The 232,472-nt window shown below is 41.2% G+C and overlaps 12 protein-coding genes and 1 long non-coding RNA gene across 15 annotated transcripts; 8 read left to right on the top strand and 5 right to left on the bottom strand.

The window, feature by feature from the left end:
* Positions 1 to 2,659: 2,659 nt before the first annotated feature.
* cacng1b (calcium channel, voltage-dependent, gamma subunit 1b) lies at positions 2,660 to 24,176 on the top strand. The gene is made up of 4 exons (XM_049562366.1): positions 2,660 to 3,196; positions 17,719 to 17,793; positions 20,380 to 20,517; positions 20,928 to 24,176. The coding sequence occupies exons 1-4, from the start codon at positions 2,956 to 2,958 to the stop codon at positions 21,158 to 21,160; spliced, it is 687 nt and encodes a 228-aa protein (XP_049418323.1). The 5' UTR covers positions 2,660 to 2,955; the 3' UTR covers positions 21,161 to 24,176.
* Positions 24,177 to 54,353: 30,177 nt separating this feature from the next.
* Positions 54,354 to 147,184, top strand: LOC125878992 (cytoplasmic phosphatidylinositol transfer protein 1-like). Its single transcript, XM_049560558.1, has 9 exons — positions 54,354 to 54,968; positions 121,454 to 121,602; positions 125,737 to 125,825; positions 129,210 to 129,217; positions 135,363 to 135,434; positions 139,858 to 139,953; positions 144,670 to 144,825; positions 145,348 to 145,411; positions 145,816 to 147,184. Exons 1-9 carry the CDS (start codon positions 54,921 to 54,923, stop codon positions 146,124 to 146,126), a joined length of 993 nt encoding a protein of 330 aa, XP_049416515.1. The 5' UTR covers positions 54,354 to 54,920; the 3' UTR covers positions 146,127 to 147,184.
* Positions 89,139 to 90,028, top strand: LOC125878995 (uncharacterized). The gene is made up of 3 exons (XR_007447824.1): positions 89,139 to 89,325; positions 89,428 to 89,562; positions 89,660 to 90,028. It is a non-coding gene; the product is annotated as an uncharacterized LOC125878995 (long non-coding RNA).
* Positions 106,676 to 112,694, bottom strand: LOC125878993 (rano class II histocompatibility antigen, A beta chain-like). Of its 2 annotated transcripts, XR_007447823.1 has the most exons (7): positions 112,592 to 112,694; positions 112,238 to 112,504; positions 110,654 to 110,932; positions 110,426 to 110,560; positions 110,240 to 110,316; positions 108,204 to 108,482; positions 106,676 to 108,082 (listed from the first exon to the last, which is right to left on the bottom strand). XR_007447823.1 is itself a non-coding variant. In XM_049560559.1 (6 exons), exons 1-5 carry the CDS (start codon positions 112,641 to 112,643, stop codon positions 110,267 to 110,269), a joined length of 783 nt encoding a protein of 260 aa, XP_049416516.1. In that variant the 5' UTR covers positions 112,644 to 112,694; the 3' UTR covers positions 106,676 to 108,482; positions 110,240 to 110,266. The 2 variants fall into 2 exon arrangements, 1 of the variants encoding a protein (XP_049416516.1); XM_049560559.1 differs by having other exon boundaries at positions 106,676 to 108,482.
* On the bottom strand, positions 112,988 to 116,047 carry LOC125878994 (H-2 class II histocompatibility antigen, A-Q alpha chain-like). Of its 2 annotated transcripts, none has more exons than XM_049560560.1 (4): positions 115,938 to 116,047; positions 115,526 to 115,771; positions 115,119 to 115,400; positions 112,988 to 114,999 (listed from the first exon to the last, which is right to left on the bottom strand). In XM_049560560.1, the coding sequence occupies exons 1-4, from the start codon at positions 115,990 to 115,992 to the stop codon at positions 114,860 to 114,862; spliced, it is 723 nt and encodes a 240-aa protein (XP_049416517.1). In that variant the 5' UTR covers positions 115,993 to 116,047; the 3' UTR covers positions 112,988 to 114,859. The 2 variants fall into 2 exon arrangements, with proteins under 2 accessions (XP_049416517.1, XP_049416519.1); XM_049560562.1 differs by having other exon boundaries at positions 115,526 to 115,767; positions 115,938 to 116,039.
* A 1,937-nt stretch (positions 147,185 to 149,121) lies between the features above and the next one.
* Positions 149,122 to 152,871, bottom strand: slc25a19 (solute carrier family 25 member 19). The gene is made up of 7 exons (XM_049561185.1): positions 152,749 to 152,871; positions 152,118 to 152,278; positions 151,823 to 151,978; positions 151,574 to 151,744; positions 150,302 to 150,482; positions 150,078 to 150,208; positions 149,122 to 149,989 (listed from the first exon to the last, which is right to left on the bottom strand). The coding sequence occupies exons 2-7, from the start codon at positions 152,247 to 152,249 to the stop codon at positions 149,774 to 149,776; spliced, it is 987 nt and encodes a 328-aa protein (XP_049417142.1). The 5' UTR covers positions 152,250 to 152,278; positions 152,749 to 152,871; the 3' UTR covers positions 149,122 to 149,773.
* Positions 152,872 to 153,919: 1,048 nt separating this feature from the next.
* mif4gdb (MIF4G domain containing b) lies at positions 153,920 to 159,434 on the top strand. Its single transcript, XM_049560636.1, has 6 exons — positions 153,920 to 154,045; positions 155,048 to 155,167; positions 155,536 to 155,645; positions 155,949 to 156,104; positions 156,540 to 156,632; positions 157,686 to 159,434. The coding sequence occupies exons 2-6, from the start codon at positions 155,089 to 155,091 to the stop codon at positions 157,911 to 157,913; spliced, it is 666 nt and encodes a 221-aa protein (XP_049416593.1). The 5' UTR covers positions 153,920 to 154,045; positions 155,048 to 155,088; the 3' UTR covers positions 157,914 to 159,434.
* A 660-nt stretch (positions 159,435 to 160,094) lies between these two features.
* On the bottom strand, positions 160,095 to 162,767 carry mrps7 (mitochondrial ribosomal protein S7). Its single transcript, XM_049560635.1, has 5 exons — positions 162,698 to 162,767; positions 161,190 to 161,381; positions 161,039 to 161,102; positions 160,791 to 160,958; positions 160,095 to 160,698 (listed from the first exon to the last, which is right to left on the bottom strand). The coding sequence occupies exons 1-5, from the start codon at positions 162,739 to 162,741 to the stop codon at positions 160,477 to 160,479; spliced, it is 690 nt and encodes a 229-aa protein (XP_049416592.1). The 5' UTR covers positions 162,742 to 162,767; the 3' UTR covers positions 160,095 to 160,476.
* Positions 162,768 to 162,929: 162 nt separating this feature from the next.
* Positions 162,930 to 174,050, top strand: gga3b (golgi associated, gamma adaptin ear containing, ARF binding protein 3b). The gene is made up of 17 exons (XM_049560633.1): positions 162,930 to 163,018; positions 163,519 to 163,603; positions 163,681 to 163,756; positions 163,837 to 163,935; positions 164,841 to 164,964; positions 165,048 to 165,151; positions 165,419 to 165,499; positions 165,610 to 165,747; positions 167,080 to 167,161; positions 167,246 to 167,371; positions 167,488 to 167,736; positions 168,758 to 168,840; positions 168,937 to 169,076; positions 169,217 to 169,500; positions 169,586 to 169,755; positions 170,816 to 170,926; positions 171,008 to 174,050. Exons 1-17 carry the CDS (start codon positions 162,979 to 162,981, stop codon positions 171,116 to 171,118), a joined length of 2,103 nt encoding a protein of 700 aa, XP_049416590.1. The 5' UTR covers positions 162,930 to 162,978; the 3' UTR covers positions 171,119 to 174,050.
* Positions 174,051 to 174,108: 58 nt separating this feature from the next.
* nup85 (nucleoporin 85) lies at positions 174,109 to 182,206 on the bottom strand. Its single transcript, XM_049560855.1, has 19 exons — positions 182,067 to 182,206; positions 179,676 to 179,766; positions 179,424 to 179,580; positions 179,260 to 179,330; positions 179,123 to 179,166; positions 178,909 to 178,978; positions 178,686 to 178,807; positions 178,435 to 178,569; positions 177,548 to 177,670; positions 177,335 to 177,466; positions 177,132 to 177,238; positions 176,921 to 177,004; positions 176,739 to 176,804; positions 176,406 to 176,557; positions 176,179 to 176,296; positions 175,952 to 176,052; positions 175,382 to 175,533; positions 175,160 to 175,255; positions 174,109 to 174,310 (listed from the first exon to the last, which is right to left on the bottom strand). The coding sequence occupies exons 1-19, from the start codon at positions 182,097 to 182,099 to the stop codon at positions 174,212 to 174,214; spliced, it is 1,953 nt and encodes a 650-aa protein (XP_049416812.1). The 5' UTR covers positions 182,100 to 182,206; the 3' UTR covers positions 174,109 to 174,211.
* A 1,906-nt stretch (positions 182,207 to 184,112) lies between these two features.
* LOC125879346 (small ubiquitin-related modifier 2-like) lies at positions 184,113 to 195,556 on the top strand. The gene is made up of 4 exons (XM_049561179.1): positions 184,113 to 184,427; positions 186,158 to 186,289; positions 191,824 to 191,895; positions 194,395 to 195,556. The coding sequence occupies exons 1-4, from the start codon at positions 184,407 to 184,409 to the stop codon at positions 194,455 to 194,457; spliced, it is 288 nt and encodes a 95-aa protein (XP_049417136.1). The 5' UTR covers positions 184,113 to 184,406; the 3' UTR covers positions 194,458 to 195,556.
* A 460-nt stretch (positions 195,557 to 196,016) lies between these two features.
* On the top strand, positions 196,017 to 208,315 carry LOC125879345 (jupiter microtubule associated homolog 1-like). The gene is made up of 5 exons (XM_049561178.1): positions 196,017 to 196,206; positions 198,677 to 198,816; positions 203,797 to 203,945; positions 204,953 to 204,983; positions 207,757 to 208,315. Exons 1-5 carry the CDS (start codon positions 196,151 to 196,153, stop codon positions 207,906 to 207,908), a joined length of 528 nt encoding a protein of 175 aa, XP_049417135.1. The 5' UTR covers positions 196,017 to 196,150; the 3' UTR covers positions 207,909 to 208,315.
* A 9,286-nt stretch (positions 208,316 to 217,601) lies between these two features.
* LOC125880052 (uncharacterized) lies at positions 217,602 to 224,045 on the top strand. The gene is made up of 5 exons (XM_049562284.1): positions 217,602 to 218,075; positions 221,248 to 221,315; positions 221,465 to 221,800; positions 222,170 to 222,282; positions 223,435 to 224,045. The coding sequence occupies exons 2-5, from the start codon at positions 221,249 to 221,251 to the stop codon at positions 223,519 to 223,521; spliced, it is 603 nt and encodes a 200-aa protein (XP_049418241.1). The 5' UTR covers positions 217,602 to 218,075; position 221,248; the 3' UTR covers positions 223,522 to 224,045.
* Positions 224,046 to 232,472: the final 8,427 nt, after the last annotated feature.

Here is a 232,472-nt window from a genome sequence, read left to right on the forward strand (position 1 = left end):
TCACCACAGCCGTCCACGCTGCTGGCTGTTGCTTGGAGACTCTGCAGCTGTGAGGTGCTTCGGTCTCTTGGCAGTCACCAGGGGATGGTGAGCAAATGAAGCAGGTCAGAGGGTCACCCGGAAAGACGGGGCTGCGCCAAAAGACACTATTATTACACACTTAGAGACAAGCGGTCGCTCTCACAGCCTCCTCCTCTGGGGAAAAAAGGCAGTTTTGCTGCAAATGCATCCAGGTGGAACGTGATAATGAACACAACTGTCTCTCATCTCCTCTCAGCCCCCACTGTGGGGTTTCTTTGATGATCAATTTCTTGGTTCAGTTAGCTACTGATGGTGTTTACAGAAAGCACTTTGGCTCTCTCACATCACAATCATTTTATAAAATGTATGAGACATCGGACACTGTGGTGTTTCTGTGCAACTCTCTCTTTTTTACACACACAGATATGAACCCATATTTTGTGTAATTGGGGAACACAATGTACAAACAATCCAGACTCTCTCTGCCTCAGTTTTATACTTCCACACAAACGCACAAACAAGTTTCAGTATTATATTTTTCATTCTCTTGAAAGACTCTCTCTCTACCTCTCACCTCAAACGTCTTGCCGTTTAATGTGTTAAAAGCCCAGAGCTGTGTGTGCGTTGTAATGAAAATGGGCCAGAGTCCTGTCTAAAGTGGGGCACAGTGGTTTATAAAAAGCATGCCCATTTACTCAAGTATTTCATAGGGAAAAGGTTGATTGTGCCTCTGAGATGTATCAGGATTTTGATGTAGTTTTCCATCCCCAACCTGTTGTTGTTTTGTTGTTTTTTAGTAAAGCCAGCGAAAGCATTTGTGTGCCAAATCTGATTATTATCTCAATGTATCGTCAAACATATAATAAAAAGCATACAGTAACAGCACACAGACACAACCACTTGTAGGATTTTTTGCTTGCTCCAAATGCAAGTTAATATTCAGGAGGCAAACTCATTAAATAACAACAAGACAAGCTCTAAAAATTCCGAGCTCTCTCTACTGTGCTGCCAAGAATATTTTAACTTCATGAACTGCATGTCAGATTTTAGAGCTCCTCTGCCAAAGCCCTTTTTCTATCTTTCTGAATCTGGATCAGCTGCCGGCATCAGGTGGGACCCTTGTCTCAAGTCTGAACCGCTGATTGGCTGAGTAAGTAGATCAGCTCATTCAGACGACAACTAATAAAGGAAATCTCCCCCCCAGGAGTCCCCTGGCACACAGCGCCTGAGACAACTGAGCTGGAAACAGATCAGACTGAATAAGAATACGAAAGACGGAGAATCTTTTAGATAAATGATAAACTGAAAACAATCCAATCCCCAGAATTAATGTTGGCTTTGTATGTTTCCTCAAACCACAAATATGTTACATTTGTACATTTCATATGTAGCTGACATGTTAAAACTACATTTCAGTTTTCAATTTTATTGTGATAATGCTGTTATTTACACGTGGTTAGCACGTGGTTAACACCTGCATTTGTTACTACAAACATAGCTGGAAATGTCTGGACCCCTCGTTACAAAATACCTGCTTTTGTTGCTACAAAAACAGCTGGAAATGCCCCAAAGTTACGTTGAAAAATAATTGCTTTATTTGTTACAAACACATCTAGAAATGTCAGCGCTCATGAAAACAACCACATCTGTCACTACAAAAACAGCTGGAAATGTCCCAAACTCTCGTTAGAAAAAATACCCGCCTTTATCACTGCAAAAACTGCTGGAAATGCCCCAAATTTTAGTTAAAAAAAAATTGCCATTTTTGTCTCTACAAACACAACTAGAAATGCCCCACGCTTTTGTTACAAAATACCTGCATTTGTCACTAAAAACAAGGCTAGAAATGTCCTGAATTCTTGTTCAAATACCTGCCTTTGAAGCTCCAAAATGTGTAAATATGTGTAAATGCCCCAAACTTCAATCGCTTTTGTTACTACAAACACAGCTGGAAATATCCCAAACTGTCATCACAAAATATCCACTTTTGTCGCACAAACACAACTGTAAATGTCCCAAAATCTCATAAAAAATACCTGCCTTCAAAGCTACAAAAACAGCTGGAAATGTCCTGACCTCTTGTGACAAAATACCTGCTTTTGTCACTAAAAACAAGGCTAGAAATGTCCCGACTTATTGTTAAAAAATACCCACTTTTGTCACTACAAATACAGCTGAATATCTCAAAACTACTTCATAGGTATGAAATGTACAAATGTATCATATTCATAGTTTGCAGAAACATACCATGGCAGCATTTTATTCTGGAGACTGGGCTGACTTATAACATTAGTATTTGGCATGGCAATTACATTTTGAATAGCACTGTTAAAACTTTCAGAAGTTTTCATTATATGTTGTAGCTAAAAGCCCATGACCAGAACGCTCACAATCAATACACTGTCTAAACTCCAAATGAAGGTGATCTTGACCTCACTGATCTTGACCCGACTTTTGTCGACATCAGAATGGTCCATTAATGGGTGTAATAGGTGTAAGCACTCCTCATTTGATCTTCGTCTCGTAGCTGAATGGCCTCAGCTCACCAAAGGCAACTTGGGAGGGAGAGGAAGCGAGGAGAGAGGTAGAAACTAGGGCACTGTTATCTGGCCCCTTTTTACCAACCACCAGGCACAAGGCAGAGAAAGAGAAAGAAAGAGCTGTGGACAGGAGAGCAGGAGAGACGAGAGGACACCAGAAGTGTAGTGAAGCTGTAGACGAGACCGGGGAACCTCTGGAGTCAACATCCGACGTCAAGGATCTGAAGACAAACAAGGCAACCTCGACTCGCTTACGCAGTCTTTACGATCACACGCACTCCATCTGCACACACCAGCATTTCACTTACTCGTGTCACACGCACCAACACACGTGCAAACACAGGCACGCGCACGCACACACGTCCAGAACTTTGCACACACGTCGAGCAGCAGCATGTTTGAGGAGCAGGCCACCAAGGTCAAGATCACGTCCGTGGTGATTGTGGTGGGCATGTCGGCGATGCTGGCGGCGGTGGTGACTGACCACTGGGCCGTGCTCAGCCCCCGGGTGGAGAAGCTCAACGCTACGTGCGAGGCGGCCCACTTTGGCCTCTGGAGGCTCTGCAAGAAGACCATCTTCATCGTGGAGGAGGACCCTCAGGGCAAAGGCTGTGGCCCCATCAGCTTACCTGGAGGTATGCAGCCTTTTGTTCTAACTGTTGGCAAATAAAAACCTGCTGTTTGATGATTTTTGTGTTGCCTTACTTAGTGTAAAGGCTCATGTCAAGGTGAGAAACATTTTAAAATATTATGACTTCAATCTGTGTTGTGTGGTTGCTGATTGACAGCTCTCCTGGCTTGAAATAATCCTGGATACATAGTCAAGAGGAGCATAGTGAGGAGTTTTTCTATTGCCAGATTTAGAAATACAGAGACAGAAAAAAAACCTGTTGTTGGAAAGTGGATGGGAACCTGTGAAGAAATATTTATACTGCAGCTCTGCTTATGTATCTGTGTAAACATGCAGGTCAAAGCAGACAAAAGCAACAGAAAGAAATGGATTTAACAGCCTAATGGCGCGCCGTCTGCTGGCTTTCATATACTCCCTTTTTATCACAGCGAGAATGTAGCCTGAACTTTGATGTGTGTGGGTCTCATCCCTTCACAATTTTCAGTAATCTATGTATATATCCAGAAACAGGCGAAGCAAACAGCATCTAATATTTCCATAAATCTGCGGACATCATCTCGGAGGCATTTTAAGGACAATCTTGGTGAAAGTAAAGAAGGAAAAGAGAGTCAGTATTAGTCGGCCTTGTCTTCCACCCTCTTTGCCTCCATCTGTGTGCCTGCCCCTTCCCCTCTTCTCTCACTCCTCTCACACACGTTGGCACGTGTATATATATATGTGTATACACGGACACACACACACACACACACACACATCTTTGGACTGAATGTGTAACAGCTCTATGGCCAGCTTCTCACTGAAACCATCATTATCTTCCACAAAGGAAGCCTCTGAACAGACTGCCAATTAAGCACAGTCGAGCAGCTGAAGTCAAGTGCGTAATGGAAGAGCATCGCTGCTGCAGTTCACAGTTAACATGACAAAAACACAAATCTGCTCTGTCTGGGCTGATGGACTCCCGATGGAGGATGAGAAATAAAGTTTATTTTACCTCACAGGAAGTGTAAGATAATTTGTCAGCATATTCTCCGACTTCTACATCTCTTGTTCAGTCTGCCTCACAGTGTCACAGCCGTCATTGCAGTCAGGTTGTCCAAGCGAGGTTTCCTTCAGTCTTTAATGTTCAGGAGGTTTTGACCAGAAACCGAATTATCCACAAAGGTCTCCTCCTTTTCGCAAACAAACGGACCTCGTGATTAAAAGCGGTATAAGCACTCAATAAAGCAGTTTTACGCCGACACTGACGCTGTTTGGCTCGTCGGAGAGGGGCTACTATCTTAGCATCTGCTAATGTGTGCTCACCTTTTTTCTCTGATAACTTAAAATCCAGATGTTCAGGATGTTTTTTCCAGGGGCTGAATTATCCGCAGAGGTCTCTTCCTCTTCAAAACAAACGGACCAGATTATTTAAAACAGTAAAAAGACTAAATACAGCCTTTTCATGTTTCAAATTCTCCGACATTGTTTTGCATGTTGGAGACAGGCCGTTAGCGCAGCACCTGCTAATGTGTGCTCACCTTTTTACTCTGGTAACTTAAGATTCAGACATTCAGGAGGTTTTTAGCGGGAGCCGAATTATCCTCAGAGTTTTCCTCCTCTCCAAAACAAATGGACCCAGTGATTTAAACTGGTAAAAACACTGAAAAAAGCAGTTTCACGTTAAAAATCAGTGTTTCTCTGACACTGTTTGGCACAGCAGGGGCTGGAGCCGAGTTGCCGCTAACCTTTGCTCGGCTCGTTTCTCTGATATCTTCAGATTTAGATGCCTGATAACTGGATGAAAATCATTCATCCAGTTAAGTACATAGTTAAAAATGATCAAGATCTACAGACTGTATTGTAAAAGTGTGGCTTAAAACTGAATAAAAGTCCATTTATGACAGCTTCTGGCAGACAACCACAACCCTGACGCATGCACAGAGGGCGTATGACAGCATTGATAGGTGCCAAATGACACAGACTGTCAAAATTGCAGATTTTTTCTGGGTTTTTATTTAAATTTAAATACACAATTCATTCATTTTAATGTAGAAAGGTTACATATCATGTCTTTAAATGCAGTACTGTCACTTAATTACAAACTATAACAAAAAGAAACAGTAAAAAGGTGGAGAGGCTGCTTGGTGCAGAATCTGTGTCAAAAAGTGAAAAGGTGATCTTCAACACAAACAAATTGCATAACATTGCAATGCAGTAAGTGATGCCTCAAAACCAGTCAAAAGCATTCTGTGTCGTATTCAAATGTCTGTGTCTCTGAAATAGCCTTGTAGCTTTAATTACAAGCCCGGTGTGAACAGAGCCAGCCCTGGGATAAACACTGTCTCTCTGGCCTCTGGCTGTGTGCGCTTGTGCCTCGCAGCCTAACAGAGAGATTTCACTCCGACTCTCTCATTGACTTCGCCTCCGGCTCCAGCACCTCAGGATCAGTACAGGCCTTAATGAAGTGTGGCTTCCCGCTCGAGCTCATGAGTTAGAGTACACCTGGGAGACTCGGGACGGATGAAGGAGATCGGGGGGGAGAAAACTGAAGTCTGAGTGGGTGGATAGAGGGTGGGCATGCCTATGTTGACCTGGAAAGGAGGAGCGCTTTTATAGTATCCACAGAAGGAGGGGGGCTTTCAGTGAAGGGAGGTGAAGCTGGCAGAGAAAGAGATGTGACAGCTGCCTGTCATCCAAATGTAACACATCAAGGGCCTCCAGAGCACCTTCTTGGTGTAAAATGATGATGAGATTCCTATCTGTTAAAAACAGTAGTTGGAGATTATTTTCCCACATGGACAAGTCTCCTGTGTAGCTGACAGACTCGCAACTCAAATAAGACAAACAATTGAGTTCTAACCTCCTCAACCTGACAGCAGCAGTGAAACAGTGTCAGAATATCAGCGTCGAATCCAAACCGCCACTGCAATACTCGACATGATCTGGAACGGACGGGAATGACAAGGAGAGCGAAGCCATCTGACAGACTGAACTTGTCGGCGGCTCACCTGTCGTGCTTCCAGCAGCAAAGGGAGTTCAGTCCTCAGTCTGCTGCTACCTGTGTGCCTCAAGAAATATCAGCTGTTCTAACAGAGACCCTCTTGATTACATTCTCCCAACCACAGTGGTGTGTCTAAACCTGGCTTATGAGGGAAAATGACTCATTCTCTCATATTACCTGAAAAAGGTCTGGGGATTTGGCACGAAGCTGTGCGGCTCTGCCATTTGCTCCCACGCCAGACACAAGGGTTTTAGTTATACAAGCCCATCTGTCCCCATTTTTGGCCTGGGTGCCATCAGGAAATGGATCCATAAGTGTGGTGGTGTGTCACTAGTCCTCTGTGCTGTCTTTTTGCATACTGTCAAGATGACATTGGGTGAGACTAGAGCTGCAAGGATTATCAAGTAGTTTTCTATGATTGAATTAATCACCACCTACTTTGATCATGAATTTATTAGTGATTTCTTAAGAAAAATGTTAAAATTCTCTGAATCCAGCTCCTTAAATGTGACTTTTTTCTTGTTTCTTTACTCCGTAAACTGAATATCTTTGGGTTGTGGACAGAACGAGACATTTGAGGATGTCATCTTGGACCTTTGGGAAACATTGATTAACATTTTTCACCATTTTCTAACATTTTATAAACCAAACAACGAATCATTTAATCGACAAAATAATCAGCAGATTAATCAACAATGAAAACAACCATTAGTCACAGCCCTAGGAGAGTTGCTGACTGACCAATTTCCAGCTGAGTTTCAGTGACTGTCCTCACCAGGCGAGGCTGACTGTCCTCCTTCAGCGGCCAAGAAAAAGCGTACAGTTTTCGTCTCAACAGGTGCTTTCTCTACTGGCACCCAGTTGCTCAATCTGGCTGATGTAGTTTGACAGCAGAAAGGACCACAGAGAAAAAGAGCCACTCTCTGGCTTCAGCTGCTCTGCTGCTCTCTCCTTGATAGAGTGCTATCAGCTCTGGCAACACGGCTGAGTACTGAGGGCTTGGCTGGATTGCACATTTGGAGTGTAATTTCACATGTATGATAGTGTTTTAGAAGTGATAAATTCACAAGCGCGCACGCACACGCGTGTGTGTGTGTGTGTGTGTGTGTGTGTGTGTGTATGTGTTTTTGCAAGATACTTTTTGCACTTATGCAAGCCAGCCTCAGGCGGCAACATTAAAGGAATACTTCACCTACAAAATGATCATTTGGATATCAATTACTCACCTTGGTGTTACATTTAATGCTGCACGGTTTGCACGGTTAACAATATGAAGAAAATTCTTGATGAATTGAAGTAAAAGTGGTCATCTGTTTACAAACTCGCACACACCTTGTGCAGTATAATCCAAGTCTCATTTATGTGGTTGTATGCTCAGTGCTTCCCAATCACATGCATTTTAGCTAAAACCCTAAGTACAAGTAGAGTGCCTAGGAAAATGTGTGAGCAGAGTTAAAATGCATGTGCTTGCCCAGGCGCAGGCTGTATACCCCTAAAAAGTACTGCATGTATATAACCCACATAACCTGGAAGGCTGCAATCATGTGACCACTCGCACTAACGGGAGTAAGGAAGGAAATAATATAAAAACGATGTGACCACTGCTGACCCAGGTGAGAGTGGACTCAAACGCACAACTCTGGAGACAACTTGGGTGAAATAACAGTCTTTACTGGTCAACAGGTAGGTTCAGTAAACAGAAGGACTATCAGTGGAGGCAAACAAATCCAAAAGGGATGAGGCAGAGGCAGAGTCAGTCAACAGGCTGGATAAAAAAAAAGGTGATCTGGCACCAAGAGAAAACAAGACACATTAAACACTGTGGTGAGGGGAAGGATAATGAGACACAGGTGAGGCTAATCAGGGCGGGGCAGACAATCAGACACAGGTGAAGTCATCGAAAGGGAGGGAAAACACACAGGGGCAGGACGTGAAGTGATCTGAAATGAGAGGAGGTGTGTCTGTGTGCAGATTCTCAGTCATCCAGATCATGGTAATCACAAGTGCTATAGCTATATCTTAGGCAACTGGACTTGCTTGAGTTTCTTGAAGACATTTCGCCTCTTATCCAAGAGGCTTCTTCAGTCCAAAATTGTAGAAGCTTTGAGTTATCTGAACGTATGCTGTCATGGTGTTTCTTTTCCTAAACGTAACCCATGTTACTTTACTTGCCTAAACCTCAGCCACATAACTTCACATTACAGTACATAACATCATTTGTAGGGTGCTAATTTGTCAGCTATCCTACGAACCATTGTATGAGGATACGTTGCCAGGCCTGCTGATCGTAAGTGTGGGTAAGGTTATAGCAAAATGCATGTGTTTGGGAAGTGCTGAGCATATGACTGGATAGAAGAGCTTATGCTTGTTGGGTATAAGCCAGCAGTATGTTCACTGGGTTAGTTTAGCAGCTATGCTAATGCTAGTTTGCTAACTAGCTAATTTGCAGTCGTCATTTCCAGTGAGTGCACAACAGCAGTGTTTGGTCTGAGACAACACTACCTTATTGAAATTTGCGCACTACACCAATGAGTACATAGTGCACATAGTATACTACATAGAAATGTACTAACAGAAGTATATGATTTGAGACACAGCATTAGATTACACTGAATGTGTTTTGCCGTTGTTAAAGATGGCCTCCTATTACTCCAATTCATCAAGAATTGTCTCACTTTTTGGGTTCTACCTTCACCTTGGAGGCATGCTTGGTTCGAACCCAGGGTGGGGGAGCCCTTCTGTGTGGAGTTTGCATGTTCTCCAGCTTCCTCCCACAGTCCAAAGACATGCAGGTTAATTGGTGACTCTAAATTGTCCATAGGTGTGAATGTGAGTGTGAATGGTTGTCTGTCTCTGTGTGTCAGCCCTGTGATAGTCTGGTGACCTGTCCAGGGTGTACCCCGCCTCTCGCCCAGTGTCAGCTGAGGTAGGCTCCAGCCTCTCCACGACCCCTAATAGGATAAGCGCTTACGGGAAATGAATGAATTAACGAATGAACGGGGTTAGTAACTTCTATATTAATGGTCATTTTGTGAGTGAAGTATGCCTTTAACACCTCATGATGATGGAGTGATAGATTTTATATCCCAGTATTTGACATACAATAGCAGTGAATAGTTCTGAACAAATATTTAGATCATTCTGGCACAATTAGCAACAAGCCAGTGGTGCAAAAATACACTCAGCATTTACTCTTACTGCTGCAGGTTCAGAGGTCAAAGAGATCTCTCATACTGTTTTTGATGGGTCTGCATAAGTAACTAGCCACTGAGTTCAGGGCCTAATGGAGTGGCTGACTAACAACAACACACCAGCATTACTTTATCTGCTTCTCCATTTAGTGTGCGCCGTCGGTCGAGTGTTTAGCACATAAGCAAAGCACGGTTGTGTAAAAAAAGAAAAAAAAGCCCGAGTTGATCGAGAGTGCACCATAACAGATTACATCCTTGATGAACAATATACCCAAGCAAGCAGCGGTGATTGGACTTAATAACATGCATTTGCATTTTCCCAAACAGAGGGGGAGTTAGTCGTCAAGAGGCACGTACACAAACACTTTTTTCATATAGGCACAAGGGCTTGCATAACAATGGCAGCAAAGCGGTGAACCCAAATGACTTTTGAAATTAGCTTCCCACAAATGACGCATGACAGCTTGAGTGCTGCAAAAATCAAACGAACCCTTTATGGATCACATCGCGCTGCTCGGATGGGAAATAAAAAGCGTAAATGGTGCTTTTGTGTGTATGTGTGGGTTTCTACACATATGTGTGGGAAGAACAAGGAGAGGAGTTTAATATCAGAGATGTTTTTAGAGCTTCTGAGTGGTCAACTTTGCTAATATTTCCAACAGTGGAAAGAAATTAGCACTTTTACTTTGAAATAAAACGTCCTCCTCCTCTGCTTCTTTCAGTGACACAATGCCTGTCTGGCGCCCCCAATGCATACCTTCGAAAACACCGGTGTCACCTTGAGCCACCATTTTCACTTTCTAGGCACCCAGTCATTTTCCTTTCTAGCTCCGGGTGCAGAGCCAAAACTCTGGAGGTGTGGCGCTGATTTGGCATTCAGAAAAACAGGTGCAAGGTTCAAAATTTGAATGAGTCACTCGCCATTATGTAAATTTGAGAAATATAAAAGGAATTACACATTCAGAGATTACATTAGTTACAGAGTGAGATGCTCGGATGTAGTTTGTAGGGACTATGGTGATGACAAACTTTAATGTTTTGAATTTCATAATAAAGGGCACACACATACGCACATGCACATACTCGCAAGGGCCGTGAGGACTCTCCTGTGCTGCTGCGTCCCAGTTATCAGACCTCCTAGTGGAATAGCCATTCAAATACCATCACTACCACCACCACCCATCCTATTCACATTGACCCAGAATTAGTCGGTCATTCTGGATGGCTAGAAAAAGAACAGCCCCCCCCCCCCATCGCCTGATAAACTCATCTTCTTTAAGAGTCCTGCAAAAGATACAGAAGCTATTTTCGAGACCAAATACAATTGTGATTATAGGTAAAAACCTATAGAAAGCTGTCAAACAAATCAACAAAAATACTAAACTGAGAGAAGAATGGAAGACAAAGCTGAGGTGGAAGACAAAGACAGGTTTAATGAGTGGTGGGAGGACGGAGAGGAAAGTACGGGTGCAGGAGAAGCCACACATCACAGAGATTAAGGTGGTAGCAAAGTTTAATGGAAAGATGCAAAACCAAAATGACAAGCGATGCTTCGTTTTAATCACTCTCCCACTGGAACTAAATCTCCCCATTAGCCTGACCGCAAGGTCAATGACACGGACCCAGATGTTCTCCTCCTCACTGAATGTTCACCATCTAAAGTTACAAGGCAGATTTGTTTTTAAAGTGGAAGTAGATGAGTTTTTTTCTTTATCTTAACATTATTGAATAAATGTTCATCTCGCAGTGTAATGGCTATAGAATGATGTCATCATTGTTGTTTCGCCTGGCTCTCTATGAGGCTAACTTTCACCATGCAACTCTGTCTACCAGCAGGTATGATCTCCAAAGGAAAATGAAAGCTCAATATTTATAGCACAAAGAAAGTGTGTCAACTATTGCACAACCAAACCAGCAAGAAGACAGCCCTTATGTTTCCCTGATAGCTATCAGTAGCTATCCCCAGTTGCCAAAGACTATCAGTGTAAGTTATTTGCAGTTACTATCCCCAGTAGCAGAAATGGTGGACAGTGGAACAACTGACGTAACCGTGGAAAAGAAATGCAGTGTATCCTGTATTGTTGGTGCTTGTAAACCTCTGAGGAAAATGGAAAATGATCTGGTTGTCACTGTGACAGCTGTGCCAACAATGATACCTCTTGGAAGTTGAAAAGTTGTCTGTTTCCAACTTTTTGTGGGCAGAGTGTTTTACTTTAACAAAATATGAATGTAGGTACACTTGATGTGTCTTAGCAAACACTACCAGTAAAACCAGTATAATGTGTCATAAACACAAAACTTGGCAAAAAAAAGTTGACGTTTTCTAAATTTTTGGCTCAGCATAATGATTCAGGCACAAAGAAGAAGCAAAATGATTAAATCATTGGGATGAATCACATCTGTGCGATCGCTCTTCCAGCCTTCTGTCTGTTTTAGCCGAAGTAAAGTACTGAAAAACTTCTCCTGACTGCCCATTTGGAAGAAGCTATGCCTGTCATTTGGCTTGATTTAGGTTATGAATTTGCACCTGTATTTGTTGTGTGCGCTATTTGCCAGTTTGGAATGAATCAAAATGTTGAAAACAAATCATACCCATCACAATAAAATGAGCCTAATTGCTAAATGACATGCCTGATGAGTGGTGGTCTAATTGTGCCTGAGCAACCATAGCCAGAAATGACAGCCCCATCAAGCTGTGCATTTCTCAAAAAAAGATTTTTTATGGTAAATTGGACCACCGTTATTATTACAAAGTGCATACCTGCCATGCTAGAATGGAAAAGTTGTCCAATAAATGCCACTGGTATCGGCACTGTACATTTCAGCAAACCATGCTACATTTGTACATTTAATATGTACAAAGTGAAGTTGACATTTCTTTACATTTCAATACTGATTTTTTTTGGTGTGATTACACTGTGGTTAGCATGTGGTTAGGTTTAGGCATGAAGACCACCTGGTTAGGGTTAGGAAAGGGTTATGGTTGGGTTTGGGTTTGGGTTTGGGTTTTAATAAGGCTGCACCGGGCTGCTGATTTGGTGTGTGTGATATGGAAGGAGAGAAATGGTGATGTGGAATAGTTTTGCTCCTCTGCTTGGAGGACCAGGGTTTGATTCCCAAGCAGACCACAGGACCTAAGGACAGAAGAAGCAGCATGCCCAGTTTTATTTCTGAGTGGGTGGTGGCTGTTTGATGGGGTGACTGAGGGGGCGGGGTCCAGGTCGAATCTGTGGTTACGATGGGGGTAATATTAGATGGTGATGTTTTGTTATGGTAGAGCTGTGGTGAGCACTCAAACAGAGCATTCAAAATGAGAGGCTTCGCCATGGGAGATTGGGGTTCAAGTCCTGGTCCCGGCTGCATCAGTCCCCAGACCTGTGGACCCCCCGGAGAGGCAACATCCAAGCACATAAGAAAATACCTAGCTGAAAATACCTGGTTTGGTCGTTACAAACATGGTTGAATATGTCCCGCCTCTTGGTAAAGCATACCTGCTTTTTTCACTATAATATCAATGTGGGTCTTGAACAGTTGTCCGCTGCTTGCCAGCAGTCTCACTGAGGTCTAACGCATTGCACCATGGGGATTAGAATATCAGCTCATATACCTGTAATCTTAACCACACCACTTTAGAAACACTGATATGATATGTATGAAATATATAAATGTTACGGATCTGTGGTTTGCAGAAATGTACATTTTATTCTGGCAACTGGGCTGAGACTTTAAGAGCTTTAACAACAGTAACTAAGGGGAGGGTGGGGCTAAGCAAAGGGTCACTTACTCAACTTAAGAAAATCTGTCACTCTCCTAGCTCTCATTTTGCTCTCCCAGCTCTCTACATCATCCTTTTTAATTCATCAGGATCAGCAGATAACTAGAGGCTCAGGCTTTTGAAGCCTCTTTTGTATAAACCAAAGGTCTTTTCTATCTTGTCTTTGTGTGGCAGGCAGATAATAGTCCTAATAGAAACTAGAGTAAATCTTACAGCTACACCCAAACACATATTAGCTTAGACTAGTTTAGCCCCAGAGGTAAATACAGCTAATGACAGACGACTAATGAAAATAATGTATTTGCAGATCCAGGCTGCTCTCTGTCGACCCCACCTCCGATTCCCCTCGCCGCCAGCCTGTCCATCCCCTTAATCACACACATGCAGCCATATGCATGCACACACTCCTCTTGATATGCCTTTACATGGGTAAATAGACAGGACTAGCCAAGACCTGCAGCAGCCTGTTGCTAGGTTACCTCTTTAGTGATTCCTTCTCATCCTGGGTAACAAACAGCTCCTCTGTTGCCTGGTGCACACACACATACACACACACACACAGTATGTGCACACACAAACATTGTCCATCTCTGTGTGGACCGAGAGAGCACCTGTCTGCTTTATGGGTTTAATTTCAGCAAGAGAGGACGGCGAGTGGAGGAAAAAGGGGACACTCACTTGGCCTTTACGTCCTCCCTGCCGCTCCCTCTCAGCCCAGCTGTCCTTAGAGACTGCAAACAGATAGATGGATGTGTGTTTCTGCAATGACTGCACTCAGACATCGTTTTTTTCTATATGAGGCTATATTGAAGATGGAGGTCAAAGGACCAGAGTTTGTGTGAGCGAAGTGCAGAAATGTATCATTTCTGTGTAGAAATGCTGATTTCTTAGATGTTAACACAGCCAACATGAAGGAGAGTGAAGGATTTGAGTTAAAGACTTTTTATTTTAGGAAGACGGCGAGTCACAGAACACTGCTGTGATTTGGGGGTGGTGTTCAATGTGCATTGGATCAAACAACCAGAGAGGAACTGCTACAGCTGATTATCTGCCCATTTAGAAATGACACAGATATGCTATTTCATGCTCAGATAACACATAGCACACAGTCTATACTTTGTTTTCTGGCACAATAAGTACCAAAGAATGTTATTCAAACAAAGAGGCACAGTTTCTAGTCACTCGGCTTGTCTCACAGTTGTTCAAGTTCAAGTTTACTGTGTAAACAAGTTATACTTAAATGCTTGTGCTCAGTGGCACTTTCCGTACAACAACAAATAAATAACATTACAACATACAGCACAAAAAGTCTACAAGCAACAAAGTTCAACAATGTGCAGTGTGTACGAATGTGTCAACTGCTAAGCGACCTGACAGCCCGAGGAATGAAGCTGTTGCTGGGATAGTTGGTGTGGGATTTAATGCTATGATAGTGTTTTTTTTCATGGTCGCACTGAGAATAGAGCATGAGCGGAATGTCAGGTATCCTTAAGGATGTTTTGGGCTGTCCTTTGAGCCCAGTCTTACTCTGAAGTCTTCGAAATCCAACGCTTGGGCAGTGACTTGCAGCATCAGACACCAAGGAAAAAGGTATCCTTCAAGTCAGCATGATAAGCGGCTGGTTGCCGTTTTTGTTAAATGGTGCCTGGCTGCGTCAGGGGGAAACACGGCGGGACATGGATGAAAGTTAGGGTGGCGAAAGTCAGACTGGGGCAGGCTGGAGGTGGTGGTGGATGGGTCCAACAAACACCAACTTTCACCCAAGAGAGCGGTGTTCACATCACATAAGATTATAAAGCCAAGCCCTGTTCTTTATTCCTAAACCTAACCATGTGTGTTTGTTGTTGAAGGGGAAAAAACGTCAAATCGCGGTGTTGTACTGACGTAGTGCGTCTATCTTTAAAGAGCCTGTATGTGAACTGTAAATTTCCTGTGAAAATGGAAGTGTATTTTGAAAGAAGATAATGTGTGTAACAGGCAGAACTTGACAGCGTCCCTGAACGTTAACAACCAACGCACACAGGGTACCTTGCATGTCTTTTGTGGACATGTAAAGTACATGACCAAACATCAATATGTCATAACATATAACAGTGTCGGTGTGAGAGAATGTGTTTTGATAAAACACCATTTTTCAAATCCTGAAATTTAATTTGGTCAAAAATGTGCTGTTTCTAGACGTGTAAGAACTTTATAAATAGCAGAACATTTAATGATCTATACTATAATGATCAAATAACTTTGCCAGCTGAAAGCTAATCGACTAAAGGCAATGGATACATGTAAAACAACTATTTATAAGGCAACAAACAAAGCCAGAATTCCAGACTGAAATATATAATTAAGTCATGCCATCATGGGTGCAGATCCCGGGGGGGACGGGGGGGACATGCCCCCCCCAAATTCTGAAAAACACAAATTGTCCCCCCCATTTCTAAATAGCTTAAATGATTGAAATTGAACAAATGTATACAGTAGTCCTATATACTGGGAGAAAGGGAAGATGATGAGGAGAAATGGGAATCCGTGAGAGGCGAGAGATGAGAACGTGAGCGGACATAACATGCCTGAGACCCTGAAACTAGAAGTAGCATTAACTAACAGTGAAGCAGTGAAAAGGAGGGTGATGGCTGGTTCCATGTACTACTGGCTGTTTAAGAGAAATAAACAGGAAAGGTAAGCATATGATTCTCTTTGTAGTGCTTTTTGAATGACTTGGTGATGGTGATGAGCCTCTATGAAATCGTGAAATATGCTGGCAATCTCAAGCGCTCTGTCGGCATGATTTGCATGCGTGCAATTAAAAAAAAAAATCACAACTGATGGTGTCCCCCCCAAACTTGTCATCAGATCTGCACCCATGCATGCCATATAATAATGCTTTTTGGGCAGATGCATGTGTAATGACTCGTCTTCATGTTTATTTGACATCCCTGTGTGTCCTATTTTATTTTGGTAACCATTGTCTCATCTCGATTTAGATCCCACGACTTGTCAATCGTCCCTCCTTTGTGACTGCTCGCCCCGCTCTAATGTATTTCACCTGTGTCTCATTGTCTCCCTTGTCTAGTCCTTGTCCTCCCCTCCTTTGTTGCAAGAATGTTTGAATCTTTGTGTGAAAGTTCCAGCATTTCCTAGTGTTTCCTGTGAGTGTATGTTTGAGCAGTTTTGCCTTTTGACCTATTGATTCAGATACCTTTGCCTGTGTGATTGATCACACGTGTTGACCTAAGCCTGATTTAAAAAACACTGAACTTTTGTCCTACCGTGTGTCCTAATACCCATACCACTATACTATGTAGCAGGGATGCTAAACTTGCTTTGCCCGGGGGCCATTTTTGCAAAACAAAAGGAGGCCAGGGGCCAGTGGCAGCAGCCCCACACAGGTCAGGTGTCCACAGTGGTGTTTCAAGAAATTGAGGATAGTCGGGGCTTAGCCTGCACCTCTGTCTGTCCTCCCCTGACACTGTTTTTTAAAACAAACTCTAATTTGAATCTTTTTTATGCACTCTGGTGCATTATTTGCATAACAAGTATAAGACAGTGCAAGTAAAAACAGTTTGAATCCTTGAATTTTTATTGTAAATTCAAATACCTATCAGCATCACTGCAATATAGTATGCCATAAAAAGATTTAGTATGTCCCAATACATAGCATGTAAAATGCAGTATGCCAAAATATCAGGATGTTCTACTACATCCGGTCAGATTTTCTGACCCACAATCTTCTGTAGTGCGGAAGATCCGTTGCATCAGCTGAGCTGCAGACAGATGACAGTTTGTTGAAATCTGTCAGATGCTGCAATGACAGATGACAGCACATTAAAGTGACTGATGACCAATTGATAAGTAATAATTGGAATATTAATTGTTTAGTAATATATAATAAATCATCAAATGACATACGTATTAAATGGGGTGTATCTTTCTTTGTGTCCTAACAACGTCAATATATGATGATAACACAATGATAACACTATTGAGTTATTCTTTTAAAGTTTATGTACACAGTGTGCATTCAGCAGCTTTATACATCCTCAAGACTGAAAATAATAAGTCAACTAAGTCTAAAAATAATAAACCAGTGTTGACTTACATGGGACTTAACCCCCAGTCTCCTGTGTGAAAGTCCTGTGCTTCCACCATGTCCTACTCCCTCTGTGGACTGTGTTGCTCTTTACACTACGTCACCTGACTTTCTGCGAGTTTTTCTTACAGATATATCACTTTAATATCAGAAAATGCCCTAATCCAACTGCTTCCGACCTCTACGGAACAACATGACGTGTACTAGCCAATCACATCACACCGTGGGATCCATAATAAGGTGTTGTGGAGCTGGATCGCTGACTATTCTCACCTGGGTGCAAATACACACTCTGTACTTTTTTATATATATCTCTGTGTGTCTCATTAACGCATGTGTCAACGGGACCGGTTACAGTGATTGGTATTGCAGACACACAGGGCGACGGATACAACCTGAGCCACCTGTTCTCTCCCCCTCATGTTTCATATCCTTGTTTCTCTCTCGCCCCCTCTTTCTCATCCTCCTCACTCTCTCCCTGTCTTCTCCGCAGCGAAAAACTGCTCCTACTTCAAACACTTTACCTCGGGGGAAGAAGCTGAAGTTTTTGAAGTGAAGACCCAGAAAGGTGGGTGCCTCCTCACTGCCACCCTGACTACATATTACAACAGATCCTGTTTTTTTCATACCCAACAGCCTGTTAAAGAATGTGTACAGTAAACCAGGGAAACACATGGATATATGCTTAGATATCGTAGTTTATCTCATGTAAGACCCCTACAGACACTGCAGCCTGGTCTTCTACACACAAGTAATGTTCAATAGCAAAAAGACTTTGTAGGAAATGCTTATGCAGCCTGGGTTTTTCTTTTCAATATACCAAGGAAACATTTGAACACAAACTCATTTACACGCACACAGTACTTCATGTAAGATAAGAACGAAATCTGATCCAACATCCTCTGATTTTAATCTTCTCCTCCTCTGCCATTTTCAAAGTAAACATATTTCCAGGAAACCGCTCCTCTGTTGGCGAGCTGATTCTTTCAGCCTCTGATTAGATGCAGAAAAACACACAGGGAAGCGTGTGGGACACAGCTAGATACTCATGAAGGCAGGAAATTACACAACATTGTCAAAGTATTAGATAAATTGAGGTAGATGTACAGTACACCGTCGAGAAATCAGTGAAGACACATTAAGAATTTAAAATTCACAGTGTTTCATACATGGTAGAAAATTAATAGGGTCATACATTAATTTTAGTGCAGGATACAAAGAATTACGGACAAACATCAGTTCAACAGATGCAGTTTTTACACTGTAACTGTACATACACTTGGATGTATTGCTGAATGGGCCTTACTGTAGGGTTGTGGACCAAACAAGATATTTGACGACGTTATCTTGAGCTTTGAGATACACTGGTCAACCTTTTTCATAATTTTCTGACATATTATAAAGCAAAAAACATATCGATTTATCGAGACAAATAATCAACAGATTAATTGACAGTGTTGCAGCCCTTAAAATTTTACTTAAATTATAACGTGCCAACCAGGAGGGAAATCAATGACCATAAAGAAATGCAAAGGAACTACAAAGAGACGCAAAAAACCACTAATGCAGGCAAAACAGCCACAAAGAGATGCAAAAGGACCAAAAAAAGGCACAAATTGCCTCAATAAGAAACACAAAATTACCACAAAGACACACCCAACCACACACAGATGTATGCTGACTACAAAGAGATGCAAAACAACAAAAAAAATGAGGAAGAACAGCCACACTTAGAGGCTGTTTACACGTACACGGTGATTTTGATAAACGGAGACATCTTCCTTCATTTGTGCCCTTCGTTTACACGCAAACGGAGATTTCTCCTCTGAAAATGAGTCTTTCTAAAAACTCCGGCCAGTCAACCAATAGTTGTCGTTTAGGGTCATTAGTCAACTAGTTGCCTGCATGTTTACGATATTAATGTAATTATTAAATGACATATTTTGGGCGGGGCAACACAATGGTTTGAGTTGAAGGTGTGAGAAAGAATAGTATCAGTAACATTGTTAACACTGTGCTACATTACAGAGAAATACAAAACTGTACTAATGAACCTTCATTAATATAGGCCTATATTTTATCTACAAGTGCACGTCACACACTGAGCGAGCCGCCTGTTAATGACGCTGTGGGCTAATGGGCATGTAGCTACTTCCATGTTTCAGATGATACGTCATGTTTGTAGTCGACCAATGAAGATGAGTTTAAATATCACCTTGGGTTCATCCTTCACCTTCTCAAAATGATCCCACACTTTGGATTTCCTGCTCGACATGTTATTAACTAGCCTGTGGAATAACCGCAGGTACCAGCCCTGGAAATTAACGTGACTCCTAATAGAGTATCACTTTTTTTTCTGGGACTAAGCAACCAATGAAATCTTGCCAACTCGACTACTGTTTGATTGACTATTAGCGGGCAGCTCTGAAAATGTATAAATGTCGAAAGAGAGGCACAGTTTTATGTAGCAGCAGAAAATACAAGAAAAGCCTGAAAATCTGTGATGCTACATGACACCAGTTCCAGTAGTGATCGGGGTGAACACAACATGCACAAGTGAAACACATAAAGAGCCAATGACACACATGCACGCTAACACAGACCGACAGCCCTCACACCGACAGCGTAAGGTTATTTTACACGTGGTGTTTCTCCTCAGTCGGGGGGCTGAAACAGAATAGGATGCTCCGAGGATCATCTCTGTCACAGTTGGAGTGTTACATAGAAGGAAAGACTAGATTATCTTTATCTGACAAACAGACGGGAGGGGAGGCGGGTGGGAAGAGAGAGATGTTCTAATCATCCTGTTATAAGCCCGCAGCATCTTATCTGTCATGCAAATGGCATTATTGCCACTTTGGAGAAATGACTGTTGTTTTTAGAGTGAGGCTAATTTAAAGGCTAATTATCTGTGTCATAACTTGCCTGAGTGCAGTATTGAAACAATTATTATGGAGACAAGACTGCAACCTCCCCTTCTGCTCCTACCCACTCTCTCAATTTTTAATCGTTGGCTGCCACTCTGCCATCTCCCTTCCCTCAATCTCTCACTCGTGCTCGCCTCCTGACTGTTCCTCTTTCTGTGTCTTCTCGCTCCCGCTTTGTTCCCCGATACTGTCTTTGTTTCTCACTTCTTGTCTCCTGTCTTTATCAGAGTACAACATCTCAGCGGCAGCCATCGCCATCTTTAGTCTGTTCTTCATGATCCTGGGCACCCTCTGTGTCATCTTCTCTTTCGGGAAGGGACGGGACTACCTGCTCCGGCCTGCTGGGATGTTTTTCGCCTTCGCAGGTCAGACGTGGCAGATAATGTGAATCACAGATCAGGCTCTGTCTGCTGCTCTTGTCTCTTTGTGTTACAGCTCGACTCGAAGTGAGGTGTGTCAGAGTCATCGTCACGAGCACCTTTTCCTGATGAATATTACTTATGCAGCTAATTAAACAGTGTTGACAAAGCCAATTTGTCAAGGTGGCAAGTGGTGATGGAGCCCATGCAGCTCTGGGGTGACATTTCAAAATATTTTAATAGTGTTAAATTAACTCTGAGGGGTGTTTACTTCATCTAGCGGTGCATTTATTGTTACCAAGTTAGAATAAAACTGACACTCTTGCCGTGTAAATGTGGAACTGTGACAGCATTTGATTAAACAGTGATGACATCTGCTTTTAATAACAACCCATTCTCTCTGTTTTGGCACGCAGGCCTCTGTATCATCATTTCGGTTGAGGTAATGCGCCAATCTGTCAGGCGCATGATCGACAGTGATGAGACCATCTGGATTGAATACCACTACTCCTGGTCCTTTACCTGCGCCTGCGCCTCCTTCACCCTGCTCATCCTCAGCGGAGGCGCCCTGCTCCTCATCTCCATGCCTCACATGCCACGTAACCCCTGGGAGACCTGCATGGACGCTGAGCCTGACACCTTAGATTAGCCACAGGTGATGCAATGTCTCAGATCTTGATTGAAATGACAAAAAACACAAGTGGTTTTACATCTTTTAGCCCTTTAACTACATATCATATCCCACATATTTATCATTACTGCAAGCTATTTTCCAGAGTATTAAAACGTTTTTCCCATCCTCCATGTCCATTGATTTCAGTTTATGTTAGTAAAATATGAAAATCAACTTGGAGAGATTTGTGATAGATAACCAGCCACAGCAAAAACAATGAAGCCCATGTTGTCTTCACAGGGTAAAGCAGCCAGGAACACGAATTGTTTTGATCCCCAGGGGATCCCGGTCCCCAGAATAAAATGCTGGTATTGCATGTTTCTACGAACAACAGTTACATTTGCACGTTAAACTGGAGCCAACAAAGACAGGACTCAGATGTAAGACTCAAAAACACATCGCTTTTTTACTGCAATCAGTCCAAAAACACAAAGGTATCCAAAGGCAGTGGGCTTAAACAGGGTTAAACATGCAAAAATCTGGCCAAATCCAAAAGAACACTTGGGAAAAATGGCCAGAACACACACTCAGACAAATGAGAATGAACTGGCAACAGACACAGGGTAGCACAAGGAGTAAATACACAAGGGAGGAGGGGTAATGAGGGACAGGTGAAACCAATCAGGGCGGGGCAGGTAATCACACAAGAGCGTACCTGAAATGAGAGACAAGGATGAGTATCTGAAAACAAGGAAAACATGACCTTATCGAGGACCTCAGGGTGTAACACATGTTTCATACATATCATTAACATTTCTAAAGTGACGTGGTTCAGATTACATGTAGCTGAGTTTCTCATCAGGAGGTGGAGGGAATGGTGGATGGTGTCACACCTAGGCAAGATGACAGAAGCAGATGATTGTTCAAGACCAACAAACAACAAAAGTGGATATTTTTTAACAAAGGGAAACGTAAAGTTCCAGGATATAATGTACAAATGTAACATATCTGTGGTTTGCAGAAACGTAAAATGCCAACGTTTATTCTGGTGACTGGGTATAAACTCTTCCTGAGCTGAGGAATGATTAAGTTACATCCAAGATGTTGAAGTCATCTGCTGAGCAACAACTATTTTAAAGGAAAAATGCACCCAACTCACTTTAAAAAACAAACAAACAAAAAAACAAGGTCCATGTGTGCTTATTAATTGTTTTAAGGGTTTGGTAGATGCAGTGCTTGTCAACAGCAGTGTCTTAAGTTCAGGATGTTGAAGCTTTCCCCAAGCACCCAAACACACCCACAAGTTAAACACACTAACACACTAAACCAGATAAACGCTTTGTTTAAAGTGAAGTAGTGAATTGTTGTAATGGGCCTCTGTCACTGCAGCAGCTTCTTTTCTCCAAGGACTTCCTACGATAAATCAATGACATTTACTGTCTAGAGAGAGACCGCTCTCCTGATGCTCCCTTACTGACATCAATCACACACTTCAGGTCAGTGTTTCAGACCTTGGTGACCAGGACCTCTAATCCATAGTGTTGTACATGCTATGTGGTGAACCTTGGGGTTTTTATCAAATGTATTCTGCTTTTAGTCTGCATTTAAAAATAACTGACCGTTTGCTAAATCCTTGGCCTCAACAGCCATTGTCCGAACATAACTGTAACCATGCGCGGCATGTCTTTCAAGCTAAAGATTTCGCCACGTTAAAGCGCTGTGCACCTGCTTGGACAGTAAGTGTTATTGCAAAGCCAGTGGTAATTCACTGGTAAGTAATTAATTTTTTCAGGGTTGCAGGTACAATAATACAAACAACAATCTAAACAGAGTTATGTTTGAATGAAACAACAGTCTCTTTCATAATTGATTGTCATACTTTAATTATTAGGACTGTAAACAACTGTAAACGGGAACACATATATGTACACCATTCTTCCTGAAATTCATTTATGAGTTTATACAATATCCCACCCCCGCACCAACCCCTAAACAGACACGTATGGAAGACACTACGAATGACACCTCATCTATGCAAGCACAGAACAAACAACGTGTATTAAAATACGTAGCCTACGTACAATTACACTCACGGAAAGCAATGTTTTAATACATATCTTAATGGTAGTAACAGTCACAGTTCTTATAAATAAATCTTGCATGTCGTTGCTGTCCAATGGAGACCACCCAATTCCAAAGCATAGGGGTCCTGAACCTCTTAATGTGACTGAATGTGGGAGTGTTTCTACATAAACTGAGACACATCTAACACTTCTGAAGCTGTACAACCAACAAGGCTGCTAAAATGGGTGTTCCCTCTAAGCTATGAGAAGTTGACATACTGGAGGTGCATGGCTCTCACAGGACAACGACATACATACATACATACACAGATACATAAAGTTAAAGGTCATTATCGATATATTCATGTACCTCTGAAGCCCAACTTGTAGTTTGCCTTCTATACTAATTAAGACTGGCTGCCCGGGGAGCAGGAATTGGACCATTACATTCTTATATGAATGATTTTATGTATGATAATCACAGCTTTGTCTCCATTGTACACTGCATATGGAAAGCAGCCATAGCTAAGGGGGCGTGGCTTAGCAAATGGTCCATTACTTTGCCACATTACTGGGCTGTGAAGGTACCTTCACATAAACATCCATAAGAAATGTATTTAAGGAGAAAATATAGATGTTTGTTGCACTTATATGTATATGTATATTTTTTGCAATGCTGTATTAAATTGTGTTACTTTTAATTTGGGGCCGTAAATGCCTAAAGCTAAAATATTTAGGATAAGTATGACACAGATGACTTTTTCATTTTAGTATTACCTATGATTGTAAAATGGTTCCTTAAAGCTTTTCAGTTCTCTCGATATTGTTGCTGTCAGATGAAAACCTCATTCAATGGACAGACTTTATTTTAAGTAGCTTTTTAATTGTTTCCATGTTCAAATCATAGATGACCTTTCTGATTCTCATGCAATCAATAAAAACACACAAATCAGATTTCACCTGACAGCAGTAATTTTTATTTGGCTCTTTTTTTCCAGCGTAGATTTCACACAAGAGTCATATATTGTTAACCAACCAGCCATCCACATTGAACATGTTATTCTAAGTCACTCTGGCCCCCGAAGTCATTCAGCCGGTGCAGGTGCAGTGAAATTAAAGTTCCCTAAATGACACTGTTCCACGGGGGAACACAAGAAGAAATGATTACATTTAGCTCTGAGGTCCTTCTGTGAGGAACATTTTCATTTTTCTTACTGCAGCCACAAAACTGATTTAATCGTTGTACAGGTTTGTATTTGAGAAAACTGAAACAGTACCTGTATGGTTTTCATTTTATTGACTGTTTTATGTAATATACACATGAATTCTGCCACGGACAGCTAAAAAAAATGAGAGATGTTTGATTTAATATACACAATAAACCTGTAGGAGTTTCAAAACTCAGCTAGAGTTTAGTAGAAAACATCTGATTTGTATTTTATTTTAGATTTGTACATGTTTTGATTAAGTATATTTCCATGATTGTCTTTTTTTTCAAAAGGTCAGTAATGCTGTTTTAAGTTGGTATGACTTCTTATACGCAAGTTTCTTCTACCAATATGTAATGACGTATAATCATGTTAGATCCATGGAAATAATTGTAACACATATAGAATAAAGCAGGGTTGCAGTCCGTCCACATGATTTTATATGTGTACTTTTAGAGTCAATGGATGTGCATTTATTCAGGAAATAAAAATGGCATTTCGTCTTTTCTTTACTGAGAATTCAACTCTCCTTGTGTCGATGCCCACACATTTGCAGAGTCGCTTCGGTCCAGGAACCTCACAACCAGAATCGAGAGACAAACCCATTGGGAATGCTCCAGAGACCTTATACACTGCAGATCAGGGCTTTTCAGAGGCGGATGTAATGGATGCACGAAGCTCCCTAAATGATTCATGAGACCTTTACCTTAGAGTAATGAGAGCAGCATGGGCAAAGCATACACTCTTTACTGTTGGCCGCCTACATTGGTTTTGATCCCTGGAATTCCCCCGTGGGTTTCGTTTATAATGTTTGCTCAAACACAATCCCTGCCTCCATGTGAGAAACAATGTGTCTGATATTATGCCAATTAAAACAACACACACAAAAATATTGTGTTTATGACTCACACGTTTTTGTGCCCTTTTGCTAACATGTGCATGGTTTAGAGCCGGAGCACGTATTGCTTGGTAGACTATATGGAATTTTGCAGTGGATCCATTTATTAATTCTCTACACAGAAACCTGAAAGGCCAATTGTGCACAGTGAAATGTGTGAATAATTTAAACTTGCTCATCAGGCAATAAAAAAAGACACATACATACCCCATTAGGAATTAATTTGGATTTACTTTAACATGCTGTTAGATTTGTAATTGTGTTTCTTGTGGGAAAGATCAAGGGAATATGTAACTGATGAGAGACTAAACCAGACAGCTCATGTGTGCTACCAACACATTCTCATCCCAGGCCGTCAAATACTGATGCTTTCTCACGCCTCAGTATGTATTCTCACTCTCAGTATTCTCTTGTCTCCCCTTTGTTTATAAGGCATTGCTTGGAAAGCTACCCTTCTACCTCACTTATCTTTTAAAAATGAAATCGATCTGTCATCACACACGCTCACAGGAATTTTTATCACTTGAAACTCCTCAGATCAGTTCAGAGCTCGGCGAATTAGCTTTTAGATTTTACGAACCAAATAAATGGAACAAGTTATGGGAGGTATTTAGATTAGACAGGTATGTGTGGTTAGATCATTTCAAGTGTATGCTAAATAACATGGTTGTTTGACAGTGTTCCTGCTTTGGTTAGTTGACAGACAGAGATTTAACTTTTTCGTCTTTTTACTGTTTTTATTACTATTCATCATTCTTATGCTACTTATTTGTTTAATGGACTTTTTTCATCACTTTATTGTGATCACTATTATATACTTGTATCATTCTTGCAACTGAATGTGAACTCAGGGCATTGCTGTAAAAGAGCTTAACGCTCAGTCAAATTTTCCCTGAATAAACAATGGTTTGATGTGATACCGACGCTGAGGCACCCTTTGGCGTCTCTATGAAACGCACCCTTTCCTTTACCATCTGTCTGTTACTCTCTGTTGGGTGATGCACATTATAACATGTAGTTAATGTTTTGCAAATGGTCGCAGTCAAGTTTAGGCAACAAATCAATTTGTTTAGGTCAAGAAAAAACAAGTTTTGAGTTAAAATAAGTGCATAAAGTGACGTTAAGTACTTCACATGAGCAGGGTTGGGGAGTAAAGAAATACAAGTAACTCAGGTACATATTTGAAATACAGTTACAGTTTTAATTTGTTGTTTTCTGAATACAGCTACTGTGTTTAAAAACAGATGACCCAAAGGGATTTCTTCATTTTGTTTTTGTTGTATTTGCTCTAACAGTATGTCATAACTGAATAAGACGTGAGTAACCATCAGTTTGATTGCATTTCTTTCTATTAGAATGTTCCAACTGGATGAAGCAGTGTCGTTTTGAGCTAAACTTTTGTCACCATGTTTCTATTTTTTCGTGTCACTCGCTTTGAAAGTTTCGCAATGGATGGAGAATGGCTGATTCATGATGTTGAAATGAAGAGTTATCTACAGAACACTTACTCATTTCACAACAAAAACCAAAATAAGGCAGCAGCTGGCTGGAGGGAGATCACACAGAGTAAAAAGTTTCTGATAAATCACCATCACTATTAACAGCCTACTCGCTGCTGGCTAAATTGTATGTCATTTCCAGTAAATATCACAATATTAAACTTGTGTTTCCTGTTTTAAAAGTACAACAATAGACAGATAGAAAGTGCTCTCCCATCTTTTAAGTGGTTACATCTCCAGTTGAGCACATAGCTAATTGGTAGCCCATGTAATTTGTTTACATGACCCTAAGAGAAGAGCACATTTACAGAATCAGTGTGAATAGAGTGGTGCTTGCTTGCAATTAGGACATGGTATAAAAATCACACAAAGACACACATTTCCCATAAACAGATAACTGTGTGTGCAGTGCACCTGCCATGCCATAATGACAGAGATGCAAAGCCAGGACATTGCCCCGTGTTTTTGGAGACCCAAACATATGAGTTCAGCAAGATGATTCTGCTCTATTCCTAAAGTAATCCAAAGTATTTAAAATATGTTGCTTAGTTTGAGTAATCTAATGGAATATGTTACACATTGCATTTTGCATTTTGGGGCATCTATTCAGTAATCTGTAGTGGAATATGTTTTAAAGGTAACCCTCCCAACACTGCACATAAGTGACTTAAGTATGTGTCAGTAGGATTTAAGTTGCATTGCCTTACTTACAATAAAACAGCACTGACAGCTGGTTTCACATGGTACATGAACAGCATCACACCCTAGACAGACTTTTTTGATCTGAGCGTCAAATGTTGCTTTGGATGGGTTTACACTGGAGCAAGCAGGAAACCCAGTGCATCTCACAGAGACACCAAAGGGTGCCTTCTAGGGTGTCAGTTTTACACACTGAGGGGCATGATGACGTGTTGGTATTTGATGATCTTGGACTAAGAACAGGCTGGTGCGACACTCACACACATTTCTTTTTCTCATAATACTATACAGACTGTATAAAAGAAGTCTATGTAATCGCTGTTACATCACCCATTGGTTTGTGAACTGTCTTGAGGTTTGGCCATCGCCGTCTTGGAGTTTTGGAGCCAGAAGTGGCTGCTGGGAAAAGTCTTCAAGCAAGGTGTATCTTGGTTAAGGTTACAAAAAAAAAAATCATGGTTTGAGTTAATATGAAGAGATTTCTGGCAGAAATCCCCGAAAGCACACTTTTCCCATGTGCTCAAAGGTGACCATATTTGGACAAGAGGGTGGAACTTGGAGGAGCAGTGGGTGGGTGCCATGGATTTGCATTGCTACACAGACTTGTCAATCACAAGCCCTGAGGCATACTCTGCTTTATTGTCTGTTTGTTTTCTATTTCTCTGTTTATTGTCTATGGGACCATCATTTTAGAAAATAAACATCATGATGTATTGAGGGAGACTTAAAATCAGCAATTGAGACCATAAACTTGTTAGGAAAATGTTTCCTCGGGTAATAAATCAAGTAAGAAGTAGGATCATTTTCATAAAATAGAGCTACATTCACTAACTAGTTTATACATGAAGATGTAAGTTATGGAATAAATCAGAAATGCCTCTGGACATGTGACCACGGGGCTGATAATAAATTCAGAAATGCCACTTACCTTTGTGTCACTATGTGGATGAGGAAAGCTGACTTATGCAGCAGTCAACGGGTCCTTTGAGTCACTGCTCCGAATGTAAAGCTGTCAGTCCCTTCCCTGACCTCTGACTGAGAGCTGTCAAAGCTGTTACTATTCTCTACACACAGCAGGACAGTACAAGCATTATAAATTCAGCTGTGTCTCTCGCAGAGTGCATGAGCAGGTTTAAAATCACTAGGTTAGGTCTGGTGGACGGAGAAGAAGAAGAACATGAAATTATGTTGAAATGATGGGCTTGGCTTGGTGACAGCAACATACAGATACATAAAAACCCTGAAAATGTACAGGTGGATACAAGATGGCCATGGAGACGAACCGACAGGAGAAAATTCGATCAAACCAACTGTGAAGCTCAACTAGTAACACAAAGGAAGCAATTAAAGGAAAATAGGAAAATACAGAGACAGCAAAAAACACTTTTGGACAAAGTGCTAAATGTGCAATTTATTTCTAAATTTCTCTGAAGGCTGCTCTTTTCTTTGGGTCTATCCCAATAGCTACATTTGCAATACTTGAGAGCAGTCAGATGCTTACAAGTATGGGACAGCAGGCTGTTTTTTTTTACTGTTTAATCTGTGTATCACACACCTAATCATGAGCAAGTAGTCCATGTACTGTATAACTCACGTAATCAGGAGGACTGCATCATGTGACCAATGCGCTGACGGGAGTAAAGATGGAAGTAGTGTAAAGACCTGCATAAGTAGGGAGGCTGGATTGTGGATGGGTCAAACAGGACTTTCACCTACGAGACTGGAGTTTGTGTCAGTGTGAAACCAAGTGAAATTTGAGTTATTTTAGGGTACATCATCTCCATGTGTCTTTTCTTAACCCTAACCCACATCACTTTCGGTTATGTTTTAGCAAGATATTTGTGGCATTTCCAGCAGCAATTGTGCTATCAAAATCGTTTTGGGGGCTTTTTAGCAACACATAGCCAGCCTTTCTGGGGACCAGTGCCACCAAAACCAATTGTCATTAGGTACATGATGTAATTTGTAGGGCACTAATTCACTAGATATCATATGAAATTGTATGAGGATACATTTAGGACAGACAGACCCCGATTTAGTGCCTTGTATACTTTTCTTTATACACAGCCCAGTCACCAGAAGACAATTCTGGCATTGTCTATTTCTCCAAAACACGGCTATGTTACAATTGTAGGTTTCATACGTATCATAGCAACGGTTCTCAAGTGAAGTAGTACTGATTACATGTATATGAGCTAACTTTGTCACACCACATTTCTGGGCGTGTTTGTGCCAACCAAAAGAATTTTTAGCAAAAAATCAGCAGCATTTCCAGCAGCGATTATGTCACCAAAACTGGTTGTTTGTTAGCAAAACATCTGCAGCATTTCCGACTGTGTTTGTACCACAAACAAACGGTTACGTTTTAGCAAGACATCAGCAGCATTTCCAGCGGCGATTATGCCATCAAAATCGTTTTTGGGGCTTTTTTGCAACACATTGCCAGCCTTTCTGATGACACATGTGTCACAATTTTTTTTTTTTTTAGCAAGATACTGGCAGCATTTCTGATGGAAACTGTGCCACCAAAATCTTTTTTTTTTTTTTTTTTTTTTTTTTTTGTGAAACATCAGCTGGTGGCATTTCCAGCCATGACATTTTAAGCCAAGACATTACCTTTTCCTAACCATAACCAAGCAGCTTTTGTGCCTAAACCCTAACCGCACATTAACTCCAGCATCATTGAAATGTAAAGAAATGTTTTAACAGACCCACTAACCCCCTGGTTTGCAGAATCTTACGATGCCAACATTCATTCAGGACATCGGGTTGCTGCACAGCATCTTTGTTCTGCTGATGCTGTTGCTGATGTTATTTTACAGATCATTTTCATGGTATTGATTTGTCTTTTTCTTACTACCTTCTCTGGTCAGAAGGGTCTCACTAAATTCAATCTAAAGCAAAGGTGTTTGCCGAGATATCTAATCTACTCTCCTGAACTAAGTTCCTCACCTCAGAGAGACAGTGACACTGGCACTTTAGTTAGCCTGAAGTCCTACTATCACTGCAACTATCTCCTCTCTTTCTCCACTTTGCTTATGTATGATTGCATTTCTCTTTCCTTTAGTCATACCTGCCTCTCTGTCCTTCTGACTTCCTTCTGTCTTCTCTGTTTCTGTTCGTCTTCATCGTCTTGTCACTTGTGTCTGAATCTCTCTCTGCTGCCTACACTCTTCACTCTTTCTTCTCTTTTCTCCCTCTTCATCCTGATTTTCTGTCCCTTTCTTACTTTGTCTCACATATTTGTTTTCTGATTTTTTTTTTTCAATCTATTTTTTCATCTTTTATCTCTTTGTTGCCTGGCAGAAGATAAATGTTCCCCCTTTCTCCTCTGTGTTCCCTCCATTATTCACCCTGTTCTTTTGTTTTCCCTCCTCTGAGTCTGCTTCAATCTTCTCCTCTTTTCCCCTCCTCTAATTTCCCTCCATTTCCTTTCCCCTCTTTGACACTCTCCTCTGCAGGCAGTGACAGTAACAGTGAATTCCTCTCCACCTTCTTTTTATCAGCTTTTTCTCTCCTTCTTCCCCTCTCTCCTCCCTCCTTCCCTGCCCCCTTCCCTCTATCTTTCTGCTCCAGTGCTCTCTCAAGCAGGCACTCTGCTGTCTAATGACTTGGATCGGTAGTGACTGTTGAGAGGAGATAGACCTGTAATAAGGCAATCCAACCCCGGCGCGAGAGTGCAACGCGCTACCAGTGCTTCATCTGTACATGCTATATGCTGCATACTGCACTCCTGGCCCGAAGGCAGACGAGCTGGCGGTGCATGGATGTGGAGATGAAATATCATCTGAGAGTGCTTGACTTAATCACATATGTTTACTGGAAAGAAAAGGAGATATTATAGAGGATAGAAAAGTATGAAATTAAGTCTTGAAGCAGCACATTTCATTAATGAACTCATCCAGTCTGGTTTAGGGTGGATCAAGCAGTAAAATTAAGAGCTGTCGTGTCTGATTTCAAATCTAAACCCAACACCAATGCTGTGCAATCACTTTGTGCTCTTGCTACACTTGTTATTTTAGATGCAAATAAGACAGACAAGTGTGGAAAAATACCGTTCACTATGAGTACCTGGATGGCCTACTCATAACAGTCAAAACTTTGAGTATGGAGCACTGGACACTTCTCACCTCAGCCCATTCGCCAGAAGAAAATGTTGTCATTGTACATTTCCACAAACCATGAATAACTTTCTAAAGTGGTGTAGTATTTTATTTGACTTTGTCTTTGGGAGGTGGAGGGGACAGTGGATAGCGTGGCACCTAGGTGAGATGCCTGCCTAGATGCAGCCCACTGATGAAACAATTCTTTTCTGACAAATCATCACTGTGTCTTCCAGCGGCTTTTTAGCCTCCAAACGTGGGTGTTTTTTAGTGACCTGTCACTGCGTGTCCAGCAGGGATAGCCGAGCCCGGTCTACTTCCGAAATCCGACACTTGGGCAGTGACTTGCGGCACCAGAAACCAACAAATAAAGGCGTGCTTTACCATCAGCATGATACACAGCTGGTTGGCATTATACTTTAACGGGGCCAGACGGCGTCAGGGCGACACGCAGCAGGACTAGGATCAAAGTTAAGCTGGTGAAAGTCCGACTGAGGCAGGTAGGAGGGGTGTTGAACGGGTCCAACAAACACTGACATTCACCCGAGAGAGCGGTGTTTGTGTCCCATAAGATTCTAAAGCCAAACACTGTTCTTTTTTCCTAAACCTAACCACATGCTTTGATTGTTGAAGGAAAAAAAAACATCAATGCAGTGTTGTACCGATTTAGTACATTTATTTTGAAAGAGACTGTATATAAATGTTTCCTGTGAAAATGGGAAGTGTATTTTGAAAGAAGACAATGCATTTAACCTGCACAACTTGACACTGCGTCCCAGAACGTCAGCAACCAACGCACCTAGGGTAACTTGCACGTCGTATGTGGACATAGAAAGTCCATGACCAAATGTCAATATGTGACGAGGTCAGAGCGAGAATGTGTAGGACAGCCATAAAAAGAGATTGTTTTTACCAAAACATCACTGCACTTCCAGAAGCTTTTTTGCAACCAAATACAAGTAACTTAAGCCAAAACACGATCTTTTCCTAATCATAACCAACTGGTTTTTTGTGCCTAAACCTAACCACACATTAACCACAGCGTTGCTGAAACATTATGTTTAATCTCTCCGCTACATATTAACATACAAATGTAATGTATCTGTTTTCAGAAAAGGACAATGCCAACATTTATACTGGCAATTGGGTTGCTCTCACCATAGACTGTGCAAAATACTAGACAAAGCTACCGTGACGTCACCCATTGGTTTGTGGATTCCTGTTTTGAAGTTTTGAGTTCACCATCTTGGTTTTTCGGGACCAGAAGTGACCATATTTGGACGAGATGGTGGAGCAGTGGAGGAGTGAGGGGTGGATCTGACTCATACAGTACCAAACGGCTCCACCCTTAAATATGCAGACTTTTATGCCTAACAAAGTGTAAACGGGTGAGTTATACAAAAAAAATCACCCTCTGTACAGTTGTCATGAATGTTGAAATTAGCTATAGAGACCAAAACTGTTTTTAGTACCAGACTGTGAACATATTTTTTCTGTTGTAAAGTTGGGCATTTCATCATGGGGATCTCTGGGGATTTACCCGCTTCTGGAGTCAGCCTCAAGTGGCCATTTGAGGAACTGCAGTTTTTGGCACTTCTGTGTTGGCTTAATTTTTCAGACCCAAAGGTTGCAGCTTTGCTTACCTTCAATTGTCGCCGTCTTGGCTACGTAGTGGAAGGGGAGTGACCACCAAAGTTGTGAAAATGGTGACTGAGGAAGCTGCAGCTTGCAGTTGCTCTGATTGCAATTTGCCATTCATGAGAAGTAGAAGAAGAAGCCGTCAGAAGTAGTTAGCATAATTTCTGATAGGTGCACAACAGTAGTGTTTGATTTGAGACAACACCACTGTGTCAAAATTTACACACTACCCAAGTAAGTATGTAATGTACAGTGTAATAACATAAGTATCTGAAGTGAGACATAGCAAAAGACTGCCATTACTGTGGATTATCAGCTCAGGTGAATATTTCCCAACTATTCCTTTAATGGCACATGATTACAGAAAATGATCTAGACAACAGGTGGCAGTGACAAAGCTCAAACTGACCCATATTATACTGTGCGTTTCCACTCAAAGTTTTCAAGGGGAAGTGTGGACAAACAGCAATGGAGAGGATGGAGGCTGTGATATCAGTTGCCTCTGAGTTCATATGGTTTGAGTTGGTGTAAAATATACATTTCTAACACAATAATGTGTGTAGGTACACACTGATTATCACCACAAATGGAGACACACACACATGCAAACACATGCTCTGTTACTGCTGCCATGGGCAACAGGAGTAGTCAAAACTCCCACTGTTTTTTTTCTGAATTATTAATCCAAGTCTGTTTTCACAATCAATAGGGAGGCGAGGTGGAAGAAAAGGTCAGGCAATAATTGCCCAAAACACACAGACACACACACACGCACAGGAAACAATTGTTAAGAATGATGAGCATGGAGGCGTTATTCAGTCCGGCCCTTGTGGAATAATAGATTTGAGCACCGCCATAATGTTTTTCTCTATTATGTAAGAGAAAAGCAGAGACAGGAAGAGAAGAAATGAATAGTACTCACACTGACAAAGCCGGCAACGGGTAATCACGGAGACGACAACCTATTTTAGAAAAGTGTTTGCTAGGAGCAAACAGCAATAGTGTGACAGTCATGTCTATGTTTCCCCCTGTCTAACTTTCTTTGTCTTTAATTTTGTTGTTGTACCTGCTGTCATTTACTTTCTTCTGACGAAAATGAAGCAATATCAGGTAAGAAGAGGACAATAACAGAGGTCTGATATTAGTTTGTTTAAAAACCTTCTGATAATACGAGTTGTGACTGAGCAAACGGGGATTTAAAAATGAATTACATCATCAGAGAAAAACAAAACTGCCCTGTCTCACTCTGCCAGAGTTTACCACTGACGTCACTTCAGTTGTCTAACTTCTGTTTCAATAGATAATCCTTGAAGAGTAAAAGTGAGTAAGAGCGGAACATTTCCATGATAAAACTCATGTGAATAAGCTGAATATAGTCAGCGTAGGCAGTGTGGTTTCACTGGGGCCTGTAGAAAGCGCGGGCCGTCCAACCATGTGTCAGGTGGAGAATGTGCCCTTGTGAGTGATTCAGATTTTCACCTCAGAAATACCCCCGTGTTCAAAGAGCTCACAATTATTGACAGTGGTGCCAGGCTGTTCTCACTGTTCGAACAAATACTTACGAAAGTAATTCACCAGAATTTATACATAACCAACAAAAGCACAAGTTAGTAATTTCTATATAACCCACGAAATCAGGAGGGCTGACCAAATCGTTGATGGGAGTCAAGATGGAAGTAGTGTAAAAACAGAGAGAACACAGGATTTTTCCCCAGGAGACCATTGTTCATGTCCTGTGTGAAAAAGCACCTTTAAGTGCTTTTAAGTTTAAGTTTATTTAAGTTATTCTGAGGTATGTCATCACCATGTTTCTTTTCCTAAACCTAACCTACAATATGTAACTTTTCTTGCCTAGACCTAACTTACGTAACTTACTGTTAAGTACATAACTTTACGTTAAGCGCGTAATGTGACGAAGCCCAACTTTATTTCTTTTCCTAACCCTTACCAATGAAACTTTACCTTCTTAATCTAACCTATGTAACTTAACTGGCCTAAATCTAACATAAGCAGCTTTACCTGTCTAAACCTAACCTAGCTAACTTTACATTAAATATGCGATGTGACAATGCCCAACCATGTTTCTTTTCCTAAACCTAACTTTACGTTAAGTATGTAATGTGACGACGCCCGCCCATGTTTCTGTTCCTAAACGTAACATACGTGACTTACTTGCCTTAACCTCACTTACCATACTTACTCACTTTACTTTCCTGAAGCCAATCTGTGCAACTTTACCTGTCTAAACCCAACCTTCATTCATTCATCTTCTAACCGCTTCATCCTCTTGAGGGTCACGGGGGGGCTGGAGCCTATCCCAGCTACATCGGGCGAGAGGCAGGGTACACCCTGGACAGGTCACCAGACTATCGCAGGGCTGACACATAGAGACAAACAACCATTCACGCTCACATTCACACCTACGGACAATTTAGAGTTACCAATTAACCTAGTCCCCAGTCTGCATGTCTTTGGACTGTGGGAGGAAGCCGGAGTGCCCGGAGAGAACCCACGCTGACACGGGGAGAACATGCAAACTCCGCACAGAAGGGCTCCCACGCCCGGGATCGAACCGGCAACCCTCTTGCTGTGAGGCGAGAGTGCTAACCACCACACCACCACGCAGCCCTCTAAACCCAACCTGAGTATCTTTACTTTAAAAACATAATGTGAAAATGCTTTCTGTGGAGTGGCCATTTGTTAGATATTATATAGACCACTGAATGTACATCTTTGTAAGACATCATACAAACCACTGATGATAACTGGCTGCATTTGTTATATATGCCCAGGAGAAGGCAAACCTGTCTCCATCATGGTTTTCTTCTTTATTGTAAACTTATCAGTAGCAATCTATAAAAAATGTATTTATTCTACATAAACTATAAAAATGATAAACTAATAAAACAAGCTATTCAATTAAATGAATAATTTCTTATTTTCTTTGGTATTTTGTCATATAAAGATATGCAGTGATGATTGCTGGGTAATATGTATGTTAATGTTGTCCAATATAAGTCTCTAGTTAATCATGTGATGAGATACAATATACTGCAGCTAGTTTAAGCCAACTCGGCCTCAATCTGAAGTCATCAAATACCAGTGCTTGGGCAGTGACTTCCAGCCTCAGACACCGAGGAAAAGAGCCGTCCTTTCATGTCACCACGATACACAGCTATTATTGTTAAATGCCCGGCAGCATCAAGAGAAGTTAAGTGTAAGTTAAAGGGACAGAAGTCCAGGTAGGGTGGGCAGGTGGATGGGATCCAACAACCACTGACTTTCACCTGGAGGCTGGTGTTCACTTCCCATATGATTATAAAGCCAAACCCTGTTCTTTTTCCCTAAACCCAACTTTGTGCTTTTGTAGCCTAAACCCAACCATGTGCATGTGTTGGCTAAAAGTAATCACGTGCATTTGTTGTTGAGGACAAAAAACATCAATGCATGATGTTGTACAAACATAGAGTGTTTAATTTGAAAGAGACTGTATGCAGACTGTACATTTCCTGTGAAAACTGATGTGTATTTGAAAAAAGACATTGCACGTAACAGGCTGAAGTTGACACGGTGTCCCTGAACGTCAACAACCAACACACCCAGGGTACCTTGCACATCATATCTCGACGTGGAAAGTCCATGACCAAACGTCAATATATGACGAGGTCACAGTGAGAATGTGTTGTTAAGGCGTACTGTCTATCAAGAATCATATGCTGAGCACATCTGCATGTGGAGCGAGCAGTCAGGGCTTTTAAACATGAAAGCAGCAGTAAGAAAAGACGAGAGAAAAGAACAGAAGACGGCAATCCAACACATTGTTAGTAAAAGATAAAGACGCCCAGTGTGTGTGCTTCATAACTAGTAACCAGGGTGCACTAGGGCCCGTCATAAAAGCCTGCACTGGGATTCATCATATAGGCCAGATTTAAAATGTGCAAAATAAGTCCACCTGCACAAAGACAAACAGATTTCTGTACTGTACTTTCATGCAATGCGCAACACCTGCGAGCTCCTTCATCATCAGCCAAGTTTCGTTTTGTTTTGATCATCGTGGGGGGCTCGGCTCTTGAGTGACTGTCCCATTTGTACCGGCGAATTTTGTCACAGAGGTAAGAATGAGACATAACTACCCTTTCAGGTTAGATTGTGAAAAAAAGGGGAAAAAAAGTGCAGTGGCTCACCACTCATGTGCAAACTGAACCTTTGAATGACAACCATTTTTCTCACTTGCTCTGTAAAAGCTCTCGTCTCCATCATGCCGGCCTGTGACTCACGCTTGAGCAACGTGGGAGGAGAGCACATAAGTATGGCCAAAAGTTTTCTAAATCTTAATCTGAATTTTTTTCAATATACAGTGTATGCTTGCTTTTTATATGAGCTTCGTAGTCACCATGGTGACCGCGAGAGAGGGAGGGTGAAAGACGAGGAAAAGGGAGAGAGATCACGCTGTTGTGCTGGGTAGAGAGACGACCACAGTGGCTTTGATGATGGTTTCTCTTTCCTTCAGGAGGATGTTTAGTTTTAAGTTGAAATACTGAGCGTCATTCATTTGCATGTTTTAGTGCCAGCGAACAGAAGGAGAGAGTGGGAGAGTTACTTCCCCCCCACACACACACATTCACCTCAGGTCTCCCGCAGAACGCACTCTCTTCAGGGTCAAACACAACAGAGCGGTTTCTCTGTGCCTTCAGCTGATCAGAGCTGCGTCGCTGGAGCTGACACTGCCACTCTCGTAATGCTCTGTACTGATTCAGCTTGACATGCTCCCCTCACAACCATCAGCCCTCCCACAGCCTCCTTTGGGTCCGTGACCGGGCCATGGCAACCGTGGCTAAAGGGCATTTCCTCCATAACGTGCTGTTTCAGGGTTGACAAAAGTTGTTAGCTGCCTGATATCAAACAGAGGAAATGTGAATGGGATGAACGCTGGCTCACTATTCCATCATGTTGCTTTATCCTGCGAGGTTGTCCACCCACGTATGATCAGTCCTGTTTTGGCACTGGTTTTATTTTTACTTTGTCTTGATTGTGCGTCACAGCTATGAGTGCTGTATGTGCCCAACTCCCTTTTTTCCTCCTTACATGTATTCAGTTCCATCTGTCTGCCTGCCTCTTCAAGGTGCTTTTATAAGGCTGTTGTTCTGCTTGCTCTTTACGCACTCCTTACTGTATATTTTCTACATTTAATTCTTCTGCTATCTCAGCTCCAGTACCTTGAAAAGGCAGAAAGTAAGTATTTTAAACTGTGGCTGAACAATGGCGCCAGAGTTATGACATCTAAACAAAATACACCAACCTGAAACATAAATGTAGTTCTGAATGGCATTGGCTAGATACAGGTATACAGTGATGTAGAGTAGAGGGATACAGAGACGTCATTATCTGTATCTATTCAACCAATGAAATCATCTGTCTCTGTATCTGTATTAGGAAAGAAGACTGGAAAGGGGCAGGTTTATACCTGAAGTCACATTTAATCAAGCAAGTGCTAGATTTTCTAATGTAATGTTCACTGGTAATTAAATTGTTGTGCTTTCAAAGCATCAAAATGATTCAATTGATAATGGTGTATAATTATGAATTATATTTTCACATCCTCATTCTCTACTTTCTCTGTGTGAATCTCACCATTATGGAATACCAATTAAGTCAATATTAAATAAAGAAATTAAGAAATATTACAATGAAATAAATAAACATGGTCATTAAATAAACTCAGCTACACACACCCACAAACTCATGAAGTCATTATGGCTGGGAAATAAATAAATAAATAAATATGTTTTATTTTTTGAAAGTATGTTTTTTTTTGACTACTTTTATTTACTTCAGGGGACTTTAATTTCCTAATGCCACATGTTTTCCAGCTCTCTGACTGAAATACAAGTTGTTGTTTTTTTATATTTCTACTGGGTTTTTTAATGGAAGAAAATAACACATACCACTAAAAACGACTCTTTCCCGATGCCAGTGTGATAGTCAGGAATGGTCAGCTCACAGCAGGCTGCTTTATGCTGACACGTTGGGGGCAACTATAGAACAGACTATAGCAATCACTTTTCAGTAAAGTGTAATAATGACATGACGAGTAAGATCAAAGTCTTATGTTGCAACAGAATGGGCATTTTTATCTTGTGGCCATCCACAGTGTCATACATTGATTTAAAGAAACAGACATGTCTATTATGGCTTTTTTCCCCCTTAAATAGTAATGAGCAACTTCAGGTAGAATAAATATCTGCTTCTATTTTATTATTTGTGCTTTACTGAATAACATATTCAAGTACATTCCTATGGAAAATTACTATGCATGTTTACTCAGGTACCATACTTCAGTGCAATTTTGAGGTACTTGTACTTTACTTGAGTATCCCCATTTCATGCCACTGAATCATTTTACTCCACTTCATTTATCTGATTGCTGTGGTTACTTTTCAAGTGAGGATTTTACATTACGTTGTCTCAAGTTTTAGACTCCGAATTTGTGTAGCAGAACTACATACAGTACAGGCCAAAAGTTTGGACACACCTTCTCATTCAATGCGTTTTCTTTATTTTCATGACTATTTACATTATAGATTCTCACTGAAGGCATCAAAACTATGAATGAACACATGTGGAGTTATGTACTTAACAAAAAAAGGTGAAATAACTGAAAACATGTTTTATATTCTAGTTTCTTCAAAATAGCCACTCTTTGCTCTGATTACTGCTTTGCACACTCTTGGCATTCTCTCCATGAGCTTCAAGAGGTAGTCACCTGAAATGGTTTCCACTTCACAGGTGTGCCTTATCAGGGTTAATTAGTGGAATTTCTTGCTTTATCAATGGGGTTGGGACCATCAGTTGTGTTGTGCAGAAGTCAGGTTAATACACAGCCGACAGCCCTATTGGACAACTGTTAAAATTCATATTATGGCAAGAACCAATCAGCTAACTAAAGAAAAACGAGTGGCCATCATTACTTTAAGAAATGAAGGTCAGTCAGTCCGGAAAACTGCAAAAACTTTAAATGTGTCCCCAAGTGGAGTCGCAAAAACCATCAAGCGCTACAGCGAAACTGGCACACGTGAGGACCGACCCAGGAAAGGAAGACCAAGAGTCACCTCTGCTTCTGAGGATAAGTTCATCCGAGTCACCAGCCTCAGAAATCGCAAGTTAACAGCAGCTCAGATCAGAGACCAGATGAATGCCACACAGAGTTCTAGCAGCAGACCCATCTCTAGAACAACTGTTAAGAGGAGACATCATAGGCATCATAGTTTTGATGCCTTCAGTGAGAATCTACAATGTAAATAGTCATGAAAATAAAGAAAACGCATTGAATGAGAAGGTGTGTCCAAACTTTTGGCCTGTACTGTATGTTAAGAAATTACATCTCATGAGTGGAAAAAAAATCAGATTTATTTGGATTGGGCACCGGGCACCTTCTCTCTCTCTCTCTCTCTCTCTCTCTCTCTCTCTCTCTCTCTCTCTCTCTCTCTCTCGTGTCCTGTCACTGCATCTTGCTAACTCGGCCATTCGGGATGTCACTAATTCGACTTCTTCTCTGGAGCCTTTGTGCTCCACTGTCTCTCAGGTTAACTCGTATCGCAGCGGTGCCTGGATAGTGTGACGTGTGTGGTTGTGCTGCTGCCGTGGTCCTGCCAAATGCCTCCTGCTGCTGCTGCCATCATTAGTCATTAGTCATACTTCTACTGTTATTATACACATATGACTATTGTCACACATGTATACTGCCAGATATTAATATATACTTTCAACATATTGTACCACAGTAGCCAGAACTATAACTATAATATTATTACTTTCATTAATGTTGTTGTAAGCTACTGTCATTACCGTCTGTCCTGCATCTCTCTCTCTCTGTCTCTCTCTCTCTCTCTGTCTCATTGTGTCATGCGGGTTACTGTTAATGTATTATGTTGATCTGCTCTGTACGACATCTATTGCACGTCCGTCCGTCCTGGAAGAGGGATCCCTCCTCAGTTGCTCTTCCTGAGGTTTCTACCATTTTTTTTCCCCGTTAAAAGGTTTTTTTGGGGGAGTTTTTCCTTATCCGCTGTGAGGGTCCTAAGGACAGAGGGATGTCGTATGCTGTAAAGCCCTGTGAGGCAAACTGTGATTTGTGATATTGGGCTTTATAAATAAAATTGACTGATTGATTGATTGATCTGATAAATACCATAGAGTCAAACAATCATCCTCTCTTACAGAATCAAATTGAAAGGTTGTGCTGTGTCCCACTCTGAGAGAGGTCAAGCTGACATCCTGTGACAAATGAGACCTATTCTGTTATGTTTTATCATTGTTGGACATCTCTTTATCTTAGTTATTTGAAGGGTGATGCACCGTGACATGTGGGGGAGAAACAGTTCTGTGTCATTATTCGGCCCATTATTTCCACTAGATGGAATTAGACAAATGATGAGCACGTCCATGAAGCAACAGATACATGTCACAGTCACATTTTCCTGTGTCTGAGCAGCGTGTGCATGCATGTGTGCGTGTGTCACATATGTTAAGTTCCTCACATCTAGTGTGTGTTTCCAAATGTGACATGCTTGATTAGAAGAGGAGGAGCACATTTAGCGACGGCCAGATTTCCCTCCAATCACTGATGATCCTCAGAGAAGCGAGGCGCCTACATTATTAATCCTCTGCATTTGGGGCTGACGCAGGTGAGTGAGCCTGGCTATCAAAGACAACAAATTGTTTACAGTGAGGAGATGGCTGCCGTGCACACCCCCAACCCCCCCCCGCCCCACAACCGTCACTATCTCTGCCTGCCTGCCTGCCTTACACGTGGTATAAACATGCATCTTGGGTTATCAGATCACAAGGTGTGAATGCACTTAGAGCGTTCTCAGTGCATCTTAAAATCTGATCACCTGGACCATATTTGGAGGTGGTCTAGACCAACATGTTCACGTCCCAACTCGTCAAATACCACCACTTTGTCAGTGGCCCGTCAGGTTAAAATACGACACGCTACGTACCCCTCTTGTGTTAGTTTTGGATGTCCAAGGATGGTGTGTCAATTTACACTTGTTCCATGCATTGTGTCTTTTCAAAAAAGGGGACAGAAAAAAAATTACCACGAAAAACGGGGAAAAAATTACTCAGAAAAAAATACTCAGAAAAACAGGGCTTTTTTTATTTGTCAAGTGAATGCAATACGCTTCCATACAGAAGTGATGTACATGTGACTATTGGTGCACTGACATTGACAACAAGGACAAAGAGGTTCTCGTCACGCCTGGGATTTAGACTTTAAACATACCTGATTTCTGTTCAACCGAAGCAGTAGTTGTCTGTCCCTGAGCCTGAACAGCTAGGGGCAAGCTGTTAACTTCAGTTATACAGGAGGAAGGAACTCATCAATTCACGGTGTGTCTCTGTTCCCACTCCACAGGTGAGAAGGAAGAGGGGAGGTGTGTGTGTATGTGCGAGTGTGTCTAACTTTCATCACGGTCTAGACAGCACCTTAGAGCCTCTCAGATGAACTCATTAGCCTCCATCTGAAGGATCATTAACTCACCTTTCCCATCTCTTTCTCGCTCACATCCCTACTTGTTTGAACTCTTTCTACTCCTTCCTTTTTAACCCCTTTCTCTTCCCCAGATCTTCCTCTTTGCTTACAGCTTCCTCCTGCTGTTCTGCCATTGTTCTTTACTGTTGCTGTCCTTTAAAAAGCAACCACAGCCCCCTCAAAGTCCAGATAAAGCAGCTTGTATCTAGCTTCAGTATTATGACATATTTCTGAGTGAAGCAGGCTAGGCAGGCGAGGATTATAATATCATTGCAGGATATAACATTGTAAGGAATTGATCTGACTGCTGAAAGGTGGGCGTGTCATACAAACTTGGTGTTCACCAACAGGATAGCAATATCCATCAGGGGGAGAGAGATGAAACTCACCCGTTGCTGAAGCAGTCCACTGTAAAATGCCTTGCGCATACTCCCGAGCTGCCACAGATACCAGTGTCCTCAAAGTGAATAAATTCCAGCCAGCATTCCTGTTAGCATGGTATCATGGTATCAAACACAACAAGACACACCAACATACCATGCTGTTGCTAGACACAAATTATAGCTCTGTGAAGTTTAAAGATGCAGTTTGACTGATCGGTGGATGGATCATGATATCATTGGTTGAAACTGGTTGGTACAAACTTGCATTAGCAAACATCATATTTTGTTTTAAGGCCCAGACACACCAAACTGACATCAATGAACTAGCGGCGATAAAGACCGACTGTTGCATCACCTCACGTTGCCTACGTCTTGGCCAAAAAGTTGCAGGATAGCCAACTGCCAACTAGCACGCTTGTTCTGCACCTGCATGAGAAGACATAACCCTTCATACCAGCAGGTGGCAGTAGCTTGTATTCTTATTCAAAGAGGGAAACCAGAGGACCAACAGGACAGATTCAAGACGGATTCAAAATGCTAGATAGTCAGTAGTGCATTAATAACACAACCTGGTGCTGAAAGCACAAATGAAGCTCACAATCAACCAATAGCACAGTGACACACCTTTTCTGTCAGCCTATTATCTCACTGCTCCTCATTTTAAATATGGTTATTTTTCTGCCCAAAGTCCTTTCATGCTGCTGCTGCTGCTGCTGCTGTTGTGCGTACCCTCCACCTCTCCATCACTACCTAGTCCTCTCGGATGCGGCCTCTATTTGCCTCAGCAGTCATCAACCAAAGTCATCAGCCACTATCACCACCGCCAGTGTCTCGACTCCATGGGGGGATTTATCTTGCTGCAGCTCAGATGTCCCACGATCACAAGTAATCTCCCTCTGGTGTCCAAGTGCCAAAGACTTAGATTTATATTTTGCATTAAACTTCATCTTTATTTTGTTCTTGTGTCTCTCCTGATTGAAATTAAACTTGCTGTGGACTAGCAAGCAATGACACAAACAGTTTTAAATGGTTTCCGCTTCAGAGCTCAATGGCTGAAAAACAAAAATCTTAACTTAAAAAAACAACAGCAATTTCTCGTGCGCTAAAATGAACTACCTATCAGTGTGATGTCACTAAACGACAGGCTCCACCGGCTCCGATGCTGATTCAACATGCTGAATCGGCCAGGGGAAAAAAAAGTCGTCAAGGGCCAGTGAGTACCAACAGTGTGTTAGACACCACAAAAAAACGACAGATGCTCTCTGAAAGACCGACAATAGCCAACAGCCGGCTGTCGGCTCGGTATGTCGGGGACTTTACAGAAAGAAAATCTGACTGGATTTTGATACAAGAACAGAGATATTAATCTAAAAGAGTTAAATTAAAAAGGCATTATTCATTTCGACTTTAATGTTTAGTTCAGTTTTTGTATTTTTGTCCATCCAACTGTTTTATTACAGTAACAATACAAAACATAACCACAACACTGCTGGCATCCACTTTGCAAAGCAACATGAGCAGTCAGTTACTGTTACTTTAAAGGTTCGTGAAATTTGGTGGTTTGATCACTTGTCCTCATGTGATCTGAGCTCAGTGGACACACTGCATAAAACTGACTAAAGGATCTGAAATCAGGGCAGAGACAGAGCGAGAAAGACAAGATGTGTTTTCATCCAAACATCAGGTGAATTTTAACTTCTTACTGAACTAACTGTGCCGAGTGAGTCTGTCATTATTTATTCAACAGAATGTGACATGCTGCACTTTTTTTAAGAGATCCCTTCATCGTCAAAACAACTTTTACCCTTCAATAAGCGGTGCAAACTTTTTCCACAATAATGAGAACACTGTGTTGAATTTTTCCATTTCCATTCTGCTCTTCTGTTTCTATACATCATAAAATTACTAGAGAATCACATGGATGGAAACCCATCAGCGGAGAGGAGACGACACACAAACCAATACAGCCAGAGACAGATTAACTTCCTGAGCATGAAGAGAGACTCTTTATACTGACAACTTTTTAACATCTCCCACTCCCTGCACTGATTGGCTGATGTATAGCAACCAGTGTCTCCATAGTGACATGGAGGCAGCAGCTTGGCTGTAAGCAGGGGGATGATCAACAGCCCAAAAATGCACTGCGGCCACTGTGACGAAGCAAAACCATTAAGTCTGTAAAGAAAAACTGAAATTTTAGCGCACACGGTCATGCGCACAGGCACATATAGTATGAACACATGAGGAGACGGCTATATATGCACATACGTACACATCTCACCCTTCTCCCCTCCAACATCACACCCTAATAGCTGCAATATTGAGCAGTTGTCGTTTAATCTTGGAGGAGAAATGCAAGCTGAGCCCCAAGATGAAAAAAGATGCCACATCTCTCACAGCAATATCTCTGCCCTGGCAATAAGTTCAGATTTCATTATACATTATGCAAGAGACAATCTTCTGCTCTAAATGAAATGTGCATGACACCTAGATGGCTGTCTGACCCACGAGATTGGGAAATGGGAAGTCTGAAATTACCTGGATAAAAAGGCACATTATGGCAGCCTCGTTTATACGATTTGGTAATGCTGGTCCTAAAGCACTGCCACTCCCTACATGTTTGGGTTTTAGACCAGCAATAGGGAAAGCTGAGAAGTGGATTGGATCTCAGTGTATCCATGGAAACAGTCTTGACAACGAAGCGTCAATCTCCGCTCTAAAAGGTTGCATCTGCATGATTGATAAGGATGAGAGCACATGTGGCAAAAGAAGATCTGTGAGGGAAATGTTGGTAAAATCTCCTCATCCTTGATTTGTAAATTACCCACAGTCGAACACGATGTCGGGTAATGACACTTGATGCTGCAATCTTGTGGTTCTTGTTTGTTGTTTTTTTTTTGTGTTTCTGATTGTGAGTAAGTGCTCTTCTGCTCCTGCCCACAATAATATTCCTGCCCTTGAGAAAACAGAATAATCCTTAAGCACTGATTGTGAAAACGTTTTGATTAGACAACCCTTGATCTTTATATTTATTAGAAGTTGTGTAGCAGAAAAAGGGAAAAGAAAAAGTGCAGAATAGTCCTTTCCAACCTTGACAGGAAAGGATAAATCAGACACACCTGTTGGGGGAAGCTGGGGGAAGGGGATAAAATAACAAAAGCAGCACTGAAGAGACAAGAAAGAGGAGTAAGGTAAGTGAGAGCTAAAGGAGGAGATAAGTGAAAGTCTCAACAGTTTTTTGACATCGCCGCTCAAAAGAGAAAAGCAGTGCATACAAAAAAGTAAACCGTTTGGCAGTTATTTCAAGAGCCGGCTGGGTTTTCCTCGACTTCCTTTGGCAACAATGTGCTGCTGGAAGTGTGCTGATCTCCGGATTAGGGCTGCAACTAATGATTATTTCCATTAGGATTAATTCCAAGCTTCTCCCATTCTCCTGCACGGTGTTGGGGAGTACTGAGCTACATGTAATTAAACTATAGTATAAGTAAATTTTGCAGTAGCTCAGCTACATTCATGTTTGCATAGTGATTCAAACAGTTAAATTACTTTTTTGTGTAGTTAACTTCTGAAACTAAAAACAATTCTGAGCCATAAAAGGAAGGAATTTTTTTATTTTACAATTATTTTTTTTACTGTACCTGCCCCCCTTTGACCAGCCCCGCCCCCCTTTCTTTTCATCCTAACCATTATAATACATGCCCAGGCAATGCATTTGTCAAGGAGGATATTTAAAACTAAACTTGGATAAATCAGTTCATCAACTGATTATTGTTATTAACAATTGTTCAGAGAATATTTCAGGAGTTACCTGGCTCACTGAGTAATCCTGCTTGATGCAATACCTCAACCTGGACTCTAGTGAGTCATACATAACTCTGGGTTATGTATGATGTGAACAAGCAGGCCCCTTTGCAACTGACCCCTCGCTAAGTCCCGCCCCCAGATGCAGAATGGCCAATCATAACGTAGCATCGGGCCTGGGGCACGTCGTGTATTAATGATACTCGTTACTTGGAGAGGTTGGAAAAAGATATACGTTTCTTCCCTGTTCCAAAACCAAAATCAAACCCTGAAAAGTGTAGGGTTAGCTAGCTAGCTACTGAAGATATAGCCTACTGAATGTATACACATGCTGCTGTGGCTGTTTAATGATTGTAACAGTGAAACAAAGACCGACCCTGCTGTACAGGAAGCAGTGAAGGGAAACAGGGAAACTTTGCTGATATTCAACCAGCTGTGTGTCATCACAGTGTGTGCAGATGAAGCCCAAAACTGTTCTTTTGCACACACTGTGATGCCACACAGCTGGTTCAATATCAGCAAAGTTTCCCTTTATATTCATTGTCTTGTGTGGCGATCAGCAGTGATGTGGTGGTTCACTTTTACACTGTGATCTGTAGCCTATAGTTCGGCTTTAGCTTCTAACTATCTTTGTCTTTTTAACCTGTTGTTGCTGCTGAGTCAGTTTGACATCCTGGATATATCCTTCAAACACAGACTGTAGACCCCTCTGCCTGCTTCTCTCTCTCTTACTTTGAATATATGGATAAACCTACACTACAATATGTACTTCAAAGAACCAGTTAAGGTCAAAGTTCTTGTCCTGCACAGGACATGTGCAGAAAGCTCTGATGTGACCCAGCCTGGCAATATAGACAGAGGGCAATTCATCCGCAGACAAACTTCAGCTCATAAATCCCTCAAAGGTGTCCTGTCTTCAAAATTTCTGTCAGTGTTGCCGTTAATGTCACCTCTCAACTCCTGATTGCCACCTCACTGATGTGCATTTGACAGCATGCTTTAGAAAGAGTGTGCTGGAACATGTTCACTGAAGTTTATGGTAGTTGAGTATACAGCGTGGGACGTGTGGGCATGTGTGTGTCCATGCGTGTATCATATGCTGATGAGCAGCAGTCACATCTACGTGTGAATCCCTGTAGTGAAAACACACACAGCTGAGAACGGCACCCTCCACGTCTTCCAAATGATACGATATATTCACCTCGCACCCTGCAGCCTCTTTTCTCACGGCCATTCACGACTCTGCAGAGGCTCAATTCAGGCATTCGTGGCGCTTGACGCCTAGTTCGTACATGACATGGGAACAATGACTGTATTTCCCTGCGGATAGGTTTAAAGTTGGATCCAAAAAACATTTCAGGGCCTTTAGATGTGTTTTACAGCAGTTGGTCAGGATTTTCAGTGTCCTGCAATGTGTTCGCAGCGAGAGAAGAATAAGATGAAAAGCAGAACAACCCACAGACAGATTTTCAGGAGGATCAAAGAAGTCATAGTTTTGAGCTAGCTAAGCCAAAATCCCTGATGTGCATGCTGCATATTCCAATTTTAAAAGCAGCAGCTCCATGTTCAACTTTACACGGATTCAATCACGCCCTACTAGAGTGGCAAGAAATTCACTGACAACACAAATGAAGCGTAAAAGACATCCCCCTCCCCTCCCCTCTTCACCTGGATTTAATGCAATCATTGAGCTGAACAGTGACGCCCATGTAACACCAGTGTTTTCTTCCCCAGAGCGATGAGTCCAATAAACCCCCTTATTAATTTTGGCTCCAGCCCAACCCTCACTGTTGGACAAGCTGAGAAACAAGCTCCCTTCTCCACAGTAACAGTGGACTGACTGGGCTGAGAGGTTAGGAAAGTGACAGTAAAGGCCAACTAATGATGTTGAGCGGCAAGAGGCGAGGAAAGCCAGGTCTCTTAGCAACAGTTTTGCCTCTCTCCACTGACACCGTAATACGGGCTGGAATAAATAGTGTGTTTGTTTGTGTGTTTGTGTGAGCAGATACTATATGTGGCTGCCCAACTGTAGCAGGTGTCATCAGTTTGGCACCACAAAAGGCTCAGCATAATGCCTTGTGGCAACTCAGACCAAAAAATGACTCCTGTTTTCGTGTGTGTGTGTGTGTGTGTTTGCTTTGAGTGTTGGTATAAAATGAATTCAGCAGGAGAATAATCAGCCCTTTCTCATTCCCAGGTCATCAAATACCAATGACGCACTGTCATGCCCCTCAGCGTGTGATAATGACACCAAAGGCACCCCTTGGCACCTCTATGAGATGCACCAGGCTTTCAGCTACCTCAATGTAAACCCCTCCACAGCAATATCTGACGCTCAGAGCCACTGACGTAGTTTAATGAGTGAGAAAGTCCATGCTTGGAAGAAGGTAGGGGATGTGGATACAGAGACTTTCCCCCAGGAAACCACTGTTTGCACCCGGTGTGAAACCAAAAGTCAATGCCGTAACTTGTCTCTGTCCATCATTAACGTTATGTGTGTTTTTTAAAAAATATTTTTAGGGCATTTTTCCTTTAATTGATAGGACAGTTAGTTTAGCGTGAAAGGAGAAGAAAGAAGGGGCATTACATGCAGCTAAGGGCTGTAGGTTGGAATTAAACCCGTGGCCACTGCGGCAAGGAAGCCTTTGAAAATGGGGTGCCTGCTTGACCAGGTGAGCTAATGGGCGCCACATGTATGTCTTCGTAACCAAAATTATGATGTTTTCTCTCAACCCAATCAAGTAGTTTTGTTTCCTTAATTTGACCATGGCCGTTTGACAATGTTAACCACATGTTAGAACGTGTTCCCCCAGGAGAAAGCTGTGTGTCACTTACAGATGTTAAATGGTGTGACTCATAGAGACACCAAAGGGTGCCTTCTGCATTGGTATCACATGCCAAACTTTAGTATTTTACGACTTGAGATGAGAACATGTTGGAACAATACATGGAAGAGATTTCAGACTGTAACCTTAAAGGGATAGTGCACCCAAAAATGAAAATTCACCCATTATCTATGGAGGCTCAGGTGAAGTTTTAGAGTCCTCACAACACTTGCGGAGATCCAAGGGGAGAGGAGGTAGCAACACAGCTCCACCTAATGGGTGCACAGAGAGGCAGTTAGAGCTGCAGGCTACAATGAGGCTAAAAACAGAGTTCAAATGAGGTTTTTCCAAACAGCTTTTGGATCACTTGGATCACTACTGACGAGCAGTATGAAGATATTTTTTGGTTTCAATTATGTGTCTTTGGACGTTTTAATCTGGGGCGCCATCAGCCTCCATTAGGTGTTGCTACCCACTCTCCCCTTCAAGTGTTGTGAGGACTCTAAAATTTCACCTGAGCCTCCCTCGGCATATGGGTGAGTAGATAATGGCTGAATTTTCATTTTTGGGTGCACTATCCCTTTAACTGAGTGTATCAATCACCATTCAGAATCAACTGTTTGTCCCTTTAAGAAATCAGGGCTAAATTCCCTCTTTAATTCTCATGCTTTGATTAAACCAAAATAAAAGTGTGTGCTAAAGTTAAGTGAAGCATGTGTGTGTGTTTCAGTTTGTTTTCGGCTGCTCAGCATCATTTTGACTTAATTCCTCAGCTACTGTATGTGCAGAATGTTTGTCAGTGGTGTGTGCACATGCTTTTAATAATGTTGTGATAGTTTGATTCATGCTCTGTGCACATAAATCTGATTCTATGTCTGTGCTGGTGTGATGTTGTGTTCTGTAACAGTGTGAGAAATGTGTTTCAGAGACAACACTCATGTGAGTGCATTGCACCCTCTTGAGTTGGGACATAAGAACTTCTGTTTCCTTCCTTTCCAGCACAGAGGGCAAAGTTTATTTCACCAACTATGCTGCATATTTATTCATTAATCAGTTTTCTGTACCCGCTTAGCCTGTTAGGGGTCGTGGAAGGGCTGGAGCCTATCCTTGCTCACACTGGGCGAGAGGCAGGGTACAGTACACCCTAAACAGGTCACCAGACTATCACAGGGCTGACACATAGAGACAGACAACCATTCACACTCACATTCACACCTACGGACAATTTAGTCACCAATTAACCTGCATGTCTTTGGACTGTGGAAGGAAGTGCCCGGCGAAAACCCACACTGACACGGGGAGAACATGCAAACTCGGCACAAAAGGGCTCCCCCAGGTTCAAACCAGGAACTCTCTTGCCGTGAGGCTATAGTTACACTTTGAGTATTTCTTATCTCAATGGCCATGGCATGAAAGACACTTCTGAAATGGCTGCTGGTGTGAAAATGGAACTCCCTGCTCCATTTTGTTTATGATTTTATCAAAAAAACGTCGTTAAAATGTTTTATTTTTGAGGCTTTAGTATAACCCTATACTGTATGTATATGCCATATTCATATCCACCATATGGTATTCCTTTTCTCTTACCTGTAATCCATGCTGCGCAGTATGTCTGCTTTAATCTCCAGGATTTAAAAATTCATTATATGTACCTGAAGCTCACACACTCAGCAGCTGTCCTTCTGTCTACCTATGAATGCACAGCAAAACTGGAATATAAAAACACAGACCGCAGGCCCTTCCTGCAGCAAATAACAAATATTAAGCAATTAAACTTAATACTGACTGCATTTTGCACCCACTTTTCCAAAAACCAGAAAGGCTTATCTTTTTCTTGGCAAATAAAAAATGAAAGTACTCATTTGTGACAATGAAAAGGGTTCAGAAATATAAAAGGCACCCGCTCCACCCCTGATGAGTGTAATCTCCTTAAAACAAATGAAACACAATTTATGTGACACAATAGGCAAATTTGTCTTCTCTAATCACTGACATGAAGATATCTGGTGACACCTGCTGTGTGAAAACAGTACTGCATGTTATAGTTCTCTGCTCTGATTAGGCTGAAGATGTGTTTGAAATGCCCTGGGACAGCAATTTAGAGAATAAGAGAACATATAATTTTCATAATTAATATGATATGATTTGTGCACTAGCGCTACTACCAGTTTTTCCTCATGCATTTATACCAGATCTATGTTAGATGGCTTATAACTGATGTATAAACCATTATCAAATACCATCAACAAAGCCATTTGTTAATGTGTGTAATTCTTTATAACAGGGATTTCTTCCAGTTGTACTGAAACAGACATGAGAAAAGCATATTTAGTTTCGTTTCAAATAATCATATAGCTGGGTCTTGTTATGTGAAAACCTTTTACTTAAACAGAAAACTTTTTCTGGTTCAATTTCAGAACCGCGGCCAGCTCCAGTTCAGAAGAACCACGGTCAGCTCGGCCACTAGGATCAGCACCAGGTCAGAATGAGAGACTGTATACAGGAGTGTCAAACACATGGTCTGCAGGCCAAGAATGGCCCACCAAAGGGTCCAACCTGGCCCACTGGATGACTTTGCACATCTAATATTAATGCACATGTGAAGGCGAAGAGGTGTCAGGTTTCAGCAGCAAGTTAAACAGAGTAACCTGCTTCAGAGGCTTTTCCACCCTGACCAGAACACACCTTCCTGAAAAAACAATGAACACATATTGTGGTCATATTTAAGGATATTGAGCATTGTGCAAAATTTTGTCAATTTGCAGCTTCAGTACAAAAGAATCTGTATCAGACTTGTGTTTTAATCAGTATTGGTGGAGCAGTATTGCTAAGGCACTGCCAAACTTTTGCTTTGTAAATGGTTTGTAAGGCAGAGGATAACTTAACCTGCCTCCTCAAAAGCTTCCACTTTAGTTTGGTGTGAAAATGTGTGAAAAATGTGTATGGTAGTCTAATGAATTATGGAAAAACAGACATATTGTTGACATTACTCTTATTTTTCTGAGGACATCGCAGGCTGTTCATCGTCTGTTTTGTAAATGATGAACATTTTCAGACTGGACTTGGACTTCTTTGCACATAAAGAAAGGGAAACATTTGGAGTTGTTGTAATTTATAGGTTATCGTGCAGTGGTTTTATTGGTGCGGCCCACTTGAAATCAGATTGGGCTGTGTGGCCCATGGACTAAAATGAGTTTTACACGCTTGCCGTTAAGGAGGAGGAGGTTCAGGAGGAGAGGCTGACTATCATGAGATCATCAGAGGAAAAACTCACATTGCAGTTAAACAAAAGGGGGGAGCAAACACACGTCATGAAGAAAGAATGACTGAAATGGTGTTCAGGGTTTAAATAGAGGTGAACAGGTGAACTCAGTCAGGTTAATGAGTGAACAAAGAGTGAAAGGAACTAATCAGTGCTGAGGGAAGGGAAGATGAGGAAGTGAGGTCAAGAGGTGCACAAATAGAAAACTAGGACCTGCTGTATACGATTCATTGTCAGACCCAAGACCTATTGAGACAGTCTCAATCTCTCTCTCTCTCTCTCTCTTTCTGTGTGTGTGTGTGTGTGCAATCCAGTGAATATCAGTCAAACTGATATTAGTCTTTTTGCTGAGGTACCTCAGAGCTCTTAAATTTCCATAAATCAGATTGTATCTATTGTGCACTCAAAGGAACATCAATCAAACTGGTGATTTGATAATTTTAGGAATGGCTCTTACCTGTTTTTGCAATTGAACTCATAGCCCCTCATCTTTGGAAGATATACTTTATTAATCCCATGGGGAAATTCAATTTTTGCACTCTGTTGTCATATAAACAAATACACACATGCACAAACAGAGCCATACATGCATTAAATGGAGAGATATCAGGGGGCTGCCTGTGAACAGGTGCCCTAACAGTTGGGGGGTTCGGTGCCTTGCTAAGGGGCTCCTTTGCAGTGCCCGGGAGGTGAACTGTCTAGCAGTGCCTACGGGTCCTTTATAGCCTATGTATTATTGTAGACGTTCTATGCGATATGTTTCCTATAATATGAAAGATGAACCTTATGTGGTTCTCATAAGCCAAATAGAAGGAGTCTGTGTAACTGATGATACCAAAAATAAACATGAAACATAGTTATACAATGCTGCATATTGTTGTCACATTGCATCAGCTCACTTCAGCCAAGGTTTGGTGAGATGGAAATGCAATGTCCCATATGATTAAAAACAGTTCACTAATGTGGGTTGTCACCATGTTTTTGAGGGAATCCTTAATATCCTGAAGCTCTGTGCCTGCGCTGCTCGTGCAGAGGGCATGGTTATGATAAAGGAGGCAGACAAACACGCAGGACTTCCGATCATGTTTTAAAAAATAAGATCTTATTGACTTGATATTTGAAACGCCAATATTGAAAACCTGCTCAAAAACACTCCCACTGAAGTGCTATAATACACTTACCTGTTACTTGTATCTGCCATACAGTACATCAGTAGTTGCATCATTTTACAGTCACGTTTTTACAGTGAAATCCTCATATTTCCTGTGCAGTCCCGCCTCTCTCGTGCGCACTTGACGCACCTACTCCACACGGCTGCGCATCCCTGGACGGAGCTGTCAGGATAACTCAACGGAGCAGGACACACGCTACTACAACTGCTGTCAACTGACCACGGCTACCGAGGAGCGTTTATACCCAAAGAGACAGGGGCCAGGTTCAGTTCTGATCCGGGACGCGAGCGGCCACAAAAACACGCTTGAAACTGCGGTTGGTGCTGGGAGCGACTTGTTTTGGAGTTTGGTGTGATTATTGTTCACTTTCCACGCTGCAGACGTTATTTAGAAACACGACTGATGCTGTTGGAGTAGTTTATAAAACTGGCAACTGCTGATTTCACAGCAGGGTTATTGGAGCTCCAAAAAGAACCCCATGTACTTTGGACTTGGTGTGGAGAGACGCACGTAGGCATAGCGAAACCTATGCGGGAGGTGCTGCTGATGCAGGAGTAGGGGAATTATTTAGTGAATTTGTGGAGCTCAGTTGCCTCGTTTCACTCAACAAATGAGTTCAATTAAATAACTGACTTGCAGAATCGCCCCAAAGACTGAAGCCCAACAAGCTACATCTTCCCGTGCGTTGCTATCACCATTGTTCTGGGACTATGTTAATGAAGGAGTACCGCATCTGCATGCCTCTCACCGTGGAGGAGGTAGGTGAAGTTTTCTTTATTTTCCTGATGCTTTGCTTCTTGCCCTGTCTGCTGATTGAATACTTTTCCACCTTAAATGCGCGGCTCACAGCCACAGAGTTGCAGCACGCTTGGTTTGATGTATTGCAAAGTTCAGTGATGCGATTGTCATTTTGCACCAAAGCACATATTGAGCTCCTGCAAGCAGAGTGCGGTCAGGACAGCCACCGCCGGGTGGAGCTGCTGTTGTCTCTTTCTGAGTCTGATGTTTGTGTTGAAGAGAAGTCATGCAATTTAAGAGAGGTTGTGCCCAGCAGCAGCAGCAGCAGAGAGTATCCTGTGATCATTACTGCAAGTGAAGGACAAATTGTGCAGCTATTTGAGTGTTTGGATTGTGACTGCATGCTCTGTGAGTGGTTGAACCTACTGTGTGTAGACTCAGATGGCTTTCTACCTCTGATCACTGCTGTTGTTCAGTTACTTCTCCAAACACTGCTGCATTTTTACTACAACATGCTCACATATCAGGAGGACCCTTGTGTTGTTACTTTTAAATGCAGAAATGGATGCATGCCTTCTAATAATGCTCATTTCTTGAAACGGTTTATCTGTTAAGGCACATTAACACACACACACTGTTTGTGTTTGGAGAGGAGGAGGGTTAGAGAAAGGATGAGGGAGGGAAGCATCTGCAGGCTGAAGTTGCCCTCAGGTCACTGTCACACAGAAACAGCTCCACAATCGTAATGCTGCGGTGTGTTTTGACATTTAAAGATGCAAATAAGGTATATTTCTTGAATGTTCAGTTGGGTTTCACTTGGTGCGGCTGTCCTTTTTCTGTTTCATTTCTGAACCTCCACAGCAGATGTTCCAACTGAAGTGTTTTATTGAGTTTTATTATGTCATGAAGGTTTCACACACCATTTAACCTGCGTTAGGATATGACATGAGACGACATAAAGCGAGTCAAAGCACTTAGAATAAGTGTGTTGCCATAGTGGTTCATAGAGTCACCACCATTAAATTACACTAAGTCAGCTGTGTTGTTTGTTGAGACACAATACTTCACTGCGGTCAAGCTGAGCCCATTGTTGTGTTCTTAGGTTGGGTGAGAGTGAAATTGGAGTCATCTGTGCTTTTAATCAGAGAGCCATCTTGAAGAGCCTCTGCTGAAGTCTATTGATCCTTATCTTGCTCGATCGGCCCGCTTTGTTTCTCTGAGTTTCATGTTTATAATTACCAGGATGCTGCTTCATCACACCGTGTCCTAAGGCTGATTGGCTCCTCTTCTTTGTTTCGCTCCGCCGGTGATGGAAGACACTGTTGTCCTCTGTGGCCAGCTAAGGGCTATCACATCTGTTGTTGTAATGATAATAATGGGGGTGCAGCCTAATCTATTGATCTGCCGCTGACTTGACGGATGAACACTTGTAATCTATTAATTTTTCGCAGCATGCAAGTACACACCCGCACACACAGAGACACAAATCACAGAGTCATCATTGGTATTGCAGCAGCAGCCAATGACACTTAAAAGTAGTCAGTGTCTTTCAGTGGGGCTCTCATCTGGACTGGTGCAAATCACATAGTGTCCTGCTGTGTGTTCCTGTGAAAATGGGATGCATGATGAAACACATCTTCACCTCAAAGACTCATATTTTCCCTTGGATTCATGATGAGTAATGATTCATTTCATGCTCTGATGTCCTGGTTATAGGAGTGTGCCATATTATGTTGTTTACGATATTACAGTATCATTTTCAATAATTATGATAATGGCAATGTTCTGACTTATTGACGTGATGATGTCATAACGTTCGGCACAGCAACAACAAGCATGGCTGAGAGCAAAATTGCTCCCAGCTCCACAGTGGAGTTAGAGGCCGTTTACACTTGGCCGGCTATTTTCATAAACGGACATTTCATGGTCTCCGTTTTCAAAAAGATCTTCGTTTACACTTACCCGTGTATATATATACAAGAGCATGCCAAACCTGTAGGTGGCAGTGTAACGAGAAGCTGAAGCCTTCCATGTATCCATTGTCACCATAGCAACATAGGTCGCACTTTTGACACAGGCGCAAGTTCTGGCGCATACTGTGACGTTGGCTGCCTATAACTCTGTTTATCTCCATTTATCTCAGTTTACATGCAAACGTGCAAAGAGAGTTTTCCAAAATCTCCACTCTAGCCGGAGTTTTTAGAAAGACTCATTTTCAGAGGAGAAATCTCCGTTTGCGTGTAAACGAAGGGCACAAACGAAGGAAGATGTCTCCATTTATCAAAATCACTGTGTACATGTAAACGGCCTCTTAGTTTAAATAAGGGGAGCGATGTCATCAGGTGTTTCATCAGGCTTGAGTGTCCAAGGCTACAGCCCCAAACTTTTCAGACCCTTTCTCTCAAGTATCCGTTCAGGAAGGACACAAATGCAGAGCAGCAGGCAGGTTTGAAGTTAAACAAAAAGTGAGCTTTAATAAAGCTGATTAAAAACATCCAGAAAGTCCAAACACGGAAAACTAATCAAATGAACAAGGCACAGCTGGAAGAAGTGGACATGGGCAAAAGGAGGGAAATGGGGATTGCAAACAACAAGGATGGAGCAAACAAGGCCAATACAGAACATGTGTGAGAGGAAGATTTTGGGAACAGGGAAGGACTTACGAGACAGGTGTGACAGAAAATAGGCGGGAAAACACACAAAGACTGGAAGTAACACCAGACATGACACATGAGGAGAGAATCTACAAAATAAAACAGGAAACAGAATGAGTAACATGAAACAGGGAACGCAAACAGAAATTTCCAAAATGAAGTCCATAAGATAACATAATATCAATAATAATAAAATAACACAGGATCATGACACTTTCAGTGATTTGCTACTCAAAGTAAACTTATTCAGTGGTTTCTCTGGCAGCACCACAGCATCTGTTCCTCTTCCCTCTCGCTGTGCGCATGCAAGCAGGAGTGAGTTACTTTGGTTAGGGGAATCTGCATTGCTCAGGCATGTTGTTGTAAGCCTGTCGTGATGTTAGCCTATGTGAAGCTTGACAAAAATGTAATATGTCTGAATGTGCAGTAGTCTTCGCAACATGACAACCTGTCAAAATAAATGGAGGTCTGTGTCTGCAGGTCTGATGGTCAGCAACAACCCATTCTCATCACCATGGTGTCAAATATGACAGCTTGGTCGTGGTCCTTGGCATCTAAAACCACTACACAACCTCTGTATGAGACTTATAAGTCTTGCACCTAACCTCAATCTGCTGCAGTGGTGAGGTGCAAGTCAGATAAAGTCTGCATAGGGTGGGAAGGAGTTGTGGTAGATGGGTAAAAACAAACACAGGACTTTCACCCAGGAGACCGCTGTTGTGTTCCATATGAGCGTTACGTTTTTTTCAATTACATTAAAGTAGTTAACTTTGTGTGGTGATCTTTTTTCTTAACCTAACCAAGTAGGTTTTTTTTGTTTTTTTTGCCTAAACCTAAAGTTGTTGCCGAAGCCTACGTTTCCTGTGAAAACAGAAGTTATTTCAAAAGAACACCGTACCATGTATTGAGCAGAAATTGACACGCTGGCCCTGGGTGTCCAAAGCTGATGCTAGAGGGGTCAGCGCTCAAAGACACAAGTTAAAGTAGGAAGAGTAGAGAAGAAATAGCAGAGCACACAGGTCCAGGTGGAAAAATTAACAATATTTTGGGATTATTTTCAAAAGAGAAGCAAGGGCAAGAAGTTATGTACTAACTTCAAAACTTCTGTGGTTGATTTTATTGTGTTGTACTATTTATATCTTTTTTACAGTAAATCTGTTGTGTGTCTAGTTTCCATCCTTCTTTTATTATGTATTTAATTTTATTACACACTCATATTTATCTGGTCTTAGCTTGTGATCAGTGTTTTCATTGCTGTTTATCTTGATGGCGTATACTAGTTTTTACTGAATATGTGAAGAAAACCTACTACATTTATGCTAACATATAAAACTATAACACAGCTTTATTTAGTTGTAAGTAGGGAACGACCAATATGTTTTTTCAGAGCCGATGCCGATACCGATTATTATGAAACAGAGCTACCGATAGCCGATATTTACAACTGATATATGTCTGCTGTAAAAATTATAGTTGACACTGAAGTAACAGGAATTAAGTAACTAACAGTAATGAAGTTGAAGAATATGCCAGATAAATAAAAACAGATTAATAAAAAATAAATAAATAGATACACAATAATCATAAATACACAAATAAACAAATAAAATGAAAAACAATACAAAATAATAATAATAAAATGAAATGAAATAAAATAAAATAAAGCTAAATTAAAAGCCAGGCTAAAAAGGTAGGTCTTGAGTTTGCTTTAAGAACCTAGAGCGGTACGTGCAGGCAGTGAGAAGCACGCCAGGGGCAAAACAGCTAAGGAAAACAAAACTGTGTATCAGCATATCGGTGGAAAAAAAATCACCAATACTGATAACCCTAAAAATTCATAATATCCGCCCGATAATCAGCCAGGCCAACCCCTAGTTGTAAGTGTTTGTTCTTGAAATTAATAGTAAAATAGCTTTCAGTATTTTGTCATATCACTGATTTCTTGTTTACACAGAAATACCTTGAAATATCAGGATATTATTGTCGGGCCATATCGCCCACCCCTACCTGGTCATATTGTATGCATTGCCCAGTCAACACATTATAAGTGTCACAAATCAGAATCTCCTTGAATGGCACTGTAGCGTGAGGGACACAGGGTGCCCTTCAGATAAATATGAGTCTGTTAGTGAAGTGGACAGCTTTGTGTCACAAGGACATGACCAGAAAGCTCAACAGTTTATCAGCAATAATCTTCCAACAGGCTTCTTCAGGAGGTGATGATGTTGAAGCACTGCTGAGAAAAGAAATTGGAGAAGCTGTCTTGATCTCCTCATGGTGCTGTTCAATTCAGACTATTAAAGAAAAAACATGTAACTAAAGAATACCTGCTGTAAACCTAACTTTCGTGCAAATAATAAGCAACGATCTGAGTATTCTGTGCATATGTGATTTATATTGTCACCTTATTGACTCTTAGAATAAGGTGTAACTCTACAGTGTTATATTTAACTTTACGTATATAAATGCTTACTGCTTGCTGCACTGCATTGCATAGCAGACCATTTGTTTGACTACAAGGATTGAAGGCAAGTTGTGTGTGTTCTCAGTGTGCGTCTTAGTTAAAATGAAATTCATTTTTTTCAAAGTGTCTCTGCGGAACAGTTAGTACACTGTGTACAGTGTGCCCAAGTGTGTTTTCATATCAGTGTGCTGTGCGCTTTGAAAAACCTGCCATTGATCAGAAAAGATTTCAGTCTAATAGGATGAGAGAAGCCAGAGGACGGATCTGTCACAGCGTAAACATAGGATGTACGCAAACCCAAATCCTTTGTAATCATGTCAGTCATGATGTAGCCACAGGAAGAAAACAAAAGTCTTATTAATTTGGAGCAAACAAGCTAAGAATTTTAAATAATGAAATATGCCTAAATCTTAAAAACAATCTAATTAGGTAGAGACTTAAGCAGACAATGACTAAACAGATGTACAAGGCTTTTTTCTCTAAATGATCTTTGTATTCTTGGGTGGTGTTTGCACTGATAATACAATGCCACGGATGCTGCTTATGCTCTCTTGCAGCACGAGAGACAGACACTTGTTTTGATTAAGGTGACATCAGCCAGTCAGTGTAAGGTCAGTCTCTGGGGGTCCCCATATGTTTGTTTGTGTCCCTGCATACTGAGATGCCCCACAGCACGTCTAGGCCCAGACCCAAGATCTTGTTTATGTCCCCAGAGTGGGGACTCTGTGCTCTCTGACTAACGAGAAGCCTGTTCTTTCGTTGTTCCCTGAGGAGCTCGTACCTTAGCTAGACAGTGGCCTGGCTCACACACACCAGATGGAGAGAAGTGTGCTCACTGAAATAATCTGCCAGACGTCAAAGGATGAGCCAGCGAGAGACTCAGAGAGATAGAGGTAAAGCATGTGTGGTGGGAAGGTGATTGATTACTTTAGGTCACTGTCTTCCTAAGTCAGCATGATTTTGCTTTGGCATCTTTAATTGTTTTGCAGGTCAATAATTCTCTGAAGCATCTGTATGTACAGAGTATACAGATACCAAGACAGTTTTAGGATGTGTCATCCCACTGCCAGATAAGTATTTTGATGCTTGTTTGGTTTTGATGTTTATCTGAAAGCTAGTAGACTTCAACTAATTTCCTCAAAGGGATAAATTACCGTATATTATCTTCAGTGCCCACTTAAACAAATTTCACATACAACTATGGACGATCCATTTTCAGACTACACTGAATAGAGCTTTTCACTGCCTCATCAATTACCATGCATTTTCATCAGCAATTAATTACCCATTTACTGGTTAAAGAACAGAGAGTGCCTTTTCCAAACCTGAGCAGCAGTTGAATTATTCCACCACTTGCTTGATCAGTTCCTGAGTAATGAGCTTTGGAAAATGAGCTGGGGGCACACGAACATCATCTTTGCTGATAATACAATGCCACGGATGCTGCTTATGCTCTCTTGCAGCACGAGAGACAGACACTTGTTTTGATTAAGGTGACATCAGCCAGTCAGTGTAAGGTCAGTCTCTGGGGGTCCCCATATGTTTGTTTGTGTCCCTGCATACTGAGATGCCCCACAGCACGTCTAGGCCCAGACCCAAGATCTTGTTTATGTCCCCAGAGTGGGGACTCTGTGCTCTCTGACTAACGAGAAGCCTGTTCTTTCGTTGTTCCCTGAGGAGCTCGTACCTTAGCTAGACAGTGGCCTGGCTCACACACACCAGATGGAGAGAAGTGTGCTCACTGAAATAATCTGCCAGACGTCAAAGGATGAGCCAGCGAGAGACTCAGAGAGATAGAGGTAAAGCATGTGTGGTGGGAAGGTGATTGATTACTTTAGGTCACTGTCTTCCTAAGTCAGCATGATTTTGCTTTGGCATCTTTAATTGTTTTGCAGGTCAATAATTCTCTGAAGCATCTGTATGTACAGAGTATACAGATACCAAGACAGTTTTAGGATGTGTCATCCCACTGCCAGATAAGTATTTTGATGCTTGTTTGGTTTTGATGTTTATCTGAAAGCTAGTAGACTTCAACTAATTTCCTCAAAGGGATAAATTACCGTATATTATCTTCAGTGCCCACTTAAACAAATTTCACATACAACTATGGACGATCCATTTTCAGACTACACTGAATAGAGCTTTTCACTGCCTCATCAATTACCATGCATTTTCATCAGCAATTAATTACCCATTTACTGGTTAAAGAACAGAGAGTGCCTTTTCCAAACCTGAGCAGCAGTTGAATTATTCCACCACTTGCTTGATCAGTTCCTGAGTAATGAGCTTTGGAAAATGAGCTGGGGGCACACGAACATCATCTTTGCTCTGTTAAAAGATGGGTTGTGTCCGCTTGCCATCAGCGTTTCATAAAGGTTGTGCATTAGCCCGCCCCCCCAAGTCATTAAAATGGAGCTTGATTCCTCTTTGAGTCAGTGGTAATGTTTTAGCTCTTTATCTGATTGGCTATGGATTTTCATTAAGGACCTTTAAGGAGTAAAGATTACCTACCTCTCCGTAATGGAAAAGAACATTACAGGAAAACTGTCAAATCAAGAGATCCATCAATCTGGACCCATCATAATTTATTTCAGTCATGAACGTTAGTCAAAGAAAACTTTATTTCCATTTGCAGTATTATATTTGGCGGAATGGCTCTGTCCTGGGGCCTCTCTGTCTTTCCTCTGGTCTACACAGAAAGCCTCTTCCATGCTCCTACATGGAAACTCTAAGGCGGAGAGAGCACTCCTCTCTGCTCTTCCATGCGCCTACATGGAAAGCCCAAGGCAGAGGGAGCAGCAGCAAAGACCCCCCGGGAACAGAACAGAGCAGCATCAATGACAAACAGAAATGACATTGATAAGTCAGACACAGCATGAAAAGGAGGAGCTGGGGTGGAGGCAGGTTGAACAGTAGGCAGGCCAGAGCAGTTTAAATAGGGCGCCCTGAATGAGATTCATCAATTCGTTGCATAGAAAGGAATCATGTGATCTATCAGCTGACTCCCCTCCATCAATCAGCTGCTCCATCAGTTGATTGGGCTGTTTGAGATCAGCTGATGAAGCTGGGATGTGAGCTGAGCTTGACATTGTGTCCTGCCTGAACTAACGCTATGCCCAATATAATACTTTCACTCAACTGTTGTAAGCTCTGTGATCATTTTTATGCCTCCACGCTGGCGTCATGTTTTTGGGTTGTCCATACATCCATCACATTCTCGTGAACACAATATCTCTAGAGCGCCTTGGAGAGTTTCTTCAAATTTGGCCCAAATGTCCACTTGGACTCAACAATGAATTGATTAGAATTTGATGGTCAAAGATCAGGATCACTGTGACCTTGCGTCTGTCTCACTCTCATGAATATCTCAAAAAGGCCTTAAGGGAATTTTCTCAAATTTGGCACAAACGTCCACTTTGAATCAAGGCTGAGCTGATTAGACTTTGGTGGTCAAAAGTCAAAAGTCAAAGTCACTGTGACCTCACCATTGCCTGAGTGTCAGACTGAAGCTCGCAGAACCTTCAGTCTGACATGGCCTCCATTGAAGGCGATTTACAAGGGGGAGGGAATTTGATTTTTCCCTAACCAATCAGTAGAGATCAACGACTCACCCAGAATCTGACGTCATCAGTATCCATGTCTCGGGGGTGCCGAAAACAAGCGAGTATTGCCCGTTTAAAAATGTCTCCATCGTCGAGCACACCCAGCTGCATCGCCGTTAATCCAGTTTAGCAGCTTCCTTAATTTGGTCCTCCATTAACGCGAGTAGTGGCGAAATAACTTGATAGCATCGTTAATGTGGTCTGTAGGATCTGTAGCGGTCGCCATTGTTGCTATCCTCACCAGTTACCCACCGGCGTACAGCTTAACATCAGCATGGCGCTGATTGGCTAATCGCTAGACCCACCCCCACCCCCGGCGTTCATTGGTCCGTCCATCGTTTGGACGAGATAAATCGCAAATTCATTGCAGTATGCCAGACCAGAGATGTAAGCCTACCCAGTTGAGTGGGCGGGGTCTATGGTCTGGAACCAGGCTAACGTCACCAAATATGTTTTTCGCCATAACTCAAGAATCAGGTCAAAGATCAAGGTCACTGTGACCTATAGTGTCTGTCTTATTCTTATGAATGCGATATCTCAAGAAGGCCTTGAGGGAATTGTCTCAAATTTGGCACAAGTGTCCACTTTGACTCAAAGATGGGCTGAGTCAAAGGTTAAGGTCACCTTACAAAACGTGTTTTTTGGCCATAACTCAAGAATTCATATGCTATTCATGACAAAATTCCACGCTAATGTCTAAAAGGATAAATAAAAGAAATTAAATAAAAGTTATGACATTTTACATCCACAAGGTCAAAGGTCAGCTTCACTGTGACATAATGTTCTGCAAAAACACTTTTCTGGCCATTATACAGCACCATAACACAGGAACAGAGGGGGAGACATTTGGTTGGACACTGAATTGGTGGCACTAATCTTAGGTGTCCACCTTGAAACTGTGCTGATTACAAATCTTCTGTGCTGCCAGGTTAAAGATGTGTCTGAAGCATCATTATTTTAGAGTATGTAGTTTCTTTGCAGCAACATCCATAAGTGAAGCACTGTCAGTTGTCATGGCTACTGATCAGTCTGGACAGACATGGACGTAAACTATAACTGCAACTTGACTTGTTCGTGAAGGCATGCCACTACAAGGCAGTAAATCTAGTTCTAAATCAAGAATACGTCATTTGTCCGACTGTACTGCTGTACATTTTTAACCCTTGCTGTTGTGCCGGATGTCTTTAAACACAAAATCTCTGGTTCTCTGCTACTTCTTTGCTCATTTTTGCTTTACTTTGCTTTTAGTTGCTATCTCTGTTGGACTGTGTGCTGTTTACATACATATTGTCTTTAAAAGACGATCCTATGTGGCTTTGTTGCGTCCCATTACTGGCTGTTACTGATAGTGATGTTTGGTTATTTATCCACATACCATTACCTGAATTGCTTCAATTTGCCTAACTTCTGTGGTTATCCAGCTGCCAGCCTGCTGTCTCATAGGACAGCACTCAATGTATCCCCGCTGTGCAGATAATTGAAACCCTGGTGGTATTTTCGAGGTTGCACTCACAAACCTTGTTTCAGATTATGGCTTCTCTATTAAAGCTAATTTCCTGCGCATCTCCAGCTGAGAATGTTTCTCTCGGAGTGTGGCTGTTGCTGTTTTCTTTGTAATGCATTATTCTTGGATGCTGCAGCACTGGCATTACATTCAACAGTGCGTTACATTGTGGCCAAGAGAGCTAATATTTTGGGGCAACAATGGGCAATTGCAGGCAATTAATGCAGTATATCATATCCAGTCTCCTTAATGGTAATTTTAGTGGGCTACAGTACATCAGTGTGTTTTGTGATGACTTTGGGGGACTGGGGGGATTCAGATTTCAGTGCACAGGATTATTGAAGCAATGGATCACCACAGAGATGTTATACAGGAGTACAAAATGTGTTTGTATTTTTGGTCTGTTTGGCTCATCTTGAAAATCTATGTCTGTATGTTTGTCTCTCTTCACATTTTTTACCAGCAGACTATTTTCTTTTCACATTATAATGTTTTCTAAGAGAGCACTACAGATTTAAAATGTAATAACACAGTATTTTTTATGACTTAGCCTAGAAATGATTCGTGTAAGAGTGCAATGTAGTCTCTTGAAAAACTGTAGCACTCTGTTTTGGCCTTGACTAGTAGCAAGTGTTGGGCCCTTTTTGTCTATTAGCTGGATGGCAAAGAATGTATTTCCTTAAGATGACAATGTGGTGATCCAGTGGTCGACAAAGCAAAGGATGTAGTTTTACTGCCTGCAGTTGGAGTTTGGATGAGGAACTCTTGCGCACCATTCTTCTCTTTTCTGTTGACGTCCACTTCCCTATAAATCGTAGTCCTTGTCACTTTTTTATCCTGGCCTGGAGAGGGTGGAGACAGACATGCATTGCCAGTGTTTCTAGCTGATTTTTTTCACATGCCCACATGGAGCTGCTGTACATAGGACACAGTAATGCACAGAAGGCTCCCCAGACTCACCCGCCTCCATGCATGTGCCCCAAATCACAGGAACTCATATCGTAATCTTAATAAAACGTATGCAAAGTTGTTTTTTTCTTTAGACAGAGCTGACTGCAGTAAATCAAATACAGCAGACAGTAGACATGTCTGAAAGGTTGCTTACTGACACAGAGAAGCTGGCAGAAATGACCCGTCTGCAATGGCGACGTAGCAACATTAATGATCTGGTAAACATCTAGGGCCAACAGTTTTCTATTTATAGAAGAGAATTGAGGACTAATTTAAGAGCAGTTGTGCAAGAGCAGTTGTTCAGGTGACTGGAGGTTGTGGGAACCAGGGTGACTGGTAGACAGGTGAGGAGCGAGAGGGAGTCCATGCATGTGCCACCATGCCACAAGCAAAGCATTTAAACATGTGATTTAGCCCAGTTAGACATGAGGCTTCCTCCAGTATTGACTGGAACACAGTAGACAGAGTGCATTCATTAATTTAAAGGCGCACGGTCGATAAAGGGCAGGCACGAAGACAGAGGTGAGCTGGGATGAATTACAGTCAGACATAGTGATTCGTTGGACAATGTGCCAGAGCCAAAAACAAGACAAAGATGCAGCTGGTTCACAAATGACATACAGAGCACAGCAAGTCAATGAAAGGGTTTAGAAACACAATCGAGCAGCCTCAAACACACACACAGCCTTGTGTAACTAGGAGAAGGAACCTAGAGAGGATGGCACTTTAAGACAGGGCTGCCCCAATTAAGAATTTTCCTAGTCGACCAACAGTCGTCATTTAGGGCCATTAGTCGACTAGTCGCCCGCATGTTTATGATATTAACTTAATTCTTAAATGATGTATTTTGGGCGGGGCAACACAATGGTTTGAGTTGAAGGTGTGAGAAAGAATAGTATCAGTAACATTGTTAACACTGTGCTACATTACAGAGAAATACAAAACTGTACTAATGAACCTTCATTAATATAGGCCTATATTTTATCTACAAGTGCACGTCACACACTGAGCGAGCCGCCTGTTAATGACGCTGTGGGCTAATGGGCATGTAGCTACTTCCATGTTTCAGATGAAACGTCATGTTTGTAGTTGACCAATGAAGATGAATTTACATATCACCTTGGGTTCGTCCTTCCCCTTCTCAAAATGATCCCACACTTTGGATTTCCTGCCTCACATGTTATTAACTAGCCTGTGTGATAACCGCAGGTACCAACCCTGGAAATTAGGGGCCTGCGTCATGCTGCGTCTTTAACCACCTGGAAAACATGTGGTCCGGCGCTGGGCACTACTCTTGTGCTTTTTCTGTGCCAGCTTTCAAGAGCACTGCACCTGAAATCCTGAGTGCAGAGCTGACCTTCTTCCAGGCGCTGTTTATAAGTGTGTAGACCTATCGTCCGTGGGACAGATGTAAAGCTCTGGGTAGCCCTGCACTAACATGATCAACTTCCCCGTTTTTATCAGACTGAATATTTACAGAAGAAGGGAAAGATATCTGTTCAGAGATCGGTTTGTAACGTGACACCTGTCTGACTGCTGAACGTGGCCTCTTCCTGTGTCTGTCCTATCAAATTAAATTCCCACATGGTCCAGTTATATCAGTTTTGATTCATTTTGACAAGGCACAGCTCCTAATAGAGTTTCATTTATGTCTTTTCCTGTGACTAAGCGACCAATGAAATCTTGCCAACTAATGACCTTTCTGGTCAATTAACGTTTGGTCGACTGTTAGGGGGCAGCCCTGCTTTGAGGATACTTAAATTTCACAGTAACCCAGCACTATAGGAGGAATCTTTGCACGAAGATTACTCTTGTCTTCTTTTATATATGTACATCTGTGGTTACTGATAATTTAGAGAGGAAGACCTTGAAGGAGATGATGATACAAAATGATGCCCATCCATCCATCCATCCATCCATACACACATACATCCACCAACCTATACCCACTTATCTTTTAACAGAAACCCAGAGAAAAAAAAAAACATGAAAAATGCATGAACTGATGTTTGATTGTTGGTGTAAAGCAGATAAACTGCAGCGGGACCATAAAGATGGGGAATGTGCATTGTACCTAAAGCAACATTTGTCAACAATGTCATAGAAACCCATGAGTGCACTACAGAAACAGCAGCACGCATGCATCTGTGATGCATCCACTCGAAAATGGACTTAAATCTGTAATCACGCCGGTAACTCTGCCTACAGCCTGTGTCATACTGTTGCTTGACATCTGTTGTGCCCTGTTACTGCTGCCTCTGGCTGTGTGTTTGAAACTCACATTGCAGCACTGAGCTTCAAACAGAGGTCTTGTGGGGTTAGAGAAAGCAGTGACACATTTTAATGGTCCCTTGCACACACATGCACACGGCAGACACACATACATATTGTACTGACACGTCCCAAGAACCTGGATACACCACTTTAATTCCAGGAAAAAGCAGCCTCGCAGATATATTATTTATTTTGCAGTATCTAGTGGAATGTGCACCGGCAGAAAGTTGCTGAAGACAGAGGCAATGTGAGGATATTTTAATTCAGATCCACTCTGCTTGCTTTGCTTGTACCTGAACAAGCTTAGGACTTTTTATAATATTCATGATATTTCCCTTAGAAACAACAACGGCAAGTCTTTCTAACACTACAGTAACATTATAAATTTACACTAACACCTTACTAATACCCCTAAGTACCCCAAGCACCATAACAATGCCCTCCAAATGAACAACAGAATTAGTTTGTTCGCTAAAGATAGAGGTCTGTACTGTAACTGTCATGATAACACTTGGCGAAGGTTCTGGAAAGGATCGTGGTCATGCTTAAAGATAACCCGACACTAACTGTCAGTTTGATATGGGAACTGAACAGCTGTCTCCAATGTTAAAGTCCAGTATTTTATTGACCTATTCCATTCGCCCCAAGCTGTCTGTCTACCTTCTGAAATAACATCACCTTATTTCCTCCTTTTCCCATCCCACTTACTAGGACCACTAGAAGCCTTTGTCACTTAAACTTAAGCAGAAGTCGTTTTGGGGCACTTGCTGTTCGTCTTCTTTGGAAGACAGTCTTTAAAAATGACAAATAGCATTGCTTTTAGAGCTGCATCGGCCAGCTTGTTTACACCCAGCAGTCCAATTGAATGCTGCTGGATCTCGGAGGTGTTTTTACTCTTTTAATGTAGGTTGATGTATGCATATGATCTAAAAGTGGCATTATGTGGACATCACAAGCCCAAGATTCATTGGACACAGGTATAAATGTCACTAGTACATCTTTTAGTTATATTACTTTTACTGTACCACCTATTCTTTAACTACTTTTAAACTACAGATAAATAAATGCAATAAATGCACCATGACAGATATGGAGGGTTATCTGACCTAAATCTAAATCTGCAATCTCAAAATGATGCTCAACAATATTAAATACACTAATGCATAAGTTATCTGTCCAGTCGTTCAGCATCCTCTAAAACTTCAAAATGCACTTAAAATTAATCAGAATAAGCCCCCTGGGAGTTAAAATGTGGCTACATCTGGTTTAAACAGCCATTTTGAATTTTTAAAATGTCAGAAATGGATTCAGCATCATCTGTAACCCCCAAAACCACTCCAATACTGTTCAAATCGGCCAAGCAGATGCTGAAATATAGTCTAGCATATGCGAATTACGCTAATTTTCCAACATATTCAAGTTAACATCTGCCAGTTTCTAAATGCTGGGGACCCATTCTGTGCATTTCTAACATAAAACTCTGGGGAACTCAACACCTCCAGGTTCACATTGCTGGCAAGTAGTTTATCTGCAAGGTTAGTGACTGAAAATCTGAATTCTCTGATTTGAGGTATAGTGACAAATTTAGGCCAAAGCAAGTGTATTTTTCGATATAAAAGGTCAACTTGAGCTCAAATTGAAGCTCATCAACTTGAGAAGTTTGTTATGTACAAGTGAGGCAGTGATATTAAACACAAAATTATGAAAAATAATCCTTTTTGATGAGAGTTTATCAAATTGACAGTCTTTTTTGTTTGTTTTTTGGGGATGTTGTGTGTGATATTTTGAAATAGAATGACAGCAAGCCCCAGAATCTTATTTTGCTACTTTTCCCTTTGTGTCAGGATACTCCTTGCCGAATTTCTGACTATTTATGCCATCGTAGTGCCCTAATATTTGCATTAACATGATTTTGCTAGAAATATGTCCCAAAAAAGGGGCTTTGGACCCCCTGAGACCAAACAGCCCTGGGTTGGGGGTGCTCGTTATCAGCTTATGGTGGCCCAAGGTATAGGCTAATAATGAAAAAATAGTAGCAGAAAACACATCATACATATCACAAAACACATATTTTAATCTCCTTGGTGACAGTTATAGGTCACAAATCCAGCAGCTAATCTTGACAGCTGACCTTTAACCCTATACCCTTTTTTTCTAGATAGCTGTAAAAGGATGTATTCCATATTTTGATAAATACGCTTATTTGCTATCTTGCTGCGTTAGATGAGAGGATTGATTCCACGCTCATGACTGCGCAGTAAATATGTAGCTGGATTCAGAAGCTATGTTTAACACAAAGACTGAAACAGGAGAGAACAGTCTCTGCCGGTTGCCTGACGTCTTTTTAATTTGTTGTAGCGTGGATGAATCGAACTTACGCATGTCAACCTTGCCTGGACTTAAGCACCAATTATTTGAGATGTTTGCAATTCAGATTTGATTTGGTGACACAACACTGGTGTGGAAAATGCACACGTGATTGTGTGTGCTACAGAGCAGGCGGCACTGCCACCAGTTTAATGGGAAGCTGTCATGATTCACCTTATCGGAACAGGAAACTCTTAATCGCCTGTCCCTCTGTTTCTCCCCGTACCCCACCTCCTCTCTTCCTGTCCTCCTAAACCTTACTTACTGTCAACATCCTGTCTAAACAAGGAGAAACAGTGGCTACTGAGAATAGAAGCTGTGCTGACACATTGTGAATGTGTCAGTAGAGTTATGGGACAGGTGGTCGGAGAGATGCAGTGTGAGAGGGGGAGCAGCTGGGCATGCCACACTATAATGTGATCACAATGTATCAGGACGTATTGTGCGCTTTGACTGGTGATGGATTGGGGAACTGCCCATTGGTTAGACAGCCCATTGGTTCGACATCCCATTGTTCCGACCATATTAAACTCATTGTTCCGAAGTCCGTTCCAAAATCATCATCATGCCCTGTGGTTAAGGTCTGGTTAGGTTTAGGCACAAAAACCACTTGGTTAGGGTCAGGAAAAGATCATGGTGTGGGTTAAAATGAAAAAGAAAGTGACAAACACATAAGCCGTGAGCCTGCTCCGCCTCAAGCCGGTCGCGGCGCACCATACGCCCACCGCGAGCCATTCAGCACCGCGGACAGTCGGACTAATGGGATGTCGAACCAATGGGCTGTCGAACCAATAACATGGACCCATGGATTGTATATGTGATCAGACTCATGGGGAGTGACGTGGATCAGTCATTTCCTTTTTTTTTAAGGTGGTTGTTCGAGAACATCTTAACAAGTCATTCAGTCTCATATTCAGCCTTTTGTTTTGTTAAAACAGGAAACAAATTTGCCAAGTTTACATGTCTTAAACTGGATTCATGCTTCTGCTGAGATAGACATAAACATGCTTGTGAACCATTATTGGTAACAGTACATTGCAAAGGCTCACAGAGGTTCACAAATTGTTTCCCTTCTTTCTATTATACCGCCCATAAATGTTGATATATCCATATTCTTGCACCTTTGTTTCACGTATGTTGCAGCGTCATCGGGGTAAAATTGATTTCCTGATTTCTTTGTTTTCTCTACATTGTAGCCTGCAACCCACAAAACTGCTTTCTAGCTACACACAGGTTGCACCCTTAATCCATACAAGAAACACACACACGAACATGTCCGAACTTTGACGTTCGCTTACCCGAAGACACATTACTCCAGCTTTAGAAGTTTCTATGTCAGCAAAGAAAAAATGTCGTGTAGATTTAAATTTGGACTCTCAGACTTGTATTTACACATTACTTTCTTCCACCCTGTGAATTCACACAAATGCAGACAGAAATTATTATTCTGTTATTGTGTTGAAAACGCAATATGACCAAGTGCAGTATTCGAATCACAGGAGCTGCAATTCTAAGATAAAGGTAAAAAAAATATGTCACAACATACCATTATAACTGGAGAATTGTGGTGCGACAGAGGTGTCCAGGCCTGCAAATCATGTTCCAGACATAAGGGAACATGCTTGTTTAGTGTGGACCCCACCAAAAATCACATCTTCATCGTTTTTGTATTTTTTTTTCAGTGAATTAACCATTGAAAATACCATTCCCATTAAGACTGCCACTTGTATTGCAATCACAATATCTTTAAAAATAATTACAATATGATCTTTTTTTTTTTTTTCATATCGTGCAGTCCTGCATTGTAGCACTCTCATTCATTTGGGGGTGGGGAATTGGTGCATGTGCCACCAATCAAATTGTTTCCTTTAGCAACTTGAAGAAAGACAATCAACTGATTCAGTCATTGAGCCACATAATTATCATCTGATCCTTTTGAAATGTTTCGCTTTCAAAGGGTAACTAGAAGACATTCACTCCATACTCCACTGGCATAAACCTAATCATTTCCCAACCTGGTCATCACCAAGAAACAATTACAGTAATGTGAAACATATAACTGTGCCCGTACGTGCCGTTAACCTTCTCATAAGTGGCTCTACAGCCACAGCATGTCAGAGGGCAGCTCCACAGTATAACATCACTGTTATTGGTAAAGTGTAAAGCCTGCAGAGCAGATAAAGCATATTGGGATTTTTATATATTCACCATAAAACTCACCCACATAAACGTATGTCCATCAAATGTATGTCCAGAAGTGCACCAGGCTTTGTAGTAGCCAAACACTGTAATTACACCATCATGTGATGCCCAAAAAGACTTACATGACTAAAGAGATGTCTGTAAATCAGTGGATACATTTTTTTGAGTGTGACAACCCCCACGAAATGATTTGTTTTAATCCATTCAGTCAGAGAACATTTTGAGAGTCCAGAGGAGCCACATGATTAAATCATTTTATCCCCTTTCAAGTTAATGGAGCACTAGGCTTGGTTGGGCAGTATTTAATTTTTCAGACCTTCATACCTGCCTGAAATTTCACTGAGGTATTCTTGACAGCAGGTTCACTAGTTTCCACAAGCTCTCTTAGCTTTTTCAAACTAATGAATACACAATAGAAACTTGCAAAGTGTTGAAAAAAGAAACAGTCTTACATCTGTTTTCCTCATTAAACTGTACACCTTTTGAAGTCTTCTGAATTCACAGAACTGACACTGGCTTAATTGACCCTTTGCTAAGCCCCGTCCCCTTTAGTTACTGTTGCCACATCCGTCAAGCTTTCGCTCCTAGCAGAAGAAATATTGAGTTTTCAGCGATATCAGTGAGAGATATTCCAAAGGAAATAACATCAAATTTCTGAAAAAACTGTTTGGAGATATCAGAGAGAAGCCGACAGAAAGGTCTTCAATATACATGTGAGAGCTACATTCACAATATCATCTGCTGGCGGAGTATAAATCACGAGAACATTAAAATAGACGGAAAAGCTCACCAGTTGCAATGCAAGCGTCAGGCACCCCACGTCTTGACACTTCACGTGAAGGACAAAGAATGTTCTTGTACAGCAGGGTAAGTGAATATATGGTTTAAATTTAAGTTAATGTTGAGGTATGTTCCCTCCTTGGGGCAGACAAAGGGAGAGCAGCTAGCACACAAAGCTAGCGTTAGCAAATGTTAGTTAGCATCTTAACTTGGAACAAACGTAGGTGTTTTTATTGATCTTTGCTGGATTCAGCTGTTCGTGTGGTCTTCCACACTGTTTTAGCCATATCTTTCTTCGGTCTTGGGCTTGGGGAAGGGGAAAAATTCAACACCACCTTCGACACTTTTTGGGTATCAGGTGTCGGACTTGAAGGTAATGTTACCGTATGTATGCCGCTTCGGCATATTAGCTTCTGCTGAAAGCTTGACGGAGCTCTCAGTTGCTACACACGGTTGCTAACGTAGGATTGGACAGTGACTGATTAAAGGAGAGGCTTAGTGTAGGGTCAATTGCCTTATTAAGTCACACTTCATTCAAACTCGACAGAAACAAAATAACCCCCCCCAGTAGTCGTGGTTATTCTTGTTACTCTTCTCTTCCAACAATCACCGGTCAGGTCGAAATAAACCCTGAATTAACTGAGTTAGATGTAGAAAACATGCTGTTTTTACCCCGTGGTCTCTTTGTACATCTATGATGTTCACACCCTTCCAGTGTTTTCCCTAGGTTTTTGGAAGGCTTGATGTCATTTTCATGCCAGTGACATCACCACACTTTCCCAGCGAGGGAGTGATCAACTAAAGCCATAAAAATACAGAGAAATCTTAAGTCAAATAATCACACATTCACTAGGGAGACATAGTTTAAAAGTTAATAAAAAGAAAAATGAAAATCTTCAAAGGGAGGGAGACAGCATCGCTCAATTCTCACTGAGAACTCACTACAACATTACAACACTACATTGTTTTCATACAGAGATGCGACGCAGCAATGCTTGGACACTATAATGGCAGGGAAAACCCTGCCTGGGTGTACATGTGTGCTCAGATACACAGTGTACATACTAGAAAAACAGGTGTCCCTGGTTGCTATAGGAACATCTGCAGCTCACATTAGAAATCTGTTTGATGGTAAACCTGATATTTCCAGCTAGATTCTCCTGGATAAAGCCAGTTTCCTGGTTATGTGCTGTACATACACAACTGGATTTCTAACTGACCCATTTCCAATTGACCCACACAGCCGCCTGGTTTTCCTGAGAAACAACAGAGGAAGAGTTTCCTCAAGGACGCAATTAAAACAAATAATTGTCAACCCGCATTAAGTCATGTTAATTAAAATATTCACACACCTTAAATGAGTTTCTGAAAATCTAGTGAACAGCTGTTAAAAGTGGGGCAGAGATGACGTAGAGAGTTCAGTGCTTCAGCATGGCAAAGGAACATCTTCTAACACACCAGATGGTCTGAGTACGTGTGTATTTTTGTGTTACTGCCTCTTCTGTATTTTTATACCCACATAGAAAGTAGGCAGGTACAGACACCATCAGAACACCAGACATTCCTCTCCCTTGAGTGACACAAAATCACTGTCAAATTTCTTTAAGAAACACACGATCACAGGAGGACAGCTTTCCATCAAGTGGACCTGAGCCTGTTTTCCAAGTGAAATCACAAACATCTTCAACTTTGCAAACGTGAACAACGAGTTGGAGAGTTATTTAAACAAGCTTTAACATGAAAACGTTTTTAACCACGCATGCAAGGGGAACAAAAGCCCTCTCATCTACTGAAACATGAGGTTATAATACCATTCCTCTCACTGTATGTCCTTGCTTTTGTATTTTCACTTGAACATTCTGTCACAATATTTGTTATGATTTTATTGCGTATTTTTTCCTGCCTGGTGTCTGTGACTCAATGTTCCTGGGCACCTACGCGGGCAAAAGCAACAAATACTCTTTACTTTATTTACTGTTTTTTATTTGCAGCGATGTGACTTTTCCAAGAGCTGCGTTCAATTTTTCTTGTTTGTTTTGCTCATCACAATATAATCCAAATCATTCTGTGCTTATGAGGTGAAGTCTGGTGTTTACAGCCCATGCGTTCACTCACAATTGCTTTGTATTCACGCACACGTGCACATACACAGTTTACGTTAGCTATTGTGGGCCCAGAGGTCATGGTCATGCTCTCATAGTGCCTGTAAAGATCATGTGAGTGAGTCTGTTCTGTGTGTGTGTGTGTGTGTGTGTGTGTGTGTGTGTGTGTGTGTGTTTAAGAGGGTGTCGTAAAACCTTTTTGCAGCTGTCATGACGTAAGCCTATTGTACATATTTGTTTCTCGCATTCACTTTAGCTGACTTTCTACAGTTACTCTGTCTTCTTAAACGTCATGAATATGATCATGTTACCATTACCAGGGTAAGGTAAGGTAAACCTGATATTTCCAGCTAGATTCTCCTGGATAAAGCCAGTTTCCTGGTTATGTGCTGTACATACACAACTGGATTTCTAACTGACCTGACAACTGACAGCTGAGCAGGTTAGCGAGAGGAGATCATTTCATGTGGTGATGCATTCTTGTTGTAGAGGCTAAGCCAATGCTTTTACCCACCGGAATGACTTCAATTGATGTGCTGATTGTTACTAGGGATGTTCCTGGCGACTAATTTCCCTGTCCACTAAACGAAGATTCAAAATGAAGACACGGTATATTCAGGCTCAGCATATTCAGTTAACATCCTGAAGCTTTTACCTTCAACAAAGTTAAATGGAAGCATATCTTTGTCATTGTTGTGATGAGCTGCGTTATTTTCTCAGACCTATCTTCACTGCGTCTCCGGGTGAATGATATCAAATTGGTCTGAGTGTGGCTAACACCGCTAGCAGCAGCAGCCGTCTTTCCGTGCAGGTTAACATCCAAATGCTTGAGTTGAGTGTGGTTGTGCATTGCTATAGTCGAGTGATTATGCTAGTTTTTTCTGACACAGCCGACATGCTACCTTGTTTTCATTTTCTACACCAAAGTACTGCCGAACCGTGCTTAAATTTCCCGCCGTGCTGTTCCTCCAGTCTACTCGAGCATTACCATGTGTGCTTCAGGGGTCAAAAACAGATCTCACAGAAATACGTGAAATGACCACGACCTCTTAACACCGCATTCCGTGGTGGCAGCATGTAATGGGTTGAAATTACGTGCTGCCACCACGAAAACAATGCCAATGTAAAGTCAATTAGGGTCCTCTCCCATGGCGGACACACGGATTCCCTGATTCAAACACGTCACGTCAACCTCGTTTTCCTCAACGATATCTTTAACATTCCTGTATACACACAAAAACACGGAAGTGTCCTTGATATTAAAACGGCAAATACATTCCTCTGTTATAATTTCCCACCAATAATAATAATAATGATAATAACATGATAAAAAATTACAGACTATAGGAGACAACTTCTTCAGTGTCTCACGTCAATTAATTAACATTATTTGTTGGCTTTTTTTTTTTTTTTTGCTGCTGTCTTCAGTTGAGAGTGGTGATTTGCTAAATACATTCTACAATAATAATTAGATTAACATTTGGTCTATGATATTGTTGGCTATATTACGCATTTTAATAAAAAATGGAAGAATAAAAGAAATAAACACCGAAATAATTACTTTTTTTATTGATACTACTCTCTGACACACACACACACACACACACACATTGAACACGCGATTGAATGAATGAATGAATGAATGAATGAACATTGGAAGTGGTTCAGCCACAGTCCCGCCGGCTGGCGCGGTCACATTGAGATTACATTTGTTTTTTATTACTAACAAAATGTTTTATATTGACCGTATGAATGGTTTCGTTTTCAAATAAATATTTGGAAACGAAAATATGCTTTGGTGTACTTTTACAGAGTTTTACAATATGTATATAGCCTACTTGTATCAAAATGTATAATTTTCAGCAGCGGTTTGTGTGACAGCTGCCACGGTGATTTGGGGTCCGCTCTCCCCTGGTGGAGTGGAGGGTGGCCAGGTTGCCAGGGGCAGACGGCTCCATGTGATGGTGTTTCCTCTCTGGTTCTTCCGTGTTCAGCCTTATTTTTATCTTCTTATTTATTTATTTATTTATTAGTGGCGTTTGGATTCAGTTATGGCAGACGGATGGCAATCTGAAATGGCATTAAACCCACAGACGGCAGAGAGCAGCTACAAAACAGTAGTGGAACGCGCCCCATCCGCCCACAGCACAATGCTCTTAAAGCCCTACGCTATCAAAAGCTGGCAAAATACATTTATTTTATTTTATGGCCTTGACATTACCCTGTCATATTGTTGAGTTATCAAGGACACTTCCACGTTTTTGTGTGTATACAGGAATGTTAAAGATATCATTGAGGAAAACGAGGTTGACGTGATTGAATCAGGGAATCCGTGTGTCCACCACGGGAGAGGATCCTAATTGACTTTACATTGGCATTGTTTTCGTGGTGGCAGCACGTAATTTCAACCCATTACGTGCTGCCACCACGGAATGCGGTGTTAAGAGGTCGTGGTCATTTCACGTATTTCTGTGAGATCAGGTTGGTTTTTCCTTCCAGGTGCAACACCTGACCAGGCATAGAAAGGTTCCCACCATATATAGTGATAACTGCTAATTACCCTGATACCCAATACAATACACCATACAAAGAAATAATTCATACATATTCTTGTCCTACACTTGTATGAAAGTACCCTTCATCCATTGTCTGACTAAAACTGGAACTGGCACAAAGTGGCCTGTCAAAGTCTGATTACGTCATTTACATTATTCGACAAACATAACCCACTTCCTCTGTGTTCTGTGTTGCTTCTTTTTCCTTTTGAACTGGTAGATGTTTTGCCTATTAATATAATCAGCTATGATTTAATGACTATAGTGTAACATAAAGGATTTTATCTCTCTGTGCCCTGTATTTGACACAAAGATCACTTCCAACAGAGAGTCTCCACACCTTGAGACATGCCACATTACATGCTTTGGATTCAGACTTTAGTCTCATGCCACCAGCTGCTCTTTGTGTCCTGGTCTGTTTGTCAGCTGGTAGAATCAAAGAAGTCATGACACTGTGCTATATTAGCTGTGTGCAGCCTGTCTGTCGAGGCTGTGTCTGTGTGGTGCTACACATTTGTTCATTTACTTAGGTGCTGATGTGGAAAACACGTCACAGTGCAAACCCTGGCGTGATCCATAGACTATAAACTGTGAGAATGTGAAGACTCAGATGTCAAATCATAAAGACGAAACCAAACACAACATGTTTTATGTAACAACAAAAACTTTTTATGTGGTTCAAAGATATAAACAATGACTTTTAGTGAGTGATACTGAATGTAAAATGAACTTTTCTTGGCTTACACAGTGCACCTTTAAAGCAGATAAACAAGTTTTACATGATTCTTCTTCTCGTAACTTCCCCTCAGTAGCTTTCCCCTTGTGATTTTTTTTGTTTGTTTTTGCCAAGCAACATTTTAGATGAATTTTTTTTTAGGCATGCGGAAGGTTACTTTAACACAGCCAACTTTTAAATGTCTTATCTTTCTGGAGGACAGAGGCAATTCATGAGAGCTTTGAGAGCGCACTTATGTACAGACTGAAAGACATGTACTTCAAAATTATACAAATTTTCTCAGGAGCAGTTTCCATCTATGCTCAAAGTAAGTATGGCTACTTCCTTATGACTGTTACTGTTGAATCTCTAGAAAAAAAGAAACCAAAATGACACGTTATTTATAAAATCTGTTGATGATTTTGTCACCAATATATATTGTATAAACAGGCTTTTATTCTGAGTTGATGTGTGATTGATGCATTTTCCTAGGAAGTCATGAACTTTGTCACAATCATGGCTGCTTTGACTCAAGTGATGCTCAACTCTGTGTGACACTGGATGGTGATGATCTCTACTATGCTGACTTTAAAGAAAAGGGTCTTGTTTGGGAAAGCAGAATCCCTTCAATGTTCCACACTCCCTGGGCTTACGAATATGCCGAACTTTACAGACAAAGTTGCAGATATGATTTGCTCAAATGGAAACCAGACACGTCTGCTGCAACAAAGACCAGAGGTAAGATATATTCATTGATGTTATGCTGACTGTCTACTTTTGGCAAAGATACTGTATCCATTTAGCACAGGGCTGTTGAGAGACCATTGAACGTACACTAAATTATGTGTTAATTCAGAGACACCAGAAATCCTCATCTACCCCAGAGATGAAGTGATAGAAGGAGAAGAGAATACACTCATCTGCTTCATCAACCATTTCTTCCCTCCCTCCATCAACATAAAGTGGACCAAGAATGATGTAGAAGTAACAGTGGAAGATCCTTTCAACAAATGCATACCCAATGCTAATGGGACGTTTCACGTTTTGTCCAATCTGAACTTTGTCCCAAAGGAAGGAGACCTCTATGGCTGCACTGTGGAACATGCGTCGCTGGAGAAGCCTCAGACTCAGTTTTGGGGTGAGAACAAAAATGCTCAGTGATGTATAGCATCGTAATATTTTTTGACTGGTCTGATAAAGATAGAATGAATAAATTCTGAAGTCACTTTAAAATTTGGGTTTTCCTGTCTGCCCCAGAAACTGACACAGATGAGACGAACATTGGTCCAGCTGTCTTTTGTGGACTTGGCCTGAGTCTTGGACTTCTTGGAGTTGCTGCAGGAACAGTATTTTTTGTGAAAGGAAACAAATATCAGGGCTTCCTTGTGACCCAGTGGTTAAGACCTATAATATATACAGCACTGTTATTTCATCATCCCTGGTTTGTTTCTGGCCATTGACATTTGTTTCATGGTACTTCCACCTTTCTCTGCTCCTTTGTTTCCTGACACCTCTCAACTGTCTACTTTGAGTAAAGGCCAAGATGCCTGCTCAAAAAAAAGGAAATGTATGCATATGAGTCAAGCTGAATCACTTTTATATCTGTAATTCATTTCATTTCATTTTTCCATGCAGTATCATAGTTATCATTGTGTGTGTTAAGTAATGTGAAGTACATATTGATGCATCTATAGTAATGCATACCTCATCATTGGGTTTCATTGTTTATGTTAAGTAAAGCGCGATGCATTTTCATGTATTTAAAACATTTTTTCTGGATTAATCCAGAATTCTGGATTTTCCAACTTGCAAATGTGACCCGCATGAGTCATGCAAATCTATAAAAAATATATATATTTTTGAGAAGGGAGTAACAATACTAGTGTCAGTATCACTTTAATTATGATAATGAATAGGTGGAGTTTCAACTGAGCAAAGGGGCGGGTGCATTCTTTATTTTGTTGACTTACCAGTGTACTGGTGTTATTTCCCCAGTATCTGTGAACACATGTTGCACATCAGAGTAGCTCTGTTCCTGCAGGTTTACTGGAAAACATGCACATTCATAATTTTCTTTTTTGTGTGATTTTGTGCCTTTTCAGTCCAGGTCAGTTACATTACTCTTCTACTTGAATGCATTTACAAAGTTTTAGTGATTGCTTGACATTAATACATTTCTCTCCTTTTATTACAGTTTTCTCAGCTGAAGATTTTATGCATTTCACGGGGTGTTGTACGTTCAAGGGTCCAGGTTTTAAAGATATAGAATATATTATAGTAAATCATTTTAACAAGAAAGTAATGATGCAGTACAACAGCACAAGAGGCAACTGGAAAGGATTCACACCTTATGCAATTGCAATAGCAAACAATTGGAGCCATGATCCCTATGATGCACGACTGAGAGCGTTTGAAATGAAGATATTGTGTAAAGATAACTTGGATCTCATCCAAAAAATTAGGTAAGAGCAGTTTTTTTCTTAATTTTTTTCTTAATTTTTCTTAACAGACTCTTTTCACAGCAGACAAAGTGTCACATGTCAAAGCAGGAAAAGCAGAGTTACTTTCAGGACGCTCATGTTGTGCATGCTCACTCGCTGACATGGCCTACTATGACACTCTTCTTCCTGCATAGACGAGTCAAAATGTCTGCCATGAAAAGGGTCTGTTTCATGTGTGTTTTAGAGTATTCAGAATACAAGACTACCAAGATATTTTGCCCATGGCATCGTGTTGTTCGAGTGTGTGATTTTAAACAGTGCACAGGCATTGCAGAAGCAAAAGAGCCGTGACGAGCGTTACATGTAACACAATGTCAGCCTCTAGTGTGACAAATAACACACGCATCTCTTTATCACTTTATAAACAATAACAACTGCAAAACCATGGTAATATGTTGGATGGTGGTTGATCTCATCCTGTGCTCAGATGTTAAGGAGCTCCCGGGCCTCATTGATTTCCCAGTTTGCAGGTATTTTTGGCTGCTGTACTTCTTCTTTGAGTTAGCTGCTAACTGCTATTAGCTACTTTTTAAATTTCAAAATACACCACTCGTGTGGCCCATGATCCCGTAGCACTGGCGGTCCCTTTTATACAGATATTACTACCTCCGATGCTGGTTTAAACATGAGACAACTATGTCCCTTCACTCAATGTTAGCAGCAGCAACAGCTAAAACCAAATGCACTATGTGTGGTGGTGGTGGTTTTATTCCTGCTTACAGTGTGGTAGTGGACACTAGCTAGTGAAAGCCAGCAACAGCATGAGCAATAACAGGTATGGAAATAGTAAAACTAATATGTATGTATTGCTGTATGTTAATGTTCTGAACTGTATGAACAGTCACAAAATAAAGAAGGTCTGAAAACAGCTTATTTTCAGATGTCCTTCCTTCCTGTTAAAATAAGAGCAGACATACTCATTTGAACCATGGTGATTGGAACATGTGAGGTTGCAGTTTAATTTCAGGCCTGTAGCTCACAGCTACATGATGACACAATTATCTATTCCACCTTGGGGAACAAAGTTAAATATTATACATTTACAAATAATGATAACGATAAGAGTGAATAAGATGGAGTCTTTCCTGGCTGATATTGGGTGAGAGGCAGGGTACACCCTGGACAGGTGACCAGACTATCACAGGGCTGACACATAGAGACAGACAACCATTCACACTCACATTCACACCTACGGGGGATTTAGAGTCACCAATTAACCTGCATATCTTTGGATTGTTGGAGTACCCAGATAAAGCCCACACTGACATGAGGAGAACATGCAAACTCCATACAGAGGGGCTCGCCCACCCCAGGTTTCGAACCAGAAAAACCTTTTGCTGAGAGGCGACAATCATAACCACTGCACCACCATGATGCACATATGATAATAAATAGAAAATATTCAATAATAAATAGAAAATGCATTTGATATATTTAAAAAGTTGTCAAGACAACACAACAATAACAATACTAATGATCATACACTAAAATTACATTTTTAATGATTGTACCAAAATATCAAAATAGACAGTTTTCTCTGCCTGTCAAATAAATGAACTATGATTCGAAAGTATGAGGATGACGGGATGTATAAGAATGAGGAAAAAAACAAGTTGACCCAGAATGAACTTTCCCCTGTCGTTTCAGAATGAGTTATAGTGGTTGTGGTGATTTTGTCTCTTTATGTTGTCGGTGTTAATTTACTGTCTTGTCCGCATTTATACAGTATAATTCTGCCTTTCCTTTCTGCCAACTTGTAAGCAGTTAGGTATGTAGGTAGATAATTAGGAAGGTAGGTCGCTTAGGTAAGTAGGTAGGCACACTCTCAGAGATAAAGGTGCTAAATAGCACTATATAAGGTTCTTCAGCTTGTCCCCAATAGAAGAACCGTTTTTGGTTTCTTGTTGAACTTTTATAAACGTTCCACCTTCAACTTTTATAGTGGGTTCTACCTTCCCTTTAATATTCTAAAGGTTTCATCAAGATCCATCCAGGGAAGCTCTAAAAGCAGTGATTGACTACATTTTCCATGATCTCTCTCCCGCTATTCATGGTTTTAGTTTAATAGGTTAGGCCAGGGCCAGAGATCTACGTCCGGTAGCCGTTAGCCCAGTTCAGCCCGAAGATTTGCAACAGATGAAATTGTTTTAGAACGTTGTAACAGTGTGAACTGGCTGGCCTGAGTTTGACTCAAGCCAACTGATGGTGTCACCTGCAACTCAGCTGGTCAAATCGCCAGTGGCTGGCTTTAGAACGTCACCTGTTTCAACAACCAATCAGCTTGTAGGGAAGTCCGCTGGTCAAGTCAACACGACCACAGATGGTGTGTTCACTTGCTGCAGCAGGTGCTCCGTGCCTGCTGAGCAGGTTTTGGGCAGACTGAAAAGCTGAATGAGCTGAAATCAGAACGGAGGTACAACGAGTTGTTGCACAGAGATGATACACCATCTCATCAAGGTGCATTGGTCTGAACCGCCAGGTTTTCAGAACGTTGCAAGTAGTTGCCTGTTTCAGCTCGTCTAGTCACAAACCTTTGGTCTGAATTGGGCTTTAAGCTTGAAGTGCTTAAAGGGCTGGGGCAGATGTGGTCCAGCGCAACCAACAACACCCATGGTTCACAATCAGGTACATTAGGGTTGGGAACCAAATTTGAACAACACACAAAATGCCAAGTACCAGGTACCCCTAAACAAAAAGCATTTTGGCAGACCATGTGGTATTGTATGCTATGAAATGATGGTAAAGATATCAACTATGGTAGAACACACTTAAAATGAACTGATTAAGTAGTAGTATTACATACAACTAAATTTAAAAATGCCATTTGAAACATGAATAAACATCTGAGTACTTAGGGGTGAGGATCGTTTAACAACCTTTGAAGAACTCTTTCTTCCTAAAAGGGTTCTTAATGGAACCTTTAGTTTACAAAAACCCTTATTTCTCAGAGTGTATTTCAAACATCCAATGCAGCTGTACACAGGAAGTTAACCACAAAGAACAACAGAGCTACAACAGCACACTGACACAGACTTCACAACACCATGTCCTTCAACATTATTCTTATTGTCTTGGGAGCTATTTGTACCTGTGCGCAAAGGAAGTATAGCTTGTTTCATTGTTCCTTTGCAGTTTCTAGAGTAGTTTGTCCTACATCTCATCTCTGCTTCATCGTTGGTGGAAATTTTGTTTTTGAAATCTTTGCATGCTACAGTTATATATATTTAAAAAATATTCATAGACAGGTGTTGCTGGATTGATGTGTTGAGTTTACATTTGTTTTCCTAGGAAGTCATAAACTTTGTCACACCTATGGATGCTACGACTCCAGTGATACTCAACTCTGTATGACGCTGGATGGTGAGGAAGTCTACTATGCAAACTTTACCGGGATAGCAGAATCCCAGTCGCTCTCTATGTTTCGAAGGCGTACGAATTTGCAGTGTATTACAGATCGCTATGCAAAGGCAATTTGGTGGCTTGGAAAAATGACGAGTCAATTTCAGCAGCGACCACAGGTACGTAATGCTGATATTTGATCACAATTTATCTAATTTGTCTACAGCTTTGTTCTTACAACAGTATGCAAAATTAAAGTACGTAAGCTTATATCTTAATTTAAACTTCAGAAACGCCAGAAGTCATCATCTACCCCAGAGATGAAGTGGTTATAGAGGAAGAGAATACTCTCATTTGCTTCGTCAACCATTTCTTCCCTCCCATCATCAACATAAAGTGGACCAGGAATGATACAGAAATAAAAGCGGAAGATCCTTTCATCAAATGCATACCCAATCCTGATGGGACGTTTTATGTGCTGTCCACACTGGCCTTTATCCCAAAGGACGGAGACATCTACGGCTGCACTGTGGAACATGCATCACAGGAGCCTCAGAACAAGTTTTGGGGTGAGAATAAAGTAGCTCAATATTACTAATTTTCAGTCGGTATTTTGGATTTGCCAGTCAAAAACACTAACCTCATGTCTCCTGTCTTCTCCAGAAGTGGATGGCACAACAGAGACCAGTGTTGGTCCGGTCATCTACTTTGGACTTGCCTTGAGTTTTGGACTTGTTGGTGTTGCTACAGGGACATTCTTCTTTGTTAAAGGAAGACAGATTGAGTCAAGCTGAAGAAAACCTTTAATTTACTGTGTTCTACTATTAAGCAATGGAAACACACTAATACTTGGGACATTTATTTCATTTTCTCATAATGGAACACCTTAAGGGTTTGTTTGCACAGTATATGAAAAACATTTTATCGTCCTTCTTTACGGAAATACATTTTTATCCCCTGCTTGTTATGACATGGCAGTTTTCACTTATGAAGTTCATGTGGTTAGACCGACAGCTTGCAATAAATATGTCACATTGTCAGTGGTTGCACCAAACTGAAATAAAGTAAAGCACACCATTGTTTTCTTTACATTTGAGTACAATATGAACGTGAGTTGTGTAACTGTGTAGCATGAGCCGACAGGTTAGGATGGATTCACTGCCAAAAAAAAAAGACATTTACAAGTGTATATTTCAGAAAAATAAACTCAAACAAAAACAAGCAAACATGGATGAACTTGGTCATTGTTTGCAAAACAAAGTTATTATTCACAAGCCACGCAGAGTTTTTTTATGTGTTGGAGTTCCCCAGAGGTAAAACAGTTCCTGTTGACAACCTCATTGCCACGAGATGATCATGTAAGTCTCGAGACAAGTTTTAAAGCAAACAATACTTGTTTGTATATAGTCTTGTGTTAGCATTATCACTGTTTTCCTTTATACATAGATTAAATGTGACATTTGAAGATCACCTAAACCCACAACTCGTGTTCTGTTCCAAGGATTTAAAGTTTTTAATAATAGAAATGAGACAGTAATTGTTGAAGTGAGCATACAGCAGGAGTTTTCGGGCGGTGCCATTCTTTGTCATTGTGCTGGCATTTCAGCGTAGCAGTGTTTATTTCCTTGTACCTGTAAATTTGTGAATACAGTGTGATAGAGAGACTTTGCTTTGTGGAGTGTTATTCATGTAAAATCATGCGCATTCATAATTTTCTTTTTTTGTGTGTGCTTTTCTCTCCTCTCAGTCTGGGTGAGTAACATTACTTTAACTTTTTAATGAATCAGTGAGAGGTCAAGTTCTAGTTATTAAGTTCCGAGATATCATTACAGTCATGACTTTGACATTAATACTTTTCTCTCCTTTTATTACAGTTCATTCAGAGGAGGTTTTCTTGCAGTTTTCTGCATGTTGTACCTTCAAAGGTCCAGGCTTAGAGGATGTTTGTAACATCTAGTCCCTGAGTTGTGATGTTTTTCTGTCTTTGTGCATTTTGATTACTTCCTGTTTTATTTTTGTGTTTTCCTGTCATTCCAGATCCTCACCTCCTGTCCTCCTGTGTTTCCCGCCTTGTGTGATTACCTGCCCCGCCCTGATTAGTGTCACCTGTGTCTCATTATCCCACCTTCCCTTGTGTATTTAGTCTGTGTGCATCCCTTTGTCTCTGCCAGTTCGTCTTTTCAGTTCCCTGTAAGCGTCCCAGCCTTTTTCCCAGTGTGAGTCTCAAGAGTGTATGATCTAGTTCTGTTTTTTGGACCCTGCCTCTGCCTTAGCGTTTTTTGGATACCTCTGCCTTGTCTGACTGCCTTCCTGTGTACCGAACCAGCCTTTTTCATTAAAGACTTTTGTTGTGAACTGAACCTGAGTTGAGTCCTGCTCTTGAGTCCTATCAGTTCAACCTTAACAATGTTGAGTATGACATTGTGAATCGTGTCAACAGCAAAGTATTGATAGAGTACAACAGCACAAGAGGGAACTGGAAAGGATACACACCCTTTGCAATTGAGATGGCAAACGTTTTTAACACCAATCCCGAGTATGCAATAAGAAGAATTTTCGAAATGAAGGTGCTGTGCGCCGACAGAGACCTTGTCAAACAAATACGTAAGTATTTTTTCACTTCATTATGCAGCTTTATATGCACCAAAACAAATTAGCAAATTAACCCCCTACAAATGACATTACATACTTAACATTAAGATATGTACTTAGAGACAAACTGTGCAGGATTTGTCACTCAGTGTGTGTAAACACAACATTCCTCTCCTCCTTGGTTCAGTGAGACTGAGAAAGCAGCAGTGCCCAACCAAGCTAGAGAGTGAACTAAGAGAGGGAGTGTCATTAATAAGAACAAAACAGTGAATCAGTGGAATGAATGTTATTTTCTGACTGTTTCACACTGGTTATATTTTAACGCACAAATGAACACACCCACACCTCTGCACAATTCTGCAGTAAGGTGCTGCATTGAAGGATTCTGTGTGAATTCAGCTGCAGACACAGTAGCAAGATGACTGGTTGCTACGTTTTTAAAGTGTCCCATCCTTGCGCTGCTATTGGCTGGGGGCTAGAAACCACCATCCAAAGGCTGACATCCAGAAACATCTCGAACAAGCAGAGGGCAGGTTCTCTGTAGATACAGATACAGCCACTTATTGCTAGTGGGTCATACATGATGATTAAGAGGGGTTTTGTGTAAGTTCACATATTGTTTTTATTTAGAAAAAACTGCATAGCATGCCTTTAAGATAAAGTTATGTAGGTTAGGTTTAGGTTTAGGAATAGAAACATGGCGACAGTGTACCTTAAGACAGTGGTTCCCAACTGGTGGGTCACTGTCCAAAAGTGAGTTGGGGGTCCATTCTGATTGGACATCAAGTGACTCGCAAATGTGCTGTTTTATGCTGTAGAGTGAGTGAATAACAGATAGCTACTTAACAGAGCCAAATGCAAATATGACGCTAAATATTTTAAACTGTGTGGACCTCAAACTAATGACTGAGGACAAATCTGGACCCCGTGGCTGGACCAGCTGGGAACTACTGCCTTAAAGTAACTCAAAGTTCATTTGGTTTCATGTGGTTTCAAATACTGGTGTCCAGGGGGAAAGTCCTGTGTTGTTTGACCCATTCATCACAACAACCTGTTTCCTTGCACAGACTATTGGTCTGAGTCTCAAATTAAGTGGGTTTTACACAAATTACTGGTGCACAATTACGTGGGTTGTATACAAACTGTGGTGCACTACTTTTTCTAAGTATATGTACGAACCGTGCATGAGATCAGCCTGCCTAGCTTAGACTAATGGAGTGTTATTCAACAGTCCTGCAATGAATTCTACCTTCATGAAGGTTATAATGTCCAGTTTTTGTTGAAACTGTTTTAGAGAGGTGTTGATTCAACTCTATGATCATTTTTGAGGCTGTAGTTGCTGTTGTGTTTTTTGTGTATGATATATTTTATTTTGTCCACCCCATATATATCCATAGGGACCGGCTAGGAACTAGTGTCACCCCAAATGTATATGCATATGTTCCTTTATGTGTGTGCAGGGGATATGGCGGATTTTAATGAAAACATAAAACTTGTTTTCCAGATAATCTCACCTCTGCACCTACCATCAAGATGAATTCAGTGAAGCACCCGTCCATGCTTGTGTGCAGTGCCTACAGCTTTTATCCGAAAGAAATCCGAATGACGTGGTTGCGGAATGGAGAGGAAGTGACCTCAGCTGTCAGTTTTTCTGAAGTGATGCCTGATGGGGATTGGTACTATCAGGTTCATTCTTACCTTGTGTACAGCCCGACTCGAGGAGAAAAAATTGGTCGAACACCTCAGCCTCTCTGAACCAGTGCTTCAGGTCTGGGGTAAGTGAGCCACTGTGACGCAAACTGCACAAAAGATAAAAAAATCTAAGATAAAACGTATGGTAAGATGTATGACAAAACGTTTTTATCTCAATTTTGTAGACCACTCTCTTCCTGCATCAGAGCAGATAAACATTATTGTGGGAACAGTATTGCTGCTACTTGGCTTTGTCTTAATGAGCGCTGGATTTGCCTACTACAAGAAAAAGTCTGGTGCACACACGTCTGTCTGCCCAGGTGAGGACATTAGATCAAAGACTTGTCATAGTATTATTAGTCGGTACCATGTTATATATTTGCAATAAATAACTGTTCTTATGTTCATTTTTAACAGGAAGAGTTTTGGTTCCTATGGAGGACCTCCCTACAGCTGTAGCAACTTAGCAGTCAGAACAAACAGAAGTATTGGTTGCACAGTCTGTCCAAGATGGAGTGAATATGAAAATCTGTGTATCTCAAGACATAGTCACTATTGGTTGATGGCTAGGGTGGTGCTTTTTTGCGGATAAACATTGTACGTTAGCTGCAGCAAGAGCTTAAATTGTATAATATACAGTGTGTGTAAAGGCTGGGGTGATGTAATTACTGCTTTTTGTCTAAATGTGTTAAGACTGAGAAGGGTTCAGTTTAACGTGTGCTGTAGAACAGCAGCTGGTCTAGGTGTGATGTCAGAGCTTCAGCTCCCTGTGCTGCAAGTGCTGTGAAGGGGGATTGTATGTATGCGTATAAACTTTTAATAATTTAACTAGTATACAGTGGTGTCAACCTTTTTACTGTATGAACACTATCATTAAATAAAGCATTTGGTGAAATCTGTTTGTGTAAAGTAGTTGGTGTTGAATGACAAAGATTTTATGAGTCAGTTAGTTGGTCCACGACTTTAATGTACAGTGAAATCTCGAAAGGATGGCAGAGGAGATACTGTACCTGAGCACCAATACAACTGGTATAGATAAAATAAATAATAATAAAAAAATATATAAATAGATAAATCTAATCTAATCTAAATTGTTGCCTTAGGTAGGCGCAGTTTCACAGCAACTTTAAGACTTTGCAGTGACATATCTCCACAACTTTTGGATGGTGGTGATGCACAGAGGTAAAATACTAATGACTTTGGTGATCTCCTGACCTTCTGTGCCACCATGAAGTTTGTGGTTTAAAGTGAAGTGTCTTTACAACTATCTCAATCAGGAGACTCGTTTTGAGAGAAAAGAATATTTATTTACATATGCTCATAAGTGTGACAAATGTGCAATTAGACCCCATTGTGATTTCATCTGTTCCAGGAGGGTGGTGAAGACGTAGTAGATTAGGGATCCCCCTTATGGTGACCAGAAGCTGGTGGTGGTGATGAGATGAGATGAGATGAGATGAGATGAGGAGGGAGCTGAGGATCTGGGTGTGAAGAGGGATGGGCTTTTGATCAGACTCATTATATGATAATTGGGATCAGTCATTTCCTTTTTTTTTTTTTTCTCAAAATTACACCTAAGGCTTTTGTTAAGAGAACATCCATCTTAACAAGTCATTCAGTCTCCTATTCAGCCTTTTCTTTTGCTAAAACAGGCAACAAATTTGCCAAGTTTACATGTCTAAAACTGGATTCATGCTTCTGCTGAGATAGACATAAACATGCTTGTGAACCTACATAAAGAAGGGCATTATTAGTAACATTACATGTCAAAGGCTCACAGAGGGTCTGACACTGTGACAACCCCCACAAAATGATTTGTTAGCATCTACTATCTGTACTGCGTCTGTAACAACAGTCTGTTATTCTTAACAGCAGTCTGCTATTCAGAAATAACAGGCTGTAAAGTGCTTTAATTGACCAATCTCAATCAAGTATTCAGCAAAGCTGTGTAATAAAGGGTAAATATGTTTATGGCTTGTTGTGCTGCCAGGAAATGAATTAATGCAGGTTTAAACAATTTGAAAATCTACCATAGGCCTGCAGGTGGGTCAGGTTGAACTGAAAGACAGTATAATCAACACAATCTGAGTGAAACTGCAATATTATTTCATATATGGAGATGTACAAGGGTCAAGAAAATCATACATGATTAATACATATAGGAATAGCAGTCGCAAGGTGAGTTATATCAAAGATGATGTCTTTAGTTTACTTTATTTTGTCCATACATTTTAATTACAGCATTACAGTATCATTTGTTGTATATTTCATCTGTATTTAATATAAGTGTCATTAGTGTGAAAGAGTTTGAGAGTGAGAGAGTTCGTGACATTCAGACCACTAACAGAAGAAGAAGAAGGATGAGCTTGCCATATCGCTCAATAATTACATTTGTTTGGCCAAAACAAAGCTGACAGGCAGTTGAACAGCACACATAAATCTCCCTGCTAGATGAAAAGCATCGCAGCCGAATACCCACTCCAAGGGACCTCTGAGTGCCACTCTGACCACACTGATGGCGAGCAAAAGCGTATTAACATTAAGCACCATCTTTCATGTTTCCCTCGCCTCATTCAGGGCTCAGATATACTGTGTAAACACGCCAGCTGTTATGATGTTCTTCCTACCTGCCATTGTGTTCAGCCCCTGTCTGTGGTCCACCCGATGACTGCTACTGATGAATGAGAGGCTGTTTTTATTGTTGTGCTTGATAATCTTGTTCTAATGATGAGGAGGGAGAAGTGGCCCTTGCCCAGGTTGGAGTGGTCATGAATAATTTCTTATTATCCCTATTACTCTACAAAGACAGTAAGGCCATTGGGCAGGATCAAGGGCTGACAGCAAGGAGATTAATAATTGGGATTACATAATAATATTACAAAAAATAAGTATTATCAGCCCAGATTACATTTGAAAAATTTGTATTTTGATTTTAGTTACATTGTCAAGGATTACTTGATTATATGTTTTTACTACATCTTTAAAATGTCAAAATCAGGAACATTTTTTTTTTTTCATAACAATTCAGTATTAACGACAGAGTTGAGCCATTCTTGTGTCAATCTGAGTTTTTTTAGGACCATTTACCTGCTTGGTGGTGGATGCTAGCCACTGCTCCTATGTTAGCTTGTGCTAACTGGGCAACTCACGAGTCACTAGAGGCTCTGGAGACGGAGGCAATAGGAAGTTTACTGATCCGGCGGCTAGTTGGGTCTCCAACACAAAAAGAATTGAATGGACATATTGTTTGATATTTCAATATCACTTGATTCTGGGTTATTTCAGTCGATACCTTAAAGGTATCAAATACCGATAGTCAGATCTAACATGGCGTTTTGTCATGGACTTTCCACATCCACATACGACATCAAGGTACCCTGTATGCGTTGGTCGTTGACGTTCTGGGACACCGTGTCAAGTTCTGCCTGTTACATGCATTGTCTTCTTTCAATGTACACTTCCGTTTTCACAGATGTTTACCGTTTACATAACCTGAAAATCCAGATGCCCCGCCCCTAGCAAATTCAAATTTGCACTACACGGGAATTTGGCCCCGACGAGCAGAGCCCGCTGAATCGCCATCGGACCAATCAGATCAGTCTATCTGACAGAGGCGGGCCCTGGGCGGGGGTAACATGATGAGGACAGCGCTGCGCTGTAGCAGTCGAAAAGTAAACAGCCAAGATGGCAGCTGCCGAAGGACCACGTCCATTCAGTTTAGCTTTGGAAGAAACGCTAAGCCAACTACACTTATCTTTTTCCTTGAGACAGGAACAGAAGACTGCCCTAGAAGCCTTTGCTTCCAGGAAGGACGTTTTTGCTGTTTTGCCAACGGGATAAGGCAAAAGCATAATATATCAGTTAGCCCCACTGTTCGGCAAACAAATGGGTCTTAGTGCAATGAATACGTCACCTTGTGTTTTGCTTGGCCAATTGTGTGCGTTGGCATTTGAAATGTGTTTGTTGAACCCATCCACCACCACTCCCACCCGCCCCAGCCAGACTTTCGCCACCTTAACTTTCGTTCTTGTCCCACCATGTTTCCCCCTGACACCGCCAGACACTGTTAAACTATAGCAGCAACCGGCCGCGTATCATGCCAACGTTGGTTTCTGATGCCTCAAGTCACTGCCCAAGTACTGGATTTCCATGACTTTGGAGTGAGACCAGGCTCAACATGGAGCTACTCTTGGTGCCAGATATAGTTCCTTAGTGCCAGTTTGGGAACTAAAGACCTTAAGACCTTAAACTTGGACACCCTTATGGCTGTTTAAATGCCTTATTTTAGATCTTATTTTAACCGAGTGTAAAAGCTTTTAACTTTACATCTACACCATAACATGTTTATCACCCTGTATTTCTACTTTAGCAATCATTTCTTGCAGTTGTTGTTTGTTGTTTTGTATAATTTCATATCTGTTTTAATTGATATGCATGATGGTTCTTTGTCTGCTCATTGATTGTTTTTGATGTCTTTGTTCATGCTCAACATCATTGAAAATGAGAGTCTCCTTCAATTAAATCTTAAATAAAGGTTTGAATGAATGTTTGAATGAATAAAGTAAAATAATGAAACCAAAAGACACATCTTGATTTTGGTCCCTTCTTTCAATTCTGAAGTATTATGTAGCAACAAGTGCAAATAGAAAGCACAAATAAACTTGGGCCCAGTTTCCCAGAGCCTTGGTAGCGCTACATACATCCACAGTTGTATCTTAAGGTCTCCACGGGCTGTTTCCCAGAGTCTCCTCAGTGAAGGTATATCTTCTAAAAGGTATATCTTAAGAAGTGTGATTCCCCCCTCGGCAGGAGACTGGGGGGTGGAGAGGGACCGTTCCCTCTCCACCATGGACATAAATGCCCCCAGCGATGCCTTGGGAGGCTCTGTGGCCGGTGATTGACAGGAGCTTTCCCTCCTCTGGGGTGAGGGTGGGAGCAGTCCTGGGTCCACCACCAGTTTTGGCAGCCTTTCGGCGAACTGCCGCCTCTCGCCTTTTGGCCAAACTTTCTCAGCCACTCTGTCACAATGTTGCACATATGTGCAGCTACCCATGAGCTTATATAGGCTACATGAACCAATCATGGGCAATACATTAAATTGGTAATTGCATGCACCTGCGATTAATTATGGTGCACACACACACACACACACACACACACACACACACAGAGTTTTTAAGCGCTGCTCTTAAAAATACTTGTGTATGTATGACTAGGCTTCAAAAAGATGAGCAGATGTTCTGTAAAAGGTATAGCCTCATTTAGCATATAATATTTGAGGGAGTTAAATTATTATGGCAATTAAAACATACAACTGAGTCACTGTGGCTTTATATACGTATATGAAAAGTAAAATACCATTTCAAGATGAAAGTACTGAGCCAATACTGGCATCAATTTGTGTCTCTTTCTGCCTTTCTGCTTCTCTACTTTAACACAGCAGCAGGTGGCGGGGAACTGTGGTCATTGTGCTACAGCCAAGGAGTGTGTTAGTGTGAGTGTAAGATAAGAATCCTGACAGAACACACACACACAAATACACACACACACACACACACACTTGCGGACATAAAACAATACTGGACGTAATGCTAACATGTAATTAAAATTCAACGACAGACAGAGTAATTACTGCTTGGAGCGCTCAGTATTCTTGACTGTGCTCCTGTTGAGATAAATAGCTTTTGCGTTTTGATCTGCATTTTTGGGCTTTGCGTGTGTGTGTGTGTGTGTGTGTGTGTGTGTGTGAATGAGAGAAAATGGGAGAGATCTGTATCTGTATCTGTCTGCATAGGCAGATCATCCCTTATTTAACACAGGACTCAAAAAAGGGGATCAATAAAGTCGCGTATTAAGGTCACAAATATTGGCATACAATCTATTTATATGCGAAGTGTTTTGTTCCTTAACAACAAAGATATATCTTTGGAAAATCCATCCATATTGTTTTTTTTTTTTATCTCATCTGCCCATATGGTGGATGAATTATTCTAACATCAGAGGGTGCACAGAGATGCATATTAACATTCTGCCTCTCACAGCAGATGTACAGAAACAGTGGCCAAATGAACATTTCCAAAATGTCAACAGACATATTTGTTTACGCTGGCAAAAGTTGATCCTAATTTAACAAACCATAAGAAACCACACATTTATTCAATACCAGCCCAGTCCCCGGAAGAAAATATTGGCATTGTACGACTCTGCAAACCACAAATACGTTACATTTCTATCTTATCAAATGGCCTCTAAAGTGATGTATTAAGGAGGCTGACTATGCCATTATGAGGTGGAGGGGATGGTGGATGGTGTGTCATGTAGGCAATACACCTGCCAAGCTGTTTTTCCAGCTGCTTTTAAGGCCCAAAAGTAATTGTTTTTCACTGAGACATCACTGCTTTTCCATCCAAGATAATGGCCAAAAAAGCAATTGTTTTTTACAGACATTGTAACTTTTCATCGTGGATCAGTGGCCCTAAAGGTGATGGTTTTCTACCGAGACATTCCTGCTTTTCATCCCAGGAGAGTGGCCTGAAAAGTAATTGTTCATGAGACGTTGCTGTTATCCCTCTTGGATAGTGGCCCGAAAGGCAGTTGTTCTTTAATGAGATGTTGCTGTTATTCATGCAGCATAGTCGCCCGAAAGGCAAATGTTTTTTTATTGAGACATTGCTGCTTTTCCTCCTGGGATAGTGGCCCAAAATGAAGTTATTTTGTTAACAGACGTTGCTTTTCCACGGGGATAGTGGCCTGAAAGGTGATTGTTTTTTACCAGGACATCGCTGCTTTTCCTCCTGGGATAGTGGCCCCAAAAAGCAGTTGTTTGTTACTGAGACATTGTTACTTTTCCACACGGGATAGTGGCCTGAAAGGTGATTGTTCTTACCAGGACATCACTGTTTCTCCTCCTGGGATAGTGGCCAAAAAGGCAATTGTTATTTACCAAGATATGCTGCTTTTCATCCCACATAGGAGCCTGAAAAACAGTTGTTTTTAACTGAGACATTGCTGCTTTTCATTCCGAGATAGAGGCCTGAAATTGGATTTTTTTCTACAGAGACATTACTGTTTTTCCTGCCAGGATTGTGCCCCCCAAATGAGGTACTTTAAGCCAAAACATGATCTTGTCCTCACCATAACCAAGTGGTTTATGTGCCTAAAGCTAACCACACATTAACTGAAGGGTGGTTGAACGTAACCTTTCAGTTTATCTGCTGTAAAGTATCATGCAAATATAACATAACTGTGGTTTGCAGATGTGTTCAATGCCAATATTTTCTCTGGTGATAGGCTTGTAAGTACTTGGAGTGAATAACACTGCAGCAGCAAATCACTATGTAAGCTTAAAACAAGATATTTCAACTCGCATCTTGTTATGTCTACGTACGTACTGGACTGGTGCACAAAAAAGTACACTACAAATTGAGAAGAATTACGCAGCATATTGCAGGATGTAATCTAACCATAATCACCATAATCTAAACTCATACTGAATAAGAACATCAGTTGGCATGCAACATATGGACCTGCATGTGTACAGCTCATGTCCGTAAATTCTGCTGCAACAAACTGACTCAGTGTCTTCCAGCAAATGAAGCACACAGCACATGGTCCAGGTCATGAGGATAAAAAACAGCATCACATACACAGCATTGTGCCTTCAGGCAGTGTGAGGGAGCAACATCCATTCATTTCTTCATTTCACAGACACAGATGAAACCGAACAGCATCATGGTAAACAGGGAACTGCGAATATCATACAGATCGTGAAACTCTATTAAAACTACCACCAGGAGGCCAGCTGGTGTCTGACGTTAAAGTGGAAGAGAGAGTAGAGCCTGTGAGAAAGAAAAGGAGCAGAAAAGAGAGAGCTATTTGTGCATCACATATGGCACAGTCTTTAAAACAGTACATCTGTGGTCAAGGAAAACATTGCTATAGACAGCACATGCAGAAAACAGGCCAAAAATATTTTTCAATAGAGAAAACCCTCGGATATAGTAGCAAGACAATTTGAAAATAGACCAGTATCAATGTAATAAAGGATCCATAACTGTACTACAACTTTACTATATGCTTTGCATTAATTTTGCACTACTTGCACTATTTCCACGTCACACATGTATACATGTACAGTAAAGAAAATCTCTTCTTCTCTCTTCTTCTCTTCCACTGCTGCAGTCTTTTCATAATATTGGGCTGTCTATGCAGTAGAAAAACACAAATACATTTTAAATTGGTGCTACATGACCATAAAAAAACAGAAAAAAAGGGCTGTGGTGTTCGATTTTGCTCAAGAGGTAGAAAACCTGCAAACACCAGAAAGCACTGCACTGCACCAGACCAATAAAAGCTCCTGCTGGTGGGTGACTGCTGCGGCTGAAAACCTATATTGTGTGACAGCCAAATGGTGTTCCAAAGTATGTTTCTGAAGACATTTTGCAAAGCAGTAACAACATCTTGGTTAATATTTACTTATTAGCTTACCAGCTTACTATTGCAACCCTACTACCCAGACTGTCACGATACAAAGCTGGTTGAAAACTGGTGAAGTATCCCCTTATAAGGCACTCTGTCTGTCTTTATAAAATCACAGTTAGGCAGTTTTTTTTAGGAGGAATCTACATTTTAGCATTTTTCATGCCACAGAACTGATGTCTCAGCTTTACCAAAGGAGCACAAAAAATTAGCATAAATAAAGGAGGGGTTTTTAGTCAAATATAAAGAAAACATTCCTGAAGTTATGTGGAACAGCTCACTGTCAGAAATGATATATCAACTCAATTTGAAACCTGACAACAGAGATATGAGGGGGAGCCCATTGTGAACTTGAGTGCAGCCTCAGCTCTGCATCAGCTGAGTGTTCCCCTGGCATGATCAGAGATGTTGTTGTGTAGTATTTAATTTCCGAATAACGCACCACTAACATCACCGCCTCAACTTAGTCAAAACATTCAGCCAGAGAGCGAAAGAGAGCCACACACAGAGATACAGATGCACTTGTACCTACGAGCAAGGGCAAAGGTTTTGTTCCAACATTAGGCTGACACATATGAAACAGGAGGTTTGAGGGTCCTACACCAGAAAATTTAGAGAATCAAACACTTAATTAACCTTTAGCTAAGCCACACCCCTTTGTGGCGGTCTGTCAAGCTGTTGGAGCGAGCATGGAGCCCACACTGTAACTAAATGTACTCCCTGAAGAAATATTATCATATTGTTGCACAAATGAAACAGTGATTCCAGAGAGAAGCAGACAGAGGGGTCTACAGTCTGTGTTTGAAGGATATATCCAGGATGTCAAACTGAGTCAGCAGCAACAACAGGTTAAAAAGACAAAGATAGTTAGAAGCTAAAGCCCAACTGTAGGCTACAGATCACAGTGTAAAAGTGAACCACCACATCACTGCTGATCGCCACACAAGACAATGAATATAAAGGGAAACTTTGCTGATATTGAACCAGCTGTGTGGCATCACAGTGTGTGCAGATGAACCGTGTTTGGCTTCCCCTTGTGCCACCAGCCAGCAGACAGGGCAGGGAGGTTCCGGGGGAAAGCCAAACAACGTTCATCTGCACACACTGTGATGACACACAGCTGGTTGAATATCAGCAAAGTTTCCCTGCTTCCCTTCACTGGTTCCTGTACAGCAGGTTCGGTCTTTATTCACTGTTATAATCATTAAAAAACAAAAGCAGCATGTGTATACATTCAGTAGGCTATATCTTCAGTAGCTAGCTAGCTAACCCTACACTTTTCAGGGTTTGATTTTGGTTTTGGAACAGGGAAGAAACGTATATCTTTTTCCAACCTCTCCAGGTAACGAGTATCATTAATACATGACGTGCCCCAGGCACAACATTTAGCTCCACATCCACAAAACCAGCCTGAACATGAAGGAAATCTCAAACGATTGCATGAGAGTCAGTGGAGCACAGCTGTGTTAGCAAAGGGTCAATTTCCTGCATTATAGTGAATGTTTATGCATCAATTTGAGCCTTTTCTGCCTCAATTTCTGGTGTTAAATGTCTTGAATCTGTTGAATTAAAAGTCCTTTGCTACAATCATGTTTTTATTGGGGGGGAATGCACATGTTCCAAATATTGAGTGAAACGAGTTCACTGCGTCCCCCTGGAATCTACACCTATGCTGACGAGGACTTTGGAATCCATTTCCTATCTATTATCTCTCACCCTCACAGCTACACATCTAAGCTGAGTACTTTCTCCCAACCTAATTCTTACCTTACCTCAGAGGACGTTACCACACTTTGCAGAAATTCCTTCAGTCTCAAGCTCTAAAACTGTAACATTTTTTATTCCACAAGCACTAAAGTACAACACACATCACACTCTGCTGTTTCAGCAGAAACGTGGGCGTGCTGGTGAGAGCGAGAGCATATGACTGACGGCGTTTGCTCCATTTACACTGATTCAGCAGAATGTGAAGGTGAGTGTTAACTCCCTGTAATGGTTTGATAGCATTACATGCCACTGCAGCGTTGGTCACGCTGGCAGTGAAGGAAGACGCCAAGATAGCTCAGCACTGGTATACGTATGTCGTGCCAGTGCCACACATCACCTTTCAGATCTCAGTCAGTGAGAGTCAGTGAAGCGGCCAAGAGCAATGGAGCGTGACAGGTCTGAAAGCAAGATAACCGAGTGTCAGTGTCTTCAGGAGGAACAGGAGGTTCAGATTCTACCACAATACGCCTTTTGCATCTGGAATTGTCTTTGCTTGCTCCCTTAAGTCAGCTAAATTGAAAGGCATTTTCTAGTAGAGTCAAAGCTCTGTAGAAAGTCATTATGCAAACCTGTTTTGTCATATTGGACACTTGAGAAAAATGCAAATTGTCTTACACAAGATACAGAGGCATGTGTCCTTGGCAGTGTAAAACATAGACTGAATCAACCATAGTATATAGTTTAATCATTTTTTGTGCTTCTTTAAGGGGAAATTGAAGGAAGGTCAGAGTGGCAATTGTAAACCTCTGTTGCAGTGTCATAAATTCACACATTAGCGGACCTGCATGCATTTCCCGACATATCATTTACTGTCTAACTACCACTTATTTGATGCAGAGCAGCAATATGAGACATTTATACAGATATTGCATTTATGAGATAAGATTTCTGCCTTCGCCTCACTACAATGGAGGTGCAATTTAATTTGTTTTGCTCAAATGAGCATCAGCGGGTGAAATTCACTTTAGTAGTGGCAACAAATGAATTGTAGTGTCCAACTTGTATTATAAATGGATTGAAGTGGAAATGATGCCAGCCCTGATACACACAGGGGTCCTCGTAAAGCCACTTGCCAGGAGCAAAAGACCGCATTACATAAACTATGTCAAAGGCGCATGGAGGGGCGTAATTTATTAATAGTGATCGGTGCAGGTGGGAGAGAGCACTCTCCTGCCGTGCTTCCCTCTCTACCCCTTTTCTCGCTCTCTTCCTCCCCACCCGTCGTCTCCTCCTGCATCTCTGCAGTGTCTGAGGTCACTGAACCAAACATTACATAACGTCAAGATCACTCACTATGGTTCACTCCCCTATGCATCACTTTTACTCCCCACCTGGCAGCGCACTGGGTGGCCAACTGAAGTGATGTGTGTATATGGATACAGAAGAGAAACAGGGTGAGGAGAGGATTGTCAATGAGAGGTTAAAGATGATGAGCGGGAATAAGACAGCAAAAAGGGGGCAATGCTGCAGAAGAAATGTGTTCAGGAAACTGACAGACTGTGAGCTATTACATAACAGGACTTGATTGAGGGCAGCTGTTTCTCTCCTGCCCTCCCCACTACTCCTTTTCCTCCTCCCATTTATATGGTGCGTGTCACTTTCTCCTTCCGCCTTTTCCTTTGCTTTGCATTTCTGACTCTTTCACTCTTCCTAGTTTTTCTCATTTCTTTCCCTCTCCGCCTCTTGTCTCCATAAGCCAGGTTTGAGAGCATGATTGTGTCAGCTGTGTCTCACCAGGAAGAGTGATGTTTGTGTCCCGTAAGATTATGAAACCAAACATTCGTGTTGTTGTACTGGCGTAGTGCGTTTATTTTGAAAGAGACTGTATGTAAACAGTCAATTTCCTGTGAAAACAGAAGTATATCTTGAAAGAAGACAATGCATGTAACAAGCAGAACATGACACAGCATCCCAGAGCGTCAACAACCAGCACCCTGCATGTATGGAAGGTCCATGACCAAACATCAATATGTGACGAGATCAGAGTGAGAATGTGTTGGAAGTTTACTCGAATATCTCAGCAACTATTGGATGGATTGCCATAATCACTGCAACATAATGACACAACCATTAGCCCTAGCTGTACTTTGTGTTTAGCACTAATTACCTGTTATGATGTTAATATGTTAACTAAAATGCAGAACATGGTAAACATCAGCATGTTAGAATTGTCATTCGAGGCATGCTAGCACACTGATGATAGCATTAAGCTAAGAGCACAGTTCTTAAAGGAATACTTCATCCACAACTGACCATTTGGATATCAATTACTCATCATGTTACACTGAGTTAGTGAAGAAAATTTAGTTTCTCTCGTATGCCTTGGAGAATCCAAAAAGGCTACCATGGTGAAGAAAGGTGTATTAAAGTCACTGGGAACCATGTTTAACAACAGCAAAAGTACATTAAAACATCAATTTACAAACTCACGCACAGCTTTTGCAGGATATAATCCAAGTCTTATTTATCCAGTTGTGTGCTCAATACTTCCCAGACACATGCATTTTGCTAAAACGTTACCATATCCTCCTGAGACCCGAACTTTTGTTTGGTATGCTTTTTTAAATTTTCCTAGCTATTTGGAATCAGTAGGACCTGATAAGTATAAAAAACTAAACACTGTCGGCGATGATTAAGTCCCAGCGTTCTCAAATGAGACAATAAGAAAGTCCCATTGTCTTCAAACAAGTACTTCCTTATTGATAGTGTCTTACCCCCAATTTCCACATACTCCGTCTGCACCGCGCAGTGCAGTGCGTAGTGGATACGCTCCCGTTCTATTGATTAGCTTAATTTCCACAGTGAGCACCGCGCAGCGTCTCTGGAGCGTCCCAGAACTGCCAGGCCACTCCACTTCATCGGAGAGACGCGCCAGGTCTATTTTTCAGCGACTGCGCTTACATTGCACGTCAAGCCATGCAGCTCAGATCGCACCAAAACAGAAACGGAACGCACACAGCATCTGGTAAATTTCAAAATAGAACACAATGCGCGGACTACAGATTGTAAACTCTCAGTTTTTTAAAAATCAAGTCACATCCTGTCGTACAAGTTGTCAGTCAGTGCTAAGGTCCAAGGAAAGATGGACGAGGAGAAACTCATAGTTGAAGTGGAAAACCATAGTATTTTGTATGACACACATCCTTTCTACAAAGATACAAACACCTGGTGTGAAACTGCAGGAGTTTTGGGAGTGAATGGTGCTTTTTATTGCGTGATTTCGCAGTTTCCACGTGTGAGCTTGCAGCTCCGCTATGTGGCACGGTGCTCCAGAAACGCATCCAGTAGGCCCGCCGCTCCAGATCCGTGGCGCTGCATAACGCGGCACAGATGGAGTATGTGGAAATTTGGGGTTAGTCTTACTGTTGCTAAAATTGGTCAGAATTGTAGCCAGACTGACTTGGCAGAGACGGCTGCCATCTTGTTTTTACATGGAATAGTGTATTGTGCTCTTACTACCACTAGATGGCACAGTGGTAGTAAGAACACAAAGTGTCCACGAACGAGGACAACAGGTCTAAGTTAAGTAGAATGAAATAAAACGTCAAGAAATCCCAAAATGTGATGTCCTCATATGAGGACACACGGTCTCAGGAGAATATAAAATACTTCCGCCTCAGAGTAGTGCACCCTGAGTGTGCCTGAACATGCACATGCATATGAGCTCCGTTTGACCAGTTCAAATGCACACGTTTGTCCAGGCGCTCTGGATGTGTTTGAGAAGTACTGAGTATAAGACGGATGAAAGAGACCTGGATTATACTGCACAAGTTGCATGAGAGCTTGTAAATGGATGTTTTGATAGAGTATTGCTGTTGATAAACACGGCCCCCATTTACTTCAATTCATGAAGAAGGTTCGCCTTTCTTGGATTCTGTGATCATGATGGAGGCATACGAATTTTCCTCACAAATTCAAGGTAACACACGGTGAGTAACTGATATACAAATGGTCATTCGTTCCTTTAAACTTGCATGTTATTTTGAGGATGAAAAGCAAGTTGCCATTTGAGGTGTAACTGCTGACGCTCTGTGTCGCTGGTTCACTTAATATACTGAGATCCTAAAGTGCAGGGAGTGTTAGATAGGATCGATTTTTGTGTGAGGTGAGAAAAGGATGAGATTCTCACATCCCAGAAATACTGAGGCTTTTGAGGCTACAGACTGTGAAGAGAGCACTCCAAGAGAGAAACACGAGCAGAGATAATGAATGAATGCTGCTAAAACATTGTGGTTCACGATTAAATGTTGATGCTGGCTCAAGTCCATTTCCTAAAACAAGTCCTAAAGGTACAGTACACACACAAACACACATTTTGGAACTGCGACGTGATGAACATGTGTGAGTCAACTGCTATATCGACTAGAACAATTAAATTGAGAGTAAATATAACTTTCATTTTGCCATCCAGACTCTGTTTAATCTCACTCCCTGCAGAGATTGATTCAAAGTCAGCAAGGAGAGATCAGTCTGTGGAGAACAAAGGAGAAGCAGAGCCCACAGGTGGATGCTGAGGTGTGACATACATGGCAATGCTGATTTTTGATTGATGTCATTTGTGTTCTAGACATAAATTCATGTGTGGGCAATCACACAAGCACTGTGTTTCAAGTCATTTTGAAGCTGTACTGATATGCAACCGACTGCACTTAAAGAATCATTAACTCTCACAGCAAGACAATATTTTTAGTCACATCGTCTTGAGCCTTAAGCACAAAGCAGGTGATGTTTTTTTTTCTTCTCAGGCCTCATGCATTTGGTTGATAAACAACTCTCCCTCCATGTTACATAAGCCTTTTGTCCTCTCTGTTCCACTCTGGAGTGTTTTGGTACAACTTGAATTTCAGGTTGCTTGGGGAAAACCATCTCATTTATTATGCATAGAGACAGCACAGTGTACTTCTTACAGCCCTGCTGCGATAGAGAGAGGAAGGGAAGGAAAAGTGGGCACGAAAAGTACAGCAAGGAATAAGAGAAGGATTGACCACAAGTGTTATATCAGACTCTCCATTTACTTTTTGCTTCATTTTGTCTTGGTCGAGCCTACTGTGATTTGAGAAAGATGTGTATCCCCACTGTTGATGGGAAAGGGCAAGGCAGATGCTCAGGATAGATTAAGAGGCAACTTCAAAACAAGAAGCATGTTGAAAGACCCCAGGAAGGTGGCATTAAGGTTATCATAAAATTAGATAGGCTTGATTAGCTCATGTGTACCAAAATGGTTTTGGTTCCTGGTTTTGGTTCCTTTTGTGGTAGAGGAGTGAGAAGGCTTAGGACTGAGCATAGATGAGTCTTTATTGTGTAGGGCATAAAAAAGACAGTGGTTGTGGAGCTGATATATTTGCAAATGTAAATTTTTTCCACTCTCACAGGGTGAGGGATGAGCTGAGAGAGTGTCACTCTGCTTAGACTAAGACGGCACTGTACTACTTGTTATGCAAACAACCAAGGATTTCTGTTCGGGCAAAAACACTTATGCCAAGGTTGATTATTTTTCCTCATTGTTTTGTAGGTGTACACTTTTTCAAAGTCTGCATGGGAAAGTGTATTAGCTTCTGTAATGGAGTATTTAGCTCATATCCTTTTCAACCAAACGGGTACAGTTTGAATTGATAGCAAAAGGCCAAATTTTCTGGCGTTTTTTTTTGCAATTTTAGAGTTGTATAACCCAAGTCAGGAGGCTGAGCTGTAATTTTCCACAGTGTGTGCAGCAGCAGCAGCTCAAATGCAGACTGGACTAAGCAGCTGATGCAGAAACAGTAGCAATAATGTACAAAACTGCATTCAGTGTAATCGTTTGCTTCAGACAAGACACAATGATGAGTCACCTCAGAGGCCGAGACATCTTCCTTCGTTTGTGCCCTTCGTTTACACGCAAACGGAGATTTCTCCTCTGAAAACGAGTCTTTCTAAAAACTCCGGCCAGAGTGGAGATTTTGGAAAACTCCGGTTGTGCGGTTGCATGTAAACTGAGATAAACGGAGTTATAGGCAGCAGACGTCACAGTATGCGCCGGAACTTGCGCCTGTGTAAAAAGTGCGACCTATGTTGCTATGGTGACAATGGATACATGGAAGGCTTCAGCTTCTCGTTACACTGCCACCTACAGGTTTGGCATGCTCTTGTGTATATATACACGGGTAAGTGTAAACGAAGATCTTTTTGAAAACGGAGACCGTGAAATGTCCGTTTATGAAAATAGCCGGCCACGTGTAAACGGCGTCTCAATCATTCCTCAATTTGCAGTTCAATGTTTTTTAAGAAGGCAAGCTCTATGTTTTGTTTTTGACACAGGAATGGGCTAACAGGACTCACATCTACAGCCATCTAGAGCCCTGGTTCTCTGTCCGAGCTTGGATGGGCCGACCTGACCCACTGCGTTTGGGCCGATCGAGCTGTAATATCTCATTATTGCCCCTGGCTTGAATCGCGTCGGGTTCTTGCCAATATAAGTGGCAGTTCTCATGCATCAGTGGCAGGAGTTTAAATGGACTGAACCAAGAGAGAAAGAGAGACAAAGAGGGGTGACAGTGTCTGAGAGGGGGAAAGTAAGGAAACAACTGAGTAATAGAGGGAAGAGCCACAGAGAAGAGAGAGCAAGAGGGGCTGCAAGGCAATTCAGTTGGCGGTGTTTCCTTCTGCCTCCCCAGCAGTGGGAAAGATGTGCGTCACATGCAGTAAGGAGCATCATTTGCGCGCCACATCGCCGTGGACTGCCGTGAGCGCTATACGCAATGAGGGGCACAGCCCACTCTGCCGAACCTGTCGTGCAAGATATGACAGACTATTAAAATACAGAAGAGAAAAAGGAGAACTGATGTGAGGAAACACATCAACCATAGCTTGTGATAAATCAGAAACCTATCATTTATAATATACTTGTTTTATAGTAGAAATTTGGGTTTTTAATCGGGGTCAGGCCTAAAAACTGCTGTCATGGATCAGGCTTTTGCACTTTGAGCACCCTTCTTTTTGTGCACGGGTGTTCTAGATAAATTGACAATTTTTTTACACTGATCTCAGCCTGTGAACCTGTATTTGTGGCTGTCCAGCCCAGTTGTATTGGTGCTCAGGTATCTCCTCTGCCATCCTTTTGAGATACATTAAACATTAACATTAAAGTCGTGGACCAACTAACTGACTCACACAATCTTTGTCATTCAACACCAATTACTTTACACAAACATATTTGAGCAAATGCTTTATTTCATGATAGTGTTCATACAGTAAAAAGGGATGACATGACTGTATATTAGTTAAATTATTGGAAGTTTAGATGGATACATACAATCCAACTTCACAGCACTTGCACCACAGGGAGCCGAAGCTCTGACATCACACCTGGACCAGCTGCTGTTCCACCAGCTTCTGTGACTCATAACAGGCTCTAATGAGGGTTTCTTTCATCATCCCATTTTCACTCAAGTTTCCTTCCTAACTACAGCACAAGCTAAATTGAGCCCTGCTCAATCTTAACACATTTAGACAAAAAGCAGTAATTACACCACCCTAGCCTTTACACATACTGTATGTTATACAATTTAAGTTCTTGCTGCAGCTAACATAAAATGTTTATCTGCAAATTAGAGGAGAGAAAAGCACACCAAAAAAAGAAAATTATGAATGCACATGATTTTACTTGAATAAAACTCTACAAAGCAAAGTCTCTCTATCACACTGTATTCACAAATTTATGGGTACAAGGAAATAAACACTGCTATGCTGAAATGCCAGAATGACAAAGAATGGCACCGCCCTTTGGCTGTGTGAAAACACCTGCTGTATGCTCACTTCAACAATTACTGTCTCATTTCTATTATTAAAAACGTTAAATCCTTGGAACAGAGCACGAGTTGTGGGTTTAGATGATCTTCAAATGTCACATTTAATCTATGTATAAAGGAAAACAGTGATAATGCTAACACAAGACTATATACAAACAAGTATTGTTTGCTTTAAAACTTTGCTCGAAACTTACATGATCATCTCGTGGCAATGATGTTGCCAACAGGAACTGCTGTGCCTCTGTAAAAATGCATCTGGGGAACTCTACATGGCTTGTGAATGATAACTTTGTTCAGCAAACAAAGACCAAGTTCATCCACATTTTCTTGTTTTTGTTTGAGTTTAATTTTCTGAGAAACACACTTCTTTTTTTTTTTTTTTTTTTTTTTTTTGCTCCAGTGAATCTATCCTAACCACTGACAATGTGTCTTATTTGTTTCAAGCTGCCTGTCTAACCGCAGGAAGTGAAACTACTATGTCATAACAAGCAGTTGATAAATTTCCCTAAAACAGTAGAAAGAGAAATTGTTTTTCATATTCTGTGCAAAAAAAAAACCCTAAGGTGTGCCATTATGAGAAAATGAAATAAATGTAAGTGCGTCAAAGGTTAAAATCCCTTTCCATTGCTTAATCGTAGAACACAGTATAAACGCAGTAAATTAAAGGGTTTCTTCAGCTTGACTCAATCTGTCTTCCTTTAACAAAGAAGAATGTCCCTGTAGCAACACCAACAAGTCCAAAACTCAAAGCAAGTCCAAAGTAGATGACCGGACCAACACTGGTCTCTGTTGTGCCAACACTTGTATCCACCTCCGGAAAACACAGGAGACATGAGGTTAGTCTTTTTGACTGGCAAATCCAAAATACTCTTAGTCTTACATTAATAAAATATTGACTGAAAATTAGTAATATTGAGCATCTTTATTCTCACCCCAAAACTTGGTCTGAGGCTCCTGTGATGCATGTTCCACAGTGCAGCTGTAGATGTCTCCGTCCCTTGGGATAAAGGCCAGTGTGGACAGCACATAAAACGTCCCATCAGGATTGGGTATGCATTTGATGAAAGGATCTTCCACTTTTATTTCTGTATCATTCCTGGTCCACTTTATGTTGATGATGGGAGGGAAGAAATGGTTGACGAAGCAAATGAGCGTATTCTCTTCCTCTATAACCACTTCATCTCTGGGGTAGATGATGACTTCTGGCGTCTCTGTGGTTTAAATCAATTATTATTATTATTATTATCATTAGTAGTAGTAGTAGTAGTAGTAGTATGCACAATGTGCAAATTAAGGCTTTTTTGTAAATTTATAATATTTAACTTTGTTCCCCAAGGTGGAATGAATAATTGTGTCATCATGTAGCTGTAACCATGCAGGCCTTGAATTAAACTGCGACCTTTCATGTTCCACTCACCGTGGTTAAAATGAGTAAGTCAGCTCTTATGTTTAACACTACGAAGAACATCTGAAAATAAGCTGTTTTCAGACCTTCTTTATTTTGTGACTGTTCATACAGTTCAGAACGTTAACATACAGCAATGAATACATGTTAGTTTTACTATTTCCATACTTGTTATAATAATATATAATAATAATAATATTTAATATTTATATAGTACCTTTTAAAAACAGCGTTTACAGAGTGCTTTGACAAACAAAGCAAAACCAGAATGATCAACAACAATTCAAAAAATAGAAGAAGACAAAAACAGCAGCAGCATTCAAAGAAAACATAGCAGACAGTACGGCAACAACAGAAAATATAGCAAAGGCAGACAGAGTAGCAACAGCAGGGAAAACAACAACAGTAAATACCAATGAAACCATAAAAACAATAAAATAAATAAAACAAATAAAAACAAGAATAAAAATAAATAATAAAAGAAGAGAGACGACATCACATAAAAGCAAGTCTATAAATATGCATTTTAAGAAGTGACTTAAAAGAAGATACTGATTCTGCTAGCTTTATCTCCTCAGGCAGGTCGTTCCAAAGCCGAGGGGCCCTGATGGCAAAAGCTCAGTCGCATTTAGTTTTAAGCCTCGACTTTGGAACGACCAGAAGGGCCCCACCTGAGGGGGAAAATGAACGCATGAATGACTGAGTGAGCATTGGTTTGATTTTAGAGATGGTTCTTAACTGATGTAAACAGGACTGTACAACTTTTTTGATATGGGGTGGAAAGCTTAAGTCTGAATCAAAAATTATTCCAAGGTTTCTGGTAGTGGGCTTAACGTTTGAGGATAGGGGACTGATACAATTTTTGATGAGGCTGATGGAGTTAGGGAAACTGAACAGGAGGATTTCAGATTTTGAGTTGTTGAGTTGTAGAAAATATTGTGCCATCCAACAGTTAATATCACGTTTACAGTCAACAACAGCAGCTAGGCATTTGGGGTCACCAGGTCTCAGCGGGAGGTATATCTGTGTGTCATCCACGTAGCAGTGAAAAGAGATGGCGTTGAATAATCTGACCAAGTGGGCGCATATGAATAGAGAATAAAATAGGACCTAAAATTGAACCCTGTGGTACACCACAGGTAACATGAGCTGTAGATGAGGAGTGATTACCTATGATGACCGCAAAGGTTCTCTCTAAAAGATAAGACTGAAACCAACTAAATGCAATGTCCCTGATGCCAACCCAGGTTTTAAGACATTACTGCTCATGCTGTTGCTGTTGCTGGCTTTCACTAGCTAGTGTCCTCTACCACACTGCAAGCAGGAATAAAACCACAACCACACATAGTGCATTTGGTTTTAGCTGTTGCTGCTGCTAACATAAACATACGTGTGCCATCTGATTTACACTTTTCAGTGGTCTTTATGCACAAGCTGCAAAGCGCTGCCCATCACCGCATCCATTATAAAAGAGTGACCATGACAAGAATGGCTGAACTAAAACTTGAGATACACAGAATTGCAACTGTCCACTATAATTTTTCAGTGCCATATTCAGGTCACCTTGGATGGTATGTCCCAACAGTACTGTTACGTAGCTTCAGCTGCAGGGAGGTCTTCCACAGGAATGGACACTCGTCCTGTTAACACGAGGTTAAGAACAACTATTTATCGCAGCTGCAAATGTATAACGCTACACCAAAATTAATCACATTTACAATCAATTAATTTCATAACTAATGCCCTCACCTTGGCAAAAAGTAAAGTGTGCGGCAGACTTTTTCTTGTAGTAGATGAACCCAGAGATCAGAATAACAAAACCAAGCATTAGAGCAAACACTCCCACACCGATTTTGATCCATTCTGTCACAGGAAGGGAAGGGTCTAAAATGGTGGACAGAAAGACACTTTCATTTATACATTTATTCATTTATTTTCTCAGCCTTTGTACAGTTTGCATCACAGTGGCTCACTTACCCCAGACCTGAAGCACTGGTTCAGAGAGGGTGAGGTGTTCGACCATGCAGGTCATTCTTTCTTCTCGAGTCGGGGTGTGCACCAGGTAGGAATGAATCTGATAGTACCAATCCCCAACAGACATCACCTTAGAGAAACTGACAGCTGAGGTCACTTCCTCTCCGTTCCGCAACCATGTCATTCGGATTTGTTTTGGATAGAAGTTGTAGGCACTGCACACAAGCATGGATGGGCGCTTCACTAAATTTATCTTGATGGTGGGTGCAGAGGTGAGATTAGCTGAGAAACAAGTTAACAATTTACATAATATTCTATTAGAAAAAAAACACCAGTAAACCTTTTTTGTTTCTAGATAGCAAATTATTTCTGTCAGATATATATACTGTCATGTATCACAGATGATTATGTTGTGAATTACTGAGTCAGATCAGTCTAAATATCGTTTTCCATGAATTAAGTATAAATGAATCTCTCCACAAAAATTGCTGTGCAAATGTAACACTATTGAATCACACAAATCATAACCTTGAATCTACTGTACTTGTTTGTGTCTGGCTGAAACTGAAGGAGACATCTGAATAGTTGTGGATTTTGACATTTACATTTAATTAAAAACAAGACGTGTTCTTCATAAACACATTTGTGAACCTTTTTTTTATGTGTGCAGTTATGCTGCCTCGTTGTTCTGTAGAAAAGGTACAATCATGGAGTGGAGGGACATAGTTGTCTCGCCTTTAAACCAGCATCAGAGGTAGTAATATCTGTATAAAAGGGACCACCAGTGGGACGGGATCATGGGCCACACGAGTGGTGTATTTTGAAATTTAAAAAGTAGCTAATAGCAGTTAGCAGCTAACTCAAAGAAGAAGTACAGCAGCCAAAAATACCTGTAAATTGGGAAATCAATGAGGCCCGGGAGCTCCTTAACATCTGAGCACAGGATGAGATCAACCACCATCCAACATATTACCATGGTTTTGCAGTTGTTATTGTTTATAAAGCAATAAAGAGATGCGTGTGTTATTTGTCACACTAGAGGCTGATGTGTTACACGTCACGCTCGTCACGACTCTTTTGCTTCTGCAATGTCTGCGCACTGTTTAAAATCACACACTCGAACGACACGATGCCACCATTGATTGGTTCTGTGTAAAAATGCAAAGGCAGCATAAAGAAGGGACTTTGTTGAGGCCTTATAGCACAATCTATGTAAAAAGGGCTATTAAAATTACTCTAACTCCATGGTTCTCTCATATAATAGTGTTCATGGGCAAAATATCCTGGTAGTGTTGTATTCTGAATACTCTAAGACACACATGAAACAGACCCTTTTCATGGCAGACATTTTGACTCGTCTAAGCAGGAAGAAAAGGTGTAAATAATATTGAACAATGGCTCTATTCCATTAAGTGTCATAGTAGGCCGTGTCAGCGAGTGAGCATGCACAACATGAGGGTCCTGAAAGTAACTCTGCTTTTCCTGCTTTGACATGTGACACTTTGCCTGCTGTGAAAAGAGTCTGTCCACAGCACACCGAAATCCATTTAGTACATCAAGTAATATTAAGAAAAAAACTGCTCTTACCTAATTGTTGGACGGGATCTATGTTGTCTTCACAAAATATCTTTATTTCAAACGCTCTCAGTTGTGCATCATAGGGATCACGGCTCCAATTGCTTGCTTTTTCAATTGCAAAGGGTGTGAATCCTTTCCAGTTGCCTCTTGTGCTGTTGTACTGCATTATTACTTTCTTGTTAAAACGATTTACTATAATATATTCTATATCTTTCAGACCTGGACCGTTGAACGTACAACATGCCTTCAATTGTATAAAATCTTCATCTGAGAAAACTGTAATAAAAGGAGAGAAATGTATTAATGTCAAGCAATCATTAAAACTTTGTAAATGCATTCAAGTAGAAGAGTAATGTAACTGACCTGGACTGAAAAGGCACAAAATCACACAAAAAAGAAAATTATGAATGTGCATGTTTTCCAGTAAACCTGCAGGAACAGAGCTACTCTGATGTGCAACATGTGTTCACAGATACTGGGGAAATAACACCAGTACACTGGTAAGTCAACAAAATAAAGAATGCACCCGCCCCTTTGCTCAGTTGAAACTCCACCTATTCATTATCATAATTAAAGTGATACTGACACTAGTATTGTTACTACTAGTAGTATTCTTCCTCTTATCACAGTTTTTATTCTATGTTTGTTTTATGTATCCATATTAATCCAAATTAGAGTAAATAAAGCAAACACAGCAACACAACATACAAAGAAAGACACAAGCAAGACATTAAAAAGAAAAAAGATGAAGCATTAAAATGTACAAACAAATTGTTTATTTTACGTCAAGAGAAATCTGTTATTTAAGACCTAACAATATTTCAGACTGACAAATCTTTAACAAATTTCAACAAACTCTTTGACAATACCCCTGAGAAAAGCAGGTTGATGTGTTATGTTTTTAAATTGTTGTGAACGTGTTGTGAACCGAACCCTATGGGCCCGAATGACGCATAGTGTGTCCAAATTCACACCAGTTCTTCTCTGTGGATTTTCTCCGTAACTGTGCGTCATAGCGAGAGGCCACGCATATCACGTGAAACAGTAGTCCAGTGTTTTCACAGCAAAAAAAAATGTTAAAGTTACACCAAAGTGATGTATAACAAAGCTTTCATACAGCTTTGCACACACATTACTCTTGGATGGATACTCACGAATGCAGGGTTGCACAGAAATGCCACACATATTACATGAAAGCACAGGACCAGAGCTTTCCAGTGATACCACACACATCATTGTGCTGTCATCCCATCACACTGTAAATACAGATCAATTGTCTACAAAATAAAAACCTGACGAATTTCTTTACAACCCATTACACAGATCTTGTTATCAGACACTTCATATAGTGAGGAATAATATTATTACTATTTTTCTGTTATCTTAGATGTAAATATTGCATGTTTCTTTCAAATAAAACACATTTTTGACTTGTGAATGAGTCAATGGAATTTCTTGCAATAATGAAAAAATACTGGCAATCATGTCTGCCTGGCACAAACCACATGTTTTGGACAGCTGTGAAGTGACAGAGTGTTGTGTAAGACACTTACAATACATTATAAGACACATCTCTAATGTTTTATGACCGGTGATAAAGTGCATCAGGAAGCACTGTGTGTGTTAATGAGTGTAGATATAGAGCCTTATAAATGCATTATAATCCACTCTAAATGCCCTCATAAGGCATTATAGATGTGATCTTCATAGAAAGTGTTACTGAAAAGTCAATGAATTACAGATATAAAAGTGATTCAGCTTGACTCATATGCATACATTTCCTTTTTTTTGAGCAGGCATCTTGGCCTTTACTCAAAGTAGACGGTTGAGAGGTGTCAGGAAACAAGGGAGCAGAGAAAGGTGGAAGTCAGGGTTTTCCCTGCCTATCTAAGACACAGGCGGGCTGCCTGGATGATTTTGGCCGCCGCCTTGGTTAAAGCGTGTGTATGCATGGGGGCGTTCAGATGTAGCGTCTTTTGCGCGCACAAACCCATTACTTTTAATGTAGACATGCGTTATTGCTGCTCGCAACCCAAAGCGATGCCATAGCAGCGCGCATTCGGTGCAACACGCTTGTTCTTTCATCCGGCACACAGCTCCATGGACGTGCTTCTCCAGTGTTGTGTGTCAGATCCCACGGAGCTCTACCCCATTTGAAAGGCGATGGAAGTCCATATGTGGAAGGATGTCACCTCCGAGATGTAGAATGTGTATTATAGAAGAGAAATGCACATTTCAGGACTGCTGCCTTGTATCATCAGAACAGACATGTCCTGTGATTTTCAGCTTCCTTTCACATTTAATAGAGGGGGGACAATACATGACAGTAATATTCTCAGCTGTCAGGATGTGCCTGCTGTAAAGGGTAAATATGATCATAGAAGGCTGAAAATCACAGGACATGTCAGCAGTGTAAAGCTCAAGTATGTGGGGGCCTCCTTTCATATTTAATAGATGGGGGGACCGTATCTAAAAGTACAGCTGTTAAGATGCTCCCCGCCACAGGCCTTTGCCACCTTGGTCTCGAAAAAAAACAGGGAAAACCCTGGAAGTACCATGAAACAAATGTCAATGGCCAGAAACAAACCAGGGATGATGAAATAACAGTGCTGTATATATTATAGGTCTTAACTACTGGGTCACAAGGAAGCCCTGATATTCGTTTCCTTTCACAAAAAAGAATGTTCCTGCAGCAACTCCAAGAAGTCCAAGACTCAGGCCAAGTCCACAAATGACATCTGGACCAATGTTCGTCTCATCTGTGTCAGTTTCTGGGGCAGACAGGAAAACCCAAATTTTAAAGTGACTTCAGAATTTATTCATTCCATCTTTATCAGACCAGTCAAAAAATATTACGATGCTATACATCACTGAGCATTTTTGTTCTCACCCCAAAACCGAGTCTGAGGCTTCTCCAGCGATGCATGTTCCACAGTGCAGCCATAGATGTCTCCTTCCTTTGGGACAAAGTTCAGATTGGACAAAACATGATACGTCCCATCAGGATTGGGTAAGCATTTTTTGAAAGCATCTTCCATTGTTACTTCTACATCATTCTTGGTCCACTTTATGTTGATGGAGGGAGGGAAGAAATGGTTGATGAAGCAGATGAGTGTATTCTCTTCTCCTTCTATCACTTCATCTCTGGGGTAGATGAGGATTTCTGGTGTCTCTGAGGGTTAAATTAACACATAATTTAGTGTATGTTCAATGGTCTATCAACAACCCTGTGCTAAATGGATACAGTATCTTTGCCAAAAGCAGACAGTCAGCATAACATCAATGAATATATCTTACCTCTGGTCTTTGTTGCAACAGACGTGTCTGGTTTCCATTTGAGCAAATCATATCTGCAACTTTGTCTGTAAAGTTGGGCGTATTCGTAAGCCCAGGGAGTGTGGAACATTGAAGGGATTCTGCTTTCCCAAACAAGACCCTTTTCTTTAAAGTCAGCGTAGTAGACATCATCACCATCCAGTGTCACACAGAGTTGAGCATCACTCGACTCATAGCAGCCATAATTGTGACAAAGTTCATGACTTCCTAGGAAAATGCATCAATCACGCATCAACTCAGAATAAAAGCCTGTTTATACAATATATATTGGTGACAAAATCATCAACAGATTTTACAACTAATATGTGTCATTTTGGTTTCTTTTTTTCTACAGATTCAACAGTAACAGTCATAAGGAAGTAGCCATACTTACTTTGAGCATAGATGGAAACTGCTCCTGAGAAAATCAGTATAATTTTGAAGTACATGTCTTCATTAGAGATGTTAACATCTGATACTAAAGTCCAGAGGCCTGTGTTGAGCAAGGGGGGCATGTCTAAATGAAGCCCACGTGGAAGCCTGTATCGTTTTTCAGGATATCATGTGATTTCAGGCAAATGAGGCCCCGTTTCTCTGAAATCATGTGATTCACACACACACACACACACACACACACACACACACACACACACACACACACACACACACACACACAGTTTCTATCTATCTATCCATCTATATTACACACACACACACACACACACACACACATGAATATGTATGTATGTGTGTGTATACATATATACTTAATTGATATACCACATTCAGGATAGATTTATTTTATCTGGCTTTACAAAACCTCATTCAATACAAAGTTATTCACAGGGTACATTACACAGGAGAAAGAATGTTTAAAATGGGTTTTATAGACACAGATATCTGTCCACACTGCATACAAAACACCACAGATAGCTATATGCATGCCACATGGAACTGCACACCCATTAAACAATTCTGGCAGGACATCACCGACAACCTCTCACATCCCACTCTCCCCCTCTCTCTGCTTACTTGGCGACATATCCACCACAAACCTCAACAATACACCAAGCAGACTACTCTCCATTGCCCTAACCATCGCCAAGAAAACTATTCTCATGAACTGGGAAACAAGGCACAAAATCTCCATCACTAATTGAATACATATGACTGGAAATCTGCTTCAATCCAAAAACAAGTCCCCACCCCAGTTCCACCTCCCCACTGACCAGCTCTTTTTGCCTGTGCACCACCCACCCACAACACACATGCACACCAGCATCTACACACCTTTCTCCTTATATTATATTACATTTATTATTTTATTTATAATATGTTTATTATCACTGTCACTTCCATCATCACTGAATAACAGATTTTGGTTAGGGAAACATTCATAGCATTGTTTTGTTTGTTTGTTTGTTTGTTTGTTTGTTTGTTTTCTCTCAGTTTTATTATTATGGTTGTTACAGCTTTATAATTCACTGTCATTCACTGTCATTGTATCAAACAAATTACTAGTTTTGAACATCATCAACTCTCATCTACATCAGCTTTCTTTTGTTACTATTTAATCATTTGTTAATTGTGTTAATTTACTTGCTCTTTTTTGTTTTTGTTTTTTTTTCTCAACTTCTCATACACTCCATTTACAAACACACACACGTACACAAACATACATATAGTCATTAACACATCTGCTGAACTTCCATCCCAGCTGTCATTACTTGTTAATTTCTGTCAAATTGTATTTTATTTAATTTTTGTTTTCTTCTTTCCTTTCTCACTTCTTACTGTCTTACGATACATTACTAATTCATTGACATCACTGATTCACTGAATCTCCAAAAAATGGGTTATGGGTCTGGTGTTCACCATCAGTCTGAAATGCTCCATTCAGCACCTGTCTCTTTAAGTCCCACACCCCCCCAAAAAAGCCCAGTCTGCTCTGATGAGTCACCGATTCAGGTTCCATATCTCAGCGTCTCTGCATCTGCATTGCAGCCAGGAAACGACTCTACTGTTCCAGCCAAAATATGATCCAAAATCAAAGAGAAATTAACAACTTCGGCAACCAAGTGTGCACATTTCCCAGATGTTAGCATGTAGCTACATGTAGCAGTGTGGTTACCTTATGTAAACCTTTTGTAGTAGCATGTCTTGAGCAGATGACTGTTTTGCATTTGCAGATATTTTATCTCATTATTTGAAACTTTGGCTATGTTTAATATGAACATCCTTCATTGTTACACTATTTATAAGACACAAAACAGCAAACAGCAAAGCATAATAGGTCCCCTTTAAATCAATAAAATCATTTTTAAATCAATATTTTTGTCATATTTTGGATTACCACAGGAAGTAGGCCTGTAATAAGCGGGATAATGTACAGTTAGAGGGTCATTACTGCGATATAAACCCTGACGATGTAATGCAGAACCCTGATGCTAAACAGCAGAGGAGGTCCTGCAAGACTTGTTGGACATTATTCCTGTATATCAAGTTAATATGGAGAACATGTTGGCAACAGTTGCTTATTAACACATCCAATAGACACGGTGAAGCATTAGTATTCATTTAGAGTCGTTTTTGTGTTCGCTCTCACTTCATTTTGTTTGTGCTCACCACCTCCTCTGGGAAATACCTGGCTCTTTCGCTGCTAAATGCTCCACATTGTTCACCAGCTAGTCACTGACTTTGTCTGGCTGCTGTGTGATGCTGGGCAGGTAAATTTTAAGAGCGTATTTTACCTAAAACAAGCTGTCTGCTGCCTCTTAAATAGACCAATAGTAGCAGTAAGGCAAGGCAAGGCAAGTTTATTTGTAGAGCACAATTCGTACACAGAGTAATTCAAAGTGCTTTACAGAACAAGAAAATGCATTAAAATCACAATACAAAATAAAAACATAAATAATCATTATAAAATGAACTTTAAAAGAGAAGAGTGCAGATAAGATCCTTTCAGTCATATGCACAGTGAAATAGAGCTGTTTTGAGCCTAGATTTGAACATTGTCAGAGTAGAGGCCTGTCTCACATCTTCAGAAAGACTGTTCCAGATTTTAGCTGCATAAAACTGGAATCCTGATTCCCCATGTTTAGTCCTGACTCTGGGCACCAGCAGGAGGCCGGTCCCTGAGGTCCTCAGAGTCCGAGATGGTTCATATGGCACTAACATGTCAGAGATGTACTTTGGTGCTAGGCCGTGGAGAGACTTGTACACAAGCAGAGCTGCTTTAAAGTCTATTCTCTGAGCCACAGGAAGCCAGTGTAGAGACCTGAGCACAGGACTAATGTGCTCGTACTTCCTGGTTCTGGTCAGGACCCGAGCAGCAGCATTCTGGATGTACTGCAGCTGTCTTACAGCCCGTTTGGAGAGGCCAGTGAGCAGGCCGTTACAGTAGTCTAAGCTACTAGAGACAAATGCATGGGTAAGTCTCTCCAAGTCAGGTTTAGACACTATACCTTTGATTTTGGCAATGTTTTTTAGATGGTAAAAAGCTGCTGATGTTATTGATTTGATGTGGCTGTTAAAGTTCAAGTCTGAGTCCATTATTACCCCGAGATTTCTTACCTGATTTTTAGGTTTTAGAGAGAGAGACTTGAGGTGACTGCTGACACTTTCTCTTTGTTTCTGTGGACCAAATACGATGACTTCAGTCTTGTCTGAATTTAGCTGGAGAAAGTTGTTTTGCATCCACACACTGACCTGTTGGATGCAGTGACAGAATGAATCCACTGGTCCATATTCACCTGCTGTCAGTGAGACATAGATCTGAGTGTCGTCTGCATAATTGTGGTAGGACACATTATTACTTTGTATTAACTGGCCTAAAGGCAGCATGTAGAGATTGAACAGAGGAGGTCCCAGGATTGACCCTTGGGGCACCCCACAGGTCAAGGCCATGTGGTCTGAGACACAGTTACCAATTTCAACAAAGTACTTCCTGTCTTCTAGATAGGACTTCAACCAATTTAGGGCAGTGCCAGAGATGCCCACCCAGTCCTCTAGTCTCTGTGAAAGGATCTCATGATCGACAGTGTCAAAAGCAGCACTCAGATCTAGCAGGACTAAAACTGAGACTTTGCCTGCGTCAGTGTTCAGGCGGATGTCATTTGTCACCTTAATAAGCGTGGTCTCAGCGCTGTGATGGGGTCTAAAACCTGACTGGAAAACATCAAAGGAGTTGTTCTTTAGGAGAAAGTCAGTAAGCTGTTGGTAAACAACTTTCTCAAGGACTTTGCCTAAAAACGGCAGATTTGAAATGGGCCGGTAGTTCAGTACTGTGGCATCAAGACTGCTCTTCTTTAGGAGAGGCTTTATGACCGCAGTTTTCAAGGCCTTTGGGAATGTTCCAGATTGTAGTGACATGTTAACTATGTGAGCGAGTGGTGGTAGCAAACTGGTCAGCACGGACTTTAGAAATCTAGTGGGTAACACATCGAGGCAGCATGTAGACGAACTCAGACTGGTGATGATCTCTTGGACAGTTTTGTCAGTTACAGGTGCAAAATGAGTCAGCTCTAAGTGTCTAGGTGGCTGCAGGGTTGTTATTGGTGTTGTAGAATTGATGGCATTTTTAATGGTCTGAACCTTGTCACAAAAGAATACTGCAAACTCATTACACTTAGATGTGGAGATCAGTTCCAACGGCAGTTGAGCTGGAGGGAGTATTGATTAGAGTGGCTTCAAGTTGTAGAGATGAAGCCCATTTTCATTCCCTGTTGTTGTTGTATCTGGACAAATCACTAATTCTGACAGATTCACTGCCACAGTGCTTTGTACGTGTGTGTCGTGTGTGACTAAACAGAGGATCCTCTTCAATTATGCCTGGCCTGTAACTGTGTCATTGTGGCGGAAAAATGATGCCAGACTCCAACAGCTGCTCAGTCAGAAACACCCGGCCATCAACATTCCAGCTGGGCGGACTCTGTCTCAGCCCTTTGCTTTTTCTCCCATGGCTGGCAGATGGAAAAATTTGGCATTGCGATATAAGAAGGTACACACTGAGCTTGTTTACTGGTACACGTTGGCTCTGCTTTTTTCCACTTCACTATCACATTTCTCTTCTCTCCATTCCTTGCTTTTTGTGGCTGGATGTAAAGTCACAAGTCAACATCCCAGGCGGTCCTTGTCCTTTTTTTCCATTAGCTTAACACGGCTATCCTTGGTTGGACCTCTGTTTGTGTGTGTGGCGGTTGAGTCCTACATGACCCCTTGGCATTCCAACAGAGTGGCATAAGTCACCATCAGGGCCGTATCGATTTCCCCCGGCCCGGAAATAGGCCTACAAGCAGTCGGAAATCTCTGTCCTGGAGCACTCTCACTCCAACGCTTGTCGTTTTTCAAATGTATGGAAAATAGTTGCAGTGTGATGCCCCGATCCAGCCTGTCAAAGCGACCAAAAATGACATTGTCATTCGGCCAAGTGGGTCAGTCAGTGCTGAGTGAAAGATGTGGGTGTTGACCGATGAGCAGCAAGGGGCCGTGACATACAGTCACCTCGCTGGCTGCTGTTACTATTGTTGTACTGCGTGGTCCTGACCTGAAATGATGCCTTTGTCACTATGCTGCAGACAGCTCGTAATACTTTTAGCTTTCTTTCACTGTGGGGACTGTCCCCACGTGTCAGGACCATGCAGTGATAGTAATCCTGGTATTTTCCCTTTTGTGTTTATTTTTACGACTGCTATAAAATTATACTGTTGAGTCAGCTGTTGGACCTCGAGCAAAGAGCACGTTGTTTCCATTCAGAATTGTACTCCAAATGCGTAGGACAGTTTGTTGCTATAACAATATCAGGTTGACCTCCTCCTTCTCCTCCTCCTCTGGCGTTAATTGTCTCACAAGATGTAATAAAACAATCAATCTAATATGAAGCTTCTCTGTTTGTTTGTGTCTGTCTTGTAGTATCGGATTGGCCAGCTGTACATGATCAGTAAACACAGTCACGAACAGAGTGAACGTGGGGAGGGGGTGGAGGTGGTCCAGAACGAGCCATATAACGACCCCGAGCATGGATCAGGCCAGTTCACTGAGAAACGAATCTACCTCAACAAGTAAGTGTATTCCTCTTGTCATGTAACATATGTTCGATTTAATTAAGTTATTTACACTGCATATAAACGCGTGGTTTCTATTATACCCCACTGACCCCAAAAGGACAAGCCCACATATGCTGCTGAAGACTTAATGTTCCTCTAATATGTCATAGCTGCTACAGCTGTCAGGAAGGATTTGACAAAGAAAAGATGATGTGACAGTTTCTCACTGCAGAGGCGTCTCCTACTCTCAGTGTAGCCGCAGTCCCTGCTGTTAAGACTGTAGAGTAGCCATTGGTTACGCACAGCATCTGTAGGCTGCCTTATTCAAATAAATAGTATGTTTAGTCTCATATGGGACATGATGATCATTAACATATGCTAATTTTAAATATCTAGTCTTTTCAAGCTGCACTAAGCGTTGTTTCAGCGATGTGTTTCAAGAACAAGCAAGGGCGCAGTATAGCAGATGTACCTTTTCATCTCTCCTCAAGCCTCCTTTACAGCTCAGAGCTGGTAGTGGGCTTTGTTAAACTTGATAAGCGTGAAACTGAGCATTTGATTTTCTGTTACGTAGATTACAGTTGAATTAGCTGCAGTGTGTGGTCTGAAATTTGCTCTGATTGCGACCCCTCATCACAAACCTGCATCATTTTCTCCTGTGCAGCATTACAGCTGAAAAAAAACAACATTACAGTACATTTGTACAAAATATCGGACCACACTTGAATGTGAATCAAGGTGAAAACGCGGCTCAACACCTCATTGATTTCACTTCTTTTTTGCAATCTATAATGATTGCAAAGGATGAGAATGGATGAGATGGAGAAGAATTTTAAAGCTCTGAGTTAACTGAAACATGAAGTGGATACTTTATCAGGTACAACCTGTAAAATTTAATGTGGTCCAGTTCAACAGCTCTGCCATAATGTCCATCTGTAGCTCATAATGCACAGGTTTTAATGCCACTGTCTGAAATGTTATTACTGAGGTCATAAGCCCCGTTTCCACCAAACACTTTCGGTATGGTACCTTTGGAACCAAAAGTAACCCTTCAGACGTGGCACCTACACCCTAGGTCCGCTTTCCACCACAAACAGTACTCTTAAATGTGGGCGGGGTTGTTGTCACTCACTGCTCCGTCCAGCACTCACTGTATTTCCTCCTTTATCAGTCTGCACCTCATTTATCGTCCACAGAACAGGGCTGCACACCAACGTTTTCAGAACAAATTTAAACAGGCCGCAGTGTGAGTCTCTCTCTCCATGGGATATTTAGAAATAGTGGGTTTGTGCATGTAGTCCTTCTAAGGCAAGCTCAGGGGTTAAGTATTGTTGTAGGCCACAGGAACGACACTCTGCAATGTTTTTTTTTTTTTTCTGAGTGAGGATTAGGATATACCGGTTGCAATTAATATATATGCAAATGCTTGAAGATCCACTCATCACTAAAAGTGTATGTCGAATAAAAACTAAAGTGATGGTCAAAGTTGTCACAGTGAAATTTAAGGTATGTTGATGTTGAATTATGTCGTCAACTCATGCATTGAGTAACATTACAAGGAAATGTTCTTATCTTGATCTTAAAAGTCACCTTGTGGTACCAGATCTGTGTGCTAGGTACCCCAACAGAGGGGGACGCAGAAGTGGGGACGGTACGCAACGGAACCATTGGTACCATCCACAACTTTTCACAGTGGAAACAGAAAAAAAGTGACCAGACTGAACCTTACCGTAGCGTAGTGCTCGGTGGAAACGGGACTATAGTTAATGGTGGTGTTAGTGGTGTTTTACAAGGACTGTCACACAGTCAGACAGAAAACTCAGCTCTGCTTACACCAGAAGCAGCGCAAGAGACAAAAGAGATATTAGTAATGTATGGAGACGTGGTGTTAAATCAGAAGCAGAAGCCATGACGAAAGACAGGTCTTCACAAGAAACCTGACCCACAAAACGATCCATTGTTTTATCATTTGTTTACCCCATGTTACACTGAATTTGTGAAGACAACTTGGATGCCTCCAAAGTGAACGAAGAATCCAAAAACTGAGAAAATTATTGATGAATCAGAATTAATGATGATGAATTAACTCGTGCAGCATAATCCAAGTCTCATCTAGTTGTACCTCCAAAACACATGCATTTACGCTAAAACCTTGCATTTTAAAACATTTTCGCACATTTTGAACTCTGCTCTTGCGTCCCAGTGAGCAGAGTTCAAGTGTACTTGTTTCCCTAGGTGCGCTATTCATCTGTGCATGACACTGTTTATGCTGCACTGATATAAATGGTAAGGTTTTAGTGAAATTGCATGTGTTTGGGAAGTACTGAGCATATAGCTGGATAAATGTGACTTGGGATTACATGAGTGCACGAGTTGTATGAGAATTTGTAAACAGATGTTTTGATAAAGATTTGCTGTTGTTGAACGCGGCAGCTAGTAAGAGAATTTTCTTAGTATTTGGATTCACTGTGGCGGCATGTGAGAAAAACAAAGTGTTCTTCACAACTTCAACTTCACAGGGAATGAGTAATTGATACGCAAATGATCATTTTGTGGTTGAAATATTCCTTTAAATCTATTTGGCCATTTGTGGTGCTCACTAATTTTTGTGTTACATGGCTATAGAGCAATAATGTAATCTATCCTTTTGATGGGCACTTTGGTGTTCTTGCCCCCAATTTTTCCACTCATATTTATTCTTTTAATGCTCAAACTGAACACCAATGTATGACGATGATATGACTGATGCGCTGAAGTCCACATTGATCAGAATCAAATACTGTCACAAACAACTGGCCCACTCATTCCCAAAAGGGAGACAATGAGACAGAGATGAGGAGAGAGCCTCATGGAGAATAACAAAGTGAGAGGCAGAGAGAGGAAGGCTTTGTGGTCAGACGTGACAAGTAAGTGGCCCTTTGGGAAATGTGAAGTGTCATTGACAAACTCAGACCTAGGAGGGTTTAGTGTGTGTGAATGTGTGTGTTGGTGTGTGTGTGTGTTACTGTGTGTGGGCAGAGACAGATGAGGTCCCTGTAAGAGATGGATAATTTGAGCAGTCACTGTCGGACACCGCGCCTGCCTCTCTCCACCCACAAACCACCTGTTACAACGCTATAGCTGCAATCTGTGCAGTTGTGTGTGTGTGTGTGTCAGTGTGTGTGTGAGTGTGCCACTTGTAGTTAAGGCAGTGTGAGGACATGTGACCAGTCTGCTGTGTCTGCACACTTCCCTGGCTGTTTGACAGTCCACTGGAGAGGGAACTGTCTGTCTTGTGTCCCAGTGGTCTGTACAGACTCTCAGTGTAATCTCCACATTAAATTACAGCTGCAAGGCGCATACAAGAAGGGAAGAGGGTGATAATGTGGGAGTTAAAATAATCATTGGCTGGTTTAAAAGGGAGTGAAATGTGGTACAGCTTAATGATGGCTTTGTGTCCAATTACGGTGCTTTTTGCCTTGTTTGATTAGATGATAATCAGTCGGAGATGTGAACCAGCTGTGTTCTGGGCTGCAGTGAAGTTTCTGATGGGACTCAGTAATGAGACTCACTTTTTATAGCTTGCGAGTCAGGATTGCTCCATTGTTAAAAGTTTGAAAGTTTCAAAAATAAATCGGCTCACTTCACCTGTGAATTCATGCATCTTTCAAATCCTTGGTTCAGCAATCTCCCACCGGCTGAGCAAAGTTTGGTCCCTGTTGTTGCCCTTCCTCAGTAATCGTTTGCATTGTGATTGGACGCCCTAATAAAACGCCGGGCTGCTTGGCTGCAACTGCCCATATTTAGGATCTATTTGTGCTGAGTAATAGCTGGTTGCCTGTACTTTCCGCCCTCCGTGTCCCTCTCCATATCTATCACGCTGCAAGCTCCGGTGAAACTCCACTGCAGGGTGGAGCGTATAATCAGTGTAATCAACTTCCCCAGGGGCTGTCATGGCTGCCTTGTATGGCCTCCATTACGGCTCCAAACAGCTGGATGCTTGTCATTGCTTTTTTGGGGCGAAGGGGCCGAGGAAAAAGAGTGGAGCAACTTTTAAAGAGGGATACTTTGACTGTGCAGCACACAAGCTATTTGCATCATTAGTCCTCTGACTTTTTCTTCTTCTCCTTCAGTTTACAATCCATCCACTCTGCTTTCTCTGTGTTTCAGCAAGCTGCCCAGCTGGGCCAGAGCAGTGGTCCCTAAAATCTTCTATGTCACGGAGAAGGCTTGGAACTATTACCCGTACACTATCACAGGTAATGCTTCAATTAGTCTCTATAAACAGACTCTACATTCAGTGAATGTGGAGTCTGTAGGCAAACCCCTGATCTTGAAGAGCGGAAGAGCCCTGGTTTCCGGTGCTAGGCTCTTTCTAGTCCGCGTGATATTGATCAATCACATTTGAGCCGGCTGCAGTTTTGGTTAAATGCTCCATGCGGTGAACTAACGAGGTGGAATATAATTGGCGTCACTGCAAACTCTGAATCCATCGCAATGGTTCATCATATGGGTCCATGTCATTGGTTCGACAGCCCATTGGTTCGACATCCCATTAGTCCGACTGTCCGCGGTGCTGAACGGCTCGCAGTGGGCGTATGGTGTGCCGCGACCGGCTTGACGCGAAGCAGGCTCACGGCTGTTTGTCACTTTCTTTTTCATTTTAACCCACACCATGATCTTTTCCTGACCCTAACCAAGTGGTTTTTGTGCCTAAACCTAACCAGACCTTAACCACAGGGCATCATGATGATTTCGGAACGGACTTAGGAACAACGAGTTTAATATGGTCGGAACAATGGGCTGTCAGACCAATGGGCAGTTCCCCATCATATTTACTTATATATAAACAGAAGTCAGAAACGGAAATTCACCTCCTCAAACCAGAATGCCAAAAAATCGGGGGTTTGCCCCCAGAGGCTGTATCGCCGTCTGCCGGAAGTCAGATGCCGAATACAGCCGATGGGTTCCGAGAATGTGCTTCAATGAAACATGCTATTTCCTGAATGTGTATTCTGAATGAGTGTATATTGTCGATCAAGCACATTTGTTCCACCATTATTATCTCTAGAACATTGTAATAAAGGAGCAGTGTGTACAATTGCGGAGGATTTAGTGGCATCTAGTGGTGAAGACTGCATATTACAACAGCTGAAACTTCTCCCAGTTTGAATTACTTCAGTTTTCATCATTCTTGAGGTTTTTAGCAGGAGCCAGATTATCCGCAGAGGTCTCTTTTTCTCTAAAACAAATGGACCCGGTGATTTAAACCTGTAAAAACACTGAATAAAAATATTTTAAAAATCTGTGTTTTTCCAACGCTCTCCCCAAGGAGGGGCTTCTAACTATGGTGGCGAGGCAAAAAACGTGAAAACGCGAATGGTCCTATCTAGAGCCAGTGTTTGGTATGTCCTTTCTTGGCCTAATGTAGAAACATAGCGATGCAACATGGCGATCTCAGTGGATGGGCACTCGCTCCCTATGTCGATATAAACGGCTCGTTCTAAGGTAACAAAAACATGACAATCCTTATTTTCAAGTGATTCTACACTAAATAAACCATACTCATTTCCAGTATATCCCCCTACATCCTACAAAAATTAGCATCGTTTTAAAAACTAGACATCCACTGTCTCTTTTATTAAAGATCTCTGTCTCTGCGAGAGCATGGCTTTTTGCTGATTTTTACCAGAACAACTTAAACACACAACAACTCCCATTTTCTGCAGCCCTCTGCAAACATGGCTCTGTTCACCTGCTGGCAGCCATTATGTGGGATCATTTGGAGGGCAAAGGGATATGGAAGCAATATACAATGAGCAGATGGGAGGGAGGGACGGAGGGACAGAGGTCAAGAGAGACGGTGAAAGTGTAGGGAGAGGATGGGCAGGTTGAACTGAAAGATAAACAGTGACGTGGAAGGCCAGACATGAAGTTTAAAACATCCTCTCGATGTTTGTTTGGGGCGTCTGAGGAAGCATGCTGTTCTTAATAATATGCACTATTTTGCTTCTGTTACATTTAAAAGGGACATTTCAATTCAGGGTACAGCAGGAGCTTGAGTATGACATGCCTACACAGGAAAATAAACTAGCTACCTAGTAAGCTCCCACCCCACCTGGATGGTGTGCAGTGCAGGGCAGCCAAAGCTAACGTTAGCTAACTAGTGGAGACGGATGGGTGGGTAGTGGGCCACAGAGGACACGTCTGTCAGCAAAGTCAAAAGAATAGAAAATAGTCAGACATTACATTACAAAAAATGCAATGCTAGACTAAAAGGAAAGGCCCGTTGTAATTTACACCATTTTGGATTTTTTTCCTTAAAAATGAACCAGTTAGTTATCAGTCAATCTGTTAGCTGTTAACGTTAGCCGTTAGTGGTGTCTGTAATAAACATAGACTGGATAAAAATAAGGTAATAACTCAATAAACAGTCCATGAATAAAATATTTTTTCCAGCGGATATCTTAGTTACATCATGATTGAGCTAGCAAAGCAGTATTGTGTTGCTATGTGTGGTATTTATTCAGTTATGGGAAATCACAATGTCTAGAAAGCATCAGTGGCTGCAGCTGACAGGGATAGCTAACAGCAGCAGCAAAACTAACATCAGGACGTCATCTGCTAAAAGCCTCCCGTTGTTGGATATGACATGAAACTACTCCATTTAGCTCAACCATGTTGTAACTAAGACATCCGCCGGAAAATTGTTTGTTTTTTTTCACGTTGACGAGACGGCGTTTTGGGTGGAGCGGTCGCCATGGACGCAGAGCTTGCTGTTTCTGTAGGTACACATTTCCTGGGGACACCTGCACGTCTTGGCCACGCCCCCTCCATTGTGATTGGCTATGGAAAGCAAAAGTAACTTAAACTGACATCGCTAGTTTCGACGTATCCACTACATAATAACAAATGTAATGTATCGCTAATATAGAGGCAACGTTTTTCCTGGCAATTAGGTTGAGAAGTTTGTGTGATGTGCTGCATAAGATATAGTCGTCCCTGTTATTAGCAGCTTTTCAAAAGCATATTTCTGTCATTGTGGCTCACTGAATACACCTGACTCTATAAGTGGTGTTTTTGAGTGTGCCAGACAGATGTTTTGAAGTCATCTTAAAATGTGTTGTGTAGACGGATACCCGTGAAGTGTTTCATTTAAAGTGTCATCTTCACAGTCTGTCAGCTACCTTTGAATGTGTAACAGACTTTTAGCTGAAGCAGAACTGCTTTAAATGCCACTAAAAATACTGACATCAGTCTGTAGATATAACGTTGCTTTATTTATTGCTTTGGTTGAATTTTCAATAACTGGGAGAACTGCAGCTTAAGAAACAACATGGTGGCAGTGGCGCAGGGACATGTAGGTCTCTTGTATGTACAGTGTGTCCATGTGACTAATACATGTGACTAATACATTTTTTTAAATGAGACAAAATGGGCTCCTCACTCTGTGCTTTCACTGTAACAGAAGTGCTATTGCAGAGGCTTAATGGTCCTTTTTCCATTTTGAACTAAATTGTTTTTTCTCTTCTTATCCCTCTCATACCGTTTTATTCCTTTGTTCCCTTCTGCCTGTCTGTCCCCGCCGCACACCACCCATTTCTGTCCATTACACTGATGGCCTCTGCTGGAAATACGGTCAGAGTACACAGTGAGTACTTTCAATGTGTCTGCACCCACACACAAAATACACATACAAAAAAACACTTCGATCCAAAAGCTGATGTATAAATCTTTGTGGTGGAGGTTATAGGTGAGAGTGGCCACACTTTCCTGAATGCTGCAAGCACGGGATGGCTAATGTGTGTGTTGTGCCTTTTCTGATAAAGTCCAGTGTCTACAGCAGAAATATATGGTTCCCTTGACCCGTGACATATAAAATGTCTGGCTGCACCATCTGCCACACATCTGTACACAGCAACATACAAAACACACACTCCAATATAGCTTCAGCATGTTTTCCTTACTTGGAACAGCTTCTGACAGGTCAACCTTTTGACATTACATTACTGATTGACATTTGGATGATGGTGCTTGTGTTTATGTTGCTGTGTTTGCATGCAGTTTTACACCTTAGGCTATTTAGAGTGAAGTAACCCATTTCATAAATAGTAGTATCAGTATGTGTGCAAACCGTTCTCGTTCCCACGTCGTCGATTACTTTATCCAATGCCAGTTTCTCTTAGTGTCAAGTATTGCCGTGGATGGGTTTTTTGGAGTTAGCTGACAGCCCAGCATGTCTCAAAAAGATGCTCGAGGACACCTTTAGCATTGACATTGCATGCTGTGACAAAACGTCGGTATTTGACGACCTTGGGATGACAGGCCGGTGGGTGAATGCCATGGACCAAGCAGTCAAAGCACAAAAACACAGGTTTAAAGATAAAAAATTTGACTTTATTTTCCTCAGAAAATACATTTCACAAAGCAAATGACTAAAGATAGCAGGATTTGAGTTATAAGGGTCAACAAAACATAACTTTACTGAAAAATAAGGCTCATAAAACTAGATGGTAACTCAACAAACAGACCCAGCAGAATGAAACAATGGGGCAACATACATACTGGCTGATGAGACCAAATTAAACAAAGAGAGAACTTACATAGACTACAACTAAAACCAACACATAGAAACCCCCTAATCCCCGCTATGATGTCACAGCCCTTGGTGCGAACCCACTCTCATTCCCAGTTCATCAAATACTGACTCCCTTCCTCTCAGTGTCAAGTATTGCCTTGGATGGGTTTACATTGGAGTTAGCTGAAAGCCCAACATGTCTCATAAAGATACTAAAGGGTACCTTTGGCATTGACATCACATGCTGTAACAAAACATCAGTATTTGACGACCTGGGAATGAAAACAGGCTGGTGTGTGTATGGGTGTGTGTGCATGCATTGAGAGAGACTTGTGCATGTGTCTGTGACGTTATTCTGACCTTCATTCATCAGATTGTTCTCACAGCAAATAAGGTCTAATCCAAGCAGTATTTCAGATTTTAGCATTTCTCATGCAGTGACATTTAACGACAACAATCCGATCTTTAAAATAAATGTGCTTTCAAATCAGTCAGAGGCCACAGTGTGATCTGAAACCTCAATTAAATCCAAACACAATGTTTTCTCTTTATCCTTACTTCTCCTTTTGTCTTGATGATTTTTGTCTGTTGTACATTATGTACAGTTAATTAAATAAAAAACAGCATTTACTGTTCATTTATTTTCCACTGCCGATCCGAGTCAGAGTCACTGTGGTGGCAGGCGAGGCACTGTACTGTAGACGTTCTTCTCCTCCAGCTCTTCCTTAAGAATCTCAAGGTGCTCCCAGGCCAATTACTATATGTATTTACTCCAATGTGTTGTGCGTCTGCCCTGGGGTCACGTCCTAGTTGAATATGCCCAGGATAACTCTGTAGGGAGGCATCCAGGATGAATCCTGATCAGAATCCTGATGAACTGACTCTGTGTTTAATGCAAAGGATCGACAGTTCTACTCTAGCTCCTCGCTTCTATCTGAGCTCCTCGCCAAGCCTAGTCACCAGAAGAAAATGTTGGCATTGTATGTTTCTGCAAACTACAAATACATTAAATTTGCAGTTTTAACACCTATTATATCAACATTTCTTAAATGACATGATATATGAGCTGACTTTGTCATCAGGAGGTGGAGGGGATGGTGGAAGGCAAGACAGCTGTCAAGTTGCAGACTGCAGCAGCTATATATATAGCTATAACACAACGAGTTTTGGTGGTTGTTGGTTGTTTGTCACCAACAACCACCAAAACTGGTTGTGTTATAGTGAGCCATCGATGTGTTTCCATCGACTTTTTAGGCGCCAAATGGGTGTTTTGTATCGACCTATTGGCGGGGAAAGTGCCGCAAAAAGTGTTTTCTGCTGGACAGCATTTCCTGCCAGGATAGTGCCATGAAAAGCAGTTAAAACATAACATTGCTATGTATTTGTGGTTTGTAGAAACGTACGTGGGCTGCCTCACCATGTCCTTAAGATAAAAAAGACAACCTGCAAAGGCCAGTTATTCTGGCATCTTGTATCTGAGATCAGACCATTTCACTTACTACTCTAGAGATCTAACCCATAGATGAAGGCCGTACATGTAAAATCGCCTCATAGGAGCTTTACCCTACAGCTCAGACCTTATTTCACAGAAAACCTGCATCCCTGCCGCTCCGATCCGATCCGTCTGTCTATATCAGCTAATCAAGCTAAATTTTCTTCTAAAAACATTGAGAAACCCCAAAGCTCTCAACAGTATAACTGTTTAACTGACTGTCGCTGAGAAAAAGCATTAATGATTTGCTCTGGGACATTAGAGGAACATTAGCCTGCCCACCTTATGTCTGAGGCAGCAAGGAAACATCAATGAAGCATGAATAAAATCAGCAAAGGCAGATTGTTTCCCCTGAGATGTCAGATGTTTGAGGAAGGTCACTTTAAGTATTTCACTGCTGGAAAGATGGTCAATTTACAAAATTGGACTATGTATGCAGTAGAAAGATGCAAATACTTAATAAATAAATTGGTACTATATGATCAGAAAAAAAGACTAAAAGGACTGTGACATTTTTTTTTGCTCAAGAGGTAAAAAAAAAATCTCCATATACCAGAATGCAGTGCACCACAACAGACCAATCAACGCTACCACTGGTGGGTAATGTGAGTTTATTATCCAAAAAATCAATATGGTGGCCAGCTGGCAACAAATGATCTTTATTACAGTTCTTGTATCACAGCCAGAACAGTGCACCTCTATACTCTGTGTCCATGGTGGCCGGCATACAAAAATGCAGACGTGCAATCTGTAGGTCGGGCAACAGCCCTAGAGCCAGCAAAAGCTTGCCAGATGCTACAATTTTCACTGGCGAAAGAACAGGGAGATCTGGGTGCTGACAAGATGGAGGAAAGTTTACCACAGTTCATTTACACATAACTAACACTGTTATGATACAAAGCTGGTTGGAAAGCAGCAAAGTATCTCTTTAACAGCCTTACAGGAAGTTATGAAACTAGAAAAATTCCAGGCCTGGAATTCCTTTTGAATTAACAGAATGTTTTGGAAAAGTTTTGAATATACATTATTTTGGCTATTGTTTAAAATTCATTCATTCATTCATTTTCCATAACTACTTATCCTCTTAGGTGATGTGGGGGGGAGCTGGAGCCTATCCCAGCTGACATTGGGCGAGAGGCAGGGTACACCCTGGACAGGTCACCAGACTATCACAGGGCTGACACATAGAGACAGACAACCATTCACACTCACATTCACACCTACAGACAATTTAGAGTCACCAATTAACCTGCATGTCTTTGGACTGTGGGAGGAAGCTGGAGTACCCGGAGAAAACCCACGCTGACACGGGGAGAACATGCAAACTCTGCACAGAAGGGCTCCCCCAACCCTCTTGCTGTGAGGTGACAATGCTGACCACTGCATCACCGTGCCGCCATTTTGTTTATGATATGTTGATAAAAATCACAAAATGTCTAATGTTATGCAAAATACATGCCAAGTACTGCTAATTTAAAATCCACTGCTGCACTACATGACCATTAAAATGTCACTGGTATCATGTGATACACATTGGCACAGCAGGTAGCTGGTGGGGGTAATGTCTAGCAAGCGAATAAAGTTAGCAAGTGCTAGCAGTTCACTTATCTGCACGTGTTTAATAATGTATGGCAATTGAACGACAAATGTAATGTATAAAATGTAATACAAATGTGTTGCCGTGGATAGCATTGTTGCCTCACAGCAGTAGGGTTCCTGGTTCAAACCCAGGGTGGAAGTGCCCTTCCCTATAGAGTTTGCATGTTCTCCCCATGTCAGTTTGGGTTTACTGTGGGTACTCCAGCTTCCTCCCACAGTCCAAAGACATGCAGGTTAATTGGTGACTCTAAATTGTCCGTAGGTGTGAATGTGAGTGTGAATGGTTGTCTGTCTCTATGTGTCAGCCCTGTGATAGTCTGGTGACCTGTCCAAGGTGTACCCTGCCACTCACCCAATGTCAGCTGGGATAGGCTCCAGCCCTTCTGCAACTCCTGACAGGATAAGAGGTTACGAAAAAATGAATGAATGGATGAATAAATGTAATACATAGCTCAAGGAAGAGGTAAAAAAGGGGAGAAGCATCACGACAGCTGAAAGGCCGCAACAGGCTGCCAGCGTCAGCACATATTTCACAGCTGCCAGGCCAAATAACGTTACCACTTTGTGTCTACTGTATGTGTCGACACAAAGTCATTTAGTTCCATATTGCATGCTAATTTCTTTTTGCTACAATGCCTGGTTTAGGCAATGACACGCTGGAGTAAGAGCCTCATTATTGCACCCTATGATTGCAGAGTATTTTAAACTGCTTAAATAAAATCATGGCAATGGGAAAAATTTTCATTTGTAAAAATGTGTGGGAAGCCTGACCTTAAGAATGTGACTGAAAATGAGCGTCCCTTCTTTGGAGAAACATACTGTTAGTGCACAAAGTTGCAGACAGTGTTCTCAAACCATCATGATTTTGATAAAGCCTCCAACAAAACGGAGGTCCACTTGTAAGTTAAACAAGTATTTTTAATCTCTGTTGATGGTGCTCTTGTGGTCACGCTGCCTCGTGGGTACGATTATGCTTGGGAATGTTTTGATTCGATTAGCCCGAGGTGGGTGGTGATGAAGAAAATGAAGATAATGACAGTTACTTTGTAATTCAAAATAGGTAGTTATGTCACAAAGTCACACTCTGCTCTGTGTAACCGCCACCAGCAGGTTGACATTTCGGGCTTTTAGTGAATATATCTTCATAACTATTAAATGAATTAGCGTGCAATCTGTTGGCGATAATCTGCCTTTTCAACAAGCACCGTCATCAGGTCGAAATTTTAATTTGTCCATTGCTTTGATTTATGATCTGCATGAAGTGTGTGTGGCTGCAGCAGTCCATGAAAATGCTGCATCGTGCATTGTGAGGTTTAGACTTCCTGGACGATCAGGGATATGATGAGGAAATGAATAACAAAGACTCAGCGATGATGTCAAATAAAAGCTCAGTCAGTCTTCTGTCAATGACATTATCTTCTCTAGAATTGAGCTTTATGTGTTTATCATCTGCCTGCAGTCTTTCTCTCACACACACATGCACACACTCTTTTCTTGTTGTCTCCTGCTGAGAGTCACAAGGCCAGGCAGACCAGGCGGCACTGACTTTTGCTGCACTGTGCACGATAATTACTCTCTGTGTGTCCTTGTCTCTCACACACAAACACACAGACACACACCTATGCATTCACCATGAGCTCTCTATGAAGCCCTGTAGCTCTTTCTTTCCACATCCCTCCTGCTGTCTTTGTCCCGCTGTGTCACACATAAACACACACACATTAAAATCTTATGTAACCAGTATTCCTTCATTCTTTGCTTGTGTAATAATTGGTGTTAAGCTTTAATCTAATCAAACCGCTGTGTTTAAGGGCTGATGGGCGACAGTCAGCATGGCCAAAGGCAGCAAAGTGTGTGTGTGTGTGTGTGTGTGTAGTGCTCATGATGAAAGGGAGCATGGGCTGTAAATCTACACGGTGAGAAAATAATCGTTATTGCTCATCTGGTTTGGGCAATAAAACACAGACAGAGAGACACACAATTAGTCTCACATCTCATGCTGCGGATTAGTTGACAGAAATCTCCCTCGGTGTTGTGAGCCAGTTCAAACTTAAACTATGTAATTATCTTCTGACAATGTAATCACTGTTCATATCAGTCTCTCAATGTCTTGTCTTTTCCCTCCAGTGCTCCTTCCTGCCCAAGTTTTCCATCCACATAGAGACCAAATACGAGGACAACAAAGGGAGCAACGATAATGTGAGTAGAGCTCAGAGTGTCGTGTGCTTCGGAGCGTATTGTGTAGGTAGATCTGACAAAGTAAGGGAGGATCTGAGCATTGCTTTTTAGCAGACTTAGTTTGAAGTGTTTTTCACAATCTCACCTCTCGTACCTTTGCCTGTTCCCTGTCGCACACCTGCCTGTCTGTCACATTTTCACTGATCTTCTTGCTTCAAAACCATCAAATCAGAAGTGGCAAATTCTCTTTAGCCCTTTTTTTCCACAGAGATCCCGGTGCTGTAATGAGGATGCCTCATTAGACAGCCTTTACACTTTTACACAGCTTTAAACAATGCAGACATAATGCATGGAGATAGCATGCTGGTGTTCTGGAAGCACAGAAGCGTGGCGGGTGTGACATCTAACACAATGCGCCCTGTCAAATGTGACATATAACAAACATACATGTTGAGCAGTACTCTCTCAGCTATCACAATGGGGGCATAATATGGCAGTAACACTCATTTACTGTGCCTGTTATCTGGCGGCTGATCCTGTCCTGTGCTTGGAGGATAAGGAGCTCCTGCACTTAATTGTCTTCCCAGTTTGCAGACATTTTCGGCTGCTATTCTTCTTTGAGTTAGCTGCTAACTGCTGCTAGCTGCTTTTTAAATCTCCCTGTGGTGGAACGCACATATCCCAGCTCACACTTTTACTTAAAAGCCGATTTGGTGCTGTTACTACCTTTGTTGCCAGCCTAACAACACATTCTCACTCCAACTTCGTCACATATTGACGTTTAATCATGGACCTTCCACGTCCAGATACGACGTGCAAGGTACCCTGGGTGCGTTGGTTGTTGACGTTCTAGGATGCCTTGTCAAGTTCTGCCTGTTACATGCATTGTCTTCTTTCAAAATACACTTCCGTTTTTACGGGAAATTTACTGTTTACATACAGTCTCTTTCAAAATAAAAGCACTACGCCAGTACAACAACGCAAATGAATTTTTTTTTTTTTCCTCCAACAACTAATGCACGTCGTTTGGTTTAGGCAACAAAAGCACATGGTAAGGTTTACAGGGTTTGGTTCTCCCGGATGAAAGTCAGTGTTTGTTGGAACCATCCACCACCACTCCCACCCACCCTACTTGGTCTTTAGCCACCTTAACTTTCGTTTTTGTCCCGCCACATTTCCCCCTGACACCAGCAAGCGCCATTAAACTGTAATGGTCACCCGCTGTGTATCAAGCCAACATTCAGAGATGGCTTTTTGCGTAAGTCTCTGACACTGCAAGTCACTATCCAAGTGTCGGATTTTGATGACTTCAGAGTGAGACCAGGTTTTGCTTAAAGGCAAGACAACTCAATCTCCCCATTCCGTGTTTGTACCTTTTATACAGAACAACGAGGCGAAATAACAGCTTTGTCAGAGGTTCAATGCATCACCAGGTGTAATCAAACTGGAGGAACTTTTTCATTGTTCCAAGAACTCTCCTTTTTTGTTTCCACTCCACAAGAACTAGCAACAAGCGTAGTGCTTAGATAGCCGTTTTGAATGACTTTCCTATTCTCCCAACACAACCAGTGTACCTTGATTGGTCGAACACATGAGCCAATGCAGCACTGGTAACCACCATTTTTAAAAACCAATTAGTCAAGTAAACAACAGAAAAAACAAAACCCATACAACTCGTAACAAAAAAACAAAACAAAACTGAACCAACAGTAAAGTCCAGTCTTTATGCAATGAGGGAAATACAACACAATTTTGAAGTATAATGGATTGCAGCAGGGTGTCCCAGTAGCTTATCTGGTGGAGCACGTACCAATAAGTCTGAATTCTTACAGAGGCCTTACGGCTTACAGCAATAGCCAGCTTCTGTCACTTCAGCATTCCTATTGGCGAAGCAAATGCAAACAGGAAAAAAAAGCCCTTGAAGCTATGTAATTCTCAGCCCCAGTGGGCATTTCCTCTCAGTGAGTCCCTAGAACTGTTTGGTCCAAAAACGTGCTATCCTTTAATTGTGAGGTTTAGCTCAGAATTCAGTCTTTTCATTAAAGGCAGTCAGCAATTCTAATCCACTACACTCTTTGTCACATCAGTGAATATCTCCTCATGGTCCACTAGCTGTCCATTTGTGTGAGTGCTGAAAATAAAAATCTGGTGTTTGTATACAGCCCTGGCCCTCTAAATGGGAAACAAACAAAGTGGCTCAGACTGAGCAACACAACACTATTCTGGCTACTCTCCCTCCGCCACGTCCACGGTGGGGATTTTAGCGGAGCTTCTGAAGGAGCACTGACAGGAGGGTTGTATTTGTTTGGGAGCTGAGTTCAAATATCAAATATCATCAATATTGAAAAAGACTTTCCAGAATTACTGACTCGACCTTTAAGTCAAGGATATGAAGAGGATTAGCACTCATTCATCTACATCTTAGCCCTGTAGGTACTTTTTACGCAGTGATTGAGTCTTTCAGTAACATCATTATTTTTGCCCGTATCACACACAAGAGATACAGTTCTCTTTTTTACTCACAGTCAGCTAGGGATGTCAGGAAAACCATTCCTTTGGTATCAGGTTGATGCCAAAGTTTCTGCAATACGTCTGTACTCGTTTTTCTCAAGCATCATAGATAACGTAGGTACCAGGGATGCAAGTCTTTCAGACCTGACGGGGCGGCATAAACACCTGCAAAGAGTTCTCGTCTGTCATTTAACGCCAAAGGCAGAAGGAGAACGCCTACCAGCACGAAAGAAGAAGAACACGCTGAATGTGGTGACAAGTGCTGCTGCAGTGACAGCTTCTCGTCAACTTGTTGAAAAAAGAAGCGTTTTTCCAAGGGCCAGCATAAGTTTTTAATTCTTTGCAATGGGAGTGCTGTATATTTACACTCTGTTACAAATCCCAACAGCGTGACAGGGTGCGAAGCATCTATCATGCGCGGAGTGCTGCATGTTTGGTGTTTTTTTCTGGCCACCGATAGCTAGGAAAGGTTTAACTTTGCTTAAACGCTATGCTCGTTACTGTTACATTTTACCCAGCCATCCAATCACAGTGGAGGAGGGGCGGGACAGATAACCTACAACAAAGAGCATCCGTCACATTTTACATGTACAAGTGCTGAACAACAACAAGAATATAATATATACAGGAAGAATATATACTGCAGGCTATATATTAATGTATGCCCACATCGCCCACAAAATCTCATAAACCCACATAGACTAGTACTTTGCGTTCCAGGCGAATTATCAGAGATTGATAATATTTAAACTAAATTACATTTAAACGTTTTTAGTAAAGCAATGCATGTTAAAGCACATGGGAGGTATCATTTTGTTTTTTACTCTGGTATCGAATTGGGTATCGAGAATTGTGGAATTTCACTGGTAATGGAATTAACTACTAAATTTCTAATCATGACGTGCCTACATGTAGCTTATATCTTACAGTGTCTGTCCATTAAATGCATTCATGTGACTAATATGAAAGTTTTCAAACATTATAGGCACAGCACAAACACATACTAATAAATCAAATAACCCTACTAGTAAAGATTTAAAGAAAAATACTTCACAAGAGAAAGTAAACATTGATTTTCTCCTGCAACAACATGACAAGCTACTCTTGGTTTTGCTGAGTCTTTCATCACTGTTAAAAGCACTTAGCTCGATCTCCACCTCTCCCTCAGTACCACTTAACACTTTGGTGGCACGTCTGAAGGTTATGCAATACTGCCACGATCCACCCTGTAGCTGAAAACAAAAGGCCGCAGCTCCACTTAGTGGTGACTCATGGGAGTTGCAAACCCATCACGATGGTTTCACAGACGGTCATAATTTCACATTTGAAAGTGAGCGTAACAAGTGGGGGCGTTTTAGAAGTGAGGGCAGAAGAGTTAAATAGAAGTGTCTACTCTCGAGTTTACACTTCCCCCCAACAGCCTTCACCATTTGTACAGTCTTTCTTGTTTATCTCTCTGCTCTTTATCCCTCTCATTACCCTCTCTGACTTCTGCTACACCTGCATAAAAGTTTGAGGTGTGAAGAGGTACGATCTGTGATGCAAGTTGTTCCGAAAGGACGGATAACTAGCCGATGTTGCTTTACTGTTTGTGTGTGAGTCAGACACAGGAAGAAATCACTGACCGCATGCAGTGAGTCACATCCATCTTCACAGTTTGTTCAGTGTATTGTCTGAGCGTAAAGCCAGAAGGAAGGACACTGTGCTTTGTAGTTTTAGCACCAACAGGAAATGATCTTATTATCATAGGTTTTCCTGTCAAATACTTTATGACCCCCCTCCCTTTTCTGTAAGTAAGTGTGTGAAGCTGCCCCATCACTACCAAGTGACTAGGGAAATCACAGCGCACCACCCCACAACATTCGTCAACCCCTGAAGTGCATTATTGATTTGGCTGTCCTCCTCACACATGGAACTGCTCCCTGCTTTTCAGATCTTTGGCAGCGAGCCCAGAGAGGAGGAAACAGAGATGTGTTTCGTGGACATCGCTTATGATGAGATCCCCGAGCGCCACTACAAGGAGTCGGAGGTGAGGCGAGTCAAGTCCCTGACCTCAGGATACACACGTTTATGTTTGTATGAGCACAGAGTGAATGAAAGCACACACTCAGCAGAGATAGTGAAAGGAAGGGTAAGAAGGAGAGAATAGAGGAGCGACAAACAGAAGAACAACGGAGGAGGAGAGAAGCCAACAAATGAAGAGAAGGGATGGCATGTGAGCAGATAAAGAGAGGAGAGTGTTATCTTTCTCTTGCAGCGACGCCTCATTTTTGACCACCAGCTGGCCATCTGCTTCCTCACAGTGATGGAAATGCATGTTTATGTGAGGGGGAGGTGATGGACATTAGCTGTGGTGATTTGACATTTGTATGCGTGTGTGTGCGTGTGTGCCCGTCTGTCAGGGTGTGATGGACATAAAAAGCCCAGCTATTAATAATCAAGTGGGGTCATGATGTCACTGCCGTGGTGTTTTATTATTGACACCCCCCCACACACACACACACATATTCACACACCTCCCAGCAGGCTTTATGGTCTTCTGCTTTTATCCTGTCATGGCTAAAAATAGCACCGAGATGCCGCCCAGAGCTAAAAGTAGATGTCACATGGACGATGTAAATATCATTTTATTTAAAGACAGGTGGGTGTTTGGTTACACAAACACACCGCAGAGACCAGTTTCATACATGAATGAACCACAGTTACCAGTGTGGTCAGACACCTCGAAAGCATTAATGCACGAATAGCATGTGTGTGTGTGTGTGTGTGTGTGTGTGTGTGTGTGTGTGTGTGTGTGTGTGTGTGTGTGTTTTGCTTTATGTGCTGGACACAAACAACACCACCACAGAGTTTTCTCATTCATTCAAAAATATTTGCAGGCTAATTTATTGGGGGGGAAAACTATTTAAATGGCCATCTTTCATACACAAAACACCTCAAAATGCTTTGCTAATTGAAAAAATGAAAGGTATGTATTATTCTGTGTTAAACAAGTGGCAACTTCTGGGGCTGAAAAATGAAGCCAACGTGGAGGTGCCTAAAACTGCAGTTCCTCAAATGGCCACTAGAGGCTGGCTCCAGAAGCCAGTCAGTGTTAAAATGCCCACTGTAAGAGCAGAAATAAACATGTTTACAGCCTGGTGCAAAAACAGTTTTGGGATCTATGGCTAATTTCAGCGTTCATGACAACTGTACAGAGGGTGAATTTTTATATAACTCACCTGTTTACATTTTACTAAGACTTATATTTACGCATAATTAAGGACAGGCTGCTTTGAGTAACAGGCTGTTTGCTGATAGTGTCCTCGGCTTCTCAGTCAGAGCCACCTCTCGCTCCTCCACAGCTTCACCCTCTCACCCAAACATGGTCACTTCTGGCTCCCCCAAATAACAAGAGGGCGACGACCGAAATGCCAGCTCGAGGCTTCAAAGCAGGAGTCCACAAACCAGTGGAAGATGTCACAGTAGCGACATCCTGTTTTTACAGTCTGTGGTCTTAAAGTAATAAAGTCTACCCACTAACATCTCTAACATGCTACATCTTGTTTGTTTAATCCATACATCCACTGGTACTGGAATCCGAGCAAACATCTAGGAAGCTGGCTGATTACAGGAACCATTTCAATCTGAGATGGAGGCAACACAGGTTCATTCCTAACAGTTTACGCTTGGGTTCCACCATGAAAGGACACAGGGCTGCAGTCTTGGGATCCCTCCCCAGACGGCTTCACATCCATTCACACCTAGTCCCATCGTGACCTTGACGACTCTGTGGGGTCCACACCCACACAGAGTTTAAAGCCTGTGTGCCCACACCAGTCTGTTAGAACTGAAGAAGCCTCTTGGATGAGAGGCAAAGCATCTTCAAGAAATGCAAGCAAGTCCAGTTGCCTACGATATATCACTTGAAATGTAAAAACAACGCATTGTAGTTTTAAGGGATTGGGTGCTGGACTATTCCCTGGCCAGACACAATCATGTCCTTGAGTTTTGTTGTCACTGTAAGGTTGCCAGGTGACCAGTGGAAACTCCTGGTGCCCAGTATGTTATCCCCCATGAAATCACACAAGCTAGCTGTTTCCCCTTGTTTCCATATCTTTATGCTAAGCTAAGCTAAGCAGCTGCTGGTTGTAGCTTCATATTTAGAGTACAGACCACAGACTGTGTAAAAGAAGAGGATGTAGCCACCATGGCATCACCCATTGGTTTGTGGTCAACCGCTTTGAAGCCGCGAGTTGGCATTTTGGCCGTCGCAAGCCTGGTTTTTGGAGCCAGAAGTGACCATAATAAGACAAAAGGATGAAGCTGTGGAGGAGTGAGGGGTGGCTCTGACTGAGAACCTGATGACGCTGCCGTGATTGCAACCTGTCAATCACAAGCTAGCCACACCCCAAAGCATACCCTGCTTTATTTACTATTTTACCCTAAATGATTGAGACCAGAAACCCATCAGGGAAGTTTACTGAGGTGATAAACTAAGCGAGAATAGGATCATATTCTATTTACAATGGGACTTCTTTTTCTAACCAGTGGTGTCGCCCCCTGTTGGTCATTAGAAAGAATGCAGGTGTGAGGCATTTTTGCATCAACTGGAGGTAACAGACTGGTACAGACATGAGAGTGGTATCGACCTTCTCATCTAACTCTCAGCAAGAAAGTATATAGATGATGTTATTATGTTAATGTTACTCACTTGATTGTATTTTCAAAACTGATATTTTTTTTACATCTACAATTGTATTTTTTGATTAGATACAGTTTGGTATATGATATTTTAGAAAAAAAAGCTCTCTCACAGTGAAATGTCACTTCTAGCAGCAGCATATTTATTCCAGAGAAAATCTGGAAGCTATTAAGGTAAAATATTAGTTCACATGCTATTTTATAAAAACATTTAAAAGGGACAAGCTCTCATTATTATTTTTCATCTTTTTCGTCTGCCAAAAACTTTCTGACACATTTTAAGCACAGGCAAAACCCAACAGGCCTCTTCCTCCTCCACTGCAAGTGTTTTCCCAGCAGGGATGGAGAGAGTTGTGTATCACCCCCACACACACTCTGTCACAGTCAGACACGTGACCCTACGACAAATGAGCACAAAAGCATAATGAGCCTATAGGGAGCGGTGATTAATGCATGTAAAGTTTGTGATTAGGGACTCCCACTGCGCGGCCTGGCTTGTGCTCTGCATGAGGCTGGTAGTGCATGCAGGTGATCCTGTACTGTAAGCAGGGAGTGTGTGTGTGTGTGTGTGTGTGTGTGTGTGTGTGTGTGTGTGTGTGTGTGTGTGTGTGTGTGTGTGTGTGTGTGTGTGATGGAAACAGACGTCAGCATTGATGTCACTAAAAACAACACTTAACTCGTCACACATCCCAAATGACAATTGCAGATATCTGTAATTCAGTTTTGACTACTCCAAACAAGACTTGCAGATATCTCAAACATCATTATGACTAGACCAAATTATTGTGCATGATGTTGCTCATGTGAGGCTTCCCATTGGATGTCGGCTGAACACAGCATTTCAGCAGTGTCAGCAGACGCAACAGTGGCTGCTGTTGTGGATAAGATAGTTAGACAATGCCTTGAAATAAAAAGAACTTATCATCAGGCAAACAAGAGCTTTGTTGTCTGTACTGCATATGTATTGTCTCCAGGGACACTTGAGGACCTACAGCTTGCCATACTGTATGGTTGCATTGCAATAGTATGTTTGAATAGCAAGCTGTCCCGCCTCCCACTTTCCATAGCGAGCACTTTTCCTTTTCCAAGATAATCCATGCACCTGACAGGTGTATCATATCAGGATGCTGATTAAGCAGCATTGTTACACCACAGGTGTGCCTGTGGATGGTCACAATAAAAGGCCACTCCAAAATGTGCAGTCTGATCACACAACACAATGCAACAGATGTCACAAGTTTTGAGAGAGTGTGCCATTGGCATGCTGACTGCAGGAACGTCCACCAGAGCTGTTGCCCATGAACTGAATGATCATTTTACTACCATAAGCTGTCTCCAATATTGTTTCTGTGAATTTAGCAGTACATCCAAGTGGCCACACAACCCCACAAGTGGGTTAGGATGACAAACTGCTGTCAGGTCAAGACTCTGGTGGGGATGACGAGCATGAAAATCAGCTTCCTTGAGATACTTTTTGATGGTTTGTGCAGAAATTCTTTGGTTGTGCAGACCAATTGTTGAATCAGCCGTAGAGGTGGCCGGTCTCAGACGATCTTGCAGGTGAAGACGTTGGACGTGGAGGTCCTGAGCTGGTGTGGTTACATGTGGTCTGTGGATGTGAGGCCAAATTCTTAGAAATAATATTGGAGACAGCTTATGGTGGTGAAATAAACATTCAGTTCACGGACAAAAGCTCTGATGGACACAAAAAAATCTGTGGCATCTTTATCTGGAATTATAACTACCGATAATTCGGTTTAGATATCCACAATTCCAATTTGCGGATATCTGCAACTGCATTGTAGATATCTTGAAGGAAAAACCACATGCGCATGCATTGCATAAATAATTTGAATCTTACTGGTAAAAGTAGAATTACAGATATATCGAATTAGAGCTTTGATGATGGGGAACAACATGTTTATTTGTTAAAGGTTAAAAAACAACTAATCCATTCTTTAAGAAATTCTTGGTTCTCCCTTTTTGCAGATCTGAGTTAAAATTTTGTTTTCCCAAAGGGGAATTTCTTATTTATCTGAACTGGTGTCTCATGCTCTTTTAGGACCTGCGGTATTTTAAGTCCAAGAAGACTAACCGAGGCCTCCTGCAGGAAGGATGGATCGACACCCAAGACCCCATCATGTGCTCCTACAAACTGGTCACAGTCAAATTTGAGGTCTGGGGCCTGCAGACACGCGTGGAGCAGTTTGTACACAAGGTCAGGATGAGAAAGTTTTCCCTGTCAGAAATAACCTTTCCTTACTCAGTGAAACTTCATTTTCTGCTCTGAAAACATATGATACACAACCAGTTGGCCGTGAACCAGATCAGATGTTCGGTTTTGGCCTTCTGCAGCATCTGCCCTGTTTACACCCCACAGATTGCCTTTACCTTTGGCTGCACAGTTTAAACTCCCTATCTCCTATTTACCAAATCTATTTCGCCTCTGCAGCATCTGTCCCTGGGGTGAACTGTCCCTGTGCTCTCCTTGCCCGAGGCGTACACACACACACACAGGCAGGGCTATTACTCACATGGTAGCACTGGGTGTGACTCATATTAATCACATTGCTTCGGGCTGAATGGAAACATTTGCAGCTTCAAAATGTTTTGAAACTTTTAACAGCCTTCAGCGTTAACTCATTCTGATCTCTGTCTCTGCTTCTGTCCCTCTTTACCTTTCTTCCTCTGTGATCTTGCTCCTCTTATGCTTCCTCTCTTTTTTTCTGATTCTGCTCAGGTGATTCGGGATGTCCTGCTTTTAGGACACAGGCAGGCTTTTGCCTGGGTGGATGAGTGGATTGGTAAGTTTATTAGTGATGGCAGCGCTCATAAAACATGGGTTAGTTGACGCTGGCTCATCTAAAGATTGCAGTCTGATAATGTGGCTAAGCCCTGATCATTTTTGTCAATGGCCATGAAAGGCAAGGATTCAGTTGAGCGTTACTTATCTTAAGATCAATTTAAACACAAGACGTATAAAGTTTACATGCTATTTTAGCCCGATCTGTATGACGGATCAGTAGGGGCCGATGTTCAACTTGTTGATTGCCATCGGCCTGTCGGCAAATAAGATGACATTCACTGATGGCAGTGGCGAATAACTTCTGTTGTGTCTGTTGTGTAATTTCAGTTAATTATTAATCTATGTTAATCATAAGACATTGAGCAATAATTCACCAAGTGTGTAATGCCTCCGTTCCAACAGACATGACCATGGAGGAAGTCCGAGAGTACGAGCGAGCCACGCAAGAAGCCACCAACCTGAAGATCGGCACCTTCCCCCCTACCATCTCCATCTCAGAGACCCCTCTGCCATCCAGCACCCGCAGTGGCCCCAACAGCGCCCCGTCCACTCCCCTCACCACAGAAGCCCCAGAGTTCCTGTCAGTGCCAAAGGAGCGCCCCAGGAAGAAGTCAGCTCCCGAGACCCTGACCCTGCCGGATCCGGGCCGCAGAGATTCACTCTTCAAACTGCCCAACTTTTTCTTCTGGAACTCCAGTCCGCAGCCTGAATGAGAGCGTGGCCACGCCACTGGTGAACACCCTTGACCTGTGGATCAGTGGAGGATGCCTGCCCAGCACATCCCACAATGCCCCCCCAGCCAGCTGAAGTGAAGGAGACTTCTTACCGTCCTGGTGATCCAAGCCCCCTCAGCAGACTCGCCGGTGTTACAGCAACCGCTCTCAGACTGCCTTTACAGACACAGACAGGCAGCCTGACCTCCGTAGCAAAAAGTCCTGCGAGGTGTCACGGTGTAGTGCGTCCCATCAAGAGTCTAACAAAAGCAGCTGGAGGCTCCTCGTTCTTCTCCTCAGAAAACAGCCAGCACCATGCATCAGACCGTTATTAGTCAGATTGAGTGTAGCGTACATTCCTGGAAACGTTTCCTCCTACAGATTATCACCTTGCTTTTCTGTGTTGACGAGATTTATTCTGCACACTTTACATGTACAGTTTTTTTTCTGCTTTACCTTTATGCATCGGAGTCTCTGGCTTGTGGTTTGATGTATCTATTTATGTGGTTGGGACTTTTCGACAGGTTCTCTTTGGCCACCGTATCAGTTGAGTATCATGGTTTCCAGTCAGGTGTAAGGTGATTGTGCATTCTTGTATATACTGTATGAACATTATTTAACCGGTAAAATGTCAGTACTTTAAGATGAATATCATATCCAGTGACGACGCTGCTATGAAACTGCTCTCGTGTATTTTAAAGGACAAGACTCTCTACCTTCTTTAAGTGTTTATTATAGTGAGCTCTGTCTGCCACAGTGTCTGTAAATGACTGATGTAAGTGCATGATTTGAACTGCAGAGGCTGCTTTTAAATATTCAGTGTTTTCTTTGTTATCTCGGTCTAAAACTTGATGTTGTGTTGAGTTCCTCCAGGCTGCTCATGTGGTTTGCATGTTGTTTTGCCGCATTATTCATTTCAACTGTATGTATTTTTTAAGTCATACTGTTGATGGTTTTTGTATTCAGTAAATCAAATTAAATTAAAACCTGTTACATTTGTGTGAGGAGTCTTTGTCGGTACTGTTTATTTGAATTTAATATAACCACTCAAAGCAAATAAACTCATCATGTAAAGTAGTTCAGAGGCCAAAATTATTGCCAAGACTAGACCCCTAAGATCAGCTGATCACAACTTTGAAGCCGTTCCACCAACTAGGTTGAAAAGCAAGAGTGACCGTGTGTTTTTAATGACGGAGCCTTGATCCTGTTTGCGATACCCATGGACAGGATCTCAAGGCGCAGCCAGGGGGAGGTAGGGGTCCAGTTTGTGGGCCTCAGAATTGCATCTCTGCTTTTTGCAGATGATGTGGTTCTGTTGACTTCATCACACCGTGACCTCCAGCATGCACTGGTGAGGTTTGCAGCCAAGTGTGAAGAGGTCAGGATGAGAATCTGTACCTTCAAATCTGAACCATGGTTCTCTGCCACAAAACGGTGGATTGCCCCCTCTGGGTTGGGAGAGAGTTACTGTCCCAAGTGAGGGAGTTCAAGTATCTCACGGTAGAATGGATCTTGAGACAGGTCGCCCGCTTGTGCGGCTTCTGCAGTGATGCAGGCACTGCGCTGGACTGTCGTGATGAAGAGGGAGCTGAGGTGGAAGGCGAAGCTTTTGATTTACTAGTCCATCTACGTCCCAACCCTCACCTATGGTCATGAGCTCTGGGTAATGACCTAAAGAATGAGATTGCAGATACAAGCGGCCAAAATGAGTTTCAGCCTTAGAGATAGGGTAAGGAGCTAAGACATCCGGAGGGAGCTTGGAGTAGAGCCGCTGCTCCCTCATGTTTAAAGGGGTCAGTTGAGGTAGTTCAGGCATCTGATCAGGGTGCCTCCTGTTAGAGGTGTTCCGGGTACGTCCCACTGGTAGGAGGCCCCAGGGCAGACCCAGAACACCCTGGAGGGATTACATATCTCATCTGGCCTGGGAACACCTTGGGGTCGCCCAGGAGGAGCTGGAAAGTGTTGCTGGGGAGAGGGATGTCTGAGGTGCTTTGCTTGGCCTGCTGCCCCCACGACATGGTGGATGAAAATGGAAATGGACCCTTGGCTTTGGAACAGCCTTCCACTCAGTGTGAGATCAACAGACTCCACTGCAGCTTTTAATGCCTCCTTAAAACTCACTTTTACAAGACAGTCTGCATTTAACAATGTTTTCCTTTTCCATTATCACGTCACTTCATATTTCCTCTTGATATTACTAATTTATGATGTTTTACTTTAACTTTACTCTCATTACATATTTAGAGAGTTATTTTAGAATAGTCAGATTTTCATTTTAATATGCACTTTTCTATATTTTGCACTTTTATGTGATTTAAATTCAAATGTGTTCTCAATTGGCATTCTGCCTCTTTTACATCATCTTGTGTTATTTCCTTTATGTAAAGATACACTACACAGGATTCCCCCCCCACAAAAAAAAACACTGTAAAGACTAGTACAGATGTAATCCCTCTGTCATAAATTATGATGCAGGGTGTTTCTCAAAGTCAAGGAAGGATCCTCAAATGGCCGAATTTCAAGGAGGCTACATCATCGAAACCTGTCGTAGGACTGTTCCAATGTCAAGGATCGGTCTGAATTTCACCAGAGACTGCGTCCTTCTTTTGGAGAAAATGGATGGATGGATGTCGAGTCTTGTAAGTTGTACAGCCAGCCGCCTAGCAGCTCTTCGGCATGTTGACGTTGTGAAGAAAATGATCTTAATATGCCGTTTTCTGCATTGCAATAAACAGTGTCGGAAGTTACCTTTCTCCCATAGTCCCATATAGTCACTTAGCAACAACAAGCTGGAAGATGACATCGAGAATACTACTGTATAGTCAGTAATTTGTTGTATGCCGAAACATTTTAACAGCCTGATTTCTGACAGAATTGTCTCGTTACACTACATTATTACTTTTAAGAGACCCTAGTATCCACACATGGCAGTATTAACCTATCAGGTGTTTGATTTACAAATGTTCATGTATCCTCTTCTCAACGAACCAAGCAGTTTTTATAAAAACTTTTATTTTAAAAACAATGACCTGAAAGTTACAGCGTTGGACAGACATGTCGGCAAAACCCCAGCCACTTTGAAAAGTTAAACTCAGCACTTTGGCCTCCAGTCAACAGGATGCTGTTTTGGTCACCACAGTACATAATAAAATAAATATTACATAAGTGTTCATGTTTTTGTCTAAATGCTGACAACCACACAATCAAACCAAATTTCGCTGAATACTTACTGAAGTGTCAAGAAAATGTGAGTCAACAACGGCAGAGTCGTGACTCGTCAATAAAAGTCAGAGCTTAAAATGTGCAAAGTTCAGTTTGACCATAAAATGTTATAATGACACGTATCCTTTAAAAGCAAGCGTCAGCATCCCTCAGACAATCAGGCTAAAATATTAAATACATGTTCAAAAAATAAAATAAAAGCTTGTACAACACAAGGTGTGACAACAGCACAAACACAAATAAAATGAGGTTATGTTTTCCCGTTCTTAGATGTAAACACAATGAAAAACCACCACCGAACATCGACCCGGATGATAAATGTTAGTGCTAGAGAAGAAGAAGAAGAAGAAGAAGAAGAAGAAGAAGAAGAAGAAGGCAGGAGTCCGTTTGGGATGTGCGTGACTGTGCGATTGTTTTTCCCTTCACTATCTTTCCTTCAGCTCTTTGGTGAGGCTGTTTGTTCTCCGTCTCTCCTTCATGTTACGCATGACATTTATGGAAACTTCATACCAAAAAAAGGTGAAGCCTGTTGACAGCGCCGCCTTCATAAGGCTGGGCGAGAGGCCTTTGAAGAAGCCGCGGATGCCTTCCTCTTTGGCTATTCGAACCATACAGTCCACCAGGCCTCTGTAACTCCGCACCTGCGTATTACAAACAGGAGACGATACTTTAACGTAAGACTCAAAATGTGGGCGCCAAACATGTGAGACATGCTGTAGAAGAGCTTACCTGTCCAAAGTGAACTCTGGCAGCCTCAAAGCCCCCGACCTGCAGCCTCTTCTTGAACAGGTCAAAGGGGTATGTCATCGTTTTGCTGATCATCCCGGCTCCACTGCCACAGACCAGGCTTCCCAGGTGCCCTTGAAGGCAGACATAAACATTCATAAGCTGTGAATACTTCATGTACGAGCTGCTTAATGTGATGTCATATAAATACAACAATCTCAACTGACCTCTCCAGCTTCCACCTTTGGATGGTGGAGTCAACAGTTTCTTAAAGACATTGTAGAAGAAGAACTGCAGCCCGGCGTATGGAAACACTGCCAATAGCGTTGGAGACAGGCCGCGGTAAAATGTCAGCACTCCTTCTGAGCGGCACATTGTAGACACAGCGTGACGCAGGTTCCTGTACACCTGAGAGGAGGTTTACAAAGTTAAATCCCAAGGTAAGCAAATTATATCCCTTTTTTGATTTGACAATTCTTCTCAGCAGTAAACAACAACAGTTCCTTAATATATAGTTAATTGAATTAACAGGGCCTAGATATGCAGCAGAAAATGGATGGATGGATGGATTAATACTTTAAAACCTGGAGTGACATCTCTGTTCCTGTGCTGCTTTTAGACACCTTTCGTAAGTAGTAATAATTTTTCAAAAACATGGGAAAAAAGGCAACGAGATGTCCCACAAATGACAAAAAAAAGGTAAATGAATAAATGAAAATAATAATAATAATAATAATAATAATAGATTGAGACATCATAAAAACGGAAAAAGAAAAAAAATAGGGAAAAACTTTATTAATAATAATTACTATTATTATATTTAAATTTAAATTACGTTATAGAATTATAATACTTTTTAAGCACTCTTTCCAGGTCATTTTGTTTTTTGTTTGTTTTTAACTTAAATTTCTTCTTTTTAAAAAAAAATAATTTTCTTGTTTTTAATTTTCTCTTTTACTAATTTCTTGCAAATTTTTGGGAGTAATTTCTTCTTTCATTGCTCATCTTCTTCCCATGATTTTAAAAGAAATCAAGCCAATTTGCTCAAGTTTTAAAAGGTTAACTAATTAAACATTATACATTTATTTAGTTCAGTATTTGCTAAAATTGATACTTTCTTATTATGAGCCAATGAGTTTCCGAGCTACCTCGGCTAGCAGGCAAGAGAAAATATTCCAGTCTTTTGTTTGTTGAACTTAAAGGTCCAGTGTGCAGGATTCAGGGGGATATATTGGCAGAGGTGGATTATAATATTCATGACTGGTTGTTTTAGTTTATAATCACATGAAACTATTTACATCTACATACAGAGGAGGTCCTCTTCCACAGAGTCTGCCATGTTTCTACAGTAGCCCAGATCCCAGATTCCTTTAATAGTTTCTACTGTCTTTTTTGGTAGCTGACTGTTTTTCCAATAAAAACAACTTGTCAAATCCATAAAAAAATATACAGCTATGAGTTGACACAGGAAATCCTTGACTACTGTTAAAATGTTCTACCTTGGTTTCTCCCTGAGCTGCAAAGCGTGTCCGCAGTGTGTCCAGAGGCTGGCAGACCACTGTAGCAGAGCAGGCCGACAAACCACCACATATAAAGTGGACTCCTGCTGTCTGGCTGTCATACTGCGTCGTCTTGTGGACCACCTCTGTCAGAAACTGAAAACTGGCAAACTGCAAAGCACACATACACATTTAAGTAAATCATGTAAATATAGGTAGCCTTGTTATCCAGATAGTTTACAACTTTACCTGGACAGCCCCGAAGGTGATGGAGAGGAGCTGTGCGGGGACGTGGCCCTTCCAGAAAGCAGAGAGTCCCTCCTCTGAACAGATGCAGCGGGACGCCTGAAATAATCCCTGATACTTCCCCTCAGGCTTCTTTGATGACACACGCTCAATCTGCAACTATGGGGAAAAGAAATACAAACAAGTGATGATACACGTGCTTTAAATCTACGTCATGACCTGGCACATTCCTGTATTTTGCTTTGACACAAATATCCTAAAAGTCAGCATGAACCCTCACTGAGCTTTCTTTCATTACCTGAAACCTGATTTTAAGCACATCAAGGGGGCTGACGAGGGCGCGGGTGATGAACCCAGCAGCTGACCCAGCCAGGGCTGCGTCCTCTGGGGTGAGGGCTGCAGCCTGAGCCCCGGGGTCATAGCCTACCATGTCTCCACTGCTTCAGGTTCCTGTTAACACTGCAAACAGAGATTACACATCATTCAGCTTTTGTAATGTAAGCTCAATGAAAGTAAGTAAGATTTTACTCAACTACACTACTAGATTTATGGACTGTATTAATCTGTGGTGTCCTGTTAGCTCAATTTTACATGACACCACAAAACACAAAGTGAAAAAGTGAAGCCCACATTATCAAGAACTTCATTCATTCACATGTTTTCTACAGAGTTTGTGCAGAAGGTTATGGCACATAGTGTCAATATATAGAGCAATTAAAACTGTTGAGACTACAATAATATAAAATAATATAATAAAACACATTGACAACATGCAGTGTGGTCAGAGGACCACACAAAGTACCAGTCACAGTGTGTACTGTAGAGGACATGCAGTTGGACCTTGGGTGGCTGGCTAGCTAAGCTAAGCTAACAACAACAGCAACACAAAGCACGTGCTGCAGCGGTGACAAACATAAACAGAAACTCACCTTCTGGTAAAAGTCCTTCATGAATACAACCACAGGTACAGTACTGAACCCTATTATGTCCTCCTCAAAATTAACGGGACAAAAATACACTGCACGCAACAAATTGTTCGTATTACTTCCGGGTCAGAGAGAGAGAGAGAGAGAGAGAGAGAGAGAGAGAGAGAGCTCCACCTTTCAAAGACGAAATATCGCGCAAGATGAATCACTGCTGCAACGCAACTACCGTGAGAATAAGCGTAACATTAGTATTAAAAGCATGCAGAGGGAAATGCTGTAAGTTTTTGCACTGCAGCAATTATTTTAGATCTCTTGAGTTGCTGGTGTAAAGCTAAGATGTTAATTTAAATGTACATGATGAAAGTAAAGTACGTAGTAGTAGTAGTAGTAGTAGTAGTAGTAAGTAAAATTTATTTATATATTGCTTTTCACAGACATAAGTCACAGTGCTTCACAGGGGCAATATAGAAGACATAAAGACCACGTAGTGAAAAGTGCACAACTAGAACAAATAACGATTCAATGCTTCATACACTCTTCCTCTAATTTAAGGTAATGCCATTACATTTTCTTAAATTGAATTTGTAATGGAACTTCCTGTTTCTTACTTTATTATTAAAGAACCGATTTTTAAAATTTAATTCAAATTATTTACATTTTAATTGAATTACAATTTATTTTTATCATTTATTTAATTAATTTTATTTATTTATTTATTTATTCATTTATTTAATCATTTATTTATTTTAACCTCAGCTAACCTATTCCAAACTAGTTAATTTTCGGGTTCGGGTTCTTTTCGTTTTGTTTGGGGTTTTTTTTCCACATTCCTTGATTTTTTTTTTTTTTTATTTAATGTATTATTTTATACACATGAACTTAAAGTGGCGTAAAACCAGTAACAGAAATAAACACTGTGCAGCAGGACAGGTAAAATTTTCCTGTGTACACTTTCAAAAGACTTCTAAAATCGACGTGGACAATAATAATAATAATAATAATAATAATAATAATAATAATAATAATAATAATAATAAGTATGGTAAATAAAGCAGGGGTAAATAATAAGTAAGAAGTGCAGAAAGACGTTGTGAATACAAGAATAGTGACGTCGTTACGGACGATTCATGGTTACGTTATTTTCTGGCGAAGTGTATGAAGAGAGGCAGGGACTCATCTTGTCGCGTTACTGCACCTTTGTAAGGCTACGTAGCGTAACGTCTGCTTACGTCTACCGGGGTGTTATGAGCAGCTTAGATGTGAAGAATTTGCGTGAAATTCCGCATATTACCTTAAAAATGTAAGTAACAAATTCTGCGTGTTTGTTTGTTTTTCTGTCAACTTGATATATAGTTAACTTTAACCTGTTTATTTGTTTTGGCGGGCGGCAGTAACGTAAATGTAGGTTAACGGGTAGGTGTAAAACTTGACGCTAACTCGTCTTAACGGTTGATTTCTACAGTTGGGCAGAAGCACACAAGCTAACTAGCTAACTCACTGACTGTTAATGTGAATGTTTTTACAACAAGACAGCTAAACTGTTAACACATTTGCTTTGCTAACCAAGACATAAACCTGAGTAACGTTTCCTTATAGATATTAAGCTAACGTTAGGTGTAACGCCCAGTAACGTTAACATACCATAGTGTAAGCTACTTGTAACGGGCGCGTGGCGCATATGAAGGTATCAAAATGCTTTATACTTTAAAAGACAACTTCGTGGTCGTGTTGAATGTGTTGATTTGAGGTGTTGCGTGACCCTGTGGGTGACCCGAGGTTGCCCATCTAATCCCTGCGATCCCTCAGTGAATGAGCTGTGGGCAGCAGCCAGTTTGATGACAGCACAGGATTCTGTGGGTTATTGTTGTCACGCAAATTGTTCTGCTGTCTCAGTCTGTGATGTATTTGGTGCCCGGGCTTCAAACAGACCCACAGTGTGTGTGTGTGTGTGTGTGTGTGTGTGTGTGTGTGTGTGTGTGTGAGAGTGAGATAAGCTTGCATTACTGTTGAAAACACCAGCTACATTTTCACTCCTCTGAAATGCAGTTTGGAACAGCCTTCCTCCGTCTCTACTGTCACCATGTACGTTATCGTTATTCAAAAAACATCTGTACTTGCAAAGACTATGTTTTACTTTCATTCAGTTATACAATCTTCATTTGTATCCTTTATTTTTATGTATGATTGTTGTTCATAAGCCATTTTTAGCTTCTAGTCTCTACTGCACAATGTTCGTCTTCCTGTATTTTCTATACATGTGTGTGCAAATAAACTAAACTAAGTTATTGTCTGATCTTCACAGCGTGACAGCTCTCAGGTGTAATTTGGGTGCCACCTTGTGAAATGGAAAACACGACCGACGACTACAGGATCCAGTCGTTTGACCTGGACACACAGATGTTGCTGAAAACAGCCTTGAAAGGTTGGCATGTTACTGTCTTCTTAAGTCCGTGTGAATGATGTCAAACTCATTTTAGTTCATGGGTCACATACAGCCCAATTTGATCTCAGATGGGCCATCGCGCAATAACCTATAGGTACCATCAGCTCCAATATTTCCCCTTTTTTTGTGAGTAAAGAATTACAAGTACACTCTGTAGATGTCTTTAGAACTGAAGCTGCTGTTTGACAGTAAGTATTCATTGTCATATCAAAAAGATATACTCTTGTCAGGGTGGAAAACCCGGCACCTCTTAGTCTAGTCATCTAGTGGACTGGATTGGACCCTTTGGTGGGGCTGTATGTGTGACACCTCTGTCTCCTTTGTATTTAATGTTTCCTTTCTTTCAGATCCAAGTTCAGTGAACCTGGAGAAGGTGTCTAGCATCATCGTGGATCAGTCTCTAAAGGACCAGGTGTTCAGCAAAGAGGCTGGACGCATCTGCTACACCATTGTGCAGGTCCGTACTGTTCACAGTTTGATGTGCTGTTTGTCCACTCCACAGTAGTTGTCGTCCACGTTCTTTGTTCGAGACACTGAGCAGTATTGAGACCAAACGGCTTAAGAAACCAGAGCAGGACTTAAACATCTGATTGAGTCTCTTTAACCAAATTCTTAATCCTCTTATCTTATTAATACCTAACTGGTAGTTCACACTCCAGCAACAGGAGGCTCTTAAGCCAGCTTACCTACACTGATATGCTTCCTGTCTTTTTGTCCGCACTCCACCTTCACTCTGTCCTCTCTCGGTCACCTCACGCAGGCCGAGGCGAAGCAGAACAACGGAAACGTGTTCAGGAGGAACTTGCTGAACCGCCTCCAGCAGGAGTTCAAGAACCGCGAGGAGACGAGGGGGCGTTCGCTGCAGGAGTGGGTGTGCTACGTCTCGTTCATCTGCAATGTCTTCGACTACCTCAAAGTAAGATGTTTCAGAAGTCATCATGTTATCATGTTGTAATCATGATTACAGAGCGGCATGTTTAAATAAGTCAGGATCAAAGCATCTGCAAAATGGCTTGGATGTATTTCCTTTTAGCTGTCACCTTCTGATGCCTTTGATGGAAAACACTACAGGTACCTGTCTTGTTGCTGCAACGTCTTGCTTATATAGTGTGGTAACATGAGTGTTTAATATGTCAGTGGTGGGAAAATAAGCGTGGAAGGTGTGGCCGCAGTTCACTTTCACAGTGACTCAGGTTTCACCCTTGATAATGGCCATTGTCCTTTTGCACAGGTGACAATAAGTGCTCATTTTTCACTTGTGAGAAAGAGTAGTTTTAGTCAGGGACTTAAGTTACCTGAACTTTCACAACAGTCAGCTGTAAGCGCTCTCTGTGTTTATCTTGGCCTTTAGGTGAACAACATGCCGATGGTGGCCCTGGTCCATCCTGTGTACGACTGTCTGATCAGGCTGGCCCAACCAGATGCTCTGATGAATGAGGAGGAGGTGAGACACACTGTGTTGTTGTTTCCCTTTTTGTTGTTTTATTAAACTCTTTTACAATATGTTATATCTGAGAACAAGTCCATATTTTTTCATATATTGTGGCTGCAATGGTTGCAATCTTTACCAAAATTAAAAGACTGTTCTTACATTCAAAAGAACAATATTGACAGGGAAATTTTTCCCACTGAAAGTACTTAGGAGTTTCTGATTTCCCAGGCTGGAGCCTTGCTTTAGGGGCAATGGTAGCAATATTCCTCATGTCTTACATTACATGAGCGTGCACACACAGCGAGTTGCAGATCAGTGTGAGCTTCAGTGTAAGCCCTTCAAAATTAAAACACGTTGCCCAACTCTTCTCCAGCACACAATGCTTTATTCACAAACATTTTCGGCTATCTTGCCTTCATCGTGTCATGCCACCATAGATACCAAGTGTACAAAACATCATCACCCTTTGCTTTGTTACAGTAACAGAACAATTTTTTTGTCAGGTGAATCAATTTGCACTTCTATTTGTGATGTAGACAGGTTAGTTGAACTTTTCATCCCATCATGCTTGATTTGCTTTGCTGTCTAACTAGACTAACTAGATCAAACAGACGCGCTCTCGTATTACCCCTACACTAAGATCCCCTCATTGGCTCCATGATGAGTTCAGGATCCTGTTCAAAATTCTCATTGTTACTCACAGAGCATTACACAGTCAGGCTCCGTCTTATGTGGCTGAACTACTTCAGCCGTACTCTTCAGCTCGCTCTCTGCTGGAGACGGCAACCTGGCAACCATTACTGTTAAACTTTGCAAGTTACCATTAGCCCTGACAAAAAGATGACAAGAGAAATATGAATGACCATAAATGCAAAACATGTAATATTGCAACCATTTTTCCAGAATATTCTGTTGAAAATATCTTTGATTTTGATTTATTATTAATGGGTAAAAAGATTAGACACCATTTTCAATACAATCAGTAATATAAATATTATTATTATTCCTTATAATATTGCCAAAAAGAAACCAACTCACTGACATGTCCTCCACATCCCACTGCAGGTGGACTGTCTGGTGCTGCAGCTTCACCGCATCGGGGAGCAGCTGGAGAAGGTGAACAGCCCGCGAATGGACGAGCTGTTCTTCCTGCTGCGGGACGGCTTCCTGCTCCAGGAGGGCCTCACCTCCATGGCCCGTCTGCTGCTGCTGGAGATCCTGGAGTTCAGGGCCGGAGGTTGGATGCTCAGCAGCACCGCCCACAAGTACTACTACAGTGAAATCGCTGACTAGGATTGTCCCAAGGACACGGGTGCTGAGCAGCTGTTGTGCAGGTGCATTAGCCAACCTTCAGAGCACCTCGGATACCTCTGTGTAGTCACCAGGGTTTCCCCCAGGAAGCTGGTAAGTGGGAGCGGTGGCCGGCGCTGCCCTTAAAGCTTAAAATGATTTTTATTAAAGTGTATTAAGTTCTTCTGAAGTTAGTCGAGGCTCACTGTGGGAAACCCTGGGCACCACTGATTATAAAACCAGCAGTTTCATGAAGGACAGGACATCTTCCAGGAAAACAGAGGAGGGTTCTGTGACGACAGAGGTTCATAAACTGTAAAAAGACTTTTGATTTTGCTGGATTGTTCCCTGCGTTTGATAATATTCCCGAGACATGGTGCCGTGGATGTGGAATGTGCAATAGTTCACAAGGTGTTGAAGTGACGTTAACGAGGTTTAGCCACATTCAGGTACACTTGGTTTTAGAGTTTGATATTTTTTATGTTTTGTTTTTTTTTATTAATCTTACAGGCATTCCTGTGTTGAGAAAACATTTCAAAGTCCAACTTATTATCATTATTTTTAACAATCCAAAGGACTTGGAAGAGACATTCCAGTCAGATGCAAGCTGATTTGGTTGTTGCTTTACTTTTTATTGTTGTGTGACCAAATTTAATAGAAAATCAAATAGTTTAATAACTTAGTTTAGTATCTTTTGCGTAGTATTGACATTTTACAAAAGGTTTGAAATGTAGTTCAGAGGAATTTTCTGCCTAATTTGTCCTGTAGGATTCCTGTGTTACTGTTTTGTTATGTGTCGTTACATGAGGCCGTTTTGTCAGATGAAGCGTCGTGTCTTAATTCAGGGACCTTCTTTTATTTAATTTTATTTGTTGCAGCTCCACTTAAACATGGAAGACCAACCGATTGGCTGCAGTTCATATTAACACTGTGTTTCTGCAGATAAATGAGTCAGATGTTTAAAACATTTCTGGATTCACAAGTGTCATTTGTTAAACAACTCGTGCCAACACAACAACAGCATCACCCAGAACTTCTTGACAAAGCCTAAGCTCTTAATTTGATAAGTCGCCAGAGGACAGTGGCGGAAGAAGTGCTCGGATCATTCCCTTAAGTAAAGGCAGCAATACCACAGACAGTGTATAAATAGTTACTGAAACATCTTTTATTTGTTGATCATATTTTGTATTTTTAATCAGTAACTGAAGTCATCAAATGAATGTAGTGGAGTGAAACAGTACAATACCCTTAAAATTAGTTGAGTAAATGTTCCGAGTTATCATCCAACACTGCTGGAGGAGCAGGTGTCTATCCTCCCTTCACATATGCGCAGGTCAGCCAGGAGTTTAAAGCTCATGGAGACGGTATTTTTCCTCTGAATTCAGCACCACCAGCACCAGCTACACCACAGCATGTAGCTGAGCTCAGTTTTTCGTTGGAGTCTGTTGTTACCTTTGTTGATGCTCAGTGACAGCTCAACCAGAGCTGTGCCTTGGATTCAGACAGACACAAGCATAGGAGACAAATGTCATGTGGTGAAAATGTTACATCTCTTTGACATTATTTTCAAAAGTTGTACCTGTAATTATATGTAAATAAGCAAAGTGTAAAGGGTAAGTCTGGTGTTTTTAAACCTGGAACATATTTCTTGTGTCTAAGTGACTAACGGGAATAACGATTTTCAAATTGGTTCAGTATTGAGTGACAGTGATGATGCAAGCAGCGGTAAAACAGGCACAATAAATTGTGTTTCACCACAATAAGATTACTGTTTATTTAGATGGAGTCTGGTGGGTTCGTTTCCATTCATCACTTTGACACAAAAGTATGTTAAAATAGAGTCCTGGTTAAAAAATACCAAACTTCCCCTTTAATATAAATTTGGCAGAGACATCACCCTCTGATCGGTTCAGAGAAAGAATCCTCAATATTAGCAAAGCATTTAATTAAAAGGATTCAGGATATTTTGTATTATATTTCCCCAAAATCCTTTTTTCTAGTTGTGTTTTAACATTTTCGTACAAGCCTTGGTATTTATCGCCACCTTCAGACCAGGTAGATGAAACAAACTGAGGCTAAATAGGTTTGACGGTGTTTTAAATTGATCCTAAAGAGTTAAATTAGGTCTGACTGCTGTAGACACTCACAGTCCCTTAAAGACAGGGCACAGTTCTGACTGCAATATCTGTTTATATATTTTATTACACTGTTGTGACATTTTTACATCACTCAGTTCCATTTTTTATGGTTGGGTTGTACATTTGATGCAGATTTATTTGTTCTAATAAATCTTGGAAGTTTTTCCTTAACTCAGCTTTATGTGTTTTACTGTGTGTTCAATCAAGCACGACTGTACATTGTACACAATATTTCTCAATACAAAAAAGTGACTTCACATTTCAGTTGTCCCACAGCACTTTTTACAGTGTGCTCCTTCCACCAAAGGAAAATTGTGGCGTTCATGATTTACAGAAGCGCTTACAGAATCCTCTGTGACCCTCTGCGGCCAACACGTCTGTCCAGTCTTTGAAACGTTTGAGTTTCAGTCCTCCTGCGCGGTGTCTTTCTACCACCAACGGTAGTGAGCGTAGGCTCTGTTGGCTTCGGCCATCTTGTGCAGCTCAAACTTCTTCTTGATAACGTTGCCCTCCATCTCAGATGCTGCCAGCAGTTCCTGGGAGAGTTTTTCATACATGTGCATGCGTCGATGTCTGTTCTCTCTGCACTCTGTGATCATCCATTTCATGACGAGGAAGCGACGTCTTTTTTCCGTAAGAGGGATGGGCACCTGGGTGGAGATGAGGACCAAACAGAATTCAATATAAGTTTATTTTTTGTTGGCACAAGCTCTACAATGCGCTGATGTGCCTCATCACTCACCTGGTAGTACTTTCCACCTTTCTGAATGCTGGCCAGCCCAACGACGGGCTTACAGTTCTCCAGAGCCTGGTGAAAAATGGCGTAGGGGTTACACTCGATCTCCTCCTTCTGTCCCTCTGGAGCTTTGTGGTATTTCTCCACCTGTTTCCTCTTTATGCTCTCCAGGGTCTGGACGCACAGAGACAAATTATGATAACTCATATCCTATTAGACCAACAACAACTTTGAGTCAGTGTTTCCTCTTTTACCTGTGCCATGATCTCTTTGGCCAAAACCTTGTTTCCATCTGTCATAATCATGTTGATGAATTTACTGAAAGACAAAAATGATCACTTGACATGAGCTCTCAGATGCACAGCTGTGACTTAACACCTTCCCACAGCGATGTCTCTGTTGTACCTGATGACTGGATCATTGAAAACCGAGCTGCTGACTGAATTGGTCGCCGCCTTGATGGGCCTGAGCGCTTTGAGCTCCCGCTGCTCCTTCTCCTCAGCACTCAGCTCTGCCTCAGGTGTGGTATAAGCTTCCTTCCTGACCTCTGGCTCAAGGTAGTATGGGTTGTATCTGCTCCACCTCACCAGGAACACGCTGCGAACAAAGGACACATGAGAGAGCAGAGTTGCACAGATTAGTTTGTTTGTGTGTGTGTGTGTGTGTGTGTGAGGGCAGAAGATCCATTTCAAAATCAGCACTTGTGTGAATGAGAGCTGAAACAATTAATCGATTAGTTCATCTAGAGATAAGGAATCAGCAACAATTAAGTGGTGATCATCACGTGCCAAAAATTCACCGACTGTAAACTGTCGTATTTGCAGTTTTATCATAGTAAATTCAATTTTTTTTTCCCGGGTCTGGACTATTGCTGACAGACAAAAGTAAATTGCAGCACATAATTAATTTAATTCTGTCTAGTAGATATATAAATTTATAATCAATAAAATAAAAAAATATTCCAAGCTTCATACATGGTTTTATATCCCTGGAAATTGAAAAACGTATTGTGTGATCATACATTGCTTAAGATTCACTGGCTGTTAACTATCAAATTTGGATTTTTTTTTTTTTTAATTATAGTGACATAAATTTCTGTCAGGTCTGGACTGTTACCATCAGACAGAAAAGGCAATTTCAGACTGGACTCCAGGAAAATTTGATGAGCATTTCTACTATTTTAGAAACCAAATAATTGAAAAACTGATCGAGAAAATATTCAGGTGGTTAATTGTTTAAAAAAAAAAAAAAAAAAAAAATCGTTAGATGCAGCCCCAAATTATTTATTTATTAAATTTAATTATTTTAACTGTATTGTCAATCAAATAAGGAGTCAAATAAAAAGTTTCCAACCTTTTTATTTTATTTTATTTTATTTTATTTATTTATCCATTTATTTATTCAATTTTGCGTGTGTTTAGGACTGGTAAAATGATTAGTCGACCAACAGAATAATTATTGGTTATTAACTATTCAAATGAATTTGCTGCTGTTCTCAAGTTTAATATAATTGAACATTTAATAACTTTAGGTTTATTTTATTGCTAAAAAACATTTCATAGATTAAACAACTAAAAAAAAGTAGTTGACATAAATCGACGATGGAAAATAATTGTAGCCACATTGAAGACACTCTGAGAGGACGGAAGTGTCACTTTTAGACAATTTTTAGATTAAATTATTAATTAAGTGATTAATAAAGCTTGACTTTAATGACATTAGCGGATCAGTAATGAAGATAATAGTTTAATTGCAAATATTTAACATTAGAGCTAGCTCGCGATGCAACCACGTAATTTACCTTATTGTTTTAATTCTCAGTTGCAGGAAAAATACGTTAACAGCGCACTAACATTCAATAAACAGTTAACAACACATGTTAAATGTCTGTATCTTTATAAAACGATAATTACCTTGGTGTCCAAGGTTTTAGTAATCCTGAGATGGAGGCAGCCATCTTGAAAATGTGAGTGTCAGTTAGGACCCCAGCTTAGTACCTCCTGCAGGTGCCTTCGCAAAAATCACAAAAAACGAATTCAAAATCAGTTTCATTCTGCTGATTTTTAATTCAACACCGAGGCCTAATTTTATATTAGTTTATTTCTAAAATGGTAGATAGATTTTTAATAATTCCGATCAATAATTTTGGACTCTCGCGCACACGCTGGTGACATCACGCGATGTTTATAGTGCTATGGCGTACCAGGAAGGGGAGTCGCTTGAATCTTGGCTCAGTGAGTGATTAATCCCGTTTTATGAATTAACTAATGTGGCTAATTAGCTAGATACATTGCTGCGGGTGATAGGGCGGTAAATCCGTTAGTACGGAAGCTGTTAGCCCGCTGATAGCCGCTTTGCAGCTGCTACAGGGGGCTAACAGAGGGTCCTGGCTGACAGGCGACTGTGTGCATCATTAGCAGGATGGGTGGAGAGCTTTATTAAACCCTGTCTGGCTCACATTTGCCACTGACAGCTCTGTGATTGTTCAGAGAAGCTGTGCAGATAGTTGTTCCTCAGTAAGGTTTAATACTTGCAGCTGTTGGGCAGAAAACAGATTGGTCTGAATGATGAATGAGCAGTACTGCTGACACAATGAACACCACATCAGCAATTACAAAGTGGAAGAAGGATAACAATTGCTGCTTTGTTATGTTGATCACAAGACTCACAGGGAGCCATGCTCCCAGTAGGATGTGGTGTGTATACTGATGTACATAATGCCTTTCTTGGACAGATAAAGCCACCCATCCTACAAACAGACAGGAGGACTGGGAGTACATCATAGGCTTCTGTGATCAGGTCAACAAGGAGCTAGAAGGGTACGTCTGTCATATATTTGCAACCCCCTCTTTTTAAAAATCATTATCATTATCTCATCTTGTATTTCTTCTTGCAGTCCTCAGATCGCTGTGACTCTGCTCGTCCACAAAATCCACTCGCCACAAGAATGGGAGGCTCTCCAGGCTCTGACAGTAAGGAATGACTCATCTAAATGTCACCAAGCTCCCCTTTCCTCTTTACTTTGACTTCATCTTAACGACTTTGTGTGCAGGTATTGGAGGCGTGCATGAAGAACTGCGGGAGAAGGTTTCATAATGAAGTTGGAAAATACAGATTTTTGAATGAGCTGATTAAAGTCGTGTCTCCAAAGGTGAGCAGCCTCAAAAAGACTTTATTCATGCACTCAACAGATATATTTTTCTCAATATTTGGTCACAGATTTGTTAAAATCAGTGTTAGTGAGCGGCATCCACCTGCCAGGTGCTGCATATCAAGATGCTGATTGAACAGCGTCATTACTACACAGGTGTGTCTTTGGCTGCTCACAATAAAAGGCCACTCTGAAATGTGCAGCTTGATCACACAATACAGTGACACAGATGTCGTGAGATTTTAAGGAAGTGTGCATGCTGATGGCAGGAATGTCCACCAGAGCTGTTCCCCATGAACTGAATTATCATTTCCCTAAAAATCTGTTTGCACAGCTGATGAATTGCTGCACAAACCATCAGAAACCAGCACAGAGAAACATATCTATGTACTTATCTTCCTCACCAGGGTTTTGACCTGACAGCATTTTGTTATCATAACTGACTTGTGCAGTTGCTAAGTCGGTTGGATGTAATATGAAATTCAGGGAAACAACATTGGAGACATCTTATGGTAGTGATGAACATTCAGGTCAGGGGCAACAGCTCTGGTGGGTGCAGTCAGCATGCCAATAGCACGCTCTGTCAAAACATGGCATTGTGTTGTGTGATCAAACTGCACATTTTAGCGTGGCCCTTTAATTGTGACCATCCCAAGGCACACCTGTGTGGTAATGCTGCTGTCAGGTGGATGGATTATCTTGGAAAAGAAGTGCTCACTAACAAGAATTTAAACAAATTTGTGACCAAAACTTGAGACAATATGTCTATTGAGTGCATAAAAAGTCCAAAATCTTCAACTTAAACCTGTGAAAAATGGGAGCAAAAACAAAAGTGTTTACATTAAAAGTATGCAGACTGTGTGTCCTACCCATCCAGCTACTTTTAAGTCACCCTTTGTTTCCAGTACATGGGTGAGAGCGCACCTGAGAAGGTGAAGACGAAGATAGTTGAGATGCTGTACAGCTGGACGGTGGCTTTTCCAAATGAAACCAAGATCGGTGAAGCCTACCAGACGCTGAGACGACAAGGTGTGTAGAGATCACTCAGATGGCACAATTAACATAATGCGTTTGAAAAGACACCTTATTATAATGCTCACTCTCTCCACCAGGCCTTGTGACACATGACCCGGAGTTACCTCTGGACCGGACTCTGATCCCCTCGCCTCCGACACGACCTAAACATCCAGTGTTTGACAATGAGGACATGGGCAAGGTGAGAGATGTGTTTTGTAAAACTCAAACAGGCTGATTACATGTGAAGTAACTCAGGAAAATAGGGAAAGACAACATGGCTCCTCTCTGAATGATTCATGTTTGGCTCTTGATTAAAGACATTCCCAAGAAATGAAGGGCAGCATCGCCAAAAGTTAAGCAGAATCATTTGTTCTAGGTTAAAACATGGGCTGTCCAATTATTAGTAAATGACAGTACAGCACACACAGTTGTACGTGTTTAAGTGTGTGTCTGTTTGTGTGTTTAGCTGCTTGCTGAGCTTCTCCGCAGTAAAAATCCAGAGGACCTCCAGGAAGCCAACAGATTGATCAAAAACATGGTGAAAGAGGTAAGAGCTGTATCGAATATTTTCTTGCCCCACGAGGTACTACAGGGACTCATGACTCATTAAGTCATTAAAGTAGTTTACAGTAACATTGTGTCTCGTTGTTTTGTCAGGATGAGGCTCGAGTGCAGAAGGTCACAAAGCGTATAAACACACTGGAGGAGGTGAACATCAATGTGAAGCTGCTGACGGAGATGCTGTCCCACTACAACAAAGACAGCTCCACTGAATCAGACAAGGATATCATTAAGGTGTGTACCCATGCACAAACACACACACACACACACACATTTTAGATGGTAAACTGTAGCTGAGTCCAAATGTCTAACCTGTGAACCAATGACTGTACATGAAGATTTCCTCACACTGTACAAAAGTGAAGCCACAATATCCCGGATACAGCTGCTGCCATCTTGCTCTGGCGACGTCATTTGGAGCCAGAGTTTGTGCAGTAGCGACCTCTGCAGTATCGAGTTCCCACTTATACACCCATCCAACCAGTCGTGAAGACACCACTGATCGCGGGGACACTAGTTGGCACACACAGCTGTCAATAATGACGTCACATCCCCTTTTTATAGCATCGAAATAGCTAATATAAACCAAACTTGGAAGAAAATTCACACTTGAACAAACCTAAAATGACAGAAACCGTCTTTCGGAAAAATTTATTTGACATGCACTTTGAGTTTTTAGTTTGGGCCATATCCCGTCTGCTAACATGGAGAGAGCTGGCTTTATGACCTGTACTGCAGCCAGCCACCAGGGGGCGATGGAGATGCTCTGGCTTCACTTTTGGGGAGAAGTGATTGCTACCACATTTATATGCAGTTTGTGCTCTGGACTTGCAAACTGAGCCCACTCAGACTTAAGTCATACGTACTGTGAAGTGTGCACTGTGGACACGTAAAGTCTGTGAGTCAGCACACTGTCACATCCATGTTGCAGTGAGTTATGGGTATTTAAATCAGTGAGTCTGGTGAAGACTGCAGCCTGAGCGAACTCTGGAAGTCTGCATAAAGTCCACCTGAGGCCTCTTGAATTGTGGCTTTGGACAGCCCTCAGCACTTGCAGCCTTCCCGGGAACACACCCTCAAATTCTGCAAGTGTGGTGAAGTTCGGACATTTGGATTTAGTCTATATAAATAACAGCAGAGAGAAAAACAACTTTACCAGATGTCTCTCCATTTTGATTTTGTACTAGTGTCTCATACTTGTTTGAAATCACACAATCAACGCTGTCATCCTGAGAAAGTTCATCTGGCACACAACTCATTTTATCTCTTCTTCCGTCAGTGTCATTTGCAATAATGCATCAAAGGCAGCTAGGAGATTATGATGATTCAGGGTTTTGAAGGGAAGACGCCAGATGTGGAGCTGGTGTGGTTACACATGGTCTGCATTTGTGTGGCCAGTTGTAAAAACAAAAGTGTTGCTTTTATATTTTTCTCAGGGTATTTTATGTGTTTGCATTGTGATGTGTACACCGATAAACTGTCTTAACTAACTACAGAGATTCCAGCACCAGCTGGTGTCACAGCCTCATTTAATCTTCACAGTGCCGTCTTTGTTTTTCCTCTCAGGAACTGTACGAGCGGTGTGACAAGCTGAGACGTGCTGCTTTCAAAATGGCCACTGAGACAGAGGACAATGACACCAGTTTAGGTTTGTTTGGTATTTTCTCATCTGAAGAAGTCCCGTCTTGACTTCTTGATCATTGTGTGTAATCTGTAATGTTTGACTCCTCAGGTGACATCCTGCAGGCCAGCGACGACCTCTCCAGGGTCATCAACTCTTACAAGAAGATAGTTGAGGGGCAGCCCATCAACGGCGACAGCGAAGAGCCTCGATCGACAACTGGTCACAGTGAGAGTGGTAAGAGGCATTTTATAATCAGGAACATTTTACATTTAACTGTGAGTGCTTTGTGCTCTAGATATCCTGCCGCTGTGTAATTAATCCAGCAGCTGCAATCAATCTCATTTCAACAGAGACCACAGACACGCTGATCGATCTCGCCGGCCTCGACACTCCGAGCCCTCCTCAACCTGCAGCCCCTCCCTTCCAGACCTCAGATCTTGTCCCCACCACTCTAACAGCTTCCCCCATCCCTGTCCTGCCGCCTCCTCCCAAACGCTTGGCCGGCTCCCATGGCAGTCAGAGCAGCAGCCCGAGTCACCCCCCCCTCGACAAGGCTTCCACTGCACTCTCTCTGCTTGACGACGAGCTGCTGTCTCTAGGTAGTGTATCCCTACTGTGACGCACTGAGTTAAAGCAGTGGGTCTCAAACTGTGGGGCGGGCCCCCCTGGGAGGGTATAGAGTCACTGCAGGCGGGGCGTGGATGACCAGGGAAAACAGCAGCATCACCACCAGCATCTTTAAGGGTGTTTTCACACTTGGTCCTTTTCAGCCCTCTAGAATGACTCAGAGCTGTGACTAAGCATTTTTTGCTCATATGTGAACACTCTAAGAGAACTCAGACCTCTCTGAAGCAAACTGAACTCGGTCCACCTGAGTAGGTGGTTTTAATTGGTTTTAATTTTAAATTCATCTGAAAGTGAGGGGCTTCATAACCGCACTGCAGTGCCACATCAAAGTACAAACAAAACTACATCAGTTTATATTATATATAGGCTTTGGTGTGAAAAGAAAGAGAACTGAGTCCTTTTTCAAATGAACTGACAATGTGAACACAAAAGAACTGAGTCCTGTTTCTGTTGGTCCACTTTTTGGTTCACTTTAAGAGGACTGAGTTCAGTTTGTTTAAAAAGGACCATACGTAAAAACACCCTAAAGCTTCCTGAAAAAAAAAGAGAAAGAAAAGTTTTTAATGTTTTTATTTTTTAAAATCCAGCAGTAACTTCCTGAAGTCTCCACTAGTTGCCTGGCAACTGCTCCCAGCAGCGTATCGCCCTCTGAATTGACTGAATTGTTTTTGTATTCCGGTTTTTGTATGGATTGCAGGCAGGCTCAGCCACCTCCATGTTGAGATCTGTATCCAGCTCTGAATTAGCTTAGAGCCCTGTTTTCCTCGGCTTCCAGTATTTAGGCTAAGCTAAGCTAACCATCTCCTAGCTGTAGCCTTATATTTAATAGACAGATATGAGAGTGGTATCAACCTTCAAACGAATCCTCAAAAGAAAATCTGGGTTCTGGGATTAAAAAAAAAAAAAAAAGGTTAAAATAAGTTAAATATACACATAAAAATATAGAAATACGTTCTCGCTTTTGACGATACAAATGTCTGCACCTTCTCTCAGGTCTGAACGACCCTCCTACCTCCCTGAGCAGCCAGTCAAAACCCATGCTGAACGAACTGTCCAATCAGTGGACTTCCTTGCAGGTAAATCTCTGAGCAACGTGAACCAAACCTCAGCTTGTTAGTCAGTGTGTGATTGGAGGGAGTAAGTTAACTCCTGTCTCCACATCTCCTCCACAGGCTCCAGCTTCAGGTGTGGACATGTTTGGCACTATAGCTTGTTCAGGTCCAGTGGTGCCTCCAGCTGAACCAGCTGCTGCCACACACAGCCTCCAGAACCTGCAGGACCTGGCCATGATGGGCTTTTCAGATCACAAGAGGTACAGTGTTTGTCTCTCCACTCGCAGTATATTTCCACAGGATTGGCCCTTGTTTGTGGACATATTAACCAGTTTGGTGATTTATTTTGTATATACAGTACTTTAAGGTCTTACAGTGATCTATCAAATATGATTTTCAGTTTATCCAGCCAGATGACTGTTAGAGGAGGCTTTGGGATGCCTGCAGCAGCACCTTCCCTCGTACCCGGGCAAGGCTCTCCCTCCTCACCCTCTCTTCTCCAGAGCACAATGCCCGGCTCTCCTGCTCTGACCCACGTCAAGGCCCAGGGTCTGGGCTCAGCCCCGGGCAGCCCGCTATTCCGCTCTCTGTCCCCCTGCCACCCTCCTCTCCAAGGCAGCCCGGCCAGAGCCACAGACATCTCCCTGAGCAATGTTTACGTTCCTCTGGAGGCCATCAGACCAAGTAAGGACAGCAGGAATGAGGGGTGTAACTAATGGATAGCTCATGTCTGCTTGTTCCTGATTGGCTGTGTCCTGTCTGTCCTCAGGTAAAGTTCTGCCTGTGACAGCCTACGATAAAGACGGTGTCCGCATGCTCCTCAACTTTGCATCTGACTGCCCCCCTGGCAGACCCGACGTGTTGGTAATGGTGGTGTCCATGCTCAATACAGCGCCCCTGCTTGTTCACAGTGTGGTACTGCAAGCTGCTGTGCCCAAGGTAGAGACGTTTATTCCTCTGTTCATTCATATGGTCTTTAATTTGCTATGTTTCATGTCAAGCCACAGCTGGTAGGAGGCTTGAGCAGTCCGTACATCACATGATGTCTTCCAGAGTTACATTCTTTTCAGTGTGAATTTAACCTTTTGTTCGGCCACCCACGGCATGGAAACACAAAGAAAGTCTTGAAAAATGTGAATTTGTCCTTTAGAGTAGCTGGTGAACCCTATTTCCCCATGTTTTTGTGTCTTAAGTGACTAATGGAGACAGCAGTGTTTGAACTTAGTCCAGTATTGAGCGAGAGCGCTGAAGCTGGCAGCCCTGAAACAGGCTGGGCAACTGTGCACCATCAATTTACATCCATTAATTGATAGATCAGATTATTATTGCTAAGTGTCTGACAACATTATGGAGAGGATCTCTACAGAGATGGATCTTTTTTTTAAAGAGTACAATCCCTTTTGTTTAACCAAAAACAGCCCCAAAATGGCTATCGCCAAACCCACCAGACTCCATTAAAAAAAATAGTAATTTTATTATCGTAAAACACACTTCATTCAAAGTGAATAAAAACAAAATAAAACTCCCAGAAGCCGTCTTGGTTCGTCTTTTCACTGTTCCAACAATTTCCAACTCTGGTCTGGTTGAAGTAAACCCTTAATTCGGCCAGTTAGATGTGAAAATATGCTGGCTCTATGCATGCTAAAATTACTGTTTTTTTGAATGGGGTCTGGTGGGTTTGGCGATGGCGATAACAAAAAGGCTCTTACTCTTGAACAAATGGTCTATCTCTGTAGGGAGCCTTTCCATAATGATGTCAGACACTTAGAAAAATAGTCAGAGCCTGTCAGTGGCAAAAACGAGCACTTTAAGTGGACGTAAATTGATGACTGTTGCAGCTCCCTGATAAAAACTGGACCAATTTCAAAAATTGTTGTCTTAATTAGTGACTTAGACACAAAAACATTAGTAGAAAAAAGGGTCCAGGTTGAAAAATACTGAAGTTACCTTTTAATAAATGAAGAAAACACAGCTGACTCCTTTTTTCATCCTCCACCAGTCAATGAAGGTGAAGCTGCAGCCTCCATCAGGAACAGAACTGGCACCATTTAACCCTATCCTACCTCCAGCCTCCATCACCCAGATCATGCTGCTGGCCAACCCCACAAAGGTAAGGAACTTAAGGACGTAAATACACAAATGACTTTGATAGTGATGCCAATAATGCTGAAAGAACTGTGTGTGTTCAAAGGACAAGGTGCGTCTGCGCTACAAGCTGGCTTTCACACTCGGAGACCACCTGTGCAACGAGGTCGGAGAGGTCGACCAGTTCCCCCCACCAGAGACGTGGGGTCACCTATAGAAACATGCGCGCCTGCTATCACTCGGCAGGGACAGACCGGTTCGTACTCCATGAAGGGATACTTCTGTGTGTGTTTTCACATCCATCCCAGAGAGAAAGACAGGGGAGGTGGGGAGATTGAGCTGCACTCCACCTTTCAGCTTCACATTCCTTATAGTACTTCATTTATTTGGCCACTGGCTTTGAGAAGCTAACAGCAGACACACCAGTTGTATTTATACAGTGCTTGTATACTTTTGTGCAGATAGCTAACAAACTAAAGACGTACACTGGTCGTACAGGCGGCTGTGGTGTTTACAGGTCGATGGCATTGAGATAAATATTTTAATGGATCTTCCCCAGGGTGAACATAACAGACTCGAATGTACTGTAAATTATCGATGCATTAGAGCTCAGCCCGACTGACATGATGGATTGCAGCATATAAAGAATATTTTAAAAGATACTAACCTCAAATTAACGGAGCCTACGATACAACACTTGTGGTTTTATTTGTTTATTCTCTGGAAGAGTACTTTGTCGACCCACAGAAAACATACTTGAATATATTCAGAATTTGAAAATGGGATCAGGTAGATGTGGTAGGATGGAGTTACACTGGAAAATTCATCCGTTAAGCAAAAATTACTGTAGGTTTTTGACATAATAAAAAGGAAACGTGTATTTTTCCACCTGGGCCACATGTTTTTGTGTCTAAGTGACTAATAGAGACAACTGTTTTTAAAATTGTTCCAGTATTGAGAGAGAGCGCTCCAGCCACAGCGGCAAAACGGGCTGCAATGTAAACCCTACGGACAATTACACACCGTCAATTTACATCCATTAAAAGTGCTTGTTTTGCCACTGACAGGCTCAGGTTATTGTAAGTGTCTAACATTACGAATAGGACCCCACAGAGAAACTGAATGTTTTTCCTCACCATTCACTGGTCTGTTTGTCAGTGTGTGTAACCAAGGGTGTGTTCTGAATCGCATACTTTTTCATTTTACTTTTAGAAGGTGCTGCTGCTGCCCTTAAAAAGTACGTACTGTTGCATGTGTATGCACACAATCAGGACATACTTCTTCCTGAACTTTGACCCTCTTACTCATATATCCATTACCATGGAGATAAAACATATGCCGTTCAGTGAGCTCAGCAGAGCCTGGACAGCTCTGATGTTGTTATTTTTGTTGATTCTAGCATTTTATATTGACGATAGTAACATCACAGAGGCTGTACACTTCTCTGTCATTGTAATTAAATACTTTGGAACTTTTTTCGTTGGTTATATTTATGATCATTTTATCCAGTTAAACAATAATATTAGTTTTGGCTGAGTATTTACCTGATTTCTAAAAAGTTAGGAGGGTAGGACTGGATGTATTTTGGGGGACAGTCTTAACCATCAGATGTATGCTGACGACTCAGACGCCCTGTCTCCTTATAGTGCTGGCTCACAGAAACTGCTCAGTCTGCTCAGCTCATGGTGTGGGCAGTATGGCATTAAGTTTAACCCTAAAAAGAGTGTTATCATAATTGCTCAAACCAAGGAGGAACAGAGGCAAATGACCTATGTGATGGTGATGATGTGTAGCGCCAGTGTTGTAAACTCTGCGCACAAGCCGGAATGCTGGCTTGTAAATTTTACATGTGTACAGATTATGTTAAAACAGTCTTTAATGATGCCTTAAGAATCCTGCTCACGCTCCCAAGACGAACAAGTGCAAGTTACGTTTGTGGCGAGCAATGTTCCCACCCTTTATGCTGTGCTGAGGAATTGAATGAATGAATGTATGTGTCGATTAAGTGATTCAAAAAATGTAATTATACTGAGCCCACGCAGAGTGAAACAACGTACTCCTTGTTTTTGGAAACACTGGAACAAATGTCTGTATGTGTTGTAATGACTGTAGACTTGTGGACTGCAATGACGTCTGTTGCTGTCTTTGTATTTATTTGATTTAATACTGGTATGGACCTATGTGGAAAAGTCTGCAAGATTTCAGTTTAACATTTGGATACACACACTAACAAACAGACCGGATCAAGTGAAAGGTAAAGAAAAATGTTGTATTTCTCTGTAGGGTCCTTTAAATAATGTGTCAGACACATAAAAATAATAATAATCTGAGCCTGTCAGTGGCAAAAACAAACACTTTTAGTTGACGGTGCACAATTGCCTGTAGGGATGAAACTGCAGCCTGTTTGTTGTCTCCATTAGTCACTTAGACATAGGAACATAGGATCCAAGTTCAAACATACCAAAGTTTACCTTTAATGTCGCCCTGTTTTAGATTACTGGACCAATACTGTTTAATTTAATGCTGTAAAGGAAACCAGCTCCACTTAAGATGGTTCAATTATAATTATAAATATGTCGTTATAACTCGAGCCGACTGAGTCAAACTCTGGTTTTGCTTTCTGTGATTATTACTTTTATCTTTTGAAATTAAATGAAAGGTGATTTCATTTCAGTCTTGATTTTAGCAGAGTTCATATTTCTGTTCTGTATTTAAAGATGTTTCTACCAGTGTCAGTATTGGGAGTATTTCTGTCATATTTATTATTTCCTGTTCTGTTATAGTATTTCAGTGCATCACTGAACCTAGAAAATGTGAACTGGAACATCTGAATTTAAAATTTTGGTGGCTTGAAAGGGAAACATGTCACCAGGCGTGTGTGTTCAGCAGTGGGACAGAGTGGAACTGTGCTGTGAGTACATTTTCATAAATCAGTCCTCTCGATCCGCCTTTAGGGTCCCTTCTCTGGCAGTCCTCAGCTCGTCGTGTGGGATGTACAGAGGAAATGTGTGTTTAATGTACATAGTGTGTAATGTACCTATTGTGTGTTGTATGACAAGTTATGTGAACACGTGACGTGTAGATTTTGGGAGAGTGTTAGGTTTGTACATACTGTATGATGTGCCATTTGTTCGCTACATGAAAATAAATATTTCTTTCAATGGATGTCTGATGTTCGGAGATGATTCAACGATTTTTACAACAGAGTACATCATGAAAAGTGTTTTATTATCAAAGAGCACATTTTGATTACTTGAATTTATATACAATACAAAAATGCAAAAGAAGAGCTTTGTTTTAATGACACCGTTTATGCTTCTACAGTTCCCTCTTTGACGATGGCCATCGCCAGATTCCTGGCCAGAGCGAGTCTCAGCAGCTCCACTTTGGTCAGCTCTATTTCTTCATCCTGGAATTACAAATACACTCACATGAGAAGTGCATGGATGAATGCATTAGGGATAAACTGTTCTCAAGGAGTTTAACTTGTAGTGGTAAAGATAAACAGGGTTTCACAAACCTTCCTTCAGACTATAGCACCAAATTTACATCAACACCAACCAAATGATAAGTACTTCTGCAGGGCTCAACCACAAGGATTGCCCAGTTGCCCAGGGCAAGTAAAATGCCACGTCAAGCTCGTAAATCTTGCAACTCACTTTCCTGATTGGGCAAGTGGAAAAAAAATAATTAAGGCTTTGCAGTTGTAAAGCTGCAAAGCCTTAAGGCTTTGCAGTTGTAAACAAGCTCGCCTGTGAAAGTGAAAGTAAAAGCCGACCCCAGATTCACTCTCGTCTGCTGTTTTGCCTCGCTAGATTTGCGTTTTTCTGCGCTGTGCCTGTGATTTTTGTGGCCTCCTCTTGGATGTGTGCTGCTTATGGTCTGGCACCTGGTTGCTACCTGTTTAAAAGGCCCCGCCCTCACCTGAGCGCTGTGCCAAGGAATGTCCGGTACACAGCAAGATAAGAAAATACAGGCAGAGGTCGTGTGTCTTTAAACACATCATATTTTCCTTGACCCTTTGTTGTTATTTGATAGCTGCTATTAAATAAAACAAGCTGTAGAAAGGTGAGTAAAAATTGACTTTGGGCAAGTAGATTAACTTGAACCCTGACTTGCGTCATCACTTCAACTGGGGAAAAAAAATAATTAAAACTAGTAATTAAAAGCCAGTTTCTTATGTAAACAACGATCAGCATCAGAGTGACGTCATCACCACCTGAGCAGGATTAAGGCTGTGTGAGGAGATGACGCGTACCTGCATGTCTGTGCCGGGAGCTGTGGTGTTCAGTGACGAGGTGAGCTCCTCTAAGCAGAACATCAGCTCGTGGGTTTGGTCTGCTGAGAAGATCACCTAAAAATTCGACAAACAAAGGCAGCTTTTAGTTGAAAAGTGATGATGCTTGTTTTTATGTCATGTGTCATTGCTGATGTGTTTTTGGTGCTCCTTTGCATTCACACACTGTACAGGGCGACTGACCTCTTTCTGCTCCAGCAGCGGCAGCGCGTCGGTCAGCAGAGTCATCCAGAAGCTTCGGGGGGCGATCTTTGCCGTCATGAGGGAGAGGAGCAGCTTGGCCGCCTCACCGAAGCGCTTCTCTTCGTACAGCTTGTGGAACTCACGGTACTTCCCTAGGAATGCCAAGAGAGCAGGAACGTTTTCAGATTTCAGAACGTCTGCATCCCTTCTCAATAAATATACAGGTCTATTTATAAATGAACAGAGTTTACAATAGGTCATAAAAGCCATTTCTTCAAACGTACTGGGTTTTTTATGAATAGTTCATCTATTTTCCTGCAGTAAATCACACTGTCACATGCTGCTGCATTAAGCCGTACATGGCTTTATTTAGACCTCTGTGTGTGTGTACACGTCTCTGTGTCTGAGTCTCATGTGACTGCCTAAAAGAGACAAGAAGGGAAGCTGTCCAGGAGACGATCTGCCCTCACTGAATGTCCCCTCGCTTGGTGTGTGAGTTTAACTTGTGAGTCACAAGTTCAGCAGGGTTACAACTGCTACAGTGTGTGTGTGCATGTCTCTTGTTCATACCAAGGAAAGTGAGCCTGTCGCTGAGCAGCATTGCTGGACCCAAGTTGTCTATCAGGTCCAAATCAGAGAAGGTCCCTCTGGCGCAGTAATCCTGCAAGAACCTGACACACACACACACACACACACACACACACATGCATGTAATAATGGACAGATCTAACAAACATAAAGCAACAGAAACAAGGACTTTTTTTATGTCTTTAGGTGTAATCAGCTCCAGAACTAACCTCTCTGAGATGAGAGTAGCAAAGGCAGCGTCTTTAGCCCTGATGCTCCAGGAGAGAGCAGAGCCCAGTCTGTTGTTCCTCAGGGCCCGCATAGCCATGATCTTACAGATACTCCGCACTAAATGAGGGTGAGAAAGTAAAGGTTTAAGTCCCTACTGCACTGGGAAACACACAATTATATCAATGTTTGTGTAAGACAGGTGGATACTAGAGAAAGAAAGCGCTACCTTGCTCTGACATTTGCCTCTGCTCACAGATCCGGAGCACCTTGAGGGCTTTGCGCTCTGTGTCTAAAGGAACGCGCTCAATCTGCAGCTCCAGGTAGACACGGCCAAACTCTGGGCAGTTGTCAAAGTAATCCACCGCCAGCTGCCACAGACTTCACACAAACACAGACACGAAAACATCCTATAACGTGAGGCATTTGTAGAGGCAAATTAAAATATCATGACGCTGCTGTCTCGTTGTTGAACTCTGCTGACACCTTATTATTTTATTAAATACACTATCAGCAGGATTTTCCTACCATGAAGACAATTAGCACACATAAATCAGCATACCTGTGATGAGTGAAGAGCCCAGAGGCGTATTCTAACAGGAGGAACTCTCTCAAGTTGGAGCCAAAGCTGAACAAACACACCAGAATGACACGTTCAATTTTCTATGAACACAGTGTGCAATCTTGTTATGTCCAGATTAAAAGTGTGTGCAAAGTACACACGCAACCAAACAGAGTCCCTACTGTAGATTGTGAGACTGGAGGAGTTTGCAGTGATCCAGCAGATCTGTCAAATGGGCCACAAACCACCAGTTGTTGAGCGCGATGCTGAAGAGACACACAGTGGAGGAAACAGGGAATCAGGAAAGAGTTTATAGCCTGAAGATGTAAGCATGTATGTGGCTTGCTGTATGCGCTGTTTGTATGTATAGATGGATGTGATCCTGCGTGTTACCTGCAGTCTTTGATGACCTGATGGATGTCAAACTCAAAGGCAGCCAGTAGGATGCTGTCCAGCGGCTCTGGGACGCTCCTCGAGTCCAGAAACATCGTCATGCATGACTGCAGCACACACACACGCACACACAGTAAATCACAGGAATGTTGTAGCAGTGAATGCGAATGCTGAATGGTGCCGCAGCAGTTTTTGTAGCGTACCTGTGCATAGTAGTGTAACTCAGTGGGTTTGACTGTGGGGTGGCAGAAGAGCAGTCTAGTGACCAGGAAGTGGTACCAGGTGCTCAGTAGCTCCTTGTGCTCCAGCAAAGTGTCTTCATCCCCCAGCAGGATCTAAATTACATCACAAAATGTCTTAAACAGGACTTCTTATTGCATATACAGTACAAACATCATTTTACATAGGGAACTGACCTTGCAGATGACCTCTAGGTGTTGGTTGCTGGCAAACGAGTTGTCCTGCAGGCAGCGGTCCACCTCCTCGTGCCAGTGTCTCCACTTCACGTCAAACTCTGTCAGCGTCTGGGTGCCACTGGGCTGAAGGATTATCATAGACAGTTAAAAAGGTGAACGCCTCTATTGGTTGGTTTATGAACTGTTATTGAGTTTGAATTACACGAACGCTGCCCCTGTGTTGTGTGAACATACATAATATGTTCGTATGATATCTGTAATGTGAGGGAGGAGTGCCTGTCCTGTGTCAGGAAGGTTGGAAAAGTCTCTTTTCATCTACAGCATGAGCAAAAATGGATTAAAATATCGATTAAAAAGAAAAATAAACTGCTAGCTAACTCATATTACTTCACATTATACTAACTAAATATTTAAAATGAATTCAAGGAATAAGGAAATTAAAAACAGGTTAACAGCTGCATGCTTACTCATAGCACAGCAGGTCAACTCAAAGGTAACTACAGCCAATACAGATGTACAATGTGCCTTTCTAAGCCACTGAACCAGTATCACAGATCATTTTGGTATTATCTTAATTTAAATAACATTATTACGCCAACAGAATGCATCAAATAAACCATGTGATAATGTAAATCGAGGTGTGATTCTGCTGATCTGCATCACACATTAAAGGTGTTACTTGTGCATATTAATGAGACATCATGCACAAACTGTCCTCTACCTCGTGTGTTTTCGAAACAGGCCAGAACTATTCCATTTACAGCTGACATCAAACCATGTGTGAACTAATTCTGGCAAACATGAATACAAAATAGCATGCAAATATCATCTTGCCAAGGCAAATAAAAAGCTACACAATGAGATAATTCACTGAAAGATGATCTTACGTTGTAGAAGGGCATCTTGCTGAGCAGAGTGTCCATCAGCTTGTACATGTTCCTGGCAGCAGGCTGCAGGGTGGCCTGCTTCACCAACATCTGTCTGGCTTCTTCCAACCTGCCCTGCAGCACATAACTCACCACCTGTGCAGACACAAAACAGATCATCACTGAGATTCCACGCACAGAATCAGGGATGGGCGTGAATATAGCTTGTATCGTTTCAAAGACAAAAGTGTGTGGGTGTGTGCTGCACCTACCACATCCCAGTAGTCGTGGTGCTCAGCAGGGCTCTCACTCTGCAGCACTTCTCGGGCCTTCTCATCCACATCAGCCTTGTGTAACCGTACCCAGTCTAAGAGGTGGAGCAACAGGGACCCCGCTGAGGACGCAGAAACACTTGTTTGCTTGGAGTCTCAAAGACAGTTATAAAATGTGTTCCAAAGATACAGATGAACCACGAGCACAAAATCAAACTCTAACCTGGAGCAGCATCAATAAACAGCACCTCACACAGATTCCAGATCAGTTCGATGGCCAACAAAATGGACACCTGTAACACCACAACAGAGGCTGCAGTTAGGACTGTGTTTCAGTTTTCAAATAAAATATCCTTGTTAGCATAAATTATACAACATAATAGTGTATATAATGTTGTAGCACAGATGCACATAAAGTCGTAGTAAGTAATATATACCTGATTTCCATATTGATTGGCCAATTCGCCATCTTTTGTAGAAACTGCAGAAAGGAGAGAAAGGAGAGTTTGATTATTCCTGTGTGAGTAATCATGTCGAAGGCTAAAACATCCAAATAATATTTCAAAATCCTGACCTGCAACTTGCTGAAGCTCCTCCATACAGGCTCGTATCACAGATCTGTAGTTTTTACTGATGCTGACGAATCTAAAGATCAAGACAGCGACAAATCATGAGATGTAATGTTTGGCTTGTGTCTCTGAAAAGCAACACAGTGAGATGCGCATCAGGTGGCCTTACTGGGGTTTTTTGTTCTTGCTGGGGAGGTCCTCTCTAATCGTCTGCAGGCCGACGAAGATGTGATGTGACTCATTGAAAAGTTTGCGTAAAATGGGGGAATATATGTCCTCATCTTTCCTGACCTCATGTATAGATGAGCTGCCGGATCCTTTCCCACCTGAAAATACAGGACAGAAGGTGATGACTAAGATACAAAAGGTAAAAGAGAGACTGAAAACCTAGAGATGGACTTGTATCCACATCTTAACATACCTGATGCTTTGTAAAGAGTCTCATACACAAGGATATCACCTGGACCCCACGCAAATCCCAAATGCTTCCCATCACTAGCTGCAGGAATATTCTGCATTTGAAGAAGAAAAGTGAAATTATCCAGTGAAACACTCGAACTGAGTTTTTTGAACATGAATTTCCTCTTTTTTCAATGCATTACTGCAATTTGAGAATTATAGAAAGTCTTGTTGGACATTTAATTTCATAAAATGGATAGGTGGGCAGTATTTTTCACATTCAAGAATTTTGTAGGCAAGCCAATTTTCCAATTTAACTTAAATTGTACTTATTCTCTGTCCATAATTCAAATGAACTAATTAGCCATCAATAAATTAAGTTAGAATACTTCCTAAATAACGAGTCTTCCATCATTGTATCTGTTTAATTTTCTTCCAGTGGTACACATTCAGCTTATCAAAGTAACATGGATAACATAACAATATTTAAATTACACAACTAAAAAAATAGACTACATGGATTTTTTACACAAAAGCTGCAATAGCAAGTACTTAAGACAATATCTGGTAAATACTATGTGCCCTGGCTTAAGGAGGAAGACTGTCGATCTACAAAATTATGACAAAAGCGAAATAAGTGATGTTGGGACACATTTTTTAAAATTTACAATCTCTCCTAACATAAAAAAATACACTGAAAACTGTAGATGACATTTATCCATCGAATGAATTCATCAGAACGAGATTTAAATTAGAGGTGGATAACTGTCACATATGCAGTACGGATGTAGAAACGACAGAAGTATCATTATGCAAAATCCCCCACAAACTTGATTCCTCTTTACCGAATAAATGCATTAAAGTAACATCAAAAATACTTCTGCCAGGAAACATATGTCAAATTATGATTAACTCTACCCCAGTGTCAGAAATTAGCAAGGGCCACGGGCAATTTGGCCCACAATTTATCCAAGAATGCCCCCAAAAGCCATGTTCCGGGGGCCAAAATTGCCCCCAGGTTTTCGAAACAACTATATGTATTTATATTTTTAACAGTATTACAATCTGACATTAAAGTATAATTTTATTTTCATTAAATTAATTTACCGTCACGTCTACAACTCATTTTCCAGACATAATCAACAAGATTGCACTGATTACGTGAGAGTAATCTGACAGAGAAGGGGAGGGGGCTTTGCTGTACCATAAGTATAAATTAACCATTTCTTGGGTAATCTGTGTCTACACAATGACAAATTAATGAAAAATTAAGGTAGAATGAATGTTAAATTTTAAATTAACTTACTTCCAGGATTGCATCTAAGGAATTTATAGTAATTTGGTCTTTTTAACAGTAAAAGTAACTGTAATGTGGTGAAACAGTAGTACTGCTATCAGTAGATTAATGGTTAAATCATCACATTTAAACTGGTTGAATTATAGGAAATCTGAGTGATATTTTGCAACCATAACTTTATGTAAATGATTATTTATTTCATTTATAGTGGTTTCTACTGAAGAGTGAAGAGACTATCTTAGTTTGTTTTGCTTTTCATGTGCTTATTGTTAGAACATAATTACAATTTTTTGATGGCCCCCAAACATTTTGAAAATGCCCCCATTTTTTTAGATCTTGGGGGCCAAAATTGCCCCCAAAATATTTTGTTAATTTCATACCCTGCTCTACCGTCGTGACTGTTTTCTATTTGTGTGATTTATTTATGTTTATTGTTATTGTCTTTTTTGTCTCTTATTTCCCTTAGTTAAGTTAAGTAACGACAACAGAATTATTCTCCATGGCTTAATATGGTAGCATTCAATGTTTAGGAGGTGGGATTTATTTTTTAAATTTAAAATTTGTTTTAATTTAAAATATGTTTTATAAATGTATATAAATCTAAAGTATATATATTATTAAGTATATATACTTAACAAGATTAACATATAATTTTATTTTTATATATATATATATATATATATAAATTTACATACAAAAAATCTCTACTTTGACACTTTCTTTTTTTAATACTTAATCTTTTTTAAAGCCCATTTTCATATATAAAGCTTTTTTATTTTTTAATTTACAATTCATTACAATTAAAATTTCAGTGAGAGCTAAAGGGAAAATAAATAAAGAAAAGTATGACAGATATAAACAACCAATACATTCAAAGTAAAATAATGATAGAGAAAAAATAAAAACACTGGCACTTTTCACATGTTTGAAGACCTGTGTATTTATATTTATAACATCTAATGTTTCTGACCCACGTTATTAAAACTTTCCGTGTTATATCATAATAATATTCCGCTATATTAGACTTTTAGTGATGTTGCGCTACAGTTAGCTTGTTAGCAACGCTGCTCAGAGGGAGAAATTAAGAGAGAAAACTAAACTACAGCGGTGACTTACTGTGACTGCCGGCTCAACATCTAACTCCTCCATCACGGAACAATAATATCAATACAATATATTATTAATTACTAACTATTCAGCTGTAAACGCTCCACGCCATGAACTACCGGTGCAGAGCAGCTGCTTACGCGCCTCGGTTATTCATTCAAAGGACCCTTGCGGCGCAGGTGTGACGTCACGGAGAAAGCTGCCCTTCCTCCTGCCTGTTTTATTATCTGCAGTGTTTGACTCCTGATGTGGTTTTGTCCGCTGTAATATCAGATATATCTTATTTTTTAAAACCGCTATGTTACTGTGGAGAGAGGTATGTGGTCTGTCTCACATTTATAAGAGTAGGTGGGTGGCTGTGGTGTGACTTTTTTATTTATTTATTTTTTATCAAGACCCTCCCCAAAGTTACAAAGATTATATTTTTTCCTTGAGCCTCCCTGAGTGAATGGCGAACAATGCACGACCCTCCCTCCACCATAAATATTATTTATAATTTAATTTTTAAAACTTATGTTTAATGTTTGAAAGTTAAAAGTTACAGACAAAAGACCAAAATTTAGAGTTGAAAAAAAGAAGATAGCATGCCCTCCAAATATGTTTTCTTTAAAAATATGTGGTAAAATAAATACAAAATACAGCCATTTAAATTTGTATGCCCCTCCACTAAGCTAAAATAAAAAATAGAAGTCCCTCCTCGGTGCTTAAAAATTATCTTACATGCATCCCCCTTTTTGCACCACCCCTTACTCACCTCATAAATAATGTACAGTCCCTTATCCAGGCAATCCCACAACTCATGATTAAAATGGTGAAAGGTATACTACCTTATCAGGTGTTAGTACTACATAGACAAACTTTACATAGACAAACTTGACTTTAAGGAGTAAAAAATGCACAAACAAAATTAAAATAGGGCACCCTCACCTCAATACTCCTCCCTTTACCATTAAAAGGGAAAAAAATCTATTAAAAGATCATTATAATTATAATAAGGACCAGATACTACACTATCTCTCTTTCACTGAAAGCTAAAGAAACCGCTTCATCCTCTTGAGGGTCGCGGGGGGGCTGGAGCCTATCCCAGCTGACATCGGGCGAGAGACAGGGTACACCCTGGACAGTTAGCTAAAGAAACTCTTTTGAAAATGATAAATGATATTTAACCTTACCATAAGTTTCTAAGACAAAGATTTAACACTGATGAAAACAACTGTGGTACTGAGATTGAAACTTTAGAACATTTTTTGCATGTTATTATATAATGCTTTTTGGCATTGTTTAAAAAAGAGAATATCAGAAAAGGACTCTTAAGTGCCTAATTTGTAGTGCTAATGGAGGATAAAAAAGGGAAGTGATTTACAACAGCTTGATTATTATGGCTAAACAGTGTATCCATATTAATGCCAGACCACTTTTCCTTCATCGTGATTAAGTTGATAATTTTTAAGAAAGCACTGAAATGCATAAAAACCAAACAAGCTTTGCATATTTACAAAAACTTTTATATATTTTCTGATTAGATCTCTGACCCTTTTTATTTGTTTTTTATTTTTTGTTTATTTCCCATCTGAGTTCTATGCTCAGTCTCTAATTTGAACTGTTTGTACGTAGTAAAACTTACATCAACTTGATGTTGATGTAAGTTTTTGTTTGTTTTTCCCAACACACAGATTGATAACTAAAAATTGAACTGTTAATAAATGCATTAACACCTGTAATCAAGACCTCTTATGTTCCAGGCAACTGGACTCATATAGGGGAGGGAAGCAATGCATTATCAAAATATGTTCCTTCTGGTATCCAAATGCAAACATACAAACATTTTTATTAGATTCTGATGAAACTTTACATACTTTTATGTAAAAATATTCCTTTAGTTCAGTTTTAGTGCACCTTTGTCAACAGACAGGAAAACAAGATGGCCGCTGGCATTTATAGGGTTAAAAAAGGGGAAAGAAAAAGTGCAAACACAACACTCCCAGGATGTGTAATTCACTGTTTGGTGATGATGACTGAACCAAACAACACTGATGAGAGGTCAGCAGTAAGAAAAGCTGCATGTTGTGGGATTTCTGAACCTCAACAAATTTCACAACAAGAGGGTAAACATGCTGTGCGCGTGCACGTGGTGTCTGGTGTCCCTGTAACGCGCATCAGGACTCTCCCGCCCATGCCCAGACTGCGCTTTTACTCTCGTGGTTACCTGTAGCCATTCAGAGCCTGGCGATGTGGACGCGCACAGTCGCATGAACGCGCACGTTTTTCGAGTATTTTAATCGGGGACGAGCACGTGCACGCACCCGTATCTTTAGTGTGGCTGGGTAAAGAAGCGTCTGAAGAGTGAGGATGGCTGATGAGAAACCAAAGGTGAGTGTCTCCACATTTAAATGGCAGTTTATGTCACTGGCTCTGTGGCGCAGGGGCTCATGGGAGAAAAACTTAAATTTACACGTTTGTTTTTTAACTTGATAAAGTTGAGATCTAAAATTCAACTTTTACACACACCTGGTTTGACACGCCTGAAGGTTTGTGAAGTGAACGCGCATCCACAGGCGCGCAAATTGCCTTCTGCTTGATCACACACAACAACCAGCTGAGGCCTGTGTTTTGAAGTCAGTTCAACATATCCAGGACTTCTTTGGTTATCTTCAATCACTCTAACAATGACTGTCTGGTTAACCAGTATCATGAAGCTGGTTATCGAGTAATTCAGTCAGCTCTGGGTTTTACAATGCAGCCACGAGCGCGTTCGCGTGAAAGAGGCGGGGCTGGTAATGTCATTTGAACTATGAATGAACTTATAAGATGAAACGGTGATACTAATTATCTGCAGAAAAGTTCTGTTTATGGGACAGTAAAAAGTCCTGTTTATCATAGTGAAATTTAAACAATAGCCTGTGACCTTACATCAGAATAAGAACATGCAAAAACACTAGAAATAATTCAGGAGGGCCAGGGCTTAAAGTATATGGAGACATTATTGTATATGACCTAAGATAGATGTCACATAAAAACAATTAAGTAACCTGTTTCTGCGACAGAAGAAAGTTTGTACACAGCCTATTTACCACGAAAACTATAGTACTTTATATATATATATATATATATATATATATATATATATCTGTATCTCTACTTTTATAAGGGCTTTGGCCAACTTGCACTGATTTGAATTTGAAGACACTGAATCAGAATATAAAGAAAGGGAAAATATGCCCCAGAAAAGACTTTAAAGTTAACTAAAATACACTTCCTGGAAATTAATTTTAGGAGCCCTATATATAGCTACCCATGCCATATGGTAATGTCTGATTTTGCCTGCCTAATAAATTACTTCATCAAACAGATGCAAAAAATCTTGTATATTCAACAGGGCTGCAACTAATTATTATTTTCATCCTTGATTAATCTGCCCATTGTTTGTTTTATCAGAAAATAGTCAAACGTGCTCAAAGTGTCATCTTAAATTGTATGTTTAATCCGATCAACAGTCCAAATATACAAAGCCATTCAGTTTATTGTCAAGTATGACAAAGAAAAACATCAGATTCCCACATTTAACTAGCATGAAATAAGCAAATGTTTGACTTTTTTGCTTAAAAAAATACTATAATAATTATTAAATTATCAAAAAAATTGCTGATTAATTTTCTGTTGATCGACTAAGCAATTAATTGACTAATCAATGCAGCTCTGATATTCAGTAATATTGTCTTCCTTCTTAGCCATGTGCCAACCAGAGGTAATAAAGGGATGGATATCTGCCAGGGTGGAAAGTCTATAGCAAAATGGATCTTAAATCTCTGTCTCCCAGTATTTATTATCACATTGCCCTACTTACCTTAATGACACATTAGAGGTGGAGTAACCTTTAGCACTCCACTTTAACCAGTTAACTTATTTGAAATGTCAGAAATAATGGCAGTTGCCCGTCATGAGTTACAAGTCCGCACTAATGGTCTAAAACTGATAAGCATACAGTTGTTTCCATCTGTGAAGCTGTAACCAGGTAATGTTGTCATTAATAAAATCTGATTAATCAGCTCTGGTTCCCTGCATGGCTGTGCTAACTGTTTGTTCTCTCTGTCATCCTTCAGGAAACAGTCAAGACAGAAAGCAACGAACACATAAACCTGAAGGTAGTCGGTCAGGATCGGTCTGTCATACAGTTCAAGATCAAGAGACACACGCAGCTCAGCAAACTCATGAAGGCCTACTGCGAGAGACAGGTATCAGCACACATCACCCCAGTGGTAACAAATGTACAGTTACTGCATACCAATACCAGTTCTAGCCAGGTTAGCCATTGTTAGCAATACCAGTTCTTGCCAGGTTAGCCATTGTTAGTCAGCAATACCAGTTCTTGCCAGGTTAGCCATTGTTAGTCAGCAATACCAGTTCTAGCCAGGTTAGCCATTGTTAGTTAGCAATACCAGTCCTAGCCAGGTTGGGAACTGCCCATTGGTCCGACAGCCCATTGTTCCGACCATATTAAACCCATTGTTCCGAAGTCCGTTCCGAAATCATCATGATGCCCTGTGGTTAAGTTAGGTTTAGGCACAAAAACCACTTGGTTAGGGTTAGGAAAAGATCATGGTGTGGGTTAAAATGAAAAAGAAAGTGACAAACACATAAGCCGTGAGCCTGCTCCGCCTCAAGCCTTTCCCAGCTGACCCAGCGCCGGCCGCGGTGCACTATCAAGGTAGAAATACGCCCGCCGGGAGCCATTCAGCACCGCAGACCGTCGGACTACTGGAATGTCGGACCAATGGGCTGTCGGACCAGTGACATGGACCCGCCAGGTTAGCCGTTGTTAGTAATACCAGTCGATAATGGTGCATTTTGCGGTAGTTTGTGCATTCAAAAACTGGAGCAACATGTCCACAGATAGAAGGTGATTTAGTGAGACACAAACAAGACAGATGTGGTAATAGACTGTATTTTACTACAGCTTTCACTACTGTTTATGCATGGGTGCATTTTGAGGATGGGGTTGGTGAGGTTTCCTTGACTTTCCAAGTTGGAAATCTGATTTCAGGGGGCATTCCAGCTGAAATTTTCCAACTTGGAACTCTGAAATTCCAACTTCTTAGTGCAAATGGAAGGCATCACAATTTTAAAGATTATTTTTTGGCTTTTATTGGATAGGACAATTGAAACATGAAAGGGGAAGAGACAGAGGGGATGACATGCAGCAGGATTCCGCAGGCTGGGATTGAACCCACAGCTGCTGTGGCAAGAACATAGCCTTTGTATTTGGGATGCCTGCTCTACCCACAAAGCCACCAGGTGCCCTGAAGGCATCATAATTTTAGCCACTTAAATGATACAATGCACTAACAGGCCACCGCAAAATACTGTGCACCTCTGTCCAAGCAGCACTCGAATTCAAAATTTAGTCAGCATGGAGTTTGAGAGAGAGTCTGAATAAGTTACACACACATATATATATGTATATATATTAAAAAAAAGAAGTAACCACTGTAACATTTAATTGGCCTTCATGCTGCTTTCTACTGTTACCTAACCTGTTTTCCAGTTAGTGGTTTTCTGCTAATTTCGGTGGGAAAAGGGTATAAAAGATAACCCCGTGAAACTTCCCCAGTTGATTACTTATATTAAGACATATATTCTGTTTAAATATGTATATTAGACATCATCTAATTAAACATGTGTTATATGCATACATTTATAGAACAGAAATCTGAACTAAAATAAACACCTGAATGTGTATTTTGGATGTTTTCTTTCCACTAGTCTGAATGAAGACATGTTATTGAAGCAAAATAGCCACAAAATCTCAAAACTGACCAGCGCGTGAATGTTTTATGAATGTTTTTACCTCTAGAGTCTCCCCTTAAAAAAGTTTATCAGAGTGGAATATTTTTGGCATACTGTAGCAGAGACCTGTCAGCGCTCAACAGTGCGCGCGTTTCACTCATTTGCGACTAAAAATAGGTGTGTGCGAACTGTACAAAATATTTAGGGGCACATGTGCACATAAAAAAATCAGCCGAAGCAGCCTATATTTTTGTCAAAAAAAAAATATGATAATCTAATCACAAATGTTGGAGGAACTCCAGCCACCTTCCCTCTTCCCTGTGTGACACGTTTATGGGCGGTTTTCCAAGCCACTGTCGGCACAGTGAATATAAGTCCCACTGTCGGCAGCGTGGAAATAAGTCAAAGTGTGGAGGAGACGGACTGGGTTAAGCAGCGGACCTACAGGGAAGCCTGCTTCGTTCTCCCCGCAGTTAGGGACCGTTCACCACGGTACCTAACTGCGGGTCAGGGTGGAAATAAGTCCTGCAGAGTTTCAGAGGACCTGGAGAATGTTTTAGGATAGTAATAACATTATATAAGATAATCATATTGCAAAGATAATATATATAAGATAATAACATCAAAGACAAAATTGAATTGCAATACTTTTTCAAAACTTGATGATTTTACCTTTCTGTACATTTTGTATACAAATTCATTAAATAATTTTGCTTGTAAATGTCTATTTGCATCACGTTTATTACGGAAAACATATTATTTGATCAATTTACATTGTGCCCCTAAAGTTCTTTGTGTGCTCCTTACTTTTTCAATTTATGAGCACATGTGCTCCTTGGGAAAAAAGTTAGCGTCAAGCCCTGCCTGTAGTAGTCTCTTTTAGAAGAAGAGGTGAAGCTGCATATGGAAATAATTATTGGAATTACATAATGGTTTAAAGCAACATCATTGAAGTAAGCATGTTTACTCTTGTTTGAAGACAAAAAAGCTATGATAAGAGCCTTTTCATGCTTATCACTCATGCACGTAGTGACTGGTGATTTGAGCCTTTGTGTTACAGCCATGTGAATAATGCAGCGTAAACCTCAAGCAAACAAGAGGGCAATTTACAAGTCTCACTTATGTGAATTGTGTGGTCAAGATGTTTTAACTGTGGTTTTTAAATAAGGAGAAGAATTAAGTTGACTGCAAATATTCATTTGACAGTGAAGTCACAGTTCAGTATGTTGGGGGAATCATACACCACACATACAATCATATACAAGCCATCTAAAGACACTGCAGTACGCTGAAAGGTCAAACCTAAAATAAAAGCCAGATGATCCTTATTAAAAACTTATTCATCATGGTTGTGTTTTCAGCCATTTTTTCCTGAAAGAGTTATTGTTCATAGGTTATTGGCCGTGCTCCAACTCCGCTCTGCAGCTCTTTCTCTTCCTGCTCGAATGCGGTCAGGGCGACAGAGCCAATGCAAATCTTCCCTGAATAGCTGCACGCAGCTCTAAGCTTTACCTTTCTCTCATCTTCCCCCAAACCAAACCTCCTTATCTGCTTGTCCGTCTGTGACTCCAGATGTTAATCACTAAAGATGTCTGATCTTCTCCATCAGCAGTGAATCACTTCTGAAGGTGTCCTTCGCTGTGCTGCTCGCCATAATGGGATGCAGGAATGCTGACTTATTCTAATTATCAGTTAACACTGGGATGAGCGCCAGTTCAGTTCTTTAAATTGTAATCTTCTTGATTGCAACTGTGATTGCATGGCTACAAAAACAATCCTGATGTTTGATAACTTTTACATTCTTACATATCTATACTGAAAAGTTAGGAGAACATCTAATAAAACACAACCTCTGACATTCGTCTTTATCTGAAAGTCAAATGAGGGTTCAGCTCTCTGGAAGAATGAAACTCAGTGTTGTCTGTTAGTTGACTGCCAGCAGGGCAAAAGACGCATGTTTGTCACGCAGCTCATCTTTGAGAACCAGATGGTTTTTTTTTATTATTATTCCTTTGTTTGTGTTTCACTGCATGAGATGGTATAGCTCAGTATTTTCAATGACATTCAAACTTCAGCAGATATACTATGCAGGATAATTTTTTAAAAAACAATGTAGTCATACAGTAATCTCTCTCAATCATCATTTATGCCCCACTAGCAGTGTGTGGTGACGCTTTTTCTCCACCTCTACCCTCTTCCTGTTTTTTCTTATTCTCATTTTCTGTGTTTGGGACGTTTATGTTTACGTTAAGGTTCCAGACTGTAAGCAGCAGGCATCCAAGAGGCATAGCGCCTAAAACAATATTGTGAGGGGGGGGGGTGTGACATGCAGCAAAGGGCCACAGGCTGGAGTCGAGCCCGAGCAGCCGCAGCAACAGCCTTGAACATGGAGTGCCTGCTCTACCACTAAGCCACCAATGCCCCCTGATTTAATTTAATTTAATTTAATTTAATTTAATATAATTTAATTTAATTTAATTTAATTCAAATAGCTTTATTGGCATGAACAAAGATATGTTATTGCCAAAGTAATTCATTAATAAAATATTTAAATAAACAGAAATAAAAACAAAAATTAAAAACAATAATTAAATAAAATAAGAATGAGTAAATAAATTAAAAAGTAAAAATAAAAAGTAATCATATTTTACATGTTACATACATTCATACATTATACAGTATATACATATTTAATGTACAGGTGTCACGTTCAGGTTCTGTATTACACTACTGCAGTCCATTTTGATCACTATACAATATAATAGAAAGATAGACACTTATTTAGCTGCCAAAGGAGCTGTTGCCCCTTCACCCAGGAGAACTGCCAGTTTCTGTTGCAGGGTTAATGTCAGGAAGTTAGAAATATTTTTGGTTATTTCTCCAAAATGGAAATCTCTGACTGAGGAGAATTTTTTAAAGTGGAGGAGGAAGTACATTTCTGTTTCTACCTCACCTGTCGAGCAGTGACTACAAAGACGCTCCTCTCTGGGCGGCCATATCTTTCTTTGTCTCCCATGGTCACTCAGCCAATTTCTATTCTCTGTTTAGGGTCAAATAACAATTTAGTCTGCTTTGTGTTTTTGTTTGACCCCTGAAATGTTACCCTGACCTCGCCATTTCACTGCTGAACTCCAACAAAAAACAGTAATTTTATTTGACCAACCAGCCATGCTTGGTAAACATTGCTTCTAATTTATTTTGTACTTGTTTGACTGTGGGTTTTTTTATTGTTGTCACTGCTGAACAACCAATTGCCTTTCCAGGGACACATAAAGTTTTAATGGACTTGACTTGAGAAGTTAGTGACTTTCAGATGTTTTAACACAGTAGATGAGTGCATGTCAAGAAAGCAAACATTTTTATGTCCCATTTTTGTTTCTGTGACCTTCAAAGAACCAGAAAATAGCTGTGTGTCAACCAACCGTTATAGCCAACCAACCTCAGTCTCCTCTGAATGTTTTTATATACTGTTAGTAGTAGTCGGAAAAGTAGTGCTTACTAACGGTTTGATTGTTGAGACCCACTCAGCCATAGTAAGAACAAAGGACAAAATGGTGGTTTGATGCTTTTATGTCCTCACAGTGGAATCTCTGCGTTGGTAGTGAAATTATCATGTAGTCTTTTGTGTTAGAAAGATAACATGCAGGGTCCTCAACTGTGCTTTTTGTTTAATGAATCTCACATCATCTGCGGAATTTTACATCAGGTTCACAGATTAAAACGTTGAGAAAGTGCTCATGACAGTCATTGTAAAGATGTTGTCACCACCACTTAAACCACATGAGAATCCTTGCTGAAGCTGAAAGCAAAACACAGTTGCTGCCTTGAACATATGAGTTCTCACTGTCCTTAATTCCCTCTGTCAGGCTGTGGAATGTTCAAAGAGCTGGTGAAAATCACTGATTAGCTCTGTCTGTTTTACAATTTATGGAAAGAATAACAAGTCTTTGTTTTATAATATTTTATGCTTGTGTCTCTCCAGGGACTGGAAATGAGGCATATCAGGTTCATGTTTGACGGACAGCCAATAAATGAGAAAGACACGCCATCACAGGTGAGTGTGAAGCCTTGAGACCGCGAGTGTAACCACCCAAAACAGGCCGAGCAGTGCGCTTAAAAGATACACATCCACAGGGCACCCTGTTGCCTGGCGTTTCTAGCAGGCTCGAGCATGCTTCATGCACTTCCACGTGCCATCACTTGTGCTGATGCATTTGTGCAATGATTGTCAAGTAAGGCGTGCATACTTTAGACATTCTTTCATATGTCCTCACATTACTGGTCCTGATTTTTAGTATCCCTGTTTCCCTCCGCAGTGTTAAAGGGCGGGTTCATCTGCGTATTTTCCATGTTTTTCCAAATAGAAACCCATTCAGCCGTTAGCAAAAAACAGTGATGCAGGTCACACCCTCGATAACAGTGCAAGCATGGAGAGTGAGGAAAGAGTTAGCTTGGAAGAACTGAGCTTGGAGGTGGAACATAGTGCTCTTTTATTAGTATTAAACTTTTATTTAACCAGATAAAGACACAGTGAGATTCAACATAATACTGCATTTGGTCAGTGTATTACCAACAGTCGATGCAGTCTGCACGCTCCCAATTTAGAGAAGCAGACAGGAGTGCCGGGGTACAGAAGCTAAGCAATGTAGCCTACTACTGCATGCCACGTTAGCTCAGTTCTGAAAGTAACACAAGAACACAAACTAACTTACCGATCTAGACAGGCAGACAGGCAACTCTTTGTATTCTGCAAGCTAAAATTACTGTATTCGTCAAGGGAGTCTGTGTACTGTGGATGGGGGGAGCAGCTAAACATATTGTAGCCTCCCCAAATAAAGGACCACCTAAAAAACATTAACATCAGTTTGATTGTATGCAATACTGAAATTATTTTACTGCACTACCTTGCCATCAGACAACCCTTTCTGATGGGGAACTGAAGTCGTTATATCAACCTCTTCAAAGCCACCAGACTCCATTGACAGAAACAGTAATTTTACCTCACTGCACATGGGAGTTACTGCTCTGCTGCCGACTTTTTCGGTTAGTTTATTTTTGTTATTGTGTGACTTTCAGAACAGAACTAACGTGACATGATAGTGCATTGTCAGTACATGGGTTTATATGTAGCAATGATATGCAGAAATCTATGTGAGGGTACGTGTGGAAGTTTTAAGGGCTTGGTAAAAAAGCATTGTATCACTAAAAAATACATACTTTGACAGAAATTTGAATTTTTGGATTAGGATACATAAGGATATAAAACCTCAAACCCTCGAAAAAATGGAGCTGCCCTTTAAATACATGATGGAAATGAAGTAATTACAGTGCAATGTGCACACACAACTTAAAATCTGTCCAGTGTCTGACCAAGTCTTGATAAAATTATAGGAAAGAGAGCAGTCTGTGGTAGGAATGAAACCAGACACATACCAGGTATTGCATTATCACAGTTGGGGACACGCTGACATAGGGAGCATGTTGATGTCTCTGGCCGTCAGAACACACCACACTACATTTTATTTGCCGTGTTCTCAAACTCGATCATGACAGTTTAAAGGAGCAGTGTGTAAGAGTGCTTTCAGACCTAGAGTTGTCTTGCTTTGGTCCGAATCAGGGACTAATTTTGTTACAAATGAATAATTGCCTAGAGTTGGTTCGTGTTCTCATGGCAGCATTTACAAGTGGACCAGATAAAATGCCTTGTGTGAGAAAGCTGCTCTTGATTGGTCAGAATTTCCATGTGAGAAAAACGTATTGAGAAAAGATAACTTTCTAATGTCACAATGGAGGGACAACTGCACAGGTTGATTTTAGCACTGCTCATCGTGGACTATATTGCTGTCATTGTTCATTTTAGTCAAACCATACAGTTTGAAAACAAGGCGCGGCTCCAACTAGAAAACAATGTTTTGATGCATTGGATGTGCTGAATGTGCATATTAAGGCAGTACAGGAGGAGGTGCACATTAATAATCCTCCAGGACTGTAACATGCTCATGTTTAACCCAAACAATGGGTCATGTGACTGCAGTTGGTTCAGATCCAGGTCGGAACACGTTCTCACCACAAAGGAACCGCACCAGAGTTTGTTTGTAACTGGACCAAGACCACCGCCAATATATCCCCCTAAAACCTACACACTGGACCTTTAAAAAGATGCCGATTGCTGATTTTACTTGGCTGCAGTAGACACAGCTTGCATGTGATGGCATCATATGCACACTGTGATGATCAAAGTCAAATACAGTGTTTTATTTTGGCTGCCATGGAGCCATTTTGCCTATGCAAACAACAAATTTGAGTTTGTACAGTGGCATACTCTCCACCTTGGTTCTCATAGCATGCAACAGCACCAACAGTCTGACACAACATGTGCACCTGTTGCTCTGTATACAGTATATCTCCTGCCACTTTACACTTTTGGCCTAATAAAGCCAAATTATCTTAAAATATAAATCCACAACAAGCAGACCAACTTTGTATAGCATGTAGCATAGGCTTGTCAAAGTCATGCGACTCATGTTCATTTATCTTCTTTTTCTCTTAACAGTTGGAAATGGAGGATGATGATGCAATTGACGTGTTTCAGCAACAGACGGGAGGCCTCGTTTAATCAACAACATGCTTCACCATTTCCCTCCTCAACACAACTTACTATCCCAGCCTGGGATATAGGCCTACAGCGGCTGCCTCTGTGCAACTGGTCCTGTTGTCTCTACAGAACTCCATGCAGAAGAAGTTGTAGTTTCTCTGCTGCACACAGCTGCTGTGTCATATTTTCATTCCTGCCCTTGTTACTTCTCTTTTTGTAAATAAACCACGCCTAGGCTGTGTTTGTTCATGCTGTGGCGTGATTAAGGTTAACTTCTTCTTACAAGGATGCAGACAGAAAGGACTGGTGTTGGAGTGAGAATTTATACAACTAACTTTACTGATCAGATGATGCTTGGCTGGTTGGTGTCCATAAAATCTGTTCTTAAAGTGTACTTTTTTTGGGGACTGGCTGTCACTTAGGGTGCAGTGTACCCAGTGTGGGAGTCGGGTGTAGAGTATTCCAAGGATGACGTTTTTCTATAGGCCAATGTGGAACTTAGCGTCGCCCTGGTTCCTTTGTCAAAAAGCCTTGGGGATTTTTCCACTGGATTTTGGATATCGCAGAAAATAAAATCTGTGGCAAGCAAATGTTTATGATACTTGCACATTTTGTTCAGCAAGATAATCAAATATTTCTTGAAGCCTAAATGCAATCCCCAGAAAAAGCTAACATTAGGCTGTGAAGGAACGACACCAAGGTTGCATGACATAATGTTGCCAACCTGAAAGGCCGTGTTTGGCGTGGTCTCATTTAGACACCTGTCAACTGTTGTTTTCAAGAAAAGCTTCAAAATTTACAAGTGGGGTACGTATTTTATGTCGTAGTCCCTTCACCACTGTGTTAACCACAGACCTTCGGGCATCTAGCCAAAAATTTATTAAGAAAACCCAAGACGAGGGAACTGGGAGTGGAAAAATGCTAATTTTAACTAATTTGGTTTTAGGACTCTTTCTTGGGGTGCTCTGTTTGGTTTCTGTTATCTTCAGGGAAAATGGTCTTTATGCATTTTTATATGGTAGTGAGAAATGCATGATTATTTCTTTGACTTGGCCAGGCTTCTAATTTTGGGAAGCCTGAGGAGATGTCTGAGTTAAATAAACATCTGTATTATCTATAAGATGCCTGTTGTCTTTTTCCAGACTTCTGCTTATTTTGTGTGGCTTTCCAGTGAGAATGTTTGACCCTGTTTTGGGCAGAAATGCAGCAATATAAAATGCATTTGCAGAATTGTGACAGTAATTTTGTGGCCTAATTTTTAAGATTGGAAGGTTAGACTCAAGATCTTCACCAGCTGGAGGTCAAAGTTCACCCTCGTTTATCTTAACCCCTTACACTGCAGTTTAAAACCCTGTCATGATCAATGCTCATAGATTTGACAGCAGGAATAAAGCCCTCAGGGATGTGGACTGTCGTCTGCTCACTGACATGAAGCCCAGACCTGCCACCAACAAGAGAGGCGATCGTTGAGGTTCTGTCCAATGGGAGAGGAGTTCTGTGGTGTTGTGTCCAATCAGAGCGGGCCGAACGCTGGTGGGATGGGTCTCGTGGGCTGGCACCGCAGAACTAGCGGATCTGGTCTTCGTTATGTTTTTCAGTCTCGGGTGGAGTCTACATCCCGTCGCAGCTCTGCGGGGAAGGAGGAGGACTTTTTTTTCTATTAGTTTCTCATAGACTATTTGTTCCCGTCAAGGCGTCGAAATACCCCATAAAGATGACGACGACAACCACCTATAAAGGAATGGAGCCTGGTACTAAAAACAGTTCCAGGTAAAAAGACATGAAAACCTTTCTCGGAGGAACAAAAGAGTGTGATGCGGGCGAGCCTCTCGGCTAGCAAACGCCTCCTTTTTTCCTGCGTTTGCTTGAAGGCAGCCTTGCTACCTAACGTTAGCCCCGCTGGTGGCTGGCGAGGGATTTTTCTGGATTTAGCTAAACTGTCAGATAGTCTTGCTAATTAAGTTAATCTTATTGGGTGACTGATGCAGCGTATAGCCGTTTGCTACAGTTAAGTTAGTTGGGTTAGCTTGTCTGGGCTGTGAGGCATAACGTTAATTAGGCAGGCGAGTTTGAGAAAGAAAAGAGGGGAATCAGAAGTAGACGAAGGAGGGTTTTTGTGGGGGGGAGAAATGGCCAAAGCTACCTAACGTTAGCCTGCCAGCTTTAACTGTGATTGATATAAAAAAAGAACTTTCTTGTTGTTCAAGTCGCAGCTCTTCCCATGCAGTGACTTTAAAACGTGCTCTTCTTTGGAGCTGCTAGCTTATGACCTTATACTGGATGTGTAGCATTTTTATCAGATGGAGAAAGGTACAGCTCAGGAGCCAAATATGTGATTGATTGCAGGAAGAATCCCAGACTAGACTTGGGTCTGCATATGTCGTTATCACCAATATAGCTCATTGTTGGTTGGGCCAATGGAAGTTTAGAGCAACTCAGATTATGTCCATGTGTAGCTGCAATAGACATGTCCATCCTGTTGTCTTCGTCTGACTAGCTGTATCTGTTATATCTTTATATATTGTGGAAAACACCTTAAGAGGGCCACTCATCCTCCAAGCATGCAGTCATAGCTTTCCTGTAAGTGATGCGTCTCGTCTGGATGTTTTCCTGCCCCTTTGCAGTGAAAACAATGCAGAGAAAATGTCTTTAATTTACAGCTGCATCCATAATGGGTCGTGATTTTGTGCCATTTAAGTCAGATTTTGAGGAAAACTGGTACTATTAGCCTTTTGCTTAGTGAGCATGTCAAATCTCGGTCAGTCATTAAGCGTTTTGAAGTCGCATGCTGTTTTCGGATGATGCGGGGGCTTGGGTGGGGGCTTTGAGCTGGCTAAGCCTGTAAATCTTTTCTTAGCTCTTTTGCTTTTGCTCCTTAAAGCCCCTTTTACGAGCTGCTGGTCATTCCTGATGCTGGCCGACCAAAAGGATCCGTATGGCAGCAACTTGAGCAGAATTAGGCTAAAATCTTTGTAGGCCATCAAAAGCCTCCCACCCTGCCTTATCACACATGCCATCTTTGGCTTTGGGGCTCAGCTATATCAGGCATAGCTCTACCGGGCTGAAGCTGCCCTCCAGCGCCTAAACATTAATGCCATTTCATTGATATTATTTGCAGTTTCATTCTAGGGTGGGGTCTGCTGCCAGGCAGCTAAAAGCTTTTCCCCCCATCGCAATCCATGTGGAAAGCATGAGCTCATCCTCTCTGGCCGGGAGGTGAAGTCTGGTTTAGGCATTACTGTCACAGCCAAGTGTGACGAGCACTAGTGTGTATACAAGAATTGATTGAGAAAATTCACGCCAATGCAGTCCACGCTGTCTGGTTTTTCCTGCTGTACTTGCTTTCTTTGTAGTTTTTTTTTTTTTTGTGCTTCGAGAGCTCAGTTGTTTTTTGGACTCCCATCTGCCCGCCTGGCCCTTGGACAGCTGCTCGGTGTGTCAGCTGGTGGCTTCAGGGACTCTGCGGAGAAGAGAGTTTGCTGGAAAAAAGAGGGAGGGGTCCAGCCGGGGCACTGCAAACACACCAGTTTTTGCCGTCCACCCTGACTGTCCTTCAGCAGAGCAAAGAAAAAGGGTTTCCCTGCTCATTATCGTGTTCCTTTTGTTTGGCTTGTGGTGGAAGGAATGTCGGTGGAAAGTGCGCTTTGTTTACCATGCGCTGGTCTGCATGCAGGCTTTCTATAGTCTTCTAGAACAATCTATTTATTAGGTGACCTATATTAGCTGTGGACATCCGACTTTTCACCTCCATTGTGTAGTATTGACCCAAAGGGACATCAGATTTGATTTACTCATCTAATCACAATGCAACGAGGAACTGACACCAGCCCCTTGTGTGTCACTGCAAAAGAATCTGTGCTGAGAAGAGGCAGCAGCTAGCCAGCTAACTCTTTGATTATATGCGACTGGAGTCAGCTGCAGGGCAGAGATTGTGACTGTCTGTCTGACAGACTGACAGCCGGAGCTTAGAGAGCGGAGACCTTGCTGGTAGCCTGTGTGTTTCTGTGTGTGCGGTATGTGTATGAAAGGGTTTGGGTGGAGAAGGCTGTCGTAGCTTGAGGCGCCGTCATGTTATATTTGACTATTGATTTTTTTTTTTTTTTTCCTTTTGCACTGTGCAGCTGATCAGAGGCATGTGAGACGAGGCCTTGTGTTTTAGTTTGGCCTTAAGAGTGGGGGATGGAAGGATGGTAGCAGAATGTCAATCAGATGACATTATTCATCATTTATTGCTCCTCAGGGTACTACGACCGCCTGGCGGGGACTCGAGCATCACCTTCGGCACAGACGACAACTCGACCCCTCGCAAGAACAAGATGGCCTCCAGCATCTTTGCAGAACCTGATGACCCCCATGCTCATCGGAGGAACAATCCACCCAGTAATTCAATCTAATATCTCTCAAACCTGTCTTAGTTAATTTCATAAAGGAATAAAAACAACAGGGTTTTGATTTACAAGTTAACATATACAGTGTTTTGAGTTTTGCATCAGGGAGGGCGCAGGGGCAAGTTCGGTCTTGCAAAAGCAGACAGAACTACAGATGCCTTAAGTAAGCAAAAAACACCACAGACTTAATTCTTCTAACTTGAGCGAAGCAAAGATACAAACTGGAGTGTTATTAAGTATTTTTCCATTTAGGTAGTCAGAAAGAACATCCCACAAGTATAATAGCCAAAAAGCCCTGGAGTGCTGGGATAAGGGTAATTTGAAGCTAGGCTTTGTTAGATGGGGATGAGGATCAGCCCTCAGCGGAAAGAAATAGGTCAGTTAAAAAATGTGTCAATTGGTGAAACGTGTGGCCTTGTATAGACACGAGGGAAGTTTTATTTTGAGTACATGAGGAGAGGCAGGCAAATGCAGCAGAGGGGGAGACCTGTGAACGGCTTTCGAGTGGTCAAGGTCACTGCAAACATACAGCCACAACAGCTTGCATGAAAAATTAATGTAGTCTGACATGATTGTGCCAGGTAGTCAGTGTTTGGTTAAGGCTTTAAGATTTGATAATGTATAAGAGGAAGATTCAAACACTGCAGCACTGGAATTCAATTCCAGCTCAGGGCAGTGAAGTTGCTCACAAGCCATGGATCACATGTTTTCACGCTGGCCACTTGTGGAAAACGGTTTACATGGTGTATCAAGTTTTCTGAATGTGTGGACAATGAAGAATTTACCCTAAAATTATGACTCCAGTCTCTGACCTTTATGGACAGCAGCTGCTGACAGTTCAAGCCTTTTCCTGTTTGCATTGTTTCACTTGGGTCTAGGTCAAGTTAATGGCAGCCCCCTCATAGTTTTCCCACTTTAACGGATACAACTGGACGAGGATATTTGTTTCTGCTTGAATGAGGAACATTTATTACTTTAACAGGTTTTGTTAGGATTGTGCAAACTGTCTGACCTGTGTATGAACTCCTAGTATAGATGAGCAGGTGTGTTTTCTTTGGCATGCTGTTCTGAGTCTATCCTTTTGAAAATATGCTTTTGTTGTGAATATTGTCCTGGCCTACCCTTGCTTTAATAAGAACTTCTCTTGCAACAAAAGTTGGAAGATAGTTATTTGAATTTTACTTTCTGAAATTAGAGTTGCAGGAGCACATTTAAAAAAAACAACAAATGTTGACCAAAGTGATTTGCAAAGAGATTAAATAAACCTGAGGAATGATCAAATAAAAACACAGGAATGATTCAACAAAAAGGGTTATTGGAGGTTATAGAATATCTTGATAAAATCATAATACAAGACAGCATTGCACAAACAACAAAAGAAAATACAAACCAATGAAGACCAGAGTGTGGTCAGACATGTTTTCATGATGGCAACGAAAAGGCTAAAGAAGAGAGAGAGAGGCGGGTCTTAAGACAGATTTTAAAGCCATCAGTGGAGGAGGAAATACTGTTTTTCAGTGGCTAGCTACTTCACAATTTATTGCCAACAATTAAAAATGCTTAATCACCATTTGGTTTTTTACTGGGTGCAGGGATTGGTCATCAGATCTGAGGGATCGGGTGGGGGGGTGGAAAAGGGAATGAGCAGTTCCAACATGTAACCATGTGCCAGCCCATGCAGTGCTTTAAAACAAATAAAAGAAGCTTGATATCAATCCTGTACAGAGAGACTAGTGCAGGTACTCTCTTCCTAATACTAATTAGGAGTCTTATTGCTGCATTTTGAAGAACCTGTAGGGAAAGTATGCCACTCGACCACCAGGAAGGCCTTGTGGCTGATTTTCATGATCATGTAATACATCTGTAGACTGTAAGCAGAGCTTATTTTCTACTTTGTGGTCGTTCAGAATCAAAATAATCAATTCCCAACTCAAAGTATGTCTAGATAATGTCCTGTTAACTCTGCATAGACCTCACTGTCCACAGTTTTTAGAGGGTTAATTTCTATTGCAGAAGTGTTTCCAGTGCAAACTATTTACAGCAACATCTGTTGATGTTAGTTCTGGAAAGACATGCCAAGGTTTTCAAGTGCCGTCTGTAATGCTTTAATCAATGAAATTTCATTCACTTTAATAGTATTGGATAGATGGCAGAGCCTTAGAAACTAATATCTCAAAGTCTGAATAAATAAACCTTGAAATATCCTCATGGCTATTATAGGGGCAGGGGGGAAAATCGCTTTTTTTAATAGTTTTTTTGATTGCTATAATTCAAATGTCAAGGTTGAAAGAAGTTGCCGCTTTTATTGTGGTAATCTATTGTACAGTGAGGTCATATTCTTTTCAAGAAAAACAAAACAAAACAATGACAGAGCTTCTGCCCAGTCTCCTCCCTGCAAAGAGCAAAGAGGTGCACTCACTCACTAATACTTACCTCATTTATGGTCTGATAAAGAGAGAGAGAGAGCAGGGCAAGGAGGGGCTGGGTGAATCAGTGTGCTGCCCACAGCTTTACGATGAAATAAGATTTCCTCAGAATTTTTGAATAGAAAAAAAAAGTTAAATCATCATGTGGTGGTCAATGTTGATATTGTGCTGGCCACAACAAACAAACCAGTGTATAGGAAACACAAGCAGGTCAGCAAATTGTAGCAGTTTGAATTTACTTTGCAGATGTACGTTTTGGTAAGCAAGTAAAGTTTATCTCGTATAGAACCTGGACACAGAGCAAGAATACAAAGTGCTTCACTGGCATACAATTGTTAAAAACAGGACGATAAAACAGTTAATAGTTCATTTACCAATTCTATATGCAATAAATGATGCTGCTGAAATAAAAGTCAAGGACTGACTGACATGTGATATGCATTGTTTGTGGAAAAAGGCCTCATGATATACAGACTGTAGAAGTGTATGATGGAACTCATGGTCTAGTACAAATGGTAAAGGCTGTACCCACCTCAGAAGTGTGCCAGTCGAATCAGATTTGGTTGTTTAATATGATTATTCAACTATTCATTCCTTGTTTTCCATAAACAGTTTGAGAGTTTGAACATTCAGTGTGACAGTGACGTTCACGTAATATAGTAAACAAGCTAACTGCGCTAACGACGGGTCGGAGATGCGCAGAAACATTTTTTGATGACACTAGATATCAAACATAAGCCAGAGATTGTATCGTATTAAGTTGCTGTGAGCTGTGAATTCACTAATATGCAGAAGGCAGAAAATAATGTGACTTCATAGCTTTACAAGGCAGTACCTCCTCCTCCAGGCAGCTTTCTCTGTGTATGCAGCAGTGTGAAAGTAAAGAGCACTCACTCTGCAGCAAAATCAGGAGACCGAAACATCCCCAGAAGTACACTACCTGCTGACGGTCATAAGAAAAACGACAAATGCTCGACTTGAAGCAATTTCAGTTGACTGAGGGGTCTCCAATTAATGATAAGAATCGCCTACTGTTAGGGGGCAGCCCTGCAAATGGTGAAGTGCTTTTAAAAGTCAGCAAATCACAATAAATCATGATATCAAAATGCAGTATTTGTAAAATAGCAATACATATACAATTGGCATCCAATAGCATCTCATTCCAGCCGTAATTGGTACCACTAGGAGTGAGGGAGAAAATGTTTTTGTGATTTGGATGAACTGAAAAACTAGCTAAATTTAAAAAAAGCCCATTATTAGGGTTTTGAATAATCTTCTAATGAGCTACAGTATGACTGTGTTGTGTCATTTAGCTGTAGAGCTGTGCTGATGTTATGTTTATGCTGACACACAAGCATATTGTTATGCAGCCAGAGTCTCTGGCAGGTTGTTTGTCAGGATTTTAGGGTTTTCAGATACCAGAGCTGTTGGTTTGTTCAAGTGCCCTCAGCTTCTGGCCACATGAGGAGCACTCTGTAATCAGAGAGGAAAACAAGATGACCAGCAGCAGCAGCAGCAGCAGCATGGTTGCTGTTCCTGTCTTCAAGCTCGTTGACCAGTGGGGTCAGTGTGATCATACATTTATATCATGAACCCAGGAGGCCTATAAGGTTAAGTAGACGGCTATGTGTTGTGAGTGATGATAACATAATGCATCACTGTACAGCCGATGAATCTGGTTTAATCCTCTTCCATTTACTGTCCAGAGAATTGATCAGACTCAGAAATGTGGAGCCAGTAATGAAGGAGCTCTTGTTGCGTGATAGAGCCTCTCAACAGTGCTGATTCACTTCACTCTATTAACAACAATGGCCACTCCTCTGCTTCTTCAGCTGCCGTTGTTCTCCCCATGACAAAGACAGTCTGTCCCCTCCCTGGCCCTCTGGGCTAGAGCTGGGCTGTTACCTTATGTGGCTTTAGTTCCCCACAGCGGGCCAAACATTGGGTTTTAATGCTCTTTCTGCTAAAGGAGAATGCAGGCGCTACAGGGTTATGTGAGTTTTGGCATTCATGTTGTCTGCCTGGAAGTGTTCCACTGTGTTTTTGGGTCTGTTGCAGACGCCCAAGCAGATTTGGTGATGTTTCCTATTGGTTCTCAGTGATTTTGTCTCATGTTATTTCGGTCAAATTCCCTCATAAAGCTGGTGTTTTGTCAAATCTGAGGAGATGAATCTTGTAGTAAGCATGGTTGCCTCATACGTTAGAAATGTTAGGGTCTGGGGTGGCTTTGTGGCTGATTGAGTTAGTGTTTGTGTGGTATGACTCAGCTGCTTTGAAGCCTGAGTCATGTTTTGTCACTTGCCTCGTGTTTCCTCTCTTGCTTCAGTATAATCTATTGGCCAAAAAGGAAGAAAAAAAATCAATAAAACAGGCACTACAGCTAGAGTATGGAGTGTTTTCCCTTCTTCTAAGGATAGACTGTGTCATACACCGAGGCAAATTTGTGATAAGTGATATATGGCTGTATAAATAAGATCTGGCTGGACTATTACACTCTGCTCAGTCTTAATTAAGTCTGTTGCTCTGTCTGTCTGTTACCTTCCCAGCTGGGGAAGCTGCAGGAACCCTGTGCGGGGAGCCCTCAGCCCCACTTAGGCGATGCCAGCAGCCTCTTCTCTTCCCCAAGAACCCTGAGCCGGAACTGACCACCATCCACAACTCTGGAGCAGCCTTGGTGTGGAACCAGAGACGAGAGGTAACCTCTCACTTTGTCTGACAGCCGCTGTTTCCAAAACAGAGCCGCAGCCTAGTTTGGGGCTGAAAAGCACCCTGTCATAGATTAAGTATAATTCTAAAACAGTTCAGTGGAAAAATTCGTTGGGGGATGGATGGCTTAATCCATCAGTTTGAAACTGACCCAGGATGTTGTTTGATAGATATTCTCCACTGACATTTTTAATCTCTGTGGTTTAATTTTTTTTGATATGGTTAGATTTTTTTTTCTAATTAAGCAATTTAATTTAAGCACAAAGGAACATTGAAACTAAACTGTAACTATTAGTCTGTTAATCAATTAGTCAATCAACAGAAACTTAATAGGAAAATATTGTGATCATACAGTAATCATTTAAGTAATTTTTCTAAGAAAAAAAGCTAAACTTTTTTCTTGTTTCATGCTTGTTAAATGGGAGAATTGAATGTTTTTCTCTGTCATACATAATAAAATAAATAGCTTTGGATTTTTTGGACTGTTGGTCAGATTAAACAAACCATTGAAGACATTGACGAGAAAATATCGGGCCAGTCAGACAACTGAGTAAATGGAGTAAACATCTTGGCTTTTATTGTCTGGAGAGAAGCAAAATTAACCTGTAGACAAACAGGTGTAACCAGTTTGAAATATGCTCAGTGGTTTACAGATTACTGTTGACATCCCTACTGAAATATCTCAAGGGTCAGAAAGCTGAGTCTCAGTGTTATAAATTCTTAATGATAAGCTGCAGGTGGCACAAAAGTTTCTTCTGGCGTTGTGACATAAACAATAACACCTCCTCTCACACCAAAAAAAATGAGCAGAGGATCTGGGATATCCACCAGCAGTGACAATGACTAGTCTCTGTCTGCCTGCTTGGAGAACTGTGTTGTCACAGAGTAGAACAGGATTCTGATACAGGGGTACAGGAACACATTTTTATATACAGAAAAAAATTACTTGGATTTGGTGAGGATGACTAGTATTTGTGTCTTATGTTTTTATTGTAGATTGAAAATGGCCAAGAACAAGCAAATGATGGTAAGTACCCTGAACTCTTAAACAGTTTATAATGCTCCTTTTAAGTTTCTGTCTCACTCCCACTATGTCTAAACAGCAGTGCATGACTTACATTACCCAGTGAATAGCTCCATGGTACAGTATAACAGATCAGGTAATTCCACTCTCGCTGGCTCTTTAAACAATTCTGCTGGTATGCCATGGCTTTTTTTTCTCTCTAAGACACAGTACACATGTTGTCCCTGTGTAAGTCAACATCACATGATCTGTTTGATGTGGTTTTCCCCTGTCATGATGGCGTGATGGTCTGTAGTCAAGCAGCTGTTGTTTGATGGCAGGCTTCACTTAGTATGAAAAGCTTTTTATTAACCTCCAGGTGCACGTTTGTAACAGAGTGGCTGGCTCCTCAGATAATGGAGGGTTTGACCATACGTCACTGTGAGCATTCATTTATTTGCCCCGCTTTGAAATGTGATAGGAATGTGTGTGCACTTTGAAGTGTGTTACAAATATGTATATTAACGTTTATATGCCTAGTAGAAAATATTGAGCACCTAAGTCAGTTTGTTTACACACTACTGTATTTCTTTACATATTTCTTTAAAGCAAGCAGAGAGAAGGGCAGCTGGGAGTGGGCCAGGTACAGAGGGGCAGATGTACCAAGAAAATAGAGTTGAGCAAATGTGCACTGCAGTATTCATTGTGTTTGGGCCGCACTCTGTGTGTATTCTGTGTCTGATTTGCTGAGACATCAGCTCATTACACAGTCACTGTGCCAGCGAAGGCGAGCTCAGAGATGCAGGTCAGAGGTGGGATTCCTATAAGATCCCTAAGCTCAGAAAAGAAATGACTACATAGTGATCTTGATCGCCAAATATTAACTTTGGTGGTGAGAAAAAACTGTAACCTAAAATGCTACTCATGTAATTATAAAAGCAGAACCTTTAGTATATCAAATTAGTAACATATTATAAGACAAGCACATTCAAGTTTAGTTGCAGTCTGTAGTGATTAAAACAAACACAGCTTCCTGTCCACTCTTCCTTCGACTTACAATAATCAGATACTGTGTTTAATTAAAAATGGCCTAATTTTTGTTTCACATCTGCGCCTGAAAAATGGGCACAAACTATATAAATGCAGTTGTAACAGTAGCGCTGCCACTTGCTCTGATGTCAAGCAGTGAATATTTGAGTGTCCATTTGCCTAAAAAAAAGATTTTAAAATCACTGCTGTCCATACTTGTGACGTTTAAGTGGAAAAGTCCCCTTGAATTTGCACATTCTCCAGTAATTCAGGCACTAATAAAAGAGAGCCCAGTGCTTCAGCACTGTGATTTTATTACAAGACTGGCTAACCTCAAGAAAGTACTCTAGACTTTAAAACAAAAAGCAATGACTACATATGAAGTCAAAGTTTAGTTGTGACCAGTGTGACTCTCAGGCATTTGTGCTGTCATATCAAAATTACAGTTTTCTTTGAAATGCATAATTTCAAAAAATGCATGGTAAATTTGCAGATGCTACAAAACACCGCCAAAATCAAAAGCAAGCAGACAAAGCAGGGGTGCTAAATCCAGTTAAAGCTAGCTGGTGAGATAGCAAAAACTAGCTTTTAATGAAGCTAAATTTAGTTTGGGCATTTTAAGGAATTTCTATATTTTAGTACTGGCATTAAATTGTTATATAGTACTCAAGTTATCACAAAACAAAAAAAATCTAAGGTAAGATTAGGAATGTAATATGGCCAGCAACAGAAAACAAGTGCAATTTGACTTTCATTTATTAAACAACCAGTTTAATTAGCAGATTAAATAATAAATTAAAAGTTAACGTAAGAAAAATCAGACTGTGACACTGAATCCATTATTATCGAGGTAACCGTGTGATGCTAACAGCGCTGTCACTCTGTGTGTGTTTGTGTGTGCGGGCGGACCCTATCTAACCATTACCTAGTGCGGCACTCACACTCCCGCATTAGTCTCATGCCACAAAGAGAGAGCGACAGCGGGATGAGGAGGCGCTGAGCGAAGTAATACACTGTGTGCAGCTCTGCAATTGAATAAGATTTTACATATTTTTAACAGTAAAAAGAAATATAAATGTCATGTTCACATGTGGGAAGTTGGACGGTTATCACTGGCGTCCAAATCGAGTACTTGAGAATTCTTGCCAATCCCTACTTTTTACCTATAGGTGTTTGCTGTAATTGAAATTCTGTCACTTTTCATGAACTAATGTCAAAGTAATTAAGTTTGTTTAGGTAGCAACTAAATCCATTCATGAAGAAGCTAACTAGCCTATCTTAGCAACGTAGCACTAACTGCCATCTCAGATTTTGTCTGTAGTTAAATGGTTAAGCAAATTTAAATAAATGACATATTTAGATGTATTAAATAACAGATGAATGTATTGTATTGATTTCAAGGTTTAAAAAATTAAAATGAAGGCATATATCCTATCCATCTGTAACCACTTCACCAGTATTTACCCTGAAAGCTTTTAGCGCTTCTGTCCCTAGCTTTTCTGTCATTAATGCACCCCTCCTTTGTAGAGCAGTTCTGCAGACGACATAATACACCGTCATCTACTATCATTAGCTCCCAGGCACAGTTTGTTTGACCAGATAAACACTGTGTTTTACTGTGAAATGGTTAAACTGTACTCAGCATATTGTAAGCTGTTTGGTGCTAATAACATATACTGTCATCCAGAAACAGTCTGTGAAGGCATTCCTTAAATGTCAGCCACTGTTTCATGCTTCGGATTAATGTGTTGTGTTGTTGCGTCTGTAGAGTGTCCTGACAACGCAGAGGGTGAGCAGGAGGAGCAAGAGCAGCAGCAGAAGGAGACAACAGAGCCCTCTGCCCCGTCGGGAGGTGCCAACGCTGCCACAGGTGGCCGAAGAAACCCACCGGGTGGCAAGTCCAGCCTCATCCTGGGTTGAGACCACTTTTTTTTCTTTTTTTTTTTTTTTTCATTCGAACGCTTTTTTATTTTTTAAAGATAAATACCCCCCACCACTCTCTTCCTCCTCATTGACTTGTCACCTTCTTCCCTACTTCACCTGCACTCACGCTGTCACGTCCATGGACCCCTGTGTCCTCTCCCTCCACCCTCAAACCTTTTGTTTTTTCCTTTTTTCTATTAAAAGAAGAAAACTGTTGACAAAAGCACTTTATGTATCTCTCTCCCCCTCCTCCATTTCAGCCCATCCTGTAGTGCATCGCGCCTGCTGGGAAAGGCATGACGTTTAGCTTGTCCCTCATTCTTCCCTGTTGTAAATGGTAAAGGAAAAAATAATAAAAAAGATTTGATGCGTGGATTTCTAAATACAATAAAGATTGATATGAATTTGCTGTGGCTGACTTTTTATGTAGTAACAGTGATGGAAATTTGATCATGCTCGGTTACAGGTCAGAAGGCACGTAAATAAAGTACAAAAACATAGACTTAAACTCAGCTGTACTGTTGAATCTCCTTTCCAGTTTTCATGTGCATAAATGGCCCAACAAATGGAGCCGAATATTATTTATGTACTGAGAGATGGAGCCTGAAGACTGCGGCCGTTGAGAGCAGAGACAGGCTCTGTGGCTGGAAATCTGCCCAGCCAAAGTAATCACGAAAGCTGCCTACAGTTCTGCCAAAAGAGAAACTGCATGTCTTTTCATGACATCATACGCCGGATATTTGGCTCTCCTAACAGTGTTTCTGATTTGAGAGAAGCCTAGCATTTTGTGAAGAATTGTAGGATTTTTAAAACAAAAGTCAGATTTAAAAGGTGAAGTGATTCGTGCAAATAGTTACTTGTGAAACTGGGCCTCAGACAGCACTCCTCAAATATGGCTTTATTTGGAAATGCTTGTCTTAGTCGGAGCTTATTTGCCTTCTTGAGCACCATTAGGAGCACACAAAGGGGATACAGTGCACCAGTTATTCTTTACCAGCACTTGTATTGCTTTGACATGAGTACGGTTTGCTTCAGAGGGGTGCTCACATATGCACAAAAAATGCTGAGTCACAGCTCTGAGTCCATTTAGAGGGCTGAAAAGGACCAAATGTGAAACACCCTTAGTCTCAAACTTGTATTAAGTCTGGAGCTGCTCCGTAGACAATGAATGGGAGCCTGATTTTGTGGACACAAAATATTTGTTTTCTTTTAAAACCCAAATAAGCTTTATTCTATTGTAGTGTTCTCAGTTCTGAAACTGAAAATGTACCCATGTACTCTTAACATTCCCCCTGGGTGCTCTCAGTGTCATCTGTAACATCTTCCCTAATTCATTGTTTATGGAGCAGCTACAGTCTTTATACCTGATGACATCACAAGTTTGAGTTTTAACACTGGGATTTGGGAGAGAGTCGGTCATGTTTACCAAAGTTATTGGGCTTTCTTATTTTGAAAATGGGTGTAGTTCCCCTTTAACATATGACTAATAACAGCATGGAAGCTACAGTTCCTAAACTGACTGAGTGGCAGAGTTGAGAAAGTAAACGCTCATTCAGATGTTCCAATTATCATAGAAAGGGATGCTAAAATTCAACCCTGAAAAGTAACGAAGGTTTTGAAGGTTTATGTAGCCCTAGTTCTATTAGACCAGGCAGAGCCCTCTACAGGACCCTGGGTAATATTCGCCTCTAATTACAAGCACGCATTTGCCCTCTAAAATTTGCATAAACGTAGCCAGTCAAGCCGGACGTGCAGAGCTCATGGACGCATTACTACACACCCTACATCCTGTTCAGCAAGCAGCATAGAAGCAGCATGGCCCCTATAGGTCAAGGGCTTCACCTGTGCTAATTAGGGCTGCCCCCAACTAAGAAGTTTACTAGTCAACCAATAGTCGTCATTTAGGACCATTAGTCGACTAGTCGCCCTCATGTTTCCGATATCAATTTAATTCTTAAATGATGTATTTTGGGCGGGGCAACACAATGGTTTGAGTTGAAGGTGTGAGAAAGAATGGTATCAGTAACATTGTTAACACTGTGCTACATTACAGAGAAATACAAAACTGTACTAATGAACCTTCATTAATATAGGCCTATATTTTATCTACAAGTGCACGTCACACACTGAGCGAGCCGCCTGTTAACGACGCTGTCGGCAAAGCAGTAATGATTGTGCTAAGTGGCTAATGGGCATGTAGCTACTTCCATGTTTCAGATGATGCGTCATGTTTGTAGTCGACCAATAAAGATGAGTTTACATATCACCTTGGGTTCGTCCTTCACCTTCTCAAAATGATCCCACACTTTGGATTTCCTGCCCGACATGTTACTAACTAGCCTGTGGAATAACCATTTTTGATTTATTTTGACAAAGCATAGCTCCTAATAGAGTTTCACATTTTTTTTGTTTTGTTTTTATTTGTTTGTTTTGTTCATTTCTGTGACTAAGCGACCAATGAAATCGTGCCAACCGATGACCTTTCTGGTTGACTATTGTTTGGTCGGCTATTAGGGGCCAGCCCTAGTGCTAATAGAACTAGGGTTACAATATTGTAACCTTTGTTGATGAATGAATGCCCATGGCAATGTAACATCAAGCAAGCTGCACCGATCCTGACCAGCTAAAGGTTAGTCGCTCCGACCCGCCTACTTCTTTATAACCTAGGCCATTGTAGTGGAGAAGCAGGGAGCCCCAGCCAACCCAGGAAGTATGCAACCAAACTGGGAAATGCCATGGTCTGACCTTGCATGGGTTGAAAGTCAAGCAATAGACAGCGGGCAAATCGCTGTTGCTGAGGAGAAAAAGGATGTTTGATGATGTCATAATCCCTCTTTATATACGGTGGGCTCCACGTGTATTGGGTAGGCAAGTCCTGATTAACTACAAGATTTCAGTGGCCGAATGAGTGCTCATGATTGGAGGAGAGTATTATCCATAGAGTCCAGTGGAGGGCGGAGCCTTTGAGAGATAGAACAGTTGATTGTATATTTTCAAAACCTCGGTCCAGTCCTTAGTGAACTATATTCAACCAAGATGAGTCTCAGCATGAAAAGATGATCTTCAGATGTATCCCCCCTCAGTCTTTTTTGGTGTGAAAAAGATCACTCCTGATTACACACACAACGCAGTCATCTTGTCTTTACTCCTTGACTTTGATTTGAACAGTGTGTATTGTAGGCTCTTTGTAAGTCTCTCACTGTGAGGCTGAAGGATCTTTTAGCAGTGATAACACTCTGGAGAAATAACAGGGAATGACAGAAATGGGCAATTTGACAGGTTGTGCTGACCCAGAGAATCTGAGTTTAGTATTTTTCTGAAAGTCTTCATGCTGTGTGCTCACTGTGGGCTTCAACAGTCAGTGTCGCTCTACTGCACTGTCCATATGTCTGTGCAGGGATAGTTTCAGCCTGCTAGAGAAGGTAGAAGGTAGTCTTATTCAAATTCAAGCTGAAAAGTGACAAAGAAAAGAACTTAAATAGTCAGAGTCAGTCCTAACCGTCTTTTGGCCCAAGCAAAATTCGTCCAATGGGCCTTCCTACCTTGACCGTGTAAATCATTTATATTGCCACACAGTCGTACCGACACGCCAGTCTGTAACTGTGTGTTTTCTCTCCACTGTCTGAGCTACAACTCGAGCTCCTTCAGAGCCAAACCCTGAGCAGCAGACGAAGAGTGCTGTGGAACAGCGGTGTGTTTAAGCCCTCATCTGCTGCGAAAGGCATGCAGAGGTCACGTAAGATCAGGAAAAGAACTTCCTGCCCTGGAGAGATGCCAGGATGTTGGAGGGCAGTCAATAAAGGCTTGTTCTCGGTAAGTGCTGTGCCCACAAGGAAAGTCCTGTGCCTTTTATTATACCTTCAGACACGGAGTCAGCCTGGCTCTCTGCTGCTTTACTCAGTCTTCTTTCTGATGCACATATGACCTTTGGAAATATGCAGAAATATGAGAAAGGAGTGAATCGTGTTCCCAGCATTCATTTTGAGTTCGAAATGTTTGGTGTGCAGTTTTATTTTTGTCTCTTTTAGTCAGCCAGGTCACCAGAATAAGTGCCAGCATTGATACATTTGTATGTTTCATATGTAGCAGATATTCTGTTTCTTTACTTTTCACTTTTTTGTTGTGACAACGCCGTGGGTAGCGTGTGGTTAGGTTTAAGCACAAGAAACACTTGGTTATTGTTAGGAACATATCATGTTTTGGCTTAAAGGGATAGTGCACCCAAAAATGAAAATTCAGCCATTATCTACTCACCCATATGCCGAGGGAGGCTCAGGTGAAGTTTTACAGTCCTCACATCCCCTGCGGAGATCCAAGGGGAGAGGAGGTAGCAGCACAACTCCACCTAATGCAGGCTGACGGTGCGAGTTTAAATGACGTTTTTCCAAACAACTTTTTATGTCAGGGCTTCAGGACACTTGGATCACTACGGACGAGCAGTATGGAGATATTTTGTGGTTTCAATTGGTTTGGTGGTTTTAATCTGGGGCGCCGTCAGCCTCCATTAGGTGGAGTTGTGTTGCCACCCACTCTCACCCTGGGATGTCCGCAAGGGATGTGAGGACTCTAAAACTTCACCTGAGCCTCCCTCGGCATATGGGTGAGTAGATAATGGCTGAAATTTCATTTCTGGGTGCACTACTTCTCCTGGTTACAATTCCTTCAGGGTTCATTGTTCAGGAGGTTTTTACCAGGAGGTGCATTATCTGCAGAGGTGTCTTGCTCTCCAAAACAAACACACCTGGTGATTTATACTGGTAAAAACACAGAATACAGCAGTTTCATGTTACAAATCAGTGTCTTTCTTATGTTGTTTGGTTCGTCAGAGATGGGCCACTCGGCTGGCAACTTTTTCTCTGATAACTTAAGACCCAGATGTTCAGGAGGTTTTGAGCCAGAACCAAATTATCCACAAAGGTCTCTTCCTCCCAAAACAATCAGACCAGGGGTCTCATTTTTAAAACAATGAGTAGGATCCATACTAGAAATTTATGTACAGACAAAAGTCAAAGAGGGCATGCGCCAAAAATTATTCGAAAATATCTACAATCAGGCTTCCACCTCACCATCTGTGTCGCTAATTTCCAGTCTCCAAAATGTTCATAAGCATGGGTCAAAGTTAGAAGTAGATCACATGTTGCATGGGAAAGGGCGTACACCACTTTCAGGCCTCATTTTGAGTGTACCCAGTGTTTATAGATGCAGGTGATTTAAACCAGTTGAAAACACTGAATAAAGCAGTTTTATGTTAACAAAATCTGTTCAGACACTGCACGTCATGAAGGAGATGCTAACAATGGTGGCCAACCCAAAAATGCGAAAATGCAAATGACTGTATCTAGAAGCCATGTTGGTTTGTCCATTCTGGGCTACTGTAGAAACATGGCCCACTGTCTATGATATAAAAAGCTCATTCTAAGGTAAGGAAAACACAATGTTTCTTATTTTCAGCCCCGCCCTCTCATTTTGTTGGTCTGCTGCTGGTGTTGTATTAAAGCCTATTCCCCAGTCGAATAGTGGTTCCCTCCTGTTGATGTGTAGCGCCATCCTCGTTGTTAGGGTGAGGGATAAAGTTTGGTACAGGTTTAGGTAGGGTGAAACACGTATTAATGGGGAAACAGGCCTTGACACAACATCTGATGCCATCTCACCTATAGCAGGTGTTTCACAATCCACAGTTCCCTTCCCTCAGCTTACGTACATGTAATCTGAACTATGTCATGATATGATGTGTTTCTTGATAGGATATGTTTGCATTGATTTAGATTTCAGGGGAGATGGAGGGAACACATCCCATCCCCCTGTTTTTTTTAATGAAATTAAAGACATTTACACCATAAACTGATACAGAAAATTCTCATGTTGGTGCATTAAAATTCACCAGAATGCAGGAAATTAAATGTTTCATGCTCAAAATTTTCTGTGCGCCCCTTCCCTACAATGTTAAATCGAAACCTATGCCCTTGTACGTATGTAACTTACAAATGTAACATATGTGGTTTGCAGAAACGTACAAAGCCAATATTTTACTCTGCCGACTGAGCTACCCCAGTTTGCCCTTTTGTCCCAGTCAACAGCTAATCAGTAAAACCACATTAGAAACAGACTCTCATGTCTATCCCCCCTTGATCATCCAACTAATCTTTCTAGAGAGACGGGAGATTACCATTTTCCACCCCCACAGCCATATGCCAAGTTATTTAACTGATGTCTGTGATGAATGTGTGAGCGCCCCTGCTCATTTGCAACTTCAATGTATTGACAGGGCCGTAATACCATGTGCATCCCAGATGAGGCTGGGAGATCTCTGAAAAGGAAGAGTGTGGAAATGAATCGAGGAAACGAGGTGAGTCATCTCTAAGTGACATGGCAAGTGATCTGGCAATCAATACTCCCATTCAGTCATCCTGCAGTGACTCAGCAACTATAGACGGGAGGAGAAAGGAGACTTGTGGGAGGAAATACACTATTAATATGTTGCTCGATATCCTAACAACAAGCAGAAGACAGTATTACTTCTCTCATGAAATTATAAATCCACAACCCAAGTAATTATGTTGTTATATTGGGAAAAGAAATCAAATAACCATTGTTGTCTTCCTGTCCTCGCTGTGACCACAGACAGAGCCTCCGGATTATCTTGCACTCTCAAAACTATAACGCTTCCCACCCACCAGAAGCCCTAAACAGGAAGCACTGGTTGGCAAATGGACAGGGCCGTTTCCGTAGCGACTAAAGGGGCGTAAAAGCCCTCCTCGCAGTGTCTGCTCCAGCTCACATTGTACCTCCTTAACCAGATGAGACTGGAGGAGGGGAGCTGATGGAGGGAAGAGCGGTGGGATGGACAGGGACCTTTTTTAGTCTGTCCCAGAGGAAGGCAGAGAGAGCAGGGGGCTGGGGTTTGTTTTTAAATGTATCTCCAAAGACTGTGAAAGCTTTTATTGATGTTATTGATGTTGACTTTACAATTCTCTCAGGACAGTGACATCTTAATGGAGTTTGTTGAGGTCATTTTAGCCTCAAATGGTCATCATCTTATATATAGTGCTGAAACCCTGTCAGCAATCAGTAAGTTAGTGTGATAATTTATCGCTATAGCATTATGATTGATTGGAATTTGTCTTAGTGAGCTTAAACAAAGACAGAGAGTAAAATAAAGCTATTTACAAGCACATTATGCGTTAAACACAGATGGCAAAAAACAGATAGGTGCTATCCACACCCATGCAATAATCATCAGTCTAAAGAATAAAACAACTACATAAAATAAAATTCAACCGATAAGAGCACCATCGATAAAACACTGGCGCCTATAGGGAAATGGGCAGCAACAACAAACAAACCCTCTAAATAAAGTGCATTAAAAACATCCGCCCTACTGCACAATTGCCCTTTTGATAAGCCTCACCCTTTTGTGATGGTCCGACAAGCTGCCGACTAACTGCACTCCCTGAAGAAATATAATCAAATTTTTGGAAAACTGAAACAGTGATTCCAGAGAGAAGCAGACAGAGGGGTCTACAGTCTGTGTTTGAAGGATATATCCAGGATGTCAAACTGACTCAGCAGCAACAACAGGTTAAAAAGACAAAGATAGTTAGAAGCTAAAGCCCAACTATAGGCTACAGATCACAGTGTAAAAGTGAACCACCACATCACTGCTGATCGACTCACCAGACAATGAATATAAAGGGAAACTTTGCTCATATTGAACCAGCTGTGTGGCATCGCAGTGTGTGCAGATGAACGGTGTTTGGCTTCACCCCCGTGCTGCTGCCAGCACCTGGACCTCCACCGCCGCTGGACGGGCAGATGTCTGTGAAGCATCCATCTTTTAGAATTTTTAGCTTCTTTGCAGTGACATTCATATGTAAAGCACTGTCAACTGTCATGGCTGCATATAACTCTGGACAAACATGGATGTAAACTGTAGCTTCAACTTGACTGGTTTGCGGAGGCATATGACCACGAGGCGGTAATTCTAGTTTAACCTGCCTAGCGGTCTGTCATGCTATGTTTGTAATGATAAGGAGGTGGACAGCTTCAGGATAATGATGAATTAGTGAAAGGGCGTACCAGGAAAAGTGTCACGGGCCCACAAGGGGAAACAAAAAGACCACAAAGAGACACAAAATAACTACAAAAACAGGCAAAACAATCACAAAGAAACACAAAAATACCTTAGACAAACACAAAACCACAAAAAGATGCATAACGACTAAAGATAGACACAGAAAAACAACAAGAAGAGGCATAACTACCACAAAGTCAGTGTGTCTTGCTCCAGTGTAGGGGAGGTGTTGGGTCAGTGGCCTATTGTCTCATGTGGATATTTAGTGTTTTGGAACCTGGATGTTCTGATCTTGAAGATGCAGTGTGCAGGTTTTAGTGGCATCTAGTGGTGAGGTTGCAGAACTCAAACTTCTCCCGGGCATGCTCGCATGTACCCTGCCCCTTGCTCACTCCCAACTCATCAAATACCGCCATTTGTCACTGGATCTCAGTGTCAGTAACCGACGCACAGAGGCATCCTTTGCAGCAGTATGATACCCACTGGGCGGGTGCGCCAAGTGTGTAGGAGAACTACAGTGGCCGATGTGAAAACGCGATGGCCCTATCTGGAGCTAGTGTTTGGTTTGTCCGTTCTGGGCTACTGTAGAACAACATGGCCGACTCTAGGGAAAAGGACCTGCTTTGAATGTAGGTATAAAATGCTCATTGTAGGTTATCATAAACACATCAGTTCTTACTTTTAGGTGAAACATAGTTATGAATATTATATTACATTTCTACCAGTAATGCTTCTTAGTCCTTTGTGAGAGGGAAGGAAATTTAAAAAGGTCGTTAGCAAGGTCACAGACCCTTCTTTTGTATTGTAGCCTTATAGATATTCATGCAAAGAAATGCTGTGCCTATTTTGGTCTTTGTCACTTAATACTTTACGTGAGTAACTGAGATATGGACCGATCATAAGTCTGACTGAATTTTACAGTCACAGTTACACTGTGTGCCACACACTTGTTGTGTTCCTTGCTTGTAAAGGTTCAGCTCAGTCATTCAATCCCTGGTTTTGTTTGTTTTTCCTTTGAATGTGTCGTCATGTGTAGTGTGAGCATTGTTTTATGTCAAACCTGGAGATGTAGTGCGACAGAGATGTGGTTTATCCCTCCATAGGCCTAGATCTGAAAGTTTGGCATTCGCTGATGGTTTCTTTGTTGTTGTCTCTATGTGATTATATTCATATATCCTGTTATAGTTATATTTACATATCCTTCTGGGACCCTCCATAATTTATAATACACTGTAATGTGTTTTAAGCAGATAAGAGGCCATTTTAGGTGTTAAAATACACAGTATTTGTCACCATATTATATTGTCATTCAGTATGTGTTTACATGCCACTTATTGGGGACGAGGAGTTCTAGCTGTAGACAGATGCATAAATAAATAAATAAACACTGAAACTACATTATAATATGTTAATAACTATTTATTAAATGCTTATATAGAGCTTATAACTGCTAAATATGGGGTTTCTTGTATATAACCTGTTCTGTATATGTCCTCTAAATGGTTAACACTCAGACATGTTTGTTCTCGTGCCACTAGAGGGCAATAATAACCCTGTAACACAGAGGCCTCCCACCCTCTGCTGACATTAAACTTTTGACCTACTTTCAGTGAGGAATATGCATCGACATTCTATCCCTGTAGAGCAACCTCAAAAACACATCAGCTGCTAATGTGTTTACTTGTGTCAGATGAAGAGCAGTCTAGTGTTCAGCTTCCCTCTCAGTAAGAGTTATGTGGCTTGTTTTTTTTTTTTTGAAAAGGTGATAATATATTTCATGCTATGTGTTCATAAAGTTATTGTAGTCACTAGTTCAGATTACAGCTGCCAGCCTCACATTGCAATGTACTGTGTATAAACTGTCTGTCTGGATTTACCAGTTTAGTTGACTGTGTCTCTTACCCACAAGTTTTACATTCTTGTTGTTGACAGTCAACAGATGTGAGGCGCAACCATAAACATTTTCTTACACTTCTGTTTTGTGGTCTCTAACTTGATGTGAAACCTTTATCAGAGTCACTCTCAGCATGCTGCTGTCTGGTTTAACCTCATAACCATCCTTTGTCTCCTCTGCACAGCCCTGAGTGACCAAGGTAAGACTGATTACTTGTTTAATGCCAAAAAATCAAAATGTGTCTTGTGGTAATGAAATGATGAGTTTATACAGACCCTTTAAATTCATTTCATATAACTGCATATTGTTTTATGTTTCTATCTGGCCATGTTGTAAACTGGTTCTCAAATGGGGTACTTTAGAGTATTGCGGGAGGTATGTGAGACTTTTAAATGTTTAAATTTAGAAAATATCAGCATATGCATAATTCCTAAAATAATCATACTACTGCAAGTTCAATAAAAACGTAAATTTAAGTTCAATAGACCACATCAACAATATTTCTATTTTCAGTGCAGTTGTTATCTGCCATGAACTGCCGCACAAACGCAAACACCTTTGCATCTAGGTTTATTCACTGTGTGTCTCTGCCAAAAATGTTTTGCACTGATCAGGGGATACTTGGCTAAAGAAACACAGATGGCAAAGTGTTTTCTGTTTGTTTGTTTGTTTTGTTGTTTGTTTGTTGCCCTTGGGGTTGGTTGCCTAGGGCACTTCCATTATCTCCACTGCTGTCTGTTTATACGTGTATCTACTTAGAACAGTAGTCCGCAACCTTTTTTCTTAAAGGACCCCTTTTCTATCTTTGAGTAAAGTGACTTTTTTATGGATATTTCATATCATATTCAGCGCATAACAATAACAGATAAATTGTACAAGTAACCCTAATAGTGAAGGCAGTAACAGCAGGAAGTTAAAGGTAAAATTAGCAATCTGGATGAATTTTGAGCAGATCATTTGCATGGATTTTACATTAGAGATGAGGTTTTCTGATATTTTAGTAACTTCTTGTATGATTCTCTGTCTGTTTTAAGTTTTTTTGGTGACCTTTTACAATAAGGTACACAGAAAAATGTGTAGTTACTGGGTAACTAATGATGAATAAATAAGGAACTAAATATTAGTTAATGGCCAGTTAACACTAATGTAAGGTTTACAAGCTAAGTTAATTTATGTGTATCAGTAAACTGTAAAAATGCATTTTCTGCAGTCAAGTATTTGCACATTTATGTTTACAATTATTATTCAAATATTTACATGTTAAAATATTTGCAGCAGCATGGTTAAACACGGTTAAATAATTTGCTGCATCTGCCTCAGTAGTTCTCATATTCATTTACCTCAATCTAATTCATTCCTTTTACTCCTCACTGGTTACTTAAGAGTCATGTGACCGCCAACCAGGAAGTGTAACGAGGAAAAATGTTTGGGTTTTTTAAATTATTATTATTATTATTGAACATTTTTATAATAAAATACAAAAAGGCAGTTTTATACAGAGTGAATAATTACTTAGGATTGACAACTGAGCAGCAATATCAGAAGTATACGAACATAGATACATAAAAAATGTTGTGCTGAAGTATGGAAATAGTGGCGCTGTCCCATTTTTCCACACTTGGCTGAGTGCACTTGGTTATGCACACACTTTGGTGACGTTTTGCCACGCAGAACGTACATTTGCCTATAGTGTTCAAGCATGTAAGTGGCCAAGTACGCAGGGCTATTTAAACGAAATTGGGACAGACTTGACAACGGCCCTTACATTGTGCACTGGATGTCATTCTCCACGAACAAAAACATTATCCAAACATGATTCAGTTTAGAAAAGGGTGTAAAGAAATAATTTTCATGTAGGGATGAAAAAAGGTGTGGATAATCAGCAGGGATCTGCAGCTGTGATTTATGTTGAGCTGATGTATGTATGTATATGGATATATGAATATATTTTCATGTTACATGAACAATTCATGATATTTCTATTCCATGCATTTAAGAAAGTCAGTTAATATGCTGGCATATATAACACTACGTTGGATATCTAAAGGAAAGTTAAAGGTTATTAATTAGTGAATAAAAGGGGAAGGATTAAATAAGTTAACTACTGTTTTATAATATTTGTCATGTTGGAAATAAAGACATCAATTAAAAGAAATGACGGAGCAAACTACTCACCTGTATCCATCAGCTGCAGTATTTTTAGCCCCGGCAAACAGGTAATCGTTTTCCAAATTGGAACGTTTGTTCCGTGGTCCCTATTTCAGATAAATTCTGTGGTTAGTAAATAATTCAAGGGCAAAGCTTGATGTGAATTTCCTCACCACAGACACATTAACAAAGCTTCCTAACATGTACCATCATGACGCTATGATATGAACGGGGCTATGATATAAAGTTACATTTATAAAACATTTTTCTTACATTGAACTTTCTTCGGTGGCATCTCAGTTGAAATCCCGATAATGGCAGACTCACTGAACTATAGTGGGCAGACTTCAACAGCATTGAAGCATTGATGCATTGTGGGATTTATACTTGGCCATTGTCAGCTGGGACAGGCTCCAGCCCCCCGTGACCCTCAAGAGGAGAAGTGGTTTTAAAAATGGATGGATGTTTATGTTCCTTGTTTCATGGTGTTCATTCATGTTTAACCTGCTTCCTGTTTTATTTCATAGATTCTCTCCTCATGTGTCGTGTCTGGTTTCACTTCCTGCCTTTGTGTGTTCTCCCGCCTGTTTTCTGTCACACCTGTCTTATTAGTCCTTCCCTGTTCCCGGAGTCTTCCCTTCACACCTGTTCTGTATTAGTCTTGTCTGCTCCACCCTCGTGTTCCCCTCCACACCCTTGTTGGTAGCCAATCCCCATTTCCCTCCTTTTGCCTGTGTGTTCCTACTCTAGCTGTATCTTGGTCTCGTGATTAGTAGAAAGTCCTCTTGACTCCTCGTGAACCTTTGGCGACCTCCAATGAGGGTCGGGACCCAAGGTTGGGAACCAGTGACTTGGAATATACTCCTCTTTACAACATACAGAATATTGTCATGTAACACACACCCCCTGTCTAAAGATCTTTTTGTGAGAGCTAGTTTAAAAGGGCCTTTCCTTTTACGGTACAGCTGGATCGTATCTGATTGGTCTTGCCTAATAACTTCCTGCATGAGTGGCATGACCTCAGAGAAAAGTTGCTGTTTTGGATCTCACAACATAATGTGTCTAAGCTGTGTGACTGCAGTCACTTTCCCAACCCACATCAGATGCGTAGATGTAGGTCTCGTGCTGCTGTAGCTGCATTTGGTTGTGTGGGTGAAAAACACCTTTGCATTTCCTACTGAGGATAGAGTTCGAGTGAACCTTTGTGTGACTGTCATTCTCAGCATGTCTGCCGTCTGTCTGAAGCTCATAACCATCCTGTGTCTCTCCTGCACTGTCCTGAGTGGCCCAGGTAAGACTTGTTACATGTATAACATCTAAGAATTCAACAAATGTGGTTTGTAGTGATTAGCTGTAAGGCAGGATGAGTTCTTAAAGCTTCATGAAATGTAAGGTGAGATGAAATTGAATAACTGTGCAGGGTTTTGTGTGTCTGTGTAGGGGGCAGTGGAGTGGTATGGAGAGATTTTGGAGGAGCCATCACCATCCAGTGCAGACCTTGTGAAACAGACCAGGAGTTCCTGGCTGTGCAGAAGGGTCTCAGTGAGGACAATCGAATCTTGTTCATAGATGGCAGCTCTCAAAAAGAGACTTTTCACAAAGACTTCATGGGCAGAATTCAGTCAAATGGAGAATTCCCCAACATGGATATCCTCATCAAAAACTTGACCACTGAGGACACAGGACCATACTGGTGTGTGTACAAGAAGTTTGATGTGAATTCCGAGCAAACCATAAGCACAAAAGGCACAGGGTCCGTGCTCCTGGTGGTGACAGGTGAGCCTCATCGATTTATATACATTCATAATTCAACTTCATCATCATACACAGCACAAAAATGCATTTTGACAGTAAGCTACTGGTGTAACTAACAAATGTGACATGAAAGTAATTCACCATTTTGTGTTCAGTCCAGTAATCTTGAATGGAGTACTTGTAATTTTACTAAAACAATATTGTATCAGAAAATGGGGAGAATTTCACCTAAAATGTAAAATCATTGAAGCAATGTGCAAATGAAAAATCCCCCAAAAAAGTCCAGATGTCACAGGCGATAAGATTACTGTATAGTGGTGAGCAAATACGAGAGAAACTTAAAACCTTCCAGCTTGAGTCTGCGCTAAACACAGTGTCCATCAATACCAGATACAGCGAAGCCGTGTGACTCCTCAACCAACTATCTGCTCCTGGTGTCTGTTGTGATCAGTGCTGCTGTGCTACTGGGCATCTTCATATGCTTCCTCATATGGCTCATCAAGGTACCCATGTGTTTCAGTGTGTGTGTGTGTGTGTGTGTGTGTGTGTCTATGTGTCTGTGTGTGTCTATGTGTCTGTGTGTGTTTCTTTGTATTTGTACTTTGATTGTATTTGACAACATGACTCAAACCCTGATGGAATCTCGGGGGCTGTTTCCATGTTCCTGTTATTCTCGACAGTACTCGTCTGACACACACACAGAAAAATAAATTGTGGAAATTATTATTTGAAAGCAGAGATTTATTGGCAACGTGACTTTCATACTTTTGATTTACCCTGTGAGGTGTTGATTCCACTGTGTGGCCATTTCCACTGAAGTGTGTGGTGCTGTTGTTGTCTGTAATGTGTTTTACTTGTTACTTGTTAAATAGATATAGATATATGTATATGTATATGTATAACATCAATAATGTTATTATATGTGTATATACATGCTCAATGTAAGTTAAATCATTCAAATGGTGATATAAATTGAGGTTTTATTTATATACATATATATACACACATATACATACGTGTGTGTGTACGTGTATATGTGTGTGTGTGTGTGTGTGTGTGTGTGTGTGTGTGTGTGCGCGCGCGTGCGTGTATATGTGTGTGCATATGTGTGTGTGTGAGTGTGTGTGTATATGTGTGTGTGTGTCTGTGTCTGTGCGTATATGTATATGTGTGTATATGTGTATATATGTGTGTAAATATGTATATATATATATCTATATATCAATAATTTAATACAAATTAATATTTAAATTCATTTAATTTATTTTAATTATAATTTAAATTAAACTTTACTTCAATTTACAATTTAATTAATAGTGTTCATATATGTTGATAAAAGTGAATTATTTATTTAAATCTATCTATCTATCTATCTATCTATCTATCTATCTATCTATATATATATATATATAGCAGAGAATGATCACCCTTCATAGATGAAATAACCATCTCTGTCTTTTAATTGTACATGTCAGGTTTTAAAACACACCTGACCAAAACACTTTGAATGTGTCATTTTAAAATGTCACAATGATCTAAGAAAGAAAAGCTTCATCAAAGACAAGTACAAAAAGTACATTTGAATAAGGATCCTACTACTTATTGTGTAATAGCCCTACATCTAACATGTTGACAACCATATCTGTCATCACCAGACCAAGACTTTGTGCACCACAAAGAAACCGCGGCACGTCCCCAACAATGATGTTTATGAGGACATGCGTGGAACAATCAGACGCTAAAGATGTCAGTCTGCAAGCAAGCAACCTGAAACTCTACAGTGTCTGCACCGCTGAGGCACAAGTGATGCACAAGAAGCAATTCTGCAACTTCAGCATGTTCTTGAACATCTCTTCAAGCCTTGTGTGTCTGGGTGAAAGAACGTTAAGACATTACGGTCCATGAATTGTCCCCAGGTACAACACGGGAACACACGCAATGCCAGTGAACAGACTGGCACAATGTATTAAAATACTTTATATAACTCTGTTTGAATGTAGTAGGGAGGCTCAAATGTCACAGTTTGTCTTGTCTTTCATTGCATCAGACAGACATCAGAACTGGATTGTCCTCTGACATGATCCTGACATACGTTTTTAATGTAAATATTTTAATTTCATTAATTTCTTCTGTACAAAGTGATGATTATTTTGTAGAAGCAGCAGGTTTAACTTGACTCCCATAAAAGATATCTCCAATGTTTTGTTATATAATAACTGTAATTTCATGTCTACATAAATAAAACAATACATTTGTGGGAAAAGTAGCCATGTCTGAAGTCAATTACTTTTTTCTTGAAGATAAAGAAATATCTTAATTATCAGATTAGTTGGAGATTAATTTAATAGTTGACACAGAAGTCATTAATAGATTTATAGTTGCAGCTCTAGTGTGCACCAGATAAAAGTGGCTGACCTTTGTTTCAAACATTGAACTCTCAGTCTCATTATCTGTGAGCCACACCTTCAGATGTCGATGACTGATTAGCAGCATAGCAGCGCTGGGATAATGTGGATTACTAAAAAAGTGAACAGGTGATGACTCAATTCAGTAACACCCCTGGTTTGTTCTGTGAACCTGCACTTACAGTGACTTACTGTAAAAGAGATTAGGTCATAGCAAAGAGCTACTGCTTTGCCTTGGGGGCACGTTTACAAAATGACAAGTGGCCAGAGGCAATTGACCTTTTGCGATGCCCCGCCCCTCTGTGATGGTCCAACAAGCTGTCGCAGTAAGCATGGAGCCCACACTGTAACTAACTGCACTCACTGAAGAAATATTATCATATTTATGGAACAATGAACCAGTGATTCCAGAGAGAAGCAGACAGAGGGGTCTACAGTCTGTGTTTGAAGGATATATCCAGGATGTCAAACTGACTCAGCAGCAACAACAGGTTAAAAAGACAAAGATAGTTAGAAGCTAAAGCCCAACTATAGGCTACAGATCACAGTGTAAAAGTGAACCACCACATCACTGCTGATCGCCACACAAGACAATGAATATAAAGGGAAACTTTGCTGATATTGAACCAGCTGTGTGTCATCGCAGTGTGTGCAGATGAACGTTGTTTGACTTCCTCCGGAGATCCCTGCCTGTCTGGCGGCGGAGGTCCTGGTGCTGGCAGCAGCACGGGGGGAAGCCAAATACCGTTCATCTGCACACACTGCGATGACACACAGCTGGTTCAATATCAGCAAAGTTTCCCTGCTTCCCTTCACTGGTTCCTGTACAGCAGGGTCGGTTTAAAATTCACTTGGGGCTCCTGGGTGAAAGTGCGGAGTTGGTTTGACCCATCCACCACCTCTCCTTCCCTCCCTATATGGACCGTCTTGCACTTTATATTATGGTAGTTGCTGGCAGCCCATGTGTATACTGCCACGACTGGTGCATCTGTGCTTCGGTGTCTGACGCTATCATCCACTGACAAATCAGCAGTTGACAAATCCGGAGTGACACCCGTCTGTCCCCTGGCATTGCTGCTTTTTTTATACAGCCTTGCACCTTTTTTACATTCAAAGTACAAAAAAAATCCCAGTGCGAAATGATTTATTGACTAGTGCTAATAAGGAAATGGTCAGTGGGCCTCCCAGCACTGAATCTGTTCTGCTTTTTTAAAATAAATATTATGCACCTAGTCTGCGGTGAACATCTTCACAGCTTCAGCCACCAACATCCCACAGGAAGTCAGTGCATTTCAAGAGTGTTTTTTTTTTCAACTGACACACTCTTGTTAACACAATAACTCAGTGAATTGTTTTTGATATTAAATATTTTAATGTTTTTTCCTCAACAAGTCAAAGTAAATGTTGAACCACACACACACACACACACACACAAAAAAAAACAACCTTTTAAAAAACAGAACAGTAATTTATAATCGGTGCCTAGCCGAGCTGAGTGCATGTGTTCTCCAAAGTAAACGCTGCATCTTTAAACACTGTAACTCAAGGAACACTTCAAACAATGCAAGTCAGGTTGCATCCAAGCTCAGGTCCGAGAGACACCGCATGAGTCAACATCAAAATGTCAGAGAAAAAAAAATCCCTTCTCGTGGTAGCATACAAGACGGGAGAATGTTTACTCAAGCGGTGTGTCTGTGTGGTCACAAGCTGTGACTCTTTTTCCTCCACCAAACAGCAAAGATCTGCTGAAGCAGTTAAGTGTGAAATGTGTGTTTACGCCTGCATGTGGGGTAAGTGTCATGGTACAAAGTGTTACGGGTATGCAGTTAAAAAACCTTGTAAGGGGTCCAGCGAGAAATGGAAACTGTGTTTGAGGTGAGTGGTAGCACACAAACGGAAACTGAGACCCCTCTTACAAGAAAAGCAGCATAAGCACGTTTACAAAAAACGCCAGGAGCATCTGCGCCACAATGTCGCAGCTACTTTTCAACCAATTTTTTAAACCAGCAAATGTTCCAGTGCACTAATTCAGACAAAGTGCAGAAAACTCCTGACTGTGCAACTGCAGCAGTTTCCATATTTACAGTAACTCGTAACAGGAAACACCAAATGATTAGGTACGGCAGAACCAGAGGTACATAGACATATAACACAGGAAGACATAATAATCTGCCATAGTTTTACACAGCCAATAGGCGCTGTGATGCGTGTTTACAAAACCAGAGGATATGATGTTTTTACTTTGAAACTGCACGTATCAACCTCTCTTAATGTGACTTCAAAGACCTCGGTATCAGGTCTGATAATCCACACACACAGGTGTTGTTGATCACGGTTAAGTCATATAACGGTTTCTGAAATGTCACTGCTCTCCTCACTGCTTGTGTATTTTTTTTTTTTTTTTTGTAATTGCCAAAATTGTCAGAAGCTGTCTTTTTGTCACAGAGGTAAGAACGGAAACCGTGACATTCACTGGGTGCTTTTAAAAGTGTAGGTAGGTGTTGGGTGAAACAAGCTTTTGATTCAAAGTGCCTGTTTTCAAAGTTATCTGATGAGTGTTTTCCATGCAAGTCATACAGTGTTTTAAGGTTCAACAGCTCTCAGTGCATGTATCTTTCTTGCACCTATAGAGGTTTTTTGGTTGAAGCCTGCCTGGGGGATGAGAGGCCTAGATCAGCTGTTTCATAATAGCACAGGATGTGGTTATGGCCGTACCTATAAGGACATACATGTAAATAAGTCTGGGGCCCCTTCACAAATATATAGTCAGCCTTTAAAGTCAAGTGGTACATAGCTAAACTTCATCTGCGTGTACAGCATGTGCTGCGTATAACTTTATTCATCATTTTTTGATAAGGGTGCATCAATGTAATTATATCCACATGGTTATCTTTCAGAGACATTACTTGGCTTTGAATAAATTTTACATGAATACACTTCTGTTGCGATCCAAGCTATTTCTTGGAGATTGCTTTGTGGAGGAAATTTGTATTTTTATCAGCAGCTGCAAGTTCAGTTAGAATAATTCTGCACTAGGCTTGGGTGGTATCAAGATATTACAGTATACCTGGGTCTTTAGAAATCCCAAAGATATGATTTTTAATTCATTCATTTTCTGTAACAGCTTATCCTCTTGAGGGTCGTTGGGGGGGCAGGAGCCTATCCCAGCTGACATTGGGTGAGAGGCAGGGTGGACTGTGGGGGGAAGCTGGAGTACCCAGAGAAAACCCACGCTGACACGGGGAGAACATGCAAACATAATGAACAACACAGTCACTCCTCCTCTTTCTATTAAACTGATACAAGGATGCTGTATTGAGGATGTATTGTTTGTAGTGCACAGCACGCGCCACCAGAGCTCAGTCTTCACTGATGGAACAGCAACTGAACTCAAAAATATGGTGATTTTAGCCCTGTTTCCACCAAGAAGTATGGAACAGTTCAGTTCAGTTCAGTTCGGTACGCTTTTTTTCCGTTTCTGTTGGGGTACCTAGCACACAGATCTGGTACTAAAAGGTGGAGCTGTGAACACTGCAGTCTGTTGATTGGTCAATAGAGGGCGGTCACTCTGCTCAGGGCTGAGTTGTGGCTGGTTTTGAGGCTCATGTAACCATTGTTCATACTGTGGAGAGTGTTACATATATTAGTAAACTGTAACTATAAAAATAAAGGATGTTTCAGAGTGAAAAAATAACTCAATTCACGGGGCCGACTGCCGGTGACTTTTGAGTTGAGACTTTTGAGGTGCAACGTTAACTTGTAATGTTACTCAATGCATGAGTCGATGACGTGAATCTGGCAGCACGCCTTGAATTTCACTGTGACAACTTTGACAAAAAAAGCGCCTCAGAGAGTCTTTCCCGTGTGCTCTGCTGGCAACACTAAACCCCTGTGCTTGCCTGAGAAGGACTAAATGCACAAATCTGCTTTTTAAAGAAAAATACCATGGAGAGAGACTCTCACTGCAGCTTGTTCTATTTTGTTCTGAAAATTGTGGCGTGCCGCCTTGTTCTGTGGATGATAAACGAGGTGCAGACTGATTAAAAAGGAAATACAGTGAGTGACAACAACCCTGCCCACATGAAAGAGCACTGTTTGTGGTGCAATTGCTAAGCAAACTGAGGGTCTAGGTACCATGTCTGAAGTGTTACTTTTGGTTCCAAAAGCACCATACCGAAAGTGTTTGGTGGAAATGGGGCTTTTGAGTGGTGGGGATAACGTTGCAGGACTGGTAAAAAGCTGGCCTGCAACAGCAGAGAGGGACAGTAGGGAAACACAGCAGTAGAGTCAGCATGTTTTTACATCTAACTCTGTGAACTGGGTTACTCCAACCAAACCAGAGTTGGTGATTGTCTGAACAGTGGAAAGACAAACCAAGACAGTTTCAGTGAGTTTGATTTTGTTTGTTAAGTTTGACAGGAGGGAATGGGGTGATCTCTGGCTCCCCTTTGTAGAGTGTGTGTCCCATATAGGCTGAGCCCTTACAGCCTCACAGGTTTGATTCCAACCTGTGAGCCTTTGCTCCATGTCATCCCCCTTCTTTGTGTCCCGTCACCTGTCATTCTCAAGCTGTCCTATAATGGAGGCAAAAGCCCCAAAAATACTCTGTCATAAAGAGAAAAAAAAGTTTGAATGAAGTGTTTTATGATGATTTATCAAGGCAACACACACACCTACAGGAATACATGCTACAATAATGTTTACCACCACCAGCTCCTTTTTTATTTAACAAAGTACCATCATATACCATATCGAAATATTAGGACAGTATGAAGGTATGATAGCTAGATAGCTAGATAGATACCGTTCAAGCCCATTCTGCAGCCTTATTAAGCCCAGTCCACCAAATCTAGTGGTCCATTCTCCTAAAAATCCAGTGAAGTTTTAGGCCATGTTTACATAAAAACGATCCACTGAAAACGGACTTGTTTCTCGTGTTCATTTTCAAAAAAGTTCTGCGTTCAGACGACAACGTTTTGATAACAATCGTCATGCACATGGATCTGCAAAAATGACCAAAAATGCTGTAGTATACATGCCAGGCCCGTAGTTGGCGGTGTGACTTACACGTGTGATAACATGCACCTGCGCACACGGGCTTACTTCTACAGTGCGGTGATGTATAAAGAAACAAAATGGCAACCGCACGAATGTTGTCTGGACGGGCGACAAGGTGGAGTTGCTACAGTAAATCTACACTTTGCTGGAGAAGCGTTGATAAATTTTATAGGGTGAGCAGCACAAACAGAGCTCGGGAGTTTCAGGAGAGTTGACTTTCTTGCACGTGCCTAGCGACTGGAACCGTAATGCGCATGTGTGAAAAGTCCCCGTTTTCAGAGGGACTGCATATTGCAAGTTTATCTGACAACAGAGATGGTGCTGTTTCCAAAAAATTGCTGTCGTGTAAATGCTCAGCCAAAACACAACTGAGGTTTACTGTTTTCGGTTGAAATCATTGTCGTATAAACAGGACCTCAAGATTCACCTCTTACTCTTAAAGTGATAGTTCAGGTTTTTGGACATGAAGTTGTGTGAAACGCTGACCATCTGTAGCTCTGATGTGAGGGTGTCCAAAAACCTGAACTATCACTATGCCTGACTTGCTGTTGCTGATGTTGATCCCCACGTCTTGTACATGCAGTAGTTACAGCAGCCATTCTGAATGGCCAGCCTCCAAACAGTCTACATAACCCTTAACAGATTTTAAAGTTAGAGTAAAGTATGTGGCTTATATACAAGTACAATATTATGGAATGCTCAATGGTTTGCTTTTGTGATCAACAACATCAGGCATTGTGGTTTTCTGATGCTTTGCTTGTGCTGACACAACACATGCTCTTCCTCCTACAAGTCTTGAATGAAACTGGGCCAAAGTGTCTCCACTGCACATGGGACTTTATCCTCTTTGGCATGAATGCCACAGATGTTTGAGACCCTCACTCTGCTGCAGAGATCCACACTTGGTGTTACAATGGTGGTGATGAAAACTTGTAGAGCTGTCCCAGAAGTTCCAGTAAGCACTCAGTTAAGTGTAGACATTAACTTTAAACTTTTAACATGAACTCATGTTTGACAGACATTTGAAAAGTTTTGTGTAAATAACAATAGAAAATGAAAACATTAAAGGATGACTTATGTATTTCTAAAACTTGACTCTATTTCCCCATATGTTTGTGCCTAAGTGAGTAATGAGAATAACATTTCTTGAAACTGGTCCAGTATTGAGCAAGCTGGCAGCGGTGAAACAGTAACTCTAACTGTAAGAGTCTGACAACATAATGGAAAAGATCCCCACCATGACAGACCTTCTTGTTAAAGAGTGAGGTCCTTCTTGTTTAACCAGAAACAGCACCACAATCGCTACTGGCAAACCCGCCAGACTCCATTAAAATAAACAGTAATTCTAGGGAGTATAGAGCCAGAATATTTTCACATCTAAGTGGATGTATTAAGGGTTGATTTTGACCAAACCGGAGTTGGATTTGTTGGAACAGTGATTGAAGACGAACCAAGACGACTTCTGTGAGTTTTATTATTATTATTATTACACCAATAACATAAAGATTTCGAATGGTTTATTGCATATGAAGGATTATGGGTTCAGAGGAAAGCGTGAAGGATCGAGAGATAAGAGAATGATAGGATGTACGATAAAAGGATGAGGGGATGGAGGGTGAGGAATGAAGGGTCTGAGATGAAGGACAAAGGGATAAGGCTCGAGGGATGAAATGATGACAATGGAGGAATGGGGAGGTGAAGGGTGAGGGATGAATGGATGAGGGTCAAGGGTCAAATGGATGAGGGTTGAAAGGTTGAGGGATCAAGGGCAAATGAATGAGGATTGAGGGTCAAATCGATGAGGGATGAGGGCCAAGGGACGGATGGATGAAAGGTTAGGGATGACAGGATGAGGATCAAGGGATGAAGAGTGAGAAATGAAGGTATGAGGGTTGAGGGATGAAAGCTGGGTTTCTGGGTAGTGGGCAAGTGCGATGATGGATGTGTTGGTCAAAGGCAGGAATGCAGGAGGGATCCCCGGAGTCAGAGTGGGTGTTTCAGATGTCGTTTGGATCATGGTGCATATGTGTGACGTTCACTAAAGAAGACAGCTCCGTGTAATATTTATGTGGTCAAGAATTTTCTGCCTGTTGGCGGTTAAGGTGGCTCCACTGCGAAGAGACAACCCAAGCAAAAACAGTCGAAAGAAGGTTGGAGGCTGGTGCCAATTGTCAGAATTTCTCGAATTGACAATGGGAAAGCGAGAGTCGACCACTGAGGATATGGGCGGAAAGGGGATTTGTTTGAGGCGTGGTCTTTGTTCCCAAACCTAGTTTATAAAACTACATTAATGGAGTCTGGTGGGTTTGGAGGTAACAATTTTCAGGCTGTTTCTGGTTAAAGAAAAGGGATCCTTCTCTTTAACAATAAGGTTTACCTCTGTAGGATCCTTTCCATAATGTTGTCAGGCACTTACAATGACAGTCTGAGCCTGTCAATGGCAAAAACAAGCACATTAAGTAAACTGATGGTGCAAACAAGCCCAGAGTGGTTACATTGCAGCCTGTTTCATGGCTGCAGCCCTCTCGCTCAATACTGGACCAATTTTAACAATTTCTGTCTCCATTAGTCACTTAGACACAAAAACAAGTGAAAATAGAGTCCAGCTGAAAAATATTGAGGCCTTTCTTTTCAACTGTGACCATTACCAACAGCTGGGGGCTTGTCTCGCAATGTAAGACAGTTTAGTTGGCTGGATAAATGCAGTGAGTAAAAGTCTGAACACCTCTACCTCAGCATGTTTCAGATTTTTGGTGGTTTCTAGGTTTCACTCAGCAATAGTTAGATAACTTAGTAATCGTGCATTGGGTGCATTGGGAGATGGGAACCTGGAGTCATAGAGTCATGTGGTTGCTTCTTGCAGCCACCACTGTGTGATACATCTGGAATACAGAAACGCTGAGCCTCTGAATCAGCAGTTATGGGTTATTATCCCGTTCCTGCAGAAGAGTCTGATGAGGTTCCTGGCTGCTGCTGGCAAGCAGAGGGTCATGCTGATGTTGTGATCCAGAGCACCCCACATTTGAAGCATTACAGAACTCAAACATGAATTAAAGACTTTTTAAAGATGGCATGATATTTTTCTAATTTTCTTGTGCAGGTGCATGTTTTGTTTTGTTTTGGTTTTTTTTATGTTTTTGATGCTTATCCAACCACTCAGTACTTAGTCCCTGTGGGTAGAGGCCTCTGAGAGTGGTTGCTGAAGTTATTCTTTCATTCTCAGATTGATT

This window comes from Epinephelus fuscoguttatus, linkage group LG19 (assembly GCF_011397635.1).
Source record: "Epinephelus fuscoguttatus linkage group LG19, E.fuscoguttatus.final_Chr_v1".
NCBI lineage: Eukaryota > Metazoa > Chordata > Actinopteri > Perciformes > Serranidae > Epinephelus > Epinephelus fuscoguttatus.

Bases quoted from the DNA above. Each gene is read 5' to 3' on its own strand.
- cacng1b (XM_049562366.1), top strand. From the start codon at position 2,956: ATGTTTGAGGAGCAGGCCACCAAGGTCAAGATCACGTCCGTGGTGATT. The intron at 3,197-17,718 runs GTATGCAGCCTT...TCTTCTCCGCAG, and splicing joins CCCCATCAGCTTACCTGGAG to CGAAAAACTGCTCCTACTTC. The intron at 17,794-20,379 runs GTGGGTGCCTCC...TGTCTTTATCAG, and splicing joins TGAAGTGAAGACCCAGAAAG to AGTACAACATCTCAGCGGCA.
- LOC125878992 (XM_049560558.1), top strand. From the start codon at position 54,921: ATGTTAATGAAGGAGTACCGCATCTGCATGCCTCTCACCGTGGAGGAG. The intron at 54,969-121,453 runs GTAGGTGAAGTT...TCTGTCTTGTAG, and splicing joins TGCCTCTCACCGTGGAGGAG to TATCGGATTGGCCAGCTGTA. The intron at 135,435-139,857 runs GTGAGTAGAGCT...CCTGCTTTTCAG, and splicing joins ACAAAGGGAGCAACGATAAT to ATCTTTGGCAGCGAGCCCAG.
- LOC125878993 (XM_049560559.1), bottom strand. From the start codon at position 112,643: ATGCACATTCATAATTTTCTTTTTTGTGTGATTTTGTGCCTTTTCAGT. The intron at 110,933-112,237 runs GTAAGAGCAGTT...CTTGTTTCTCAG, and splicing joins AGATCCCGTCCAACAATTAG to CTAATCTCACCTCTGCACCC. The intron at 110,317-110,425 runs GTGAGGGCATTA...TCGTGTTAACAG, and splicing joins ACACTTTACTTTTTGCCAAG to GACGAGTGTCCATTCCTGTG.
- LOC125878994 (XM_049560560.1), bottom strand. From the start codon at position 115,992: ATGTACTTCAAAATTATACTGATTTTCTCAGGAGCAGTTTCCATCTAT. The intron at 115,772-115,937 runs GTAAGTATGGCT...GCATTTTCCTAG, and splicing joins AGTTTCCATCTATGCTCAAA to GAAGTCATGAACTTTGTCAC. The intron at 115,000-115,118 runs GTGAGAACAAAA...TGTCTGCCCCAG, and splicing joins GCCTCAGACTCGGTTTTGGG to AAACTGACACAGATGAGACG.
- slc25a19 (XM_049561185.1), bottom strand. From the start codon at position 152,249: ATGGTAGGCTATGACCCCGGGGCTCAGGCTGCAGCCCTCACCCCAGAG. The intron at 151,745-151,822 runs GTAAAGTTGTAA...TGTGCTTTGCAG, and splicing joins TCACCTTCGGGGCTGTCCAG to TTTGCCAGTTTTCAGTTTCT. The intron at 150,483-151,573 runs GTAGAACATTTT...ACCTCCTCTCAG, and splicing joins CAGCTCAGGGAGAAACCAAG to GTGTACAGGAACCTGCGTCA.
- mif4gdb (XM_049560636.1), top strand. From the start codon at position 155,089: ATGGAAAACACGACCGACGACTACAGGATCCAGTCGTTTGACCTGGAC. The intron at 155,168-155,535 runs GTTGGCATGTTA...CCTTTCTTTCAG, and splicing joins GCTGAAAACAGCCTTGAAAG to ATCCAAGTTCAGTGAACCTG. The intron at 156,105-156,539 runs GTAAGATGTTTC...CTTGGCCTTTAG, and splicing joins ATGTCTTCGACTACCTCAAA to GTGAACAACATGCCGATGGT.
- mrps7 (XM_049560635.1), bottom strand. From the start codon at position 162,741: ATGGCTGCCTCCATCTCAGGATTACTAAAACCTTGGACACCAAG. The intron at 161,103-161,189 runs GTACAACAGAGA...TTTGTCTTTCAG, and splicing joins TTCAATGATCCAGTCATCAG to TAAATTCATCAACATGATTA. The intron at 160,959-161,038 runs GTAAAAGAGGAA...CTGTGCGTCCAG, and splicing joins CCAAAGAGATCATGGCACAG to ACCCTGGAGAGCATAAAGAG.
- gga3b (XM_049560633.1), top strand. From the start codon at position 162,979: ATGGCGTACCAGGAAGGGGAGTCGCTTGAATCTTGGCTCA. The intron at 165,500-165,609 runs GTAAGAGCTGTA...TTGTTTTGTCAG, and splicing joins TCAAAAACATGGTGAAAGAG to GATGAGGCTCGAGTGCAGAA. The intron at 167,737-168,757 runs GTAGTGTATCCC...ACCTTCTCTCAG, and splicing joins CGACGAGCTGCTGTCTCTAG to GTCTGAACGACCCTCCTACC.
- nup85 (XM_049560855.1), bottom strand. From the start codon at position 182,099: ATGGAGGAGTTAGATGTTGAGCCGGCAGTCACA. The intron at 179,331-179,423 runs GTAAGGCCACCT...CTTGATCTTTAG, and splicing joins AGCAAGAACAAAAAACCCCA to ATTCGTCAGCATCAGTAAAA. The intron at 175,256-175,381 runs GTCAGTCGCCCT...TCGAATTTTTAG, and splicing joins CGCTGCTGGAGCAGAAAGAG to GTGATCTTCTCAGCAGACCA.
- LOC125879346 (XM_049561179.1), top strand. From the start codon at position 184,407: ATGGCTGATGAGAAACCAAAG. The intron at 184,428-186,157 runs GTGAGTGTCTCC...GTCATCCTTCAG, and splicing joins TGGCTGATGAGAAACCAAAG to GAAACAGTCAAGACAGAAAG. The intron at 186,290-191,823 runs GTATCAGCACAC...GTGTCTCTCCAG, and splicing joins AGGCCTACTGCGAGAGACAG to GGACTGGAAATGAGGCATAT.
- LOC125879345 (XM_049561178.1), top strand. From the start codon at position 196,151: ATGACGACGACAACCACCTATAAAGGAATGGAGCCTGGTACTAAAAAC. The intron at 198,817-203,796 runs GTAATTCAATCT...TTACCTTCCCAG, and splicing joins TCGGAGGAACAATCCACCCA to CTGGGGAAGCTGCAGGAACC. The intron at 203,946-204,952 runs GTAACCTCTCAC...TTTTTATTGTAG, and splicing joins TGTGGAACCAGAGACGAGAG to ATTGAAAATGGCCAAGAACA.
- LOC125880052 (XM_049562284.1), top strand. From the start codon at position 221,249: ATGTCTGCCGTCTGTCTGAAGCTCATAACCATCCTGTGTCTCTCCTGC. The intron at 221,801-222,169 runs GTGAGCCTCATC...CATCAATACCAG, and splicing joins CGTGCTCCTGGTGGTGACAG to ATACAGCGAAGCCGTGTGAC. The intron at 222,283-223,434 runs GTACCCATGTGT...TGTCATCACCAG, and splicing joins TCCTCATATGGCTCATCAAG to ACCAAGACTTTGTGCACCAC.